This window comes from Spermophilus citellus (assembly GCF_964194105.1).
Source record: "Spermophilus citellus genome assembly, chromosome: 8".
NCBI lineage: Eukaryota > Metazoa > Chordata > Mammalia > Rodentia > Sciuridae > Spermophilus > Spermophilus citellus.
In genome coordinates, this window is record NC_138189.1 from 2125785 (window position 1) to 2411148 (window position 285364).

The 285364-nt window shown below is 44.5% G+C and overlaps 5 protein-coding genes and 1 pseudogene across 40 annotated transcripts in view; 4 read left to right on the forward strand and 2 right to left on the reverse strand.

The window, feature by feature from the left end:
* Positions 1-7472: 7472 nt before the first annotated feature.
* ADD1 (adducin 1) lies at positions 7473-80436 on the forward strand (the record flags this gene model as incomplete). Of its 11 annotated transcripts, none has more annotated exons than XM_081304076.1 (17): positions 7473-7642; positions 42484-42698; positions 48577-48739; positions 51226-51377; positions 57172-57252; positions 57916-58065; positions 59667-59810; positions 59914-60012; positions 60858-61034; positions 65789-66133; positions 68614-68715; positions 69365-69454; positions 70164-70256; positions 74249-74405; positions 76655-76753; positions 77352-77385; positions 78771-78853. In XM_081304076.1, coding segments are annotated over exons 2-17 (2082 nt in total). In that variant the 5' UTR covers positions 7473-7642; positions 42484-42503. The 11 variants fall into 11 exon arrangements, with proteins under 11 accessions (XP_081160202.1, XP_081160198.1, XP_081160196.1 ...); XM_081304072.1 differs by lacking the exon at positions 77352-77385 and adding an exon at positions 16981-17017 and having other exon boundaries at positions 7474-7642; positions 78771-80436; XM_081304070.1 differs by lacking the exon at positions 77352-77385 and adding an exon at positions 32959-33081 and having other exon boundaries at positions 7474-7642; positions 78771-80436.
* Positions 80437-80988: 552 nt separating this feature from the next.
* MFSD10 (major facilitator superfamily domain containing 10) lies at positions 80989-84249 on the reverse strand. 7 transcript variants are annotated; one of them, XM_081304085.1, is made up of 12 exons: positions 83750-84246; positions 83562-83658; positions 83379-83450; positions 82938-83071; positions 82703-82864; positions 82441-82549; positions 82244-82355; positions 82003-82111; positions 81820-81910; positions 81693-81740; positions 81530-81619; positions 80989-81398 (listed from the first exon to the last, which is right to left on the reverse strand). In XM_081304085.1, the coding sequence occupies exons 1-12, from the start codon at positions 83921-83923 to the stop codon at positions 81283-81285; spliced, it is 1314 nt and encodes a 437-aa protein (XP_081160211.1). In that variant the 5' UTR covers positions 83924-84246; the 3' UTR covers positions 80989-81282. The 7 variants fall into 7 exon arrangements, with proteins under 7 accessions (XP_081160211.1, XP_081160214.1, XP_081160212.1 ...); XM_081304088.1 differs by having other exon boundaries at positions 83379-83482; positions 83750-84220; XM_081304086.1 differs by having other exon boundaries at positions 82938-83096; positions 83750-83912.
* A 1298-nt stretch (positions 84250-85547) lies between these two features.
* On the reverse strand, positions 85548-107157 carry NOP14 (NOP14 nucleolar protein). 2 transcript variants are annotated; one of them, XM_081303834.1, is made up of 18 exons: positions 106832-107157; positions 102884-103018; positions 102230-102371; positions 100097-100239; positions 99593-99727; positions 98895-99017; positions 97777-97908; positions 96192-96477; positions 95327-95457; positions 94706-94791; positions 93385-93520; positions 91162-91263; positions 90492-90645; positions 88577-88736; positions 88022-88169; positions 86135-86253; positions 85904-86059; positions 85548-85664 (listed from the first exon to the last, which is right to left on the reverse strand). In XM_081303834.1, exons 1-18 carry the CDS (start codon positions 107024-107026, stop codon positions 85565-85567), a joined length of 2583 nt encoding a protein of 860 aa, XP_081159960.1. In that variant the 5' UTR covers positions 107027-107157; the 3' UTR covers positions 85548-85564. The 2 variants fall into 2 exon arrangements, 1 of the variants encoding a protein (XP_081159960.1); XR_014023269.1 differs by lacking the exons at positions 85548-85664; positions 85904-86059 and having other exon boundaries at positions 88577-88711.
* A 168-nt stretch (positions 107158-107325) lies between these two features.
* On the forward strand, positions 107326-180418 carry GRK4 (G protein-coupled receptor kinase 4). Of its 17 annotated transcripts, none has more exons than XM_081303850.1 (17): positions 107800-107926; positions 118140-118232; positions 130840-130917; positions 131530-131568; positions 138759-138795; positions 139038-139141; positions 140448-140540; positions 141508-141571; positions 143827-143967; positions 147470-147660; positions 163176-163213; positions 169280-169369; positions 170359-170567; positions 175912-176049; positions 177632-177769; positions 178278-178415; positions 180264-180418. In XM_081303850.1, the coding sequence occupies exons 3-17, from the start codon at positions 130913-130915 to the stop codon at positions 180312-180314; spliced, it is 1476 nt and encodes a 491-aa protein (XP_081159976.1). In that variant the 5' UTR covers positions 107800-107926; positions 118140-118232; positions 130840-130912; the 3' UTR covers positions 180315-180418. The 17 variants fall into 17 exon arrangements, with proteins under 17 accessions (XP_081159973.1, XP_081159961.1, XP_081159972.1 ...); XM_081303849.1 differs by having other exon boundaries at positions 107880-107922; positions 118137-118232; XM_081303837.1 differs by having other exon boundaries at positions 107880-107922; positions 118137-118232; positions 139041-139141.
* Positions 180419-203317: 22899 nt separating this feature from the next.
* The window catches only part of HTT (huntingtin), a 145896-nt gene continuing 63849 nt past the window's right edge, over positions 203318-285364 (forward strand). For both annotated transcript variants that reach the window (XR_014023355.1, XM_081304714.1), the window contains exons 1-28: positions 203318-203632; positions 232992-233075; positions 239166-239286; positions 244084-244143; positions 244538-244617; positions 246653-246791; positions 254145-254286; positions 254713-254891; positions 257524-257728; positions 258877-258924; positions 261865-261945; positions 264403-264743; positions 267668-267791; positions 268335-268453; positions 269074-269185; positions 269403-269540; positions 270344-270502; positions 270591-270688; positions 272102-272241; positions 273119-273182; positions 273397-273497; positions 273931-274077; positions 276348-276468; positions 277934-278010; positions 279464-279615; positions 280643-280845; positions 282018-282144; positions 283784-283911. Coding sequence is in view for 1 of the 2 variants with exons in the window: in XM_081304714.1 (XP_081160840.1) it covers positions 203457-203632; positions 232992-233075; positions 239166-239286; positions 244084-244143; positions 244538-244617; positions 246653-246791; positions 254145-254286; positions 254713-254891; positions 257524-257728; positions 258877-258924; positions 261865-261945; positions 264403-264743; positions 267668-267791; positions 268335-268453; positions 269074-269185; positions 269403-269540; positions 270344-270502; positions 270591-270688; positions 272102-272241; positions 273119-273182; positions 273397-273497; positions 273931-274077; positions 276348-276468; positions 277934-278010; positions 279464-279615; positions 280643-280845; positions 282018-282144; positions 283784-283911 (3666 nt within the window). In the remaining variant the exon portion in view is untranslated. The remainder of the gene's footprint in view (positions 203633-232991; positions 233076-239165; positions 239287-244083; positions 244144-244537; positions 244618-246652; positions 246792-254144; positions 254287-254712; positions 254892-257523; positions 257729-258876; positions 258925-261864; positions 261946-264402; positions 264744-267667; positions 267792-268334; positions 268454-269073; positions 269186-269402; positions 269541-270343; positions 270503-270590; positions 270689-272101; positions 272242-273118; positions 273183-273396; positions 273498-273930; positions 274078-276347; positions 276469-277933; positions 278011-279463; positions 279616-280642; positions 280846-282017; positions 282145-283783; positions 283912-285364) is intronic.
* LOC308654247 (jupiter microtubule associated homolog 2-like) lies at positions 207950-208477 on the forward strand (annotated as a pseudogene). Its single transcript has one exon. The product of its transcript is annotated as a jupiter microtubule associated homolog 2-like (transcript).

Here is a 285364-nt window from a genome sequence, read left to right on the forward strand (position 1 = left end):
CCATTAGGGTCCCCAGAGTGGCGCACACCACTCCCCCCTGTGGCTACAGTTTCCAGTCCTGTGAGATCTGCACTTTCTGGTAGTGCCTGGGGGTCTGCTGGCTGTGCTACAGAGCACTTGCTTTTGGAGCCAGCTTGGTGGCTAGAATGTATTTTTTAATACGTTTTTTTAGTTGTAGTTAGACACAATAACCTTTATTTTATTTTTATGTGGTGCTGAGGATTGAACCCAGTGCTTCATGCGTGCTAGGTGGCACTCTACTGCTGAGCCACAACCCCAGCCCAGATTTTATTTATATATATACATATAAATAATATTCTTAGTTGCAGATGGACACAATAACTACTTTATCCGTTTAGGTGGTGCTGAGGGTCAAACCCAGTGCCTCACCTGTTTGAGGAAATGCTCTACCACTGAGCCACACCCCAGCCCTAGAATGTATTTTAAAAAGCAAAACCTGGGCTGAAGGTTTGGGGGTCCTGGGTCACAAAGCTAGGTGATGAGTCCTACTGGCTGATTGGACATCTGAGCCTAAGGCTGCCCAAGGCCCACCCCCACCTCAGGCCTGGCCCAGCCTCTCCTCACCTCCTGGGTCGTGGGCCTCCCACCCACATCTTTGTGGACTGCGCCTGGCCCAGGGCCTCATTTGCAAGGGCACAAATGTGGGTGTCGGAGGGTTCCCAGTCTTGGTCCTCCAGTATGAAGAAGGGTCCCTAAAGGGTTCCTGCTTTCCGGAGACCTGTGATGAATTTCTGTTCCACGCATGGGGCTGGGGGACGTGGTCACCTGTCTCTGAGGCAAACTACATTGGAGGTGCTGAGCTGAATACTTGACATAATTGGCTTGGAGAAGCAGTTTCTGTTCGTCCCCTTTGGCAGTTGAGAGAACCAAAGTCAGGCCCAAGGTCAAGGCCCAGCCATGGGCACTCACTGTGGTGGTCCTGTCTGCCTCACTGCTCAGGCCAAGGCCCGCCTGGCTCCCCGACACCCCTCGTGCCTCCCGCAGTCACTGTGGGGTGTCCTCAGCTCTGTCTCCCACAGCTGGAGGGTGCCCTCTGCCACCCAGGCTCTGGGGAAGCACTCCTGCTGCTGCTTTGCCCTGTGGTCCCAGGCTGTGAGGACAGCCTCAGGAGGCCCAGGCCCTGCCCTCAGGCAGCCCCATTTCCCCACTCTGCTGACAGACATGGGGGCTCGGAGAGAGTGACTGTCTTGCCCACCATTGGGATGTGTGCTAGGACTTGGGAAAGGGGCCTGCACCCTTTTGGAAGTTTCCCCAAGCCAAGGATTAAGCCGGTTTTGTTTCCCAATATTGATCTGTGGGGTGTGGGGAGCCCTCTATGCCTTCTGTGTTTTAACAAGAGATTTTTATTGTTAAAAGAGAGATTCTTTTTTATTTTACTGTTGTTATTTACAATGCTAGGATTGAACCCAGGGCCTCACATGCTAGGCAAATGCTTTCCCACTGAGCTACACCCGGCCCTAGAGACATTTTCAAAATCAGAAGAGACCTCTCACAGATCTGAGTTGCTCCCAGTTCCCACCCAACTCCCAACTCCGGGTCATGGTGTGGGGAGTGCCCCCTGCTGGTAGGGGCTCAGACTACAGCTCCAAAGGTTCTGCATTCCAGGCTGGGTGGGGTAGCTCTGAGTAGGGGGCAAGGGAAGACAGGACAGTGAACGAGGCACGGAGCCCCAGTGCTCATTGAGGCAGACAGTCAGCCTGAGGCCCAGAAGGAATGAGCTTTTTGAGAGTGACTGAAGCCCTGGAGACATCAAGGTCACACAGGGATCATGGGCAGAACTGAGACTTGAACCAAATCCATGTGTCTCTAGAGGTGGGAGATGGGGAGGGCCACAGCCTGTCTCTGGCTGTGACCATCTGCACGTCCTGATCCCTGCACCAGGTGGCAGGGAGGAGGCAGGCACCCCTGGAAGTGTCTGAGATCCCTCTTCAGACTCCTGTTAGCTGGAGGGAGATTCTAGAGGCACCGTCTACCCTCTTTTCAGACTCTCAGTGAGCTCTGCAGGAAACTACAGGCCCTGGAGGCCGGCCAAGAGCTGCCCTTGCATTGATCTCTGGTTTTATTCCTGGCCACGCCCTGACCTGTTCCAAGCTGAGGCTACACCTTTCCTCCTTTATTTCCTGTGGAATAAAATATACAGAAAATCATACAGAAGTGTACAGCCAACACATAGATCTGTGCAACTTCCAGGGAACAGCCCCCAATGCCAGTGCCCCCCCGCCCCCGTGCCCTCTCTATCCCAGCACCTGCCCTTGCTTAGGGAAGTCCGCCTTCTTGTTTTTCTAAAAAGCATTCACCACAGATTAAGCGCCCACCTCAGCCCCCTCCTGCCTTCGTATTATACAGAATGGAGTGTAGGTGAGCTTTGGCCTCCGGCTCCGGCCATCCTGATCTGTAAGGTTCATTCATGTCACTGCGATTGTTCAAGCCACTGCAGCACACCCGTGGCTCACAGGTCCCTCTTACTGTAGATGGATGGACATTGGGTTGTTTCAAGTTTGGGGTAATTACAAATGCTGCAACAGTCTTACCTACGTCCTGTGCAGAGGAGTTGGAATTTCTCCAGGATATGAAGATCTTTCACTGTTGTTTCAGGATACTGTTCTAGTTCACCAACTGGAAAATAATCTCCTTGGCTTCACATCCCTGCCAACACTTGATACTGCCAGACTTTTCATTTTCATCAGTCTGGTATGTGTATAACTTTGGCTCTTATTTGCACTTAGCTATCTACTAATGAGATTGAGAACATTATCATGTATTTATTAGCCATTTTAATCTTGTCCATGAAGTGTCTATTCAAGGCTTTTGCCCATTCTTTATATGCTTTATATGTTTGTCTTTTTTTTTTAAACTAATCTATAGGCATTTTTTAAAAAAAATTTAGTTGCTGATAGACCTTTATTTTATTTATTTATGGTGCTGAGAATCAAACCCAGTGTTTTATACATGCTTGGTTAGCTCTCTGCCACCAAGCCCCCACTCAGCCCAGCCCAGGCTCAGCCACCCAGGTTCAGCCCAGAACTCTAACCCTAACCCTAACCCTAACCTCAGCCACCGAGCCCCTCCCCCGGCATTCTTCACATAGTCTTCATGTAGTGATGTGCTGCAAATATTTTCCCCAAGCCATTGGCTTATTTTGACTGATTATGTTTTTTTTTTTTTTCCTTTTTGGTACTGGAGATTGAACTTAGAAGTGCTTTACCACTGAGTCACATCCCCAGCCCTTTTTGAGACAGGGTCTTCTTAAGTTGCTTAGTCCTCATTGAGTTGCTGAGGCTGTTTCTGAACTTGGAATCCTCCTGCCTCAGCCTCCTGAGTCTCTGGGATTACAGGCATGTGCTATCACATTTGGCCCAGACCCTGTAAATTTTAAAACTAACTTGTCCATTCCAATAGCAACAACCCATTGGCTTTTTTTTTTGTAGTACTGGGGATTGAAACTGCGTATGTTTCATCACTGAGCCATACCCTAGTCCTTTTTAAAAATTTGAGACAGATTCTTATAAAGTAGCTGAGGGTTTTGCTAAATTGCTGAGCCTGGCCTCGAATTTGCAGTCCTCCTGCCTTAGCCTCCCAAATTGTTGAGATTATAAGCATATATTTTGACACCCAGCCAAATTTTGATTGGGAATAATAATGTATTCCATTATAGCTATGAATCAGCTTCAGGAAAATTGACAACTTTATAATCTTGAGTCTTCAGATACATGAATGTGATCTATCTTCATTTGTGTCTTCTTTAAGGTTTGTCAATAGGATTTTGTAATTTTGTTGGTTTAATATTGCTTATTTTTTTTTTTACTAAGTATGCTTTGATAGTACTTTATATTTCCTTTAGTCTATTGTAAAATGTGTATTTTCTTAATTTACCTATTTTTTGTTAATAGCATGTTAGATGTATCTTATCTTTTTACTGGAGTATTTTGTTTGCATTTAATGTAATTAAACTTATTAGTTTATTTTATTTGCATTGCTGGGGATCAAATCCAGGGCCTTGTGCATGCTAGGCAAACACTCTGCCACTGAGCTACATCTCCAGCTCTTATTATTTTTTTGAGGGGTTACTGGGGATTGAATTCAGGGGCATTTGACCACTGAGCCACATACCCAGTCCTATTTTGTATTTTATTTAGAGACAGGGTCTCACTGAGTTGCTTTGCACCTCACCATTGCTGAGACTGACTTTGAACTCATGATCCTCCTGTCTTAGCCCCTCAAGCTGTGGGGATTACAGGTATGTGCCACTGCACCCAGCTTTTTTTTTTTTTTTAATATTTGTTTTTTAGTTGTAGTTGGACACAATACTTCATTTTATTTTTTTATTTATATGTGGTGCTAAGGATCGAACCCAGGGCCTTGCACATGCTAGGCGAGTGCTCTACCGCTGACCCACAACCCCGGCCCCAGCTTATGTTTTTATTGTTCCTTTTTTTTTGAGATGGGGTGTCTCTGTTGCCCAGGCTGGTCTTGAACTCCTGGGCTCAAGTAGTCCTCCTGCCTCTACTCCTGAACAGTAGGAATACAGGGGCACACCACTACACCTGCTTCTTTTTCTATCCTTTTTTTCATTCTTTTAGATTGAACAACTTTCGAAAAATCATTTCACTTCTCTTTCTACTAGTTCAAAAGTCACATACACACTATTCTTATTAGTGTGTGGAGTTAAAACCATTAAATCTCGGGCTGGGGCTGTAGCTCAGTGGTAGAGCACTTACCTTTTTTTTTTTTTTTTTTTTTTTTTAAGAGAGAGGAGAGGGGGAGAGAGAGAAGGAATTTATTTGTTTATTTTTTATTTTAGTTCTCGGCGGACACAACATCTTTGCTGGTATGTGGTGCTGAGGATCAAACCCGGGCCGCCTGCATGCCAGGCGAGCGCTCTACCGGTTGAGCCACATCCCCAGCCCCTAGAGCACTTACCTTGCACGTGTGAGGCGCTGGGTTCCATCCTCAGCACCACATAAAAATAAATAAATAAAATAAAGTTATTTGTCCATGTTAAAAACAAAAAAACAAAAATAAAAAAACAAAACAAAACAAAAAAAACCCATTAAATCTCCTCCACAGCACAAGTCCTTGGGTGACTTTGCCTTCACTGACCTCCTTCATGGTTTCATACATATTGTACATTATTTGTGGATTTTAACCCTACGTAGGCAGTATTCTTTTTGATTTTTTTTATAGCTGGAAAGAGAAGGTAAATTTTAATAGCACTGAAATGGTGAGATCTACACAAGATAAAAAGAATCATTTGCCATTTCAAAGTACATGGTTCTGTGGCTTTAAATATATCCACACTGTGCAACCATCACCACCATCAATCTCCAGAAATTTCACCTTCCCACACTGAAACTCTGTCCCCATTAAACACCAACTCCCCACTCCCCTGCCCAGCCCTGGGCATCCACCATTCTACCTTCTCTCTTTAAGTACTTGTACTTTATATTCATACAGGTGGAATCAAACCTTTATCCTTTTGTGAGTGCATTGCTTCACTTAGCAAAATGTCTCAAGGTTCATCTGTGTTATTCCATGTATGAGAACTTCCTCATTTTAAAAGGCTGAATAGCATTCCATTGTCTTTCCATTCATCATTCAGTGGACACGTGAGTTGCTTCCATTCTTGGGCTATTGTGAACAATGCTGCTGTGAACACGTATGTTACAAATCTGTTCAAATTCTTGTTTTCCTTTTGCAGTACTAGGGACTGAACCCAAGGGCACTTTTTCAGAGCTGCAGCAGCAGAGGACAGAGGCAGGCTGATACTAATTGGCTGTGCCATTCTGTTTGCTTGGTTGTTAGAGCTTAGATGTGCTGATGGACATTAATACAAAGACCTGCATCCTGGTGCCAACTCCCATCCATGTGCCCCTTCCTTAGAAGTCTTCATCCTTTAACTTCCAGATCACCACTTCTAGGATCCTGACCAACGAACTAAGCCTCATATCTCTCCACACAAGGGAATGGCTGGGATCTCCCCCTGGAGCTTTGCTAACTGGGGTCAGTCTCCTAACTACTGTCTTTCACTGCAGCTGCTGAATGGGTTTCAGCTCACCAATATACTGAGCCCACTTTCCTTTGCTTCTTGTCAGTGTGCCATGCCATTCGTATGAGCTGAGTGACACTGGACTGCGGTGGGTGACAAGAGGTCTAGACTACCTATTTCTGTACCTGCTTGAATCTGGTCTGGATCCAAAACTGTTTATGACTTGGTGGTCAAACTCAGCTTATGACAGATGGTTCTTGCCTCAAGAGTTAGTTTTGGTGTTCCATAGAAAATTCCACTTCTATTGGAACCCAGCAGAATTCTAGAAGTTACTTTTTAAAGCTTCTTAACCTGTGGGTTTGTATCTTTAAATATTATTTCTTCTTTCCAGCTGCCATCACCATTTTCAGGGAATGTATTAGTCCTCATGAAGTGGTCCTAAAATTCTGCAGTTCAATCTTTCCCAGATTCTTTTTGGTTTAATTTAGTTCTTCTCCTTGCCTTCAAGTTCAGGAATCTTTTGTGTCTAACCTATTAATCCCATCCATTGTATTTTTCACCTTTACATGTTTTTTGTTTAATGTCTCCACTCTCTAGTTGACATACTTTCCAGTCTTCTGCCCCACCAGCTTTCCTTCAGCATCTCCTTTTTGTTGTTGCGGGGCTGGGGATGGAATCCAAGCACTCTGCCACTGAGCCACATCCCAAACCCCCTCAGCGGGACGACTGCACTGGATGCTGAGGATTCGGAAGTGAAGGGACAGAACTGGGGTCCAGCCATCTGAGGACAGGCAGTAGGCAGGAGCAGGTGCCTAGAGTAGGGGCTGCTGGCGCTAATCCACGGCAGTCTCCCTGGCCCAGAGGCTCCGACGGGAGCAGAGGCCTGCGCTGGCTTTCTTTGGCTGTGCAGGGAACAAGAGCCCTGCCCAGCGGGGACTCGGACGAGACAATAGGAGTGGCAGTGTGCGGAAGGTGCCGTTCGGGTCACCGCGGCTGGACGGCCTGCCAATGGCCGCTGCAGGCTCATTTCCCGGTTCCGCGGAGGTGCCTGGCGCTTGGCATCCGCAACCAGCAGGCTTTTCTGTCGGCGCGACCTTATCGGGGCCCGCAGGCCACGCTGTCCCGACCCCACCCTGCCAGCTGGGGCCCGCCCGCCCGCGCTGCCGGGTACTGGGGCCCGCCTGCGCGTTGCGTAGCCGGGCCGCTGCAAGCCCCCGAAACAGCCGCACAGTTGCCAGCGGCGGCGCCCCACGTTTCCGGGAAGCAGCCCCGAGGGGCCAGACCCCGCCCTCCCTACCGCCCGCGCGACCGGGCCTGCGCAGCTGCGCCGCAGCCGCGAGGCCCCGCCTTCCCTAGGTGCCGCCCCCCGCGTCTCGCCAATAGGAGGGTGCGATGCTGGATGGTGGCGGCGCAGGCCGGGCCAATGGAGAGGCGCGTCGTTGAGATGCGGCGCCGCAGGCCGCACCCAATTCGGGGGGCGGGGGCGAGCGAGGGCGGCGGGGCCGGGCGGGCCGCAGCCGCCAGGGTGCGCGAGGCGGGCGGGGGTGGAGCCGGAGCCCCAGCCCCAGCGGAGCCCGCAGGCGGAGGCCGCACTCGCGCTGAGAGGCTGCTCGTTGCTCTCGATTCTCTGCGGAGGTGAGGCGGGTGGACGGGCGCAGGCCTCCGCAGCAGCGGACCCGTCGCTGCGGGCTTCTCGGTGCAGCAGCGCGGGCCACGGGCCTCGGGCACGGTGGGGCGGGTCCCGCCGACGTCTGGCGGCTGCGGGCCTGGCGGACGGAGGCCGCGGGGAGCGGGAAGCGGGTCGCCGGCGGCCGCGGCGGGGACGGCCTCCTGGTGGTCTTCCTGCGCTCTCCCGCCTTAGCCTTCCCTGCGTTTTGGGAAGAGCCGGAGGACCTCTCCCTGTCGTTATTTTCATTTTTGTTCTTGTCACTCGTAGCCGAAGGTGTCTGGTAGGTGATTTGAGTAGTTTTTGCAGACGCACCTTGGGATGAATGTTTTGGTTCGCCCGAAACTGCTGTTGGCTTGACGGTGCGATTTCATGCCTAAAATGACCTAAAGCAATTGCCGTCTCCCAAAGGCCTTGAACAGCTGCTGATAGCTGTGTGCGTTGCAGGTGAGTTTTGTAGAGAGATTTTTGTGTGTCGAAAACTGATTGCCATCTTCGTGGGGATGGGAAATCGAATGTTGAAAGATCCAGTTCGTCTCCTTTGCAAAACACGTGTGAAAAGGAGCCTTCAGCCCGTCCCGGAGAGGGGAGGCCATTTCAGGCCGAGGGTGGACTTCAGTACGGGGTGGGCTTATAACAGTGCAGCCTTCAATCTCTGGAGAAAGCCAGTGGTGTAGAGTATCTTTAGATAGAAATTTTGGATGATTCGCTTTAGTTCTTTCGGGGAAACTAGAATAATATAGTTATTTTTTAAGGAAATGAATGGTTTTGTCAGTCAGAATTGCTTCTCAGAGTTTTGATGTGGTTTACCCCGGCATCATCCGGTAGTTTACTACTTTGTATTGTGTAGCTTCTAGAGTTTCAGAGACTCAGAGTCTGTGAATGACCTGAATCTAAATCCAAATTCTACTCAGTCTCCAAACTACGATAGTTTCTTTAAAAAAAAGTGTGGGCGTGCAGTTTTTGCCTTGCCCCTGAGAGGCAACCCTGTACCACCGAGCTACATCCCCGGCCTCTGCTGCTTATATTATACAGGCTGATACTTTCTTGCTTTAACTCTTGTGATGTAATCTGATTCTGATAAGGTTTTGTTTAATGTTTAATTTGTTTCTGATTTTACCATAAAAGATTCTTTTTTATTTCTTTATTATTATTATTTTTTTTTGCAGTAGTACAGGGACAGAATGCCCTGTTTGTTTGTTTATTTATTTATTTATAGGTGGTGCTTAGGATTGAACCCAGTGCCTCACACTTGCTAGGCTAGCGCTCCACCTCTGAGCCACAGCCCCAATCCCCAAAGCTGTTTTTTTATGCTATTGTTTTTAGTTCTTGTATGTAGTCGTTATAGTGATCAGGAAAGTAAATATTAAAATACTTCAAAAGATACCGTTATTTTTATTATATAAAACTCAGTTTGATTGCCTTTCTTCCTCCTTTCCATGTTGAACTCTTCACACACACACACACACACACACACACACACTGAGAGAATAGCAGAGTTCCTGTTTACTCTCATTTAGTTTCAACAATTATTAGCTCTTAGCAAGTGTTTTTTTTTTTCCATCTGACCCTTCAATCCCAGATGTCATATCTTTTTTTTTTTTTTTTTTTTTGAGGGGGGGGGTGGGTAACTGGGGATTGAACCTAGTGTTGCTTTACCACTGAGCTACATCCCCAGCCCTTTATATTTTTTTATCTTGAAATATAGCCTTGCTTAATTTCTGGGGCTGGCCTTGAACATATATAATCTTCCTTCCTGCTTCAGCCTCCAAAGTCACTGGGATTACAGGATGCACCAGAGCGCCTGGCCAGATATCATATCATTTTAACTGTTAAGTGTTTCAGTATGTGTGTCTTAAACAATAAGGACTTTTAAAAAAGGTAAACATGAATACCAGTATTAGAAAAAAGGAATTTCTTTAATACCTTCAAATATCCAACTACTGTTAACATTTTCTTGATTGTCTCATAATTTTTTTAAATAGTTTTGAGCTAGGATGCCAGTGTCCCCATACCATTGTAACTTGTTTTAATCTATAGGCTCCCCCTCTATCATCATCAACATTTTTTTTTTTTTTTTTAACTTGTTGATGAAACCTGACCTGGTAGTTTGTTCTGTGGAGTAATGCGGACTTCAGTCTGTACTATTTTTAACAATACAGAATTTGCTGTAAACTGATGGCTAGATAGAAAGGTCTTATCAGATCCAGGTTTGATTTATTCTTTCAAGATGACTTTTAGGTAGGTAAACAGATAATGGTGCATAATCTGGTTAGCAGCCCTTGCTGCTTGGTGCCTAGAGTCATTAAGCTTTGAAAAATATTGATGTTTTAATTCTGTAACCTCATCAATGATTAATTGGAATACTTGTTTTTTTGAAAAAAATATTTTTAGTTGTAGATGGACACAATACTTTTATTTATTTTTATGTAGTGCTGAGGATGGAACCCAGTGCCCTCCACATGTGAGGCGAGTGCTCCACCACGGAGCTGAAACCCAGCCCCTAAATGGAATACTTCTATAGAGAAATTTTCCTTCATTCACTATTTGATTACCTTGAAGTATATTTCTTCTAGAAAAGGCAGGACAAATGCTTAATTCCTATTATTTTCTAGTTTTCAAAATTAAAGAGTTGATTCTCTAATATCCTTTAAAAGTCGCCTGTGAATTGTATCTATGTGTTTGTCCTTGTGAACTCAGGAGCTTAAATGTATTTTTCTTTTTTTGGTACTGGGGCTATGTTCCCAGGTAGGAGGATGGCAAGTTTGAGACTAACCTCAGCAATTTAGTGAGGCCCTAAGGACTTAACCAGACCCTGTTTCAAAATAAAATAGGGGTGTTACTCAGTGGTAAAGCGCTTGCTTAGAACATGTGTGCAGGGCCCTGGGTTCAATCCCCTGCACAACAAAGAAAGAAAAATTAGTGTATATGAAACGTAAATAAGTTATATGTTTAGACTTGGGTTCCATCCATAGATATTTCACTATGTACATGCAAATACCCTAAAATCTGAAAAAATCCTAGATACTTTTGGTCTTATGTCATTTCAGATGAGAAATACTCAATCTGTGTTTAGAAACAACAGTTCAGGCCTTTGGGCTGCTTACTGTACTAGGTTAATCATTGTTTCTAGATCCTTTTAGTGAGCTGGTTGTGTGTTACAGATACTTTCGGTGCCAAAGTATGAATTGTGTTCTACTTAACCTCAGCCTTATACCTGAACCTTTTTTCCTTCTAAGTGAAACATTTTGTTTCTTCTTATTCAATCATTTTAGCCTGCACTGTACAATTTATCTCAGAAGACTGTCAACACAAGCACCAATGAAACTGTTAAAGAATTTTTTTGTGCCCTTGTTAGGTTTATCTAGTCAAATTCTGTTTTAAAGTCATTTAGAAGAGTTAACTATGTGGTTTTGCCATCACCGTATGTATAGTTTAGTTCTATAGTTTGGTTTTTATTTTGCCGTCACTATTTAAAAATTGCTTTTTAAAAATTTAATTTTGCGGGCTAGGGCTGGGGCTCAGTGGTAGAGCCCTTGCCTAGCATGTGTGAGGCCCTGGGTTCCATCCTCAGCACCACATAAAAATAAATAAACAAAATAAAGGTATTGTGTCCAACTAAAACTAAAAAGTAAATTAAACAAAAAAACCTTAATTTTAATAGGGCATGGTGGCACATGCTTGTAATCCCAGTGACTCTGAAGGCAGAGGGAGGATTGCAAGGTTGAGGCCAATTTCAGCAATTTAGCGAAGCTGTCAGCAACTTAATGTCTCAAAATAAAAAGGGCTGGGGGTGTGGCTCAGTAGCTAAACACCCCTGGGTTCAATCTCCAGTACCTCTCTTCCCAAATAAAAAGTTTTATAATTAAAAGGCTTTCAAAGTCAAACCCGTAAAACAAGTATAGTTGAACCTCTGTCTCCTTCATCTTATTCCTTCCTTTCCCCCTACGTATTCTTTCCAACTTGTATTTTGGACCTGAGATCCAACTCAGGGGTGTTCTAACACTTGTAGGTGGACATAATGCCTTTATTTATTTATCTTTATGTGGTGCTGAGAATCTAACTCTGGGCCTCACCTGTGCTAGGTGAGTGCTCTAGCACTGAGCCGCCACCCCCCCCCCCCAGCCATCCCCCCAGCCTTTTTTAATTTGCATTTTGAGATAGAGTCTGGCTAAGTTGCTGAGGCTGGCTTTGAACTTGAAATCCTCCTGCCTTAGCCTCCTGAGCTGCGGGATTCAGGCATGTACCACCACACCTGGCAAGTTATAACTGCCTTTTTTTTTTTTTTTTTTGGTACCAGGGATTGAACTCAGGGGCACTTAACCATTAAGCCATATCCCTAGTCCTATTTTGTATTTTATTTAGAGACAGAGTCTCACTGAGTTGCTCAGTGCCTCACTTTTTGCAGAGGCTGGCTTTGAACTCGAGATCCTCCTGCCTCAGTCTCCCAAGCTGCTGAGATTACAGGCGTGTGCCACTATGCTTGGCTAAGATATAACTGCTTTTTAAGGAACATTTAACACAAACATCTTGCCTGGTAATGCTCTTTTTAAAAAAAAAAAAAAACATTTTATTTTAGTTGTAGATGGACACAATATTTTAAAAATTTATTTATGTGAGGTGCTGAGGTTCAAACCCCAGTGCCTCACATATGTTAGGCAAGCCCTCTACCACTGAGCTACTGTCCCAGCCCCTGATTTTTTTTCTTATTCTATAATTTGGTGAAGATTTTCTGGTACATTTAAAGGTATAGAGTCTAAAGAAATTCTTCTCATAGGGATGATATCATACTCCAGAATTCTCTTCTGTCAAGAAGACAACCTTAGCTTTTTTGTTATGTGGTGATCAATGACTATAGGTTAAAGACCTCAGTTTTATATTTTCCTTTTTGTAAACAGTTGCCCTCAGCCCCTCAACTACAATAATATAGTTTTGTGTTATCTACCGTTTCTGAGGTACAGACATCAAACTCATATTGACATAATAAATACAATGTGCCTTAGTAGTTTTTCCCCCTGTTGTTACCAGTGTTCCCTCACAGGTCATCCGCGTGTTCATTGAGCTCTGAGATAAGTGTGTGAGTAGTGTGCCTGTAGCTGTAGTCATGTGTAACGATTTGCTCACATCTGTTCTGCCTTCAAGATGCTTCCTCAGGGCCCGGGGATGTGGCTCAAGCGGTAGCGCGCTCGCCTGGCATGTGTACAGCCAGGGTTCGATCCTCAGCACCACATACCAACAAAGATGTTGTGTCTGCCGAAAACTAGAAAATAAATATTAAAATTCTCTCTCTCTTTAAAAATAAATAAATAAAATAAAGGTATTGTGTCCAACTAAAACTAAAAAATAAATATTTAAAAAAAAAAAAAAAGATGCTTCCTCAGGCAGTCCTTCTGTGCCGCCTCCACTGTCACTGCGTGGGTCCCGGCAGCCCCCGTCTCTCCCTTGGACTCCATAGCAACCTCCAGCTGGTCTCCTGGACGCTTCCTTCCCAGCTCCTACCCATCATTTAGGGTGTTTTTCATAAAATACTATTGGATCACGGTCTGTCCTGTTTAAAACTCATCAAAGACTGATAGTCATTGTGTCTAGGTATAGGGGATGGAGTGGCTGTTGGACAGGGTTACAGACAGTCCTCAACTTAGAGTTTTTTTGACTTTACAGTGGTATGAAAGCATATCCATGCAAGTATTCTGTTTTTCAGTGCAGTATTTAATACATTACAGGGGATATTCAGTACTTAATATAAATCAGCTTTGTGCTTGATGACTTTTTAGCCCAGCTGTAGGCTAATGTCAGCATTCTGAGCATCTTTTTCTTTTTTCTTTTTTCTTTTTTTGGCAGAACTAGGAATGAACCCAAGGGCACTTTACCACTGAGCCACATCCCCAGTCCTTTTAAAATTTTATTTTGAGATGATCATGTTTAGTCGCTGAGGCTGGCTTTGAATTTGCAATCCTCCTACCTCAGCCTCCTGAGTCACTGAAATTATAGGCCTGTGCCCAGCTTCTAAGCATATTTAAAGTAGGCTCAGCTAAGCCCAGATGTTCAGTAGGTTAGGTGTATTCAATGCATTTTCAACTTACAGTATTTTCATTTACAATTGGCTTATCAGGCCATTATTCCATCATAAGTATAGGAACATCTATATGCCTTTGGAATTTTGATTATTTGCCTGGATTATGTATTCAGACTAATAAGTTTTATAAAAACAAAAGGGTTCAATTCCTCGTACAAACAAACAACCCCTGCTGCCTTGCTCTTAGAATGACAGTCCTCCATTTGACTGGTGTTATGGTTGGATATGAGAAATCCCCCAAAAGCTAACACATGAGACAATGCAAGAGGGTTCAGAGGAGAAATGACCGTTACAGCTTTAACCTAATCAGTGAATTAATCCCATCGTGAATTAATCCCTAATAGGATTAATTGGGTGGTAACTGGAGGCAGGTGGGCTGTGGCTATGGGGAATATATTTTGGATCTGGAGAGTGGAATCTCTCTGCTTCCTGATTGTCACCTGAGCTGCTTCCCTCTGCCACACTCTTCTGCCATGATGTTCTGCCTCAACTTGAGCCCTGAGGGAGCAGCAAAAAAGTCACAGCAGCAAAAAAGCTGGCTAAAACCCCTGGCGCTGCCGCACTGCCTGCGCACAGTGGGTGCAGTCTGCTGTGGGCAGTGCCTTTGCGTTTTCCTCGCAGTGTGTTCCTCTGTTGAGGCGACTGTTGATAAATGGGGATATGCTTTTATATTGGTAAAATAGAAAGTATAGAGTCCACATTATACATTTTGTTTTTCATCTTTTTAAGCACATGCAGTTTGCTAGGTATTGTGCTTTTATGTATATTTAATCCTTAAACCCGACAAGCAGGTCCTGTTTCAGATGGCAAACCAGGAGTTTTACTGAGTTGCCCAGGTCCCACAGCGAGGGGGCTGTAGCTGTAGTCATGTGTAACGATTTGCTCACATCTGTTCTGCCTTCAAGATGCTTCCTCAGGCAGTCCTTCTGTGCCGCCTCCACTGTCACTGCATGGACTCCATAGCAACCTCCAGCTGGTCTCCTGGACGCTTCCTTCCCAGCTCCTGCCCATCATTTAGGGTGTTTTTCATAAAATACCATTGGAGATGTGGAGTTGTGGAGATGGAGTCCAGGCCTGGGGTGTCCTGCCCTCAAAATGATGCTTTTAACTGGCCGGTGCTGCCCCCCTTGGTGGACTCCTCAGTCCTAACATGAGGCCTCTGTTGGCAGCTGCTGTCCTGGTCTCCCCCTCAGTGCATTCACATCTATCCCTGTGTTGGTTCACTACTGTACTTCTGCAGTCTAGCACAGTGCCAGAAACAGTAGGTCTTTAAGAAATATTTGTTCAATTAAAGATTTTTAGTTATTTTTTAAAAGCTTGGTTATGAGGAAGAATGTTCATGGATGATTATTACAGGAGATATGGCATCAATTCCCCTAAAGCAGGAGTTGGCAGATTTCCTGTGAGGGGCCAGGTAGTAAATATTTTGGGCTTTGAGGGCCAGGTGTTCTGTTGCAACTGCTCATCTGTATTATTATTATTATTATTATGCTGAGGATTGAACCCAGGGCCTTGGAATGCGGGGCAAGCACTCTAACAACTGAGTTATGTCCCCAGCCTGCTCATCTGTATTTTGAACAAAAACAGCCATGAGTGATATGCATGTGGTTATCATATATCTCATAAGTTGCCCTGGAACTTTTGATCCATTTTCTTCAACCTCTTGTTATTGGGATTACAGGGGTACACCCCTGCGCCTGGCTTGTGAACCTTAAAAATATGAGCATTGGGCTAGATTTGGTTGGGGAGAGTTGTGTTTGTTAATTCTTGCCCAGAGTCTTAAATCTTATTAGGTCAGATTTGACACTGGACTTCTGGACAGAATTTGTCTGCCTGTGTTGGTTCTTTGGAAACACCATGCTTTGGTCTGTTTAGGACTATAGATGATATCCTGCTTCCATCCTGCTCCTAGACTCCCTGTGAGTAGACTGTGCACTGTCCATTATAATAATTTCAGCAAGAAATATTAACTTTTCCTTGAGTAAAGTGCTGTCCCAGAATGAATTTTTATATTTTGTTTTTCCTTTTAACATTTTAAAAAATTTTATTTATTTTTACTAATTTTTTTTTTAGATGGACACAATACATTTTTTTTTTTTGTTTTATTTGTTTTTATGTGGTGCTGAGGATCGAACCCAGTGCCTTGCACCTGCGAGGCAAATACTCTACCACTGAGCTACAAACTCATTTTTCACTAATGGTTTCATAGAAGTTCTTGGAGTTACAAAAACCTGGTTATACCTAGCGGTGCAACTTCTGTTTTAGCCAAATTACTTAATTTTTTTTCTTTTTAATACCCTTATTTTATTTATTTATTTTTACATGGTGCCAAGGCTTGAACGCAGCGCCTTGCATGTGCTAGGTGAGTGCTCAACCGCTGAGCCACAACCCCAGACCCCTTAATCTTGTTTTTTGAATTATAAATGAGAAGGGATATTTCCTACTTGTGCCTTTTGGGCATTAGCTGTAGTGTAAGTGAACTGGCTAGTGGTGTGTTAAAAGAAAAATCAAAGTAGAGGAAGACAAAATGAAACAATTAAAAATGGCTATTAATTATTCCCAAGCAGACATCTTTAATATTTCTGGATATGCTCTAAATGCATGCATAAATTTAATTGGTTTTCTGTCCCACTCTTTGCTTTGTGAAAATAGTGTGAAATCATGTACATTTAGGAAGAGCAGAGTTAGGTCCTGCCTCATTGGAAGAGAGGTAGAAGGGAACCCAGTACAGTCAACCGGGTCGGGTACATCAGCTGGTGGTGCGTGGGTGCCAGCTGCACTTGCTTCTGACATCTCAGCTCTTGTTTTCACTAGGCAGGGCACAGGCTCTGACTCTAGAACTCCCTGTCTTGCAGAGCGCTGGGTGTGTACTGTGTGTGTGTGTGTATTCTCCATCTTCAGTTTTTTATAATTCTCAGAATGAGAATATTGAAAGAAAAGCATAGTAAAATATAGTTTAAATTTTTTTTTTAATTGTTGATGGACCTTTATTTATTTTAATGTGGTGCTGAGGATTGAACCCAGTGCCTCAGCTAGGCAAGCACTCTACCACAGAGCTACAACCCCAGCTGGTAAAATATAGTTTTTAAATTGATGTAATTTATATATGGTAAAATGTAATTCAACGTATTTAAGTCACATTTCCACAGGAAAAAGACATTGATCTGATTCCTTGTTCAGCATATTTGCTTGTGGTATTAATACACTTAATTTTTTTTTTTTTTTTTTTAGAATATGATTTACATTACCTTGAAAGTTCTTCGTGCAGGTAGGAGCATGGTCTAGAATCTGAGGGTGTGGCAGAGCAGTTTGCACCTTTATTGTAAGCTTGTTCTCTGTAGGGATTGTGGATAAAATGTCTAATAAGCAGAATTTGTGATAAACAGCAAGTTAATAAAAAAAAGAAAAGATTATTTTTTTTTTCAGTCCAAGCTTTAAACTTTGTTTCTACTTCCCTATCAGAAATCATTCAGTCAGTGTGATATATTTATTGGCTTGGGCCTTTTGTAACATGTTTTTTCTCTTGCTCTTTAAAATTCCCTCTGGCCCGCAGCTGTAGTGTGTTGGCTGTGAATGGCAACATCTTTTTCTTTTATGTATATTGTGTTCCTTGAGAATTAAAACTCATTAAGGCAAAAAGCCCACTGTTTGTCACTTAGTTATTTCTTCATGTTTTGAATGGTTACTTGGGCAGGTATAAGGGATGTCCTTTTTTGAAATACCTTATTTTCTAATAAGGCTTTAAATGCTGAACCTTATGTAAGACTCAGTTACTTAACAGATTAAATATACTAATACCTCCTTAGTTCGGTCAGAGCCTATCAGCTGTCACATGGTTCCTTAACATAGTTAGGAATTGAGCATAGCATAATATAATATTAAACTTTAACAGAACTGTTTAATAGTTAATACTTGTCTGACTTTCTGCGTTCAGGACACTTGGGTTGGAAGGAATGAAGGGAAGCAAGTTTAATTCAGTTTGCCTTTTTGGCTTTTTTTTTTTTCCCCTTTTAAACAATTCTTTAAAAAAATATTTATTTTTTACTTGTAGTTGGACACGATACCTTTTTTTTACTTATTTATTTTTATGTGGTGCTGAGGACTGAATCCAAGGCCTCGCCCATGTTAGGCAGGCGCTCTACTGCTGAGCCACTACCCCAGCCTCCTTTTTAAACAATTCTTATGAGTAACATCTAACAGAAATAGCATTCTTTTTTTCTTTTTCATTTCTCTTTTTGTGGTGCTGAGTTGAACCAGAACAATTGTTTTTTTTTTTTTTAAAGAGAGAGTGAGAGAGGAGAGAGAGAATTTTTTTTTTTAATATTTATTTATTTTTTTTAGTTCTCGGCGGACACAACATCTTTGTTGGTATGTGGTGCTGAGGATCGAACCCGGGCCGCACGCATGCCAGGCGAGCGCGCTACTGCTTGAGCCACATCCCCAGCCCCAAGAACAATTGTTTTTGATCTTGTTACCTTCACAGTGTTGAACATATTTTGACAAGGCTTTATATGAATTTACACTACATAGGAAGAAGTTACATAGGACTAGAGTACGTAGAACAGTTATCCCAGCTTTAAAAAAGGGAGAGAGATTGAGATGGGATCTTCCTGTGTTGTCCACGTGGGCCCTGAACTCCTGGGCTCCAGTGGTCTTCCTGCCTTTGCTTCCAAAGCAGCTGCAATTGCAGGCGCACCCAGCTTTAGAATGTGGTTTGGTGCTGGCATTGAACACATGGCCTTCTGCATGCCAAATGCGTCTCTGTCCCTGGGCCACACCCCTAGCCCTGTCCTAACTTTTTACTAAACAGTTTCTTAGGAATCTGCTCTGCTGGTATGAAATGACAACAGCATGTAAAAAATGTTATTTTCGCAAGCTTTTTTGCTAGTCTAGCTTTTAACTCGGACATCGGTCCCATATGTTTATTTGTGTTCACTGAAAGCCTGTTTTGTACGGTGTACTGCCATACAGGGAATGCCCTGTTTTCTTCTCCTGGGAAGTTTGTCCCAATTAAGGAATGACTGGGTGGCATATGGTTTGCGATTCTCCTGCCTCTGGAGCAGCTGGGATTATAGGCTTCTACCACCTGGCTTAAATTTACGTTTTTGTTTGTCAGCAGCAGTAGGGGGTACTCGCTCACTTTCAAGCCTGTTTCTCCCTCATAAAATGAAGTACTCTAAGACACAGAGGAGAGAAATTGTGAAAACACTTTGAAAATGTAAATACTGAGTGAAAACATATGTCTATACAAAATCCTGTGTGTGCGGGTTCACAGCAGCATTATTTTAATAGCCCCAGAGTGGACACAGCCCAGGTGTCCATCAGCTGATGAGTGTATGAGCAAAATTGTAGACTCTCCATACAGTGGAATAATTTTCAGCTTATAAAGTGTTGAAGCACCGATACCTCCTACAGCTTGGACACCTGGGAAACATGCTGGGTGAAGGAAGCAGACATAAAGGTTAGGTGTTGTGTGGTTTTATTCATGTGAAATGTCCAGAATAAGCAAACCAATAGGGGCAGAAAGTAGATGAGTGGTCATCTGGGCTGGGGCTGAGGAGGGGGTTAGGAATGAGGTGTGACTGCTAGTATGAGTGAGATTTCTTTTTAGGTGTGAAAATGTCATGGTATCTAGGTTGTGATGATGGCTGCACAGCCCTCTGAGAATGCCAAAGCCACAGCTGTGCAGTTGAAGTGGGTGAAGGTTTTGGTGTGAGATATCTCAGTCCAGATGTAAAAAGGTGAATGCTGGAGGAGGACTTTCATTCTCACTGAAGTCAGCCAGCTGTCATTGGTATAGTGACGGTGTTAGAGTCATCACATCAGGGTGTGGGCGACAGTTTTGTCATTGAAAATATGTTGGTGATGGGCTGGGGATGTGGCTCAAGCGGTGGCGCGCTCACCTGGCATGTGTGCGGCCCGGGTTCGATCCTCAGCACCACATACAAACAAAGATGTAGTGTCCGCTGAAAAACAAAAAAATAAATAAAATTCTCTCTCCTCTCTCTCTCTCTCCTCTCTCTCTCTCTCAAAAATATATCTTAAAAAAAAAAAGAAAATATGTTGGTGAAGGTCTCCATCTCTGTGTAAGGCAGTACCAGCAGTGGTCCTGTCCAGATGGAGGAGTGTGGGGCCATAGGCCTCGTACTTTCCTCCCTTCCCTTCCCTCCTGTCTGTGCAGAGGAAAGGTGCAAAAGAGGCAGGAGAGAGTGAGTCCTCTCCACTGGCTTCACCCTCACAGTGAATCCGAGGTATCTATCTGAGGGTTCTATCCTCAGCACCACATATAAATAAAATAAGGGTATTGTGTCCACTTATAACGTAAAAATAAATATTAAAAAAATGGGGGTTGGGGATGTGGCTCATTGGTTGAGTGCTCCTGGGTGTTCAATCCCCAGTACCAAAAATAAAAAATAAAAAGCCTTCCTTGGACCAGGGATAGTAGTGGGCATCAGGGACCTGCAGAATAAGAGAGAGGTCCTGCACTTGAAGGGATCTTGCTGAGGTATTCTCTGTAGGACATAAGGGTAGATCCCTGTGGGAGTTTTTTTTTTTTTAATATTTTTTTTTTAGGTGTAGATGGACACAACACAATGCCTTTATTTTTATGTGGTGCTGAGGATTGAACCTGGGTCCCGCCCGTGCTAGGAGAGCGCCCTACCTCTGAGCCACAATCCCAGCCCTCCTATGGGAGTTTTGAGGTCACTGAGATGGTTCCTATCACAGCAATTTTTATCATTTATGGTTTTATAAAAAAACAGTATAGTGATTCTTCTTTAAGAAAATGGTAAACAGTAAAGAGAAAACATTCTAGATTTTCTTTTTAATTTTTTTAGTTGTCGATGGACCTTTATTCATTTATTTTTATTAATATGTGGTGCTGAGAATTGAACCCAGTGCCTCACACGTGCTAGGCAAGCACTCTACCACTGAGCCACAGCCCCAGCCCCATTTTAGTTTTTCTTGGTGGGTAATTTCTGTTTTGATCCCTTGGTGTGCCAGTTTGAGGGTGAAGTAGAACCCTCATGAAAGCTGTACGTCATAGATTTATATGCTCTATTCACACAACCTAGTATTTGTTTTCATGGAAAATCTTACTTGAGTAGTAGTGCCTTATTTAGGATAATTCTAAATGTTATTAGTAGTGAAAATGGTGGTTGGGTGTGTGTGAAAATGTCTGAAGAGCGTGTTCAGTTGTGAGGCTGATCCTGAAGTGTAGCCTGGGGTCTATGGAGTGGGTGAGTGTCGTGTCAGTGGTCTCTTGGTATTCAGGTTGGCCCATACATGAAACTTTGGTGAAGTTATTACGTTCTGAAACTCAATTTTGTTATCTGTGAAGTGATATGGTGACATCTAAACTTCCTTCTAGAACTAAAAGTGTATGCCTCTAAGGCTGTGTTCACTGCTCTCTTGTTCTATTGCAAATGTTTATATGTACATAATTATTTTATAGATAGATATATAATATATAATTTTTTTGGTACAGGGAATTTAACCCAGGTGCCCCCCTCTTTCTTTCTCTTTTTATTTTTTATTTTTTTTTTGGTAATAAGATCATTGTATTTTAATTATTGAACCTGAAAAACCTATCCTCAGAGCAGATGTTGAACCCAGGTCATTTAGGAGAACACCAGGCATGCTCACCAATATAGGGTGACTACCAACAGCCTGTAAGAAGATATCCTTTCACAGGATTTTATGCAAAAATCTTGTAGGTAACTATGCTGTTATTTATTTATTATTCATTAGTATTTAGGGGAGATTAATAATTTTTAGGCCATAAAATGAATAGGAACTAACTAAACATTTTCTGATATAAGTTCTATCTTTTATGCCTTTCTTTTTTTTTAACCTTTATTTCATTTATTTATTTTTATGTGGTGCTGAGGCTCAAACCCAGTGCCTCAAACATGCTAGGTGAGCATTCTACCACTGAACCACAACCCAGCCCCTTTTATGCCTTTCTTTTTAAAATTTTTAATTTATTTTACACATGACAGCAGAATGTGCTTTCATACATCATACATAATGGAGTATAATTTCTCATTCTTCTGGTCATGCCCGATGTAGAATCCCACCGGTCATAGGGTAGTAATGTCTATTATCCTTCCTACCTCTCTACCTGCTCGCCTCTCTTCACTTTCCTCTACCTAATCTAAAGTCAATCTGTTCTTCCCTTTTTCTTTTTAATTTTGAGATGGTCTCACAAAATTGCCTCAGTGATTCCCAAGTCACTAGGATTACAGGCATGCACCCAGCTGATTTTATTATATAGTACCATTTCATTGTTACATTAATAAAAATTTATTTAATGTTTACTGTGTTCAGAGTATTATGTTGAGAATATCAGAGGTAAATGATATTGAATGACTCCTGCTTTGGGTAAGCTGCAGTCTAGTGGTTGGATTAAGACTTCACTGCAGAGCAGGGAGATGGTTGGTAAGAGGGAACTATTAAGTGGTGGTCATATGTGTCCTGTGCTCCTACCAACAAGGGTTACTCTTGTCTATATAGTCCATACAGATGCTGCTGGTGCTGCTTACAAAATTGATTGCTACATTTATTTGAAGTTTACTGTGTGCATTATACTAAACCTTTGATGTAAATTAACTAAATTAATCTTCAACAAAATAAATAGATAATGATTTTCTGATTTTATAGATGAAGAAACTGAGGCATATAGAGAATAAGAGTGTGCCTAAGGGCTGGGGATGTGGCTCAAGCAGTAGCGTGCTCTCCTGGCATGCGTGTGGCCCGGGTTCGATCCTCAGCACTACATACAAATAAAGATGTTGTGTCCGCTGATAAGTAAAAAATAAATATTAAAATTCTCTCTCTCTCTCTCTCTCTCTCTCTCTCTCAAAAAAAAAAAAAAAGAAATCACACATTGTGAGTAGAGGTCTTCCATCAGTGAAAAACCAGACTGATTGTTTAAAAAATAATTCTGTGTAAAAAAAAAAGAAAAAAGAGTGTGCCTAAGCTAGCACAGCCGGGCTGTGAACTGGGATCAGCAGTTAGGGTCTGGTCCAGAGTCTGGACTCCAGATATGACTCAGACACCTTTATTGGTCAGTCAGCACTAGGAGGAGAATGGAGTGTTTACGAAGACCCAAGCCAGATTATTTTCTGTGCTAGTGATATCAGACAGATTTTAGAAATATAAGTTCAGTGAAACAGATGGTTGGCTTATCTCTAACTGCCTCACCTAGGGTTGTTTTAGAAACCACGCCCGAGACTGTTGGTTAAGGGGCTGAGTTAAAGTGAGGAATCTCACCAGAGATGTCAGGTCAGGTGGAATGGGGAGCTGTACTTCAGGTACTGAAAGGTAAAATAAGTTTATCATCGAATGTTATTTTTTAATTAAAATGCATTTTAACTTTAGTTGGTTACACTTAATATTCTTGAAATTTTGAAGTGAAGTTTTTGGTATGTTACTTTTGCTTTCTCATCAGGTACTGGAACGATTAACATGCTCATTGTTTGTAGGGTACTGCTGTGTGCCATCATTCTGCTGCCCATCTCACACTTGTCCCTCCTTGTGGCCTCGGCAGTCTTGGAACATATGACTAAGTGCATTTTGTTATAAATGAGGAAACTGAGACACAGAAGATGATGAACTTACCCAAGGTCTAAGTCGAAGGTTATAAAGCAGTAGTGGGGCACTGCTGCTGCTAGGTTGAAGTGTGTGTCCAAAGCCCTGGAGGGGAGCAGAAAGACACTTCACCTTGTGGGGGGAGGGATTCATGGCATTGAGATAACTGGAGAACATACCATTTATCAAAATGAATCTCAGATGGGTTAGAGAGAAATATATAAAATTATATAGATGCTGTGGAGAGGAAGCAAATAAAATGTTCATCAGAGATATGCTTTAAAACTTTCTTGGGATGGGTGTGGTGGTGCATGCCTGTAATCCCAGAAGCTCAGGAGGCTGAGGATAGGAAGTTCAAAGCCAGCCTCAGCAACTTAGTGAGGCCCTAAGCAACTTAGCGAGACCCTGTCTCTAAATAAATATAAAAAAAGGTCTGGGGATGTGGGTCAGTGGTTAAGCTCCCTTGAGTTCAATCCCTGGTACCAAAAACAAACAAACAAAAAAACCAAAAAAATCCAAATAACTTTCTTGGAACATTTTGTTAGGTGTATGCCTGTGAAGGAATAATGACGTGTAGTTGTCAGTATGCAAATGCTCAAGTATTTACTCATTGAAAAATAAAATTATGATGATGATCTGGGGATAAAAAGACAAATTTTTCAAATTTACAGAATAAATACATCCAGATCTCAACATGTAGTTAGAGGAAGGAAATGAATAGTTCATAAGGGCAATTTCAGATATAAATTAAAAAAAAAATCATTCTCGCCTACTACCCAGAGGAATGCCAAAGAAAGCAGAAACTTTGGCTCCATCAGAGGGAAGCGTTGGCCATGCACTGCAGGCTATCCTGTGGGAGACTGATCTCAGTGAAGAAAGAGCTGTTGGGACCCAGCCGTAGCCTAGCAGGCAGCGTGTTCTTATTTCAGCCAACAGGTAGTAGGGCTGCAAGAGGAGAGGTTGATAGACACGTTGTTTAGCAGATGTTGGCTTCTGCCACTTTATATATATTTGCCTGTTCCATGGCTGCAGTACAGTTTTTTTTTTTTTTTAAAGAGAGAGGAGAGTGAGAGAGAGAGAGAGAGAGAGAATTTTTAATATTTATTTTTTAGTTCTCGGCGGACACAACATCTTTGTTGGTATGTGGTGCTGAGGATCGAACCCGGGCCGCACGCATGCCAGGTGAGCGCGCTACCGCTTGAGCCACATCCCCAGCCCCTGCAGTACAGTTTTTTAAAAAAATATTTTTAAGTTATTGATGGACCTTTATTTTATTTATCTTTATGTGGTGCTGAGGAACGAACCCAGGGCCTTGCATGTGCTAGGTGAGTGCTCTACCACTGAGCCACAACCCCAGCCTCTGCAGTACAATTTTGTACATGCTATTTTAAAATTTTTCTGTTATCAGGGATTGAATCCAGGGGCATTTAACCACTGAGCCACATTCCCCGCCCCTCCCCCTCTTTTTTTAAAGAGAGAGAGAATTTTTTAATATTTATTTTTTAGTTTTCGATGGACACAACATCTTTATTTTATTTTTATGTGGTGCTGAGGATCGAACCCAGCGCCGCATGCATGCCAGGCAAGCACACTACCGCTTGAGCCACATCCCTAGCCCCCCCCTTTTTTTTTTAATTGAGAGAAGATCTCACTGAGTTGCTTAGAACTTGCTAAGTTGCTGAGGCTTGTATATGCTTTTTAAAAAACTTATAGCTTGGGAGCTAGCTGGATATCAAATCAGAGACTCTGCGTCTGATAGAAGAAAAAGTTGGCTCCGATCTACATATTGTGGGGTCGGGCTCCAAATTCCTTAATAGGACACCCATAGCACAAGAGTTAATAACAAGAATCAACAAATGGGACTTAATTAAACTTAAAAGTTTTTTCTCAGCAAGAGAAACAATAAGAGAGGTAAATAGGGAGCCTACATCATGGGAACAAATCTTTACTCCTCACACTTCAGATAGAGCCCTAATATCCAGAGTATACAAAGAACTCAAAAAATTAGACAATAAGATAACAAATAACCCAATCAACAAATGGGCCAAGGACCTGAACAGACACTTCTCAGAGGAGGACATACAATCAATCAACAAGTACATGAAAAAATGCTCACCATCTCTAGCAGTCAGAGAAATGCAAATCAAAACCACCCTAAGATACCATCTCACTCCAGTAAGATTGGCAGCCACTATGAAGTCAAACAACAACAAATGCTGGCGAGGATGTGGAGAAAAGGGTACACTTGTACATTGCTGGTGGGACTGCAAATTGGTGCGGCCAATTTGGAAAGCAGTTTGGAGATTCCTGGGAAAGCTGGGAATGGAACCACCATTTGACCCTGCTATTGCCCTTCTCGGACTATTCCCTGAAGACCTTAAAAGAGCATACTACAGGGATACTGCCACATCGATGTTCATAGCAGCACAATTCACAATAGCTAGACTGTGGAACCAACTCAGATGCCCTTCAATAGATGAATGGATAAAAAAAATGTGGCATCTATACACAATGGAGTACTATGCAGCAATAAAAAATGACAAAATCATGGAATTTGCAGGGAAATGGATGGCACTAGAGCAGATTATGCTTAGTGAAGCTAGCCAATCCCTAAAAAACAAATACCAAATGTCTTCTTTGATATAATGAGAGCAACTATGAACAGAGCAGGGAGGAAGAATAGGAAGAAAAGAGTAACATTAAACAGAGACATGAGATGGGAGGGAAAGGGAGAGAAAAGGGAAATTGCATGGAAATGAAGGGAGACCCTCATTGCTATACAAAATTACATATAAGAGGTTGTGAGGGGAATGGGAAAATAAACAAGGAGAGAAATGAATTACAGTAGATGGGGTAGAGAGAGAAGATGGGAGGGGAGGGGAGAGGGGATAGTAGGGGATAGGAAAGGTAGCAGAATACAACAATTACTAATAGGGCATTATGTAAAATTGTGGATGTGTAACCGACGTGATTCTGCAATCTGCATTTGGGGTAAAATTGGGGGTTCATAACCCACTTCAATCTAATGTATGAAATATGATATGTCAAGAGCTTTGTAATGTTGTGAACAACCAATAAAAAAAATAAATAAAAATAAATAAAAATTATAAAAACAAAACAAACAAAAAACTTATAGCTTGGGACTGGGGGTGGTAGAGCGCCCGCCTCGCATATGAAAGGCACTGGGTTTGATCCTCAGCACCACATAAAAATAAAATAAAGGTATTGTGTCCATTTACAACTAAAAAAATATTAAAAACTTATAGCTTAAATGATTGGCTACATCTTAGCTATTATTTATAAGATCATCTTTATGACAAAATACATTTCCATACAATTTTATAATTATTAAACTATATCCCCTGTACATGTCCATTTTTTTTTTTTTTTTTTTTGAGGGAGATAGTCTCAGGCTAGTGCCATTATTCCCTCCTGATGTATTTGATTGGAATTAGATTGTAGAGTGTTCCTGCCTCTATCAGATCTGCAGAGGGTCTTGTCATACTGAGTGTCTGGTCAGTCTGTGCTTTCTGACTTGGCCGGTTTTCCTGTAGTCTTGGTGGGTCACTGGAGTGCCCACTCACTGAGTTATAATGTTTCTGAGGTCTGGAGTTCCCTTTTCTATTTCCCTGCCTCTGAGGGCCATACATGCTGGTGTCTCCAAATTTAGTCAGCTGGAGGCAGATGCAGCTGTGATCCGTCTGCATCTCAGCTTTGGGAATTGACATCATTCTTAGAAACATAAACCCATTTAACTCAGACACAAAACCCAGTTAGATGCATAGTTGTCCCCTTGCAGGGTGGAGTTTCTTTCTGAGTGGCGAGCTAGAGATAGGAATCTGTGTGCTCTGTCTGCCCTCAGAGTCTCTTGCGTTGTGTATCGTGAGTGATGACGGATGTGTCACACAGTCGGATGCCACTAGAATCCAGAGTGAGAATTAGATCAGCACTGCCAGTCCATCGTGCTCACCCTGGACCTGTATCTGTCCCTCATATGTGTTTATGTGACTGCCTCGGAGTGCAGTAGTGAATGAGACAGCCTCTGGCCCTTCTGGGGTGCGCCTTCCCACGGGGAGACAGTCCTGTTAGCAGCCTCGTTTCAGTTTTTCTCTATGTCTGACATGCATCAGCTGTATGAGGTGGGTACTAGTGTTAGCCTCATAGTTCATGAAGGAAAGTTAAGCCGTACCAAGGTTACAGGGCCGTCAGTTGCTGGGCTGGAATTTGAGCCTCAGCAGTCTTGCTCTGGAGACTCTTCTTTGGTGGTGGTGACAGGTGCTGGGCGGTGGGGGAGGAGACACAAGAACCCTTGTGAATGAGAGCCCAGAGTGGGGCTGCTTCATGTGGGTGGTCAGGGAAGTCAATTTCAAAATTCAGAGGTGGGGTTGGACCTGTGTCCTGACTGATGAGGAGTAAGACCCTCAAAGTAGCTGGAACCCAGTTGTTCTAGGCAGAAGAGCAGTCCAGAGGCCTTGGAAGCAGGAAGATTCTGGGTGTGCTCCAGGACGGGGGGGGGGGGGGGGGGGGGGCTGGTGTATCTGGGACATGGTGAGGGAGGAAAAGGCTGGGCTGGGCCACTCCGGGAGGTCCCTGCAGGCTTTGGTCAAGACTTTGTTTGCGACTTTGTTCTTCGGCTGTGGGAAGCCATTGGTGGGAAGTAAGCAGGCACATGGCCTTGGAATTTATTTTGTGGAGAATGAATTGTAACAGAAGTAGAAGCAGGGAGATAAGACTGGGGAGCGCGAAGCTCCCTGTGAGTGAGTTAGGTGTGATTGGACTGTAGATGGCCAAGTGGGTGTTTTGTCAGCATTGACATATGGAAGTGGAGTCAGGGAAGTTGAGTTAGGCCTGGAGATGGAGCTGTGTGTCCAGTGGTACTGTGCTGGCACAGCCCATCTGAGTCACCTGGAGCTTTGCATGGGTGGATGTCCAGGTCCCGCTCCCAGAGACTGGGGTGTGCTGGGTGCCACAGTGTTGTTTTTTTTAAAACTTTTTTTAGAGAGATAATTTTTTAATATTTATTTTTTAGTTTTTGGTGGATACAACATCTTTATTTTATGTGGTGCTGAGGATCGATCGAACCCAGCGCCCCGCGCATGCCAGGCGAGTGAGCTACCGCTTGAGCTACATCCCCAGCCCTGCCACAGTGTTTTTGAAGCTCTCTAGGCTGTGCCTACAGAGCCAGGCTGGAGAGTCACATGTCAAGGTGCTGTTTGAGACACAGGAGGGCCTGCATGCTGCTGTTAGCACAGCAAGCAGTATTGTCAGGTAGAAGCAGCAGCTCAGGATACCGGAGCACCCCCTCAACAAAGAGTGGTTGGGGGACAGCAAGGGAGGCTCACAGGAGTGCTTAGAGATGTACGAGAAAGACAGTGCTTCCCCAGGAGGCAGGGCAGTGCCAGGTGCTCCTGAGAGCCTAAGGTGACCAGGGAAGGAGCTGCTAGTAGCTGGGTGGAGACAGTGGGTCTTAGAGGCTCCCACTAGGCAGGGTTTTAGGAGCTGCAAATAATTACTCTGGGGGCTGGGGATGTGGCTCAAGCGGTAGCGCGCTCGCCTGGCATGCGTGCGGCCCGGGTTCGATCCTCAGCACCACATACCAACAAAGATGTTGTGTCCGCCGAGAACTAAAAAATAAATATTAAAAATTCTCTTCTCTCTCTCTCTCTCCTCTCTCACTCTCTCTTTAAAAAAAAATATTAAAAAAAAAATAATTACTCTGTATTTTCTGGTGGTGCTGGGATTCTGGTCCCACCTCTGGGGCTGGTTTTGAGTGTGGAGTGAACCAGGTGCTCAGCCCTTTGCTTCACCGCTTTGCCTCTTGGCTTTTGCTTCCTTTTTTTTTTTTTTGTGGGTACTAAAGATTGGACCCAGAGGTGCTTAACCACTGAGCCCCACCCCAGCCTTTCTTAATTTTTTATTTAGAGATAGGGTCTGCTGAGTGCTAAGTTGCTGAGGCTGGTTTTGAACTCATCATCCTCCTGCCTCAGCCTCCCAAGCCACTGGGATTCCAGGCCACTACGCCTAGCTGGCTTTTGCTTCTTTCAAATGGCCGTTTGCCAGGCCATTTGCAGCAGTGTTCAGAGATCTTTGAGAAGCGATTGGCTCATGAGGCCATTAATCTCATCAGTTGATGAACCATAGATGGATTCAAAGCTGAATAGAATATTGGGAGTTGGCAAAAACTGTAGGAGGTGGAGCCTCATTGGAGGACGATCACGGGTGCTTCCTGGAAGGTAAATCTCCTGCCCCTTCCTGGATCTCCCTTTCTCCCCATTCCTCATGCCATGAGCTGAGCAGCTTTTCACCACCAAGCCTCTGCCGTGAAGTTCTACCTCACCTCAGGCCCAGAGAAGTGGAGCTGCGCTCTGCATTGTTTTTCTCAAGTATTAGTGACAAAAGCCCACTAATGAACTCTCTCCCCTCCACAGTTCTTACCTTTGGCTTTGGCTCTGGCTGCCCCCTGCCTGGAGTGCTTTTCTGGGTGCATGGCCATCACCACCTGAGTCTCTTTGCTTGGCTGTCCCCTTCTTGGGCTTCCTCTGCTCTTCCTGCCTAACATGTGACTTCCTCCCCACCTCCTGGGCTCCAGTCTCCACCCATGGGCCTTCCCTTCAGAGGGACTGCTGTGTGGTTTGCTTGTGGCCCCTGTCCTCTTGGCTCCTCTGGGAAGGTGTGCACCCTGAAGGCAGAAACCTGCATTTGTTTGGTGACTTCCTCGGGTGTTTGGGTGGTTGGACAGTGCCTGGGGCAGGCTTCAGGTAGCCTCTCAGTAGAGCTCAGCGAAGGCTTGACCACTGAGTGCATGTCAACTCTCTGGGAAGTGTGGCAGCAGTGCTGTGTCTCTTCTTGCTGCATTTGAAGCCGTACAGGATCTGCAAGTTCCAAGGCCTGTCAGTGGAACCTTTTTGAGTTTGGATTCTCCCCTCTACCTGTCTCCTACTGTCATGTCTGTTGTGGCACTGTTTTGGTTAAGTAAAAACTAATAATAAAAATGTTATTTCCCTTTGTCTGAATTCGCTTTTGGTAACTTTATTTTCCTTTTGTGGCTAAATTTTACCCTTTAAAATATCACTTGTGGGGCTGGGGATGTGGCTCAAGCGGTAGCGCGCTCGCCTGGCATGCGTGCGGCCCGGGTTCGATCCTCAGCACCACATACCAACAAAGATGTTGTGTCTGCCGAGAACTAAAAAATAAATATTAAAAATTCTCTCTCTCTCTCTCTCTCTCTCTCTCTCTCTCTTTAAAAAAAATTAAAAAAAAATAAAATATCACTTGGATTTTTTTGGGGTGGGGTGGGGTGGGGGGGATTGAACTCAGGGGCACTCAACCTCTGAGCCACATCCCCAGCCCTTTTTTGTATTTTATTTAGAGACAGGGTCTTGCTGAGTTGCTTAGGACCTTGCTAAGTTGCTGAGCCTGGCTTTGAACTCGAGATTCTCCTGCCTCAACCTCCAAGCCACTGGGATTAGGCATGTGCTGCTGTGCCTGGTATAAATATATTAAGGTGGAATGGTGTCAACGTATTCAAAGCTAGATGAAATAAAAACAAAAGAAAAAAAGAAAAGTGGGTCAGGGGCGTGCTTAGGACTTCACTAAGTTGCTGCACCTAGCTGGCTTTTGCTTCCTTTGTAGCTTAAGAAGGAAACCTGGCACTGTCCTCAGAAGTCCCAGAGATTGCTGAGCAGCTGTGCTCCGGCCTTTGTGTATACATAACATGGATACATTCCTTAGTTGCTCAGCGGTTGTGTAGTTCTCATCCCCTAGCCACTCTTGGTTCAAAGCTTCCTTTTATCATTTGTCTTCTCAGTGAACCAGTCACTTGACAATATTCAGTTGCTGACCATTAGATTCTGAAAGAACCTGCCTGTTTTTTGTGGTCAGTATTTTAATCTTCCTTTTACCTACAGCCCTGTCAAACTTACCCTCCCTACCCCCCACCCCAATAAAAATTCAAACCAAACCATCACTTAGTCTTAGCATACTGCCCTCATGGAATGAAATTCAGGATAAATTTTCGGGCTGGGTGTGGCTCAATGGTGGAGGGCTGGCTTAGCATGTGCAAGGCCCTTGGTTGATTCCTAGTGCTGCAAGGGAAAACAAACCAGGAAAAGTTTTCTTTGAGTAAACAGTAAACTTTGAAAACTTGAGTAAAAATAAGAAATACCGTAGTGACAGAAGGACAGTCACAGTACCATAAAGTAGCGCAAATAGGGAGAGCGTCTCAGAACAGGTGACTCATCCAGTAATTCCAGTGCAGGCCTCTTGTGTGGTGTCAGTCATTGTCAAGTATATACCATGGGCTGGGGATGTGGCTCAAGCGGTAGTGCGCTCGCCTGGCATGCGTGCGGCCCGGGTTCGATCCTCAGCACCACATACCAACAAAGATGTTGTGTCCGCCGAGAACTAAAAAATAAATATTAAAAATTCTCTCTCTCTCTCTCTCTCTCTCTCTCCTCTCTCACTCTCTCTTAAAAAAAAAAAAAGTATATACCATTATGTCTCCCAGATTCCTCTCTTGAAATCTCGATTGTTTGCTTTGTGGAATTTCTTCTTGAAAGCACTTAAGAATATGTGGAATGGGCTGGGGATGTAGCTTGGGGTAGAGTGCTTGCCTAGCATGTGTGAGGCCCCAAGTTCAATCCTCAACCCCGTTAAAAAGAAAAAAAAAGGGCTGGGGTTGTGGCTCAGTGGTAGAGTGCTCGTCTCGCATGCGCGGGACCCTGGGTTCGATCCTCAGCACCACGTACAAAATAAATGACATAAAGGTATTGTGTCCAACTATAAAATGAATATTAAATTTTTTTTTTAAAAGTGTATAGATTGATATTGCTCATGGGCCATGTGAAAGTAATGGATGTCACTTTAAATAGAATGATTTGGAATGAAAGTAAATTTTGTTAGTAACACAGAATGATTACTGTATTTCTTTAGCATTGATTCGTTTGGCAGGTATTTTCTGAGCCCTTTTGTATGCTAAATGAGGGGAAACAGTGCTGAACTGGGAGGAAGAGAGAGGCCTTCTTGTTCTTTCTGCACCAACCCCTTTGACTCCTGTGCGACAGTTCGTGGCATTTGCAGTGAGTGGTTTTTGGGGTTGGGTTCAGAGTTGGCCATTTCTTTACTGAGGCCTGTGGCACGCAAACTGAGTCAGTTCTTCCATCAGCAGATGAGATTCCTCACAGGGTTGTTGAATCGAGTAGCTTTTGTGTGGATGTGCCTGCGGTGTGTGAAATGGCTGCAGTGGGCTTTGGCAGTGTCCCTATGAAATACGCATGCTAGCTGTGCTTCTGGGTCCCCTGCATTTCTTTCCTCTCTCCTTTGTACTGTGGATTGAACCCAGGAGCTCCTACCACTGAGGTGCTTCCCAGCCCTTTGTTATTTTGAGACAGGGCCTTGAATTGTTAATACTCCTGTCTCAGCCTCCCAAATTACTGGAGTTACAGTTGCACACCACTGTGTCTGGCCCAGCCTTGCTTTTGTGACTTGCATTCTCTGTAGCTGGGTTTGGGAAACATTAAGTCTGGAGGTTGGGGATCATAAGGATGAAGATTTCGGCTCTATCCTGTTCTACCATTTCTTCAGCGTGTTCTCAGCTGCGTCATCTCATTTGTTCACTAGGTGGAGGTGAGGATGCTTCATGCATGTTGAAGCTTCACAGTACTGGGAATGGACTGCTGCCTGACTCCTGGCCTGGTCCTGACCTGTGTGTGGGCTTGAGGTCCCACTGTCAGCCATAAGAAGGTAGAGGGCCAGCTCTACACCATTCTTAAATCACTGCTTCTCTGATTATTGCCTATTTGACCTGAAGCAACTAACTGGAATTCTCCTCTAGTTATCCATCATAGGATTGATAGAAGCTCTAGTTAAAAGCAGTGACATCTGTATTCAACAAAAAAAAGGTGGAAGGTTTAGGCTGGGATGCTGTTAGCTAAAGATTCCACTGTGGCGAGAGGAACAAGAGGACCCACCTAGGTAGTCAGTTCCTGATTAACTGGAGATATGTGTGGGACACAGCAGAGACACGGTGCTTTGTCTAATTTTTACGTCTTTATTTTTGGGTTTGTTTCTCATTTGAACTGTGCTGAGACATGAAGCCTGCAATGGCAGAGTACAGTTTCATGAGGAGGGACCTGTGCAGCCTGGCTGCCCATTCCTGCCTGCTTTACCTTCATTGGGCCTCAGTGTCCTTATATGCAGGAAAAATGAATTGACACATATAAAAATGAGTTTATTCAAATCAGTACTTGGCACATGGTAAGCAGTGATCATTTTAAGCTGTGATTATTGTTAAAGAATCTTCTGAGTTTTCATCTGAGGAGAACATCCAGAGACACAGGAATAGAAATGATCCGCTCAGAGTAATTAAAGGCTTTTCCTAAGCCCTGAGGTCTGGATCAGGACACTTCCAGTTTGCTTGAGTGGAGAAGCAGCAGCTTCAGCCAGCGTGAGGTCCTGAGGTCCTGTCTGTCTTTTCAGGGAAGTGGAAGTGCATTTCTAGCAGGCCATGTAAGTAGGGAGGGTTCTGCCCTGCAGTTGGCTGTTCCACTGGGGAGAGTTCAGGTGGGTTCCCTCTTGCCAATGGATGTTAGGGTCCCCTTTTTAGTGCTGTGGTCTTTCTAGGTTTGCAGGTTTCTGAGTTGTCATGAATTTGGGGGCTCCTGTGCCTCTTCTGCTTTCTCACCCATGGTGTTTACTGGGTGTGCTGACTTTGCTGCCCTGGGCCTGGGTGTGACCTCACTGTTGGCTCCCCCAAATCTTTCAGTCTGGTCACTCTTCCCAGCAGAGACTCTGTCTTTGACTTTGAGAGTGTCCCAAAGATGCAGTTTCATCTTAGATGCCAGCCTTCACAGAGCCCTTCCTCTCAGAGAAGTGAGTTGTCCCCTGTAGCAGATGACTTACTTGAAGCACAATCTCAGTTGAGCCCCTGCTGTGTGAGATGCTGGTGGTGATGGGGGCTTATTTACAAAACAAGGTAGAAATGGATTATCTCTGCTCTGATGGCCTATGGACTGGTGGTGGAAGGAGCATTTACCCAAAGAGTTTGGTCCTGTTTAGAAATGGCTTTAAAGGAGGTAGGAACTAGGTGTCCTGGCATGTGGGAGGCCAGGAGCCAGGATTGGGGCAGGCTGCACAGAGCAGGAAATATTTGAGTTGGCCTTTGAGTATGATTGGGGTCTGACAGGTTTTGAAGGGAGAGAATACTTTAATTACTTCATTTAAAATTTACTCAAGAGAAGGGTGCAATGGCGCATGCTTGTAATCCCAGTGCTTCTGGAGGCTAAGACAGGAAGATCGAAAGTTTGAGGCCAGCCTTAACCATTTAGCAAGGCCCAAAGTGACTTAGTGAGACCCTGTTTCAAAATTAAAAATAAAGAGGGCTGTGGATTGTAGCTCAGTGGTAAAACATCCCTGGGTTTAATCCCTGGTACCAAAAAAAAAAAAAAAAAAAAAAAGCAAACTAGTTTATTGGGCACCTGCTGGGAACCAGGCAGTATAAAATCTGAGGGAAGTTGGCGATCAGCCTCCTCACTGTTGCACCTCTTCAGGGCTCAGGAGGTGTCATTCACTAGGTGGTGCTCCCTCCCCAGGACGCCTGGGAAGCATCTCTTCTGTAAAGGTTTCCTAGGTTTGCCATAACAAAGTAATACAAACCTGGACCTTAAAAGATGGCGCCTCCCTGTCCTGGCGGCTGCAAGTCCCCATCAATCTGTCCAGGGCTGGTTCCTCTGAAGGCTGCAAGGGCCCTTCTGTCCCGGGCTCAGTAGCTCCTGTTGTCCTGGAATCCCTGGGGCTCCTAGAACCACCACAGACCTCTGCCTTCGTCTTCACAGGGCCTTCTCTCTGCCTGTGAGTCTGGGCAAGCTCCCCTTCTACGAGGACACCAGTCGTGGGGGACCAGGGCCCACCGTGCTCGAATATGACCTCATCTGACCTGATTACACCTGAAAGGACCCTCTTTCCCTATAAGGTCACATGCTGGAGTACTGTGATTGAGGATTTTTTTTAAGAATTTTTTTAATATTTATTTTTTAGTTTTCAGCAGACACAAAATCTTTGTTTGTGTGTGGTGTTGAGGATCGAACCCGGGCCGCACGCATGCCAGGCGAGTGCGCGCTACCACTTGAGCCACATCCCCAGCCCTGTGATTGAGGATTTAAACATAGAAATTTTGAGGGAACACCATTTAGCCCATAACATGCCCTATTTGCTCTTTCCACCTCCCACTAGTAGACACTCCCTTCCTGCTGACAAATGATAGGTAGATGTCTCTCTGGGAAATACTTCAAGAATATGTAGAAATTCTGGCAAGAGTTTTCCAGCAGGCATTTTAACCCAGAGAACTTCTTTAATGGCCACCTTCTTGCTTGTTTTAATCTTTGGTTTGGTTTCAAATCCTGGCTTTAGGAATTCAAAAGTAAATCATGCAGACACTTGGAATAGTTGCCCATTAGTAAAAATATCTGTCAACGTGGAAGGTGCTGAGAAATAACAGTCTGACCAAAGGCTCTCGGATTAGTTCCCTAGATGTTTTAGAGAAAATGTGTCTGTCTGGGTTTTGGTCTGAAGGTAGATCATACATTAGTGAGGATGGATCGTTCTGGCCTCGAATACCTTTGTTACAAAAAACTACAGGAGGGAGCCCTTAGTGTTTCCAGGTTCACCTAGCATCTTCGAGTGGTGTCCTCTGGGATGTTAGAAAGGAATGTTAATGATGAAATTGTCTCCCATCCTGATGCCAGTGGAACAATGCTGAGGGAGCGTGCAGGGGTTGGCATCTGGAGCCTGTTGTTCAGGTCATCATGGAGCATTGCCGGCCTCCTAACCAGAAGAGCAGGGACCCTGGGCCTCACCCTGCTGCAGTATCACCAGCCCATGGCCAGTCTTCTTCTTGTGTGTACCCCTACCTGCTCCCCCATGTTTTAAGTAGATTTCAGGCATCATTTTATTTCATCCATAAATATTTCTCTGTTTAACCACGGGAATATCACAATTAAAAATTTTAACAGCAGTTCCTTTCTGGCATTAATATTCAGTTTTGTCCAGTTGTCTCAAATGTCATTTTTTGATTTACATTTTACAATTTGTTGAATTAGAATCCAGGTATTAGCTGCAGGTTTTCAGCAGGGGTGTGAGTGATATGATCTGGTTTTATATTTTAAAACTCTGGCCTAGTGGTGGAGAATGGATTGCTGTGGGGGATGGATAGAGGAACCATTAGGAGGGTGTTGCTGGTCTTGGGGGTGAGAGAGAATGCTCTGGATTTGAGCTGTGTGTTTGGGGGGTGGGACAAAGTGGATGCATGATTGTCACATGGGCAGGCCAACCTTTTCTGTTATAATCCATCCAGACTTGTTTTCTTTTGTGTGTATGTGTTGTAAAGGGTTGTTCTCAGGAATTTCATTAATTTAGGTGTCAATGTATTGCCCATAGTGAAATTGCTAGGATTTATTTTGCAAGTAAAATTGTAGCAACTTCTAGATTATTGAGATAGAGAAACATTAACCCATACTTTATTCTACTGCTTCAATACTATTTGCTATTAGATCATCTTGTCTGTGTATATATATATATATTTTTTTTTTTTTTTTAAAGAGAGAGGGAGAGAGTGAGAGAGAGAGAGAATTTTTTTTTTTAATATTTATTTATTTTTTTATTTTTTTTATTTTTATTTTTTTATTTATTTATTTTTTTTAAAGAGAGAGTGAGAGAGGAGAGAGAGAGAGAGAATTTTTAATATTTATTTTTTAGTTCTCGGCGGACACAACATCTTTGTTGGTATGTGGTGCTGAGGATCGAACCTGGGCCGCACGCATGCCAGGCGAGCGCGCTACCGCTTGAGCCACATCCCCAGCCCCTTGTCTGTGTATATTTGCCATTATAATATAACATTATATAGCAGAATAGGATTTTTTTTTAAGAGAGAGTGAGAGAGAGAGAGAATTTTTAATATTTATTTTTTTTTTAGTTCTCGGCGGACACAACATCTTTGTTGGTATGTGGTGCTGAGGATCAAACCCGGGCCGCACGCATGCCAGGCGAGCGCGCTACCGCTTGAGCCACATCCCCAGCCCCAGAATAGGAAATTTTATTTGCTATTAAATGCTCTAACCTTTTTTTTTTTTTTTGTGGTATTGGAGATCAGATCCAGAGCCTTATGCATGCACACTAGGCAGGCACTCTACCACTGAGCTGCATACATCCAGCCCACGGTTTTAGTTGTATATAGATATCATGCTAAAGAATTTCTGTAGTTTCATAATTTTGCATTGAACAAGTCCCCCAGCCCCCACATTTAGCCCATTAAGCCCCAGGTTTTCAATTTTGTGAATATTTCAATGGAAGTGACACAGGTGCGTTAAAATAGCTTGAAATTCATAATCTAGAGCTTGTAAATTATTATGTTAATATTATAATCATTGTTTAATCATTCATCTATAAGTGTATATTGCATAATTATGTATCGTATACTATATTCATATAAGTTCTTATAGGTATTCCATCCACATCTGGGACAGTGGGATAAAATGGGTGAAAGATTTGCTTTTCTCTAAGTTGTCAGGAAAAGTAATTTAGAGTGGGATACACTTGCATTAAATAATGAAAATATTATAAATATATGAATGTCATAAAGTCACAGTGTTTTGGAATGCTCCAGGACCCTGGAAAATTTTAATCCAGTTTTCTTATTTTACATAATGGGAAACTAAGACCCACACTGGTGTTTAATAAAGGCTGTGGAAAGAAAATCAATGTAGCATATTTCCTATTTTTTTTTTTTCTGCTGAAGACCATACATCTACATGTACCTGTAAAGGAAAAATGGCATGGATATTCAGTGCTTAAATTGAGGAGTATTATTATTACAAGTTAACAGTATAGATTCTTGGGGGGGGGGCAGAACACTTTTTAAGGGTCAAAATAGTAGATTTATGTACATTCTCAGTAAACTGATTCACTGGGTTTTTAAATTTTTCTGACTTTTGAATTACCATTGGAACGGCATAGCATTGTTTCCTAAAGTTATTTTAGAAATTACATTTCCCATTTTTTCTATAAATAATACTGTGGCTTTTATGATGCACGAGTACACATTGAGACCCGATAGTAATGTTTTCTGATCCCTTGCGCTTTCTGAAATGACAGGCATGCTCATGGGTTAGAGTCCATTGCCCCCAGTCGCTTGAATGAGCTTTTCTTTATTATTCATTTTAATGTTAAGGAATGAACACTATAGTACCAAGTACTAAACAGCCTTCCTTTAGACCACAGTGATTGGAAATAAATATTAGCACAGATTACTCAGTCACTTTATTTTACTTTTGCTGTTAGCCCCACCCCCAATGTTTTAAGTTAGCTGGGTTTCTTTAAAACTTGTGCTTTTAGTGTTTCATTGATTGATTCTAAACTCCATGCTTGGTCCTTCCAGTCATTCTTTTTTTTTTTTTTTTAAAGAGAGAGAATTTTTTAATATTTATTTTTCAATTTTCGGTGGATACAACATCTTTATTTTATTTTATGTGGTGCTGAGGATCGAACCCAGTGCCCCGTGCATGCCAAGTGAGTGCGTTACCGCTTGAGCCACATCCCCAGCCCTCCTTCCAGTGGAACTAATTCTACAATTCGTCCACCTCCCCAATTCCTCCCTTTGTGCCCCTCATGAAGCATCTGTGGAGAAGAAAGACGAAACCATACCTTAATGAAAGATTCTGCCTCCTTTCCTGCAAGGCTGAGTTCTAGTGACAAGCAGGTCTCTGTTCAGCAGCAGGAGAAGCTGCTTGGGAAATGTGGTTTTGAGCAGATTTTAATAGTTAATATTTATTTTGTAACCATTTATTGTTAGACATTAAGATTAGTCCTTTCAGGGCTGTGGATACAACTCAGTTGATATAGTAGTTGCCTAGCATGCACAAGGCCCTGGTTTAACCTCAGCATCACCACCAAAAAAAAAAAAAAAAAAGATCTTTTGCTGGGTGCTGTAGCACTCGTCTGTAACTCCAACGGCATGGGAGGCTGAGGCAGGAGGATTTCAAGTTCAAAGCCAGCTTCAGCAACAGCCAGGCACTAAGCAACTCAGTGAGACCCTATCTCTAAATAAAATACAAAATAGGGCTGGGGATGTGGCTTAGTGGTTGAGTGCCCCTGAGTTCAATCCCTAGTACCAAAAAAAAAAAAAAAAAAAAATTGTTCTTTTAAAATTATTATTGTGATTTTTAGTTGTAGATAGATACAACACTTTTATTTTATTTGTTTTTATTTTTATGTGGTGCCAGGGATCGAACCCAGTGCCTCTTGCATGCTAGGCAAGCACTCTACCACTGAGCCACAACCCTGGCCCTAAAATTATTTTTAATTAGTCCCTTTTAACATTATTCTTAAAATCACATTAACAAAACCCAAAGCCAGAATTGAGAAAGGCCAGGTATAGGTTTGTACTTGAAAAGTAGGGTCATGCTTAGTCTTGACTACTGAGCTCAGAATGTGTACATTTTAATTCTAATCTTATTTAAGGAGTGGAGTGCAGGCAGGCCTGGTATGTAGACCTTCTCACGCCATTCACGGTTTTGGCAGTTTCCAGCAAAAGGGAAGCAGCTTGTCTTATCTTGAACATGTTGGCTTCACAAAGAATCTTTTCTTTCAGGACTCTGGGAACCCTGGGAATCAAGAAGCAAATCCCACCCGTTACTTTCTAGCTAAATAAGTTTCCTCATCTTTAAAGTGAGCAGAATAATGGTGTATCAACTCAGGGGCATTGAGAACAGATCAAGCAGTGTCCAGCATGCAGCCTGGCTGCTGGCCTCCTCCTCCTCTCCTTTAATTGATATTTATGTTTTTTTAGCTGTTTATTCCAGCCCAGAAAGCCATCCCAGGATTGAGTAGCTTAAAATGATTACTTTTTCATATGTCGTTATTTTGCAAATCATGAATTTAGGCAAAGCTTAGCTGGGCAATTCTGCTCCATGTGGCATCCATTGTGACCCCTTGATGGTTTTCAGGGTCTTAAAAAAATATATTGTTTCAGGGCTGGGATTGTGGCTCAGTGATAGAGCGCTTGCCTAGCATGTGTGAGGCCCTGGGTTCAAACCTCAGCCCCACATATAAATAAATAAGTGAATAAAATAAAGGCATTGTGTTCATATGCAACTACAAATATGTATAAAAAAAAACTCTTTAAATAAAATTACTTCAAATATCAAGTTGTGGCAGTCCTTGACATTCCTGGATGTGCCTTCTCGGGCAGGACTTGAAAATGCCTCCTCTGCCCGTGGTTGCCTCCTGTGCTCCATGGTGTCTTATCCAGCACAGTGTTTCCTTGTGAGGAGGGCTACAGCTTCTCCCTGTCCCTGGCTTTTACCTGTGCGTGTGGTGTCCAGTAGAAAGCCTGCCTTGGCCAGCGCCCAGGATCTAGCTTCTTGTCTTCTGCACATTATATAGTGTTTGCTGCTGGGTTTGGATCTGTGGTCAGGCGGGCACCAGCTACTTTTTAGTTGCTAATCTGATTAGCCCTTAACTCTCTACCTTCTCATCTCTGTGGCCTGAGGAGCTGATGCTCAGTCACCCACCATTAGAAATCCCTGCCAGTGGCCTCACAGACATTTGTCTTGTGTCTTTTACTTCTTATCCCTTATTTATTAAAAGAAAACATTTTTTTTTTAATTTTGTTCACAGCCTCGCACATGCTGGGGACTGTGGTAGGTGCTAGTTCCACAGTTCAGATGGCCAGTTTCCCTGTGGCCTTGGCTGTTGTCTGTGGTCACAAGGGCCTGAAGTTGGAGGGAGGAAACCTAGGGAAGTTCGTCAGGGTAGCTGTGGGCCAGGCCAACAAAAACTGCTGAGACCTTTGTGTCCTGCTCACAGGTGCTGCTCCTGGGTTGTCTGTCCTTCCCCAAAGGTCCCCACTTTGCCTCTCCTACACAGCTAGTGTAAGTTCAGTGTCAGTGATTTGTGCTTCCTTCTCCAATTTTCCTTAAGAAAAGGCCCGTGTTTCTGACTCCTCTGGCCCCGTGGCTAGTAGCTGCAGACACTGGTCCCAGGCTGGTCCTTTTCTGGCTGGCTTCTGTGACAGCTTGGTGAACCCTTTAATTTCAAACATCCCCTGGTCTCAGAGTTTTTGTTTTAACATCTCAAACAGTGCCCCTGCCTTTTACAGTGAGTCTGTCTCCTTGCTAAATTGTGTCTGAACTGTTTCCGGAGCGTGGTCGTGTCCAATTTTTGTGCCCAGTGTACAGTGAACTGGATGTAGGAAATACTCTGTATGCTGTATGTATATTTTTGAAGCAGTCTTTCAGTATTTTATAGGAACAGAAAAGGAACTATTAAATGATTAAAGGCATTGCTTAGGGATTAAAGATGAACATTATATAGTATGTAAGAACATCATTTTAGGTGAGAGGTTGGGTTAAATAGAATGCAAAGTAAGTAGCCGTGTCAGCAGACTTAAATTTGAGCCCTCTTGGCATCTTTATATTGTTCACTAACTGGGGCATATTGACACTTCTTGTATTTACTGTTATTTATTCTTGGTACCAAAAATGTGATTGTTAATGGGGACTGTTTCCATCTGCATGAATGTAGATGTGTTAATAACTTCTCTTCCTCTGATCTGTTTGGGGAATGCTTTGCAGAGATACTACTGATACATTTTTTGAAAACGATTAGAAGTCAGATTTCTCAGGGTGGTGTGCGTGGCTCAGCATAGAGCATTTGTTAGCGTGTGGAAAGCCCCAGCTTCATCCCTAGTACTGGGCAGGGATGGGGTGGGGGAGGAGAAAGAAATCAGATTTCTCCAGAAATGAGCTGTGCTGCTATTAGCAGATCCTTTTTGTGTGGGATAAATCAAGAGTGTGAATTATCATGTAGTCAGAAGTTTAGTGTTCAGTTCTCTTTGGATTTGTCAGTGGACACAGTAGCTTTGTTAGATTGTTCTCCTGTTGTCTGATAAAGAACATGGCCACTGAATATGGGGGACGGGAGACTACCAATCAGCTTGTGCCTCTGAAGCCACAAAGAAACCCATAGGTCATGGCTCCTATTGTTAGTCATTGTGTCCCCATGCTGAAGGTTATATTTACCAGGCTGATGTGCTCATTATGAAACGCTGTTGGACATTTGAAAACAATAATTCTTTTTATTTTGATTCTGTAGGGCCCTAGAAAGAGTGTACAATGAATGGTGATACTCGAGCCGCAGTGGTGACCTCACCACCCCCAACCACAGCTCCCCACAAGGAGAGGTACTTCGACAGAGTGGATGAGAACAATCCAGAATACTTGCGGGAGAGGAACATGGCACCAGATCTTCGTCAGGACTTTAATATGATGGAACAGAAGAAGAGGGTGTCCATGATTCTGCAAAGCCCTGTAAGAGGAGTGCTTTCTCTGAGCAGATGTGATCTTCTTATGCTGTTGTATGAGTGGCCTCATCATTTTTTCTAACACAGGAAGTAGTACATCATATCGAGATAGATGGTTGTTGAAGGAGTTCAGCTTAGTCTGTGTTTTATCAGACACAATGAAGAATCTTCAGTGTCAGAATGGAGAGGAGGCCTTTACTTCTCTTTCTTCCTGTCTTAACTGCTTCTCCAGAGGGCTTACTTTTTAATTTACTTATTTTTTGGTATTAAGGATTGAACCTGGGGTGCTTAACTACTGAGCCACGTATCTAGCCCTTTCTTTTTGTTTTGAGAGAGGGCCTCACTAAGTTGCGGAGGCTGGTCTTGAATGTGTGCTCCTCCTGCCTCAGCCTCCCAAGTGGCTGGGATTGTAAGTGTACCACCATAGTCCCTGGCTCAGAAAATAGTTTTTTTTTTTTTTTTTTTTTTAGGTACTAGGGATTGAATTCAGGGACACTCGACCACTGAGCCACATCCCTACCCCTGTGATGTATTTAGTCTCACTGAGTTGCTCAGCGCCTTGCTTTTGCTGAGGCTAGCTTTGAACTTGTGATCCTCCTGCCTCAGCTTCTTGTGCTGCTGGGTGTGTGCCACCATGCCCGGCAGAAAATACACACACACACACACACACACACACACACACATATATTTAATATAAGACAGCGGAATGCATTACAATTCTTATTACACATATAGAGCACAATTTTTCATATCTCTGATTGATACACAGTACATTCACACCAATTTGTGTCTTCATACCTGTACTTTGGATAATAAGGATCATCACATTCCACCATCATTAACAACCCCATGCCCCATCCCTTCCCCTCCAGCCCCTCTGCCCTATCTAGAGTTCGTCTATTCCTCTCATGCTCCTATCCCACTATGAGTCAGTTTCCTTATATCAAAGAAAACATTCCGTATTGGTTTTTTGGGATTGGCTAACTTCACTTAGCATTATCTTCTCTAACTCCATCCATTTACCTGCAAATGCCATGATTTTATTCTCTTTTATTGCTGAGTAATATTCCATTGTGTATATATGCCACATTTTTTTTTTATCCATTCATCTATTGAAGGGCATTTAGGTTGGTTTCACAGTTTAGTAATTGTGACTTGTGCTGCTATAAACATTGATGTGGCTGTGTCCCATGTGCTATTTTTAAGTCCTTTGGGTATAGACCGAAGAGAGGGATAGCTGGGTCAAATGGTGGTTCCATTCCCAATTTTCCAATAAATCTCCATACTGCTTTCTAAATTGGCTGCATCAATTTGCAATCCCACCAGCAGTGTATGAGTGTACCTTTTACCCCACATCCTCGCCAACACGTATTGTTGTTTGTCCTCATAATAGCTGCCATTCTAACTTGAGGTGAGATGAAATCTTAGAGTGGTTTTGATTTGCATTTCTTTAACTATTAGAGGTGATGAACATTTTTTTCATGTATTTGTTGATTGATTGTACATCACCTTCTGAGAAGTCTCTCTTCAGGTCCTTGGCCCATTTAGAAAATCATTTTCAACATCACATTTAACTGCATTAAATTGGCAACCCGATGGGGTCAACCAGAATGTATCTTGTTCACCTCTGTAGTCTCTCTGTTTTCCCCTGGAACTTCACTAGCAGTTCCAGGTGACATTTAGCTAGCTGCTACATGTCTTTACACATGTTCTTCCCCGAATGCCCTTCTTCTGCCTCTCTCTATCTCCCTCTGGCATCCCTGTGAAGTCTCGCCCAGGGGGAGCAGGCCCTCCTTTCTATGAGCTGTTTCTGACTCCGGTCCATAATGGAACACTTGCAGGACTGGCTTTCACCAACCACTGGCTGAGAGGTTCCGCCGTTGCTTGTTCTTCCACATATCCTTGGCATGACACTATTTCAGACAGCAGAAAGGGGAACTTTCTTTTTCTCATCCACTCCTCAGAGAATTAAGAACTGTGTGCACACCAAGCGCTGTGATAACGCTAGGGATAAAACAGTGATGTTTTCAGAGTATACCTATTAGAATTTTCTCCGCCCCATTTGTTGATACAGTGGGAGGAAGGAAAGATAGATTTGGATGGTTTTTACCACCTAGAGTCTGAGAGCATATCTTGGCTTCATCATTTGGTAGTCCTGTAACTTTGGCCAAGTTTCCAAGTTTTTCCCTACCTCAGTTTTCCATCTGTAAAGTAGGCTCCTTTAGAATTGTGACAGGGGTCAAGTGGGTGTTATGTGTAAAGCTCTTAGACTGTCTGACGTGGTGGGGTTTTGCGCCTGAGCAGCTAGAAACATGGAAATGAGCATTTCTAAGTCTGGGGAGAAGAAGTCCCCATCTCAGCATTCCCATGTGGAGTGGGATTTTAAGCCTGAAGTTCGGGGAGAGATCTAGGCAAAGAAGCCAGCGTGGGAGCCCTCAGCACACTGTGTGGGCAGAGGAGCTCATCAAGGGAGGAGTGCTGGCAGAGGAGAGGACTGAGGGCTGTGCTCTGGGAGATGGGCAAGAACTAGCAGAAGAATCTGAGAAGGAGCAGCCAGTGGCGTGGGAAGAAAACCAGGAGAAGCCCAATGCAGGGAGTCTCTGCAGAGGCTGGAGAGGTGGCTGGGCAGAGTCCTGCAGAGCCTGGTGTTGGTCTTGGGTAATTTGGTGAGCCGCAGGTGAGAAAGACAGAGCCCCTGGACTCCAGAGGGTGTGAGGGGAGAATTTGGACTGTAGAGCTGGACAGTTCTTTGAAGCCTTTTGCTAAAAGGGAGCACAGAAGCAAGGCAGTAGCTCGAGGGGGTGTGGGACTGAAGAAGTCTTCCTGGTCAGGTGGGTGAAATGACAGTGCGTTTGCACACTGAAGGAGCTGTCCAGGGGAGAGGGAAAAGCCATGGCACAGGAGAGGGGGACTGCAGATGTCCTGCCCTTTGATGGGCCAGATGGCATGGGAGCCAGAGTGCAAGCGAAGGGTGGGTCTCAGCCCAGTGAAGAGGGGGAGGCGAGTGGGGCACTGCCTTGATGGCTGGTGGGTCCAAGCAGGAGCTTGTGAGGTTTCTCCTAAAATAGGTAGGATCACCTGCTGAGAATGGGCACAGGGAGTGGCACAGGAGACTGCAGGAGAGAGAGGGCATGAAGAGGAGTGGGGCAAAGGGCCAGGAGAGTCAAGAATGGTCTGGGTTATTGCAGATAGGGACCGAGCAAGAGGCCATAGACTTGGGTCAGAGAGCGCAGAGCAGTTATGTGGCCCGTCTTCATTCCTGCCTGCCCCAGCCCCTTTGCCCAGCACCAGGAGAGGGAAGGAGAGTTGAGATTTTTCCACATGAAATGGTAAGAAGTTGGAGAAATGACTTTATTAGGTCTAAGCTCGGTGAGGTCAGGACACGGAAGGTGAGGGTCATGATGGGGTGGAAGAAAGATGAGTTGGCTGCTAGGAGTGGACATATCCGCAGGATGGCCTCGGGATCCAAGAGGGGCATAGTTACCAGGAATGACAAGGCCTGGGGTGTGGCCATGGGATTGGGGGCTGAGGTGGGCTGGAGGAGGGGGGATCTGGAGGCGGAGAGGCAGCACTAAGGAGACTGAGCTATTGGGAGTTGAGACCACAGGATCAGGGCGAGGGCCTCGGCTGTGCCTGCTGTGGGAGTGGGTGCCGGGTGCAGGGGGGACCTCCAGGACTCCTGGTCACCGCCCAGCTAGCCCCTGGCCGTTTGTGCTGTGGATGCACAGGGCCTCTGCACTGTACCTTTTCCCTTTTGTTTTCTTCACTAAGGTTTGGAGTTCTTTTCTAAAGTTTGTCCTCAGTCTGTTCATAGTGGTGTAAGTGGATTTGGAAACCACTGAGATGGGTTGGGTGAGTGTTCAGCCTGAGGGCCCTGAGCGCAGAGGGCCTGTTCCTTCAAGGCTCTTGCACGCCCTGTGGCCAGCATTGCTTACCTGCTAGAGGCCAACTGTATCTCTCTCATTTATTTTTTCTTGGTTCTGTGGATTGAACCCAGGGGTGCTGTACCACTGAGCTACACCCCCAGCCTTTTCTGGAATTTATTTTGAGCCAGGATCTTGCTGAATTGCCCAGGCTGGCCTTGAATTTGAGATCCTCCTGCCTCAGCTTCCTGAGTTGCTGGTGTGCACCCCTGCAGCTGTCCATTGATTATGTTCTGATGATTTATTTCTTGGTTGGTTTTCCCTCCCTTATTGACCACCACAGAGTATGATCTGTGATATTACGTGTCATGATGTGGTGGTAGGTTCTTGAGAGGGCTCTTTTTCTTTTTTCTTTTTTCTAAGTACTGGGGATTGAACCCTGGAGTGCTTTACCATTGAACTACACCTAGGTCTTTAAAAAAAAAAAAAAAAAAATATATATATATATATATATATATATATATATATATATTTTTTTTTTAGTTGTACATGGACACGATATCTTTTTTTAAAAATATTTTTTAGTTGTAGTTGGACACAATTGGACACACTACCTTTATTTTATTTTTTTTATTTATATGTGGTGCTAAGGATTGAACTACACTGCACTTGTGCTAGGCAAGTGCTCTACCCCTGAGCCACAACCATAGCCCCTCTTTATTTTATTTTTATGTGATGCTGAGTATTGAACCCAGTTGCATGATAGGCAAGCTTTCTACCCCTGAACCACAACCCCAGCCCATTCATCCAGACTTTAAAACATTTTTTTTTTTTTAGTGAAGGCCTCAAACTTGCCATCCTTCTGCCTTAGCCTCCTGAGTTGCTGGGATTACAGGTGTGCCCCATGTTGACTAGCTCTTTAGTGGGCTCTGGGGTGACACCTACTTCTGCTGAATTACTAGCAGTGGATTTTTTGGTGCCCACATCCCCAGGCTGTCCTTGGCAGTTTTCCGCTGATATTCCCAGTTCAAGCAATGAAGAAGTAGAAGTTAGTTGAATGGGGGATCATCAGGTCCCTAGAGTACTTACGATTACGAGTGGGTCATCATCAGGGCGCTCACGTTTTCATAGTGGATACCACTTACAACTCTCTGATAAGAAGATGAGTATTTCTTTATAGACTACATGAAAAATTGTATTAATTAAGTTTACGGAAACTATAAAATATCTGCTGTTACAATAGTGACTTTATATTACAAGCACCATCAATCCAATGGAACCTTTTTGAGTAATTTAACATTTGGTAAAGGATGTATACATTAGGGTTCCTTTTTCCACTTTAAAAAAGTAATTTTGGAAGCATTTTGGAGAAAATACTGGAAAGCACAAAATAGAATATGAAAATTACTAGTAATTCTGTCACTAAGAGAATTACAATTAATGTTTTTAATGAATTTACTTGTAGTCTTTTCTGTTTAGATATATATTTTACTCTTCCAGAAACTGGTTATATTGCTTTATGACCATTTTGACTCAAAAATACACCAAGAGCCATTATCTGCCCTTAAGTTTTTACAGCTTTTGAATGTGTACATAAAGTTCTCAGGGAATCTACTCAGTCCTCTGTTGTTAGAAATGGAGGCTAACTTTCTCTCTTTTTTCCCCTTTCTATATTGGGGATTGAACCCAGGCTTTAGACATGCCAGGCAAGTGCTCTACCTCTGAGCACCCAGACCCTGTTCTTGTGTTTTGAAAGTAATGCTGAAATGCATGTTTTTATGAACAAATCTTGAAGGACATCCTGATTATTTTCTTGAAATAGATTCCTAGGAATACCTGTTTATATTTTTAAGTTTTTATTTTATGAAATAACTTAGTAGAAAAGAATGTACCTTTTATATTCCCAGTAGTAATGTATGAGAATCTCTCTTACTTTTCCAGCAATGGCTGAAAACAAACAAATTGGTTTATGTTATAGTCACCCCTTAACATACAGAAATGTTATTTCACTTGTTTTGTTAGGCTTTCTGTGAAGAGTTGGAGTCAATGATACAAGAACAATTTAAAAAGGGGAAGAACCCCACAGGCCTATTGGCATTGCAGCAGATTGCAGATTTCATGACCACCAATGTACCAAATGTCTACCCAGCAGCTCCACAAGGAGGGATGGCCGCCTTAAACATGAGTGAGTAGTTCTTATCTTTTTGGTGGTACTGGGGGGATTGAACCCAGGGCCTTGTACATGTGAGGCAAGCAGTCTACCAACTGAGCTATGTCCCCAGCCCCATGTTGAGTAACTTGGAAATTAATGTGTTTTAGTCAGTTATGGTGAAAATGAGGCTGTGAACCCAAAATGTCTTGAATGTAGAGGACCCCTTTCCTATTAAACTGAGAAGATTCAGTTGTTTCCAAGGCACATGACTTTATGTGACTTCAGAGGCCCTTGGTGGATTAAAGTGGCTAATCGGGGATCATGCTCACGTGTAGCACATCAGTTTTGACGGAATTCATTTCATCCAGGCCAGCATTTCTTACACATGAGTATTTCTTACCTGACCTGCCAATTCTCAGTGCTGCTTACAAACTAGTGAGAAGTGCCCTGGTGAGGGTGAGCGCAGAACAGCCTTCAGGGGAGTGCACTGTGGCTGCCCACAACGCGCCCGACCAGGCAGTCTGGCCCCCTGCTTGTGGTGTCCTGGGTTGCTGCCGCTGAGTCCAGCTGGAGAGTCAGACCTGGCTGACTCTCAGGTCACACAGGTTGCCTGCCTGCTCTGTGTGTTCTCAGCAGGTGACTGGCGGTCAGCAGCTGTACTCTATTAATGTCTGTGGAGCACTGAGAGTTGTATTTGGTTGGCCAGCTGAGGATTCTGTCCTGATGTCTGAGGCTGTGGCAAGGTTTTCATGTGTGTGTGTGTGTTTTTTTTTTTTTTTTAAGGCGGGGGTACTTTTTTTTTTTTTTTTGCAGATTTTCATGTTTTTAACAGGTTTCAATGATATTTGGTATGAATTAGATAATAATAGATTTTTAGTTGCATATTGTTTTCTAATCAAAGATGAAGCAAAAAAAAAAAAAAAAAAAAAAAAAGGAAAAAAGAGAAAGGAAAGAAAAGCAAAGGGAAACAGACCTCCTCCTCTCTCGAGTACTTTTTCCTTCTTGTGCTACTGCTGTGGCGGGGACCCTGGCACGGTGTCCAGGGTCCAGTGCAAGGGTGAGCGCTCAGTCCTGGCGTTGTGCCTCATCTTATGCACAGCACATTTAGCCTCTGGTCAGGTGTATGTCAGGTTGGATTTTCATAGATAACCTTTTTGAAGTTGAGGGTGTATCCTTCAGTTTCTATTTGCTGAGAGCTTTTATCCTGAACGTTGTTGGATTCTGTGGAATGCTGCTTCCGAATCTGGTGAGATGTCCTGTGGCTGACTTCTTCAGTGTGGTGTGGGGAGTGCACTGACTACTGTTTGAATGCTGAGCCGTCCTTGCATTTCTGAGATGAGCCCTACTGGTTATGACTTTTTTTTTTTTTTTTTTTTTTGGTAATTTTTTTAGTTGTAGATGGACACAAAACCTTTTATTATTTTATTTATTTATGTGGTGCTGAAGATCAAACCCAGTGCCCCATGCATGCAAGGCAGGCTACCACTAAGCTATAGCCCCAGCTCCTAAAGCCTCATTTATCTACTGCTGGATTATTTGCTAAGGTTATATTAAGTACTTTTTGGTGTAGGAAAGTTTATGAAAAGCATTCATCTATTTTTCTTGTGATTTCTGTGTGTGATTTGGGTAGTAAGGTAATGCTGCCTCATGGATCGAGGTGGCAAGTGTTCTGGAAGAATTTGTATAGACTTGGTATTATTTCTCCCTAAATGGTTGACAGAATTCATAGTGTCATCTAGGCCTACAGTTTTCTTTTTTTTTGGTACCAGGGACTGAACCTAGGGGCGCTTAACCAGTGAGCCACATCCCCAGCCCTTTTTAATGTTTTATTTAGAGATAGAGACTTGCTGAGTTGTTTAGGGCCTCCCTGTGTTACAGAGGCTGGCTTTGAACTACTGATCCTCCTGCCTCCCAAGCTGCTGGGATTACAGACGTGTGCTACTGTGCCCTGGCCTGGCCTAGAGTTCTTTTTGTGGAAATGGTTGTAACTGTAAATTCAGCTTAATAGGACTTTTTAGGATATGTGTTTTTAATTTTTAATTCTTTTCTATATCTTCTTTAAAAACCAGCTTCTAATCTAATCAAAAACCTTAATTTTTTTTTTTCCTAGTTTTTATTTTTTTGGTATGGGGATTGAACCAGGAGCACTAAACTACTGAGCCATAGCCTCAGCCCTTTTTATTTTTATTTTGAGGCAGGGCCTCACTAAATCGATGAAGCTGGCCTTGAACTTTTGGTCTTCTGCCTCAGCCTCCTGAGTTGCTGGAATCACAGGTGTACACTACATGCCCAGCAGTACTCTGAGTTTCCTTCTAAGCATGCTACAGATTTGGCTTCCTTTTCTCTCTGTACTTCTATCTTACTTATAGTAATTAATATTGAAGAGCATTGTTTTCTGTCTTTGAAGTTTTTGAGACTTTATGAATGAATGTGGAAGATAAACATCTCAGAACTTACGTTATTTGATTTAAATTTGATAGGAAACACTAATATTTGAGTTTTATTTTTCTTCATTCCAGGTCTTGGTATGGTGACTCCTGTGAATGACCTCAGAGGATCGGACTCCATTGCTTATGACAAAGGGGAGAAACTGCTGCGGTGTAAACTGGCAGCGTTTTATAGGCTGGCAGATCTCTTTGGGTGGTCCCAGCTCATCTACAATCACATCACGGTGAGTGTCACACGGGGCAGGCGCTGAGCAGGAGTGGAATGGCCCACGTCTGGCACCAGCCCCTGCAGTGAGGAGAGGGAAGCAGCCTTACAATCCTTTCTCTTCAGATGCTGGACTAAAGAATGATCTTGAGAATTGGCAAGTCAGAAGTTATGAGGATAGCTGTTTTTCAAAATTTCTTTCTTGCCTGGTAACCTAATAAATGAGTGTTTACCAAATTATAGGCAGTTCCTAAAAATCTTTTTATACTTAAAATTTCCTTCCAAATCAGATCAGGGTCTTCTCTTTTTCACACTTATCTCTTCACCTGCTCCAGTTTTAAGCTTTTTTTTCAATATAATCAGTCCATTTCTTTTCTGCAGTACATTCTTGTAACAAATATTACCGGATATCTACTTTCTTATACCAGGCCTTGTTCTAATTTGAATTATGTCAGTGAATGAGGAGTCTAACCCTGGTGGGTGGTTCCTTTTTCGTTCTAACCATCAGCCCTTATTTGCTTGCTTTTGTCCATCTTTCTTTCATGGTCCATCATTTCAGTCTTGTGCTACTTGCTGCTCCTGCATCTCTGCAGCCATATCCTACTGTAGAGTCTCATCACAGAACCCATTGGCTTTCTGCTATCTTCAGAGCTCCAGACCTGCCCCCCAGCAAATGACCTCATTATGCCACAGAAAAAATGGGATGCTTTGCCATTGTGTCCTCCTGGCGGCCTCTCCCAGGGCCCTGCCTCTGATCAGACTTCCTCTCCTGGCTTGGCACCTCATCTGCTCTTGCCCTTTTACATTGTTCAGGCATCAGCAGGTGTCTTTTTAGTGTTGTTGTTCTTTTATAGAGATGGCTTTTTTCTCTGAACTGCTTCTTTGGGTTGGTTTTTAAACTTTTGCAATCGTGTGTGTGTGTGTGTGTGTGTGTGTGTGTGTGTATGTTTCCATTTAATTTCCTTTATTGGATATTTAAAATTATTAATACAGTACCTACTGTTGTAACATCTCTCTTAGGAGGGCCACTTAGATTGTTTAGTCCTTTTCTCTCTCTCACACTCACGCACACTGGCACACATGCATGCACTTGCACGCACACACACATGCGTGCACTCACACATGTACACACTCCCATGCTCACACACTCATACTCACACACACACTCCCACAGGATGGTTTTCCGCACATGGACTCGTGCCCAGTGGTGCTTGGTTCAGTTATCTTCTGGACTTGAAGGACTGTCCAACCCCCTGAGCTGATAGTCTAGAGCCCACCCTTGTGGCCCATGTGCTGGGTGTCTGAGACTGGACATTGATCTCAGGCAGGGCTCCTGAGTTGCCCTCTCACTTATTCATTCTCATTGTTTAATGTGAACTTGACAATTACAAAATGCAGGCTGCTCCTGTCCTGCCCATGTGCTGCACTTACATGGTATGGTGCGCAGCTTCCCATAGCAGTGGCCTTCCCTCTGTGAACTTCCTTGTTGATTGGCTCCACCCACAGCAGTGTCAGGTCTCTAAGGGGTGGTACAGTCCTGGACCCTGCTGTGGCCCAGTATCAAGAATGGTGCCTGCATAGGATCCACGCCATTAGTACCTGTGGGGTGATCAATGGAATGACAGCCCCGCTGAACTGAAATTACCCCAGTAAAATGACAAGCAAGAGCTGCTAGGCCTTGTGTTTTTTGCTCAGTAATCCAGTCAGCCAGCACATTGTGGGCTCCCTGGTGTCTGCTGGAAAGTTGCTGGCCTCTGGTCATCATGCTTGACAGGGTGCTCTAGTGGAGACTCAATGCTGGATAGTTGCCTAAAAACTAGTTCCAGCTGTAATGTTCCAGAATGTTTCCAGCTGTAATAGGAAATGTAATCCATGGCTTGAATAAAAGCTTCACATTCTTTGCAGATTTTTAAAATGCTGTTTACCACTAGTCCTTTTATAACGCTATATTTAAGTAAATCTGACTCATGTAAATTACGTGTTTTTTCCTTTAATTGTTTAGGAATTGATAGAATTAAAACATTATAGTTAAGTGTTTTAGTCTCCTGTGAATGGTCACTTGGGTCTTAATGCTGAGTGAAAAGAAATCAAAGTTACCAAAAATATTTTCTAAAACTTGTGAATTAGAACTATAGTTTTTGAGGAAGAGAGATTTAAAAAAAAATATATATATATATATAGTTTTTATTTTTTTGTTTTATTATTTGTGGCTTCCATTTTTTGTTTTACTAAGTATTGTCGTATAGATACTTGACAGAAAAGAAATATTAATTAATGCATTCTGCTGTCATTTATTTTTAAAAAATCAATAAAAATACAAAAAAAGATATATTAATTAAGTTTATCAGTGCAACAAAATGGGCCGTTCCTTTCTTGAAAGCAGGTCAGGAGGATTTTCCACTCAAGGGATTTAAAGTGCTGACAGGTCTCAGAGGACTGGATTGGAAGGTCTAGACTAGATCTTTGTTGTGAGATGGTGTTGGATTTAGAGCCTTTGGGTAGAGGACGGGCAAGCCAGGGTGGCCCAGCTAGCATGGAGGACTCCACATCTTTCCTTGTCCATAGCTGGGGGTGTCTGTATTTTGCACTTTCTCCTTTTTGCTTCAGACTCAGAGAATTGTATTTTAGAGATCTGCTAAGCTCACAAATGGAAGTGTGTCAGGAGGAAATAAAGTAAAACATTATGTACAAATGTATTAAATATAGCATTATTTATAGCAATGAAAAATTATCCAGCAATAGAAAATGGCTTGGGGCTGGGGATGTGGCTCAAGCGGTAGCGCGCTCGCCTGGCATGCGTGCGGCCCGGGTTCGATCCTCAGCACCACATACCAACAAAGATGTTGTGTCTGCCGAGAACTAAAAAATAGATATTAAAAATTCTCTCTCTCTCTCCTCTCTCTCCTCTTTCACTCTCTTTAAAAAAAAAAAAAAAAAACAAGACACTGTCTCAAAAAAAAAAAAAAATGGCTTGGTTATTTTTTAAAAAATATTTTTTAGTTATAGATGGACACAATGCCTTTATTTTATCTTTTTATTTTTATGTGGTGCTGAGGATCAAACCCAGTGCCTCACACATGCTAGGCAAGTGCTGGGCCACTGAGTTACAACTCCAGCCCCATGGCTTAGTTACCCAACATCAGTTTGAAAGAACATTATATTCTGTGAAAAATAAACTTACGTGAAACATGACAAATAAAACATTATTAGAAATGAGAAAATATAAAATATGTCTATTGTTTACAGCAGTGTGAGAATATGTGTACATGTAGACAAAGGAAAAAATGATTTAAAATAACTATGTTTTTTAAAAAAGTGAACCCTGACAGTATGTTTCTAAAATTTGCATGGTTTAATTCCTGATACAAAAAACAAAAAAAAAGTTATAGCCTAGGTCGGTGCAGTGGTGCACACCTATAATCCCAGCTGCTTGAGTCACTGAGGCAAGTGGATCACAAGTTTGAAGCCAGCGTGGGCAACTTAGTGAGACCCTGTCTCAAAATAAAGATGTCTAGGAGGTAGCTCAGTGGCAGAGTGCCTAATACTGCAAACTAAAAAATTTTTAAAAAGCTTACAATCTGGAAGATTTTGCCCCATATATACCTAACAAATTAATATCCAGGATAAAGAACTATCAATAAGAAAAGGAGAAACCAGTATAAAATACACAAAATGTAAGACAATAACTTCACAAAAAGGGAAATGTCTTTAAAAAAAATGGAATGTTGCTCATTGGTAACCAGAAAATTGTCAGTTAAAATCACAATGAAATATGTTGCAGACTTCTGATTTAAATTTCAAAGAAAAAAAAAAAGATGATTGTGGAAGCCCAGAACTGTTGAATGCTTCAGGCAGGAGTGTGCATTACGTCATGCCCTTTGGAAAGGGACTTGGTGTCACCTCCTCGTTACCCCCTGGAGAAACTTGAGCATGTACATCAGGATACAGGTGCAGGAGCTTTCATAGTAGCCTGGTTTATACAGCAGAAGCTGAAGCCACATGCCTTGAAGGGAGAATAGATGCATAAGCTGTAGCATTTCACAAAGTGGCTGCTGCCCAGCTGTGAGAGCAAGCTGCAGCCGTGTTTTGGAGGACATGAGAAACACATTGGGAAAGACACTGCTGAAGAATGCATAGAGCAGGCTTCCACCTGCATGAGGCTCATAAACAGAAATTAAATATCATGCTGGGCAGAGATGAATGCGTATGTAGGAAAACTGTAAGGAAGAGAAAGCCTATTCTTAATATATAATTCAGAATAGTAGTTATTTTTGAGATTTGGGGGAAATGGAGCTCCTGAGTTGTTATTCTATTTCTTAAGCTGATTGATGGGTTCATGGCTGCTTGATTTGTTATTATATTTAAATTATCATATACTTTCCCTAACTCCTGGTTTAGTGCTCTACCGTTGAATGACACCCCCAGCTTGAATTTGAAGATCATATACCTTCTAAATACCCTTGTATGTGGGATTTCAAAATAGAAACTTAAGATAATCCAACAGAATCTAAATTGAGTTTTTCTTTCTTCCATCCTTATTTTTTCTTTATTCCAATTAATTAAACAAATTCCTTCTTTTATTTTGTTTTGACCCAACTTGGAAGTTAAGGCAGTTGCTTTGTTTTGCTTTAGATAGTCAAAAAGGTCAGTGTACTTTTTTTAGGTAGAAAAGAATTGACTTCAAGAAATAAAACATGCAGCTGAATCACCATTGATGGGAATGTGCAAGCACAAAGCATGCGTACGCTTTGGAAATACCCAAGAGAGAGAGCCCAGGCCCCGAGCAGCAGAGTTGCATGGAGATGGGTATTACTGAGTCCGAGTGTAGAGAAATTGTTCGTGATTTACTACTGTTCCTCCTGCTGCCAAGAGCAGTAGTGGTGGGGCAATGCCATTTATCCAGAGCTCTCTTGTGAGTAGGAACCCTTACCAACCCCGTTCTACTGAGAGAATCAGGTGAGTTTAGAATGAGGGTGACATTAAGGGAAGCAAGGATAGTTTTAGATACCTGAGACTTGTCAGAGGTAGAGCTTGCTCTGTGTTGCACACCAGCAACTGTCATGAGAGATGGGACAAGGCGATTCTGCTCAGTGGCAGGACTGCCTGATCAGTAGGTCTGTCCAGGTGTTTTGGTGGTTATTGCAGTATCACGGTGCCTGAAACATAGGCCAAGAATTGCTGAGTGATAAATGGAGCAGGCCCCATTAGGATGTGCCCAAGCCTACCCTCAGTTAGATGGGATTTTCTTGTGGGCAGGACGCTTCTGTTTTACTGCTGTGTTCCTTGTCTGGTGTGTGCTTGGTGCATAGTGCCACATCTGTAGTGAATGAATTTTTTTTGGAGAAACATACTTTGGAAGGAGCAAAGAATAGTGAGGTGGTGTTTTTTCTGATGAAGCCCTAAGGAGAGATTGTTTTCATTTATAATTTTTAATCATTTTTCTATCATGCCACAGGTTTTGAGTATTAACAAAAAACCATTTTGACTTTTAAAAAATAGGTTTTTGGTTTTCCTTATTATACCTCTGAGAGTGACCTTCTTGCCCATTTGCAGTAGAATAACCTGGTATCAGAGGGCTAGTGTGGAACTGGTTATTCTCCACAAATCATTGTTCATGAGTGCCACCAGGAAGCACTTAATGTACTTTATGTTCAATTACTATGTGATATAAACCCAGAAGGCTTCCAGTGCCTCTTGGTTTGTGGTAGGCTCTCTGCCGAGGGGCCTCCCATAACTCAGCTGTGAGTTGTGCCTGGGAGAGATGCAGGTGCTTTCAGCAGGACTTGGGAACTAATGCGGTCATTTTCCCACAGACCAGAGTGAACTCGGAGCAGGAGCACTTCCTCATTGTACCTTTTGGACTTCTTTACAGTGAAGTGACTGCATCCAGCCTGGTAAGAATGTCCTCCTTTGCACCAAGTTTGAACAATCACGCTGAATCTTCCAGTGCTTTCAAATCCGTTGGCATACACAGTACTCAAGGAGTGGGAGAATCCAGTCGACATATAGAACTGATTAATTCAGTTAGAGAACAAGCTTTGAGAGAAGTTGGAGGCTCTTTGAACTTGGGTTTTAAACAGTTTACAGTTGCCAGGCGTGGTGGTGCACACCTGTAATCCTGGCAACTTGGGAGGCTGAGGCAGGGGGATCATGAGTTCAAAGCTAGCCTCAGTAGCGCAGTGAGGCCCTAACCAACTTAGCAGGACCTTGTCTTAAATAAGAAAAAAAGGGGGGCTGGGGATGTGGCTCAAGCGGTAGCGCACTCGTCTGGCGTGCGTGCGGCCCGGGTTCGATCCTCAGCACCACATACAAACAACGATGTTGTGTCCACCAATAACTAAAAAAAAATAAATATTAAAAAAAATTCTCTCTCTCCCTCTATCACTCTCTCTTTAAAAAAAAAAAAAAAAGAATAACGCTAAGTTTAAAAAAAGAAAAAAAGGGCTGGGGATGTGGCTTAGTGCTCACATGTCCCTGGATTCAATCCATGATACCAAAAAAAAAAAAAAAATTTCAAGTTCTCTTGACATTTAAAATTTTTGTTTCTTTTATTTCAGGTTAAGATAAATCTACAAGGAGATATTGTGGATCGTGGAAGTACTAACCTAGGAGTGAACCAAGCTGGCTTCACATTGCATTCTGCAATCTATGCTGCACGGCCAGATGTTAAGTGTGTTGTGCACATTCACACCCCAGCAGGAGCTGCGGTGAGTGCTGTCCGGGGCATCGAGGTCCTCGCTGGAGGTGCTGCACATACCTGAGTTGCACTTGCTTGTTTCATAATAGGGATTGAGTCCAGGGCCTTGCACTTTCTAGGCAAGCACTCTACCACTGAGCTATACTCTAAGCCACTAGTTTGACTTTCTTAAGAGCAAAAGAAAAGATTTCGTCCTTCTGCAAGGATTAAGGAGAAAACTACGTAGAAAGTGGCTCTTGGAAATGGCCTCAAAGAATAGGCCAGATATGACTGGCCAGGTCTAAAGAAGAAGCACCTACAGACAGCCACAGTGCAGCTGTGGACAGCCATGGGAGGCAGGGACCTAAATAGTCACTTGCTGGATCCAGATTAGAATACTGTCCTAGGGGTGCTGCGGTTGTGGCTCAGTGGCAGAGCACTTTACCTCTTTGGGGATGTATGTACAATCTAATTTTGAAGAACCTCTAATAAATCTGAAAATGTTCTTTTGACTGTATGATTAGAGAATCACAGAGGGTTGAGATGCTAGGGTCAGATTTCAGTGTGTTGAGATCTGTGGGGTAGAGGCTGGTGTGGGCTCAAGGAGAGACTGTGGACACTGGGACTGAGCCTGCAGACGGGAGGGGGGAAGCTCGGAACCAGCCTGCCAAGCTGTCCCACAGACCTTCTGTCCAGAGCCAGAGGACCCAGCCTGGGGCAGAGGCATAGGTAGTGCAGCTGCCAGGAGATCTGGCCTCCAAGCCTAGAGCTTCCTGGGACCTTCCTGGGGCCTCAAAAAAGGAAAAAAGAGAAGGTTTTGGAATAACTTCCTTGGTAAGGCAGTTCCTATGAAGGTGGATCCACTGAAAGGAACTCTGTGTGGTTTTGTCTTTTAGATGAGCTTTTCCTCTGTGCCGCTGTGCTGTACGTGTCCGAATCTTTGGACCTTGTCAGTCTAGTCGGAGCTGCTGTCTGTAGAAGACCTTCAGAATTAGACATTTTAAGGCCAATTTTGGGGAATTTGAGGAAGTGTAAGGGCTATGTGAACACTCAAATTTTTTTTTTTCTTTCAGTCTTAATTTTACATAAATGTAGAGAAATTGTACAGTCTCATCGTCCTAAACTCTTGGTATATTTGGTTTTACCTAAATTTCAGGTGTTTTGTTTCTACTTGCAACTTGACATAAAACTATGCCATATGCAGTGGCTAAGGAGGCTGAGGCAGGAAGATCGCAGGTTCAAAGCCAGCCTCAGCAACTCAGCAAGGCCCTAAGTAACTCAGCGAGACTCTATCTCTGAATAAAATATAAAAAGGCTGGGGATATGGCTCAGTGGCTAAGTGCCCCTTGGAACATCTATTTTTGAGGAACCCATGAGGCTTTCTTTGTGCTGGACCATGGCTCACTGAGTCCATACGTCTCAGCTTATATAGCACTATAACCAGTGGAAACTCCAGAGATGTAGGTCTTGTCCCGAGTGAGCCCAGAAGTGCTGTTTATGCATATGTTCCTGTGTTCATTCACCCCAAGGAAACGTGTGCTTTCTATATCTGTGAGGCGAGTGCTTGCAAGCCAGTTGCAGACTGATGCTGACTTTTCCTTCCCTGGTGACGACTGACTGCTTGTTCTCCAGGTCTCTGCCATGAAGTGCGGCCTCTTGCCCATCTCCCCAGAAGCACTTTCCCTTGGAGAAGTGGCTTATCATGACTATCATGGCATTCTGGTTGATGAAGAGGAAAAGGTTTTGATTCAGAAAAATCTGGGGCCCAGAAGTAAGGTCAGTGGGCCTGGCGCCTGGTCTTTCCTGGAGGGAAGAAGAAGTGCTCCGAGGCATGTCCGTCTCGTTGCCTGGCTCCATCCCACTCCATGCTTCCCCTCAGGTTCTCATTCTCCGGAATCACGGGCTCGTGTCGGTGGGAGAGAGCGTGGAGGAGGCTTTCTATTACATCCATAACCTCGTGGTCGCCTGTGAAATCCAGGTGAGGGTGGTCGTCCCGCGGGGTGTGAAGTTCACTTGGTGTTTTCAGGGGTCCTGAGCCTTTGAGCAATCTTTGCCAAAGATGAGCTCATGAATTTGGAACTTGGCCAGTACAAATGCATTTTACTGATTTAAGTTAGCAAAAGATTACTGGACTTTTCGTTCCTGATTTTTTATTTTTCAAATACATAAGTTGTCAGCATTTATGGAGCACTGGTATATGCCAGGCCTCATGTTAGGCACTTTTTTTTTTTTAATATTTACTTAGTTGTAGATGAACATACAGTATCTTTATTTATTTTGATGTGGTGCTGAGGTTTGAACCCAGTGCCTCATACATGCGAGGCAAGTACTTTACCACTGAGCCCCAGCCTCAGCCCCATGTTGGGCACTTTGTGCAGGTTGTGTGTGTGTTATTTCCCTCTGCCTTTACACGCCCCTTTTGAAAATGCTGGAGCTGAGAGGTGGGTTCATCTAGACTCGTGGCCGGGACACTGCCCGAGCTCTGCTCCAGGCCAGGCTCTCACTCTCCCTGACTTAGGTTTGGGGCCAGTGAGGCTCCAAGTCTTGAGGGTCCTGAATGGTGCTTTGTTTTCCTATTTATCTGCCAAGTGTAAATGCCCAATGTCTTTGTCATGCTGGAGAAGAACTCTGAAAGTCGTGTTAGGGTCAGTGGATCAGTGCCCACAGTGCTTTTTTTTTTTTTTTTTTTTTTTTTTTAATTCTTACCACTGATGGCTCACTTTGTTGAAACCTGCATAGCTGTACAAGTACGTGTCATAGTCGTCTGCTTTTCTGAGTCTCTCTATGGTACGCAAGCCATAGTGTTTGCTTGTTTTGGAAAAGGTTCGGACGCTGGCCAGTGCAGGAGGGCCAGACAACTTAGTACTGCTGGATCCCGGGAAGTACAAGGCCAAATCCCGTGCTCCAGGGTCTCCGGCCGGGGAAGGCACTACATCACCTCCCAAGTGGCAGATTGGGGAGCAGGAATTTGAAGCCCTCATGCGGATGCTTGATAATCTGGTAAGAATGGTGCCGCCACTCGATTAGAAAATTTCTTTCCCGAAAGCGCATTTATTTATTTATTTATTTTTAATGGCAAGCAAGATGGCTACTTTTACATGTATCTGAATGTCACCCTCAAAAATCATGAAGCTGGGGCTGGGGTTGTGGCTCAGTGGTAGAGTGCTTGCCTAGCGTGCTCGAGGCCCTGGGTTCAATCCTCAGCACCACATAAATGTAAAATAAAGATATTGTGTCCACCTAGAACTTGAGAATTAAAAAAAAAAAAAATCATGAAGCCACCAGGCTTTTTAATGTGTAGGCTGAATCACAGTTAGCCACAGTGGTGTTTTGTTTTCCCAGCTAATGTTGTGTTGGGGCAGGTGGGGCAGGAGCGCAGGCTCCTGCTGGCCAGCGTCCACAGGCAGGCTGGAGGGCCTTGCCACATTGTCAGCCTGGTGTCTGTGTAGTTGTAGCTGCTTGGGGCCTGGTTGCTGGGTTCCACAGCTCTCTACCTGTCGTATAGGTGGGAGACCCTATGCTACTTATGTCAGGGACACAGAATGGTACCAGCAGGGCACAGAAGCAGGATGGCTTGCAGCATTGATGGCGAGGGCAAGACCACAAACCACACTGGCTTCACGCAGGCCAGGTCTATGCTGGGGTGGCTGAGGATGGATCTTGTCCTTCTGCAAGGATCAAGGAAGAAACTGTACGTAGAAGGTGGCTCTTGGAAATGGCCTCAAAGAATAGGCTGGAACATGACTGGCCAGGTCAAAAGAAGAAGCACCCACAGACAGCCAGAGTGCAGCTGGGGACAGCCATGGGAGGCAGGGACCTGAATAGTCATTGCTGGATCCAGATTAGAATTCTGTCCTGCGGGGCAGGGTCATGGCTCAGTAGCAGCACTTGCCTAGCCTGTGTGAGACACTGGGTTCCATCCTCAGTACCACATAAAAATAAATAAACGTGTCTATCTGCAACTAAAAAATAAAAAAAAAAACACTGTCCTAGGGTTTTTTTTGGTGACTTAATGGCTAGAGATAATTTTTATTGTTGTTTTTGGGGTTTTTCTCTGAGATCTAAGTAGTTAACCCAGGACCTTACGCAGGCCAGGCAAGTGCTGTACCCCTGAGCCACATCCCAGCATTGTCCTTGAGTTTCCAGCCCTCCAAACACATCATGGGGCTTTAGTGCTGCCACAGGGCCCCTCTCATGCCACATTGTACCTCTCAGGTGGGCTTTGGGAAGGCCCATCCTAGTGCCCCATGATGGCCAGTGTGCTGCATGTCAGGCGTCGTTCCCTCCGTGGGGACTCCTCGCCATCAGCTGCATTCCATCAGGGAGGAGGGGATGACAGAACAGTCTTCTGTGACCTCTGCATCCTACATTCACTGACCCCCCTTCGCATGGAATCTTGAGAAGATTGCAGTGCTTGGCTCAGGAGTTCATGGCCCTGTGATAGAAGTGGCAAACAGATTTCAGGTCACTGTGTGATCTAGTGGTGACAGGCACAGTGGGAGGGACAGAGACAGTGGCAGGGCAGGAGCCTCAGGCCCAAATTGGTTAAGGAACGCAGGAAAAGGAGCAAAAGCTAACAAATCAGGTACAAGAAGCTGTTGGAATGAGGGGGCAGCCAAGAGTTGGTATCCCTTCAGGAAAGTTGCAGCTAGAGAAGAAGTGGCCTGAGTGTCCTGAGGTGAGGAGTGCGGAGCTGGCCCAGGCATAGGGTTCCTTCCTCCTGGTCCACCATCCCACCCCGCTTCTAGCCAAGAGTCCTATGAGGAAGAGGGGGAGGAGATAAGGCTCTGCATACCTACTCATCTCGTGTTTTCAGGACATTTTGGAAGGTGGAGAGTGAAATCTAAATTAGGCACTAACTCTGATTTAATAGAAGAGGAAGGCTAATAGTGAAGTGTGTCTTACAGAAAGTGTATTTTATTTGGTTTCTTCAATAAGTCCACGTTATTAGCAGTTTTAATATTAAAGTTCTGTGTAGCTTATAAGAAATAAACTGGAAGCCACGAATGATGATGCATGCCTATAATCCCAGCAATTTGGGAGGCTGAGATATGAGAATCGTTAGTTCAAAGCCAGCCTCAGCAACTTACTGAGGCACTAAGCAACTCAGTGAGACCCTGTCTCTAAATAAAATACAAAATAGGGGTTGGGATATGGCTAAGTAGTCATGTGCCCCTGAGTTCAATCCTCAGGACCAAGAACGTAAATAAATAAATAAAAAGGGATGGGAATTCAGTGCACCTGGCTCACTCTCAGTACCAAAGGAAGGAAGAAAGAGAACAAACGAACATCAGGCTGGGGCTGGGGTTGTGGCTCAGTGGTAGAGCACTTGCCTAGCACGTGTGAGGCACTGGGTTCCATCCTCAGCACCACCTAAAGGTAAATACATAAAATGAAGGTATTTTGAAAAAGAAAGAAAGAAATGAATTGAATGAGAGTTGCCAACTGTGGTCTGTGTTTACAGCATCTGATTTGCTGCTGTGCTGTCTGTTAATGATGGAGCAGGTAGAGAGCAGGTGAGAGTCCCACGTCGTAGTAAATGTCTCATCTCAAACGTCTACACTTAGGAGAAATGCGCACTTGTTTCCACAGCAAAATAGAACTTCAGCTCCTCCAAAAAGGAACAAATCTATATATCTTGTGTCTATCTGCTTACCTGTGTGTGTGTGTGTGTATGCGCACGTGTGTGCGCGTGCATGCTCTGGGGGTTGAACCCACAGGACCTGGGCACGAAGCACAAGCTCTACTGTTGAGCTATATCCCCAGCACCCCCATGTTTTTAATCATGAGCCAAATAATTGTTCACAGGATCAAGTATTAGAGAATTCTGGTTTGACAGCATTAGAAGGGAAGAATGAAGAAAAACCAGTGCCCTGTCAGAATAAAATGGTGTTTTTGGGTCCTGAGTCTGTACCCTAAAGCCAGGGAGTGCCCCACGTGCAGGCAGAGGCGGCGTCGACAGAGCTGTGTGTCCAGGCAGTGCTCTGTGGCCGAGTCATCCCTCAGTACCCCTCAGCAGAGCTTGCTCATGGAGGCAAAGTGCCTGTGCAGGTAGATCTCGCCTGTCTGAGGAACACAATGAAGATGACTCCCTTAATGAAGGTGGCCATTTAAAAAAATTTTTTTTAGTTGTAAATGGATACAGTATCTTTTTATGTATTTATCTTTATGTGGTGCTGAGGATGAAACCCAGTGACAACCTGTGTGAGGCAAGCGCTCCACCACTGAGCCCCATCCCAGCCCCAGCCTGAAGATGGCTGATTTTAAAAGTGTATCAAAGCAGTGATGGGTAATAAAGATACCCAAGGAGGAGCAGAGCCAGAGAGAGAGACGGTTTCTGATGTGGGAGGTATCATCCCTACTTCGTATTGTTCTTTGTTATCTGAGACGGGGACTCACTGTGTGGCCCTGGCTGGCCCTGAGCTCCTGGGCTTAAGCCACCCTCCTGCCTCAGCCTCCTGAGTAGCTGTGACCATAGTCATGCACCACCACACCTGGCTAGAGGGTCCGCCCCTGAGGGCTCCTGTGTGTCTTCAGTCACCCTGTGTCCTTTGGCGAGCATTGTGACGTGCAGTGAGTGCACACCTCTCCGGGCACCACCAGCCCTGTGCTGTGTGACGGCATAGCTCTGGTGTTTCATAGCCTCCTGGGGGGCGGTGTGGGGCTCCAGGTGCAACTCAGCTCGGTCTCTGCCTCACAAGCCTGCTGTTGACCAGGGCGGGCTTCTCATCATAAGGCTCCATGGGTTCGGGGAGGGGTACCCCCCTTCTGAGACTCTGTTTTCCTACAGCTGCGGTATTCATGATGGCTTGCATCTCCAGAGCTAGCAGGGTGGGACTGTACGTTCTTTGTTGCCTGTTGCAAATGCCAGAGGCTAGAAGCATGGCAGTTGTTGCGCCTGGGCTTGAAGGGCAGGGGCAGTCACAGGTGGAGCTGAGGGCCATCAAAAAGTCTGTCACATCTACTAAGTGCTAAGCCCTGGTGAGGAGAGATGAGGAAGACCCTCCTTGTCTGCAGCTGCTGCCTGGGGGGACAGCTGGCAGGTGCTCCAGCAGAGGGGCACGAGGTGGCACGCACCTGTGCAGGCACAGCTGGGGGTCGCGAGGCAGCGTGGAAGGAGGAGTCTAAGTGCCATATGCAAATTTTTCTGAGAACCAGTTGCCATGAGTGGTGTGTGGTCTTACCTGATGGTTACCACAGTGTTGAGACTGTGTGGATGAGTCTGCTCTGTGCAGTTGTCAGCAGCAGGTGAGTCCTGTCAACTTGAAAACTGAAGTCGCCACGTAAGCAATAGCCAGATCAAAAGCAATGCTGGTACTGCACAAGCCCTCGGGTCCCTTTTCAGTCACTTGCCATCTCAGGTGGCTGCTGTTTTGTCTCTACAACAGAGATTGCTTTTGCCTGTTTTGTGCTTTTTACAAGTGGACCCAGACAGCGTGTGTCCTTTTCCACTGTGTTTCCCTGGGCAGTCGGTTTGTGAGCATGGTCCACGTGGGTGCCATTGCTAGTAGAGCCTTCTCTTTCCTCACCACGGTCCACCGTGTGAGCATGACAGTTTCTTGTTCTACTCTGTGTGGTTTTCTGGGTGGTCCTGCTGTCAGCGTCGCGGCCTGTCTTTGGCGAGCCTGTGCCTTCTCGGCCACGTGCTTAGGATTCGCGTTGCAGAGCTGTGTGTTCTGCCTGTGGACATCTCCACAGTGAACCCTGCTCTGAGACCTGGAGCACTGACTATCTTTTCTTCTCTTTGGACCTAGGGCTACAGGACTGGCTATCCCTATCGATACCCTGCTCTCAGAGAGAGGTCTAAAAAGCACAGCGATGTGGAGGTTCCTGCTAGTGTCACTGGTCACTCCTTTGCTAGTGACGGTGATTCGGGCACTTGCTCCCCTCTCAGACACAGTTTTCAGAAGCAGCAGCGAGAGAAGACAAGATGGCTGAACTCTGGCCGGGGTGACGAAGCTTCTGAGGAAGGGCAGAATGGAAGCAGTCCCAAGTCGAAGACTAAGGTGTGGACGAACATTACACACGATCACGTGAAACCCTTGCTGCAGTCTCTCTCGTCCGGTGTCTGCGTGCCAAGCTGTATTACCAACTGCTTGGTCTGTGCCTACCTTACTGTTCATAGTTAGATGATGTAGAGCAAGTTGGGCAGCTGGGGCTTCGGAGGCTTTGGGACCCTGCCCTCTGACCCACATTGACTCATGACCCTTCCTTGTTAACTTGCCTTTCTTTTGAGCCAAAGCCCACTTTATGCCTCAGCTCAAACTCGAGTAATACTCTGCTTGAAACTGCTTAAGATACAACGCACCTCTTCAGTCATTGCCCCTGAGGCTGACTCCACTCACAGTGGAGCACTGAAGGACTCACCTGTGCTAACGTGAAAGCAGGAGCTCTCTTGAACTCCAGCTGTGTCGGCTCTTAACTCCTCACGCAGCTCTGAGAGGCCTGACCCGCCCGCCAGTGCTGCCCACCCCTTGCTTCCCTCTTTGTCACAGTGTTTTCTTAAGCAGTTTTCCCCGAGGCCCGCTGGCCCGTTCTCTGCTGACTCTTGTCCTCTCTCAGCACTGTTCCCTGCCCTCTGTCCCAAAGCCTCGGAAGGCTCACGCCAGCTGCCCTCTGCATGGACTGTTGCATGTGAGTAGGCGGCCATGGTGGTGAGTCTTGGACTCCTGTGGGGTGCGGCATGACCAAGTGCAGCGCAGGCCACCTGCAGGCACCAGCGACAGATGCTGCCAGGGGCTCATTTCAGTGTTAGCACTGTGCAGGGCTGCTGTCCCCTCAGAGGAGTCCCTGGTGTCCTGCTGCCAAGGGTGCTTTCCCCTCCCGTAGGCCAGCCCTTGAGTCTGTCCAGCTCACACTTCAGTGCAGCAGAGGCCCTTTCCAGAGCCCTGGATGGAGTCCCCCGTGGGGCAGCACAGTGGGGCCAGACCTGACTGCATGCCGAGCTCAGTAGAGTCGGCAGCCCAGGTGTCCCAAGAAGCAGGAAGCCGACAGCCACATTTCCCCTTTCAACAGTGCTTTTACTTGATAAGTTTATTTAAAAAAAAAAAAAAAGTTTTGTCTTCCCCAGGTGTTTCTGGTGTTTTCCTGCTATGCAGTTGGCGCGGAGCCACTGTGGTCCTGAGCAGCTGTGTCACGTGGGCGAAGACCCTGCGTGGTGGCAGGCTCAGAGTGTGGGAGCACGTCTCTTCCTCTCCTGCCCTCCCTCCCTTCTTTTCTTTCTTTGGTTCACTGGTTAGAATGGTTAAGCTTAAAAACAGAACCCCTCTCTGCTGCCACTGGGGTGCTCTGCCGGCTGCCTGCCAGGTCTCTCCAGAGCGCACCCACAGCAGGCCGCATGGCTGTGAGCTCTGTGATGGTCTCCTGGAGGCAGTCCAGTCAGGCTGGTGTAGCTCGCAGCGGAGCACCTGCCTGGCAAGTGCAGGCCCTGGGTCAATCTCCCGTATTAAAAAAAAAAAAAATGGAAAAAAGTCACTTGAGGCCTTTTAGTCAATGAGCGCATCGAAGGGGATCTTGCTCAGCTGTATTTATATGTGTTTCCTATTTCCTGGATTAATACAAATTCCACGCAATGTTCCCAGGTTGGTATATTTTAATTTATAATAATTCATATTAATTTTTTAAATGGGTTCAAGCTTCTGAGGTGGCTGTTTTAACATCTTGACTAGAATTATTTATAATAAGACGCTGAGTTGTCTTTTCTCTGAGAAGGTAACCGTCAGCGAGTGCCCGCAGCTCCATGCCCATTCCACACTCCTTCGCAGTGGCTAAGCCTTTGACAGTTTGGTTGCTTCCTTAAGGTCATATGGTTTATGGCTATCTTATTGCCTCTCAAAAATATTCCGAAAGGCACAGCATTTGCATTCAAAGATGGCTTGTGTTAGTGTTCAGTGCCTACTCATGCCTCAGAGTCAGAATCTGACCCAAAGCCTATCTTGATTGGAGGCCTGAGCAGCGATGAGCAGGGGGCACTGAGGCTAAGCAGCCTTTGAGGGCTCACCAGGTGCTTTATTTTGTTGGAATGGTTTTGCAACACTCAGAGGTTTCTTTTGTAAAACATGATGTCACCCCCCCACCTCGTGCTTGGGAGCTGCTGCAGCGTCCCCTGGTGGACAGTGCCGCTGTGTGTCTGGTGCTGCCACTCACTTCCACACACAACTCTGGTGGTGCCCCTCTGCCTGCAGTGCGGACTCTCGCCCTTCCTGGGTGGCTGCGTCACATTGCTTCTCATGATCCTGTCATCTCACGCTTCCAGTTGGCTTTGGTGTTGGGGGACTCTCAGGGCGGTGGACCAATGGCCTCTGAAGGGCCTGACCCAGCTGGTCATTAGCCTGATTGCCCCAGCTCTCGTGGGCTTTCCCACTGGCCACGCCTCTAACTCCACCATTCAGTGGTTTCTGCGTGGCCACGTCTCACCCCCATGTCAGCTCTCTAGAGTGGCCCAGGGAACGTGGCCATTGGTTCAGCCGTCTGTGAGGTTCAATGCATGAGCAGATGTGAGGTCAGTTGGACAGACGGATGCTGTGGCGTTGTGACTACTGTCATGACCCTGACTTCTCGACTGTTCTTGATATTGCAGTGGACTAAAGAGGATGGACCTAGAACTTCCACCTCTGCTGTCCCTAACCTGTTTGTCCCATTGAACACTAACCCAAAAGAGGTCCAGGAGATGAGGAACAAGGTATGTGCTGCCCTGGGCACTTGGAGGGAGCTGGGTGTAGAGTTGGAAGGGATACTGGCTGCTGTGGAGCAGAGGGGTGCTTGCCTCCAGCAGGGCAGTCTGCGCTCCCACTGGGGAAGTGAAGTCACCTCCTCATGCTGAGGCTGCGTTCCGCCATCAGTGTGGAGCAGGGGCAGCAGACATCTGGGGCCTGAGGAGTGTCGGGGTGATGCTTGCTCAGTAGTGGGTCTGGAGTAGAAGCCCCAGAGCCTGATCCAGCAAGAGTGGGTGGCTGTTCTGCCTTTCAGACTCATTCAGAGGCTCATAAACTGCACTGGTCAGAATGTGGGTTGTCAGATTGTCAGTGTTCACAACCCCCACGTATTCCCCTAGGTCACTGGGTACAGTGAAGGGCTGGGGCCCTGCTGGAGCCTTCTGGAATGTGTGGGAATTAGGACTAGTCCCTCCATTTCTGCTGACCTACACCCTGCTAAGCAGGGTGGGCCAGTGCCATTAGGCAGATATTCCTGGGGCGTCCTGCCATCTGGGCTGGGTGGAGCACAAGATCACCTTGGGGGTAGTGGTCCAGGTGCACAAGCAACATGACTGGCAGCCACAGCATGACCTCTTTGTGCTGCTTATGTGCTTTTCTTTTCCTTCCCTTCCTTAGATCCGAGAGCAGAACTTGCAGGACATTAAAACTGCTGGCCCTCAGTCCCAGGTTTTGTGTGGTGTGGTGATGGACAGAAGCCTCGTCCAGGTGAGAGCTCAGAATGTCTCTCGTATTAGTGGGTGGTGACTCTGTCTGCTCCAGAGTTGTTATTAACTTGGGAGAGAATGACTTTATGAGGTGAGTATCCTAGGCAACCAGTTATCTCTGCTATGAATCCTCTTGATAAGAAGTAGACCAGCCACTTCCCTTGAGTTCTAGACCTAGCATCAGCATGCAGAGGGCTGTGCCCATCCCTATAGACCCTTCCTTGTAGTGCATGCCTGTGTGAGGGCGCGTATGGCCAGCTCTGGGGTTAGCAGGGTGCTGTGTAAGTGCTAGAAAAAGGAGGGTTTGATGGGCCTTTGTTCTGGAACAAGTCACATCTGCAACATAGCACTGCTTGGGCTGCGGAGGGAGGGCCTGGTAAATGTGGTCCACATTTACATGCATTTCTGTAAAATAACTGTACTTAGTGGCACATTGAAGATAATTGTGTAAGTAGTTATCTTAGAATATGAAGATGCCACCTGATGCTTTCAAACCTGACTCTTCAGGGGTAGATGGTGACTGTTGCATTTTCTGAATCTGGCCAGCTGTGGTCCTCGTTTCATGTTTGGTGTCTGCACGTACCACTGTCACCACTGCTGCGTTCACTGTTGACCGCTGTCCCTGCTGCATGCTCTTAGCTGGCTTTCCCCTGCCCGGGTGGTTGTAAGCTAGGCCTGGTGTGCTCTGATGACTCAGTTTACTGTTGCAGGACGCACCCCTCTCTGACTGTACGGAGACTATCGAAGGGCTCGAGCTTACAGAGCAGACCTTTAGTCCCGCTAAATCTCTCTATTTTAGAAAGGTACTCAATGCCCTGGCAGTCCGCGGTGCTCTTCTCCTTTTCCTGCCCCCACCACCTCCCGCTTGAGACCTTGTCTTTGTTTCTTTTTTTTTTTTAAAGAGAGAGTGAGAGAGGGAGAGAGAGAAAGAGAGAGAGAGAATTTTAATATTTATTTTTTAGTTATTGATGGACACAACACCTTTGTTTGTATGTGGTGCTGAGAATCGAACCCGGGCCGCACGCATGCCAGGCGAGCGCACTACCGCTTGAGCCACATCCCCAGCCCCTTGTCTTTGTTTCTGATGTAGCTTGAAAGAGACCTCTAAATCATGTATGAGATTTCAGCAGACTCTGTTTTGCCTACTCTGTTCCTTAATTAAAACAGGGGTGTGAAGCATTGTACAGTATTGAGATGTTGCTGGGAAGTGGCCAGTCTGAAGGAGACAGTGGCTGCATTCCTCAAGTTCTGCACATGACTCGTCAGTGCATGCCTTTAGGCTCCAGAGTTTACCTTTCACAAGATGCCCATTGCAGATGGTCTCGTCAGGGCTCTGCTGGCAGCCACAGCTCCCCCACAGCCCCTCCCCTTGCTTGTTCATCTTTGACCATAGCCATCAGGGGTCATTGCAGAGGAATGGATTTTTTTTTTTTTTTTTTTTTTTTGAGAATAGAACCCAAGGCTGTTGAATTATATCACTGCCCCAAAGAAGTGGGAAATAAAAGCAAGACAGTCATTGTCAACCTTCATTGATAAAAATGCATTTATTTTTACCTTTAAAAAAAACTTGAGTACCTGGGGTTGTGGCTCAGTGGTGGAGTGCTTGCCTAGCATGTGTGAGGCCCTGGGTTCGATCCTCAGCACCACATATGAAGGAGCAAATAAAGTAAAAAAATTCATTGGCAACCAAAAAATATTAAAAATAAAAAAAAGTAAAACTTGTTACTGTTGCAGGGGAGAAAGTCATGAAAATCTGAAGCCCCACATTTTGATCTCTGTGTGCGTGGGTATCTATCTAGCCTGTCCTGGAGGTAGACAATCCTAGGTAGTAAGGGTCCTGAAGAACTTGGTGCCCATGATGGAAGGTGGCTGCCCACCGTGTCTAGAGTCTTCAGTGTTTTGCCTTCATTCGGAGGACGTAGCTTGGGCTCTGTCTTCCGCTGTAACATTTTCAGTGTGATGCAAGTCTCACTTACTCGCATTCCAGTTCAGCTAGAAGCAGCTTTGTGCCAAGGTGCCATCTTCCTCCTGGAACCCCTGGTCATGACGTGTGGCTTCATGTACTAATGCAGTGGGTTCTTAGAAGTTACTCCAGCTACCGTTCTTGCAGGGGTTCTGAGGGGGGAGAAGGATGGGTTCCCTGGCAGCTTGTGTTTCGAGCCAACACATTGGGCCACGAGCCGTGGTGTTTTTGTGGGTTAGCAGCACGTTGTGGATGTGCCAGGCGCCTGGGTGGAGTGTGCCCTGCACGTAAAGCAGGCCACAGCCAGTCACTGAGGTACTGTCCTCTTGGCACTGTGGTGCCTTTAAAGGATTTCATCTGTGTTGTGTTCAGCTCCCTAAAAGGCAGGCTGGCACGTGTCCCAGGACGTGCTTCTGCCTGGTGTGTTGTCTAGTTACAGCTATGCTCTGCCCCAGTGGTCCTCAAACATTGCACGTCATAGTCACCTGGGTGCTTCACAGATAGATGGAGGGTCCCCAGTCTCAACAGAGCCGCCTCGCTGGCTGGCCCCAGTTGAATAGATGTGGACTCCCGTCCTTTATTGCCCCAGTGGTGGGGATGGAACCCAGGGCCTCGTGCCTGCTCGGCTACTGCCACACCACTGCGCTGCCCACACTCCCAGCTTACGTGGACTCTTCCTCGAGGTTTGTGCTTCTTACCTCCCCATTTCTGAAGTTCACATTTGTGTTTTGATCCTCACCCCCATCCTGATGAGATATATTTCATTTTTATGGCAAAAATGTGCTTTGACTCCATGGATGTCCTCTACTGGAGCTATTATTTTATTCTACTACTTTTTATGTCAACCTCAAAACGCAGACAGTACTGCTCCTTTGGTGCAGGGAGCTGCTTCAGCGAGGACGGTGTCCCGGAAACTACCCCCCAACATATAGACTCTGCTTCCTGTCTGAGGAACAGCCCTTAGGACTTGGGAAGCTGGGGCTTTCTGAAGAACTTTCTTTTGCCTTTAATTCCTCCCTCACTGGTGACAGCCATTCACACTGTGAAGGCCACCTTCCCACGAGGTAGTAGTTATCATTTCAGAAAGGAACCCTGTACCCAGTTGGAGGCGCCTTCAGCTTGAGCCTTTGGGCATCTCAGTGCGGACCTGCAATGATGTTGCCACCTTCTGAATTTTATTGCTAGTGGATCGAGTAGCTGGAACAGAGGCGTGAAGGTCTGTGTTGCAAGGTGTCCAGCTAGGAAAGGGACTGCGTGGTCTGTGTGTGCACCCTCCCCTCATGCTGTAGCGTAGGAGTGCACAGGGCAGTGAGCCCACCTCTTGGACTCACTGACCCTGTGCTGAGCTCCCAGCATGCGCATGGCCCACCTAGGAGCATCCCTTTGGCTCTGCCCTGGTCTTCCTTGCAGATGAAAAGCTAAAGCTCAAAGAGCTTAGGCCTCAAGCCCAGGCATGCAGAGCTTTAGGGCTGGAGCCTTTGTCTTGCCCAGATGTCTCAGTCAAGTACACAGTTACTGAGCCTCTGTGTTGTTGCTGGAGTCCTTAGTAGGTCACTTGCAGTTGGAGAGGGAGGAGGCTCCAGGCAGCCTGCTGGAAGGAGCGGCTCTGCCGCGCCGTAACTGTTCAGCCCACTTGTCCTGCACCTCAGGCTCGGCCTTGCTTTCCCTCAGAGCCAGAGGGTCACTGCCTGAGGAGCATCACCACTTGAAGTGGTCACCGTGTTTGGCAGCCCAGCAGACCCCTCCAGCCAGTAGTGAAACTGAGGCTGCTGGACAGGAAGGGGCCTGTCTCAGCCAAAGCTAATGAGTGGTGGACAAGGATTTAATTTGCTGTCTTGCCGTGGCAGGGTTGCTTCTAAATGAAGGTCAGGCCTAGGCAGCAGGAGGGCTCCCTGCTGTGACGGGCCTCCAGGCTGTGCAGTAGAGCCCCTGCTCCAGCAGGCCCTTCTCCCCGGGGTTCTGTTATGGTTAGCCTTGGAGTGCTTCAGAGTGCCTGGCAGTGCCACTCAGCCCAGACCCACTGGGCTCCCGGCCCTGCCACCAGGACACTCTGCCTCCGGTGGTGCCCCTTACGGAGATGAGTGCTGCGGGCACAGAGGCTCCAGGCCTGGCAGTGTGTGATTCAGGCTCCTCCTGTGTTCACTGGTTTTTGGAAGCTGGCGATGAGTGAGGCGCCTGTGTGTGAGCTCTTGTCAGTGTTTTCAGAATGGGCCCCAGAGCGTTGGAGAGCCAGCCCCAGACAGAGCAGCTCCCTGGGACTCCTGATGGCTCCCTCCCTTGGGCTGTGCCGCCGCCTCTTGGGACTGGCCTAGGAGCTGCATTAGTGCTTTGCTTTTGCTTTGTTTACACAGATGCTCAGTTTTCCAAAACCTTCAGGCACACTCTCGTGTTGAAGGGCATTTTGTTTTGGGATGTGTTTGGGAACTGGTTGTAAACTGTGGGCAAGACTTACCTATGCTTGGGCCTTGCCATGAGAGAAGGGAACTCCCACTGTGATCAGCACAGAGAGGCCCTTTTCTATTCCAGTGGTCAGTAGGCAGGTGGAACCCTCCGGGTGGTCCGTGCTCTTGGGTCCGTACTGGGTGCCTTTACTTTTGAACCTGAAGGACCGTGGTTGGGTCTCTTCTGGGGTTTGTTCAGCAGTGTTGAACCGTGTTTCCACATCTTCGGCCCCTGATGGCTACACTCAGTCTAGGCCCTGGGCCCCTGGCCGTGCAGTTTTGGGCTGTCTGTCTGCTCCTGGAAAGCCTCCCTGCCCCGCCTGCAGCCTGCCTGGGAGGAGGGTGTGCCCCTTGGCCAGGCTCTTGCAGACCATGCCCCTTCTGTCCACAGGGGGAGCTGGTGACGGCCTCCAAGGCCATCATTGAGAAGGAGTACCAGCCCCACGTCATCGTGAGCACCACGGGCCCCAACCCCTTCAACACACTCACAGACCGCGAGCTGGAGGAGTACCGCAGGGAGGTGGAGCGGAAGCAGAAGGGCTCTGAAGGTGAGTGGGAAGCAGCAGCCTGAGGCTTCCCAGCAAGGAGAGTCCTGTGCATGAAGCGCAGACTGTGGCCTTGTTGAGGCCTACACATCATCCAGCACACATTCCTGAGGATTTGAGAAGTTGAACGCATTTGGGAAGAGTGCCGTGAAGGGGTGGCCTCAGAGAACTCTGTCGCCGTCCCCCATGTGCACCCTGCACCTGGGGTGGTCCTGCCTAGGAGCGGCCCCAGCAGCAGTTGGGCCTGCTGTGCTGTGCAGAGAGCTCTAGGGTGTGAGGGGCCGGCCGTTCTTCTAGCGGGGTCCAGCCTGTGGAGCGATGAGAGCATCCCAGGAGAATCCGCTAGTTAGTGGGGGAGCTGCCCGAGTGTCCACGACACTGGCTTTTCATACGCACAGTGATTCAGCTTCACGGAGAAGAGGCCGCCTCTGCTCCATGAGAATCACTAACATTGAATACTGATGGTTCCTAAGGGCCAGCCCTGCAGTAAGTGTTCTGCCAGTAGACATCCTGTCTCCTTCTCAAGGTGACCCTGAGAGGAGGGCCCACCCCTGCAGCTGGGTCCTAGGGCAGAGACGGAGCTCTGCAGGAACACGGCAGCTCTGCCCGTCCTGGCTCTGTGGCTTGGCGTTTCTGATGTGTTATTTTCCTCATAGACCCTCAGGGTTTCCCTGTGCTGGGGTGATCACTGGCCATGAGTAGCATGTTGATACCCTGATGATCTCAAACCATGCCCAGAAGGGGCCACATGCTGGCCTAGCCTACTTCTCTTGGTGACTTACTGACATAGGTCGCCATGATTTTGTGAATGATGATTGGACACTTTTATAACACGTGAAAATAAATAGAACTGAGTGCCAGAGTCTCGAGGAGCAGGTACTTCCAAACTATAGGTTCTTTTTTTTTTAAAAAGAGAGAGAGAATTTTTTTTTAATATTTATTTTTTAGTTATTGGCGGACACAGCATCTTTGTTTTTGTATGTGGTGCTGAGGATTGAATCCAGGCTGCACGCATGCCAGGAGAGCGTGCTACCGCTTGAGCCACATCCCCAGCTCAAAAACTATAGGTTTTGAAAAGTGGAACCAAAAATTTTGAGAACTAACAAAGAAGTAGTCCTCCTATTGCCTCCTGGAATGCTGGAGCAGGGCACATGTGGCTGGGAACTGGGGCTCAGAGGCCAGCACCTCTTCTTGGTCAAGGTTCTAGTCCTGCAGGGAGGAGACACTCAGGCCTTTGGTTTCTGGAAGGCAGCAGTGCCCTTGGCCGGGAAGCAGCTGGCCTGGGAGAGGGGTCTGCCGTCAGAGAGTGGATGAGAGGTCTGAGGAACAGGGTTGCACGGACTATTTTTTCTAAGTGAGAAACAGGCAGGGGTTTCTGAACCTAGGATTTTAGTTCCTGCAGTTTTGTTTCCTTTTGCTGCTTTATCAGTGGATTTCAGAAAAAGAAAGAAAAATCATTGCAGTTATCAAGTTTACTTTATTGATAAGAATGTTCTGCGTAAGAAATCAAGACCAAAGTCGTGGTGGCATGACACTGGGAGGTGGTGAGTGGAACTGGGAGGTGGTGAGTGGGAAGAGGCCGTGAAGCTGCCGGCGACTCGCTCCACAGAGGATAGGTGGGTCTAGCTTTTCAGTCTGTCGCAGGGACACTGGCAGGTTTTCTCGGGAATAAGAATAGAAGTTAACTTTGTACCCAAGATTGGTTAAACTTCAAATAAACACTCACTTGTAGTCAGTCTCTTGATCCTTTTCCAAAAGCTAGCAGACACAAAGCCCTGCTGTGGCTCTTCCAGAACACGCCCTGGGAAGCCAGCATGACCTCTGAGGCCGTCTGCTGCTCAAGAGGTTGGGCTAGTCGTTTTGCCTTGCTGTGCCTCTCTCCTACCCGGTGCATAGGACACCTAGAAGGAGGAGAGGTCTCCTTGGGCTTGTGGTTCCTGAGGTTTCAGTCCCTGGTTGGTGGGCTCCCTTGCTTTGGGCCTATGGTGAGCAGCTGTCATGGCAGGGAGGGCCTGGTGGAGGCAAGGAAGAGAGATGGAGGCTCCTGATATCCCCATCAAGGACATGTCCCGCAGGGACCTTCCTCCTCCACCCAGTCTTCCCTGCCTTCCTGAGGAACCGTCAGCCAGGGATCATATCTGCAGCACAGGAGCTCTTGTGGGACACCTGTAAACTTCAAACCCTAATGCAGGCTGAGGGTCCTGGGGTTGCAAGTCCCATGCACTATGTTCTTGTTTTGTGTGTACCTGCAGACAATCTGGATGAGGCAAGAGAGCAGAAGGAAGAGAGCCTTCCAGACCAGTCGGCTGTGCCCCACACTCCCCCCAGCACCCCTGTCAAGCTTGAAGAAGGTGAGCTCTGGTGGAGGCGGGGTGCGGTGGCCCTGATGTGGGAGGGTGCATGCCTGTGCACTGACACCTAGTTGTGGCACTAGTTCTGTTAACCTGAATAAAGAAGTGTGCAGGCCTGACCCAGCTCTGGAGTTCCCCTGGCTTCTCCTCCGCCATCTGTTCTGTGCTGGGTAACCTGAAGCAGAACAGAGTCCAGCCATTATGATCGTGGGAGGGCAACTTCAGGGGTGGGACCCACCACGGTTCTCGTGCCAGCTTTGCCCGTTGCTTGCCTACTTACCATCCTTCGTCATGTCGAGAGGGCACCTGAGTGCCTTCCATTGTCGGGCTGCAGGATGCTTGACCTGCCACACCAGGCAGGTGCCGAGAGGCCGTGTGTACCCTGCTCGCCTCTTGGACTGTCTCACGTCCGTGGTGTGTGATCTGACACGTCTGTGTCTCAGTCTTGTACGTCTGTGTCTCCCGTGAAGCCTGTGGCTTCCCTCCCCGTTCTGTGTCCTACAAGAGTGGCTCGGCCTTTCTTGTGGAACCTGGTGGCTGTGACTGAGTGCATAGACTCTCTCCTGTGCTTCTCTTTCTCGCGGCCGCCTTTCAACAGGAGCTGGATGTGCTAAAGAGTACCTGCTGCCCTAGTAAGTACTGCCCGCGCTGGCGCTCTGCTCTCACACCCTGCTCTGCTTTGCCTCGTTCTCCTGCTGCTTTGTTGTTTATTAAGTTTTGTTTTCTGTTTATTCAAAACAAAAACAGAGGCCCTCCTTTTTTTTGTACCCAACCCTTCAGTGGCCTCCCCATGAGTGAGTTACCTGAGCACTGTGCAGGGCAGCAGCCTGCATGGATGGTGGGATGGACTGTCTGGGGCCGCCACACACTGCACAGTGTTGCTCAGAGCAGCCTGGGTCTAAAAATGGAGTTTTTAAGTTCATCCTCTGAGAATCTCTCTTGATGGTTGGGTCAGATGTAAATGCAGATGAGGTTCTGCCAGGTGGGTTCTTCCACTAGGTGCATAGAGTCCTGTTTATTTGGACCTGTGTTTAAACTGGCATTGGCAATTTGAAGTGAGCTGAAGAGGGTATTAATACTTTTTAAGAAATGTGACATTTGTCAAATGATGGAAAGTTAGAGTGCATGCCGGGGCCTCTATCTTGGAGCATTAGCTGCTATGAGCTTGGCAGAGGGAGCCCTAATCCCTCCGGGTGGGGAGGTGCCTGCACCCCCAGCCTTCCCTTCTGCTCTGAGTGTGGCGTGGAGGGAGGGAAGAGGGCATCGAGTAGGGTGGACTGTGGGGCACCCCCTGCTCCCTCAGCTACAGCAGTGTCAGGCCTGGAACATGTGTGGCCAGGCCTCTCCAGCCCCGCTTAGCTCCCCGTCCTGAGCTGTGCTTGACTTCTGAGTACTAAGTGGTTTGGTGTTGCCTAACATGCAGCTGCTTGTTACTTTGTAGACTACGTAAAACCTCCAACACTGGTGTCCCTGGGGTGGGTGTAGGCATGTGGGTAGACGGAAACCAGCCAGACCTAGGCTTTCTGGAGACAGGTGACATTTTGCTCTTTTCTGTTGAGTTATTCAGATTGTGAGGGTGGCTTCATTTTGCTATTGTTGTTTCTATAACTTCCCATATAGTTCATTTTTCTTTCCACTCTCCAGCCTAAATGGCTGTTTTGTTGGAGGTCTGTGCTTCTAGGGTCTGGGGTTCGCTCATGGTTCTCTCCTGGCTGCCCTTGGGGAAGACCAGATGTTGTGGAACCAATTCTAGGCATAATTTTAGGCCAGAGCTCAGCATGAAGGCTGTGCTCCTCAGGAAGCTTGAGATGCTCCCCACCGGAGGCGCCAGACATCCTTGGAGACAGACCTTTTCTAAGGTTAGCTTCACCCAGCTAAGGTAGACAAGGTCTAGTTAGAGCTTCTTGTCTTGGAAAACGCAGAGTCCCTTGAGTGGCCGCTCCTTCTGCTGACACTAGGCAGCTGGCCACCAGGCAGGAACCCTAAAGCCTTTCTCCCACTCCCACCCTGCTGCCAGACCTCCTGCAGGAGCCGGCTCCCGGAGACGACAGCGATGCTGCCACCTTCAAGCCGATGCTACCTGACCTGTCCCCCGACGAGCCTTCAGAAGCACTTGGCTTCTCGACTCTAGAGGAGGAGGAAGCCCAGGGTCCCCCAAGCCCTACCCCAGACCCCGCTGCTGACCCTGAGCCAGCCTCAGCCCCAGTAGCTGAGGAGACGGCCCCCCCAGCTGCCGAGGAGGGGTCTGCTGTGGATCCCGGCAGCGACGGGTCTCCAGGCAAGTCCCCGTCTAAGAAGAAGAAGAAGTTCCGCACTCCTTCCTTCCTGAAGAAGAGCAAGAAGAGGGGCGACTCCTGAAGGCCCGGCCTGCACTGTCCTGTCTGAAGCAGCCCTGAATCTGCCAGAGTCCCTGGTTATGTCTGTGTTCTGTCCTCTTGTGTAATGGAATGCGAAAAGCCAAGCCCTCTACCTAGCTAGGCCCCTCCCGCCTGTGCCCAGCCCCATGCAGACAGGTGCTGACCGCCCACGTGTGCACTCTGCCCCCGCCCCCCCTGCCTCGGGTTCTGGGGGAGATGGGCCTCTAAGTCATGGTCCTGGCTGGAAGGCACCAGAGGCTTCTACCAGCTCTGGCACTGTCCCCCTGGGCCTTGACCACTTCATCCTTCCTGTTGTGAAATAACTCTCTGCTCGGCTTCCTTTTCACCCTAGGGTGTCTCAGGTGACTTGTGGTTTTTGCTGGTGTCACCTGCTCAGTGACCTCCCTCTTTCCTGCACACAGCCTTGGTGCTGTGCAGCACTCCTGTGCCCACCCCGTGGCCCCAGGGCTGCCTTGAAGAGGTGGGTTTGGGCAGGATGCTGGGCCTGCACATGCCCAGTGCTATGCTCCGTATGGGCTGATGGACAGCCCCCACCACAAGCAGATTCACAGGGAAGGGGATGCCCAGAGGGGAGAAGAGTCTTTTCTTTTGGCAGGTTTGCAATTTAGCTTCCTTTTTCACTAAATGTGAACAGACCACTTTATAGTTTTCTTTCTGGACCTCTGGCAGACTGCAGGGAGCACTGCCTGCCTGTGTGGGGTTCAGAACCAATGGCAGGCTTTTCCCACCTTAACTCGACCTACAAGATGCCCAGGTTCTGATGAAAGTGAACTCAAGACAGAAGTCTTGACTCGGTGGCCTCTTGCATCCTTCTCTCCTTTGTCAATACTGCTGTGAATCTTCACTTAACTCATCCCTGGAAAAGGGCTGGAGGCTGCTCAGTGGGTGGCTAGGCAAGCCCTCAAAGGTGGCTGGTACCAGCTGTGGGGTGCCTGCCAGGGGGCCCAGAGGTGTCCCACCAGGGAGCGGCGGGGCAGCACCAGTGCCACATCTTCAGCATGGTGGGCTGAATGCCCACAACCCCACCAACACCGTGCCTGAGTGGGACCCGAGGCTGGTGGCAGGGTGGCCCAGGGCCTGCTGCCAAGGTGGCATGAAGTTTCCCACCTTTGTCCTGGACCCTGCCTTTTGTCCCTCCTCACCCCCTGTCCCTGCCCCATATACGCAGTGACCTTCAGTTTTCACTTTTGTAGTCTAATTCTTTGTATCACAACATGAAACGTAGTTGCACTCATGATGCAGACGCCTGTGTCCCCTTTCCTCATTGTAACATGTTTTACTCACAAATAAACTCTTTAAGCAGTTTCTGAGTATTTTTCTGAGTTTTTGTGTCCCCCCCCTTTTTTTTGAGATGGGGGGGGTGTCTTGCTGTGTTGCCCAGGGGCTTAGTGATCCCTTGCCTCAGTCTCCAGGCAGTTTGGGTTGCTATCCATGCCACTGCGGCCACCATCGGTCAGCTGTTTCCTGCAGCTGTGGACTGGGAATGTGCATCTAACTTAGTGCCCCTGCTGGGCCTCCCTGGGGAACCTGAGGTGGCATTTGGAAGCTGCTGGACAGGGCACTGAGCACATGAGCCTGTCCTGACAGTCTGTCCCCCAAATGTGAATAGACCAAGCCTCACTGGAATAGGAACAGCAGTGTGGCCATATCTGATAAAGAGGGGTCGGGAATAGCGACAGCCTAAGGCTCTGCCTCTTGTCTGCCAGCAGGACTGACCCACAGCCTTGGGTCCATGCCTGACTCCCCAAGCATCTGCTGAGGAGGACACAGGCTCTGGGACACTTGTGTTCTGTCCTAAGAGCCACCCAGCTGCAGTTTCAGCTCTTGGCAGTGGCTGGTGGGGCAGAACAGAAAGGCACCTGGTAAAAAATAGTTGCTTTATTGGTCATTAAGAAGCCTGGGCAGTGGCCAACACCACCAATGACAGGAACGAACAGAAAACTTGATGTTCTTGGAGTCACCAACCCTGCCTGGGCCTCTGGAGTGAGAAGAGGGTAAGGCTGCCCAGACTCGCCCCATCCTGCCCCGGGGTGGGGGAAGAGTGGGCAAGCCTCTCTTCCTAGACTGGGAAGGCAGAGACTTGGGGGCAGGGGCTCTGGTCCAGGCTCTCACTTAGAGCAAGGGTGGCCCCGTGTGGGCCACGCAGCTCAGCTACTCGGCCTTGAGAATGGGCGCTGGATGTCTCAGCTTCAGCAAGAGGAGGAAGGGGAACAGGAAGAGCCCCGAGCACACGGTGAAGCAGACCTGGGCCCCAGCCAGCCAGTACACTGTGGAGAGTCGGACAGGCTCACCCGGGGCCCCAGGACCGAGGACCCCCGCACCCCCCCCCCACTCCCTGTCAGACCAAGTGGGGAGCCAAGAGCAGCGCTGGGTAGCCGAGGGGTTACACAGCCCTCACCTGAGGCAGCTACCATGGGCCCCACCGCTCTGGCCAGGGCACCCAGGCTCCGCAGAGTGCCCATGACAGTGCCCTTCTGTCCTGGAGAACCTGCGGGGAGAGACCTCATCAGGTGCCTGCCAGTCACCTCTCACCTGGTGTCCTTGGCCCTGGAAGGACTTACCATAGCTGGCAACCATGGAGGACAGGCAAGGCACCACGACAGCAGCGGCTGGTGGGGACATTGGAGGCATCTGTCAGCCCAGAGGACAGGGATGGGGCTCCCCCTCCAGCCCTGCAGGGCCACTCACCAAAGGAGTAGAGCAGCAGCCCCAGGCCCAGCACGGGCAGTGAGTGTCCCCAGCCAATGAGAAGGAAGGCTGGCACCAGCAGCAGCAGGGCCTGTGGTGGTCACATGGCTTCAAGACCAGCTCTGCTGCCCATCCACAGGACCCAGGATACCACCTACCACCCACTGGAGGGGAAGCCCCTACCCGCTTGACAGCTGCCACTTCCCCGCCAGGGCTGATTCGCCGAGCGTAGGTGCCCTGGATGGTGGCCATGGTGAGACCGATGAAGAAAAACATCTTGCCCTGCTGCAGGCTGGGAGGCAGAGGGTGAGTCCAGCCCTCGGCCTGGGGGCCTGGAGCCCAAGTGGGGCAGGGGTAGGGCGGAGGGCAGCAGGCTGCTGGGGGGAACTGAACCCTGAGGCAGGGCGTGCTCAGTGGGACCCACCTGCTAAACTGGAAGTGCTGGTGCGCCAGGAAGCTCAGTGTGTACTCCAGCCCCGAGAACAGGAAGAGGTAGAGGAAGTAGACCAGGCCCAGGCTGCGCAGGCTGCCAAGCTCTGCAGGGCAGCAGGGGGCGCACGTGGGCCTCGGACCAGGCAGCCAAGGTCTGGAAAGCCCTGGTATGAAGGGCAGGCTCCTTACTGTCTCTGGCAGGTGGGTCCTGGCCTCGAGCAACAGCTGCAAAGCGCAGGAGGGCCACTGGGCTGAGCAGGTCAGCAGCAGCGCGGAAGCCCAGGACGACGGAGGGTGCCTGCGGGGAGTTGGAGAGGCCTACCAGCTTAAGGAACAGCACTGCCCCAGCACTGCAGGCCCCAAGGCACCAAAGAGGGCAGCACAGCTCCCTTGGCACCAGACAGTGACACAGACTGAGAGAACATTCCATGGGACCCAACCTCCAGCTTACGCGCTTCTCTGGGGGTAGCGTCTCTGGCAGGAAGCAGAAGATGAAGAGCAGGTTGGAGACTGCGAAGAAGAGGCTGAGCCAGGGTGCCATCTCCACAGACAGGGAGGCACCGAGCATGGGGCCCAGTGTGAAGGCCAAGGAGAAGGCCACTCCGATCACTGCCTGGGGAGAAGGCTATCAGAGCTGGGCAGAGAGGCCCAGGCCCAGGCCCCCTCATCCAGGCCTGTGCACTCACCATGCCTTGGCTGCGGGCTGGAGGTGAGCCCAGGTCAGCAACGATGGCTGTGGAGAGGCTGACGTTCCCCTTGCTGATGCCCCCAATCACCCTGGAGGCCAGAAAGGCCGCGAAGCTCCGGGATGCTGCCCACACTGCATAGGAGGCAACCAGACCCGCCTGGCAGGGCAGGTTGAGTCACTCGTGGCCAGGAGGGGCCGCAAGGGGGCGAGCAGGCCCAGGCCACGCTCCTTGGGCCCCGCCCCAGCCCCCGGTAACAGGAGCGGCCCAGGACGCCCGGCTCGGCGGCCGGCACCAGTCACCCTTCCAGGGCCAACCGTGGCGAGGAGGGACCCACAGCCACCCCTTTTTTGCCCATGCCCGGCCAAGCCCATCCCGCGGCTGCTGGGTGGGCGGGAGGAGGCCGGGCCACCCCGTGGGCACCTGGCTCGAGGAACGTACCAGGGACAGCAGCATCACTGGGCGCCGCCCCAGGGAGTCGGAGGCGGCCCCGGTGAGCGGCGCGGAGAGGAACTGCAGGAAGGAGAAGGCCGAGCCGATCAGACCTGAGCGACAGGGACAGGTCAGGGGCGGCCCGCGCGCCCGGGCAGGCCTGGGGGTCGCGGAGGGCCGCGGGCAGCCTACCTCCGAACAGCACGCTGTGGTAGCGCTCCTCCGCCGGCACCCCGATGGCCGCGGCGAACCAGTCCACGCCGCGCTGCCACGAGCCGTAGAGCGGGTCCTGGGGACAAGGAGCAGGGGCTGGGCGGGCGCGCGGGCCGCGCGGGGCGGGCGGGCGGGCGGGCGCGGGGCAGGACGGGCGGGGGTCTCACGTGCGCGCGGCCATGGCTCTCCAGCAGCCCGGGTAGCAGGGGCAGCAGCAGCGTGAAGGCCAAGAGGTCCAGCAGCAGGCCCAGGAAGAGCACGACCACCACGCGGCGCTCGGGCACGGGCCGCCGGCGGATGGGCGGGCGCGGGGTGCAGCCGGCGTCCGCCCCCCACCCCATGGCGCCCCGGGCCTGCTGCACCGACCACCGAGGCAGAAGGGAGCGCGGAAACGGACGAGGGACACCGCCCAGGTCCCGCCCCTTCCGGCGGCAGGACGCTCCGCCCCCACCGCGCTGCAGCCTGGGTTCTGGGGTGACTCCGGGCGTCTTTGGGCATTGCGCAGGGGGACAGCACCATTGGCTTGATCCTGTTTCTCGCCGGCCCTCCCAGATGGGGCAGCTGGGCCAACGTCCAGAGTTCACTCAGCTTACAGGGGATGGACTGGAGGCTGCCCAAGGTGCGCCTAGGTGGCCGCAAAGAAGGGACCAGCCCGCTCTTCTGGATGTCGCACACCTGGGAAGCCTCCCAGGTAGCCTGCGTGGGGTCCCCCTGTCCCGCGCCTCACGGGACCGCCTTCCCTCCTGCCAGCCCACGGTGTTCTTGACAATTTTGGCTTGAGCCTGGCATGCCACTGAAGCCAGATTTAAAGATAGGTAGGTAGTTAGTGTAGTTAGGTAAATCGGGTCTAATAAGGATAACAGAATGGAGCCCAGGAAAGCAGAGGAGCACTTGGGAAATTGAAATGTTAATGAAGCAGCACCCAGCAAACATGGAGACGCCAATCCAAAAGTCCTTCCTTCCCAGATTACTCCTTAGGCCCACTTGTCCCCCACCCTCTCGGCCTTCCCACCTACATTCCATCACTGAAAGATAACAGAGGACAGGAATGCGGAAAAGGTGAAAGAAGACCTTAGTTATAAAAAGGGGAAGACATCCGCCCTTCCAAGGATTCCACCTCTAGTGTCCCCTTCTTCCTCCAGGGAGAAAAGTCTTTTCTGCTGTCCTTTAATAAAGCCTTCTCTGGTGCTATACTTCAGCATTGGGGAAGCAAGGTAAACACGGGTAAACAGTAGTAACACCATCAGGGGTGCCCTGTTGTCCTGTGCACTCCATTCTGAGCCCCAGACCTGCTAGTCCAACAGTGGCCCTGACACTACCTCTTTGTGGTCTCAAAGGCACTCCACAAGTGTTCATTCTGGGTCCCAACCGTGGCCCCAATACCTTCTCTCACACCCAAAGTCAAGCTCTGGATTATCCTTATCCACCTCTTTGGTGAGATGTCACACTGCATGAGAGAAGTTAGAAATCAAGGTGACAACAACCCATGTGGACACAATCCAGCTGTGTTCAGTCATGTACTGCTCAGCAGTGAACTTGTGATGAGATGTGTAGCTGGCACTGTTGTGCAGACGTCACAGAGTCCTTCAGTTAGGACATCAAACAGCACTAGGCAGTGTCCTCTCATGGGACCACCATCCTGAAGTGAAATGCTGTCCGGCACAGTGAGTGGCACATCCCAGTGACTCAGGAGGCCAAAGCAGGAGGATAGAAAGTACAGACCAGCCCCAGCAATTTAGCAAGGCCTGTCTCAAATGAAAAGGGATGGGGTAGCTCAGTGTCCCTGGGTTCACTGCACAGAATGGCTATAGTTTATCAGCGCAAAACTCACACAGAGGATTGTTCCTAAAGTATGTTTTGGAATTCATTCTATCTCATCACGATGTTTTAAAAGGAACTCAAACCTAGGGAGACCCAGGCTGACATAGCACCCCTTCTTACTTTCATTACACAATACAACCTTGCCTCATTTACAAAATAATTTATTTTTTGAACTTCTTCCTCTTGAGAGCTTTCCATTCACCCTCCTGTGTAGCCAGGCTGTTAAAAAGCTGCTTCACTCTCCGCTTTCTTTCTGCATCCCTATAAAAGAAGCAAGTGCCCATTTTTGGAGGATGTCTTGTGACCCAATAACAGCTCAAAACGACACCAGCTACCAAGTCCAACCCAAAGGGAGAGAAATGGGGGAGGGTTGGGGGATGAAGTTGCTCAGCCCTGTAGAGGCTGCTGCATGCCAGTGTCTGCAATCCTGGTGCCAGAGACCAGGGGCCTGGGAGTGCTGCAGTCTCACCAGGGTCCTCCTCCCACCACAGGGTCTTTACCTTTCCATGATCTCTGAGAGCTGCATCCTAGCCAGGAACTGATTGTCCTTGCGGATTTCTCGGACAGCACCCTTGAATTCCCGTTTATGTTTGTGGATCAGCCTCTTCCTTTCCTGTTCTTCTTTACTGCTGCCTTGTTTCCTTCCAAATTCCAGGCTGAAATTGGAAAGCCAAAGGCATTATGGGGGCCACCTCTCAGCCAGAGCCCAGTGCCCTGGCCCCCCCACTCACACTTTGACCAGCCGAGGGGTGAACAGCTTTAGTGGGACTGGCTTGCTCTTCTCACACAGCAGTGGCCGGTAGAGCTGCTTTTGGCTTTCCACCTCTGCCAGTGTGCTTTGAAACAGCTCCTGAAAAAAACATGAAGCAGCTGTCCTGGGGCTACCTGTCTGCAGTGCGCCCTCAGCAGCCAGCCTGGCCCCAGTAGGTAAGTGAAGGGTGGTGGCTGCTCGAAGGGCAGCACAGCAGTGAGAGGAGGAGCCTCCTTCAAGGAGGAAGGAGACCATGTGCAATGGGACTGGCCACCCTGGCTCAAATAAAAGGCTCTACTTAGGCAGTGAGAAGCCGTGATATCCATGCTTCTATTATGAAACTTAACAGAATCTCTTCTTCCTAGAGAAATGTGCTATCGACACACTTTCCATGGAAGTGCAAGGAGCACCACCTCTACTGAGGTGGTCTCGGTGCCTGGAGGAAGGTGCTATGGGGCAGCTGGTGGAGCCACACGAGGGGACAGGTGAGGCTGCTGGGCCTTATCTTCACCAGCACCACGACTAGGACGCTTCAACTGAGTGCTGAGAGGCCAATGTGGGCTTCTGAGGAACCTCCTACAGGCAGCTCGCTGATGCTGGTCCTACACAGGTATGTTCTGGAGCCGGGGCTGCTTGGCTTCCTGTGCCCATAACATGGCCATTTCTTAGCCCAACTGGACGTAACCTGAGTGCCTAGAAACCTACGTATCCCATCACGCACTCTTGGCTAGCCCAAATTCTGTAAGACCAGGAGATAAAATTCTCTGTCATTTAAACATAAACACAGCCATGTCCACAGTATGTGGGTACAGTTACAAACATCTCGTCCTCATCTGCATTTGACAAGTTGACATGACTTTGAGGATGGTGACATGGTTTGCTCTCAGCTCTCGAGACTGGGCCAGGATTAGGACAGCCAAGCCACTGTCCTAGAGGGACAGAGATGATGGGGCAAGCACTCAGGGGTGGTCACACTGAGAGTAAGAGGCCCAGGAAGCACAGTGGTGATGTCGGGAGGCCTGGCAGAGGAGTGGGGGACAGCCAGACAGCTCTAAGGAGAGTTCCAGGCAAAGAAGACCAGATAGGAGGATCCCAGGGCTTCTGAGGCTGAGCCTGTGAGGTATGAGCACACGAGAGCACAGGCAGACTGCCAGGCCAGGAGGCACCACACTGCAGCGCCCAATGCCGTGGTCAGCACTTGCCTGTTTTTGTTTAATATTTTTTAGCTGTACTTGGACATAATACCTTTATTTTATTTATTTGTATGCGGTGCTGGGGATCGAACCCAGGGCCTCACCTGTGCTAGGCGCACACTCTACCACTCAGCCCCAGCCCCAGCCTCTGTTCTTAATGAAAAGGGAATGCAGTGGAGGGCCAGGGTTCAGAGGGTGACTGGCACCTCCTCCTCCAGTGGCCCCCTGGGCAGTGCAGAAGGGCCTGTGCTGTAGGCGGCAGCAGGTGGGGCGCAGGGCATGGATGCACTGGAGGGCCTGTGGTGACGAGGCCCAAGTCCATGGAGGCCAGCCCTCAGGGCTGTGCAGAACAGAGGGACCACCCCAAGAACCCATTGGGTAGCTGCAGAGTTGAGGTGCTCCTTGTGCTGCAGACCCAGCTGCAGGCCCCAGCTGGGCTCAGTGGTCTTTCAGTGCAGCTCCCTGCAGGTTCCGCCCAGTAACAGCATGGATCCAGACTCTGTCTGAATCCAGCCTAGTGGTGCTCAGAGACCAGTGACAGTACGATATCATTTCCCATTCCTGTTTGATTTTGTAAAGATGGAGTCCTTAGCTTAAATAGCAACTTCAAGGACAATTATGCCCCATTGACCCACTGCTGGCTCATTGACACCTCAAGGACCGGGAAAGCGTACCTGGAGCTCGTGGGGGTGGCTGCAACGCATCAGGTGCTCTGTCAGGAGGGCCTGGAAGGGCCTGATGACGGCGTGGAAGGACGGCAGTGTGCCATACATGAGCACACAGCGCTTTAGCAGGGCCAGACACACAGCCAGGCAGGACAGTCTGCAGGAGCAGGAGACAAGGGCAGGACATCCATTTGTTCCATGACAGCCAGTCACTGGGAAACCAGTACCCTGGGTGAGAAGGTCACCCCAGCTGTGCAACGGAGAAGTCATGCGAGGGCCCTCAGCTCACCACGAGCCGGGGGCACCCAGGAACAGCTGCCTCCTTCCCACGCAGGAAGGAGGGTTGTGGGAGACACACTGCCAGCTGGAAAGGACGGCTCCCTTCACTTCCCAGGTTAACACTGAACTGAGCAGGTATGACTCGGAAAAAATCCACATTTTTAGGAAACTTTTTAGACATCAACCCAAAGGGCCATGAGAAACACACAAGCTAAAAAAACACTTTCAGGTGGTGAGTGAAAAGTGCCCATGTCTTCCACCCTCCTGGGGTGCTGTCTGACATACTTGGCGTGGGTGGCCTCAGCTGCAGTCGGGGAGCTCGGCCCACTTGCCCAGCGCAGGGGGAGGCTTCCCCTCTGCCAGGTGGCCACATCTTCTGCTTCAGAGACCAAGAGCAATTCGGAATTCTTCCCAAGTGCTCTGAAAGGATGCACCAGAGTAGAACCTGAATTCCAAGCATGAAAGAGATGATGGGATGTTACTGACTACAGGTTGAGCTTGTAGCACCTCTGCCCCCAGGCTCCCTGGGTGGTGCCACACCTGTAGTCAACTCAAGGAGGCAGACAGCATGGGTACAATGCTGTCCTGGCAGAAGCTTTGGCAGGGGGTGGTCAGAGCCATGCCTGAACCCTGTCTTGGAGGCTTGCTGGCAACAGACTTCCTGTGGACCTACTATGTGTGGTATCAGAGGCTCTAGGCCTTGACCAAAGCCTTGGGAGACACAATAAAACCCACAGAAAGAAACAAACTAAGTAGGAAAAGGGAGAGTGAAAGAGATGGCCAGGAGGAGAGGACAAGGTCAGGCAGTTTTCAAGTCCGGAGGAGGGATGTCAGCAGAGACCCAGAGGGTGTGCAGCAGTTAACCTGCCCACCACCTGGAAACACAGATGCTGGGGGCGGGGGCAGACTGCTGCGGAGACCTGGGCAGGGCTGAGCAGGGGCAGCTGGTTGGACTGCTGTCAGTTGCCCCAGGCCAGGCCAGCTGCGCTTCCCGCCACCATTGAACGCTTCCCAACCCCACTGCATGGCCCCGGGGTAATTCCTGTAGCTCTTTCCAGCAGAAGTGCTGTCGTCTTCCCTCCATTCCCCTTTTGGGGATCACGTGGATGGCTGTGCCTCTCTTTGCCAACACTGAGCCGGACACACATGTGCCAGCAATGGCCACCAGTGCCACCAGGGACCAAGGAAGCCACATGCGGGAAAGTCCTGTCATGGAAGAAAAGCTGAGGGGCAGGCAGTAGGAATGGAGTCCTGATTGAGGAACTGCCTAGATACCGCTTCAAAAGAGCTCCTACCCAGGCCCCGCACAGGCAGCTCTGCTCTCTGCCAGCCTCTGGGCATGAAGCAAGCTGGAAATGAGATGAGGCCAGAGCCCTAAGTCTGGAAAAGACCCAGATGGGACAGAGACCAAGCACCCATCACAGTTCCAGGGAGGCAGCTGAGTGAGAAGTTTGCAGAAGGAAGAGTCTGCGTGAGGAAGCCCTGACCAGTGAAGGGCACTGAGCCACGACCAGGTTCAGAAGGTCAGCCAGTGGGAGGACTCCTCATCACAACCCTGCTTCGCTACTGCTCCTTCCTAAATCCTATGGTGGGCTAAGTGACCTAACATAGGACGAAAGAAAAGCAGGGTGTGGGGAGGCTAAGGCAGGAGGACTAGTTTTGAGCTCAAGAGATCAGGGCCAGCCTGGGCAATATCCTGACACAAAAACCAAACCAAACCAAACCACCATGCACCAGGCCCCGGGCTCCCTCCCATGTACAACTAACCTCCCAAATTAAATTAAGACTGATATTCTGTTTTGTGTGTGTGTGTGGAGCTGGGACTGCACCCAGGCCCTTGCATGCTGGGCAAGCACTCTACCACAGGGCCACATTCCCAGCCCCGTTTCTTTTCACAATATTATTTCAATGCCTAAGAGAGAAGTGTGTCAAGATTTTTATGTATATTTCTTGACACTGAGCCCTGGCTGCATGGTGTCCTCTTCATAGTCTCTGCTCAGAGTTGCACATGTGACCTCAGGCCTGGAAAGCACGTTCCCTCAGCAGCAAGCTGAGTGTAGGTGGGTGTGGGTGTGTGCACATGCACACTCAGAGGACAACATGCTGCTCTGGGTGACAAGACTGCAACAGTGTTTGTTTTTGTCTCTGGGGAATTACTCTTTACAATACATGTCAAGGAAGTTCCCACACACCAACTCACCTTGGCTTTGTGTGTTTGGAGTTGCTATGTAGAGAATCCCAAGAAGAAAATTAATAACCTCAGGTACGAATCTGTGAGACAGAGCCACAAACTCCAGAAACAAGCAGCACACAAAGAGGCCCTTCACCACGTCTTGGAGCGACAGCACCGGGCACTGGAAAGGAAGCCACAGGGGAGCTGGTGCTCTGGACTCATGTTCTGGGAACTGTGTGAGGCAGACACCTGGCTGCCCAGGGGAGCTGTGCTCTGAGCCTCACCCAGAGCGAGTCCTGCATCCTGACAATGACCCCTGCAGATGACACAGTCTTACCCACGTGTAAGGCAGGATCACTGCAGTCTGTGTGGACCAACTGTATGCCTCACAAAGGGAACCAATTTGAAATCCACACCCCCAAAGGGAACAAAAGCCCCTATCAGATTGATTTGCCAGCTCCTTCCTGGGGACACATCCTCCACTAACCATGAACCTCTACACCAGACTCCCATACCCCGCCCATCCAGGGAAACGCTCAAGGGTGCTGTGCACCTCATCTGCCAGACTCTGACCTCTTAGTTCTCACAGGTCCTAAAGACAAGTGGGCTTCGGCCTGATCTCACGGTCAGTATCCCTGAACCTCAGCCATGCTCCTTTCAACATGGCCCTGAGATGTGCTGGGAAGAGGAGACACACCTTCGTGAGCAGCTGGCTCAGGCACACGAGGGCAGGGGTCACAACTGGGTGCCGGAAGTCAGAGGTTGGAAACAACATCCCAGCAATCTTCAAATAAATGAGCTGGAGAGAGAGTGTTGCCACAGATTACAGAAGGAAATGAAGCTCAACTAAAGCACACTCTTGCAAGGCGCCCCGGAGCAGAGCTGGTTTAAAGTCCTGGTGAAACAGCCGGCGTCAGTGGGCGCCGTGCTCCTCCTCACCTAGGTCTTCTGAAAACATCACCCAGAGAAAGCACGTGACTGCTGAGCATGACAAGGTTCTTTAGAACAGGCAGTTATTTTCAGTAGGTCCAATCCCAGAGCAGCAGCTTCCACAAGGAGCCTGCCACCAGCAGCAGATGGGGGTACTCAGGGGCAGCTGCCAGGGACCCACATTAGAGTGGAGGAGTCTGAAGTGGCCTTCATACAGCAGCAGGGAACCTTCCACCCACACTGGTGAAGATGCCTCCTCCCTGGCCCAAGGCACCGCTTCATTGGTTTGTTTTCATTACAAAAACGGAGCAGTTCTGGGTGACATGCAGCCTCTAAAACCAGCACTTCCAGGAAGCTGGCGAGGCTCCATTTCCCATCTCAGGTGGTTGCAAGGGCAACGAGCCCAGCAGCAGCACATCAGAGGGGCCACATCACCTCTGCAAGGTGGCTCAGATCAAGGCTCCAGGAAACAGAGGCCAGCACTGCCCAGCCCACTGTAGCCTCAGGCCAGGGCCTGTCACAGGTGTGGTGAGGATTCCACTGGTTAGGAAGGGGAGCTCTCTCATGCCGAAACCAGTTACTGTAACGTGAAAGCTAGAGTAAAAGGCCACATCCCTGAGGAAGAGGGAGACCTGCCATCTCCAGGACAGGAAGCTGCCTCAACTGAATTTCCCCAGGGCCACGTCAACACTCATCCATGTAGCTGTTCTCTTTAATGACGGCAGCCAGTTATGCTCGCAGGACACCTATGTGTAAGTCAGATGTGGGGGGCGACAGGTGACACTGACATGAGCCACGGAGAAGGGTGGCTGGCAGATTAACTGCCCTGTCTGGACTCTGCAGCATCTCAAGAATGCCCTGCTTGACCAGGGGCACCAAGAAATCCCCCAAAGTACCCACAACTGTGTGGCTCTGACCCATGTGAATTTAAAAATAGCAGACACATGCCAGCAGGCTCCATTTCCTCCTTTCTGGTGGTGACAGAGACTCTAGTATTACTGCAGAGCTGTAAGAGGGTGTTCCAAAAGACCTCCATGTCCTACCTTAATTTGGGGGTTCTAAGGAAAATGAGGCCCAGGGAGAGGCCTGAAGGGAGCTCTTGCCAGTGTCCCGCATCCTGCCCCAGACAATTGGACCCAGGGTGCTAGCCACTGAGGCACATGCCCTTTCCTATTTCATTTGGAAACAGGGTATCACTGTTTCCTAAGCTCCTTGAACCCGAGACCTTCTTGCCTCCACCTCGGGAGCTGCTAAGATTGAGAGTGTCTGCCACTGCAACCCCGCATTTCTTCTTCAAAGATACTAAGTGTCACATAAGGCTGTTAAAAATAGTCAGGGGTCTCTAGGAAAACACAATGCTTCTGTGAGTCTTAAAGCATCTTTGCCATTAAGACCAGATACAGCCAGGCACAGTAGCATACAATCTGTAATCCCAATGAATTAGGAGGCTGAGGCAGGAGGCTCACATATCTGAGGCCAGCCTCAGCAACTTAGACCCTGTTTCAAGATAAAAATTAAGGGGCTGGGGATGTGGCTCAAGTGGTAGCGCGCTCGCCTGGCATGCGTGCGGCCCGGGTTCGATCCTCAGCACCACATACCAACAAAGATGTTGTGTCCGCCGAGAACTAAAAAATAAATATTAAAAAAAAAAAAAAGATAAAAATTAAAAAGGGCTGGGGATGTAGTTCAATGGGAAAGTTCCTGAGTTCAATCCCTAGTACCCACCCCACCAAAAAAAAAAAAAAAGTCAGATATAGCCCCGTCCACATGGAATCAAACCAGAATCTCTATCGGCAACTTCAGTTAACTTCCAGTGCACGACTGTCCTCTCAGGTCTGTTGCAGTCCTCTCCCCACCAGTCTGGAAGCTCCAGGGCACAACCAGCCTCTCAATGCAAAGACACATGCACCCTCCCAGTCCTCGGTGTGATGCCACACTGAACCTGATTCTCATGGCTCAGGACCATGCCCACAGACCCTGCATCGCTTACCACATCCAACCCTGGGAACACTGCACGGCCCTTGGTCTCAATCATTTCTTCCATCTCATGCATGGCATCTCGAAGAACAAATTTTATGGAGTTGCTTGCAGACTCAGGAAACATCTGGCAAAGATTATATAACTGCCTATGAAGCAGAAATTCAAGTCAGGAGAGGACTCTGGACAATAAAACACAGAAAACTCTTGGAAACTCGTTCTGTGCAGTCACCTGCTAATTGTGCAAGTCAGAAAGGAAAGCCTCTGGATGAACCCTTTGAGCTCGCTGGCCACCCTCACACGCCAAGGGCCTGACCTCCATGCAATGCCCCAGTCTGCGTGACTCACTCTTTTCCTACTGTTGTCTGCTGAGCTTCCTGATGACCCAGGTAAGTTTTCTTTTTGGGGGGGGGGGGGTACTGGAGATTGAACTCAGGGCCCAGTGCATGCTAGACAAATGTTCTACCACTGATCCACATCCGAAGCACTTTATATTTTGAGACAGGGCCTCACTAAAATTACTGAGGCTGGTCTCAATTTGCAACCCTCTTGCCTCAGTCTCCAAGTAGTGTGCCACCACTCCTGGCTCCAAATAATTTCTAATGGTGTTTTATGATAATCACTGTACTTAGACTTGCTATTTCCTAACAATCTGGTAATGACCTTTGAGTGGAAACATTATTACTGTTGGGCACATTCTATGTGCCAGCTGTGGTGCTTTACACATTAGCTCATTTATTCCTTGCAAATGCTTTGTTAAGACCATCCTTCTGTGTGTGCCAGCAGTACTGGAAGCCAGGGGCCACTGTGAGCGCCACAAGCTTATAGCGGAATAAGGGTCAGAGCCCACCCATACCATCCCTTTGTAGGACACAAGAGTGCTTTCCTAGCAGGAGATCACCAGCTCAAGTAGAGCCAGTCTTGTCAGGATCCACAGAGGTGGTGACGGACCTGGCCCACAGGGCTCAAGTTCCAGTAGTGACAATTGGATTCTCTACCATGCATTCCAAATACATCCCAACCCCCCAGAGCTCCATTGGGAAACTAGGTACTCCTACTATAAGTGAGTCTAAGGGATTCATTTTTTTAAAAACAAGGTCCCATCTCTGTGGGGCTGGGAGCAGCATGAGCCAGAGTGGGAAGGTGTCACTGTTACTGCCATGGGTTTGTTTTGTGAGTCCTGTTCACAAGCTCTGGGGACAGTCCACCTACCTGCCATGCTCACGTCACCAGACTGCCTTACTGATTTCAAAATGTGTATTTATGACCCTAACTGGGAGAAACATTGCCAGTTCAGCCCCATATCCTTAGGAACATAAACAGTTTTTACTTACACCACCAACTTATCAATTACTTTGAGGTCTGGTGGATCATTTGTAGCCAAATCTCCAATGTATTCCAAAAGGAAGCCGAACAGTTTCTGCAGGAATATGAATTGGGAAGAGAGCTTAGTGCTAAGCACCAAGATCGGAACCTCAGGCATGTAACTTCTGTTTTCTAGTCTGGCAAAGGAGGTGGGTCAAGGGACCTCCTGCCACAGACATGGGACCTGTGCAAAATGCAGAGGCTCAGCTGGAGCACAGGGACACCGGGAGGTGTCCAAGGACCAGGTGGCACTTGCAGACAGAGACACTGGTCACCAAAACTAACAGGGTGACACGTATCACCTATGGAATAAGGGGGAGGGACATGTGCTGTTGTCTCAGTAGGCAGAGCCATGGGATTGCTGTGAGCCATTTGCTCTCAAGTGAAAGGAAGGGCCTGTGCCAGGTCTAAGGGAGGTGCCCAGTACCCAGGGGTGATTCTGTTGTGAGGCCTGCTCACAAGCTCTGGGGGACAGTCATGTGCTCCCCAGCAGGAGGCACCCTTCATATGTGTAACCTCAGCAATCCTGAGGCTCCGACTGGGGGCCTGCTCCTGCTCCTGGTACTCAGCACCTCGTCATTCCAACGTACTTCTAATTTCTCCTTGTTCCCCACTGCGAGACTTGGATGGTTGCATTTCTGAATTCGCTCCACCACCAAAAGCTGCTCTTCCATCGATCTTCCTGATAATGCAGATCTCAGCTCCTCATAGGACTCAGGAGCTACCAAACCCAAACATACTTACTTTTAAAATGAGCATGGCTCCCCCTGTGCTGACACAGGGGGACAGTAGCCATGACAAGCAAGCTCCCTGCTTTAACAGAAGAGGTAAGACACATCATACACATGCTTTTGTTCACAAACACATCCAACATAGCGGACACCTAGCTGAACTGGGCTATCTAGGATTGACCATGCACCCGAGGACAGCCCCAGTGCATTTGTGGCCTACCACCCTTCCCTGAGCAGGACTTTGATTCAGTATCCACAACCCAGGGGTCACTCAGTGTCAGTGTTAGTTTTACTGCCTCAATGCCCCAGATGAGCTGGAAGGAGACACAAGAGCTAAGCAATGCCACCTCCCGAGACTCTCACCCATCAAGGTCATGTCCCTGGAGGTGAGCCTCGCTGCTAGCTATCCTATGGGAAGAACCTCCAGTCACAGGATAACTCGGGGCTATTTACTTGAGCTAGTTTTAGTGAACGTCAGACAAACCCCCGAAAGTTTAGGTAGAGGGTTATGTGGCTAAACAAGTGCTCAGGCCTGAACACAAGCCTCTGGGATCTACAGAGAGAATGTGAAGACACTAGGTGAAAAGGTGTGACTGCCTCATCTGCATATAGCCCACAGAAACTGCCCGGTGCAGACACAGCGGACTCCTGTGCACTCAAGCTGCACAACTTAGCCAGGTCACAGAGGTTGTCCCTGGGTCCAAGAGAAGCAGCACCCTGCTACCTGCAAAGGTGTAGGGCAGCTCAGTTCTGGCAGCCTTCCGAGTGTTCTGGTCATCACTTCTCGGTCTCTTCCCAGGAGTCTGCCCTTGCGCTCTCGGTGGCTTCCCACTTTCCTCCTCACTCTCTGCATTCGAGTCCAGGTCTGAATGGCTGTCCGGGTCCCCGCTCTCCCCTTCGGCCTCCTCCTCGTTGCTCTCCCCTTCGCCTTCCTCCTCGTCGCTCCCTTGGATGCCAGCTTTCCCGCTTAGTTCTTTGTGGACATCCTCCTCAAAGTTCATCTTTCCATCCTAGAAAGGGACCAGAGACCAGGAGCATCACTGCGCAAAGCACAGATTACACAACAGGTACAGTGAGTTCCTACCTGTCCGTCCCCTGGGCCTGGTCCTCCTTGCCCACCCCCATCTATGCTGTCAGACACAGGAGATGAAGGTTCTAGAATGATTTGGAGATGGTACATCTCTCCAGGGCTCCTGTGTTGAAATCTTCATCCTCAGTGTGGTGCTGTAAGAGGTGATGGATCTGCAAAAGGCGGGGCCTAGGGCTGGGGCTGAGTGGTAGAGCGCCTGCCTAGCATGCGCAAGGCCCTGGGTTCAATCCTCAGCACCACATAAAAATAAATAGATATTGTGCCCACCTGCAACTAAAAAATATATTTAAAAAAAAAAGGTGGGGCTACTGGAAGGTCTTAGGTCAGGAAGGGCAGTGTCCTAGGAAAGGATTATGATAGTTCTCCTGGGACATCCTGGTGAGTTCTCAGGAGTCTTTAAGAAACATGTGAACCTGGCCCCTCTCCCTCTCATGACTTCTTGTCTGGTGACATGATCACTTTCTCTTGTCAATACTCAAACCACCATGATACCTTCACCACAACTAAGAAGATGCTGTTGCCAAGCCCTTGAATGTGTATGACTGTGAGCTACGTAAACCTCTTTATAAAACCACTGAACCTTGAGTATTCCGTTATAATAGCAAAAAAAGGACTAATATAGGTTCCTAGTGAGTCCTGCCAAGACTGGGTCTATGTCTTGCCAGGGAGCTGTGCAGGAAGGTGTCCACAAACCCCATTTCTGCTATTCCAGATAACCTTGGATTTTTTTTTTTGCCAGCACCAGTTTCCTGTCTTGGGCCCTTTTTTGTTCAAACAGAGCCTGTCTATTTTTCTGCTTTCACCCTTGCTATACTCTAAAAGGACAAGTGAGTAGAGACCTTTCTCATTTTTGTGAATAAAAATATACCCGTCTTAGAAACTTGATTACTCAAAAATACTCAGAGCCATAACCCTGCATTAGTTGCCTGTTTTTCTGAGATCCTGCAGCTAACCAGTTAAACTGTACGATGAGAAAGTGCTTATTGTAACAACTGAGGAAAGCGGCAAAGACAGTCCACGTGGCTCATCATCAGACACCTTCTGCAGAGGGAGGGAAGCAGAGCACACACAGGTTCCTTTATGAAGTTCTGATACCTGACACCCACCAGCACTCAGATGAAGAACTTTAGAGAAATGGTTTCAGATTTGCATTCTCATCTGTGATGAACTCCTTATGTTTTCAAATTAAAAGGAAAGAAAATGAAGCCAAATATCTTACTTTGTAAGAAAGCAGGCGCCTGTCATCTTTGTCCAGCACAAAGCCGTCATTTAAATCATCCGCTGACGTGTGGTTTGGATTCTTCATACTTTCATCCTCCTCCTTTCCAAGCATTCTTCGAAGTCTCTCAGCCTGACAGGAAGGAAAAGAGAAGCCACATGGTGTGAGCAAACACATGAAAAGAGAGTGTGTCCCCAGCTCCAGACCACAGGGCCTCCAGCCTGCCTTCTGCCATCTTCACTCAGAGAAGAGAGCACTGGGTGCTAAGTGGGAGACTTCCATATTTATCAGACTATTCAATCTTGGTAAATACTTTCCAGCCACAAGGAAGGAAAACCTATTCCTCTAAGATCTGACCCTAGTGGAGCTCCACGGACTTTCTCTTTGCAACACAACCTGTATTACATTAAAATGGCCAAGTGTAGAATAGTATGTCTCTATCTTATCTTTGTTTAGCTGTAGTTTGACAGAAAACCTTTTATTTTATTTACTTATTTTTAACGTGGTGTTGAGGATTGAACCCAGGGCCTTGTATGTGCGAGGCAAGCACTCTAACGCTGAGCCACAAACCCTATCTTATGTTTGTTTAAATGGAACAACATTTAAAAATTTTTTAAGCTGGGTGCTGTGTCCTAGCAGCTTGGGAGGCTGAGGCAAGAGGATCGTAAGTTCAAAGCCAGCCTCAGCAACAAGCATGGCTCTAAGCAACTTAGTGAGGCCCTATCTAAATAAAATACAAAATAGGGCTGGGGATGTGACTCAGTAGTCAAGTGTTCCTGAATTAAATCCCCAGACCCTACCCATCCAACCACCCAAAATTTTAATGCACAGAATAAAACCCATAAAGCAATACAGTCAACTACATTGTTAGCAGATATTTTAACAAAGAGAAATTGTAAGGACTGTCCATTATTTTATTTGGTGTGCTTGGGTATTAAAGCATTTTATATTTTTGCTTTAGTAAATACAAATTTTAAACACACCATATCTGTAATCCATCTTTCAAGATAAAGCAGACAGGGCTATAAATGAAAGGCAGCAACTGAATCTTACAAACAGGAAACCGAGATTCCCCAGAGCCTGCCCATGCCTGCTGTGTCGCACGCAGGCCCCTGTACCTCCAGCTTCCTCAGCCGCTCTTGCTCCTCCTTTGCCAGCTCCTCCTCCGTTTTCATCCTATTAGACGGTTGTGCCTTCATTTCAAAGCCAAGCTCACGAACCATTATGTCATATGCATCAGGCTACAGTGGAGAGAAGACATTTTTTAACAGTTTAACAAAAAGAAAAGATCTTTGCTTTGCTTCCCGACACACTCTGCAAGGGCCACGCAGGGTACCATTATCTGAGCCTTGTCCTCTGCAGAGAAAGCTGTGCTACAGATGGCCACATGATGTTACCAAGCAAAATCCTAATATTTCCCTGGGAATCCAGCTGTTCAAACAAAGACACCATTTTCCAACAATTTAGACATAAAAAACAGCAGAGTGAAGCAACACTGTCCAGAAGAATTAAGTGTATATTAAAAGTGTATATTTAAAACATACCTCAGTGTAACACATGTGGAACAGGGAGATTCAAACCCTAATGTCTCCACCCACAGCACTTCTCGCCTGAGAGGCATGCTAACCACCTCAAGCAGACACTGAAGTAGTGAGTCCTGAGTTGTTTCTAACCCAGCTCAGCACACATCTGGTAATTCAGCAGAGATGTGCAACTGAAAACCTGTCCCAACAGAGGAAGGCCTCAGTTTCTTCTCCAAAGAAGAACCAAGTCGATAATATAAGTTCACTACAGTTTTCAATCCCTTAATTCCTACCTTAGGTTTCTCTTTTTTCTCCTGCTTCTCTGATTTGGGAGTTTTGTGGGATAGCAGGGTCTGGATTTCTTTCCAGTCTTGGTCCAGCTTCTCCGTGAGCTCAAGGGCATCTTCTCGTTTCGCCTGTCTCTCTCTCTGGAAAAACAGACACACCCTATGTATTGTCAGTGCAGACACAAAGGCAGGCTCAGGGAGAGCCCTCCTTTCTGTAGCAGGGCTACAGGCTTCCCTGCTCACTTAGACGCTCTGGGCAGTCACTACAATTTCACGTAAAGTGACGATCACTTTCACAAGCATACCCTGACACACATCCAACACCAAAGCCAACCACCACCAGTTGGAATTCTATGCTTGGTAAGATTAAAATGATTAAGATTAAAAAGATTAAAATTCCTCCCCAAAATGAATGCTCTTATTAAACCCAGAAATGCACAGGGAGAAAGAGTACAAGCTGGGCGTTTCCCATACTGGAGCTACTCCACAGAAAGAGCACCAGCTACCCACCTTCTCTTGCTTTGACTTGACAATAAGCTCTTCAATCAGTTCTTTCCGTGACTTTGGTTTTGCCCCCTCCTCGCCTTCTTGCTGAGATGTTTTCTTGTGAAGAAGTCCAACTCCGCCTCCAAAGTGGGCAGCAGTCAGCTCAGCTAGAGAGAAACATCAGAAAGCACCACCATAAAAATTGGGCCCTGGTTTGGTAAGCATTTTTTTTTAGCACTGTGCTCACCCTAAGTTGATGACCTAGCTTACTGTTTCACTAAAAAATAGTCCGCGGACCACAGTTAACCAGAGTGGTGCTGGGTCCTAGGACTGTGACTCCTCCAGGTATCCAGAGCTGTTTGGGGTAACCCTCACCTCGCCACTCATCTCCCCCTTCTCAGATACCAAGCAAGCATGCCCTTGTCTCCCCTTCTGTAGGATCACTCTTTTATTGCCCCTACGTTAGAACACACAGCAAGCACTCTCGACCCCACCTCACTCCACGACCTCCTTCGACCCCACCTTACAGTGCCCCCAGGATGCTGTGTCTACTCCATCTTGAATCCGACTCCTCTCCAGCTTTGCCCTGCCTTCTAAAATGGAATCCTGCTGATCTGTGGCCAGTACTTGACGTATCTTACTCTTCTCTGGGAAATGCTGTGTCTACATGGATTCTGGCTACCGCCCACCTGTGGCCTCTTGGTCTCCTATTCCTCGGCTCTTCAGGCTGCAGCTCCTGCCATCTCTATCCATTCTTGCTCTCTTGGTGGTTTCATATGGTCTCCATGCTGGCACCTCTCAGTTCCTGCCTTTACCTGTGTTCTTCCTGAGCTAGCCTCTAGCTGCCCTCTGGCACTGTCCCTTGTCTGTCTCACAGGCACGCAAACTCCCCCAGCTTATCTGTCCTAGTTTTCCCCATCTCCAAGAAAGGTAACAATTCCTCCTCCTAGTTGCTTGGGCTGAATTCCTTGCAGCCACCCAAGTTCCTTTCCTCACACTATATCCAACGCACTAGTAAATCCTGTTGACCTGGTCCTATCAGACTCCATGGCACAGACATCTCTAAGGCTTCCTTCCTGAGTAAAAGCCAAGCTCCTCTCTGTGGCCAGGTCCTGTGTCTGTGTGTTACCACTGCTTCCCGTGCTCTCGGCCGACGGCCGCCCTGCTGCTCTGCCTCAGGCACTCTGGACTCCCTGTTCCCTTTGCGGGGTGCTCTTGGCTTATAGGGCAACACCACATGTTCTCAGGGAGGCTGGTCATGACGTCCAAAGGTACATTCCAGCCCTTTCCTGGCTTCCTTTTTACTCTCCACTTGTTAGATGGGATAATGTAGTGACATACTTTGCTTATTGTCTGGATCCCCAGCACAACAGGAGCCGCAAGAAGGCCCCTTCACCGCACAGTAGGTTCTGCCCCACAGGCTGCCTCAATTCTTCAACCTTTCACCCCTGTATTATCCAGAAGCAAAAGGCAGCTTTGGGGAACAAGCTTTGCTGCCTCAGCTTTCCAGGCACTAAACACAACTGGGAGTCAGTTTTAGTTCTGTGTAGATTTCTTCTGAAGATGTTGGAAAATGGGATTTACCCTTCACTTATAAGGAATGTGAACAAGTTAATATCACGCCTGCAACTTTATAAACAGAACCCAAGATTATTAGACACCAGCCAAGTTTTCAACAGTGATAATCAAGGCCAAGATTTACTCTATTTCAAGTTATTATCTACAGATAATATATCCTGCACAAAATGACTGTAACTGGTCCTGTAGGAAGACTGAAAGAAGTATGTACACACCATTGGTTCAAAAAGGTCAGGATTTATAAACAGCAGGCAACAAAGCACTGCAGTTTAGTGTAAAAGAGCTGTCTTGTGAGTCAGTGAGATCAGTTTCATCCACAGCTCTAATTCTATCTTAAATGGCGCATTTAAGCCATTGAAAATGGCTTTTTCAGCCTGTGTAAGCAGCTGTCTCCTACCTACCCACACTGTCCTCAAATTCTGAAACTTTTTTTAAAAAAAAGCTAAATGCAGAATTTACTGAGGTGAAACGTGTGTGAAACAACTTTCTCTAGGTCTCTGAGAGGAGCAGGACAAAGTCCAGTGAGCACTATCCCTTGCAACAAGGCCAAGGCTCAGGTGGCAGCACCTCTGACCTTACCAGACAGCGTTCCTCTTTCTTCATCATCACTGTCACTATCCACGATGTCGTTATGCTTTTCGATGTCTGCCAAAGACTGGCCATAATGGGTTAATTCTTCATCTTCATTTAGGTTGTAAATACTTTTTTTCTCATGATGTCGCTGACAAAAGTGCAGGGCAAATCAGTTTTCCAAAATTATCATTAATTTCTCAGCAAAAAAAAATATATATATTTTTCCATTATGTGTAAAACATGACAATATAGCCTAACCAGCCTTAAGATTATGCTGGGTCATGTGATTAATGATTTAGGTATAAACAGAACCCACGGATGGAAATTCTTAAAAACAATCAATGGGTCAGCTAAGTTACCAATAAATTAAGCAGTCTTTCCCGCCAACAACGCTCCTCCACCACTTACTCCCCGCCTGACAGAGCTGAGGGCTGGCCTTTCAGTATGTGCTGCTGCCTTCTGCTCTGGTTCCGATGTTTATCCACTTAATAACTAGCATTTGCAGAAGGTCATGTTCCCTTGGGCCTACCTGACAAGGTATATCCCCTATAACTGGCAGGCAAGTAACCCCAAAGGTAAGTGAGGAGAAACAGCCCTCTCTTTGAGCTTGACTTCTTTGTAAAATTTAAAGCAGACTCTTCTGCATTTTTCTTATCATACCTGTTGTTCCAGAGCAAATCTCTTCATCATCTTTTCCTCTGGGCTTATGTTGCTATTGTACTCCCCAAAGCGTTTATCTGTAAATATATTGGACTTATCTCTTTCTTTGTACTCCTTTAGTAAAGTCTGCGTACGCTGGGAAAAAAAAAAAAAAATCAAACAATTTTTACAAAAAAATCCCTCAATTGCCCCTAACGGGAACCTCAGAATGGTGTGTATTTTAAAGTTCAGAGCTGTGTGCTATGATGTCAAAAGTCTAACCACACTATTTTTCATCCACAATAGGTCTTCCCTAGTAAGAACAGAACTTTGAGAAGAGCTAAATCAACTCATTTTCAGTTAATGGGATAATTATTTTCCTCTTTAGAGTCTACCTGGTGCTGAAAGAAAGGAAGGGCCAAAAGCATTAACAGCCAGGCTATGCTGAATTGCTCTTTCGGCTGTCACAGCTGCCTCAGGATTTAAAAGTGTTCACTCAGGCCTGATTCACTTGGAAAAACAGAGTAAGTTTGGATTCCTTCCATCATGGAGGGACAGTTATTTCCACTGAAGGTACTCCTAAGAAATGCAGAGTTATGCTTTGCACGCGACATGAGGTCATAAAATGAGCTTATCAAATGAGGGAAGTTTATACCTTATCAACAAGGCAATATTTTAAACTCAGAATTCCAACAACTGTATCAAGAATCAAGTAATTTAGTATTCTCCCACTAGCAGCAATTAATGAGTTCAATATTATTCAAGACTGGCTTTCATTGGGGTTGAATTCCCTAAAGCAGAGATTAGACAGACGGGCGTGAGGAATGACTGTGGCCTCCAAGACCTGAGCTGGCTGCAGTAGGAACTTTTGCCTATCACAGAAATTACTGTTTGCTAAGAGACTACCAATTAGCAGGAGCTTATATAGGACCAGGTCTACCACGCGGCCTGCGCAGTGGTTTCATTAATGAGGTTCTAGGCATTAAGTTAGTTAGAAGAGATCAAAATAAAACACACAGACAGTACCTTATTTTATATTGCTAGGTCCGAGACGGCTCGCCTCCCTGGTTCCCGCCTCTAGCCGCCCAGCAGGGCAGCGAGGATTACTCTGGGCTAGCAGGAGAGAGAGAGAGCGAACACGCCTGGGAGTAGCCTTTTATTTGGGGGACAAGAGATTCAGGGGAGAATTCCATCCAATGAAGGTTGAGGGGGGGCTGCACTCCAAGGTCAGGGTCAGTGATTGGGTCTCCAGGGTCAGTGGTCATGCACACCCCCACACGGATGGGCTCTCTCATCAGGAAAGGGTCGGGATAGCTCCGACACAGCCAGAGCGCCTCAGGCCCTTAACGGGAGTCACCCAATCACGTGTCAGAATGGCTCCCCACAACCAGGGATGAAAGGAAGTGGTACCCAGATGGGACCATCACACAGGGGGGCCCTGGAACGATCCAATTCCATGGCTTTACAAACCCTTAAGCACAAGCTGGGTGCCTTGGCAGGTATTCCAATCCCTATCCCAACCCCAGACTAGAATGTTTCTTATACTCTTCAAGGATTCTGGGTGAGCCAAACATGCATTATCCAGGAGGCCCGAAGGCCTGGGAAGGGGCATGGAGAAGCTATCCAACACTGGGAAGGAGCATTCTTATGACACAGCATGAGTAATAGTTCCTGCATCTCTGTCCCCTCCTCACAAAGGCCTGAGAGGTACAGTCCAGAGCATGGACATGCAATTCCACTAGACTTACCAACTCCTCGTCAGGACTTTGGACTGTCCCCAGTGGCCACATCTGTTCAAGAAGATATCCACCTATCTCAGGCAGTCTTTAAAGGTCGCATAAGCCAATCAGAGATCACTAGGAAACTGCCCCAGCTTGTAGTGTCAAGCACTAGAGCCTGGGTTTAGATCTGACCCCACCACTTCCAACTGGAAGGTAACATACTTGTTCCCTGCCTCAGTTTTCTCAGGAAAAAATGAAGATAACAGTACTTCCTTCACTAGTCTGTGAGCATTAAGCATAAACATTTCAGTGACCTACTATAAGGAATCTGGAACTAACTACATCAGTAACAGTTTTTTTAAAAAAATTTTCTGTATTGGGGATTGAATGCAGGACTGGCATATGCTAGGCAAGTGTTCTACCCCTAAGCTACGTTCCAAGCCCCTTTTATTTTACCTTGACACAGGGTCTTGCTAAGTTGCCCACACTGGACATGAACTTGCCATCCTCCTACCGCAGGTTCCCAAAAAGCTGGGATAATAGGTGTATGCCACCAGTTAATAATTGTTATTTTATAATTTATTTTAGAAATGAAGGAAGAGAGGCAGAGCTATAAAGCGATGATTCTGGGGCTGTCCTCTTACTATTACTTTGAAGTGCTGTCCCAAAGCACGCTAACTAACTAGATTAGACAACTGGGAAAGCCCATTTATTCCTCAAGAACTAGTAGACATGGAAGGACCCAGGCCCACAGCTTAGCTGTGTGCCCTAACTCACACACACATCAAGTTTTAACTTGCTGGATGACCTGCTGTACCCCCAGCTCTGAGCTCTTCAATTATGTGACTTGCTCACATCCTTCAATGCACTGGGACAGTGTGCTTTCTACCTATCCCCAAAGTAGTCCACTCATTCAACCCACAAGCACAAATGTGATTCCTTCTAGGAAGAATTTTCTGACTTTCCTAATTATAATAGGACTTTTGTCATCTCTGAAAGTAGTACTCAGGTTCTACTTCTGATTCCTTCCAGTATCTGAGTTTCTACCATAGGCCAAGCCCTGGGAACTTGGAGAGGAGTCACAATTCCCCTCCCACGTCAGACACAGGAAGTCTCAGCAAGCTGTCCTTTTTGGGCTGTGGAGCTTGCAAGGCTGTTGGGGCTTGCAAGTAATGATTGGGTGGCTGGGGTGTAGCTTGCTGCCTGGCATGCATAAGGCCCTAGCAGCAAAAACCAAAAAGAAATGGTGACTTGAGCTGCTCATATATAAGCTCCTGCTAATTGGTAGTCTCTTAGCAAACAGTAATTTCTGTGATAGGCAAAAGTTCCTACTGCAGCCAGCTCAGGTCTTGGAAGCCACAGTCATTCCTCATGTCCTTTTGTCTAATCTCTGCTTTAGGGAATTAAACCTCCTTAACCGGTCAAACTATGAAGGAGTCTGAGAATGACAAGGCAAGAAGTCTAACAATAAAGATATTTAGAGAATGCGTACCAAGCACTGGGTGTAATACTTTTATTCTCATAACCACCACAAGGAAAGATGTGCATTATTATCACTTTAAGAGTAAGAAAACCAAAGACAGAGGTCTCTCTACTAGAGGTTACAGGCCAACCTACACGTCAGGCACTGGAGTGTGCAGTGGACTCATGTCATCTGTCTTCCTATTATAATGCTGTCAGCTCCTTGTGGTAGTGATCTTCCCCTCCATTATCACCTGGTGTACATTCTATGAAGGAATGCAGATCAGAGCTCTTGAGGGCAAGGGCCAAAGCTGGCTTACCTATATCTCCCCAGAGCTAGACCGGGCAATCAGTGAAGCATAAAGGCTTTGAAGACATTGATCCTGAATGCAAGCCCAGCCCTTACCAGGTGTGGGACTATGGGGAATTCACCTTTTTCTTCCTGGGCCTTAATTAATTCACCAACCTCATAATGCATGTTCCTCAGAACAACCATAAGAATTGCTTTATTGCCGCCGCTGTGCACCGTCCTGTACGACCCCGGACCCCGAACGCGCAGAGCTCAGAGCAAAGGGAAAGGTCAGGCCGTGCTGTGCAGGACGCCCGGTGGCTTCCGAGGGCTCAGCTCTGCCTGGGCAGTCAGAGGAGTCGCCAGAACCGCGCACGTGCAAGGGACCTGCCCACGCCACAGCAAAGCACCGAACCGGCCCGCGCGGCCTCCACCCTGCAGCCGGGGAAACGCGGCGCCGAGAAGCCGACGGCCGAGCCAGCTCCGGCAGCCCCTCACCTTCCTGATCGCCCGCGCGCGAGCCACGCCGGGCAGCCCCACGTCGTGGCGCGTCTTCCGACCCAGGATCTGGAACTTCTGCCTGTTGATCTTCACCTCGAACGGGTTCGGGTTGGCCTTCGCTGCGCCCCCGCGTCCCCCCAGCGGCGCCCGGGGCGCCTGCCTCCGCGCCGCGGCCAGCCTGGCCTTCCCCATGCCGAGCACTCCGCCAAACTCGCGCAGCAAGCCAGGGAACCCGCGGCGGCAGACAGCAGTGTTTTACTGGGGAAACGCCTGTGCGACTGCGGACGCCGCCGAGCGTCGTCTCGCGATAACTGCCCAGCTCTCACGGGACCTAGACCAGTCCAGGAGGACGCCGACGGTCTCCCGCTCAGCCTACGTGCCTATTGGCTGAGCGACTACAACTCCCGGCAGGCTACGCTCCCGCAGGCTCTACGCGGGGCCTTCTGGGAGTCGTAGTGCCCTCGAGGCGCCGCGGCCTCCTCGGGCGCCCTCTTCTGGGAAGTCGTTAGTGGGGAGCCGGCCGCTGAGGCAGGAGAGGGCGGCGGCGGCGGCGGCGACAGCCGTCGCCGCCGGGGGCGGCCCCCCTTTCAGTGGGCCCCGTGAAGTGTGGTGCGGCGCAGTCTCGGGGCTGCCCGGGCATCGGGCGCCGAGGAGAGGGTCGCGCGCGCTGGGCGGCGGCGACAAGGCGGACCGGAGCCCGAGCGACGCCGCAGCGGCCGTGACCGAGGAGTCCCGCGGCCGCCGTGCTGCCCGCACCTCGCCCCCCGGCCACTCCCGCGCTGGAGCCCTCGACGAGGCCCCCGTGGGCCGACGTTCGCGCCGACGGCGGCGCCGGCGCCCGTGGTGGCGGAGGTGGCGACGCCGGCGGCGGCGGCCGCGGCGGGGCGGCTCCCGGAGGTCCTGTCTCCGGCCGGACGAGCAGGCGGCGCCGGGCGAGGGATGCGCGGAGCCCACGGCAGCGGCCCCCGCGACTCTGGCCCGCAAGCGCTCCCTGCCTCCCCGAGACCGCAGACGCCGACGGCGGCCGCCTCGGGCCCTGCCCATGGAGAACATCGTGGCCAACACGCTGCTGCTGAAGGCGCGCCAAGGTGGGTGTGGCGGGCGTGCGCGACCCGGGCTTCTCCCGCGCGGAGCGGTCCTCGGGGCCTGGGAGGCGGTGAGGGGTGAGCCGAGTGTCGCGTTGGAGACTGAGGCGGAGCAGAACTGCTTCCCCTCTCTCAGCTCCCCCAGCGACTCCAGGTCGTGCGGAGTGCGGCTCAGGGGAGGGCTTGATTGGCAGGCACCGCGCCGCCCGCACGGTGGAAGCCGGGTCCGAGGGGAAGGCTTGATTGACAGGCACTGCGCCGCCCTCACGGTAGAAGCCGAGTAGGAGGGGAGGGCTTGATTGACAGGCACTGCGCCGCCAGCACAGTGGAAGCCGGTCCGGGTCGCCGTGCGGGCCTTCCTGAACAGCAGTGGTGCCGGGGTGGGAAACCCGAGTTAGGGCTTGGAAAGACCTGCGGCCAGAGGGCAACGAAGGTGCAGCCGCGGAAAGTTCGGTTTCACTGCTGCCCACGGAGCCAATAACTCGAGTGGCAGAGTGAGGAAAAAATGCTTTGTTCTAAAAAAAAAAAAAAAAAAAAAAAAGCCGTCTTAAGGGTTAGAGGCGCAGGGCTTATATAGGGACTTCAGAGCAAGTATATCAGATGGGCAGCACCAGGGTAGCTATAAGGTTCGTTGATGTGCTCTTCTGGTGCCCTGGCTGCAGTTATCTGAAGGTCACCCGATACCCTGGGTTCTGTGAATCTAAAGAAAAGCTACCGGTTAGAACGTCTTATGATTTATGCTTTTTAAGTTTGTTTTCTCAGGAATAGCTAGCTTTGCAGTTAATCGTTTAGATACAGAAGGCATCTTCTCAATAGGGGAACAGGACAATATTTGGCTTGGTAGGCAACTTGGCTCAGAGGTGTCATCCATAGCAAAGCTACTGGGATACTAATGATTACAACTTAGCTGGGTGACCTCCAATAAAAATCAGCTACAAGCAAATGAAGCTAGAGGGTTGTATAGATTTCTCCTTAGTTACAAAGAGCCTGGGAATGTAGCTCAGCAATGCAGGGCACTAATTGTGTCCAGAAAACAGAGACTTCACCCTCAGTACTTTGTGTGCTGTCAAATTTTTTTTTTGTGTTTTAATTTTCCATCCATATTTCCTTCACTTATTATTTTAATTAGGTATATGTGACAGCAGAATGCATTTTTGGTTCATTGTACACAATTGCAGCTCAACTTTTCATTTCTCTGGTTGTATATGATGTCCTGACGCAGTCATACATGTACCTAGGTAATGATGTCCATCTCATTCCACCATCTTTCCTGCTTCCAAGCCACCTCCACTCCCTCTCCTTTGCCTAATCAAAGTTTCTCCATTTTTCCCATGTGTGCCCCCCCCCATTATGGATCAGCATCCACTTATCAGAGAGAACATTCAGCCTTTGGTTTTGAGGGATTGGCTTACTTCATTAGCATGATATTCTCCAACTCCATCCATTTACCTGTAAATGCCATAATTTTATTCTTTTTTAATTCTGAGTAATATTCCATTGTGTATATATACCACAGTTTCTTTATCCATTTATCTATTGAAGGGCATCTAGGTTGCTTCCATAGTTGAGCTATTGTGAATTGAGCTGCTATAAACATTGATGTGGCTGCATCACTGATTTTATGCTGATTTTAAGTCCTTTGTGTATAAACTGAGGAGACCCAGGGATAGCTGGGTCTTATGGTGGTTCCATTCCAAGTTTCTCAAGGAATCTCCGTAGTGCTTTCCAGATTGGCTGCACCAGTTTGCAGTCCCACCAGCAAAGTATGAGTGTGCCTTTTCCTCCACATCCTTGCCAACACTTATTGCTGTTTGTATTCTTGATTACTGACATTTTAACTGGAGTGAGATGAAATCTTAGTTTTGATTTGCATTTCTCTAATTGCTAGAGATGTTAAACATTTTTTCCTATGTTTGTTGATTGATTATGTTTCTTCTTCTGAGAAGTGTCTGTTCAGCTCCTTAGCCCATTTATTGATTGGGTTGTTGGCTTTTTTGGTGTTAAGTTTTTTGAGTTCTTTATATACCCTGGAGATTAGTACTGTATCTGGTGTGCATGTGGCAAAAATTTGCTCCCAAAACATAGGCTCTCTCTTTACCTCATTGTTTCTTTTGCTAGCAAAATTTTATATAGAAGAACTGAGGCTAGGCGGGAAGCAAACCAGGGCTTGGTTTTCTGTTAAGGCAGTTAGGGAATCCGCAGAGCAGTGTGCACTCTCTCCACCTCCTTCAGGGGCAACCGACTGTGCCTCTTGTCTCTCATTCTGAACTCCAGATTGCTCATGGAAGTGGGGATAATCCTCATTGGAAATGAGGTCCAACTGTTTTTAAGTCTGACCTGTGTTTTTTCCCCTCTGCCTTCCTATCTGGGTATAATGTGTATATAAACCACAGTTTCTTTATAAAGGCACCAAGAAAGAGAATATTGTACCAAGCAGGCTTTGTCATAATGCTGCAGAGGTTTCATGATGAGGTAGATATAAATATTCTACAAATGCCAAATAACAAAATCAACACTTCCATGGGCTGGGGCTGGGGCTCAGTGGCACCCCTTGCTGCTTGCCTGGCAAATGTGAGGCACTGGGTTCAATTCTTAGCACCACATATCAATAAATTAAAGGTCCATTGATAACTTAAAACATATATATATATATATACACACACAGGTCCATTGATAACTTAAAACATATATATATATATACACACACACACACACACACGCGCACATATATATATATATATATATATATGTAAAACACTTCCTTCCACGACAATAGTGGTATTTAAAAAATGAAAGTTTTAATTTATATATAAAACTTATAAAATTTAATTTATATATAAAACTTACTTTTTATAAATAAGTTTTAATTTATATATAAAAATCATAGCACCATAAAACTACATGGTGCTATAATTCCTTCAGTGAGTAAGAATATTTATTCCTATTTGGAAAGAGTCATTATATACAGTTTGATTAATGTTTTAAAGAAGTTGAATATGAATATCAGAAATATATGGACTTATTCTGGATATTGGTTCATTTATGGCAGTTTTCCCACATTGGTAATTGTATTTGTTTTTTGGGTTTGACCATCTCCCAGAAAGTGCTAGGGAGTGCCTTCTTGGACACATGTCTGTTCCTAAGTAACTCTTTGTTTCTTTCTTTAGCTCATGTATTAGAGAATTAACTTTTGAAATGAGTGGACATAGCATAACATTTGTATGTTGACCTTGGGAAGTATAATATTTTTGGCTTAATAGTAGATATTCCTGGAGTTATTTAAAATGTTGTGAATTTCTCTCTCCCTTTCTCTTTCTTTATCTCTTGTCTCTGCTGTGGCCTGAATGTTTATGGCCTTTGACTTCAAATTCATACGTTGAAATTTAACTCCCAAGGTGTTGGTATTATAGGGTGAAAGTTTGGGGAGATAGGTCAGGAGGGAAGAAGGCCCTAGTGATGCAATTGGTGCCTTTATAAAAGAGACCCAGGAGACACCCCTTGTTGCTTCTGTATGTAAAAAGCACAGTGAGAAGGCACTGCCTATAAATGAAAAAGTGCCTCTAGTTACACTAAATCTGTTTTGTTCTTTAGATTTTCCAACATTCACAACTGTGAGAAACAAATTTCTGTTGTTTAAATTGCTCTGTTTTATGACATTTTATAGTAGCATCCCAGACAAAGATGTTATGTTTTTAAACAATAAAAGATTGTTTAGAACTGTTTCCTTCTTTGAGAAATGCTGATAGAGCCTGTGCCTTGAAAACATTGTTGGTCACAATGGGAGAGAGAAAAGCTAGGCATGCTTTAAGGAAGTTTGAAATTATCATCTCATTAACAAAATAAACACAAAATAATTACTTTTTGAAAACTTTAGGACTTTTTTTTAACCATATAACACATTTGTTAAACAACTTATGATCTTTAATTATTTTAAATAAAATTAAATTGTTTCACATCATAGTTCTGAGGGACCTTAACCCCATTTTATCTCTTGGAGAAATTGCAGCATAAATGCAAAGAGGAATTTATGACAAGTACATTTGAGGTGGGTTTTGGTTTTATATGTAATAATTCTATTCTGACTGCACATTGTGCTACTATAATTTATTTAACAGCAGAAACTTAGATCATATCTATTATCTTGAGGAGCCTTCCTCCCTTAAATATTTTGGTTACAAAGATCTAACTTAAGCAAATAAAAATCGATGGAAAGGATATAGGGTGGCTCAGAGAATCAAAGCAAGAACCTTATAACCAGGCTGGAAAAGGACAGAAATCAGGATCTATTCATTGATTTACTTTTAGCAGATATTTTTGAGTACTTTTTGTGTGGTAGGGGTGTTCTAGATCCTGTGCTTATAGCAGTAAACAACATGGTCAGAAATTTTTGCCCTTATGGAGACCACACTCTTTATTTGCTAGTTTGTTTTAATGGACACATAATAATTTTACATACTTAAGAAGTGCAATGTGATATTTCAGTACACACATACAAATGCAGTGATCAGATTAGGGTAGTTGGCTACTCTATTTAGCTCATTTATCCTTTGTTTGTTTTGGGAACATTGAAAATCCTTTCTCCTAGGTTGGGCATAGTCGTACATGCCTATAATCCAGTTACTTGGGAAGCTGAAGCAGGAGGATCACAGGTTTGAGACCAGCCTGGGAAACTTAGCAAGACCCTGTCTCACAGTAAAATTATTTTTTAAAAAGCAGAGGGGCTAAGAATGTAGCTCAGTGGTAGTGCACTTGCCTAGCATATGCAAGGCCCTGGGTTCAATCCCCTGTACCACAAAATTCTTCCTCCTAGCTGTTATGAAATATACAATTTATTATTGTCAATCCTAAGTACCCAACAGTGCTTCAGAACATTAGATGTTACTTTTTATGGATTCCACATTCGTATAAGGGAGACAGACATAAAACCAATGAATTAATGAGGGGCACCAAGGGAAAAATTGAATCAGGGATGAGGGTAGGATGTATCCAGGTGTTGGAATTTGTAATTTCAAAGGGAACTACTGATAATCAGGTCTCAACTGCCTTTGTGATTGAGACAGAGCAGATTCCTCCTCTCCCCATTTTTCCTCATTCCTTTTGAGATTCATTGCCCTGGAAGAGACAGCATCAGCCAACTAGTTTGGCTTCCATCCCCTCCCTGCATCCTTTGCATCCTTGGCTGGAGAAAGCCAGGAACCTGGACTGACATTTCCACCAAGAAGCATGCAGTGGGGAAAAGGTAAGGAAGGGACTATGGATGAAGCCAACAAAGGAAATGAGGTATAATGTTTTGATTGCTTTTACTGAATCAGTATTAAAATGTTTGGTTATGCTGACAGTGTAGCCAGTAGCTCCACTTGGAGTATTTGCATGTACATCTTTGCTTGCTTCATTTGTCACAGAACTGTCAGCACCTTCTGGAGCCCTTTACATGCCTCTCCAAGGTCATTTGCGTAATGTTATGGCTCATTGTAGGAGCTTAGGAAATATTTGATGAATTAATGGATAAATGCAAATGAAGAAATGGACATGTTAGGTATGCCTGGATCTGAAGCAGAAGTGGCCCAGAAATGCAAGGAGGAAAAAGCTGGAAGATGAGAACGGAGAACAAACTGGGTGGCCCCAACAACTGATAATCATTGTCTTTCTCATAGTTCTGGAAGCTAGAAGTGCAAGACCAAGTTGTTAGTAAGGTTGGATCCCTCTGTGAGCTAAGAGGGAGAATCTTTTCCAGGCCTTTCTCAAGCTCCTCATGGTTGCTCGCAATCTTTGGCTTTGTTTTGTAGATGCATCACTCTGACCTTCACATGATCTTTCTGTATTCATGTCTGTGGCTAAATTTCCCCATTTTTTTAAGGATACCAGTCAGGGCTGGGGATGTGGCTCAAGCGGTAGCGCGCTCGCCTGGCATGCGTGCGGCCCGGGTTCGATCCTCAGCACCACATACCAACAAAGATGTTGTGTCCGCCGAGAACTAGAATAAATAAATAAATATTAAAAAATTCTCTCTCTCTCTCCCTCTCCCTCCTCTCTCACTCTCTTTAAAAAAAAAAAAAAAAAAAAAAGGATACCAGTCAGTTGGATTAGGTTCACCCTAATGACCTCATTTTAACTTGATTATTTCTATAAAGACCCTGTCTTCAAATAAAATAAGCTTTTGAGGGCTAACTTGGGGGCTAGGACTCCCATTTCTTGGGAGGGCCAGGCAGCCTATAAAGAATATCTTTAAAACATATGGAGGCAGGGCTGAGGATGTGGCTCAAGCTGTAGCACGCTCACCTGGCATGTGTGCCGCCCGGGTTCGATCCTCAGCACCACATACAAACAAAGATGTTGTGTCCGCCAAAAACTAGAAAATAAATATTTAAAAAATTCTCTCTCTCTCTTCTCTCTCTCTCTCACTCTCTCTTAAAAAAAAAAAGGTTAGCTCAGGGAATTTGGCAAGATTCTGTCTCAAAATAATAAAAATTAAAAAAAAAAAACATATGGAGGCATCTCATGGGGGAATCCTGGGGCTTTCAAAAGCTGTGGCCTCAATTCACTGCCTGCCTTTTGGGATCTTAAGAACTTTCCTCTGAGCCCGGCAAGGTAATACACACCTGTAATCCCAGTGGCTTGGGAGACTGAGATAGGAAGATTGCAAGTTCAAAACAAGCATCAGCAACTTAGTAAGATTCTCTCTCAAAATAAAAGTAAAAGAGGGCTGGGTTGTGGCTCAGTGGTAAATGCTCCTGATTTAAATCCCCAATACCAAAAAATAAAACAAAAACAAAAACCTTCATCTGACACTTTTCAACCCAGTATTCTGCCTGAGTAGACTTTGCTTCTTGTGCCTACTCATACTTTAAAATCTGTACATGGTCTACCTTGTAAATGGTCTGTGGCTGTGCTAACCATTATTGCCCTTGGCACTATAGTTCCATAACTGAGGGTCCTCTGCTTTTTTTTTTTTTTTTTGGTACTCAACCACTGAGCTAACCCAGCCCTTTTTATTTTTTTATTTTGAGACAGGGTCTCACTAAGTTTCTGAGGTTGGCATCAAACTTGTGATCCTCCTGCTTCAGCCTCCCAGGTTGCTGGGATTACAGGTGTGCGTCATTGTGCCTGGCGGTTCTTCATTTTTTGGTCTGTCTTGATGTGATTTGACAGCACAGCCTGCCCACCTTCAGTCTGTTGGGGCCTGTTTGGAACAGCAGGGGGAGTAGAAGTGGACTTTGCTGTGATATATTAGTGGAGACTTTTGGAACCAAGGGCAGTTTAATGGGGGGCAGAGTGACTGCTAGGGTTCACCAGCACAAGAGCCCCAAACCTGCAAGGAGGGCCTATTCTTCTTTCTTTGATTTTGTGGCACTGTTCCTTAGACCAAGCCTGGTCCTTATAGTGGGTGCTTACTCAAGGTGTGGGTGTTGAGGCTCCGTGTCTAGAGGTGTTCAGCATGTGAACTACTGCAGATGTTTGTCATTTATTCTTTCTTTTTTTTTTTTTTTTTGACACAATACCTTTATTTTATTTATTTATTTTTATGTGGTGCTGAGGATTGAACCCAGTGCCTTACACGTGCTAGGCAGGTGCTCTACTACTGAGCCCCAGCCCCAGCCCCTGTCATTTATTCTTCAAACAGGTAAGTAAGGAGTAATTGTGCACTGGGTGTCAAGCCCTCAGACCTTAGTCCTTATCTTCTTGCAGCTGTGGATTGCACATGACATAACTCATCATGCTTTCTTCTGTGAATACATTCCCCTATGATCATTGCCCTTCCTGTCTCACGGCTTGCCTCAGACTGAATGGTTGGTTCCCCTTATGTTTTTAATAATGGAGGCTGAGACAGGATCATGAGTTCAAAACGAGCCTCAGTAAAAAGCAAGGCACTAAATAACTCAGCGAGACCCTGTCTCTAAATAAATATTTTTGTTCATTGATCTTCCCCTTCCAAAATGCAAACTTCATGAAGGAAAGAAATTTTGCTTGTTTTACTGCAATATCTGTGGTGCCTAGAACAGTGCGTGGCACAATAAATGCAGGCACAGTGCCTGCTCAATGCCTTCCTACAGCCCCATGGGTAGAGCTATGCTCACCTGTTCCTTTGTAATATTACCCCTTGCCCTGTTTGGGATAGAATGTTCCATGGAAACACCCTTTGTGTGTCCCCTTATCTTACTGTGCCCTTGGGTGTGGCCTATCTAGGTGTCAGTTAACCTGCTGACAGCAGACTCAGGAAGCTAGACTCAGCCCCCTGAAACTGACCTCTTGCCTCATTTGAATGGCTTCTCCCCAGTAAAATTGGGTCAGCACGTGTGGGCTCTCTTCTCTCTCTCTCTCTCTCTCTCTCTCTCTCTCTCTCTCTCTCTCTGCCCTTAAGATCAGAGGAGCCGTCACAGCACCCCCAAAGAAAAAGGTATTTCTGTCTCTTGTATGGTTATTTCGCACAGCCCAATTAGCCCAGGTCCCCTGGAGTGACCCTGAGGGTTTTAGTCACAAGCAACCCAGCAGATATTGATCTGAAATTCTTTCCTTGCCATGTCTTTGTCTGGTTTTGGTATCAGGGTGATACTAACTTCATAGAATGAGTTTGGAAGGGTTCCCTGCTTTTCTGTTCCTTGGAATAATTTGAAGAGGATTGGTGTTAGTTCTTCTTTGAAGGTCCGGTATGAGAATCTATCTGGTCCTGGGCTTTTTCTTTGTTGGTATTCTTTTGCTGGTGTCTTCAATTTCATTGCTTGAAATTGACCTTTTCTATGTCCTTCTGATTCAATTCAGGTAGGTCAGTATGTCTCTAGAAACTTGTTGATGTCTTCAAGATTTTCTATTAGAGTATAAATCTTCAAAATAGTTTCTGATTATTGTCTGTATTTCAGTAGTGTTTGCTGTAATATTTCCTTTTTCATCATGATTTTTAGTAATTTAAGTTTACTTTTTCTCTTTGTTAGTTTGGTTAGGGGTTTATCAATTTTTATTTATTTTTCAAAGAACCAACTTTTGTCAATTTTTTAAATTGTTAGCTGTAGATGGACACAATACCTTATTTGTTTATTTGTTTGTTTGTTTGTTTATTTATTTGTTTATTTATGTGGTACTGAAGATCAGCACCAGTGCCTCACACATGCTAGGCAAGCACCTTCCCATTGTTTCAAGTTCATTGATTTCAGCTCTGATTTTAATTATTTCCTGTCTTCTACTGCTTTTGGTATTGATTTGTTCTTTTTCTGGGGCTTTGATATGCAAAGTTACAATATTTATTTGGTGCTTTTCTGTTCTTTTAATGAATGAGCTCAATGCCATGAACTTTCCTCTTAGCACTGCCTTCATAGTGTCCCAGAGATTTTGATATGTTGTATCACTATTCTCAGTTATCTCTACTTATGGTTTTTAGTCTATATATTTATAGACTCTTAAGTATTTTTTAAATTTCATCCCTGGTTTCTTCTGCTTATCCATTGGTCATTCAATAGCATATTACTTAGTGTCCAGTGTTACAGGGTAGCTTCTATATTTTGTCATTGATGACTTTTTTTAATATTTATTTTTTAGTTTCAGTTGCACACAATATTTTTATTTATTTATTTATTTTTATGTGCTGAGGTCCCCAAACACACGAGGCGAGCGTTCTACTGCTGAGCCACAACCCCAGCCCCTTATCATTGATTTCTAATTTTATTTCATTATGATCTGATAGAATGTAAGGTATTATCTCTATTTTTTTTTTTTTTTTTTGTATTTGCTAAGAGTTGCTTTGTGGCCTAAAATATGGTCTATTTTAGAGAAGGATCCATGTGCTTCTGAGAAGAAAACAAGTAAAATAAAGAAAGGTTAATTTCTTTAAAAATAAAAAGAAGCAAATATTTATAAGCAGCCCTGTCTGCTTATAATGTCTTATTATTAGATTCAGTTCACAAATTTGGAAACTGAGGCTCAACAGTGCTACTTAGAGAAGATCAGAGTCACATGGTTTCTAAATGACAAAGCCAGTGATTGGTTGCTTTACATGGAAATTTTGTACTTTGTCAAGTTGATTTCCAGATAGGACAAGTTGTTATAAGCTCAGATTTTATTCATCTTAGGTGCCAAACTATCCAACCATATGTTAGAGTCAAAAATTGTTGTACTTGAGTGTTTTTGACAATTATAAATGCTTTTTTTGTATTACACTGTATTGATAAATTTAATATTATATTAATAAAGAAACTGAGAAAAATGCCTTCCCCACCCCCCAAATTTAGGAGGATATGGCAAAAAAACTGGTCGCAGCAAAAAATGGAGGGAGTTACTGAAGCTGCCCCCTGTAAGCCAGTGCAGTGAGCTGAGAGACTCCATTGGTGAGTACTTGAGCCTACCTACTGTCAGAGGGGCCAGCTGTGCTCCCACTTTCTGTGTTCTGTATTTGTTTCAAGTATTTAGTTAGTTCCTTTCCCAGTACTGGAGATTGAACCCAGGGACACTTCACCTCTGAGCTACACCTCCAGCTCTTTTTATTTTTTGTTTTGAGACAGGATCTCCCTAAGTTGCCCTGCCTGGCCTTGAATTTGTAATCCTTCTGCTTTAACCTCCCAAGTAGTTAGGTTACAAGCATTTGCCACCTTACCTAGCTTGGCTTATAGTATTTTTTTCCATATAGAGATTTTAGTTCTTTACACAGACATACCAATCTTTTTTTTTTTTATTATTATTATCTGCTGTGTTTTGTATTATGCTTTGGAAGGACACCTTTATTCCAAGATTATTTTTATGAATCGATTTGTGGCTCAGTGGTAGAGTGCTTGCTTAGCATGCACAAGGCTCTGGGTTCAATCCCAGTACTAGAAAAAACAAAAACAAAAAACCATCAATGGTACTTGGCACAATAGGACATGTCAATAATCCCAGCTACTCCGGAGGCTGAGGCAGGAGGATCACTTGAGCCCAGGAATTAGAGGATAGCCTCTAATTCTTCAGGGTAGTTTTTTAGCACACAGAAGAAGTAACTTACATTAAATGTCCCATTAGTTAACTTGTTAGTATATTTTCACCATGTTCCAAGGAAGAGGGTCTGCTACCATAAATACAGCAGTTGAGAAACAGACCCAGTCTTTGCCCTCAGAGCTTATAATCTCTTGGCAGATATAGATATAAAATAGAAAAATGATCATAGAAATAAACATAATTACTGGCTGAGCGCCATGGCACGTGCCTGTAATCCCAGCGGCTTGGGAAGCTGAGGCAAGAGGATCATGAGTTCAAAGCCAGCCTCAGCAACAGTGAGGCGCTTAGCAACTCAGTGAGACCCTGTCTCTAAATAGCATATAAAATAGGGCTGGGGGGTTCAGTGTCCCATTGCCCCTGAACTCAATCCCCAATACCCACTCCGCAAAAAAAAAAAAAAAAAAAAAGGGTGGGAAAAAAGAAATAAACATAATTACAAATTGTAGGGGGAAGGTACAGACAGCCAGGGGAGAGGAACTTCATCTGATCAGGAGTGAGGTAGAGAGGATCAGAGAAGGCTTCCTAAGGAAGGCACTGGGCTAGGAGCATAAAGTGCAGGGTAAGAGGGACAGGAAGAGAATTTTCCAGGCAGCAAGGTTAACAAATATAAGGGCCCCAACCTGGGAAGGTGTATGGCAATTTCCAGGGTCTTGAGGAAGGCCAGTCTTCCTGGAACAAAGATGGAGGCGCAGAGCGGCACTGAATGAGTGGAAGGAAATGAATGGTAGGGGTTCTAGGCCTGGGAAGGGGAGTCTTATGAAGTTACAAAAGGTTGACATTGCCAAGTTATTAGCAGAGAAGAGATGTAATCAGATTTACATTTTAGGAAGTCTCTCAGGCTTCAGTAGGAGAATGGGAGCAGAGGGGTCAGCATGGAAACAGGAAGACTGTAGAGACTGTTGATGTTGTCCAGGCAGGAGCTGAGGGCAGCGTGGTTTGGTATGTGGTGATGGAGTTGAAACAATCAGATCAGATGGGACTGTGAGAGACTGTAAGTAGAACCCAGTCACTTTCTGTGTGGGAGTAAATGCAGGGGAGTTCTTAAGGAAGGCTTCCAGGTCTGTGTGTTCAAGAGACAGCACATGGGGTGGAGCCCAGCCGAAGCTCTGTGTTCATGTGGAGGGCTCAGAGAAGTCTGGGTGGTATCTGTACAGGGAGCATGTAGAAGTCGTGAGACTGGAAGTAGATAAGATCCTCCTCAGGAGAGAACAGAGGGAATGGGGAAGGGGCTCTTGACCAGCTTCAGAGGACTTTTCATCCTGTTTTGGCTCAGTAAAGAGGAAAGACTGGTCAGATGGACCTAGCCAGACGCAGTCATAAGATGGATCCATGTAGAGTCTGGAGAGCTGGGGGTCCAAACAACTAGGGGCTGGGACAGTTTCAGGTAGGTGAGTGTGTCATAGAGATTGAGGACCCATTAGATTGGGCCACTGGTTCTGAGTCTGTTTTTTGGTCCCTAGAGCACTGGGCATGAAGTTGAGTGAGTGAAGGAGTCACAGTGACTGTGTACAAGCAGCCCTCAAGGAGCGCAGCAGTGTGCTCCGAGATGTGCCTCTGCTCTGCTCTGTGGGCACATCTTGGTCTATGGCCTTTTTTATTGCTTAGTTTATAAGCGTTTGACTTAGTGTGGCAGAAAGCATGCCTGAGAGTTTTCTAATTTTCATCCTTTGGTTGTTCTGAATTTGTAGAACAGACTTCATATAGAATAAGCAAGCTTGGTGCTCTGAGTTAGTGTTCTTCCTACAGGAGGGTTGGGGAGGGGAGAGAAAGAGAAAGAGAGAGAGAATGCATGTTGATAAACTTGGGAACCAGTCTCCTGTTAGCTGGTTCACATGTGGACAAGAGGAGTTGTTGAAACACCTCTTCCTCTTCTTTTTATTTCTCCACATTTTAAAATTCGTGCATTATAGTCATACATGATGGTGGTATTTGTTGTTACATATTTGTACATGCACCCAATATAACAATATAATCTGTCCAGTATACTCCCCAGCACTTCCCCCTCCTCCCTGTCCCCACCCCGGCCCCTTCCTCCACTCTACTGATTTCCCTTTGACTTTTGTGAGATCCTTACCATCTTTCTTTTCCTTTTTCCTCTCTAGCTTTCACATATGAGGAAAAAATGTATGACCCTTGACCTTCTGAATTTGGCTTATTTTGCTTAACATAATGATCTCAAGTTTCATCCATTTTCATGTAAATTACATAATTTTGCTTTTCTTTTTTTCTTTTTTTATTAGCTACCCATGACATTACAATGCATAATTTCGCTTTTCTTTACTGCAGAATAAAACTCCATTGTGTGTATATATACCTTATTTTGAGGCAGGTTCCATAGTTCAGCTATTGTGAATTATGCTGCTATTAACATGGTATACATGTAGCATGATAGTATTTTGACTTTAAATTTTTTTTAAGAGTATATTCTTTATTTTTTTAAAACATTTTATTTTTTATTTATTTTTATGTGTTGCTGAGGATTGAACCCAGGGCCTTGCATGTGCAAGGTGAGTGCTCTACCGCTGACCCCAGCCCCAGCCCCGGTTGACTTTAATTCTTTAGGATAAGAATAAATACCGAGGATCGGTCTTTTAGCTCTGTGGCACTGTGGGCTCAGGACCCACATGCTTCCTATGTCTAGTCTGCCAGAACTTCTCCCCTCCTGGTGAGCCTGTCTTCTGCTGGGGACCAGTGCCCTCTTTCCAAATACTAATTCCCCCCTCTCTGTTGTTCATCTGTGGCACCCAGAGCAGCCTCTGAGGGTCACCAGGCTAGGAGCTAGGTCCTTTGACCCTGCAGAATGGGAGCCTCTGGTGGCAGCATCTGTCTACTGCTTGAGAGATATTGAATTTTGTGACATATTTCTGTGATTTGTTTTTGTGTGTGTGTGTTTTGTTTGTTTTCATGCCATGTGAAATCTAACACGTGGAAAAGTGAAATCATTAATGAAATTTTGAACCAGATAGGGTAAAAAGGGTTTTTGTTAGCTGCTGCTTTTTTCCAAAATTGGAGCTCTGGAGTTGCTTATCCAAGTCTGTAATAAGGGTGCATGTGTGAATGTCACAGCCAGCACTGCCCTCTCTGGTGGTTGCATAGTTCTGTTTTCCCAACATTCTCTCCAAGTGGGGTTCTATTGTGGCATGCTAATGGGGCAGCATCCCCACAAGGCCCCTGTCCCAGTGCACAGCAGAATTGTCCACTTTGCTAGAAGACACCTCTGGTTCCTTCAGCAGTGTTCTGTGTCTCCCTCTTGGGTCCCAGCATCTCTACTGCCTGATTCCTAGCCTCTTGGCCAGCCACTCAGGACTAGACAGCAGGCTCCTCTGATGCTAGGGAGGGACATACTTAAAGAGGTCCAGCTTGTCCTTGGGTTCAAGTTAATGGTTCTTTTATTAATCCAACCCCATCAGCTTTCTCTCTTCCAGGCAATATGTAAAATTCTGACTCCTGGAGGTGCCTTACTCTTTTTCTGTGTTAGAGTTTTTTTCTTTATGTCATTGTTTTGTCTTTGTTTTATTATTTGGTCATTTTTTTAGGAATCTGGGAGAGAAGGAAGGCAGACTTATGTTCTGGTCTACCATCCTCAGATGGAAATGAGGAGTGTTTGTGATTCTTTGGATGAGGGAGGAAAGTATGAAAAACTTTCATATTTCAAAAACATAACTTTTGACTGGCTTGTTTCTCTTGCTTTCTTAAGTATAGTTAGGTAGTATCCCTAAAATAAAATAGAGTAGCCAAATTGGATGAAGTAGGTTGTAGAACTTCTGAAAAACTGTTGTGAGGTTTGTGAAAACAAGCAGCTATATCCTGGCCATCCTGAGCTCATATCCTTGCCTTCATTCTCCATGTTCAGACTCAGTTGTCCAAAACAGGATCGTCGGGATGACATATGGCATTTTTGCCAGAACTTAGTGGTTGAGAGGTGACACCAGCAAGCCATTGAGATGATGATGGTTATGTTAAGCTGTGTATTCAATTGTATATTAGACCCCTGCTGTCCACCTAGGCCTGCTACTTTGGAGTTCTCACGGGGATTCCTGGGGAGTTCCGTTGGTTGGGGAAGTGCCGAGGAGGGATTTCTGGTTGGTGTGTAGTGTGTCCTGGGAGAAGGCTGCGTGTGTGTGGCGTTTGTGAGAGTGCGGAGAATAAAGGAGTTCCTGTTTTGAACCTACAAGGCTGTGTGGCAGCTCGGTTATTTTGTGCCCAGCCAGATTGCGGCAGTTTCCCAGAGTTACATGGTGTCAGTGATGCTTAACAGAAGGATTTGTTAATGACTTGCTCACTTTTTGTGAACTTTATGTTAATTCTTAAGCTTTAGAGTCACATTAGGAGACCTAAACATGTTTATTTCAAGTTGGGAGCCACTGTTCAGAGAGTAACTGGTTTTCTTTCTGAAATACAAATTAACCTATTTTGAACCTAAGTTTTATTTTGTTTTATATCCTTCTTTACATATTGACCAAACGTTAGTACCCTGTTCTCAGAACTATAGCAGTATTTGAAGTAAGGTATACAGTGTTTCCTACAGGAAAAAAACAAAACAAGAGCAGTTAAAGAGATAATTAAACATATATATTTGTGACTTTTTTTTAATACTAAGATTGAACCCCGGGTGTTTACCCCTGAGCTACATCCTCAGAGCTTTTAATTTTTCCTTTTGAGATAGAGTTTCACTAAGTTGCAGAGGCTGGCCTTGAACTTGTGATCCTCCTGCCTCAACCTCTCAAGTCATTGTGGTTACAGGCATGTTCCAGGGTGCCCAGCTATATTTGTGACATTTTAAGTACAAAAGGTAACAAACTAAAAAAGTGTTTTAAAAATCTAGCAGTACATTCCTGAGGGATATTTCACATTCATGCAGTTGATTCCAGTATATAGGGTGGGTACTGTAATGGAGGAGTCTCTTCCTTCTCCTTCCTTCCCTGTGGGGGCCTCTAGGGAATCCCCATCCCTGTGTGTTTCCTTTTGGAGAAGAACAGGGCCTGCAAGTCAGGATTCACTCATCCTTCTGAGTTCTTGAGTTATCTTGGGTGCTAAGTATTTTAATGTTCATCATAACCCACTCTAAATTAATAAATAGAATAGTAGTTAAAAATAATATTTCAAAAATAATACTACTATGTTTCTACTTTCATTGTATCTAGTGAAAATATTAAGATGCAGAATAGCATTTAGTAAATTATAACCATTATATTTGCTTGTTTCCCTTCCCCTTTCTTCTCCCAGAAAAAGATTATAGCAGTCTCTGTGACAAGCAGCCAATAGGAAGACTTCTCTTCAGGCAATTCTGTGATACAAAACCAGATCTTAAGAGTTGCATTGCATTCTTGGTTGCAGTGGTAAGCGATTCATTTCAGGGTTGAACTGCCCAGTCTGGTTTGAAAATTTAAAAACTAGACCTGGACAGTGACACAGAGGTCATGGATAGACTGGTTGTATGGGTGTTGTAGTTATATTCTTAGTACGGAAATCCCTTCTGTATGAGATGATATGCTCATGGAATTACATCCCCAGTGCGGGGGAATTGCACCTGCTCACTGAGTGCTTCTGACCCTTGCTGCCTTCATTTGTGGAAGGTTGACAAGCAAAAGAAGGCCATATGCTTCTTTAGCCAACTGAAGTGTGCCCTTCCTGCCCTCTGTGGTAGACCTGTGGTCCAGACGCATTTGGAAGGGATAATGTCATTGTAAGAAAGATGAGTTGGAGTTTACCAAGCTCTGAGAAGCATCTACCATTCTCTTGTATCCTGTTTGAGATTTATTTTACCTGTGATTTTTTTCCCTAGGTTAAGAGTTTTGTGTTTCTAAGTATTTATGAAGACCACTGGCAAGCCTAGAATTTCAAGACTATGAAGTAACCAACCAATAGAAAATGGGTGCAATTCAGCAGAAAAGCTCTCTTACTTTGTTATTTATACCAAGGTTGTGACCCTTCCTCTCAGCTTTGGCCAGTTCTGGTTATATCAGCAAATATATATCCAGCACTTATTATATACAGAGGGCTGTATTATATCATTGCATTTGTATTCACTTTCTCGCCATAATAGCCTTATAAAAACTTCTTGAAGTTATTTATTTATGACATTTTTCAGAAAAACATTTGAAGCTCTTTTTTTATTTGCTTCCTACCCCTCAAAACTTCCCTAGTCTGTACCTTTCTGGCACTGTTGTTAAAAGAAGACAAAACTGGGGCTGGGGCTGTAGCTCAGTGGTAGAGCACTTGCCTGGCATGTGTGAGGCCCTGGGTTCCATCCTCAGCACCACAGATAGATAGATAGATAGATAGATAGATAGATAGATAGATAGATAGATCCATTGATGACTTAAAAATAGAAAAAAAGAAAAGAAGACAAACTTAGAAAAGTGTCAGTTATTTCTTTTTAAAGGCAGGATTCTGGGCTGGGGATGTGGCTCAAGCGGTAGCGCGCTCGCCTGGCATGCGTGTGGCCCGGATTCGATCCTCAGCACCACATACCAACAAAGATGTTGTGTCCGCCGAGAACTAAAAAATAAATATTAAAAGAAAAAAAAAACTTAAAAAAATTTTTTAAAAAAATAAAGGCAAGATTCTGATGCAGTGAGCCATGCCTTCTTGGTTCAATGAGTGGAAAATGAGTGTAAATTTTCAAGTAATGAGTTATGTTTTCCAAACTGCCTTACTTTAAGAATTTAGGGACCTACAATTTTTATTTCCAGTAAAATGGTAAATTGCATAGTTAAAATTCTATTTTGGGTTTAAATCTTCTGATATTATCATGATACCCATTAGTTACTAGGTAACAGGTTTAATTTTGTTTTTTAATTTTTAAAAAAAAATTTCTGGTAACAATTGTGTAGATTCAGAAAGAGCACCTGATGGTGCTGTTCATGCAGCACTTACTGCTTTGACTATCCTGTGATAGGTGATTACAGGTTTTTGGTGTAGAGACTGCATCTTATCCACCCTGCCCCACAGCACTTGACCCCTTGCTCAGTATTTGTTGAATGAATTAATGGCATCTATAAAAGTTAGGATTCAGCCAGAGAACCAGAGTCATTAGGAGGTAGATTTGAAAAGACTGATTACAAGACATTGGCTTACCACAGTGGATCTGACTAGGAAAGTCCAAAATGTATAGGATGGACCATCAGGAAGGACATGATGTAACTCTCCAGAAATAGGACACAGCTGCTGTCCTTAGGCTGAATTTCTTCAGAGAGGCCTCAGCTCTGCTCTTAGCTCTTTTCAACAGTTTGGGTGAGACCCACGCGGATATGTAGGATAATCTCCCTTATATTGAGTCAACTGAAGTAAGGGAGAAAAATGCTCAATTGCCAGGAAAAGTTCAACTCTGTTCCCTCTCCCAAAACATTGGTATAAATGATTAAACAGCTGCCTAAAGTAGGTGAAGGAGAATTTTGTGTGTGGTTGAAGAAAATAAGAATTAAAAAGCAAAAGTGATTTGTGGAACTGGAGAGTTGAGACTGTGGTCTGCTGGAGAGTCCCTCCCAGAACCTTGTTAGGACTCCCAGCTTCATGTCCAGGATCGAAATCAGAGGAAAGGCATTCTACCTAAACCTTCCCCCAAAGCCTCAGGGACTTGTAATATCAGCTGGAGGCTGTTCACTTCAGAGAATGAAGCAGGTCTGACCAGCAGTATTCCTGGTGAAGTGCTGTGTGCCCTAACAGGAGCTGCGTGTATGAATGCAGGAAGGGGCTGCAAGCTCACGTACATCACCTTTTCCCCAAAGGGACCCCACTTCCTAGAGGGCCACCTACTCAGTACCTCCTGTGGAGTTTCCCCCAGGCCCAAAAGTGGGTTGCAGAGCAAGTAAGTCCCTGGTGATTCCGTGATGCAGAATGTTCAAGAGTCTACTAGCTGAATGAGATTTCAAGATGGCAGAATTAGAGCAGGTTGCTTTCCTAACTACTCTGTGGTGTGAAACCAAGAAAGCAGACAGGCAGCTTCCTCAGCAAGGTGGGTGAATGAAAAAAAGCAGGGGGAGACTTTACTGGAGTTTAATACTTGACACTCAAAGCAGACTGGGGACTCAAGAGGTTGTATATAATAAATTAAGAAATCTCCAGCACCACAGCCACTACTGTAGCTGGAGGTGCCAGCCAGAGTGGTCCTTTCATGAGCACAGTGGAGAGATAAGGGAACTAATGGAACCACATCTTTAGGAGGAGTTAGGCATGTCTGGGTACAGAGTTTGAGATCAAAGACACTGCCTGACTAAACTGAAGGGCACGCTACACAATAGCCTTGCACAGGAAAGAAACCGCATCTCTCCTGGTGGGGTGCAGAGGACAGAAGGAGGAACCATTTTACAGTCGCGATGCTGGGACCAGCAATTGAGGGAGCCAAGTCCTAGCAAATCAAGGCTGGCCCAAAATATAGCCTGGCAAACCCACATTGCACAACGTAGAGTGTGCCTAAGTGACCAGGAGAAAATCAAACGTGGAAACCCACCCAGCTCTATCCCTCCCTCTCTAATCTGACTGCTTGCAGGACTGGCTGGGAGAGATGCACCTGGCCAGGAATTTGAAAGGGCAGGAGAGACTTGAGTTTGGAGACTGAATCTGAGACCAGGAAACTTGACGTCCAAAGGTGGAATCACGCAAGTGGAACCCAGGGTAGATCCTGGAGTGCAGTCTAATAGTGTGGACAGTCTATTCCTGGGCACTGAGGGTGTGCTGATTTAGAATCTCCAGACCCATTGAAATTCGGCAAAGAGCCTGGAGCCTACCTAAACCTAAACCCTGCCTCCAAGAGTTCCGCATACTGGATTGCCTCTCACTCCAGTGCCCTAACAGGAGCTGCGTGTATGAGTCAGGAAGGGGCAAGCATCATACTTCAGACACCCTACCTAAAACTTTTGAGAAGGGAAGCTGAGAATATTTTAGATTCCAACAGAAACAATTCTTTTGACTTGACTTTGATATATATTTTTTTCTTTTCTCTGCTTAATTGTGACCTTTATGGTTCATGGACATTTATACATATTCATATTTTTTTCTTTTCTCATTTCTAGCATTTTTGAAACCAGTTATTTTTCATGGATCAGTTTTTTGAGGACTAAGAAGTTTGATTAGTATATTTCAGTTTTGTTTTATATTAATTTTTAATTTTTCAATTTTTTACTTTATATATTTTTCCTCTCACTTGTTTCCCATGATTCTCTCTTTTCTTCTGCTAACAGCCAATCTCTGTTGTTCTCTCCTTCATGCTTCCTTCAATTTTTCTACTTCTATTTTCTCTTCTTCTCCCTCATAATCATCACATCCTATATTACTTCTGTTCTCTCCCTGTTCACCATTTGAAATTGTAAACCATTTTGCAAACTTACTGTTTTTATTGATGGCAGTAATGTCATTTCTGTTCATTGTGACAACATTGTAGATGTCATAGTAGGAATGTTTGGTTTAATGTTATGTATATTGTTTGCATTGGTTGTTATTATTATTTGTCACCCCCTAAACAGTGAGATACTGAAAACCTTCAGGTACACTGTAAGTCCACAGGGTAGGAATTCTACTGCTTCAGATCCATGTTATTAGATGGTTAGACATACAAACAACATGAAAAAACAAAGGAATGAATCTTACCATACAAACCAAGAGACTTCAATAAAAGAATCCATTGCAACCACAGTGGAAGAAATGTCAAGAGAAGGAGTTTGGAATGTAAGGTGAGGGATGATATAAGGAGTGATATCCAAGAGAAAATACAAGAAGTGAAAGATCACTTAAATAAAGAGAGTCTGAAAAAAAAATCAAGTAGAAATCCTCAAAATGAAGGAATCAGTAAACCAGGTTAGAAATTTAATAGAAAGCATCACCAACAGATTATACCACTTGAAGACAGTTTCAGGCAATGAAGACAAAATATATAATCATGAAAATAATGTTGACCATGGAGAAAAGAGGTTAAGAAACTGTGAACAGAACTTCCAAGAAATATGGGATAATCTGAAAAGACCAAATTTAAGATTTATTGGGATGAAGGCTCATAGATACAAACCAAAGGAATGCACAACTTTTTCAATGAAATCAAATCAGAAAATTTCCCAAACCTAAAGAATGAAAAAAAAAAATCAGATAATGCAGGATGTTTATAGGACTCCAAATACACAGAATTACAACAGATCCACACCAAGGCACATTATTATTGAAAATACCTAACATACAGAATTAGGATAGAATTTTAAAGGCTACCAGAGAAAAATGAAAAGTCATATTTAGAGGCAAACCAATCCAGATCTGAGCTGATTTCTCAACCCAGACACTCAAAGCTAGGAGGTCGTGGAATAATATATATCAAGCTCTGAAAGAAAATGGATAATAGCCAAGAATACTATAGCCAGCAAAATTAAACTTCAGAATTGACGATTAAATAAAAACCTTCCATGTTAAATAAATGTTAAAAGAATTCACAACTAGGGCTGGGGTCCTAGCTCAGTGGTAGAGCACTCGCCTAGCATGTGTGAGGCCTTGGATTCGATCCTCAGCACCACATAAAAATGAATAAATAAAGGTATTGTATTCAACTAAAAAATAAAATATTAAAAAATCTGCAAGAGACTCACTTCATAGGCAAAGACATCCACAGACTGAAGGTAAAAGAATGGGAAAAAAACATTTCACTCACATGGATCTTGTAAACAAGCAGGAGTATCTATCCTCAGATAAAGTGGACTTCAAGTCGTAGTTGATTGGAAGGGTCAAAGAAGGCCATTTCATACTGCTTACGGGAATTATACATTGAGAAGATATAATAATTGTAAATATTTTTGCCCCAAACAATGGAGCATATACATACATCAAACCCCTCTCAATTTCAAGAATCAAAGAGCTCAAAATCCAATAATAAAGGGTGACTTTAACATACTTCTCTCATCACTGGATGCATCATTTAAACAAAAACTAAATTAAGAAGCTATAGAACTAAAAATATACTAGCTGAAGAACTCCTGCCATGGTGAGCTTTTTGTACTTGAAGAGCACCTGCTCACATAAATAGAGCCAGCCCTGAGCAGCTTGTCCCTCCCACCAGCCTCTGCCTCGTAGAGCTATTGGGATGTTCAGGCTAGATTGTTCTCTGGTAAGGGGTTAAGCCTCACACAGGATACAATTTAGTTCCATCCCCATTTTGGGGGGAGGGTACTGGGGATTGATTGAACTCAGGGGCACTGGACTCCGGAGCCACAGCCCAGCCCTATTCTGTATTGTATTTAGAGACAGGGTCTCACTGAGTTGCTTAGTGCCTTGCCATTGCTGAGGCTGGCTTTGAACTTGCAATCCTCCTGTCTCAGCCTCCTGAGCCACTAGGATCATAGGAATGCGCCACCATGCCCGGCTCTATTCCCATTTTTTAAGGACACACCAAGCTTGGAAAGTCCTCCAGAGTTTTCAGAAGCTAGATGATGAAGTGATTTCTTTTTCTCTAACATCAGCTGGATGGCATTATGTGCTCTATGGTCCCTCCCCTGACTCCTGGTGAAGGGGATGCTTGCTTTGGTATCACCATTTCTGACTCCCCTGGGAGCTGTGGAGACAGCTTTTCAAGGGGCTCTTAGAAATTTCTAAAATGTTATTGTCTAGTCCATATTTATTTAGCTACAATGAATGGGTTGAAATATAATAGATCTTAGAGAGTATTATGAAGCGTGTTGCTCTACTACTTTATTAACCCCCTTTTAAAAATGACGTTTTAAAGCTGGGAGTATAGCTCAGTGATAGAGCATATGCTTAGCATGTGCAAGGCTCTGGATTATATCCCTAGTGCCCCCCAAAATAATAATTGACAGTTTCACTCCCTCCTGACCCTTAGACTCCCAAAGAATAGCTAGAGATACTTGATCAGTAGAACTGCTGTCTGTTTCTGAGGGTATCAAGTCAATTCCATAAGTCAGAATTTGAAATATGAAAATATTATAACGAAGCACAACTTACATTTTTCTTTTCTCCTGTCTCTCTAATCAGACAGAGTATGAAGTTGCCATTGAGGAGGAACGAAGAGACTGTGGACTATCAATCTTAGAGAGATTCTTCAATAATGAGGTGTTTTCTTCATTAGAATAAATATTTATAAATAACTTACTTAAATAATGAAAGTGCATAACTATTTTTACTTTGATATTACAAATATGTTAAATGTTTTAATTTCTTTCAAATCTTCCTTTTCTGTGGTTTTGTTTGAGTAATGCATTAACAGTTAAATCCCTTAAAAAATGATTCAACAAATTGAAACTTTGTTTCTTCAACCAGAATGTAGAAGTAGAGTTTTATTTGCTTCTCTGGAGTACAAATAACATTTTTTCCTAAAAGCCTTAACAGATCTTAGTTTTTATTCTTTTTGACTCAATGTTATGGTTTGGATGTGAGGTGTCTCCCAAAAGCTCACGTGTGAGACACTGCGAGAGGGTTTAGAGGAGAAATGGTTCGGTTTTGAGAGCCTTAACTCAGTCGATGAATTAATCACCTGGTGGGATTGATGAAGTGGTAATGGAAGGCAAGTGGGGTGTGGATGGAGGACTGAGGCACTGAGGGTGGCTTTGGGGCGGGTGTTTCTATCTGGTGAATGGAGTCTCTCTGCTTCCTGATCATCATGTGAACTGCTTCCCTCTGCCACTCTCTTCTGCCATGTTGTTCACACTCACCTTGAGCCTCAAGGAATGGAGCTGCTGTCTCTGGATTGAGACCTCTGAAACTGTGAGCCCCCAAATAAACTTTTCTTCTTTTATTCTGGTTGAGTCTTTTAGTCCCAGCAGGAAAAAACTGACTAAAACAACTCACAATATTCTCTTTTTTTAAATTTGGGTTTGTGGTACTGGGGATTGAACCCAGGGAGGCTCTACCATTGACTACATCCCCAGCCCCACACCCACTTTTTAAATTTTGAGAGTGGGGCCGAGGTTGTGGCTCAGTGGTATGTAGCTTGCCTAGCATGCATGAGGCACTGGGTTCGATCCCCGGAACCACGTAAAAATAAAATAAAGGTTAAAAAAATTATTTAAAAAAAATTTTTTTTGAGATGTGGTCTCACTAAATTGCCCAGGCTGAGCTTGAACTTGTGATCCTCTTGCCTCAGCCTCCCTGATAGTTGGGATTACAGGCATGGGCTGCTGTGCTAGCCTGACTTGCCAAGTTCCTGTTTCCTTTCCTGTGGCTTCTGTTTTGTAGGCTGTTAGAAGTCCTAGATTCTGGAAGGAAAACAGTAATGACATTTCATGAACACTCTAAGTCTTGCAAATGTGACAAATTATAATGAATTTATAGATATATAGGTTGGGAAATCCAATATCAAGGTACCAGAATCTGGCAGTGGCCTTACTGTGGCATCACATGGCAGAAAGGCAAAGAGAGCAAATGCAGAAAGGGATGCACCTACTTACCAGAGAGCATTAATCCATCCAGGAGCTGCATACCTCTTAAAGGTCCCATGTCCCAGTACTGTCACAATGGCACTTAAGTTTCACCATGAGTTTTGTAGAGGTTGGACATTCAAACCATAGCACTTGATGGTAGTGAGAGATGTTCATACACCATTTCTCTTCCTTTATTTACCATCAGCCTAGGAACTGCCACACTCTTCCTCGTCTCCACCTGATGCCTTGCCCTTGTACTTGGTCATCATTGTAGTTGGTCTTTACTGATCTTTTCTTTAACAACAATAAGAACAAAATCTATTGATTTTACATACTAAAAATGGGAACTTCTTAAGGTCATTTATTCAAATTTCAGAAACCTAGAATATGTAAAATACCAAACGTAAGAACACTGTGTGTTTTCGTTCTTGTATCCTGTCACTCATTCTTAGTTTTCTTAGTTTTCATATCAAGTTTCTCAGATATTAAAATTCATCCAGGTTTGAATGTACAATTAAAAGGAATCATGACAAAAACCAGTTGGATTTTGTTGGGAATACAAAATTGGTTCAATAGCCAAAAATGATCTTCTCCTCTGGTATATTGTATTATCGTTACAGGTATTGTGATAGACACAGAAAAAGCATTTGACAAAATCTGTATTCTTTGGTAATAAAAGTATTCAACAAACTAGGAATGGAATGGAACTTTCTTGGCCTGGTAAAGGATATCTGTGAAATACCCTCAGCTAACGTATTACTTCAGGGTGACAGACCGTATGCTCTAGGGCTGGGGCTGGGGCTCAGTGGTAGAGTGTTTGCCTTGAATGTGTGAGGTACTGGGTTCGATCCTCAGTACCACATAAAAATAAATAAATAAAATAAAGATATTGTGTCCATCTACAATTTAAAAAATTTTAAAAAGACCAGGTGTTCTACTCTAAGATTAGGAACAAGATGAGCTTGCCAGTTCTCACCACGTCTATTGAATGAAGCTGTGACAGGATATCCCATTTGTACACACATAAAGAAAAAATACTAGAGCTAATAAATGAGTTTGTAATGATGGCAGGATACTAGACCACTGTCCAAAATTCTACTGTATTCTTGTACACAGCAATTAAAATCCCAAAAACTAAATTAAGAAATTCCATTTATATTTTCATCAAAAATATTTAAGAATAAATATAACAAAATGAAATATTTGCTTACTAAAACCACAAATCATTGAAAAATTACAGAAGATCTAAATGAATGGATAAATATTCCATGTTCATGGATCAAAAGTCTTAATGTTGTTAATATGGCAATATTCTCCAAATGGATTTACAGGTTTGAAAGAATGATCAAGGCTTGTTGGTTGGTGGTATTGGGTGGGAGAGGTTTGGCCTCTATGGTGGATGAGAGGGAAAGGACAGCATATCCCGCCACTTTAACCCCTTCGTGTATAAAGGAGCTACCATCTGAGAACCAGAGGAGGTCCAAAGAGGGCAGGGGTCCCTCAGAAATGGTGATAGGGCAGGGTAAAATTGTCTCTAATACCTCCAGGCATTTGTGGACAGGATCTTGTGAGGGAGAAGATGGGAGGAGGAAGGCAGCGTTTAATGAAGAACAGGACTGAAAAGAGATGGAGGGATTTTCAAGGATTGAGACAAGGAGGGATAGAACCCTGGAAGGAGGAAGTGACTGTAGCCCCTTGTAAGTGAGGAAATCCTTTAGATGGTGAGGAGATGAGATGGTTAGCAGGGAGCCAAAGCTATTTTCTGAAGGTCATGGGCCGCTGCTAGGGCTCTGAGGCATGGGGGCCAGCCCTGATGGTGGGGTCAAGCTGTTTGGATAGCTAGGCCACTGGTGCAAATGTGGGCCATGTTCCTGACCCAGAACGCCCAGACTTTGCCCCTGTTTTTCATGTACATAGAGGGTGAAGGGTCGGGAGAGGTCCAGGAGATGCAGGCGGGTGCCCGGAGGAGGGCCTTTTAAGGATTGTAAAGGGCTTCCCTACCACTGAGGGTAGGAGTTCATCTTGGGGGCCCTTGGCCAAATTATATAGCGGCCTGGCGAGGAGGGAGAAATTAGGAATCCAGGCCCTGAAGTACCCAGCCAGACCCAAGAAGGAGAGTCATCTTTGGTCTTTAGTGTCTTTAGACCCAATAAGCTGTTTTTTGTCTACTGTAATGGCCTTTTTCCCTTGAGAGATAGAGAACCCTAGATAGTGACCTCTTTACATGCTGTTTGGGCCTTTTGTGGAGAGGCCCGATATCCCTTTAAGGCCAAGAAATTAAGTAGGAGAACTGTGTCATCTGTTGAGTGCCCTTTGGACGGGCTACAGAGGAGAAGATCATCAACATATTGCAAGAGGTGGATTTGGGGCACTGGGGGTGAAAAGATTGGAGGTCGGAGGCCAAGGTTTGTCCAAAGAGGTGTGGACTATCTCGAAATCCCTGAGGAAGGACAGTCCAGGTTAGTTGTGGAGAATGTCTGGTGGTGGGATCTGTCCAGGTAAAGGCAAAAAGATCTTGTGATTCGGGGGCAAGGGGAATGGAGAAGAAAGCATCCTTTAAATCTTTGACCAAGAAGTGGGTGGCAGTGTGAGGGATCCGAGACAGCAGGGTGTATGGGTTGGGAACCAAAGGATGTATGGGCCTAACGGAGGTGTTGATGAGTCATAAGTCCTGAACTAAGCTATAGGACCCGTTGGGCTTTCTTCCGCTAGTATGGGAGTATTGTAAGGGGAATGAGCAGGACGGAGGTACCCCTTGCTAAGAAGGTCCTGAATAATAGGTTGTAGGCCCAGAAGAGCTTTTGTAGACAGGGGATATTGAGCCTGATTGGGGAAGGTGTTAGGATCTTTGAGATGAATGTTAACTGGTGGGCAGGAAACCGTGGAGAGGGTGTGGGTATCCCATACAGTTGGGTCAACCAGGTTCGTAGGGAAGGGATCCTTTTTCATGTCAATCTCACAAGTGGAGCAGAATGGCCAGTCTTCTGCCAAAAGGGCCAGAAAAGATGAACAGGCCGATTCTGGGGCCTGACTGATGCCAGGAGCCTGGATGTGATTGTTGTATTAAATTTAGAAAGAATATCTCGGCCGAGCAAAGGAGCTGGACATTGGGGCATAACTACGAACGTCTGAGAGAATGGGAAGTTGTCTATGGAACAGAGTAATAGGGGAATCTTTTTTGGATAGATGGTCCTTCCTCCTACCCCGACAATAGGAGAGGTGGACGGCACTGTTTGCCCCCAGAATTCTGTCAGGACTGAGAAGGTAGCCCTGGTGTCAAGGAGAAAGTCAACCTTGCGCCCATCCACCTGAGTCCACACCCTGGGTTCTTGTTTATTAATCGTTACAGCCGGCCAGGGACAAGGACCCAAGGCTCCGTCAATCTTTGATTGCTATGCCCAGGAGGTCAGAGGGTTCCCTGGCTATAGGCTTCCTACGGAATCTAGGACAGTCAGAACCCCACTGACCTTGTTCTTTCAAGGTTCAGTATAACCCCTATCAAAATTCTAGCTGCCTATTTTGTAGAAATTAGGAAGCTGATTTTTTTAAAAAATTTTGAATTCATATGAACATTCAAAGGACACAGAATAGTTTTAATATTCTTGAAAAAAACGGGAGTCACACTTTTTAATTTCAAAACTTAATGCAGAGCTACAATAATCAAGACAATGTGGTACTTAGATAAGAATAGACATACAAGTCAATGGCATAGAATTGAAGGTCCAGAAATAAATCTATACATTTACAGTCACTGGGCTTCTGATATGGGTGCCAAGACAGTTCAGTGAGCAGAAGAGTCTTTTCAACAATTGAATCCAGAACAACTGGATATTATTGAAAATGAGGTTGGACCCTTACCTCAAACCATAAATAATTAATGCCATATAGATAAAGATCTAAATGTAAGAACTAAAAATTATACAGCTTTCTAATATTCAGGTATATTAAGGACTCTTACAACTCAACAATAAAAACACAACCCATTTCAATTAAAGCTCGAGAAGTCCTACTTGGCTGTGTGCAGCCTCGGACCAGTTGCACTGCACGGTAACTTGCTGTGTTATGCGTTAGCTTACCTTATCTCTCTGCTCCTCGATTTGGGAGGCATGGCTGTTCCTTTTTTTGGGAATGAATATCTATTAATGTAAAGCGTTTCTAAGATCAAAAATAGTCTTTATTTGAAGTTAAGCATTGAACAGTCTTTTTTTATTTGTTCTTAGTTGTATACAACAGATGAATGCATTTTAATTCATCATACACAAATGGAGCACAACATTTCAATTCTCTAGTTGTACATGGTGTAGAGTCACACCATTTGTGCATCATACATGTACCTAGGGTAATAATGTCCATCTCCTTTGCTGTCTTTCCTACCCTCATAAACCCTCCTCAGCCTCCCCTTTGCCCTATCCAAAGAACCTCCATTCTTCCCATGCCCTGCCCCCTATCATAGATCAGCATCCACTAATCAGAGAAAACATCCAGCCTTTAGGGTTTGGGGATTGGCTTACTTCGCTTAATATAATGTTCTCCAGCTCCATCCATTTACCTGCAAATGCCACCATATTATTCTCTTTTAATGCTGAGTAATATTCCACTGTGTATATATACCAAGTTTCTTTATCCATTCATCTATTGAAGGGCATCTAGGTTGGTTCCACAATTTAGCTATTGTGACTTGTGCTGCTATAAACATTGATGTGGCTGTGTCCCTGTAGTATGCTGTTTTTAAGTCCTTTGGGTATAGACTGAGGAGTGGAATAGCTGGGTCAAATGGTGGTTCCACTCCAACAAGTTTTCCAAGGAATCTCCATACTGCATTCCAGATTGGCTGCACCAGTTTGCAGTCCCACCAGCAATGTATGAGTATGCCTTTCTCCCCACATCCTCACCAACACTTATTATCGCTTGTATTCTTGATAGCTGCCATTCTGACTGGGGTGAGATGATACCTTAGAGTACTTTTGATTTGCATTTCTCTGATTACTAAAGATATTGAATATTTTTTCATTATTGATTGCAGGTGTGTCTTCTTCTGAGAAGTGTCTGTTCAGTTCCTTAGCCTATTTATTGATTGGGTTGTTTGGGGGGTATTAAGTCTTTTGAGTTCTTTATATATCCTGGAGATTAGTGCACCATCTGGTGTGCGTGTGGCAAAAACCTGCTCCCACACTGTAGGCTCTCTGTTCAGCTCAATGATGTTTGTTTTGCTGAGAAGAAGTTTTTTAGTTTGAATCCATCCCATTTATTAATTTTTGATTTTATTTCTTGTGCTTTAAGAGTCTTGTTAAGGAAGTCGGGGCCTAATCCGACGTGATGGAGATTTGAGCCTGTTTTTTCTTCTATTGGGTGCAGGTTCTCTAGTCTCTGGTCTTCTATTATGTGCAGGTTCTCTGGTAATAATGTTCAGGTCCTCGATCCACTTTGAGTTGAGTTTTGTGCATGGTGAGAGACAGGTTTAATTTCATTTCACTGCATTTGGATTTCCAGTTTCTGAGCACCATTTGTTGAAGAGGCTATCCTTTCTCCAGTGTATGTTTTTGGTGCCTTTGTCTAGTATGAGATAACTGTATTTATGTGGGTTTAAAATTTTATATTAAGGGACTGGGGTTGTAGCTCAGTGGTAGATCATTTGCCTTGCATGTGTGAGGCACTGGGTTCAAAACATAGCACCACATAAAAATAAATAAATAAAGATATCTATTATTTAAAGACTCTATATTAATGTTTAAAAAATAAAAAAGGACTGAGGATACAGCTCAGAGTGCCCCTAGGTTCAATTCTAGTACCACAAAAAACAAAAAGATATTAGTGATCCTTTCTGAGCTGGTGAGGTGCCATGCTCCTGTAGCTCTAGCTATTTGAGAGGCCAGGTAGGAGGATCGCTTGAGTCTCTAAACTTGAGGCCAGCTTGGGCAACATAGCAAAACCCTGATATCATCACCCCTCTGCTTGCTGTCTTCTGTCATTTTGACTACCATGGTCATCTTACATATGAAATCATAAGTGTTAGCCTTTTCGTCACTTATTTGACTGAGCAGGATTTTGTCAAGATTCATCATATTGGGGGCTGGGGATGTGGCTCAAGCGGTGGCGCGCTCGCCTGGCATGCGTGTGGCCTGGGTTCGATCCTCAGCACCACATACCAACAAAGATGTTGTGTCCGCCGAGAACTAAAAAATAAATATTAAAAATTCTCTCTCTCTCTCTCCCCCTCTCTCTCTCCCCCTCTCCCCTCTCTCACTCTCTCTTTAAAAAAAAAAAAAAAGATTCATCATATTGTAGCATGTGTCAGAATGCTCTTTCTTGGTGTGGTCCTGGGCGTTGAGCCCAGGCCCTCATGCATACTCAGCAAGAGTTCTGCCACTGAGCTATAGCCCAACGTTTGAAAGTCCTTCCTTTTTAAGGCTGCATGCATATGCCACATTTTATTCATCCATTTGTGGAAACCTGGATTGTTTCCACCTTGGGCTAATGTGAGTAATGCATATTCTTCTTCAAGGCTCTGCTTTCCATTCTGAATTTTTGTCTTAGGGGCTGGGGATTGAACCCAGGTTCTCACGCTGATGAGGTAAGTGCCTGCCACTGAGCTGCACCCCCTAGCCCTCATTCTGGACATATCTGGAGTGCAGAGGAATGGGTCTAGAAAGATAGGCAGCAGGCTGAACTCTGGAGAGCAGGACTGGGGTGGGGGATTTGTTACTGCATACATTTTATGTTTTCATTTTTTAATAGTAGGCTTTTAGGTTCTTCTTACAATAGGTCAACTGTGAAATTACTAATTGTTATGTGTTTGTTTTGTGCTATATTGAGAAGAAAGAAGCCCTTTTACCAGAAATACCTCCAGATATTGTGAGGCATTGTAGATGGAGTCTGAAACAGAACCCCTCCAAAGATGTCTTTGAGGAATGCACTAGGTAAGAGTATTTTCCAAATTAAAATGACCACTTTCCCTAGAAGGAATGACTGTGGGGTGATGATGACATGTATGTGAGTGGTCATGTGATGGAGACTGTGTCCTAGCAGCCCTGGGATAGCTCTGGACATCTCTGCACTGCCTTGAAGAATGCCATCTCATTTTGTGTAAGCACACTTGATGGTATTCAGATGATGATGAAATAACATTTATCAGAGTGTGGGCGCATTGCTAAGTGACTCATGACCACTTTTAAGATCTTTTCCTATGTATTTTTAATGCCCAAAGAGTTTTCAAAACCTTATCTTACATCGGTCTTACATTGATGTTGCAAGTGGGCACCAAAACTCAGGGAGTTGAATTTGCTCATTTATTCATTCAACAAATAATTTATTGAGGGCATCTATTACTAAGGTCTACTCTAAGTAAAAATTTTATTATTTCTATAACGAAATTGTAAATAAAATCTAAGAGGCATGACTAATCTCATAAAATTTCTTCAAGAAGCTTAGGGGTTGGGGATGTGGCCCAGTGGTAGAGCACTTGCTAAGCATGTATGAGGCCCTGGGTTCAGGCACCACAACCAACAACAAATAATAACAACCATGAGAAAGAAAGGAAAAAAGAAATGTGTAGCCTAAAATAATTTATTGGGTACTTTATATTCAGTTTCAGATGTGTCACATAATAACATTTTCTACCAAATGACTATAATCATTCTGATATTTGCTTGCTTTAGTGTTGTGGCTCTTTTTTTTTTTTTTTCCAAGTCCTGGGGAATGAATCCAGAGGCACTTTACCACTGAGCCTCTTTTTAAATTTCTTTTCTTTCAAGATGGATCTGAGTTGCTCAGACTAGCCTCAAACTTGCCATCCTCCTGGCTCAGCCTCCCAAGTAGCTGGGCTTACAGGAGTATGCACTGACTCCGGCCCACTTTAGTCTTATTTACAAAAGGTTTGAATTTTGTAAATTGTGCATGAAACACATACATGCACACACCTTGAATGCATTTTAAACTCTTGTCTTAACTAATAGTATATTTTTTATTGTTATTATTTTTCCTATGTCCATGTATGCAAGAAAAAAATGACTTAAGATGGGAGGGTAAAGTGATTTCATGTCTTTTAAATTCTTCCTATTTTCAGTGATAGCACTGGAATTCATTGTGAATTTCTGTAATAGCAATTGTATACTGAATTGTGTATAATGATGGACCGTTCCATATTCTGTGTTAGTGTACTGAGACATAGATGTTTTCATGTTTTTACACAACAAATGTATATAATTTCATGAACTCTTTTTCTAGAGTTGTCCATAACTATTTGAGTAAAGATCCATTTGAAGAATATCAAGAAAGCCCTTATTTTTCCCAATTTCTGCAATGGAAATGGCTAGAAAGGTATGTTTTAATTTAAAACTCAATAGAAACAAGTAGTTACTTCTAATAATGCGTACTGATTGAGGTCTACTTTTCTATCTGTCAAAACACTACTGTAAATTCTGAGTTATATATGGCATTTTTATACAGAAATTATTAACAGGTATAGTATTACATAATTTCTTTTGAGTCAATGAACTCTAGTTTCACTTTTTAAAGTAGCAGTCCTGTTGGTACAGTGGTTAGAAAATAAAACATCCTAGACTTATAATAATATAATATGCTGGTTGAAACTGCAATCTAGGCTCCTGCTCAGCCTCTTGCTAGCTGTGACCTCAGGCAAGTAACTTAACCATTGTGAGCTTCAGGTCCTATAAAGGAGATAATTCCGGAACTTGCCCTGTTGGGCTATTGTTAGAATCATCTGGGAAATGCATGTGAAATGTTTAGCCCAGTTTGGGCACACAGAATTAGTGCCCTGACAGTGCTATTATGATCACTGTTATTGTTACTGAGATTATTGTTGACTGATTAATTTTCCAGTTGCAGTTCACATGCTTCTTTTGGAACATTGGGTATAAATGTTTTTGAGGTTCTTTATTCAGAGGACAATGTGCTATGTTTATGCATTTTCCCTAGCAGCTCTCTGGCAGGTTCAGAGGTATGCCTGAGATAGTGCCATGAGTTTAAACATGAGTATTTCCTAGTGTGGGCTGCTTGCAGACCTGTCTTCAGTTAGAAAGGATGACTGGACTGCTCTGCATCTTGCATTAGTGTTTTCAACAAATCTGAATTACACTTGTCTCTATGAATGCAGTTCCCAAGAAGGAGCGCCTCAGTGCTGAAGCCCTGATGCCTTGGTTCTGGGCTTTCCTGGGGAGCACAGTTGGTCACCAAATATGACTGGCCTGGGAGCTGCTAGGCTTCTGTGTTTTAAAATAACATCATGTATGATATAAGACCTGAAACCTTTTTTTTAATTGATTAGGCAACCAGTAACAAAGAAGACTTTTAGACATTACAGAGTTCTAGGAAAAGGTGGATTTGGAGAGGTGAGTGATATGGGCCAGTTATGAGCAGTACTTTTGTTCTAGACAGGTGGGCAACCAGGTCATTGGAAGACAGGAGCTTCAGGTAAGATGTCAACTTTACCACTATATTTATTTCCTTGCTGTGTGTTTTGGGAATTGGTTAACCAATCCTGAGAATGGAGATAAAAAATTTTGAGCAAAAAATACTTTGCTATAAGCTTTTAAAAAATCCCTCACCTTTTTGACTTTCTATTTTTAAAGGAAGCTGTTTTCCTGTGCTTAATTTTCAAGTTGAGGCAGTTTGTCCAAATTGAAAGATAATTATTTATATAATGTCAATTTTTTATTATTCTATTTCTATAAATTAGTAGTAGCCCTAAAATTCAGATAATTCAGAGTACTTTTTTTTTTTTTTAAGAAGTGTGGTGTCACTCTATTGTCTGCTGTCCACAAATTCATGGGCTCAATTGATCCTTCTGCCTCAGCCTCTCTAGTAGCTGGGACTCTAGGTACCAGCCACCTCACCTGGCCAGAGTACATCATTAAATACTTAGTTAACTCATCTGTTTCAAAGGTGACATGTGCCAGTTATGAAAAGTACCACTGGTGACACTGTTGAATGTGAGCACTTTCAGTCAGGAGTAGGGAGAGGCATCAGGGAACTAACCCTGTGTATTCAAGTCAGAAGTAGGTCACACTGTCCACATGTGATATCAACCATGCATGCTCCCAAATTTCAGAATAAGGCAAAAGCCACCAGCACTGCCTTTAAATTATTCAGGGAGCTGACCCAAGAGTGAGGCACTACAGTGAGGTGTTGCATATTTGCATTTTGATACTCAGTGAGAAACTGGCTGGCACAGTCATCCCTCCCGCCTTGAACTTCTTTTTTTTAATAAATATTTATTTATTTATGTATCTTTAGTTTTAGGTGGATACATTAGTTTGTTTTTATGTGCTTCATGCATGCTAGGTGAGCACTCTACCACTGAGCCACCACCCCTGCCCCCAGCCTTGAACTTCTTAACTTAAAAAAGTTAAGAATCTTCTTTTTTTTTTTAAAGAGATAGAGAGAGAATTTTTTTAATATTTATTTTTTATTTTTCGGTGGACACAACATCTTTCTTTGTATGTGGTGCTGAGGATCGAACCCAGGCCGCACGAATGCCAGGCATGCCAGGCGAGCACACTACCGCTTGAGCCACATCCCCAGCCCAAGAATCTTCTTAATTTTGTATTTTAAAATATAAAAAGCAAAATAGATATATGGGGACATATTTAAACTAAACAGATTAACATGCCACACATGAACAAGTTCCATATAAAAACATGGCATTACATTCACTTGACTGGGCAGCCTCTCACCATGAGAAGCTAGGATAAGAGATGAAGAACCAATTTGAAAGCTCAGTGTATCTTAGGCTGTTGCAGGAAACAGACTGTTCAAGAAGCGGCAAGCAGCTGGAAGACAACTCAAACTTCATTCCAGAAGATCAGCCAGAGATCAGACTCCAAATTCTAAGCATCCATCACCAGTTTTCCACAACATTTATAGGCTATCTAGTGTCATAAATTTTCTAGTCTAAATGTGGTTGTGCGTGGGTTTCAAGTGGGAAGCAAGAGTGTGATAAAAAGAAGAACTGTCTGTTTGTACTAGGCCTCTCTAGCCTTGGGCCTGGAGCCTCCACTAGGGTTTACACTTCAAAGGCATTTGCACCTCAAAGGGAAGTAGTTAGATCTTAGGGAAAGTCATTTCCAGTTCAAAAGATAGGAGTGGAAGATGCTGATCAAGTTTCCTGAAGACGAGCTGAGGGGAACTCTCCCTTTCCAGGGCACTAATTCTGATGACATTATTAAGATGATTTATTTTGCATCCAGGCAGCGGGTAGTTACCCATTACTAGGGCATGCTGGTATGCACTTATAATCCCTGCTACACCAGTGCAAGGCCAGCCTGGGCAAATAAGACCAGTCACCAGATAAAAACATCCAAGTCCTGGGGATGTGGCCCAGTGTAGTGTTTGCCTGGTGTGAGGGAGTCCCTGGTTCTGTCCCAATACTGCACAAACAAAGGGAACCATGTGATATGTTCACAACTGAAATGCCCTTGGCTTCTCAGGTTTTGTTTCTGAACTTTACTAGAGAGGGTTATCACAGAATAAACAGGTTTTGTGTGTGTGTGTATGTGTGTGTGTGTGTGTGTGTGTGTGTGTGTGCGCGCGTGCGCGCGCCCCAAGAATCACAGTTGTATATAAACCTTTTCTTTGTTTAAACTAGGTTTGTGCCTGTCAAGTACGAGCTACAGGAAAAATGTATGCCTGCAAAAAGCTAGAAAAAAAAAGAATAAAAAAGAGGAAAGGTGAAGCTATGGCTCTGAATGAAAAAAGAATCCTAGAAAAAGTGCACAGTCGATTTGTAGTAAGTACTTTCTTTAGGGAGCAATAGAGAACTGAGGTGCCACAAGAGGTCAGACACTGGCTGCCAAGGCCAACGGAAGGAAGGGTGTGCTGCTGAACCTGGCTGCAAGCCCACCTGGAGGGCAGTCCACCTCTCTTATCCCCCTTTTTGCCTTGATCAGAGGAGCTAAGGTTGCCATCTATTGACTGGCTAATCTTAAAATTGGGGCCAGCAAAGGGAAGGGCTATAATTAAAATGGCTGCAACTGGAGCTTATGTTCCAATTAAGGCTAAATGCTACATTCTGAAAACGAGCCACCCGACTTACTGTTTCTCAACCCTGTAGGGTATATTGTAGGCTGTAAACTCCTGTTGTAGCCCTGAGTCATGCTCTCTGCTTCTCAGTGGAGTTTATTTGGGGCTTGCTGTCCAGTGGAAGGGAGAGTTTGTCTTCCTTATGCACATCTTGCGCAGAGCGGTGTTGATCCTGCTGCCAGCTGTGTCTTCCTTTCTGTTGCTGCCATCCATTCTACTCTCCGCCCCTCTTCACTTTTGTACAGAGGGTTATTGTCCCCTTAGTTTCCTTGGCGTTTTCTGGTGGCATGCTCTCTCCTTCCTTGAATGGCCTCCAGCTAGCTGCTCTTGTCCATGTAGGGCATAGTGATGTGAATGTGCTGAAAATACTCTTTAGCCCTTCTCCCATCTGGGCCTTCTCTGTGGCTCAGTCTCTCTTCCGTCTCTTTGCCTTTTATGATTCCTTGTGTGTTTATCACTAGACCCTCACTAGTGTACCCCAGTCACACCAAGCCCAGAGTTCCTCCTTCATGGTTGCATGTATGGCTTGATCAGGGCAGGCTGGAATCAGGTGCCTCCAGGCCCCAGCTGTGCTGTCATTGTGTGGTGCAGCGTCCTGTCCAAGCCGAGGTTCCTCCACCTGCTGACACATTCCTGCAGCCTCTACTGCAGTACGAAGGCTAGTGAAAAGGGAGAGTTTGAAAAATAATTTCTAAAATGACTTAGAATATTGAGTTATTTCCTCAAAGTCATTTGTTTCTTAGCACTGGAGTCAGCTGGTTTACAATGAGGGACAAATTCCTTCACAGCCCACATCTGAATTTAGTGCACATGTGCGTTGGTATGTGTAGTGTGTCAGTTTCATATGCAATTACATGAAAATCTTTTTAATAAAATGGGCTTATCCTTGAATCGCTTTAAACATGTGTAACTGAAACCAGAGACTAGATTCCCCACTTTGCCAATTTCCTTCTGGGTTCTTTTTTTTTTTTATAGTTGTAGTCGGACACAACACCTTTATTTCACTTATTTATTTTTATGTGGTGCTGAGGGTCGAACCCAGGGTCCCGCACATGTGAGGCGAGCGCTCTACGGCTGAGCCACAACCCCAGCCCTCCTTCTGGGTTCTTGTCTCGCAAAAGTATCAAGGCTATTGGCTGTATCCTTTAGCCTGGGTTTTAATTCTTCCTCTAAGTCCCACTGGGGTTCACTCCTACTATTTTCCCCTACCTTTCTAGAACAAAGGAGTTGGTCGGAGTGTTCCCGCAGGTGAGCTTCATACAGAGGAGAGTCCCAGGAGCTCCCAGAGGAGACAGGGAGCTCAATTCGGGACCATTGTGCTTCTTGTTGGAAAAAAGTTTCAGCACGAGCCAAAGTCATAGACAGGTTTATTTAGTAAGGTAGACACACATTCAAGGGAGAACGTGGGCTGTCTGGAGAGTGAGAAGCAACCTGACTTGGACTGGGGGGTCCAGTACTTACAGAGGCTATCTCAGGGGCCAAACTGGAAGTGGATCCAGGGTAGAGCTGAACAATTTTGTGCCAGTTTTACCTATGTCTGAGTATTTTCCTCATTTTATAAGGAGAACTGTGCTTTCTACATCTCAATGGCTTGTGGATGTTTCCTTTAAGATTCAGTTTTCTCTTTCTTTATCCTAAATCCCTGGTGCCCATTAATATTTTTAAGGGTTAGCCTCCTGGCATGGTCTCTTTCTTTGTATAAGACCTTAATTGGGGCCCATTGCCTGACCATTTCTAATTGGATTCTTTTTTTTTTTTTTTAAAGAGAGTGAGAGAGAGAGAGAGAGAGAGAGAGAGAGAGAGAATTTTTAATATTTATTTATTTTTTTAGTTCTTGGCGGACACAACATCTTTGTTGGATTCTTAACCATACAGTCTTATAGGCTTTATGGTTAGAAGGAATTATCCTTATCTCCCTGAGTTCTGGGATCTCTGAAAAGAGTTACAAAAGTCTCCCCCTTCAGAGTAACTTGGGTTCCTCTTATCAACATTATTTCTGGTCTGCCTTTCTCCTGCAGATAACAGGTAATTTGCTGAGGGATGTGACAAACCTGTCCACTTAAGCCTGGCAGAGCTGTAGATGAATTGCTTCTTTGAAAAGAAAGCATGTGGGCATCAACACAGTGGGCCCATCTTATAGAATTATTCCCTTAACCATGTGCTCTGTTCCCTCTGCTCATGTCTGCCTCCTATCATAACTCCCTTGAAACATAGAAATCCCAAATCTAGTTTTGCCAATGTCTTGGCTGGGCACAGAATCACGAGCCACCACACACCTTGTAGATTCAAATAGCAATTCTTTATTCCCGAACTCACACCGGCCTCTACGCACAAGTTCTGGGGAAATCCCAGTTCTGCTGCCGCCCAATTCACCTACTCCACGAGGCTTTTCTTTTCCAATACTTTCTGAATCTCACGAGAACTCAACGGGAGCTCAGGCAGCAGGAATGCCCTAATCCCAGCAGCAATAATCTTCAACCTCTAACTTCCCTAAAACCCCTATTGTCTTAAACCTGGAATATCCTAAACCCAAGGACCGGGATACTTCCTCAAACCTGATCAGCTCTAAACCCGGATCCGCCTTGGTCCTTGAGCAAGGTCACCTTACATGCAATGTCAACAGCGAAATCCATTTAACATGGGGTACGCTAGCAAGGAAATTTTGATGCGTCATTCCTACTTGGCAATGGCCCTCAGCATAGTTTTATGAAGGGGACATAGTAATAGTCACAGTTTATTCCACTTAGCAGTTTAGTTTCTGTAGTGTTGGGCCTTCCCAAGGAACTTAGAAAAATTTTCCACCAGCCTTACACAGATTACAAAGATCAGCAACACAGAATGTGGGAAGGGTGGGAGCTATGGGATCGCTCTTGCATGGAGGGTTACTTGCATGCGGAATGCAGCACTGCAGACATTCCCATGCTGGTGCTGAGGCCAGGAGAGCCCAGCATACAATACAGGTGTCTTTGAAGCTTTGCTACTTCCTCATTCACACCTAGAAAGTTCTCTCCTCTCAATGCAGAGCTGCTGCAGTAAGACCTCTGAGAGGCACATTATGTAGGGGACCCATTTCTCTAAAGCATGTAGTAGCTTGGTGTTCTAGTTACAAATCCAGCATGGATAATTGGAATACTGTTAGCAATTAGACCAAGTCACCAATGAATGAGGAGACTTTTTGTGTTTTATTTTTTGTGATGCTGTGTCTTTAGGTTGGTTTAGCCTACACTTACGAAACCAGAGATACCTTGTGTTTGGTGCTAACCATCATGAATGGAGGGGATCTGAAATTCCACATTTACAACCTGGGAAGTCCTGGCTTTGATGAGCAGAGAGCTGTTTTCTATGCTGCAGAGGTGTGCTGTGGCTTGGAAGATTTACAGAAGGAAAGAATTGTGTACAGGTAAGAGTGGTACAATATAATGGGGCCTTCGACCTTTGAAGCTATTCCCTGCAGGCCTTGGGCTTCACACTGGCTGCTATGGGCTGGACAGGGTGCAGCTGGGAGTCCCTGGACAGCAGTTCTCGGGGAAATGTGGCCAGTCAGAGACATGTTTGCTTTTCTTTTTAGTTTCTCTTCAATCTTGTTATGTCTTTCTGAAGCAGAAGTTTGCTTTTTACTAAACTGATCTGATAAAGGTAGTAGTGCTCCTATAAGCATGAGAAAGTTCATCCCAACTGGGATGTTTTGACAGTGCTGATAATGTCACAGGGCTGGAGGCCCCAATTCTTGTGATCAAGTCAAAGATTTTAGCCACATCGCTCAGAGTAATAGCCATGAGTTTATTGAGGGGACAGGAGAAGGGAAAGGGAACATTCTCAAGGGAGAGAGTGAGTCCTTTTAGAAAGAACAGGAGCCACGTGCTTCTCCTGCACTCCAGAGAACTTTCCAGAGTCCCACTCAGGTCTACCTCTTAACTTTTTCCTGACAATAAGGATGACATTAGACTCAAGTGCCTGCTGCCATGGCAACTGTAGGTCCCTTTGGCCCGTGCTGGTCGGTTCTAATTGGATTCTTTTTTTATTATTATTTTCTATATTTTTTATTTGTAGCTGGACACAATATATTTATTTATTTATTTATATTTATTATTACCTTTTTTAGTTGTAGATGAACACAATACCTTTGTTTAATTTATTTATTTTTATGTGGTGCTGAGGATTGAACTCACACATACCAGGCAAACACTTCACTGAGCTACAACCCCAGCCCCATATTTTTAATTAATTTATTTATTTTTAAAATTTTATTTATTTATTCTAATTTGTTATACATGACAGCAGAATGCATTTCAATTCATTGTATACATATAGAGCACAATTTTTCTTTTCTCTGGTTGTACCCAAAGTAGAGTCATACCGTTCATGTCTTTATACATGTACCTAGGAATAAGGATGTCCATCTCATTCCACCATCTTTCCTACTCCCATAGCCCCTCCCTTCCCTTCCTCCCCTTTGCCCCATCCAGAGTTCCTCCATTCCTCCCATGCTTCCCACCCTCATCCCCATTATGGATCAGCATTCACATATCAGAGAAAACATTTGGCCTTTGTTTTGTGGGGATTGGCTTACTGCACTTAGCATGATATTCTCCAACTCCATCCGTTTACCTGCAAATGCCATGATTTTATTCTCTTTTAATGCTGAGTAATATTCCACTGTGTATATATACCAAGTTTCTTTATCCATTCATCTATTGAAGGGCATCTAGGTTGGTTCCACAATTTAGCTATTGTGACTTGTGCTGCTATAAACATTGATGTGGCTGTGTCCCTGTAGTATGCTGTTTTTAAGTCCTTTGGGTATAGACCGAGGAGTGGAATAGCTGGGTCAAATGGTGGTTCCACTCCAACAAGTTTTCCAAGGAATCTCCATACTGCATTCCAGATTGGCTGCACCAGTTTGCAGTCTCACCAGCAATGTATGAGTGTGCCTTTCCCCCCACATCCTCGCCAACACTTATTGTTGTTTGTATTCTTTTTTTTTTTTATAGTTTTTATTTTATTTTTTTTAAGAGTGAGAGAGGAGAGAGAGAGAGAGAATTTTTTTTTAATATTTATTTTTTAGTTCTCGGCAGACACAACATCTTTGTTGGTATGTGGTGCTGAGGATTGAACCCGGGCCGCACGCACGCCAGGCGAGCGCGCTACCGCTTGAGCCACATCCCCAGCCCCTGTATTCTTTTTTAAAATATTTTTTTAGTTGTAGATGGACACAATATCTTTATTTATTTACTTTTTAAATGTGGTACTGAGGATCAAGAACCCAGGGCCTCATACGTGAGAGGTAGGCACTGTACCACTGGGCTACAGCCCCAGCCCCTGTTTGTATTTTTTTTTCTTTAATTTTTGTTTTTTTGGCAATTATACATGGTCAGAAAGCCTTTATTTTATTTGTTTATTTTTATATAGCGCAGCAGAGGATAGAACCCAGGATAGAACTCACATGTGCTAGGCAAGCGCTCTTGCCACTCAGCTACAGCCCCAGCCCATTTGTATTCTTAATAGCTGCCATTCTGCCTGGAGTGAGGTGAAATCTTAGAGTAGTTTTGATTCGAATTTCTCTAATTGCTAGAGATGAACATTTTTCATATGTTTGCTGATTGATTGTATATCATCTTCTGAGAAGTGTTTTTTCAGTTCCTTTCCCCATTTATTGATTAGGTTATTATTATTATTTTTTTTGTGTGTGTTAAGTTTTTTGAGTTATTTATATATCCTGGAGATTAGTGCTCTATCTGATGTGTCAGGGGTAAAAATTTGCTCCCATTCTGTAGGCTCTCAGATTGTTTCTTGTGCTGAGAAGAAGCTTTTTAGTTTGAATCTATCCCACTTATTGATTCTTGATTTTATTTCTTGCGCTATACGAGTCTTGTTAAGGAAGTCGGGGCCTAATCTGACACGGTAAAGATTTGGACCAATGGTACAGAATAGAAGACACAGAGACTAATCCACAAAGTTACAACTATCTTATATTTGATAAAGGGGCTAAAAGCATGCAATGGAGGAAGGATAGCATCTTCAACAAATGGTGCTGGGAAAATTGGAAATCCATATGCAACAAAATGAAATTGAATCCCTTTCTCTCGCCATCCACAAAAATTAACTCAAAATGGATCAGGGAGCTAGATATCAAATCAGAGACACTGCGTCTGATAGAAGAAAAAGTTGGATACGATATACATATTGTGGGGTCGGGCTCCAAATTCCTTAATAGGACACCCATAGCCCAAGAGTTAACAACTAGAATAAACAAATGGGACTTACTTAAACTAAAAAGTTTTTTCTCAGCAAGAGAAACAATAAAAGAGGTAAATAGAGAGCCTACATCCTGGGAACAAATTTTTACCCCTCACACCTCCGATAGAGCCCTAATATCCAGAATGTACAAAGAACTCAAAAAATTAAACAATAAAATAACAAATATCCCAATTAACAAATGGGCCAAGGACCTGAACAGACACTTCTCAGAGGAGGACATACAATCAATCAACAAGTACATGAAAAAATGCTCACCATCTCTAGCAATCAGAGAAATTCAAATCAAAACCACCCTAAGATACCATCTCACTCCAGTAAGATTGGCAGCCATTATGAAGTCAAACAACAATAAGTGTTGGCGGGGATGTGGGGAAAAGGGCACACTTGTACACTGCTGGTGGGGCTGCAAAATGGTGAGGCCAATTTGGAAAGCAGTATGGAGATTCCTGGGAAAGCTGGGAATGGATCCACCATTTGACCCAGCTATCGCACTTCTCGGACTATTCCCAGAGGACCTTAAAAAAGCGCTCTATAGGGATACGGCTGCATCAATGATTATAGCGGCACAATTCACAATAGCTAGACTGTGGAACCAATCTAGATGCCCCTCAATAGATGAATGGATAAAAAAAATGTGGCATATATACACAATGGAGTATTATGCAGCACTAAGAAATGACAAAATCATAGAATTTGCAGGGAAATGGATGGCATTAGAACAGATTATGCTAAGTGAAGCCAGCCAAGCCCTAAAAAACAAATGCCAAATGTCTGCTTTGATATAAAGAGAACAACTAAGAACAGAACAGGAAGGAAGAACAGGAGGAAAAGACTACAGTAAACAAAGACGAATGGGGGGAGAGAAACGGGGAGAGAAGGGAAAGCACATGGAAATGGTAGGAGACCTTCAATGATACACAAAATTATAAGAGGTTATGAGGGGCAAGGGGGAGGGAAAAAGAGGGAGAGAATTGAACAACAGCAGGGGAGGTAGAGAGGGAAGATGGGAGGGGAGGGGAGGGGAGGGGGGATAGTAGGGGATAGGAAAGGTAGCAGAATACAACAGTCACTAATATGGCATTATGTAAAAATGTGAATATGTAACAGATGTGATTCTGCAATCTGTATTTGGGGTGAAAATGGGAGTTCAAAACACAATTTGAGTCAAATGTATGAAAGATGATATATCATGAACTATGTAATGCTTTAAATAATCAATTAAAAAATAAATAAATAAAATTTAAAAAAAAAAAAAGATTTGGACCTATTTTTTCTTCTATTAGGTACAGGTTCTCTGGTCTAATTCCTAGGTCCTTGATCCACTTTGAGTTGCATTTTGTGCATGGTGAGAGATAGGGGCTTGATTTTATTTTGTTGCATATGGATTTCCAGTTTTCCAAGCACCATTTATTGAAGAACCTATCTTTTCTTCAGTATATGGTTTTGGTGCCTTTGTCTAGTATGAGATAACTGTATTTATGTGGGTTTGTCTCTGTGTCCTCTCCTCTGTACCATTGGTCTAAAGTCTATTTTGTTTCCCAATACTATGCTGGTTTTGTTAATATTGCTCTGTAGTATAGTTTAAGGTCTGGTTATAGTGATGCCAAGTGCTTCACTCTTCTTGCTAAGGATTGCTTTGGATATTCTGGGTCTATTTTATTTATTTTTATGTGGTACTGAGGATCGAACCCAGTGCCTCACATGTGCCAGGTGAGCACTCTACCACTGAGCCATACCCCAGCTGTCTAATTGGATTCTTAACCATACGTTGTTAGAGATTTTATGGTTAGAATGAATTATTTTTTTAATTTCTTCTTTACTCTTTTTAAAATTATTTTTAATTTTAGTTGTAGATGGACACAACACCTTTATTTTATTTATTTATTTTTATGTGGTGCTAAGAATCAAACCTAGTGTCTTACATATGCTAGGCAAGCGCTCTATCACTGAGCCACAACCCCAGCCCAGGAGGAATTCTTATCTCCTAGAATTCTGGGATCTGATTTCTGAAAAGGGTCACAAAATTCCCCTCTTAAGGATAACTTGGATTCCTTTTAATGGACATTATTTCAGTTCGAATTATTTTAGTGTCATCAATATGTTTAGTATTAGGAAAACACCTCCATCTCTCCCTGAAAAGCTGGGTACCTAAACTTTGAGTCCCCATTTGGTCACTCTTCATGAGTTCCTTCATTTCTCTGTGGGTTTATCTACCCAGTACTTGGAAATCATTCCCTAATAAGAATTTCTAACCTTGCCCTTTTTCCTAAATCCCAGAGGGTTTGGGGGTGTATCACTTGCCCTCATTCTCCCTACTAGTTGGTCACCAGCTCACTCGTGAATACCTCACACATTCTATCTTGTAGGGTGCCTGGCTCGGTTGATGTCTTCTTTAGGTCAAGTGGCTAGCTGAGAGTTGAACTGGTGTCCCTGATGCCACTCTTATTCTAGTACCTGCTCAAGAGACCCTGATAAGGCCTTTCTGAATGCAACCTGGTCCTGTTGCATTGTCCTCTGGTGTGGGACCTTGAGCATCTCCCTTGTCACCTGGTAAGCCAGGCTTTCATGACCCTTTATGAAGAGGTTTCCCACATACTTTGTCAGCCCCAAGTCCTGCTGCCCCATGGGTCCCCTCCAGCCTGTCATTGTGAGCACGTTAGTAGTTCCCAGAACTTTTGGGTTTCCTTACGTCTCCTTGCTCTGGCAGTGCTGTCCCTCTAGGAACGCCTTCTTCACTGTAGGAGCCCTGCTTGCTCTTCCCAAGTTAGCCTAATGACTTCACTCCTTCCTGGCTGCACACGTGCCCACCACTCCATAGTAGTCTGGACAGTGTCCACTCTACAGCTGGTCAGACCAGCCCATGTGCTTCTTAGAACCCTGATCTTGTTCACCCTATTCCGATGGCGCTTTGGCTCTTCTTCTTTACCCTCTAACTCCTGTAGCCAAGTTAAATATTTTCCAGGTGTGAGACACCAGTGTGGCAATGGAGCTGATGCAACCTCATCTTGGGTTATTGCTGCCCTGGCCATGATTCCTCTTGAGACAGAGGTGGTAGTGTCTAAATTGAGGTTGCCTTGTTGCCGTTACTTAGAAGTAGAGTCTGCTCTCTGGATGGGGCACACACCTGTAATCCCAGTGGCCCAGAAGGCTGAGGTAGGAGGATTGCAAGTTTGAGCCTAGGAAACTTAGTAAAATCCTGTCTCAAAATAAAAATAAAAGGGACCAGGTTGTAGCTTAGTGATAGATTGCTTACTCGCCATTTATGAGGCCCTGGGTTCTATCTCCTCTCTGTGAAAAACCTACACAAGAAACAGAGTCTGTTGGCATCAATGCAGGGGTAGCCCAGAGGACATTTGGTTCCTGCATTACTCATGGAGGTGCCTACAGTTAGGACTCCTGAACTTTCCTGCAGTCTTAAAATGAATTCAGATCGACTAGAAGATGTTCATTCTCTTCATCCTCTAACCTCTGGCTGAACAGCTGGAGGTGTGGTTCGTGGCACTCCATGGGGGCTGGACCTATTGCCTTCCTTTCACAGAACTGGCCTGCATTGAGTGCTGTCCATTGTTTGGCGACTGATTGACCAGTGGCTGTCAGCTCCTACTGGTGCCCTCCTTTTTGTTGAGAGACTCTTAGCTCCACCTACATGCCTCGAGGGAGAGGTTTTTTGTCATCTTTTCCTGTTTTCAGACATTGCCACCTAACCATTTTTTTAAATCAAACCAGGTAACAGAGATGAACTTCCTTTTTGTGTGATTTTAGGTCTAATTTTTCAGCAGTCTGAGGTCAGAAAAAAGGAGGAACTTCTGAAGAGATACCATATGGTAGGACTTTGAATAGTCCTTGCAGTCAGAATCAGGAACCTGGAGCCTGCCTCACGCTCCCCATTCCTGGAGTGGGGGAGACTGCCTGGGCTCGGGGGGTTCCCAGGGAGGTATCTTAAAGTGCAGTCCCTAAAGGAACCTCAGGGATGGGGTCGCAGCACACTTCAAGAGTCTGCCAGGGATGGGCTGGGGATGTGGCTCAAGCGGTAGTGCGCTCGCCTGGCATGCGTGCGGCCCGGGTTCGATCCTCAGCACCACATACCAACAAAGATGTTGTGTCCGCCGAGAACTAAAAAAAAATAAATATTAAAAATTCTCTTTCTCTCTCTCTCTCCTCTCTCACTCTCTCTTTAAAAAAAAAAAAAAAAAAGAGTCTGCCAGGGGAGCCCCTCTCTTTGGGGACAATTACATGGAATAGGCTCCTGAGAGTCTCCCAAGAAGTCCTGCTTTAAATGAGGCCCAGCAGCAGAAGGGTTGCCCTTCCAAGAGAGGGTACTCTTGTGAGTGTCCTGGAAACAGCAGGTGGAGCAGCCCAGCCATCCAGCTGTTTAGAAGAGGTCACGAGGAAGAAGCAAGCACCCAAGCACCGCTTTGGCTGGCTCTGCCCTAGGCTGTGCCGTTTTTGTGTCTGTTGTTTGTTTGGAGAGAGTGTTAGGAAGTGAGTAAAAGCCATGATGTCACAGGGCCTTTTACTGCAAATATCATCATCCTGGGTGCTTCCTCTGCTCTCCACAGTCCTCGTGTATTTGTTAGATAGAAGACTGAAACAGCGAGTACCCGAAGGTTGCAGGGCTCAGCATGGCCCAGGAACACTGGCTGGAGGCTGCTGGGACACTTGCCTGGGACAAGCGGGGACAAAGGGAAGAGTGGGCTCCCACCTGACAGGCCTGCAGTGTCAGTGCATAGGTTGCACACTTCTCAGGCTGGTGTGGTTTGTGTCCTGTCCTTGGACTAAAGTATTTGATGAGGAAAGAAAAAAGCAAATGAAATAAAGTGAAGAGTTCTAAGGGAAGACCTGTGACGTACTTTTCAGTACCAACCAGCTCTCAATTTAAAAGTCAACCTTTCATTTACAACGAATACTCAGTTACAAAGCAAATGTGTGTGTGTGTGTGTGCGCGCGCCTTTCCGGGAGGGTGAGTTTTAATAGTGTAGTGTCTTTTAAAAGTTGTAAGAATTATTTTATGACTGTGCACAATATGAATGCGTGTGGATATGGTAAAAGATGGAAAATTTTAAAAGTCGACCTTTTTCATTATTTTTTTTTTAGTTGTAGTTGGACACAATACCTTTATTTTATTTATTTATTTTTATGTGGTGCTGAGGATTGAACCCAGCGCCTTGCATGTCTAGGTGAGTGCTCTATCGCTGAGCCACATCCCTAGCCAAGAGTTGACTTTTTGAAATGTTTTCAACTTCCTTGTGTGTTCTAGCAATTACAGAAACAAGGAAAACCCAAAGAAGGTGATATGTGGGTGAAGGCCCTGAGAAGTCTGTGTTGGTTTCCAGGGCCTGTGTCTGTGGCATCCAGAGCTTCACCTCCACCCTAGTCCAGTAACTGCATGTTGTCCTCAGTCATACCTTACCCTTCAAGAAGTGGGATGTAGCCAGTTGCAGTGGTGCACACCTGTAACCCCAGCAACTCTGACTGAGGCAGGAGAATCACAAGTTCAAAGCCAGCCTCAGCAGCTTAGCAAGGCTCTAAGCAACTTAGTGAGACCCTGTCTCAAAATAAAACATAATAAGGGATGGAAATGGGGCTGGGATTGTGGCTCAGTGGTAAAGTGCTTGCCTAGGTTGGGTAAGGCACTAGGTTTGATCCTTGGCACCACATTAAAATGAATCAATCAATAAATGAACAATTTTTAAAGTCCGGTAACATGGCTCGGTGGTTAAGTGCCCCTGGGTTCAATCCCTAATGCAAAAAAAAAAAAAAGGTGGATGTCACACAATCTTGTTATCCCTTAGCATCTCTTTTGCCCAATAGGCATAAGCAGGATATGTCTAAGAGGTCAGGGCACTTGCTTAGGATGTTCCAGGTAGGAAGAGTTGTTGGATTGGGATAGAGGTTTCCCCAACTCTAAAAGCTAGATAGTCGTTTTTCTACACCTTACTGCTTCTGAAGAGTAAAGCCGGTGTCACCAGGTGTGGTGGTGTATGCGTGAAGCACAGTACTTGGGAAGCTGAGACAAATGGATCACTTGATCTGGGGAGTTTGAGGCCAGGCTGGGCAGCATAGTATGGACCCATCTCAAAAGAGCAAGAGAGGAACGAGGCCCCTTGTAATAATAAGGAACATCTTTTGTGTTTGTGCCCTGTCCCATGCTGTGTGGAATGCTGGGCGTGAACCATGGCTCTAGGTGTTCTCATTAGCCTTCCCTGCCATTCTCAGGAGGAGATGTTGCTTAGCATCCCCATGTTTTAAAAATATTTTCTTAGTTGTCAGTGGACTTTATATGTGGTGCTGAGAATCGAACCCAGTGCCTCACACATGCTAAGCAAGTGCTCTACCACTGAGCCCCAACACCAGCACCAGCATCCCCATATTATAGATAAGGAAGATGAGGCTCAGAGGCAAGTCCACCTGTCAGTGAATGTCAGGGTAGGTCCCAACCTAGGCTTTTAGAGTATGGACGACATACTGCCTCAGGTGGGAATTTAAGCTTTACAGAATGACATCATAGGTTTTAGAAGAAGGATATGCCATGAAATTTCTTTAAAAAAAAAAAAAAACATGCAGTGAGACCAATATATGTGATACAAAATAATTTGACTGACTTTCGGGAATAACAGTACTAGGGATTGAACCCAGGGGCACTTAACCCCTGAGCCACATCCAAAGCCCTTTTTTATATTTTATTTAGAGCCATGGTCTTTCTGAGTTGCTAAGTGCCTTGCTAAGTTGCTGAGGATGGCTTTGAATGCACAATCCTGCTGCCTCAGCCTCCTGAGTTTCCAGGATTACAGGCATGTGTCACCGCACCCAGCTCTAAAAAATCTTAAATCCTAGCTGGTTTAATATGTAGGCTAGGGAACGCTAAGAATGTACATAGAAATTAAAATCTTGGACCAACAGTTAGTTAGTTATTCTCTCTAGGCCTCTTTTTTCTTAGGTAGTTATTTTAATCATTAAGTCAGTTATTTCCTTTATCTTTATGGAAAAAAGAAGTTCTAAACCAAGACTTATATTAAGATGTATCTCTGTAGTGTCAACTTTATTGAAGTTCTCTTTTGCAAATGAATCCATGAACTTAAATGATTGTGTAATACAGATAGTGGATTTATTAAATGCTGAAATATATTTCATTTGTTCTAAAGGTATCTTTTTTTTGGTACTAGGGATTGAACTCGGGGGCACTCAACCACTGAGCCACATCCCCAGCCCTTTTTTGTATTTTATTTAGAGACAGGGTCTCGCTGAGTTGCATAGTGCCTCGCTTTTTGCTGAGCCTGGCTTTGAACTCATGATCCTCCTGCCTCAGCCTCCAAGCTGCTGGGATTACAGGAGTGCACCACCGCCCCTGGCTCTAAAGGTATCTTTTAATGATCTTTTAATATTCAGACCAGGAAAATTTTTGACACTAAACTTAAAACTCAAAGCATCTTTCATTAATTCTAAGTGATACAGACCCTTAACCCTTTATACTACTCACAAAAGTGAAAAATGGTTGACAACTACTTTTTTTTTTTAATAACAGTACTAGAGGTTGAACCCATGGGTGCTGTACCACTGAGTTATATCCCGCCCCTTTTTTGTAGTGCTGGGGATTAGAAACCAGGGCCTTATGTATGCAAGGCAAGCACTCTATGGACTTAGCCATATCCCCAGCTCCATGTCCCCCAGCCCTTTTTAATTTTTATTTTCAGACAGTTTCTTGCTAAGTTGCCTAGGCTGGCTGCAAACTTGTGATCCTCTTAATTTAGCCTCAAGAGTTGCTGGAATTATAGGAGCGTGGCTGACAGGCAGTTTTGAAGACTCAAAAAACAACTTGTTCTGAGAGAGTAACATGCAGTGAGACCAATATTTGTGATACAAAATAATTTGACTTTCGGGAAGGATTTTGGAGTTTTTAAGACACAGCATTATGTAAAACCTAAGCTTCCCACCTTTCACCCTCTGGGGAGGCAAGACTCAGTCTATGGCCTCAGGAGTAGTGGTGGCTCTTTGTGTCTTGTGGTCCCAGTTTCTGCATGTCTCCAGCTTGTTCCTGCAAGCTGTTGAGGTCATGGACTCCCTGGGACCTGAACGCACCTGCCATCAGCTTCTCCTGTGTGGTGGAGCTGGCTGGTGCACAGAGGCTGACAGCATTTGTTGATGCTGATAACCGAAGCAGAGATGAAGCTTTTAAACTTCTCTAGTAAATGGCCTTTAGTGTGTTTCTCTGTATCACAATACTCGAGGAATCCATCCACCCTGGAGTGATAACTACTGGAGATGGTTGTGAGAGACCAACCTTGCACGTGACTGAGTCACACTCCCCTGCTGGGTGCTGAGGCTCTCAGCCACAGAAATGTGGCAGAGCTTTCCCCACCCTTCTTAGGTGTGAGGGTGTGTCTTGCTACATACAGCCCCTGGGTGATGCTAAACTCACCTGTTCCTTTGTAATATAACCCCTTGCCCTGTTCAGGATAGAATCTTCCTTGGAAGTGCCTTGTGAGTGTCCCCTTCTCCTACTGTGCCCTTGGGTGTGGCCTACCCAGGTGTCAGTCAGTCTGCTGACAGTGGACATCATGAAGATACTCAGCCCTCTGAAACCTGATCCTTTGTCTCATTTGAATAGCTTCTCCTCAATAAAAGGCGTCAGTCGTGCTCTTGCTCTCTCTTCCTGCAGACCCTTAAGGTCAGAGGAGCTGTAACAGCGACCCCAAAGAAAAAGGTATTTGTGTCTCTTGTGTGGTTATTTCATGTGCAGCCCAGTTAGCCCAGTTCAACCCCTGAGCCTTTTAGTCTCGAGAACAGAAACCCGGCAATTGGCATCCAACATGGGGGCCGAGGGTCTGAGTCTTTAAGCCACTGGGTCAAAAGCGACAAATGCTGGCTCGTAAGGAGTTACATTACAAAGGAACAGGTGAGCCTAGCTTCACCCATGGGGCTGTAGGAAGACACACCTAGGCACCGGCCTTGCACCCAATAAGGGTGGGGAAGCTCTGCCACGTTTCTGTGACTGAGCGCCTCAGCACCCAGCTGGGGAGTGTGACTCAGTCACGTGCAAGGTTGGTCTCCCACAAATGGTCAAAATGTCTACGAGTTACTTTGATTTGCAGAAGACTAACATCTCAGAGCACTTCTGTGCTCTCATCTTCCCAGTAATCTTGTGAAGGGAAGGGTCACATCCTTTCACGGAGAAGAGAGGCACCCCAGGGTTGAGTGTTCTGTCTTTCTCTGTAAGAAGAAAAATCTGAACTCTTTGCTGGCAGTTTCATCAGAATGGTTTGAGGTAGTTTTTTTTTGTTTTTGTTTTTTAGTTTTTGTTTTGTTTTGTTTTGTTTGGAAATTTGACTCTTGTTAAATAAAGTTCATGAGATTTTTGTCCATTTGGAATGCTTTCATTGAAAATAATTTTTTTATTATTTTTAGTTTTATCATGTGGTGTTGAGGGTCGAACCCAGTGCCTCACGCATGCTAGGCGAGTGCTGTACCACTGAGCCACAGTCCCGGCCTAGCCCCTATCATTGAAAATAATTAGGAGAAAATGTTATTAGAAATTCCACTGAGGAAATAGATGGTTAGCTGTGCATTGGATTTCTTTTCCTTGTAATTGAATTATGGATTGACAAGCAGATGACCTCTTTCCCAGGCAAGAGGGCAGGAGTTTGGTGAGCAGGAGAGTAAGGGCAGGCAGGGCCCATTTGGACCTATCAGTTTTTCAGTAGTGAGTTGATCATGCAGGTCATCGGGTGTACGGATGGGTGTGTCACATAGGTTTATCTGTAGCTGAAAGGGTTATTCATTAATTCAAGAAGTAGACAAGTCTCACATGTCTACCAGGTCCTAAGCTGTCTGCTAGGATGCACTCTCCTTGCCCTCAGGAGGCTCATAATCTAGTGGTGGTGAAGGGCCATCAAAACATTCATGAAGGGTAGGCTCTTTTGCTTTTCTATCTTTTCTGAAACTTTGCAAACTAATTTAAAGAAAGAATGGCAGATTTCAATATTTATAAGAACTGTTAGTTGGTATACTACCCACATTCTTCCAAAATGAAAATTTCTTCTTCTTACTCTCTAGTTCCGTAAATATATGAAGACTGTACATCTCTAATCTGAAAATCAGAAATTAGAAATGCTCCAAAATCCAAAATGCTTTGAGCACTGACAGGAGTCTACAAATGGGAGATCCTATACCTGACCTCATGTGATGAGGTTCTCTACACTACCATACCCTGTGTTCAAACTTGGAGATAGATTGAGTACATTAAAAGCCTGGAGAAATGAAATTTTGAGAGAAGGTTTAAGAAGCAGTGGTTTGGGCTGGGGATGTGGCTCAAGCGGTAGCGCGCTCGCCTGGCGTGCGTGCAGCCCGGGTTCGAGCCTCAGCACCACATACCAACAAAGATGTTGTGTCCACCGATAACTGAAAAATAAATATTAAAATTCTCTCTCTCTCCCTCTCTCACTCTCTCTTTAAAAAAAAAAAAAAAAAAAAAGAAGCAGTGGTTTGCAGGCCAAAGGTGTGGCACTTATTTACTAGCACACATCTCGTGTATGGGGTGTGGAGCGGCAAGTAGGAAGCAGGGTGGCTTTGGGGCCTATCCTGCCTTTTCATTTAGCATTTGGGAGACCTACTGAACTTGGGGATACCCCTAGAATGGCACCTTGTCTGTAGCTGCTCTGCCAAACTTTGGTAAGGATTGCTAGAGGCAGTGCATATAAAATAGACAAGTCTTGGCACATAGTGAGCATGCTGTAAAAGTTGGCTGGTGTTATTACTACAGGTTGAGGGTCTCTTAACTGAAGTGTGGGACCAGTTGCATTTCAGAGTCTGGAGGATTTCAGATTTCAGATTTTTATTTTTTTTAGGGATGCTCAACCTGAACATTATTATTTTGACACCCACCTGTCTGTCTGTCTGTCTGTCTGTCTCTCTCTCTCTCTCTCTCTCACACACACACACACACACACAATATTGAGTGTAAAACCTGGAAAATAAGGAAGCTCTGGAAGTTTTGCATCAAGTCTTGCTTAGCGTTTAGCAACATTTAGCAGGATTTTCTCAAATACAGAAAATAATAATAAAACAAAAGTCTTAATCACCTCCCCACCCAGATAATAAAAGAGTGTGTGCACCCAACTAGAAAAGCAACCAGCCGCGTGGGCAGGAGCCTCCCACTCCTGCCCCTCTGTCCTGGGTGTCCTCCTAGAAGATGTTTGGGGCTCTCAGCAGGACACTGATACTGGCTAGCTCCTGTGCCGCCACCCTTCTCGTGGGCAGAGCATGCACCTACATAGTGGCCACGATGCTGACAGGCACTTACTCTTAATTTGAGAGATTTTCCTCCACTTCTCCTCCATCCACGTCCCTTGCACTGTGGCCTTGTTCCTAGGCTCACTGCCCCACTCTGCTGGCTTCAGACCTCCTCTGGAGAAGCCCACAGATTGATAGCAATGCTCAGAGAAGCTGAATTGTTGAGACAGAGTCAAATGTGAAGTCAGAGTTGAACATAAATGCTTTAAAATAATTTTTTCTCTTGAAAGTAAAATAAACAAGTAGTTTGAGATATTGCACTTAAGATGTTTTAGTCTTTGGGCTGGGAGTGTAGCTCAGTGGTAGAACATTTGTTTAGAATACACAAAGCCCTGTGTTTAATCCCTAGCACTGGGGAAAAAAAGAGAGATTTTAGTTTTCCTATGATTTATAAGTTGTGGCATCCCTCTACCTTGTGAATAACAGCAGCTGCTGTTGATGATGTCTTCCTCCTGGGAAACTCCCATCTCCTCCAAACCCTACGGGAGCCCCGTCAGGCAAGGCACATAGTGACCCCTGCGTCTTACAGGTGCGGAGGCTAAAGCTCAGAGAGTGGATGGCCATAAAGCTGAGAGGTAGCAGAGCTGAGGTCTGAGTCCTAAACCAGAGTCTTCTAGTGTGGGACGTTTTCAACAGTTGAAACTTCAAAATATACTACTAATAAAAATACACTAGTAATTTATTTATTTAAAAATATTTATTTAGATGTTGATGGACCTTTATTTTATTCATTTATTTATATGTGGTGCTTAGGATTGAACCCAGTGCCTCACACATGCTAGGTAAGTGCTCTACCACTGAGCCACAGCCCCAGCCCAAAAAATAAATTGTGTCAGATTTATTAAGGACTGATTGCTTTACTGGACTGTGTATTTAATCACCAAAAGTCTTCAAATCTGCATGATCTGCAAAGCAGTTCATTGACACTATCGTCATGTGTAAGTTGTTTGCTGAGATGAATTTTGTAGTATGGTTACCTGTAGTTGTCATTAAAACCTGTACAAGGGTGGTTTTACTTGGTGCTGGTCTGCTCTTGCAATCTTGCAATTTCAATTGCCTTGGAATCTGTGGTTATTTCTGATCAGCACGCAGGAATCAGTGTGGACTTGTAAATAATTGAGCCTTTTGTCTGTGCGGTGGCCCAAGCCTGTAATCCCAGCAGCTTGGGAGGCTGAGGCAGGAGGATCATGCGTTCAAAGCCAGCTTCAGCAACTTAGTGAGGCCCTAAGCAACTTACTGAGACCATGTCTCAAAATAAAATGTAAAAGGGATGGGGGAATGTAGCTTAGAGGTTAAGCACCCCAGAGTTCAATTCCTGGTACTAAAATAAGTAAATAAATAACGGTTCTTTGTTCTTTTTCTCCCTTGTAGAGACCTGAAGCCAGAGAACATCCTCCTGGATGACCATGGTAAGTGAGCGTCCTGGCTCCTGCATAAGTTTGTTATAGGAACTCAAAACAGAAGGTGAGCGTGGACTTAGCAGCTAAACCACTGTGGAAACGGCAGCGGGAAGCAGCTCCTGGCAGGCAGCCTTAAAACTAATGCAGTGTGGAGACTTGTCCTTCCCTGTATGTGTACAAGTGGAGACGGTCAGGTTTTCATTTGCTGCCGAGTTTGGGAAGCATGTGAGAGTCCTGAGAGAAGAACATTGGCCTTCTGTTTCTGCTGTGGGTCCACATCTTGCTGCATTTTCCAGATGCCTGTTCTCATGCCCCCTGTACCTTAGGCTGCTGCCCTTGGTGCTGTCCTCTTGTCACATAGCACATGGGGCATGGTAGCTGTGTGGGGGCCCTGTGCAAGTGGATGGGGAGTGGCCCTTTGGAACTGTCCCTTATTAGCATCCTGGGTACCACTCAGACTCTGGTTCCCTGAGTGACGAGTGCACCTAGAACCAAGAATGGTCCCTACCACTGGATGGCCAGTGGTACTCACTCAGCACTCCATATTGCATCGCTGGATGGAACTTTTGTCCAATGACTTTTCTTGGCTCTGAAGAGGCTTAGAATCTAGTAGAGGACATAGACAAGGCTGGGGTGGCCACTGTGGAGGAGAAAACCGGTGTCTCAGGCAGAGGGTTCCAAAGACAAACATGGGACCCTGTGTACAGTGCTTTCTGCTTGTTGTCTAATTTATGCATGGAACACCCATCCGGTGAAAAAGGAGGGTACCAGGAATTTCGCCCCACAGGCCATGCCAAGACTTGAAGTAACTCGCCCACAGTTGTGTCCACAGCTTCTAGGTCTTGACACTTGTGCCACACTGCTTACTCAAGGTGACAATGAAGTGGCTGTGAGGAGGGAGGGAGGACACGTTGGTGTGAGATAGGATGCTGTCCAAGTTGTGCTGGCTGTTGGGGAAGGAGCAAGATGCCGAGCTGTGAAATGGGCGGCCTTTGTATGAAAAGGAGGAGATACCAAGGAAGGGTGGCGCGGGGCGGGGAGGTGAGTGCAGTCCAGGCGGGAGCAGACTCAGGCCTATGCTGAGTCTTCTATGTAAATAGGAGATTTTCTTGTGTAGCCCCCTCCTCTCCAGAATTCCACTCCACAGACTTGAGCTGACCTATCTTTCCCAAATCTGATCTCTGCCTCCTTAACTTCACAAGTCCTTCTGCTGAGCTTAGGTCTGCCCTTCCTGGCCACGACCTCCTGGGGTCAGCCAGCTGTTTTTTTTCTCTTGGGAATCATAGACTTCTGCTATCTGACCAGATTTTAATTGTTACCTTATTGAAAGGCAAATTTTTAAAAATATTTTTTTAGTCATCAATGGAATTTATTTTATTTATTTATATGTGGTGCTGAGAATCAAACCCAGTGCCTCACAAGTGCTAGGCAAGCACTACCACTAAGCTACAGCCCCAGCCCTGAAAGGCAGATTTTTAATCAATTGTTCATTCTTGGCCAGAAGCAGAAGTTTTGACATTCTTAATGTTAGTGTATTCTGCTTTGTTAATTATTTTTCCATTAAGTTTAATGATTTTTGTGTTTTGATGAAATCTTTGTCTATTCCTACACCATAAAGTTTTCTGCATTTTCTTCTAAGAACAGTATTGTCTTATCTTTCCCATTTACTTCATCTGGAATTGGTTTTGTGTCTGATGTGGAGTAGCACTTACAGCCCTTTATATATATACGTGATCAGTTGGCCCAGCACCGTTCATTGAAAAGGTCATCTGTTCTCTCGGCAGCTGTGGGATCTACTTTGTCAAAAAGCACATGTCTTTGTATGGGTGGCTCTTACTGTAGATCTGGAGTCTGTTCCCTTGCTTGATCTTTTTGTTTATCTGGCTGTACTCCCTAGTCTCTGAGTCACAGCCCCTCATTTCTTCCCACAGTTCTGAGCCATTGAAGCTGTAGCAAGTCTGCATTTGGATTCTGTCAAGTCTTCCAGTGTTATAGGCCTTCAAGATTGCCTTTGGGGCAGGGGAGCTGAGATTGTGGCTCAGCGGTAGAGCGCTCCCCTAGCATGGGCAAGGCCCCGGGTTCAATCCTTAGCACCACATAAAATTAATAAATAATATAAAGGTATTGTGTCCAACTATAACATTTAAATTTAAAAAAAAAAAGATTGCCTTCGCTAGTCTTGGACTTTCTCATTTTCATATAAATTTTGATAACTAATTTGGTAATTAAAGCCATATTGTGCTAAGAATTTGATTAGGGTTGTTTTGAATCTGTAGAATCATCTCCACAGAATTGATCTCTTAACAATATTGAATCAATTTATCAATGTTGTATATAGATCTGTGTATTGGGGTCGGGTCTCCTTTAATTTTTCTCAATATTGCTTTATAGTTTTCACTTAAAGGGCTTATATATTTTGTTATTTGACAGTTTTTAATGGTATTGTTTTTAAAGTTTCATTTTTTACTTGCCTGTTGCTAATAGTTAGAAACACTGCTTCCCCCGTGATTTATATTTCCTATTGTGTGGTGCATTTGTTAAACGATGAACTAATATTGGTACATTATAGTTTATACTGAAGTATGTTGTTTACATTAGGACTCATTCTCTGTGTTGTACGTCCTATGGGCTTTGACAGATGTATATGACATGTGTCTATATCAAACTGAGTTGTTCATTGCCCTAGAATCTTGTGTTTCACCCATCCTTTCCTCGTTCTCTTCCCCCAACCTTTGGCAAGCACTCATCTTCTTACCCCCTCCAAAGTTAGCCTTTTCCAGAAGGTCAGAGTTGGACACATACAGTATGGAGCTTTTCACCTGCTTTCTCTTGCTTAGTAATATGTAAGTTCCTCCACATCCTTTGGTGACTTGACCGCTTCCTTAGTGCTGAATAATATTTCACTGTCTGAACACCACCATTTGTTCATCCATTCTCCTACTGAAGGACATTCTGCTTGTTTCCACATTTTGGCAATTATAAATGAAGCTGCTATAAATACACATGTGCAGGTTTTTGTGGGGCTTAAGTTTTCAGTTCATTGAATAAACACTAAAGGGCCTGATTGCTGGATGTATAAGCTTAGAGAATGCTTTAAATGCTAGCTTAGAGCTGGCATTGAGCTGCTTAGTTTTGTTAAAAAACAAACAAACAAACAAAAAACTGCCAGCCTATCCCCCAAAGTATCAGCACCTTCTCGTTCCTGCCAGCAGTGATAGAGTCCCTGTTGCTTTATATCCTTACCAGCAATTGGTGCTTCAGTGTTCTGGGTTTTTGTCATTCTAGCAGTGTATAGTGGAGTATTACTATTTAAATTTGCTATTCTCTGATGACATGATGTTAAGCATCTCTTCATGTTTATTTGCCATCTGTATATCTGTGGTGTCTATTCCGATGTTTTGCCCATCTTTTAATTGGATTTTTGTTTTCTTGTTGCTGAGTTTAAGAATGCTTTTTGCATATTTTGAAACCATCCTTTATCAGATATATGTTTTAGAAAGATTTTCTCCTAGTCTCTGATTTATCTTTCATTTTCTCACTAGTATCTTTCACAGAGAAGTTAAGTATATATGTGAGTATATATTTATGCCAAGGATTGAACCCAGGACCTTGTGCCTGCTAACCAGCACATGCTTTACCACTGGGTTACAGCTTCTTTTGGGTCCTCCTACATACACATCACGACATCTACAGAGGGGTTTATGTTTGCCTTTCCAATTCTTATGCCTTCTTTTTCTTTTTCTTGCCCTGTGAAACAGGGTAGGACTGTCAGTACTATGTTGAATAGAAGTAGCCCCTGGGGCAGCATTTCAACATGTCACCCTTAACAATGAATTTGTTGGAGTATTTTTGTAGAAATACTTTATAAGATTTAAGAAGTTTCCTTTTTAAAAATAACGAGTGGAAACAAATAATGAATGGTAGTTAAATGTTGTCAGTGCCCTTTCTGTCAAGATGATCATGATTTTTTTCTTATTATTGTAGTTAATTTCTAAATCTTGAACCAGCTTTCGTTACTGACATAAATTCACCTTGGGCATGCTGCCATCCTGTGCAAAGATTGCTGCATTCACCTCATGTATAAGGGAGGGGATCAGTTCTGCTTCTGAAGTGCCACTTGAACTCCAGAATCTGTTCTGCTGGCTCTTTCCCAGCAGTAGCTCTAGGCCTCATCTGAGTTTCCAACCTCTCACTGCTGCTAGTCTGGGTAGGTTGCAGCTGCAGGCTGCAGAGTCTCAGTGAAGTCGTGCTCCTGCTTTGTACAGTGTGTGTAGGAACTGCCACCACATGCAACTCACCTCTGTAGTCTCGCTCTGGAGGCCAAGTACATCCAGACCACACTACCACCTTGGCTCACCAGTGCCTTCAAGGTATGACTCCTGTCATCTGGGGGGCTCTCCCAGTGTGGTCAGCATTAGTGCCAGCCTGCCCCAAGCAAGATCCCAGGGACATTTGTGCCCTTGTGTGACTCACAGAGCAAGCCATGGTTCAGAAAAATTTTCTTGTGATAGTTCCTGTTACCAGGCAAATCGTGTGAGAACCTCCCTTTGTGGCTTCCTTACCTCCAACTCTCTGTGTCAGAATTTGACACAGTGACTCCATTTTGATTCTCACAACTTCCATAAAGTCCCAACCTCCAGGAGTGCAGAATGTGACTGTGTTTAGAGACGGGACCTTTACAGAGGTAACCAAAGTAGGATGAGCTCATCAGGGGCTGAGAAGTATCTCAGTGGGAAAGCACTTGCCAGGCCCTGGGCTCCATCTCCAGCACCACAGTCAATAAAATGAGGCAGTTAGGTTGGGCCCACTTCCAATTACAGGTGTCCTTATAAGAATATTTCCCACAATGTGTTATTTTTATGGGAATTCAATAAATGTTTACCCCCTATGCCCGGGCATTCACACATTGTATGGCTCTTTGAATGAAGTGCCCTAATTGAGATTGTTATTTCCCTGACTCTATTACATTTGTTCTCTAGGAAAAAACCTCCATATCATTCATATATAGTTGTCCGTGATAAGCCTCCTGGTCTGGTACTCTGACAGAAAGTATTTGCTGTTTTATAGTTGATCTAATAGTCATTGTATAGGGCTGGGGATGTGGCTCAAGTGGTAGCGCGCTCGCCTCGCATGCGTGCGGCCCGGGTTCGATCCTCAGCACCACATACCAACAAAGATGTTGTGTCCGCCGAGAACTAAGAAATAAATATTGAAAATTCTCTCTCTCTCCCCTCTCTCTCCTCTCTCACTCTCTCTTTAAAAAAAAAAAAAAAAAACATTTAAAAAAAAATAGTCATTGTATATTCATTCATATGTATACCTGGTAAGTTATAACAGGTATAATAATATAGTGTTTAAATCTTATGTGGTGATTGTCTATGATTAAAGAACTTCCCAAACATAAATCTAATTTCTAGTTGTTAGTGAAACTGAATGCACTGTGTAGAATTTTATTAAATGTGAAAAGGTTAAATGTAATTTTTAAAATTTTTTTTTTATTTTAATTTTTTTTAGTTGTCAATAGACCTTTATTTTATTTATTTATTTGTGGTGCTGAGAATTGGACCCAGGACCTCACATGTGCCAGCAAGCTCTCTAACATTGAGCCACAACTCCAGCAGTTAAATGTAATTTTATATTTAAAGATTTCAGAGTTTGAGGTGCTAGTTTTTTCATCCATGGCTTTTAAGACAATTTTTTTCTCCAATTGTTTCTATTACTAAAATGGTGTTGGGGGGCTGGGGTTGTGGCTCAGTGGTAGAGTGCTCGCCTAGCACACGTGAGGCACTGGGTTCAAACCTCGGCACCACATAAAAATAAAATAAAGATATTATGTCCACCTACAACTAAAAAATAAATATATTAAAAAAAAAGGTGTTGGGGCAGGGTTGTAGTTCAGTAGTGGAGCACTTGTCTAGCATGTGTGAGGCCCTGGATTCAATCCCTGGCACCACATAAAAATTAAAAAAAAATAAAATAAAGGTATTGTGTCCATCTACAACTAAAAAAATATTTTTAAAAAAAAATGGCATTGCTTCTCCCTATGATCTGTCTATCGTGTTTGAACACACACAGGACACATCCGGATTTCAGATCTTGGTTTAGCCTTGCAGATCCCAGAAGGGGAGATGGTTCGAGGAAGAGTTGGAACTGTTGGCTACATGGGTATGTAAAAGACCACCTCAGTGGTCTTTGGCCTTTCCCTCTAGATGCCAGAATGCCTCTGAACAGAGCAGTTGCCACACAAGGGGCCTGGTGCTCCTCCTGACACGGTAGATGGTTTCAGGTTGTTGAACTACTGAGGAGGCCCCTCGACTATACCCCTCTTTTTACAGACAAGGAATGAGGCCTTGGAGGTCTCTGGAGTCCTGAGGTTATACCACTGCATGAGGGAAAGTCAGGACAAAGCTGTCGGTCCCCTCACTTTGCCAGTATCCCTGTGCATGTGGACCTTGCAGACCTCCTGGGAAATCATCTTAATCTGCTTCTTCCAGGGAATCTGTGGGCAGAGCCAGCCCAACCCTGTGGCCTCTGAGGGAACTTCAAGCCACTAAGAGCCCTGCAGAAGATCCCATGTCACCATTCCTGCCCTTACTGGCTTAAGGGATTTACATTCACTGGCAAACAGTGACAGTGCACTAGGGACACCCATGGGTGGCTCTGAATGGAGGGCATCCCCTCAGGAAGCACCTTGGCCTCATGGTGTTCTCCTGCCGACTTGAGCTCATCCCATGTGTACAGACATCACATACCACAGAACCCAACAGTTCCAAGCATGCGATTTTGTGGATTTTAGTGTATTCACAGTTGTGCAGCCACCACCAGTTTCAAAACATGTTTTATCACCTTAAAAATGAAACCTGTGCTCATTAACAGCCACTCTTTAACCCTCCCCTTCTAGCCCTGGGCCCGGCCACAGGAGTTTACTTTCTGAATTCTCGCTCACTCTGGTTGTCTCCATGCATTGTTCTATTCCATCTGTTTCATATAAGCAGAATGATGTGTTATTTGACCCTTGTGTCTAGTTTCTTTCACTTACTATAATGCTTTTAAGTTTCCTCCATGTTGGAATTATATATTAAATATATAATTATTTAGAATTAATGATAGATTTTAAACCAAAATTTAATTGAATTTTCTGTATTGTTATTTAGCTCCGGAAGTTATCAATAACGAAAAGTACACATTTAGTCCTGATTGGTGGGGACTTGGCTGTCTGATATATGAAATGATTCAGGGACATTCTCCATTCAGAAAATTCAAAGAGAAAGTCAAACGGGAAGAGGTTGACCGAAGAGTGAAGAGGGATCCTGAACAGTACTCCGCCAAGTTTTCCGAGGACACCAAATCCATTTGTAGGATGGTGGGTCAGGCTCTGCCGGGAAATTAAACTTCTAACTCACTCTGGTAGTTTTTGTGGAGTAGGCAGGCTTTCTCCAGCTCTGTGCAGCCCCCCTGGCCCAGCACGAGAACCCTGTGGAGAAGGCTGTGGAGGAGGCTTAGACTCTGGTGGCAGAGCAGGTGTGAGCAGTGGTCTGATCGTGGGTGGATCCTGAAGGCAGAGCCTAGGGATTTGCCCATGTGGAGGGGAGGGGTCTAGGCTAACTCCAAACTGATGGCCTGAGAAGAAACAGCTAGGGAGGGGAAGACTCCAGAGCCAAGATCTTGCAATGGGGAGGAGAAGAGGTGATGGAGGAGAGTGTGGGTGGGCCCCTCCAGAGTCTGTACCTAGTGAAGCTGGCAGAGTAGATGTGGGCAGGGGCTTCTGTATATAGGTCCTCAATATCAGTAGAACAAGGTAGGTGTTGGGGGTATAAGGACAGAGGAGACAGTTGAAGGACTAGGGAGTGGAAGAGGGTTCCCCAGAGGGGTCCAGTGGATTTGCAGTGTCCCTGCCCCACCCAGTGGATGGTACTGGCTCAGGCAGAACAGCAGTCATGCTGCCCAGCTCTGCAGTGTGGTGGAGCAGGAGAGAGGCAAGGGGGCTGGGCTGTGTGCAGAGGACTGGCTTGGTGGTGGGTTGTGGACTCTAAGCACTGAGAAAAGGGGGTGCAAGGTGTAGTGGCTGGAGAATAATTACTTTGGTTTCCTCTCATTGTGTTTCCACATATGAAACTATGGGTGCTGCAGGCTTGTCACTGAGCTGTGGGATCAGCCTGGTTTTTCTCCCAGCCAGCTCACTCTGTTTGGAGGTGACGACCTGTCACAGCATTCCGATCAAGCTACTATTTATATTCAGTTTGCTATATATATATTTGGTACTAGGTATTGAACCCAGGGAGCACTTAATCACTGAGCCACATCCCCAGCCCTTTTTTATATTTTATTTTAAGTCAGGGTGCTTAGGGTCTCACTAAGGTGCTTAGTGTCTCACCAAGTTACTGAGGCTGACGTTGAACTCGCTATCCTCCTGCCCTAGCCTCCTGAGCCACTGGGATTACAGGGGTGTGCCACTGCACCTGGCCAGTTTGATAAATATTGACTGAGTGGTTTGCTCTACCCTCGACAGCTGCAGGAATGTTAGAAATAGAGCCTGTCCCTAAGGAGCCCACAGTTTAGTAGTAGGCCTAAAAGCCATCAAAATGACAGATAGAAAAAGCAGTGGGTGCCATAAACAAAGATAGAGACAAGAGCATAAGGATTTGGGGGATGAAATCCCACTGTGCTGGCGCACTGGGCAAGAAGGTGATATCTACACCTGGGGCAGTGTTGTGAATAGCTAGCTCTGGAGTTTGGTGGTGAGTCCATCTTTCCGCCATGAGCTCATCTCTCCGAGTCCCAGTCTCTATCTATAAAATGTGGGTGGGAGAACTTCTACCTTACAGGATTATTGGGAGGATAAAATGAAATAATGCACATAACATGTTCAGTATCATTTAACCTTCATTATCTGCCAAGAGAAGAAACCCAACTTAAGCTGGGTGCTGTGGAGCATACTTGTAATCCCATCTACTCAGGAAGCTGAGGCAGGAGGATCATAAGTTAGAAGTCATCCTGGGCAACTTAATGAGGCTGTAAGCAACTTAGTGAGATCCTGTCTCAAAATAAAAAGGGCTAGGGATGTGGCTCAATGGCAGAGCACTCTGGGTTCAATCCCCAGTACTGGGTTGTAAAAAAAGAAAGAATGAGTTAAATTTCAATGAATAGATTGGACGAAGGCATCTCAGAGAACACCAGTAACTTGCACAAGAGTCACACAGTCCCAGCAGAGAGCAGGGAGTGCAAAGCACCTGCAGGGATAGGACCTGGGCCCAGGCCCAGCTCAGGTGTGCAGAGCAAAGGAGGCCTTGCCCTGTGTGCCTTCCCATTTGCTGTTACCTGGGCCTGGGTGCCACCCGCAGGCACTGTTCCCTGTGCATCTGCTGAGGGACTGAGCCAAGCGAGGGTTAGGTCAGGGTGTTCGCTGGTGTGCAAGAGAGAGATGACAGGAAAGGAAAGAGAATAGGTACAACTGTTGGCTTTTTACCGTAATCCCGATGGGAGTTCACACTAACCTTACATTAGATAGCTTTTATAATTTTTAAATATCTTGTTTAATTCTCACAATGGATCACAAGTTACTGTAATAGCCTCACAGTTGAAAAAGAGTTTTATTTCTGTGACTCACACTGTGGCAGCAGGAGCAGTTGTGCCGGGCTTTGTCCTCTGCCCTCTGCCGCCTGGTCAGCCATGTCTTAGTACACTTGAACTACCATGACAAAATCCCTAAGAGTGGGTAATGTATAATAACAGAAACTTACTCTCACGATTCTGGAGTCCGGGAAGTCGACGATCAAAGTGCTGCCAGGCAGGTTAGGTGTCTGATGAGGGCTCAAGTTCTGGTTCATCGCTGGTGTGTTCTGGTTGCTCACAGGGTGGAAGGGGAAGACAAGCTCCTTGGAACCTCTCTAACAAGGACACACTGATCCCATTCACAATTGATATAATTACCTCCTGTTAACACTTCACAAAGAAGATCAAGTTTCAACATATGAGTTTTAAGGGGACAAAGATATTTAGGCCATCCATGGTGTTCAACTGTTATGTGTCAGTAGCAGGCTTGATAATGGAGTCATAAAATCTCTGAGATGTAAGAATTGTATTTAGCATTACACTTAATTTTCAGGTCTGTGTCAGATTAATAAAGCATGCAAAGAGTAAATGCACTGAGCAATTTTTATTGAGCACCTGCTCTAAGATACTGGGGACACAGCAGTAGGCAAGAGAGTCACACAGTCTCAGCTTCAGGAAGCATCATAGACTGGCAGTAAACAATTAGCCAAAGGATTAATTCACAACTGTGGTAAAGGAAAAATAGAGGATGTTTGAGGCTGTCCTGCTAGAGGAGGGGAGACTGATCCAGTGTGGGCCGGGGAGCAGGAGGAAGCTGGGGCCTGTGGAGTTCACGACTCTGCAGGGTGGTTTTCTAGACACAGGCCTGGGCACACAAGTCTGAGGAAGGAAAACAAAGAATATCTAGAATTCATCTGTTCGTCCCATGCTCCCCCTCCCCACCCCATTATGAGTCAGCCTCCTTAGATCAGAGAAAACATTCAGCATTTGTTTTTGGGGGGATTAGATTCTAGATAGGGAAGAGGGGTGGGAGGGAAAGGGACAGGGCAGGGGATTAGCAAGGATGGTGGAGTGTGAGGGACATCATTATCCAAAGTACATGTATGAAGACACGATTTGGGTGTCAACCTACTTTATATACAAACAGAGATATGAAAAATTGTGGTATATATGCATAATAAGAATTGTAATGCAGGGCTGGGGATGTGGCTCAAGCGGTAGCGCGCTCGCCTGGCATGCGTGCGGCCCGGGTTCGATCCTCAGCACCACATACAAAGATGTTGTGTCCGCCGAGAACTAAAAAATAAATATTAAAAAAAAAAAATTCTCTCTCTCTCTCTCTCTCTCTCTCTCTCTCTCTCTCTCTCCCCCCCCCCACTCTCTCTTTAAAAAAAAAAAAAGAATTGTAATGCAAAAAAAGTACATGTGTAAAATAAAGACGGGAATTGGCATGAACATACTTTACATACAAAGATATAAAAAATGGTGCTCTATATGGGTAATAAGAATTGTAATCCATTCCACTGTCGTGTGTTCAAAAAAAATCAATATAAATAAATAGATAGAAACAAAGAATATGAGACTGAAGGTCTAGGGTGGGAGCTGGAGCCTTTCAGATGAGCTGGGTCTGGAGACTTGGATTTCTGTTCAGAAGAGCTGTGAGTGCTGGGCATCAGCTTTTGGAGTCTTGTGTGGGGCCCTAAGTAGATGCCCCCCGGGCTCTGCAGGTCTCCGTCACATTGGGTTCAGTGTTGCCACTGCAGTGCCCAGCATCTGTACGCCCGAGTAAGCATGGCTTGGCCATGTGGTAGTAAAGCCTTAATTCACAGAAACAGCTGGTGGGATGTGGCCCTGGGCTGCAGCTCCCCAACCCTTGGTCTAGGCTGTACTAACATTCCAGATTTTTTTTTTTTTTTTAAAAAGAGAATGAGAGAGGAGAGAGTGAGAGAGGGAGAGAGAATTTTTAATATTTATTTTTTTAGTTCTCGGCGGACACAACATCTTTGTTGGTATGTGGTGCTGAGGATCGAACCCGGGCCGCACGCATGCCAGGCGAGCGCGCTACCGCTTGAGCCACATCCCCAGCCCGACATTCCAGATTTTTAATGTGTTGCTAGAATGGCCTAATCTTTTCTTTCCTTTTTTTTTTTTTTTTTGTACTGGGAATTGAACCTAGAGGCACTTCACTGAGCCACATCCTCAGCCCTTTTTATTTTTTGAGGCAGAATCTCACTGAACTGCTTAGGGCTTCACTGAATTGCTGAGGCTGGCCTCAAACTTGCAATCCTCTTGCCATAGCTTCTTGAGTTGCTGGGATTATGGGCATGTGCCACAGTGTCTGGCTCTTTCTTTTTCTCTTCATTTTCTTTTTTAATATTTTTAGTCATAGGTGGACACAGTACCTTTTATTTTTATTTTTATGTGGTGCTGAGGAATGAACCCAGTTCTCACAGTGCAAGGCAGGTGGTGTACTACTGAGCTACAACCTCAGCCCTTTGCTTATTGGTTCTAATATAAGAGACAGGGTTCTTGCCGTGTTGCCCAGGGCTCAAGCCATCCTCCTGCTCCAGCCTTCTACGTACCTGGGACTATAGGGACTTCCAGCAGCCTATCCTTTCTAGATTTGATAGTAATTGTGGATTATTTGAATTTGTGACAGTGGCAAACACATATGAATTTATACATTATTGAAAGAGACACTTTTATTAATTTTAAGAATATACAGTTTCTAGAACCAGGTTTGCTGAATTTTTGCCTTAACCTTAGTTAGCTGATTGATTTAATGAATAGATTTAAAGTGGTTTCTAATTATAAATATAATTTAGTATTAAAATGGTGTTTCTGAAGTTCTCAACTGTTTTATTTCCTTTCAAAAAAATCCCCTATGACATAAATATTTTAACTTAAGGGTTAATGTAGCCAAACCCTCATTTACTGGTAGCTCAAAGGCAAAATTTTAGTTTTGCCTTTTGGGAAGCATCCTGTGGTCAGAATTCATGTGGTTTGGTAGACAATGTTACTTTGAGGTTGAAGTGACTGTGTTTACACATATGTGCTTTCTGCTGTCCCTGGCTCCTTGGTTATTATGGAGTCTGTCTTGAGTTTCTGTTTTTATCCTAGGAGCTTAAGTTGACCCATTTTTGCCTCTTGTGCAGCTACTCACCAAGAATCCAAGTGAGCGGCTGGGCTGCAGGGGCGAGGGGGCTGCAGGAGTGAAGCAGCACCCGGTGTTCAAGAACATCAGCTTCAGCAGACTGGAGGCAAACATGTTGGACCCACCTTTCTGCCCTGATGTAAGTACGCTGCCCTCAGGAGCTGGTGTCTGAGAACACTGATCCCAAACAGATACAGTATCTGATGCGGTCATGGTGTGGCTTCGGCTCTGTGGGGCAGGTCATGTCTGCTGCAACCTCCTTACGCACTCCCAGCCCCCTCAGCCACTCATAGACCTTCCTGGCAACTCGCTAACTCCAGGGCCTGGGGTCTGCTGTCACTGCTGGTGCAGCCAAGCCCTGCCCTCAGACACCTCACCACCACCTCAGATCTCCCTGGCCTGCCCTTCCAGGCCCTCCCTGTTACACAGGTCCCTGTTCTGCTCTGGGTCGGTTTTACCTCTTGTCCTACGCTCACTTTCTCACAAGCAGTGCCCTCCTGTTACTTCAGTCTGGAACAAGTCCCCGCTCCAGTTTTCATAAGGTCCTGGGATGATAGCCGGGCCCCACCCTGAGGACCCTGGAGCTGTCACCGTGCCTCCTTTTGGGCATGCTGTTGGTATCAAATGATATCATGTCTCCAAAGTGCTTAGCATAGGGCAGGGCACTGGCCTGTGGGAATCCAGCACAGCATAAGTGTAAGTAAGCACATGAGTGCACAAATGGCGGAGGCGGGGAGCAGATTTCAGATCAGCAGACTTCTCTTTATTCAGTGGTGGGGTCAATTGTTCAAATACCTGATATGGCTCACTTTCAGGGATAAAATAGCTTCTGGCCACAAGGTTCTGGACTTTATACACAGCCTTAGCAAAGCCAGGCCATGGGAGGAGTTAGTTACTTTTGGCAGGCAATGGGCAGGGCCAGGTCATGGGAGGGGTCTGGTGGCAAGATCATTTAGGGCAGGACAGGAAGACAGGTAGGTAACCATATTCTTTATTAAATAAACTCAGAGCAAAAGCAGCTTCAACTCTATCCTGAACAGCCTGCTACAGACCCTCTAGAAACATGAAGACGAGGAAGTGTTGTAGGGTTGGTGGAGTAGAGATAGGTGTATGATTAAAATATTTTTAGTAGTAGTAGGACTTGCTCAGGACTTGCTTTGTGTCTTTATCTTCACATTATATGTTACAGCTTCCTTGGAATTGATTCCCGTATGACATATTTAACAAATGCCCACTACCTGCCAGTCAGCGCTATAGGTTTTAAGGCACAGGGAGAACAAGACAGGCAAGGTCTCTGCAGAGATAAGCAGTAGGTCAGGCTGACCAGCACATTTGGAACAGCATCATCTGACAGGAGTCCATGACAAGGGCCTCAGATGGGCCATCTGGTCTGGAGAGGTGGACTGCTTAGGGTCAGGAACAGGGAAGGCAGGCTGCCAGCAGTCTCTGAGGAGGGACCATTTCCATAGTTCTGAGAAGGGTTGGGGAACATGTAGTTCAGGGGCCTGGGGTAGTCCTAGACTGCCTGTGTCCTCACCTTAAGCAAACAAGACCACAGAGACAGCTACGTTATAGAGCCATTATAGATATGCGCCAGTACACCCCAGCCTGGTGACATTTAAATATGGGTTTTGTATGCCTTCATTCTTTGTGATTAAGGGAGCTAAGGATTACTCCACTCATCTCATGAGCTGATGCCTTTCTCTGTTCTTGGGGCACAGCCTCATGCCATTTATTGTAAGGATGTCGTGGATATTGGACGGTTCTCTGCAGTGAAAGGAGTCTACCTGGACACCACAGATGACAGCTTCTATGCTCAATTTGTTACTGGGTGTGTCTCCATCCCCTGGCAGACTGAGGTACTACCCTTTCCAGCAGAGCAGGTTTATGCTACTTCCAATAGTGACAGAAGTGTGTGTGGGTGTGGGTGCTCGCATGCTTACATTTATTCATATTTGGAAGGTGAATTTATGCCAGGCATTTAATTCTGTGACTAGACCATGGACAAGCCAAGACCATATTGGCAGTTACCCAGAAGTAAGTCACAGTAAAGAAGTGTATAGGAGGCAGCCATCACAGTGGCTTGCCTGCCGTCCTGGAGTCCTGCTCCCTAAGCAGGGTGCTGATAGCCGTGGTATTAACTCCTCTGGTGGCACACTCAGAGAGGAAAAGAAGAGACCACAACACTTGTTCCAAGAAGCGATCAGGAAACAGGGAAGAGGAGTCTGGGAAAGGGAACCAGAATGGGCTGAGGAGCTCTGAGGTGCCCCACATCAAGCATGGGTACGGGTAGGGGCAGATGGCTCTGGGGGACCCCTGACCTTACGTGTTTCTGCAGCTTCTCTGTGCTCTCTTCTGTGTGTGCAGATTATCGAATCTGGATGCTTCAGGGATATCAACGAAAGTGAAAATGAGGGAAGTTTGTCATTGGATCTGAAAGCAAAGGAATGTCCTCCAGCTCTCAGACGAAAAAGAAATTTCTTCTATAGAGTCTTCAGTGGAGGGGTAAAAACTTTAAAAGAAATATGATGTGTCGTTGAGCACAGTGATGCATATCTATAATCCTAGCAAATTGGGAGGCTGAGGCAATGAGACACAAGTTCAAGGTCAGCCTCAGCAAATTAGTGAGGCTCTATCTCAAGACAAAAAATAAAAAGTACTGGGGATGGAGTGCAGTGGCAGAGCACTCCTGATTCAATCCCAATACCCACATACATGTACATATGTATGTGAGTGTGTGTATATATGTGTATAGGTATATACACATATAATGTGTCAAAAGAGAAACTGTTTACCAAGGTAAAAACAGTACTTTCTTTTTGCAGTGTCTTCTATTAGAAATTTCATATAGTTTGCCAGGCACGGTGGTGCATGCCTGTAATCCCAGTGGCTTGGGAGGCTGAGGCAGGAGGATTGCAACTTCAGAGCCAGCCTCAGCAAAAGTGAGGCAGTAAGCAACTCAGTGAGGCTGTGCCCCAAATACAAAACAGGGCTGAGGATGTGGCTAAGTGGTTGAGTGCCCCTGAGTTCAATCCCTAGTGCCCTCCCCCCAAAAAAATAAGAAAAGAAATTTCATATAGTTTAAAAAACATGGCATTACTTACAGTTGGGCCAAAATAACTCCTCACAATGATATTTGCTGATGAGGAGACTGTTCTGATTCAAAAAGCCTCAGTGGCTTACCAGCATTTCTCACAGTAGCTCCTTGCCAATGATGAGGCATTTTGAGCTAAGCTCAGAGACTAGCATCCTGTGGAACCCCCCTGAGCAGGGCCTGCTGCTGACCTCCTGCATGCTGTGCTTGCTCCTCAGCTATCTTGGTGCCTGCTCGCACATAGGAAGCAGGTTCCTTCTTGAAAAGGGATTCATTTGAAGAGATTTTCTGTAGTAGTATTAAATTTAGAAAAAAAAATCGCCAAGAAAAATTTTCTCCTTGGATGAGTGCATTATTTGTGCTCGTATCTGACCATTCTCAAGGAGTTTGAATGCGAGCATTCTAATTTGTCTTTTTCAGTATAGGTGGAAAAACCTCCCAAAGTAGCAATTGCCCTGACCACATGTCCTGTGAGAACTAGGGCAGTCATGAACTGACCAACCTCTGCTGCCCACCTCTGCTCTGAGTGTGCTTGGAAATGCTCTCTTGGGGCCTGTTACAGTGTCCATTGTCATGGAGAACCTGCAGATGAGAGAATGTACTCATGCAGCATTATACAACTCCTCACCGTGCTGCTTCTTGGTGAAGGAGCCAGTAAACCTCACTCCCTTTATGCTCTCAACCGTGGGCTATGTGAATTTGACTAAGAATGACTAAGGAGCAGAACTTATCTGAAGCATTTTCTATGTATGCAAATTAAGCATCTTCCATTTTTGAAGTAAATAAGGAGAAAATATTTAAGATTTTTGCCTGCCTTACAATTAGCGTCCCCTGGAAGTTTTTCAACTGTTGTATACAGTTGTCCCTCAGTATCTTTGGGGGATTCATTCCAAGACCACCCCTGCTAGGATACCAAAATGTGAGGATGTTCAAATCCCTTATATAAGATGGATAATATTTGCAAATAAGCTACACATCCTCCTGTATTCATTCGCATCTCTAGATTTCTTATAACACTTAATACAATGTAAATGCTACATGAATAGTTGTTATATTTTGTTTTAAAATTTGCATTATTTTTTTGCTATTGTTGAATTGTTGTTTTTTATTGTTTTCTAAAAAATATCTTTGACTCGGAGTGGTTGGATCCATGCATGGAGAAACCGTGGATCCTGAGGTCTGAATGTGCACGTAAGGAGAGTTGAGCCAGTTTGCCTTGGAAACGTGCCTGAGGCTGGCCATTGCGCTGTGTGTTGCAGGGCTGCCTGGGCACCAGCCCCATCGAGAAGGAAGGGGAATCAACACTTTGACCACTCACCATGCAGACTGCAGAGCCAGACCTGGTGCCACGAGGGAGCACGTGCTCAGTGTCCCATCCCCTCCATAAATTGTAATAAACACAATCTATGATGAAGCTTAAAGTGTGCCTTTACAGATTTTTCTGCACTAATATCTTTATTGTCTTTTCATTGTAGCTAGATTGAAGAAAAAAATAGAGCACCTCCAAGGTACCCAGAAACTCTCTGGTGCTTTGGTCAAGCTCCACAGGTGCCACAGAGAAGGGAGGAGGGCTTCGAGTCTATGACAGTCCACCCTGTCGGCAGTGCCCTGCTCCTAATCCCAGGATACCAAAGTACCAAAGTACTCCACAATGGACGCCGTGCTTCAGGAAGAGAGGGAAGCAGGGGAGGCTGTGGGTGTTACAGAGCCCTGGCTCAGTACATCCCCTTTGTCTCTCCATGGCCCTGTGTCCACCTTCCTGATGTCCATGACTCTGTGGCTGAGCATGTCTGCTGCCCTCTGAAGAAGGGTGGTTTTCCATGGTCAGGGCTTAGCAGTCAGAGGCTCCTGGAGCAGCATGCGAGAGTGATTTGTTGTTGTTGTTGGTACCAGGGACTGAACCCAGGGATGCTTAACCACTAAGCCATATCCCCAGCCCTTTTTAAAATATTTTTTTGTTTAGAGACAGGGTCTCACTGAGTTGCTTAGGGCCTCGATAAGCTGCTGAGGTTGACTTTGGACTTGAGATCCTACTGCCTCAGCCTCCTGAGCCACTGGGATTACAGTCGTGTGCCACTGCACCAGGCATGAGGGTGATTTACCACAGAGTGGTGTGGCTTGCTGGGACTGTGCTTCTGGCCTGTGTGGGCCTTGAGTTGTTGCAGTTCATGTCAGACGGCGACTCCAGTGGCTAAAAGCACTGCTATGGTTTGAATAAGTGTTCCCCAGGGCCCATGCTGAGGGCTCAGTGGTCACCAGGGTGCACCTTGGGAGGTGGTGGGGCCTAGTGAGAGGTGCGCCCTTGAAGAAGCTTGTGGGAGCCCAGTCTCTCTCCTCTCTCTTTTTTGCTTCCTGGTTTGTGATGTAAATGGTTTTACTTTGCCACTTGCTGCCTCACCACAGGCCCAGAGCCATGAGCCCAACCAGTCATGATCCAACCGGACTAAAACCTTCAAAACTGAGCCAAAACCAGTCTTTTCTCTATATTAGTTGATGATCTCAGGCATTCCGTTACAGTGCTGGAAAGCTAACCAGGCAGGTCTGTGAGAGGCCTATGCTTGTGTCCTGGATGAGTGTGCCAACATTCCAGGTATTTTTGGTTGGCACTCAGTTTAGGAACTTCCCACAGAGATTAAGGGATGCCAGAATTTAAAAATTGATAACTCACATTTATAATTTATGGTGGATCTTTTTTCAGTGATGCTGGACACTGGGAACTTTGGTGGGATGAAAATAGAATGAAAATCAAGTCATGGGAGTGCATATACATAGGCAAATTCTTTATTTGGTTCTTCCCTGCGGAAGGGAGGCCTGGCTCCTGCAAGAAAATGTCAGGCGGCTCTCTAGAGCAATAAAAAGAGACAGTTTTATTGTCTGTGGTGGAGTGGGGTTCAGGAATGTCATCCTGAAACGCTAAGTGAAAGTTGCCCTGGTGGGCACAGGGACCACACCTATGATCCCAGTGACGGGCTGAGACAGGAGGGTCACAAGTTTGAAGCCAGCTTAGCAACTCCGTGAAGTCCAAAGCCACTAAGACTTGGTCTCAAAAATAAAAAGAGCTGGAGATATAGTTCAGTGTAAAGCATTCCTGGGTTCAGTCCCCCACAAAGTACAGTTCCCCGGCTCCACTGATGCCTCTGGCCCTGTCCAAGGATGCATAAGTGAGGCACGTTGAGAACTAGGGTGGGACCTTCTTGTGGTTGTCAGACCATAAGCCAAGGTCCAGGAGCTGTTTGCTCATGGAGGGGCAGCAGCAGGACATGTGTGGAGGGCACACATACCAAGGAGGGCAGCATTGCATTTTTCAAGAGGAGGGCACGTCTGAGTTGAGCAGGAAACCAGGGGGAGGGAGAGACATCACTTAACCAGGGAGGGCTTTCAAGATGGTCCAGAATTCTCTGTGGAATTTGGACTTTCTTTTCCACCCAGTCCAGCAGGAACATCTGCAAATCAGGAGCATTCGACAAGGTCGAGGCTAGAGAGGGCCCAACGGGAGCCTCCATCTTCTCTGCCTGTAGCTGAGAACTTCTGCTGTGTGAGAAGTCAGGGGACAGATCTCTGTGACTTTGAAGCAGAGTGGTGACACCATCAGACAGCTGTGTGAGGAAGGAATCCCGTGTGCTCAGGGCTAGAGCAGAGGCCGTTCAGGTTGCCTTCCTGGGAGCGGCACAGGCAGCTGCATCGGAAGCAGATGGCCCACCTGCTCGGCCACTGCCAAGTTGCCTGCACCCCCAGTGCTTTCTGCAGTCTAGTTCGTATCCAGGTGTTTATGAAAGTTGCTTTTCCACACATCCTCTCCAGCCTCAAGCACAGTGGCAGTTAGGCCAGTGTTTTGTCTCTGTGAGGCTGGGAACCTTCTTTGTATTGGGATGAGGGGACAGGGAAGTTAATTTGGGGATCTGAGGCCTTCAGTAGTAGGATGGAAATGACTTTGTTTATCTTCTGATTGAGGCAAAATAGCATAAGAGAGCTGGGTGCCATGGTGTGTGCCTATAATCCCAGCTACTTGGGAGGCTGAAGCAGGAGGATTGCAAGTTTGAGACCTGTTTAATGAAATCCCGTCTCAAAAACTTTTTTTAAAAAATATTTTTCGTTGTTGATGGACACAAGACCTTTATTTTATTTACTGATTTTATGTGATGCCAAGAATTAAATCCAGTGCCTCACACGTGCTATGTATGCTTCAAGCACTCTACCACTGAGCTACAACCCCAGCCTTCACAACTTTTTTAAGGTACTGGTCATGTAGCTGACAGGTAGAGCGCTCTTGGGTCAGTCTCTAGTACACACACACACATACAGCATTAATATTGAGGTTTTCTGCAGGCTGGTTACAACCGCTGCCTCTGGCCCCCTCTCTTGTCCACCTTGCTGTCCTCATCTGTAGGATGAAGATGGGAGTTCCTGCCTCAGGGGACACTGTGAGGAAAGCTGTGTCTGAAACATTTAGCGGGGTATTTGGTACATGGCAGCTGCTCAGTAAATATTGTTAATAATCACAGAAAGTAGCACATGCTTATAAAAAATATAGGAAAGTATAAGGAAAACAGATCACCTTTGTGCTACCACCTGTTTACAGTCCAAGTCCATCTGTCTAGGTGGTCCTCTGTTGGTGCAGGTGCACAATGGTGAACTTACTTCCTGTATGCACAGAAGCAAGTAGTCTTGAACCAGGAAAACAAGGAGCCTAATATGCTCCCTCGTGGGCGCCAAATCTGCCGCGCGACTAGCACGCTAGCTTCATACTAGAGGTTCCAAACATAGAAGTTAACTAGTGAAATCAAATTAAAGACACCTAAAACTCAATTTACCTTTTTCTTGCCCAGTTAAGAGACGGCTTCTCCCGGGCTCCTACCTCTAGCCACCTGATGTGGTAGCGAGATTTACACAAGAGACCAGCAGGAGAGAGGAAGAAGCACGCCAGAGAGTGGGCTTTTATTGGGGAACAAAAAACTTGGGAAAATTCTATCCATTGAAGGTCGAGGGGGACAGCATCCCAAGGTCAGGATCAGTCATTGGTTTCCAGGTCAGTGGTCAGTCACACCCCCACACGGACAGGCCCTCGCACCTGGAAAGGGTGGGGAAGGCTCTGACACAGCTGGTCTGAGCGCCTCACACCCAGTCAGGGAGGTAGCTTAATCACGTGCGAGAACGGCTTCTTTCACACTGAGATAGGAAAAAACATTGTTTTCTTTCCATATTCATGCCACTCTCAAGACATTTTGACACCAAATGTGTGGGGTTTTCCCCACAGGAACGATTCTGCAGCATAAACTGGGTGTCCTACAATTCAATTCAGTTCTGACACACTCGGATTAAGGTACTATAGGAACACTAGGTATCACTCTGGTTTGAACATGAGACATAACAGGACCCCTTTAGATCCAGGATTGCTCTGAGGGCTCCATGCCAGCCTCCCTAGGCCCTCTCCCACAGCAGGAGGAGGATGTGGGAAGATAGACCACCTGCACCTGTTTTCCCCAGAATCCCCTCTGAAGCCAGCCCTGAACTCCTTCCAAGTGTCTCATCTAGATCTCAGCTTCCAAGGGCCAAGCATATCCAAAGGCTTGCCAACAGGTGGTGTTTGTGGGAAGAAAGGACACGGTTCAGAGAGGTAGGCTGCTGGGGTGTCTACTTGGGGATGTGTGAGGTTCTTTTTCAATGGAAGAGCTGCAGGTGGGAAGAGAAGGGAGGCAGGCGGTGAGTGGGTCTGGAACTCTTCCCATGTCACCATCTCTTGGTGTTGATCTCTGAGTGTCCAAGAATTTCCTGTCAATCTGACCTTCCAGATCATTATGAAAATGTTACATCAAGATAGAAGCAAGGAGTGTTACCCCGAAAAACCTAAATAAACCCTCTAGCTTCACTTTCTCTTAATTGACTTAAAAATCACTAATTTTTCTGGTCACATAGCTGGGCAACATAATGTTAATCTTTCACTTGCTTCACACAGTCACGATGGTGGTGATAGTTGCCTGGGTTAGTTTTCTGGGACTAAGGAATGCTGATCCTTGGCTTGGGCCCACGGGATGGCTAGAGTGGGTCTGTCTTCACAGGAAGTTTGTCTGTTCAGCCTTAACATGGCCTTTGTCTTTGGAAAGACCCACAGAGCACTCCTAGGCACATTCCCACCCTGCTAAGTTGTTCATCTACAAATAACAGGAGAGATCTGCTGCGCCAGGTGTCCCTGACTCAGGCTAGGTGGAGATCCATAGCAGCCCCCTAGCAGCCACCAATCAGCATGAGACAGCAAAATACCTGGGATGCCAGATGACCCTCCCAGTAGTTTATGGTGGTTGATGACATGTTGGGAAACCATGTAGTTCAGCACGTACTCCCCTCTTGGCTTAAACCAATCAGTTCAAATGAATACCCCTTTTGTACTGACCAATCATCCCTACCCAATTTGTTCCCACCAGTGAATGTGCTAATCATGTTTTAGAGTTGTTATTTGATTTTCCCGAGGTGTGTGATGATTTGCTAAAAGAGGCTATAATGTATGTGAAGTCCCTGCCCTCTCCAAAGAATGTATAAAACTGCTGCAAACCCTGGGCTCGGGGCCTCTCAGCGTCACCAGTTGCTGTGTGTGTGCGCGGAGGACCGAGCTAGCTCGCAATAAACACCTCTTTGCTGCTTACATCGATCTTGGGTCTCTGGTGGTCTTTGGGGGTCCCGAATTCGAGCATAACAGGGTCAGACTCTATTTGGCTTTGCACGTAGACATGTTGATCATTTGAAAATGGTTTGCCAAAACTATAATATAGTCTCATAATATAGGGTTAACTTGACTTAGACTCGCCTTGCGTCTTTTTCTCCCTACCTTAAAGCTACAGGTACCTACCAGCCACCATGCCTGAAACACCAGACCATAAAAGGAGTAAAAAGAGGTGGCACTCAAGTTGCTGGAAGATCTCTGCCTATTCCCAGAAAAAAAAAAAATGGGTATTCTTCTCCTTTATTATCCTCTCCCTCTCTATTTATAAGGCTTCACCCCCTGAGAGTTGGCAAACTGATCTGTGAGCAAGGCCCTCCATTCTCTGGCCACTGAGTAAACACACTCTCCTATGGAGAACATCAGTTTTCTACAAGAGGAGCCCCTGAACCTGAGTTCAGAAACAGGAGCGTGTCTCTTCGATGTTCAGACACAGGGTGAAAGACATCACATATTACATGGCACATCTACCTGTGTATAGTACGTGGACATATGGTACTTGGGTCTCCATTTTCATACTTGTACTAGACCCTACCTATGGTAGGAGTGGACCTAAAACAAGAGGCTGCAGATATCACAGAACACTATCAACCAGAAATTTTACAAACTCAGAATGGAAACAGACAACTTGAAGATTTAAAGTGAAAGCTGACCAAAGAAACAGCTTTTAAGAAAATCTTTGCCCCATTAATGGAGATTAAATTACAAGATGCCGGAGAGAAACTCTGTGTCAACAGGAAAGAGCCAAGAGGACAAATGGGAAGTGAAGAAGAGGATCAGAGAGACAATGAGAGAGAATCTGGCTCTACACCTGTGTGAAATGTTAAAGACATAGGAGAAAGCATTTGTAATATAGATTTGAATCAGACCACAACAATGTGAACATGAGGCTATTTAACAGCACTGAAGCACACACTCCAAACGGTTAAAATTGAAGTCTCTGTATATTTTACCACAATAAAAATGAATGAATCAGGACTGGGGATGTGGCTCAAGCGGTAGCGCGCTTGCCTGGCATGCGTATGGCCCGGGTTCAATCCTCAGCACCACATACAAAGATGTTGTGTCTGCCAATAACTAAAAAATAAATAAATAATAAATTAAAAAAAAAATGAATGAATCAGGCACTGGGATAGCAGCCCACAGTTTCCTGGCTTGAGCTCTGAAAGGCCAGAGGCAATGACAGCCCCAAGCAAAGAGCTCCCACCCCCAGGCTCATCAAGAGGAGCCTAGGGCAACTTGCTCTGTCATAAAATAGGCAAGTGCTCCAGAGGACACAGACCTGCCTTAAGGGGCTTCCAGGGAGGTAGGACAGTCATCAGAAGACATCATGACCCATTTGATTTTTTAATGGTCTATGGTAAAATTCAGAGAAGAAAAGGAAGAGGGTAAAGGAAGGAGCGCCAGGCAGTCCGGGCAGAGTGGGTGGTCGCAGCTTTCAATTCCTCATGGGCATGATTCTGGCCAGAATCCTTGATGGAAGCCCCAATCGCCCGTGAAAGCCTCCTAGGAATACACATTATTGCAGTTCCAAAAAACAATCACAAATTGTTTATTGCAGAGGAAGGAGGGCAGTCACCCTATCACCAATCAGACCCAGTGATGGGAGCACCCTGCCTCTGGGACAAGCCCCACCTGGGGAAGTCTCCTTTCTGGAGGCTCCACCTGAATCTAGTAAATCTCTGCCACAGCTGTCTAAAAACAAGCTGGTCACATATGTCATTTCTGAAAAGTAAAAAGAAGCAACTTTAATTATTTATTTAACGCAATATACCCAAAGGCCACTTCTACATGTAATCAATGTGAATACAGTAGGATATTTTACAAACTGTATCTTGTACTAAGTATTCAAACTCCAATACACATTTCATCTGCCCTTGTAGCACATCATGCTCATCACATTTCAGTGTCTGCCAGCACTGTGTAGTGGAGGCCCAAGTACTGGGCGGGGCAGGGCAGCTGCAGCAGGCTGTTGGGAGCACTGTGGCTGACATTCACAGAGCCCACTCACACGTCATCCAGCCCACACTGTGTGTCACCAGCAGTGTGATGCCCTGACCTGGGGGATTCCAGGAGACAAGCCCACCGCCTCACAGAATCCACTCTCAAAAACCTTAAGCTGACCTTTCCAAGGATGGTTTAAACTCCCCTTATGAGAGGAACACATGGTAACCAGCTGGCTCATGATGTAAGAAAAGAGAAGACTCCCCCAGACTCAGAATGGCCTTTAGACAGACACCCTCCCAGGCAAGCAGTCATCTACTACACCCCAGCCTGCTCCCACCATTTGACATGCAGCTGCTGGAATAAACCGCCTGAGCCTCAGACCTTGGCCAAGACTTGATTGTCGTGAGTCTGCCAAAGGGAGAAGTTGCTCCTGGAGAAACTGTTATCTAGAACCACTGAGAACCCTGAACATGAAGGCAGCTGTACACCTACTTTGTTGTTCCTCTTTAAAATGTCAATTCCATTTGAAAGAAAAGAAACAACACTGGGAAACTATATGCTGAAAGATAGCACAACCAAGTGCAATGCATGAACCTTGACTGGGTCCTTGCTTTAAAAAAAAAAGAAATCAAGACATTTAAAGACACACTTGGAGACGTCTGTATATCTGACTGGGGACCAGATCGTTAATGGTGCTAGAAAGTCATGAGGCTCTTGTTAGACCAGGACGCAAGAAAAGACCACTGACTCCAATTAAAATCAAATTAAAGCAAGCTTATTATTTCAACCAGCAGGGCTGCCTCTCCCTCCCAAAAGGGCAGGAACAAGACAGCAGCAACCCCAGCTTTACTGCAGCCCAGCTTTAAAGCCCAGAAATGTACACAAAGGGGGGTTACAGATAACAGAACTCTGACGAGCATCACACTAATGGTAGTTTACATTTTTTGCTGGCCCCAACATCAGAATTTATGAGGACCATTAGAGCCTCAGAGAGGGCGGCTATCTGGTCAGAGAGCCAGGCATTCCAAGCAGGTTCAGAATTTGCAGTAATTTATAGTAAAGCCGAAATTATCTTTTCATGGCTTTGTGGCGAGATGGCTCCCAATTTTAAGAAAAGATCAGGTTGGGTCTATCAGCTCTTAAGGACTGAGGACACAGGGATACAGATCAGTTGATAAGAGTGCTTGCCTCACGTGCACAAGACCCTGGCACCACAAAAAATAAATAAATAAATTATGTGGCTCTTAGCCCTTCGGAGTTATTGGTTCTACCCTTAGGAGGGTGCGTACACAAAGAGTAAAGCAGATGCCTGGCTGTTCACAAATGTTCAGACAAGAGGCCTGCTGGAGACCTCAAGAGGCACCCAGCCCACTGTTTGAGAGGAGCCAACACCTGGACAGGGAAGAGTGGACAGGTTTGTGCCGCAGCTGAGAAGCAGAAGTGGCAATTTGTCACAGCTCTCCTCATCCGCTGACTTGACCTCCTTGGGTCAGGAGGCCGTCTTACTTACTATATCCCTAGCATCTGGCACATGCTAAGCACCCCAAAATGTGGTTGCTGCATTTAATTAAGCTACTAACCAGTGCTGAAAGTAAAGGCTGAAGGATGGGAGCTGGCTGAAAGGAAAGCGCTGTGTTGTTATGTTGGTAAGTAGTTGGAAGTAGTTTATTCTACATCCGAACCAGGAAACAATGAAAGTTGAGTTCCATAGAAAAGCCAAAGCAGTTGCCACCTCAGCTTTACGCAAATCCATTTCTCAGATTCCCACTGCATCCTCCTCTGTGAGGAGTCGATGTCCTCGTGGAGCAGACGTTCTGGTAGCCAGCTTCAGCACCTCTAGGAGAGGGCCGTGTGGGAAACAAGCTCCAATGTGCAGGGTGGACATTGTGTGGGCAGGGGTCCCACCAGGGCAGGCCTCTGGTCAGAGGAGTCATCAGAGCAGTCACCTGGAGGACAGGAGCCAGTCCTGCAAAGAGCTGCGCATTCTTTATCTTTGTGAATGTACCCTGAAAGAGGACAGAATAACAGCAAACTCCCAAGACATCCCCACAGAGCCCCGGCCCACAGATAGGCTCCTTCTACTGGTCCTTTCTGGGCACAGAGCTTGATTACTTACCAAATCTACCTCCAGCCAGTTGGAGAGAGTGTCAAAATACACTACTGGAGGAAAGTGGGCTAGAGTGGGATGAGGCATATACAGTGGTCATAATATGAAATAATTTCTGACATAACTAAAACCGAACCTACACCATAACATGTAAATGGTGTTAACTTGTGGATTCAAAGGAAACTTTTTCAAATAGTGTCTCAAGGCAAAACCCAGCTCTGTGCTGTATCCAAGAGACACATCTGAAACTGAGTGAGAAAACTTAAGATCTAACCACTGGCAAGTGCACATGGGCAAAAGTGACAGAAATCAACAGTCAGTGTCTTTCCATCAGGCCAGGTAGACTCTAGGCCAGAAAACATGAAACAGGACACTGGGATACGTCCGTCTTCAAAGAGACCAAGTGGTAGGAAGCTAACACCATGTCACAGCCATTCTGCTAAGGCAAGGATGAGCCGAGTCCCCTCTCTGTCCATCCAGACTCTGTGCAGGGACGGAAGGCCAGAGGGCCTTAGGAGCTCAGGAGGGCTCATCTTAAATGGATGCAAACAGAGTCAAATACAAAAGTAGTTATAACCAATATTTGATCATGAATAAAATAAACCTATGAATTAAAAAAAATTAGTAAACAAAAAAGACTCTGTCACCTGGAAATGTAATGACCTCTACTAAAATTCTTTTGGGAAAAAGAAAGTATGTGAACCAAAATTGCAGAGATTTGTAAATGAAAATGATATCATCGTTCATCTGGATATATTCGAGGCAACCAAAACAGTTCTTAAAGGAGAACACTTCTACCTTTTAATTACATCAATTAAAATAAAGGCCTAAAAATAAGCAAATTGAGTGTCTAGCACAATGGGGTAGAAAAGAAACAATTTTTTTGAAAATATTTTTTTAGTTGTAGATAGACACAATACCTTTATTTTATTTTTTTTAGTTATAGGTGGATACAATGTCTTTATTTTTATGCAGTGCTAAGGATGGAACCCAGTGTCTCACACATGGTAGGTGAATGCTCTATCTCTGAGCCACAACCCCAGCCCAATACCTTTATTTTATTTGTTTATTTTTTATGTTGTGTAGGGGGTTGAAGCCAGTGCCGCCCTCATGCTAGGCAAGCGCTCTACCACTGAGCCACATCCCAAACATTTTTGTTTGAAAAGAAAAAAGAAGAAAGAAATGAAAGCAGAAATGATCATAAAACAATAAACTAAATAATAAAGATCTGTTGTGTATAATGTGGGTTTGTTGTTACATATTCCTATCTGCACACAACAATACGATTTGGCCAGTATCGCTCCCAGGACTCTCCTCTCCCCTCTTCCCTCGTGCCCTGGCCCCTTTCCTCTACTGACCCCAATCCCCCTTCAGTTTTCATGAGACATCCCTACCTTTCTTTTCCTTTCCTCTCTAGCATATATATATATATATATATTTTTTTTTTCACATTTTGTCTAAACAGACTGATTTCAAAGTAGAAATAGAGTTGTCAAAGAGCTACCCTTCGATTGCTGCCAGACTCTGCTGCTGCCACCTGAGGTCACCTGGAGGTTTTCTTTCTGGGATGCCGCAGAAGCCACTGTTGTTCCTGGAGGTCTCTTCCCTGAGCGTGGCTTTGGTTACTCAGATGCAAATTCTGATGCTACCTCTGGGGTCGCTGCTGCTGAACCAGTAGTCTTCTCTCAATCAACTGCCGCCTACACCGCTACTGCTATTGCTGCTGGCTCTGATTCCACTGCTGCCAGCCTGAAGTCACCTGGAGGTCTTCTTTCTGGGTGCTGCTGCCACAGAAGAAACCACTGTCCCAGATGCAACTGAAGCTGACACTGCTGCTGACCCTGGAGATCACCACTTCAATAAAGAGTTAGAGATGGTGAAAAAAGCAAAACAAAACAAAACAAAAAACCAACAACAAGCAGAAATCCTTGAAATGAAGGAATTAGTACACCAAATTATAAATTCAATAGAAAGCATAACCAACAGACTAGACCACTTGGAAGGCAGAACCTCAGACAATGAAGACAAATATATAATCGTGAAAGTAGAGTTGAACACTCGGAGATAATGGTAAGAAACCATGAACAGAACATCCAAGAATTATGGGATAACATGAAAAGACCAAATTTAAGAGTTATTGGAATAGATGAAGGAGCAGGGATATAAGCCAAAGGAATGCACAATTTTTTTCAATGATGTAATAGCAGAAAATTTCCCAAACCTAAATAATGGAATGGAAAATCAAATGTAAGAGGTTCACAGGACCCCGAATGTACAAAATTACAGCAGACCCACACTGCTGCAGTCTGGCTGGGCACAATTTAGGAGCCACTTGTCAAAAGAAACTAACTTTATTTTTAGAACTACAAACGCCAAACAAAACAGCTCCTCAGGAAAAAACCCTCAGAGCCCAACTGCCACCACCAGCTTCCCCAAGCCTCTCACCCCCACACAAACCTCACCACCTCCCACAATCCTCCTGCTCTTGAGGCTGATTGGCTGGGTCGCGTGGGCGGAGCCAAAGAAGTCCCCTAATGAGCAGCTCCGTGGAGGAGCCAATCAGCTAGATGTTGCTGGGGCCGCTGTGAGCCAATCATCAGCTGGCAGTCTGAAGGGCAGGGAAACAGCCCAATGAGCATCACCGCAGAGGAGCCAATCAGCTAGATGTTGCTGGGGCCGCTGGAGCCAATCATCAGCCGGCAGCTGGAAGTTTCCTGGCAGCTGGAAGTTTGCTGGGGCCCCTTTGGCTGTGGCTCTCAACACCACACCAAGACAATTATAATGAAAATTATAATGTGAATGTGTCTCTAACACAGAGAATAAAGATAAAATCTTAAAGGCTGCGAGAGAAAAAAATCAAATTATATAATAGGGGGAAACCAATTTGGATTTCTCAGCCCAGACCCTCAAAGCTAGGAGATCCTGGAATAATATATTTTAAGCTCTGAAAGAAAATGGATGCCAACCAAGAATTTTATATCCAGCAAAAGTTTCAGATTTGAAGATGAAATTAAAACATTCCATGATAAACAAAAGTTAAAAGAATTCACAACTAGAAAGCCTACACTGCAGAGCATTCTCAACAAAATATTCCATGAGGATGAAATGGGAAAAAAAAGTGAGAACCAGCAAAGGGAGCATCTACACTAAAGGGACATTCAACCAAATGGGAAACCAAGACAAATCAAAACCAGAAATAAAATGACAGGGAATACAAATCATATCTCAATAATAACCTTGAATGTTAACAGCCTGAACTCATCAATCAAAAGACATTGACTGGTAGATTGGATTAAAAAGCAAGCCCCAACAATACACTGTCTTCAAGAGACTCACCTCATGGGCAAAGACATCCTCAGGCTGAAAGGACAGGGAATAACTTATCACGCATATGGATTGTGTAAGCAAGCAGGGGTTTCCATTCTCATTTCAGATAAAGTAGACTTCAAAGTTATTCCAAAGAAACAAAGAAGGGCAGCTCATACTTCCTAAGGGAAGTATATATAAGGAGGACATAACAGTTATAAATATTTCTGCTCCAAACAGTGGAGCATCTATGTACATCAATTTCAAGAATCAAAAAGACCACAACACAATAATACTGGATGACTTTAACACACCTCTGTCTCTACTGGACAGATCTTCCAAATAAAAACTAAATAAGGAAACTATAGAATTTAATAATACAATCAATAATTTAGACTTGACAGACATATATAGAATATTTCATTCATCATTGAGCAAATATACTTTCCTCTGAGCAGCACATGGCTCCTTCTCTAAAATAGGCCATATCTTATACCCCAAAGCAACTCTTAGTAAATACAAAAAAAAAGAAAAAATAATAATACCCTGCATTCTATCAGATCACAAGGGAATGAAATTAGAAGTCAATGATAAAATAAAAAATAGAAGCTACTTAACAAATGAAGACTAAGTAATACACAATTGAATGATGAATGGATAGTAGAAGAAATTGAGGATGAAATATAAAAATTCTTAGAGGTAAATGAGGACACTGATACAACATATCAAAATCTCTGGGACACTATGAAGGCAGTACTAAGAGGAAAGTTTATTGCGTTGAGTGCTTTCATTAAAAGAATAAAAAGTCAACAAATAAATGACCTAACACTACATCTCAAAGCCCTAGAAAAAGAAGAACAAATCAACACCAAAAACAGAAGAGGGAAGTAATTAAAATAAAATCTAAAATTAGTGAAATTGACAAAAGTATTCAAAAAATTGACAAAACAAAAAGTTGGTTATTTGAAAAAAAATAAATAAAATAGATAAACCCTTGGCCAAGCTAATGAATAGAAAAAGAGGGAAAACTTGATTTACTAAAATACAAGATGAAGAAGGAAATATCCCAACAGACACGTCTGAAATACAGAAGATAATTAGAAACTATTTTGAAAATGTATACTCTAATAAAATAGAAAATATCAAAGACATTGACAAATTTTTAGAGACATATGACCTACCACACTGAATGAGGAGGGCATACATGCTTTAAACAGATCAATTTGAAGTGCTGAAATAGAAAATGCCATCAAAAGCCTACTAACCAAGAAAAGCCTAGGACCAGAAGGATTCTCAGCTGAGTTCTACAAGACTTTCAAAGAAATACTCCTCAAAGTATTCCATGAAGTAGAAAATTTCTCAATTTCATTCTATGAGGGCTAATCACCCTGATACCAAAATCAGACAAAGACACATTAAGGAAAGAAAACTTCAGACCAATATCCCTGATGAACATAGATGCAAAAATTCTCAATAAAATTCTGGCAAATTGCACACAAAAACATATTAAAAAGATACCACACCACGATCAAGTGAAGTTCATCCCAGGGATGCAGGGTTGGTTCAACATACAGACATTAATAAATGTAATTCATCATATTAATAGACTTAAAAACAAGAATCATATGATCAACTCAATACATGCAAAAAAAGCATTTGACAAAATAGAATACACCTTCATGTTCAAAACACTATAAAAACTTGGGAAGTAGGAACATACCTCAACACTGTAAAAGCTATATATGCTAAACCCAAGGCCAGCATCATTCTAAATGGAAAAAAATTGAAAGCATTTCCACTAAAAACTGGAACAAGACAAGGATGTCCTCTTTCACCACTTCTATTCAACCAAAAAAACAAATAACCCAATCAATAAATGGGCTAAGGAACTGAACACACACTTCACAGAAGAAGAAATACAATTGATCAACAAATATATGAAAAAGTGTTCGTCATCTCTAGCAATTAGAGAAATGCAAATCAAAACTACTCTCACTCCTGTCAGAATGGCAGTTATCAAGAATACAGGTAACAATAAATATTGGTGAGGATGTGGGGAAAAGGTACTCATACTTTGCTGGTGGGACTGCAAATTGGTGCAACCACTATGGAAAGCAGTATGGAGATTCCTCAGAAAACTTGGAATGGATCCACCATTTGACCCAGCTATCCCACTTCTTGGTTTGTACCAAAGGACTTAAAAATCAGCATACTATAGTGACACAGCCACATCAATGTTTATAGCAGCCCAATTCACAATAGCTAAGCTATGGAACTAACCTAGGTGTCCCTCAACAGATGAATGGATAAAGAAAATGTGGTATATATACTTAATGGACTATTGCTCAGCTTTAAAGAAGAGTTAAATTATGGCATTTGCCAGTAAATGGTTGGAGTTGGACAATATCATGCTAAGTGAAACAAGCCAATCCTACAAAACCAAAGGCCTAATGTTTTCTCTAATATGCAGATGCTAATCCACAATAAGGCTCGGGGGTGGAAGAATAGCAGGGAAGAATAGCATTACCTTACATTAGGTAGAGGGAAGTGGTAGGAGGGGAGGAGAGGGGATGTGGGGATAGGAAAGATAATAGAATGAAACAGACATTATCACTGTATGTATCTATGTGACTGCATGACCAATATGATTCTGCAACATGTACACTCAGAAAAATGAGAAATCATATTCCATCTATGTATGATATATCAAAGTGCATAAATGCATTCTACTGTCATGTATAACTAATTGAATTAAAAATTAAAAGAAAAGAGCTACCCTTCAAAAACATACTGGGCTCAGGTGATTTTGTAACACACAATCATGTGAGCACTGGAGGGTTCTTGTCTCACAAACCAGAAGAATGAAGTAATCATACTCTGGAGGGTGAGAATTCTATAGCAGATTTATTAGAAGCAAGCAAAGAAAGCTCCCAGGAGGGTACTGTTGTGGCTCTCTGCCTGGGTTTTTTCTTTTTTCTTTTTCTTTTTTTTTACTGTTTCAATGAGGAACTAATCTTTCATTGGCGAGTCTTCCTTGATTGTTCTCTTTCTGGAAAGTGTGTAATTTTATTTTTTAAATTTTTATGAAAGATTCACTTCCTTTTCTAAAAAGAGAGAGAGAAAAAATCTTAATATTTATTTTTTAGTTTTCAGCGAACACAACACAACATCTTTCTTTGTACATGGTGCTGAGGATCGAACCTGGGCCGCACGCATGCCAGGCGAGCGCGCTACCGCTTGAGCCACATCCCCAGCCCTGTAATTTTAATTTCTTAGTGCCATATTGGGATGGTTTAAGGTGTTTGTGTGTTAACCTGAGTTTGTCCTGTGCTTGTTCCTTAAAACAAAAGCACTGCTTGGGTTCAGAGCAGCTATTGGTGTTCAAAACACTATATATTATTAGGGTAGTCAAGGAAACCTGGGGCAGCAACAGAACATATGGACATCCAAGCATGAGAGGTCCTTTCAGTTAGGCAGCCAAAACCACCACCACCACAAAACAAGCTGAGCCTAGGATTTTAACCTGGGGGGTGGGATCCCACTCTCCAAGTCCCCATTTCTATGTTCTGCCTCAATATGACATGGAAATGTTAGCAAACCTCAAAGAACAAATAGTTCAAATGAATTTAAATGTTCCAGAATCTATAAAAAGAAAACCTCCCAATCCTATTTATAAAGCAAGTACAAATGAATGACCACAATCTTATGTAGACCTCACAAAGAACTCCATGTTCTGTTATGAATATTAATGTAAAGATCTTTAATAAAATATTATTAAACAGAAGCCAACAACACATTTAAAAATTGCATCATAATATTATGTGGTTTATTCCAATAATTCATGGATGGTTCAATACTAAGAACTCTAGTAAAAACAAACTTGTGAATAGGTTTAAAGGAAAAATAAAAGATCATTTTCATAAAGGCTATAAAGGCTTTTGACCAAATACAACACCTGTTTTTTTAATATAAATAAATGGTTGTGAAAATAAACAAGTATGGGGGAGTACCAGGGATTGAACTCAGGGGCACTCAACCACTGAGCACATCTCCAGCCCTATTTTGTATTTTATTTAGAGACAGGGTCTCACTGAGTTGCTTAGTGCCTCACTTTTGCTGAGGCTGACTTTGCACTTTCAATCCTCCTGCCTCAGCCTCCTGAGCCACTGGGATTACAGGTGTGTGCCATCTCACCTGGCTTCAAACAGCTACTTCTTTAGCATGGTAAATATATCCATCAACCCCAAAATGCAGCACTTTACCTGATAAAGGAATACTCTGGAGGCATTCATGTTAAAAACAGAAATAATGGAAGGATCAGGAGTCTCAACATTATGTTTAGTATTTCTGGGAGGAACTTCAGTATATATTGATGGACTATAGAACATAGATTATCCTCCTGATGAAAATAAAGCTAGATAAATAGAAGCATCAGGAGAAAGTGGATTTTGTGGATAAAGTCAGGAAAAGTTGAATACCCAGATACTAGGGCGGCTTCTGCTGATTTGCACAAGAGACCCGGGAGACTAGGGAACAAAAATCAAATCCAGAGCATGCCAGAACTGGGGTCTCAGGCAGTGCACTCTGCACTATGGGGTCCAGCCCACCCAACAGTAAGGGCAACTGGGAAATAAATCAGCTCTCAAATATACGTGGTCCACTGGGACCAGACCAAATTTCTGCATTCCAACCACATTCCAACCATTTCTCAAAACTGGAACTTGGATTAAGAGAGCCCAAGTCTTCCAGGATCCCTAGGAGTGTGGCATTGAAAAAAAAAATCTTTTTTTCTGGAAGATAATACCTTAACCTTCAAATTACTTCTATAATGATTTCCAGATAGAATGTCCAGTACACAAAGATAACCATGCATGCGAGACGAGGCCTGGTGAGTGAGAATGGTCAGGTACTTAAAAGGAGAGGCACACTCAGAGGCTCCAGCTTGGAACTGAGAGACTCTGAAACAGCACGCTGTGAGGTCAGGAGAAAGCCTGCGTGGCTGGAAGGTTTTTCGGGGAACTAGAACCTAGCAGAAGTGACACTGCATACTGTAGAAAGAGGTAGACATTCCAGTCCTGAAAACTACAAAATTCTAGAACTTGATGGTTAAGCAAAGGTTTAGTAGCAGAACAGAAACAACCAGAGGGGACTAATAAGATAAACCAGATGAAACTAACCAGAACAGAGCCACCAGAGGCAAAACAGTAGAAATGACAGAAGATGGGGTCTGGTGGAGAGCCCTGACAGACGCTGACCTGGAGTGCCAGGAGGAGAGGGGCAGAGGGACAGAACCTGAGAGGGCTCCAGGCTGGTGAAGGCCACCAGCACACTGATCCAGCCCAGCTGATTCCAGGCAGAGGCAAGGAAGGCAGATTCACACTGCTACCCATGCCCAGATAATGACAGGCACACACGCGGGACAGGCACGCAGTGGGCTTAATGGGGGAAACAGAGTCACCAGGAGAGGCACCTGTCTCCCACGCTCTCATCATCCTGTGGGACCTACGTCAGTGTCAGGTCCTGCTGGTCACAGCACACTCGGTACAGCAGGACAGGTTCTTTCTCCCTGTCATACTGTGTATTTCCAGGGATTTGGAAGGAAACAGCCTGAAAGGCTCCAAACTGGCCAGTCAGGAGACTCCAGGCTTGAGCAACAGCCTGCTGGTGAAAAGAACACCACGGCTGACCTCTCCCCTGCCTCCTGCTGGATGCTGAAGGGCATCCCAGGCAGCCTGTCAACAGTGGCTGGGTCTCTCCTTGCACATGCAGGTGCTCCACACCAACTACAGAAACCAAGGATCGTTTTCATAAAGTGTCCAGAGCAAAGAATCACATGCGATCTTCTTGAGGAGCAACTGCTAAATCAACAGCTGACTTCTCAGTGGTGAGCATGCGAAGCCAGAGGTGGTGTTATCCGGGTCTTCAATCTGCTGAAGGAAAATAACAGCCAACAATGAATTCTATCCCCAACCAAAAAGCCATTAAGAATCAAGGAGAGGGGCTGGGGTTGTGGCTCAGCGGGAGAACGCTCATCTAGCTCGTGCGAGGCCCTGGGTTCGATCCTCAGGACCACATAAAAATAAATAAAATAAAGGTATTGTGTCCAACTACAACTAAAATATAAATATTTTAAAAAGGGGGGGGGCGTGGTGGCGTGCTTACCTAGAGTGTGTGAGACACTGGGTTTGATTTTCAGCACCACATAAAAATAGATATTGTGTCCACCTAAAATTGAAAAATAATATTAAAAAAAAGAAGGTGGAGTCATGTGTGACTCACTGCAGAGCACTTGCCTAGGTTTCATTCCCAGCACGCCCCCACCCCCAGCACCAACAAAAGAATGAAGGTAAAATCAAGAATTTTGGCAATACAAGATCCACTGTCAGATAAATTCTAAAGCATGTATTCCAGGCAGAAGAAAATTATCTCAACGGAAGATTATAGATATACAAAAGAAGAGTAAAAAAAAGTCTTAAATATGTGGGCCGATTTAAATAGATGCTAACTATTCAGCAATTACTGTATTGATGTCTTTTTAAATATGTGTGTGTATATCTGCATTTAACTAAAACACATGCCAATAATACCCTCTAAACTGAGAGGAAAGTTGTATTTACTATTGTGAAGTTCTCTGTACTAGGGAGGAAAGGCTCAAGTGTTGGCCATTGCCAGATCTAGATACCTGGAGGACTGATGCTGTAATTTCTAGGGTGTACACTGAAAGAAGACAGTGCATAGCTTTCAAACAAGTGGAGGTTCAAAAGTAGAATGAGACTTTAACCATCCCCAAATAGGCAAGACAGAAAAGGCAACAAAGGACTGAAGGGAAGTGCAGAGAACAAATGGGAGACTGAAACCCAAACACACCAGTAGGGCCAGTTAATACAGTACAAAGTCACACCGCAGCCTAGTCACTGGAGGGACAGCGGCAAAGCGAGACCATGCCCACGCTTGCTGTGTGCCTGCATCTGGGCAGGGGCCCCTCTTGCTCCACTCCTGGCCTGGGTACTACACCTTCACCTCTGCTCCTGCTCCCACCTCTTGTGGGGGCAGGGCCAGGGCCAGGGCCAGCCAGGCAATCTCTCCACTCTCAGTAGCTGCTGGGTCTCCTTCATGTTTCCTTCCTTTTCCAGCTTTGCCTGGCCTGTGCTTCCACCTGGCCTTGGACTTAGGACTGCCCTCCCCGTCCCCAGCTGGTGAGAGTTGGGCTGCTTCACTACCTCCTCTCTTTGATCAGTCACAAGTCTGCTGCTAGTTTCATTTTTAGCTGCCCATCCAGCTATATATTTTTCCTCTGAATAGTACTGCTATTTCACTGCTGAAAATTTGGAAAACACAGAAAAGCACAAAGATTCAGATATAGGTCACCCTTAGGGCTGGGGATGTGGCTCAAGCGGTAGCGCGCTCGCCTGGCATGCTTGCGGCCCGGGTTTGATCCTCAGCACCACATACAAACAAAGATGTTGTGTCCGCCAAGAACTAAAAAAAAAATAAATAAATATTAAAATTAAAAAAAATAGATCACCCTTAGTTCCTCTGTGCAGACAGAGAGTCACTGTGGACATCTTGGTGACTAAATACCTAGTCTCTTACTATGTGTATGTGTGTTTTTCTGGATAAAGGGGTGTGTGTCATGATACACACAGTAATCTGCCAATGCTCTGTAAACTTTGCTGGGTCACAGATGCACTTCTACATGGGCTTCTGCCATGGGTTTTCTGTCATATGACTGTATGATGATTCATTTAATAATCTGCCATTTGTATTTTTTTGTTCTGATGTTGCTGTAACAAATGATTCTGTTTTTTAAATTCCATATTCCTGGTTGTTCTTCTGGGATAAATTACTGAAGTGTCTTTGCGTTCAGGCACTGTGCCCATTTTTAAGACTTTGGAGAAACCAGGTCTAATTGTTCACTGTGTTAATCTTTTCTCTTTTTGGATGATTCCAAAATTTTCTGTGAGCTTTAAAACTGAACTTTATAAAACAAAAATTTATAAATTTCTACTATTTAAACCCCAGTCTGTGGTACTTTGTTACAGCAGCCCAAGCAAACCAATGCCCTATCCGTGGCTGCATTGTAAGTCATCCCAAAATGTAGTGGCTTTCCAACCCACAGTTGGACCTCAGTTTCTGTAGGTCAGGAATCTGGGCATAGCTTAACTGGGTCCTCTCTTCCCCCATGTCTGACTAGGTTGGCTCAAGTAGCAGCTGCCTCTCAGTTAAAAGCAGGACTGGGAGAGGTTCCCTTCCAGCAACTGGTTGTGGCAGGACTGTTCCCCTTGGGTCATTAGGCTGAGAGCCTCAGTTCTCTCTGACTCTTGGTTCAGGCCACGTGGACTTCTCTAATTTGGCAGCTCTTAGGGTTCACAGGGTTTTGGTTCCAGGAGGTGGGGCTCAAGATCCCTAGTACAAATCTGCCTAGGGCAGCAACTAAGAACCTAGAGCCCTGCTGGCATGGCCTACCTCTATGGGAGCTGGCATGCCCACACAGTGGACAAAGACCTTAACAACTGGGAACTGAGGCCTAAACACGGTTCTCTGCAGTTCTTCCTGGGAAGAGAGGGCTGCTGCTATACCCTTGGGAACAATGCTATTTCCCTTTACCTGATCACTTTGGAACAGCTGACAGGATCTGAGAGCAGGTGGAGGTGTAAACTGTGGACACCCAACAGGCACTCTGAGTTGCAGATGTGTTCCGAGTGGGCTGTAGCCGCTCATCACTGCCCAGAATGCTCTCCCTGAGGCCAACCCCACTCCCTGCTGCACAAACTGCAGGAACTCCCATTGGTGCCCCCCACCCTTGGTGCCCCTCTGCTTGTTCTCCCACCTTCCCATCAGGGAGGGAGATCATGGAAACTAGTGATACCGCTGTTGACCGGTGACGAGTCCTTGCTTCCCCGATGTTGAAGAATAACACCAAAGAAGCACGCCGAGGCAAGGTCAGAGTAGAAATTAGAAGTTTATTAAAGGAGAGCAGAAAAGACTTCTCCCGGAGGAAGAAGGGGACCCAAGAGGTGGAATCCGTGGAAGTGCAGTTGTCTCTCCTTTTTATAGTTTTGCTGATGAAGGGGGAAGGGTTGGGACACAGGTGGGCCAAACAAGTAATCTGGGCAGGAAGGACTTCATTATCACTTCTTTGGGATGGGCTATCTCCAAATCTGTTGGGGGCTGTTATAGGGTGGACTTTGGCCTAGGGCCTTTTCGGGACTTCGTCATCATTCCATGAATTGTCCTGTGTTTTCCCTGAGTCATTCCCAGCATGGCCTCCATTTTAGATTTCACTCGGTATTAGACCCGATTTACCTAACTACACTGACTACCTAACTTTAAATCTGGCTTCACTAGGACCTGCCCAGCGCCTGCCTACACGCCTGGGCACAAGGAGTGCCTTGGAGGTCCTGCCCAATGTCCAGGGCAGAGTTGCTCTCCCACAGAGGGGACACCCCTGGGCTGGAGAGTTCTTCCTGTGGGGTGTCTCTATGATTAAGCTGCTTCTCTCTGCACTAACTGCAGCCTCTTCGGGCAGCAGCCATGGCTCATCTGTGCCTGTCCCAGACAAGTCCCTCTGGAGGCCCGGGACCACACCGAGCCCCGAGTCCTGCGCAGGGGCCACTCACTGCCTCCCTCCTCCTGTCCAGGAGCCCCCAACATGGTGTCCGTCGAGCTGTCGAGAGCAAGCCCCTAGCTCAGGCCACCGGCCAGCTCGATGGACAAGGAGTCACGTAGGGCCTCCAGCTCCGCGCCAGAGCTGGTTCTTGCGGAGAGTCTGGGAGTCGCGTTGGGCCTTCCCCGCGCGCGCGCGCGCCCCTCCCCAGGACCTTTCCTCCTGGAGAAACCATCCTGCTTTCTCCTCGCCCCGCCCACCTCCTCGCCCCGCCGACAAGCCTCGCCCCGCCGACAAGCCTCGCCCCGCCGACAAGCCTCGCCCCGCCGACAAGCCTCGCCCCGCCGACAAGCCTCGCACTCGCCCCGCCCCTTCCGCTTTGTCCCGCCTCCTAGCAGATCTCCCCGCCCCCTTTCCGCCGAGTCCTGCGTCTTCGCTGAGAAGTGGCGCCGCGATCTTTGAGGGGCGGTGGCTACTAAGGGCGACCGTGTGGAGGCGGAGGTGGGCCAGCGCACCAGCCGGCCATTGGCGGAGGTTCCCGCCTCGGGCTGTCAATCCCGCGGGCCCTGCGTGGCCCCTCCCCCGCCGGCGCCGCGTTGCGAGACGCAGGGCGCTGCGGGGGCTGCCGGGACTGGCCCAAGATGGCCGGGCGCTGGGGTTCCGCTTCTCCCTGCGGCGCCGAGCCCCATTCATCGCTCCTCTGTTGAGCTGCGCCGCGTTGCGCGAGCCGGCCCGAGGCCTCCGGGGGCTGCCCCGCGAAGCGGGAGGCTGTCATGGCGACCCTGGAAAAGCTGATGAAGGCCTTCGAGTCCCTCAAGTCCTTTCAGCAGCAGCAGCAGCAGCAGCAACCGCCGCCGCCGCCTCCTCAGCCGCCGCCGCTGCAGTTGCAGCCGCCCCCGCCGCCGCCGCCGCCCGGCCCGGCTGTGGCCGAGGAGCCGCTGCCCCGACCGTGAGTCCGGGCGGCCCCCGCGACCTGAGCCTGCGCGCGGGCGACGGCGACCGCGCAGCCCCACGGAGGGTCGCCCGCCCTCGCCTGGGTGCCCTCTGCCGGGAGGCCTGTCCCCAACTCGCCGATGGGCGTCGCCCTGGCCCTCTCACCCTCCCCTGCGAGTGGAGAGTTAGGGAGCGAACTTGCTTCTCTTGGCTGGCGAGGAACCGTGACTGTGGTGGGGCCGCGCCGGGGCCCGCGGCCGCTCCCGCTCGGGGCGCCGCTCGCCAGGAGCGGGCCGGGGCGCGAGCTGCGGGATAGTGGGTGACATCATGCCTGTCGGTCTGCTCCGCGGAGCGGGGGGCGGGGGAGTGAGGATGCGTCCAATGGGAGGTTCCCTTTGCAAGTGGCACTTCAGACAGCCTGTGACTTGAGGCGCTCCCTACACGAGGCATTCCGTTTAGTTTTTGATGGCAGTGGAGTGACAAGGTTTTAGAACATCACCGGAGAGACTCACTTAAGCTCAAGTTGTTCTGCAGGCATTTTGCACGAGTCGTGATTCCCACGTAGGTGGTGAACTACTTACAGAATTAATAAAATTGATTGGCATTTTAGGAAAAGTTGACTGAAGCGTATTTCATATTTTCTGTTAAAAATTAAGCCGACACTTAGTGGGGTGCAGTTTTTTGTGGGGGGATGAATGAGTTTTACATTTCAGCTATATTGCATTGAGCTTGCTAGAACATGGGGCATCTGCAGGCTCCAGGAACATCTCAGGCATGCCGGTAAAAGAGCTCCTGTTTGCTTCATTGCTGACATCCGTTACTCTTTGGAAGCCAGGGGGGTCTCTGCTGCTCATTTTGGGGAGAATTTTTGGAACAGAAAAAGACCATTAATAATATCTAACGGAACCATAGGTCTTCCCCTGGAAATCTGAATGCTGAACGTTGGGTCTGTTCCTTGCTGCAGTTCAGGCCTTTCTCCGACCTCTGAGCGTTTTATTTCTGATCGAGATTTGTACAATATGGATGGCAATAAGGAAGCAGCACCTTAAAGAATCTCAGTCCATTGAGAATCATTCGTTTTAGTAATATTTCTTGTTCTTTATATTTCTGATGGAGTCCTTGCCCTGTCCTGAGAGTTTAATTAGAAAATGAGGATTTGGAGAGTAATGTTGGTTTGTTTTTTGGAATAAATTTTTCTTCTAAAAGGGGAAAAATCTGTTTGGGTACTTAGAGGAATTTTAAAAAATCAATTTGATGTATTTCTGCACAATTAGTTTCTGGTCATTATAAAGTCTTATTGTAGTGCCTCAGTGTATGGTAGGAGTCATGGAACTTCACACATTGCATGTATCTTGTATAAACACTAAGCAGGCTCTGGGTGGTAAGAAAGACCTTACTGCTGTGAGTCTGCTCTAAACAGATTTAATCTATTATTTTTGCATAAGTGATACATTAACATAACTCAGTTACATGCCTTTCTCCTGCATGCCTAGCTCTGTCCCCAGGATCCAGCACTGTGGTATACTTCTTATGTATCCTTCTGGATACAATCTGTGCATTTATTACAATAGATTTTAAATTATTTGAAAACAAAAGCAGTTTAGCATAGTAACTTTTAAAGGTTCTTAGCATGCTCTGAAATCAACTGCATTAAGCTTAATTATAGTTCTTTAAAATAAAATCCATCCATATCATATTTCTGTGTACTTTGCTGTTGAGAAAGCAGATATTCATCAATCTTGAGGAACAAATTCACTGCTGTAAGTTTAGATTTTGGCATATCTGTTCATGTGCTTTAGCTGAAGTCCCTTCCTAAAGTGAGACTGGCCAAAGCAAGGTGGAAAGTATCTGTTCTATTTTTATGGTTTTTGTTCTATTGTAGGAAACTATAGTGTTACAGCCACATTCAGAGTGTCTAAGTGCCTGCTTTTTGCTCAGCATATAGGATGCAGACTTCTCTGTGGGGCTGGTCATAGTCTCTGCAAGTCTGGCATGCTTTCTAGGGCCCTAACAATTATTGTGAGGCATTGGCATTAGATTTTGACACATTTTCATGCTTCAGATTCCCGCCTGGTTTTCCCCTGATGGTAGTTGTATTTATTCATCAGTAAATGTTTAGTGATTTCTGTGTGTCTGGCACTGTTACGAATGCAGGGCTCAGCAGTGAACAGAGCTATGCCCTAATGAAGTTTTCATTCTAGGAAGGGATGGAGACAGCAAGAGAGATAAAGTGTACAACATGTTAATGATAAGTGAAGAGGAACAGCAGAGCAGGGAAGGGACTAGGAAACATCTAAGCTAATACAGTTTTGATGTTTTAGATAGGGTGTTGAGGGAATGTCCACTAATTTCATGGCTTTTCAGTACACCCCAGAAAAGTGTCAAGGATCTAATGCACAGGTGTCTGGAGGGACATTCCATACACACTGCAGTGAGAACGTGTCCAAAGCACCCCCTGTGGGATGAACAGCAAGGAGGTCATTTTTGTTGGGTGACTTGAGTTAGGGGGCAATTCTTGTAGGAGGTGAGGTCCGAGGGATGCAGGGCATATGGTACCAGATCAATACCACTTTCCTTGTGGTGAAGTAGACATTCTCCATTATTTGAGGGAGAAGTCATTGGAGGATTAGATCAGAGTAGTGGCCTGAATGCCATTTTAAAATGCACTTTGACAGTGGAGTAAAGGGGAACACAGACAGAAAACAGGAAACTAGCTGAAAGCCATTGCAGTGATCCATTGGGTGAGAAATGATGTTGAATTATGTAAGGGATGGGCAATGGGCAAGGTGAGGAGTGACTGGATTTTGATGGTAGAACCAAGAGGACTTGATTAGAACAAAACGCAGCTATAGGGGCTGGGGATGTGGCTCCAGCGGTAGTGTGCTCGCCTGGCATGCGTGAGGCCCAGGTTCGATCCTCAGCACCACATACCAACAAAGATGTTGTGTCCGCCGAGAACTAAAAAATAAATATTAAAAATTCTCTCTCTCCCCCCTCTCTCACTCTCTCTTTAAAAAAAAAAAACAACAACAAAAAAACGCAGCTATAGACGCTGAGGCTGTAGCTCAGTGGCAGAGCACTTGCCTAGCATGTGTGATGCAATGGGTTTGGTTCTTAGTACCACACAAAAATGAAACAAAATAAAGGCATGTTATCCATCTACAATTACAAAAAAATAAAAAATGATAAAAGAAACCGCAGCTATAGTTGGTATTAATTTGGTTAGGATTACTTTCAGCTGCAAATGACAAAAGCCCGTTGTAATAGCTTGAGCAGGGCAGAGGTAAGAGTTCGTTATAAGACAAAAAAGTCTGAGGAAGTTCAGCAGTAAGTCCAGGGATCCAGACTTTCTTAAAATTAGCTTATAAGCACTTGTCCTCATTCTCTCCTATTTTCTAGTTTAGAGTTATCTGTATTTTTTCTTGTTGATTTACATCAGTGCTTTATATATTTGGATACTTATCTGACATGCGATTTGTAAAATCTTTCTCCCTTACAGTATCCTTTGAAGCACCAAAGTTCTAAATTTTGATGAAGTCCAGCTTCTCTTATTTTATCTTTGGTTGCTGTGCTTTCGGTGTTTTGTCTAAGAAACCATTGCTTAATCCAAAGTCACAAAGATTTATTCCTGTGTTTTCTTCTAAGAATTTTAGAGTTTTAGCTCTTACTTGTAGGTCTGATCCATTTTGAGTTGATTTTTGAATGTGGTTAAGGTAGAGGTCCAACTTTTTTTTTTTTTTTTAATATGTGGATATCCAATTATCTCAGTACTGTTTGTTGAAGAGAATATTCTTTCCCCGTTGAATCATGTTGGCACCCTGTTGAAAATTAACTGCTCATAAATGTGTAGATTTATTTCTGGACTCCCAATTTTACTCCTTTATCTATATGTCTGTCTTGTGCCAGTACCCTACAGTCTTGATTACTGAAGTTTGTACCAGTTTCAGTTTGTGAAATGTGAGTCCTCCAACTTTGTTTTTTTTTAAAGATTTTTATAGCTATTCTGGGTCCATTGCATTTCCAGATGAATTATAGGATCCTTTCGTCAATTTCTACAAAGAAGCCATCTGTGATTCTTTTTCTTATTTAAATTTTCTTAGTTGTATACGGACACAACACCTTTATTTTATTTATTTATGTTTATATGGTGCGAGGATCAAACCCTGTGCCTCACACGTGTGAGGTGAGCGCTCTGCCACTGAGTTACAGCCCCACCCCCTCTCTCTGGGATTCTGATTTGATTGTATTGAATCTGTAGATCAACTTAGGGGATGAAGTTAACAACATGAAGCCTTGAGGCGCAGGACAGTGGCCAACATATTCCAGGGCATAGATGCTGAGGCTGGCCATTGGGCCCTATAGGATCAGGAAGCCTTCAGAAGGAGAATCCAGCAATCTTTTTGGAAGTCTGGAAGAAGCTGTTCCTTCAAGCTGGCCCAGTAGTATGGTGTTGAATATTTTTGGACCAACTGAAGAACCTCAGAATGTACCCAAGGTGACAAACCCCCCAGGGGGAAATGAAGGAGTATCTTTGAATTGATTCCTAGGCAGATCCCACAATATCTGAACCCACCTAGCGGGAAGACCACTGACATTTTTGGTTACCTAGTCACTGCCACTTCACCTTTGGCACACCCAAACAAACCCAAGGATCATGTGTTCTTGGGTGAATGAGAAGACCCAAAACCAGACCTGAGAAGAGTTGGGAGAGAAGGGCAGCTCGAGAGGAGTAGACCACGCCAAGGCGACTGAGCCCATGCCCATGGCTGTCAGCTACCAGCCCAGGCTGGGGCCAAGGCCTCGCCTACACAACAAGGTCTTGAACCCCCTGGGAGGCAAATCCAGCATCTCCTTCTACTAAGAGGCTACTGCTCTGCCTGTAGCCAGACCAGAAACTCAAGATACAGACTATTGAAAGTTTATTATTTTCTTTAGCACCCCCCCAAAAAAAAAGGGGTGGGGGAGGGTTGTCTTATGTGTGAAGCTGGCTTCTCAGAGGACCTTGCCTTTGGGGGATGTGGATAAAGAGGACTCCCCTTGCCAGGAGTGCTGATGCATGCCTGTAATCCCAGTGGCTTGGGAGGCTGAGGCAGGAGGATTTTGAGTTCAAAGCCAGCCTCAGCAATTTAGCAAGGCCCTAAGCAACAGTGAGACCCTGTCTCTAAATAAAATTAAAAAAAAAAAAAAAGCGTTGGGGATGTGGCTCAGTGGTTAAGTGCCCCTGGTTTCAAACCCTGGTTCCAAAAAAAAAAAAAAAAAAAAAAAAGACTCCCCTAGTGTCTGCTCATTTGTTCTGATGGAGCAGGACACTGAGGGGGCAGGGAGATGGTGCTGTGTGGCAGGAGGCTTAGTGGGCTCTTCCGTGAGCTGTCTCCTGCTGACTAGACATCCAGGAATAGTTGAAGAAAACCCAGTTTGTCTTGCTGTAGGATGGAGAAGAGGCAAAAGCAGAGACATCAGGAATAGTGGGAGTCCTCATAAAGCATCCCCCTTGGCCCCAGGGCCAGTTACCTGTCATGAGGAGAGCTTCCGCTCCTGAGAGACCACCAAATCTAACATCTCCTTGTTTAGCCTCAGTGTGTTGTCCTGCTCTCTTGAAATGTCTTGACTACTTTTCCTCAGCAGGAGTCAACAAGAACCAAAGAGTTGTCCTCAGTCTGGTGCTGTGGAAGGTTTTCCTATCCTGGTCCTCCAAGTTGCCTAGTTCCTGCATCTCAAACCATGACCACATCTCACATAGGACTCTGCCTTTCTCTTGTAGGACTGGCCTTGGTCCTTGACGTGCCCTGTTTGCTTGTAGATTGTGCCGCCTTTTTCCTCTCATTAGCCTTCAGTCTGGATCTCAGTTCTTCACTGATAGTGTGAAGCTCACTTCTGAAACCACATTTCTCCTGTAGGTGAGGTCTTAAAACCTGTTCACGCCCACCTGAGTAAGGGGCTTTTTCAGATCCTTCCTGTGTCTTTGTTCCTGTAGTTGGTGGGAATGCATGAGAACCTTGGGCTTTTAGGTTGGTTTCTTCAGTAACATCAGAAAGGCTGTCTTCAAGTACCAGCATCACATAAATGCTTGTGGACTTGTTTTCTGACATCTTCCAGAAAGAAGTCCACTGCTTCAGCCACCTTTAGAAACTTTGCAGAACCTCTGGACCCTACTATAAACAAGAGGCCAGGGCGTTCAGTAGTAGTCTGTCAGCAGAGTCTCAGCTCTCACGCCAGCAGATGCTGGGCTAGCATGAGTCATGTTGCTTCATCTGTCAGAGGTCCTTCCCTGTCTGCTGCAGCCTCAGTTCCCTGCTTCCCTGTGGTGGGTGTGTTAACAGGAGAGGGCCCGGGTGGCCTGTCTGTTGCTTTATGTGCCTACGGAGCTCACGCCAGGTGCTAGGAACATCCTCAGTGTCCTTCAGGTTTGAGTGAGTGTCAGGTCTTGTGTGGTCTCACTCACTCTGTCCTAGCTGCCTGCAGGAGCTGTCCCGCAAGCTCTGCATGTGACTTATCAACCAAAAAATCTTACCCCTTCAGCTGCCCTGTAAACTGTGGAGCCAGAAAATATGTTCTGTGTAGCTCCTGAGAACTTGGACAGATTGCTGTTCAAAGTAATTTATGAGAATATTTGGAATTCAGGGGCCGGGGATGGGGGAGTTCCTACTAAAAGGATGTAAATGATGCTTAGCTTTTTTTTTTTGTTTGTTTATATATATATATATATGTGTGTGTGTGTGTGTGTGTGTGTGTGTGTGTGTACATATATATATATATATGTATTTTTCATTCATTCATTCATTCAGTGGACCTTTATTTATTTATATGTGTTGCTGAGAATCCAACCCAGTGCTTCACACATGTGAAGCAAGAGTTCTACCACTGAGCTACAACCCTGGCCCGATGCTTAGGTGTTTTTTTTTTAAAATATTTATTTATTTATTTATTTTTAGTTTTCTGCGGACACAACATCTTTGTTTGTATGTGGTGCTGAGGATCGAACCCGGGCCACACGCATGCCAGGCGAGCGCGCTACCGCTTGAGCCACATCCCCAGCCCCAACTTAGGTGTTTTTGTTTTTGTTTTTGGTACTGGGGATTAAACCCAGGGGCATTTAGCCACTGGGCCACATCCCCAGCCCTTTTTTGTATTTTATTTAGAGTTGCTGGTATTAAAGGCATGCGCCACTGCGCCTGGCTCCCCATACGTAGCTTTTTAAGCTGAAACCCACTAACTTGTTTAACTTACAAGGAAGTAGTGTTAATGGTAGAAATAAACCAACATTTTAACAATGCTTTCTTAGGGAAAACAAATTGTGAATTCTAAATCAGACTGCCAAGAAATCTGATATTACTGTGCTGGTCCCTGCCAGAGGGTTCCTTGTTCCACTCACTGGCAGGAATTTCTGGGTGGTGGTAGGAAAATTCAACCTGCAGCCCTGGGCTCTGGGCAGCAGTGCCCTGCCTTACTCCTGTCTCCACCTCCCCCTTCTCCAACTCTTAGGCTGTGAGCTGGATAGTGTGCTTGCTGCAGGAACGAAGGAGACACTGCTCAGGTGAGCCTAGCCGTGTGGGTGTGGCAGGCACCTGCATTATCAAGATGCTGTCTGCAGGGACTGGGGTTGTGGCTCAGTGGTAGAGTGCTTGCCTCGTATGTGGAGGACACTGGGTTTGATCCTCAGCACTGCATAAAAATAAAATAAAGGTATTGTGTCCATCTACAACTAAAAAAAAAAAAATGCTGTCTGCATCAGAGACTGGTTGTATGTGGACATTCTGTTCTCAACATCCAAGGTACTGTGAGAAAATACTAGTCCTTATGTTTTTATTAATTCTTAAAAAAATCTTAATAGTATCTGGTGCCAACATTTTTCTGGAGCTGCAACAAAACAAGAAACTTGTTCTCACACCTAGTGTGACAATATTTTTAAAATTTCATAGCCATTTAAAAATGTAAGGGGCTGGGGATGTGGCTCAAGTGGTAGCGCGCTCGACTGGTGTGCATGCGGCCCGGGTTCGATCCTCAGTACCACATACCAACAAAGACGTTGTGTCCGCCGAGAACTAAAAAATAAAAATATTAAAAATTCTCTCTCTCTCTCTCTCTCTCTCTCTCTCTCTCTCCCCCTCCCTCCCTCTCTCTCCTCTCTCACTCTCTCTTTAAAAAAAAAAAGAATGTGTGACCACATTTAAAAAAAAATAAAAATGTAAAAGCATTTCTTAGCATGTGGACTGGCTAAAATCAGGCAAACTGCATTTTGCCCACTCCTCGATTAAAATAGTGAAAGGACTGCTTTGGGGAAGCTTTTCTTTTTTGGCTGCTTTTATTAACTAGTTTAAAAAATTATAGAAGCTACACATATATACCATAAAAACATTCTCAAGCAGCATGAAGATGGAAAGCAGAATATCTCCCCCAGTTCACTCTCCTAGTCTTATTCCCAAAAGATAACAGTTATTTGTTTTCTACCCAGATTTTTTTTCTTTTTTCTTCCCAGATTTTTAAATGCATAGGCAAGCATTTAAGTGTTTGCTTTTGTTTGTAGGACACTATATTGTATTTTTTTTCATAGCAGTGTATATAGTTTTTATTAATTGATTTATAGGATTTCTTTTTAAAAAGACAACTGTAGGCAAACTTTCACATTTTCCTGCTTTTAGAATGTGTGAGTAGTGTGCTTTATGCACCTTAAGAGTCCCCACCTCCATCACTGCCAGCCCCTATAGGAGAGTCAGCTATTTGGTAAACTGCCTCTGAGTGGGTCCACCCTCAGGACATTCAGTCTGTTCAGACAGTGAGAAGGAACTTTTTAATGTTGCGATAAATTGAATCAGCTCAGGACCAGAGTCTGTGTTGCGATCAGAGATCCTTGCTGTTCTGGTGTGATCTCAGGACTGTGTGTGCTGTCTCTTGGGGGCTTTGAAGAATGCAGCATTTCTGTCTACCCTTGAACCTACCTAATCAGAGCCTGCATTTTAACAAGTTCTGTGAGTGATTTATATGCATATTAGAGTTGAGGAGCTGCATCTGGGCCTCACCTCTGTTGTTGAATTTGGAAGGGAAGAGTGTGTCCTGGTGTAGCTGAGGCCATGTGACATTTGTCCTAGAGCCATTGAGCCGAGCTTTTGTGTAGCTGTGAAGTAGGTTGTGCTCCCAGCTACTGGTCATGAGGCCCTAAGTGGGGTCTGACTGGGTGACCTGAAAGGATCCCCTTTACACAGTGCCTAGGGTGTATCATGCACTGCTCTGGGCCCAGGGAACAAGACCAGCAATGACAGATACTGTGGAGAACAACTGCGGACTGAGAGGAGAGGTGGCAGGATTTGAAGGTGAGCTGCACTGAGAGGTAGCACTGGCACAGAAAGAGGGGTGAGCATTGGATATGTGAAAGAAGAGAGGTCCAGGTAGAGTGAACAGAAGGTGGGAATGTTTTCCATATCACAGGGATGGGAGGTGGCCAGTGGCAAAATGAAGGGCAGAAATAGGAGACTTGGTTAGAGAGGGAGGCTAGAGTAGAAGGTTGTTCATGTGGAAGGCCTTGTACACCAATAAAAGCTTGTGTGGAAAAACAAGTAATATATGTTTTTAAAAAGCAACACCAAATGCTGGTGAGAATGTGGCGAACTGGGTTATTTCATTACTGTTCATGGGAATATAAAATAGTATGGCTTCTCTGGAAAGTGGTTTGGCAGTTTCTTATACAACCCAACATTTCAATTTCTGTTGCAGTGACCCTGCAGTTGTACCTCTGGGTATTAATCCTGGAGAAATGAAAACGTAGGTTCACACAAAAAGTTGTATACCAGTATTCCTCACAGGTTTAGTCGTAACATTCCCAAACTGCAATCAGCTTTGAAGTCTTTCAACGGTGACTGTTGAAACTGCTTGGGCAGTAAAGAGGAACTCAGCTGCTGATACCTGCAGTGGTCTGGATGAATCTCAAGGAAATTGTGCTGGTGAAAAGGCCAATCCTCACATTTTTACTTATTGTATGATTCCATTTGTATAATATTTGAAAAATGACATCATTTTAGGAATGGAGACTGGATTGGTGGTTGTCAGGGTTTAGGGACAGGGTAGTGATGTGGAGATGTGGAGGGGGGAAGGAAGGAGGTGAGTTGGTAATAAAAGGGCAGAGCAGGGTTCTTGTGATGGAAATGTTCACTATCCTGAGCTCTCACCTGGTTCCCCTCAGTGGAATGGGCTAGCTGAGAAATAAAAGCTAGGAAAAATAAAACAACGAAGGACTCAGAAAATATTTTCAAAAAGCCAGGGCTGGACAGGTTAGCCTATCAGAATGATAGAGCTTCTATACTAATGGCAAAATAGAGCCCCGCCTGCTTTATTTATATTGGGGGACTTCAAAGGTCTTTTATAGAATGTTCTTCTCCAAAAAAGATTAAAGGTGGGCTGTCCAGTTCCCAACAGGTTACACCCATCTCTGGAGCTACCAGGAGAGATCTTCCTAGCAGAGGGAAAATAAAGGTCATGTGCCTTGGGCAATGTATTGCCTGGCAGTTCCCAAGGTTAAACCTAAAAGCTTTATGTCAAGAGAAGATGCTCATATGTTTTTTACTGATGGCTTCCTGCACTTAGCTGTGTGTGGGTGTGTGTCAATGCTGATAATTCTGATTGTGATAAGCTGTACTTTTGCAAAATGTTACCATTGGGGGAAACTGAGTTAAGTATATGCTAGATTTCTTACAGCTTCAGGATAATCTGCAGTTTTCTCCATTAAAAACCTGAATTACAGCAGCACGGCTGCTCTGGTAGTGTGTATATTTGCGTACTAGTTTATCCTTCTATTTGTACAAACCTGTGTTGATGAGCACATGGCCTGAGGTTTCTCTTGAGGACTGATCAGGTGATCTGTCACTGTCTGGTCCCTTTCTCCGGCTTTGTTTTTTGTTAGCATCACACCAAGGTAGTTCTTTGTGTGCCTGACTCCTGTCCTAGAATGTGAGCTATATGAGGACAGAGTGTTTGTTTTAATTGACAAGTCCAGAGTATCTAGCTCATACTAAGTTCTCAGGATATAGTAGTTATAAAATGGGCACTGAAAAGTATAACCTGTATTTTGTTAAGCACAAAACACTTCATCAGTTCTACTTTTTTTTTTTTTTTTTTTAGAGAGAGAGAGACAGAGACAGAGAGAATTTTTTAATATTTATTTTTTAGTTTTCGGTGGACACAACGTCTTTGTTTGTATGTGGTGCTGAGGATCGAACCCGGGCCGCACACATGCCAGGCGAGCGCGCTACCGCTTGAGCCATATCCCCAGCCTCTCTACTTTGTTTTTCAAGATAAGTATTTTTTCTATTATTTTCCTTCCTTAACCAGTGTCATGCTTTAGAATCTTGTTTTCCTTTGTATTATAAAATGTACTTGCAGAACAGTGTGTGAAACTAGTCACTGTTGTCCAGTCAGAGAAGAACATTAGTCTTCTACACCCTAGAGGACTCTGCCTTCAGTGTTTTTCCCTCATCTTCCCCCTTAGCTGCCTTTCCGATTTTATGGTGATTACTTGCTTTGCTGTCTAGTCTTACCACACAAGCATACATCTTTAAACAATCTGGTTTGGTTGTGCCCAGTTTGTTGGTTTGGGTGGAGAGGTCGCTGGGGATTAACCCGGGGCCCTGCATATACCAGCCGATTGCTTTCCAGTGAGCTGCATCCGTAGCCCATCGTTTAATGTTATATTTTAAAGATTTAATATGTAGCTTGACTTTTTTTTTTTTAATACCATTAATTGAACCCAGGAATATTCTATCACTGAGCCACATCTCTAGCTCAGGCCTTTTTATTTTTTTGAGACAGGGTCTCACTAAGTTGCTGAGGCAGGCCTGGAATTTGCAATTCTGCCTCAGCCTTCCAGGTTGCTGGGATTATCACCATGTGCCTCTGTGTCTGGCTAGTTTTATCATTTTTGCTGCTATGTAATATTCTATTGTTTGAATATGCACCAATTATTTTTTAATCTTCAGTTGAATGTTTGGATTGTTAAGCTTTATTAGGTACTGCTATGAACCCATCTCCTCCTATTTCTAGTAGCTTGTCTTTTCACTCATACAGTGGTGTTTTTTGAGAAACAATTTCTGATTTTAATGAATTCCAACTTATCACATTTTCCCAGCACGGGCAGTGCTGTTCGTATCCTGTTTGACTGACTTTTCATAACCTCAAGGTCATGACTGTTGTGTAAAAGCCTTGTTAATGCACGTTTTCTGTTGAGATCCTCTGTCCACTGGACCTGGTTTTGGGGTTTGATGTGGGATAGGCCCTTTGTTTATCTTTCCATGTAGACACCTACTTCTCCCAGGTATCTTCTCTTCTTACTGTCTTGTAGTGTATTCCCAGCCTTGAAAAAAATTAGTTGTGTGTTCAGTGTAATTTGCTCATATTTAACTACAAACTTCAGTCCTTGTTTGTAAGTGAATTCACTTTAGACTTCTTTTGGTACTATTATTTTTATTTTTGGTACTGGGGTTTGAATCCAGGGATGCTTTGCCACTTTTTATTTTAAGGAGGAACACTTTTACTATTTTACTATTTTAAGGAGGAACACTTTTACTAGCAATATTCTGATTGTACAGTCTATCTTTTATTTTAGGAAATTTTAACACAGTATAACTGATCTCGGTATTTTCTATAGATGGTTTTTTGTTTCTGTCTGATGAATGATGATGTCACGTCCAAGTCATTTGCCATTCAGAAAGCTGCAGGATGTTGCTACTTCAGAGACTGAATTTAGATAGTCAAAACGTTTTTATATGTGTGTGTGTGTGTGTGTGTAACCGCGTTCAGTGATAAACTAAGCATGCTTTTCTAAACCATTGCTACCTGAGAAAGTATGAAATGTGATTCCAAGTGAGCTGATGTCCCATTCCTTCTTACAAACCTCCTCTGACAACGTCCTAATTGTTCAGGCCCTCTCACATGAGCATAGCACTTGGCAGAAGCTGGAGAGTGGCTGCTGATCGGTTTCCCTGGGTCCCTGCCTGTCACTCAGTCCTGGGCCTGCAGGTAATGCTGCTCCCAGACCCCAGTTCTGCTTGCAGCTTGGGGTGTGTGTAAAAGTCTGGGGAGGACTGATGGTGAGGTAACCAAAAGAGTAAAAGCTTCCAACTTCCTTGGGTAATCCAGCATGATCTTAAAATTACATAATTCTAAAGATAGGAGTTTAGATGAGAGGGCCTGAATTTGTATTTTTGGAATTAATTCTTTGGTAATTTAAAAATTATGTTCCAGCAAGTCTACCACGCGGCCTGCGCATTGGTTTCATTAATGAGGTTCTAGGCATAAAGTTAGTTAGAAGAGATCGAAATAAAACACACAAACCAGTTACCTTATTTATATTGCTAGGTCCGAGACGGCTCACCTCCCTGGTTCCCGCCTCTAGCCGCCCAGCAGGGCAGCGAGGATTACTCTGGGCTAGCAGGAGAGAGAGAGAGCGAACACGCCTGGGAGTAGCCTTTTATTTGGGGAACAAGAGATTCAGGGGAGAATTCCATCCAATGAAGGTTGAGGGGGGGCTGCACTCCAAGGTCAGGGTCAGTGATTGGGTCTCCGGGGTCAGTGGTCAGGCACACCCCCACACGGATGGGCTCTCTCATCAGGAAAGGGTCGGGAAAGCTCCGACACAGCCAGAGCGCCTCAGGCCCTTAACGGGAGTCACCCAATCACGTGTCAGAATGGCTCCCCACATATTCCCCCTTTCTTTTCTTAACAGTGAGGCGGTGGTTCACTCTCTGGAGTTCTTGGATTCTTGATTGGAAGATTCGCCATCCTATAGTTACAATACAAAAGAGAATTAACAGCAAAGAGAATAATCCAATAATGTACCAAGCGGAGTGCTTAAGAATATTTCCAGGGTTGAATCCATTTAACTCCTTCAATATTTGGTTAGCCAAGGAAGAAGGATCTGAAAAATCAGCTCTATTATTTTGAATGTCTTGGATATGGTGATGAAGTTCCAGAATATCCAAGCTATTATTACTATTTTGCCAAATACCTAATAAATGGTTTTTAACCTTCTCCCAATCCCAGAGAGAAGCATTGTACTTGGCAGCTGTAACACATACATACTTATAATTAGCATGGCATTTAAGCCTTTCTTTAAATTTTAAGGCTGAAAGTTCATTACCTATGTTTATGACAGTCGCCTCTAAGGCGTTTAATTTAGTCTCAATCCTTTCATCAATATTTACTTGATTACGCAGAGCCTTGGAAGTATTTTGAGCTAAATTATTAAGAAATTTTGCATGCTGAATATTCTGAGACAATGTCAGAGATGCAGAGGCAGTTGAGGCAATAAAAGAGACCAGTGCTAAAACACCAACAATTATGACTCCAATAGCACGTTTAGGTCTTGTTAGCTGGGCATGAATTTGCTGTAAGACTTGTAAACCAGCATCAGCATACCATGGCTCTGAAATATTAGCAGGTAATAAAACAAAAGAGGGCTGATGAAGTATCAGCACTCCTTTTCCTCCATTATACCTAGAAACACAATTAGTTAGGTTGCACTTATTACAAGTAACAAAATATCTATCATCTATCCATTTAACTTTTACATTTCCAATAATTAAAACATAAGGAGATTGGACACAGGCTCTTAAGCCATAGCAAGATCCCTCTTTACAGTTCTTGCCGACAAATTTTGGTAAAGGTTTATCTGTAAAATGTAAATACTCTGAGGCAGCAATTAAACGCCAAATATCTTTTTGAACACCTCCTTCACTATAAGTCAAGATATTACTAACAAATCCTGCAGGTGTCATAGCAGAATTTCTTTGTAATTGTCTCTTATCAATTTTTGGAGACCAGTCTAAAATATACCCACTAGCTTTAGACACCTTATGTTGTACAGGAAAGGTATTTACACAATCCATCCATTTAGGAAAGGTGCCAATTTCAATTGTAGAACTATTTGGACAGTGGGGTATCTGTGGAGGTTTTGCAGAAATGACTGGCTTGTTATGGGAAAGTCCCATCTTAATTACTGATCTAGTATTAGGTTTTAAGTCCCCATAAATAGAATTATTTGTCAGTCTAGGTTTACCAATCGCTGTCTTTTCTTCAAATGATACTTTCAGACAGCCAGGATGTTTATCATGTGACCAACACAAAGGTAATTGGGCACTGTAGCCAGAATAATTAAATCTAGTCACATGATTGGGAGTAATATGAGTATCTGTAAATCCTCCCATCATGAATGAGTCATTAGTAAATACTGGAATAGATTCTCCAGTCCATACAGCTGGGTGTACCAGGGGTGGATCTGGGAAATATGTCCAATAAGTGTCTACTTGATTCCCTTTTACCTGACAGCCCAGTAGGGCAATTACTATCGCTACCATCAAGACTGGGGTCCTGTTCTTTCCTAGGCGTCGAAGTATTTGGGAAGCCTGGGTTGTTAGCTTTTTCACATCTTTCCACGAAATCAGCTTTTCGGCTGGTTCAATCTGGTTTTTCTTCATCCTTTTCCGATATCTCCTCCTTCTGGGTTGTGGCTCCTCTGGGTTGATCCGCAGTCTCTTGAATCTGGGTTCTATCTCCTCCATGTCTGATAGCACGTTCAGGCACCCAAATAGGACGGAAAGCACCTTCTGGGAAGATACAAGCATTGCCTTTTCCCCGCATTATTACCGGGTCTGGACCCTTCCACTAACCAGTCTGTAAATCTTTCCACAGAACTCTGCCTAAGGGGCCTGTTACTGAGGGAGACATTTGCCTCTCAGCAGCAGTGTGACCTTCTGTGTCACAGTTTAAAAAATTTAAAACAAATAAGGCATGATTAAGGCTATTTTGGGGAGTCACAATCTTATTCTCCTTTTTTAATTTTTGTAATTGAAGTTTAATAGATAAATGAGCTTGTTTTACAATGGCTTGACCTTGGGGGTTATAAGGAATTTCTGTTTTATGATTAATTTTAAACTCTTGGCAAAATTGTTGAAAAGAAGAGCTTACATAAGCTGGAGCATTATCTGTTTTAATCTGCATAGGGCACCCTAAAACGGAAAAAGCTGCTAAGCAATGAGAAATTACATGTTGAGTATTTTCCTTAGTACGTGCTGTAGCAAAAATAAATCTAGAATAAGTGTCCACTATGACATGCACATAACATTGTTTACCAAATTGAGGAATATGAGTTACATCCATTTGCCATATTTGGTTTTAATCCATGGGGATTTACCCCTGATGGCAGAGATGGAGTGTGAATAACACACTTAGGGCATTGGCTTACAATCTGACGAGCTTGTTCTCTAGTAATATTAAATTTTTTACGTAAGCTAGAAGCATTCTGATGATGCAAGGAATGGGAAGCTAGTGCACAGTCATACGAAGACATCTGTTGACAAAAGGCTACTAACTTATCAATTTTGTCATTACCTGCAACTAGAGGTCCAGGAAGGTTAGTATGGGCACGGATGTGTCCTATGAAACACGGGTACTTTCGCATTAGCACTGTCTTTTGTAAATTATGAAATTGTCGCGTCCCCCTTGCCCGCAAGGAAGACGCAACACCGGGAATCTTCTTCCAGTCGTTTATTCAGGTTCTCGAGATCTCTTACACTCTACTCTCTTCTTCATCTTCCTCCTCTTCATCTTCTTTTCTCTCTCTCTTCCTCCCCGAATGCTCCTACCAGCCTTAATAAAGCATCTCAAGCCCCAATGCGAAGCTGCCACGTGGAGCTTTCTCATAGGGTGTTAGAAAACCACGCACCAACTCTCCCAATTAAGGAGTTGTTTGTCACAAACCACAGTCGAGCCAGCGCCATCTTGTAATGGCGACCGCAGCCCGCAGAAACGGCTCACTACAGTTCCCCCTTTTGTTTTCTAAAAACAATACAGGCGAGAGTAGAGGTCCTATCCCACTGTGCAGAAGTGGCTGCATAGTATGGCTCAGCCCCAAGGAGGCGCCTTCCCCAGATCTGAGACCATATCAGCCGACGCTTTTCTCGTGGGACGGGGCGTGGACGCGTCTAACCCGCATGCAATAGGACATGCTCTCCTTGAGGTCCACTTCAAGGATCACTCAAGTGCAGTGCCTTGCCTCGCATCCTGTATCGTGATGGACGAAGGGGGATAGCTGAGGCTGAACTGTGGCTGTATAGAAATATAACGACAAACAAGTTGGTAACACCCTAAAAGAAAGGCACGGGTAATCTGTGCAAGCCAGACTTGAGGTGAAATGCCATTACTCATACTAAGCCTTCAACCAGGAACCTTATCAGACCCAAACAGGTCAGGACGTTCCCACATGACCGTTATTGGCTGAATATGAAAACAGACACCACAAATCTTTCAAGGCCTTGTGAGCTCCTTCAAGGTCTTGTGAGCTGGCCTCTTTGACATGCACAAAAATCAGGGCTGGATCCAAGCCCTGGGGGCCGGGGGGAATCCGTGCCAGCAGTTCCCCCCCTTTTGTTTGTTGCACGTCAAAGGGAATCAAGTAGCCCCTGTCTTAGGTCGTTCACTGCCCCTACACTGCTTACCCGTCTTTGGGGAGGCCCCATTCCCCTGTCTTAGGTTGCAGTGCAAGCGTGAAAGTTGCCCGTCTCTGGGTACTACAAGATCAGCTTGTTGTTGCCAAGGCGTTCAGTGGTATCTATTCAGCCAGTCATTATTGGGTCTTTAATTGGTTCCGGTTCAACAAGGCATAGAGTAAAAATAAAGAAGAAAAAGGGGGCAAAAGGAGGAAGGCATGAAGCAGGGATCATTGTAGAAAAATCATCTTCGAATTGGTCGGAGACAAACTTCAGCAAGATCATCCTTGGTCTGCAGGCGTTGATAATGGATCTGTATTGGCTTAGAAGTCAGAATGTTAATTTGGTCTTTAATAAATTGTGTCATTCTCTTACCTAGGCAGGGGCCTACAGCAGCTATAAGGAGGAGACCGAAAAGCGGTCCCATTACAGTGGATATCAAAGGAGTTAACCATGGGGTATTTTTAAACCACTGTTCAAACCATCCTTGTTGTGCTTCAAACTCCTTTTGTCTTTTAGCCAATCTTTCCGTGACCTTTTCCATAGTTTCACGGATTACCCCAGTATGATCTACATAAAAACAACACTGTTCCTTTAAGGCTACACATAGTCCTCCTTCCCTTAGGAACAATAAATCTAGTCCCCTCTTATTTTGTAACACAACTTCTGAGAGGGAGGTGAGGGACTTTTCCAAAGCAGTAATTGACTTGGCCATGGCTGTTAAATCTTATAGCTGGGTAGAGAATAACATTTAGGATCTACAGTGGTATTAGAGGATAATTTAGACAGTATTACTACCCCTTCATAATAGGGCGGCCTGGAGGTCAAGCATAGCCAGCAATCTTGGGTCCTGTTAGGACTAGTGGCATTGAGAGCGAAAAAGGCTCCTTGGATCAAATCAAAAAGACGATCTCCAGTTCCAGGGTGTATGGGCCCAGGGGCACAATCAAAGGTTTGATAGCCCACAGTTATTGTTTGACCGCTGGGGGAAGATATTACTGCTGGGGCTATAGGCTGTTTGGGTCCAGATGGGGCCTTTTGATCTCCGAGCACCTGATTGGGTCCTATTAAACTTCCAGTAGGCTGTTCTGTGGTCAATTTAAGCCGAAAAAGCAGACCAGGATTGTACTGTCCGGGGGTGCAAACACCCAGCCCCCAGAGATATCCTTAAGTCCAATCTGGCTGCTGTTTTCCATTGGAAGTAAACTGAATAGTAATATCTGATTCTCCCTCTATTGTTTGCCAGAAGTGGGTAACATCAGTTTACCAGACATCATTGGTGTGTAAGCCTCTAGGATTAACACTTAGACTAGGGGAATGAATGAATGGAGCACACACTGGGCATAAGAAAACAATTTGTAGAGTCTGATCACGTGAGCACCCCGCACAGAAGCGTAAGGATTGTGCATTTAGATGGAATTTAGCATGGAGCTAAGGAGTTGATCCGTTTGTAATTGTTCCATGATAGTAGATTGTCTGCCAATATAAGGGGCTGTTTCAACAACTGAGGCTAATTTAGCAACATAGAGACTATCAGTATACACATTAAGTGGGATGGAATTGTATAGTTTAAGGGCCATAATTAGAGCCTCAACTTCTGATATTTGGGCAGACAGTCTAGGAACAGGGTGTCGAATTACTTGAGACCCATCAAAAACAACAGCAAACCCCCCTCTTGCTCCGTCTGTATAAACAGTCTGAGCTCCCGGGATAGATTCCCCTTTAATAATTTTAGGAGAAATAATAGGACATTTTTTAAGGTCTTCTAGAAGTTTATGTCGGGGAGAGTGATTATCAATTTGACCTTTGAAATTACAAGGGAAGAGACACCAAAGATCATGTTCTTGTTGGAAATTTAAAATCATATCCTGGGTATAAGGTTGAATGAGAATGTCAAGAGTCTTTCCAAACAGTGCATCACCCAAATATTTGGCCTTCCAGATCAGATTCATCACCAGTTCATAAAAGGGAGTTATTACCCGAGAGTTAGAAGCAGGTAAATGGACCCAATAGATGGGACCTATTTGTCAAAACACTGTAGTAGGAGTTAATTTTGATGGCAGGATTATAAATGATAGGGGTATAGAATAGTTTATCTGGGTAACCTGCATATCTTGTAGGGCCTTCTCTATCAGTCTTAATGATTGTAGAGCCTCAGGTGTGGGATTCTCTTGTAGGGCCTTCTCTATCAGTCTTAATGATTGTAGAGCCTCAGGTGTGGGATTCCTGACTGAGCTGGGGGAAGGGTCTCCTTGGAGGAGATCATACAGAGGCTTAAATTCCTGGAAAGAGAGGAGTTGGCACTGTTGTCAAAGTTATAAACATACCTCTTAAGAGAGGGGGAAAGGGAGAAACCTTTAGCAACTTGACGTTTCTCCCAAGAATGATCCTGACAAGGCGTAAATGTTGGGGGGAAACCAAGATTAGGGGTACAGTAAGGAGAGGCCTTAAAATGAGTGGCATTATAAAGACTATTAGAAGAAGGAGGCACTGGGATTAGTACTTCGGAGATAATAGCCAAGGTAGTTATGTTTAAAGTAGAGCTATTTACGGGGGTTCCTGAGCCTGATTGTTCCCCTGAGGCTACTTAGCTCAATACAGCACTGAGAATGCTCCCTGAGACCTGACTGGACCGCAATGGGTCCTTCCAGTTAATCAAATTCTTGGTCTTAAGGCTAATACAATGAGCGTTCCCGAAGCCAAAACAAGAAACTCCTGTGAGATTAACTTGAGATTGATTAAAAATGCTTTCCACCTGAGTTAGTGTGAAGGCGGCATCCACTCCATGAGTGCGCACAGACTCTGCCAGGGTCTTCAATTTATCATCTTATGAGTTTAACATAGAAACCTGTGGAATCAAATTTTGTCTGAAAAAGATATCTTCCGTTAGCATTTACAGGTAGGCATTTTTAAAAATACAGTTTCTGAGTAGCTCCGGTAGAAATCTGAAACGCAACAGTACAGGTTAGTGGCTGGAAGGCGGGACTAGAAGTCCTGTCTGAGTGACTGTGGAAGAACCAATCGGTAGCCCCCAAGAGTGTGGGAGGTGGGACCAGGAAGCCGCTCTTCCGCCAGGCAGCCCATGGTTACCATGGTGATGCAAGCAACACGGAGTCCGTCGCTCACCCTCAGGGCAAAAGTTCCCCAAGATTTCCTAGCCGACCGCACCTTGCCTGATTTTGTTTGCATTTTTCCCCGCCTGGCCAAGCTCTTACTGCGGCAGCAGCCTGCTCTGTTTCTGGACCATCCCCGCACACTCCGGCTTCCGGGCCGGGGCGGGCTCCTGTTCCCTTTTCCCGGCTGCAGTGGGCGTCCCTGGGCATAGATCCCAGGGTCATAATTAATCTGCTGCTGCGGCACCCATGGCACAGCAACAGAAGGAACACAGAAAACGAAAGACACAAACGACAAAAAAAGAACACAGAAAACAAAAGTGAAAGCACACATAGCAGCTGCAATAAAATATGAGGCCTACGGGGTCCCGCTCTCGGGGACGAAGAGTCCGCTCCGCTCAGGGACGAGGGGTCCGCTCAGGGACGAGGGGTCCGCTCAGGGACGAGGGGTCCGCTCAGGGACGAGGGGTCCGCTCAGGGACGAGGGGTCCGCTCACGGACGAGGGGTCCACTCAGGGACGAGGGGTCCGCTCACGGACGAGGGGTCCGCTCACGGACGAGGGGTCCGCTCAGGGACGAGGGGTCCGCTCACGGACGAGGGGTCCGCTCAGGGACGAGGGGTCCGCTCACGGACGAGGGGTCCGCTCAGGGACGAGGGGTCCGCTCACGGGACGAGGGGTCCACTCACGGGACGAGGGGTCCACTCACGGGACGAGGGGTGCACCACTCCTGACGACTGAAAGCTCCGATTTTCCCGGGTTTCGGCACCATTTGTCGCGTCCCCCTTGCCCGCAAGGAAGACGCAACACCGGGAATCTTCTTCCAGTCGTTTATTCAGGTTCTCGAGATCTCTTACACTCTACTCTCTTCTTCATCTTCCTCCTCTTCATCTTCTTTTCTCTCTCTCTTCCTCCCCGAATGCTCCTACCAGCCTTAATAAAGCATCTCAAGCCCCAATGCGAAGCTGCCACGTGGAGCTTTCTCATAGGGTGTTAGAAAACCACGCACCAACTCTCCCAATTAAGGAGTTGTTTGTCACAAACCACAGTCGAGCCAGCGCCATCTTGTAATGGCGACCGCAGCCCGCAGAAACGGCTCACTACATGAAATAATTCAAATAACTCCTGTGATGAAGTAAACCCAATAACTGAGGTTTCAATATTTTTGGTAACTCCGACTGCATATAAGCTGTCAGAATAGATATTAATAGGCTCATTTGAAAAATAATCTAAAGCACAAATCAGAGCTTGAAGCTCTGCCCTTTGGGCAGAAGTATAAGAAGTTTGTATTACCTCTGTGTGAACACGGCTGAAGAAACCTGCCTTACCAGAGTTGGAACCATCCGTGAAAACCGATAAAGCTTCCTCTATTGGATGAGAACGTACAATCTTTGGAAAAATAAGTGATGTTAATGATGCAAATTGTACAATCTTATCACGAGGATAATGGCTATCTATCTGGCCAGGGAAATCTGCAAAAGCTATCTGCCAGGAGCTAGAAGCTTGAAAAAGCCAATTAGTCTTGTTGAACAGAAAATGGAATAATTATGATATCAGGCTCAGATCCAATTAATTGTAAAATCCTAGTTCTACCTTTAATTACTAATTGAGCTATAGAATCATGAAAAGGAATTAATGTTTTTTGAGGGGAGTGGGATAAATAAATCCATTCAATAACTCCTAATCTTTGCCATATGGCTCCTGTTGGGGTATGCTCAGTTGGAAATATTAATAAATACATTATTTCTTTAGGATCTATTCTAGTAAGCTGTGCATTTTTAATTGCAATTTCAATTTTTCTCAAGGCTGCCTTAGCTTCTACAGTTAGTGGAGAGGTTGGAGAAGGATTTCCTTGTAATATCTGAAATAAAGGACTTAACTCAGAAGTAGTTAGTTTTAAAGATGGTCTTAGCCAGTTAATATCTCCTAATAGTTTTTGAAAATCATTAAGGGTACGTAACTCTTTAACTCTTATCTGAAGATTTTGAGGATGGATTGTACTTCCTTGAATTATCTGACCTAGATATTGAAAAGGAGACACTTTTTGAATTTTTTGAGGAGCTATACATAAACCCATTGCTGTAAGTGAAGTCTCTAACTGAGTAAAAATTTCTGAAAGTACTTCTGGATTAGCATGAGCCAATAATATATCATCCATAAAATGAATAATATATGCATCAGGAAAACTATTTCTTATGGGATCTATCGCCTGATCAACATATTTTTGGCACAGTGTAGGACTATTACGCATTCCCTGGGGAAGTACCTTCCAGCAATATCTTTTAACAGGTTCCTTAAAATTAATTGCTGGGACAGTGAAAGCAAATCTTTCACAATCTTCAGGATGTAACCTTATAGAGAAAAAACAGTCTTTTAAATCTATTACCATCAAGCTATAATCTAAAGGAATGGCTGTGGGGGAGGGAAGTCCTGGCTGTAATGACCCCATAGGCTGAATTGCCTGATTTATTGCCCTTAAATCCTGTAGTAATCTCCAATTTCCTGACTTTTTCTTAATAACAAAAATAGGTGTGTTCCAAGGACTAAGTGTTGGTTCAATATGACCAGCCTGAAGTTGTTCCTCAACTAATCTATGAATTATTTTAAGCTTTTCCCCTGAGATGGGCCACTGAGAAATCCATATAGGCTCCTCTGTGAGCCACGTGATTTTTTCAGCTGTCTTAGGGATCGGGGAAGTACTCAGGGCCCCTAGTAAAAATTTTGGTTTGGGGTATTTACTAATCTTTGTCGTGGAGACTGGCTTGTAAACAGATATTCTTCCTGAAAGGTCTCCTTATCATCTCCAGGAAAATACCTCTGATTAACTTCCTCAACTGATCTTATAGAATTTGGAGTAACTAATAACAATCCCATTTTGGCTAATATATCTCTTCCCCATAGGTTAGCCGGTAAAGACTCTAACACATAAGGCTTAAATATTCCACTGTTCCCATCAGAATCTTCCCAACGGAGATAGTTGGCACTTTGAGCAGGCTGTGAAACCTGTCCTATTCCTTCTAGGTTAGCTGGTGCTACATGCAAAGGCCAGTTCCTAGGCCAAAACCGACTGGACAATACCGAGCTATCAGCTCCTGTGTCTGTGATGCCTAGGAAATTTTTATTATTAATTCTAAGTTTTAATAAAGGGCGTTCTTGTCGTACCAACTGGGACCAATATACTCTGTTTGGCGGTTTAGAAACTGAATCTACCGGCAGGTGCCTTTCTGAGACACAAGGCAATAATATTAATTTAGCAAAAATATCCTTTGGGGTGAGCCTTAGGGCATAATTGGATCTTACAGTAACATATAACGGCCCTTTAAATTCTGAATCTATCACACCAGGTATGACCTCAATGGCTCCCTTTAAACTATTACGCCCCAAAATTAAACCTACAGTATTCTCAGGAAGCGGCCCGAAAATCCCAGTAGGGATTTGTTTTGGCCCCATTTCAGGATCTAATTCAACTGTCTTTGAAGGTCCTAAGAAAACTGTCTGTGATCTCTGTCCCTGTCCCGGTAAAAATCGCGGACTGTCCTGGTCGGCGCCGCCAGTGACGTCACACTGTGCGACCGTTCCTGGAATTCCTGGGCTCCCGCTAGGAGGGAACGATGGCGGCGAGAATGCGGGCTGATCCGCGCCATCTGAATCCTCCACATGGGGCTTGGCCCTTAGCGCTTTTGTTTTTAAAAGGCTTAAGGGAAAGGGAATTAGCTTAGCCTCAGGCTGATTTTCCATTTGAATAGACCTAACAGCTCCTTGAATGCCTTTTAAAAGGTCTTCAGGGGGCCGCGAACTCTGGCCCATATATTTAAAAAGACAAACTTCTAGGGCCGTCCAAGTTTTCTGAATATTTTCTATGCCTCCAGGTATTTCAGTAGAAAGACAGACTCTCTGTAACTTTCTTCCTAATTTCTCCCAAGTAAGTAAATTTGGAGACTCTTGGTCACAAAACCAAGGACAATATTCTCCTACAATCTTTAAGAATTGTAATAACTGAGTTTTCTTTATCTGTTTTCCTTTCTGATTAATTATACTGTCTAAAATAGTTGGATACATTTCCTTATCCGTAGAAGTAGAATTTCCCATTTTAAGTAATTTAACGTCTCTTTCCTTCAATATCTCCAGGTACTTTTGTGACCCAACTGTCACCTCTTCCTTTATCTTTATTTTTATTCCTTATCTTCCTTTATCTTTATTTTTATTCCTTATCTTCCTTTATCTTTATTTTTTTTCTTATCTTTATAGCGCGCTCCCACTCAATCTAACTAATCTAGAATGCCCCCCTCTTGGGCGCCAATTCTACCACGCAGCCTGCGCATTGGTTTCATTAATGAGGTTCTAGGCATAAAGTTAGTTAGAAGAGATCGAAATAAAACACACAAACCAGTTACCTTATTTATATTGCTAGGTCCGAGACGGCTCACCTCCCTGGTTCCCGCCTCTAGCCGCCCAGCAGGGCAGCGAGGATTACTCTGGGCTAGCAGGAGAGAGAGAGAGCGAACACGCCTGGGAGTAGCCTTTTATTTGGGGAACAAGAGATTCAGGGGAGAATTCCATCCAATGAAGGTTGAGGGGGGGGCTGCACTCCAAGGTCAGGGTCAGTGATTGGGTCTCCGGGGTCAGTGGTCAGGCACACCCCCACACGGATGGGCTCTCTCATCAGGAAAGGGTCGGGAAAGCTCCGACACAGCCAGAGCGCCTCAGGCCCTTAACGGGAGTCACCCAATCACGTGTCAGAATGGCTCCCCACAAGCAAGCAGGATGTCCTTGCTCTACATTCTGCACGTGTACCTGTGCAGATGCTCCCCTGCACACTAGAGCAGGCTGACCACGGCTCATTTCTTTTGCAGGTGGAATTAAAATGACTGTATTTTTCCAGAATGGTAGAAAAAGTAATTTCTACTTTCTTTGATCTTTTAGTTTTAGAAACTCAAGTTTAAGAAAGGAATCTTTATTGTTTGTCTTCTAAATTCCATAAGACTAATTTAAAATTTTTTTGAGTCCATTCTACTGCGTACTTAAACATTCTATGGAAAACATTTGGTTTCCCATACCTCGATGGGCTCTTTGTGGAGCCATGTGAAGTGTGTGCTTTACACTGAATGCTAGTGGCCTTTGTGCTCAGGCATCTGTCCTCCCTGGGGAGGAAGTCAGAGGAGTACTGCCACAGAGGTGCTGGCAGGCCCGGAGAAGGGCTGTGGGAGGAGCTGGACCCAAACAACAGAATAATGAAGTTTTATTTCATTGGTGGGATATAGTATTCTCTCTTTGCAGTCATAGTTTGATAGATTTTGGCTAAGTAATTCTTATTGAAGTCAGTCCTGGTGGTAGGCCTCTTGAGCCAGGGCCATACTGTTCATTGCTAGAACTGTATTCTTTTGGTTTATCTTATATATGAAGAGAAAGAAAACTTTTGTAAACTTGTATTTGTATTCATTCTATGATTGGTTAAAACAAAGGCCATGGGCCTATCCAGTTCTTTTTTTTTTTATATTTATTTTTTAGTGTAAATGGACATAACACAATGCCTTTTTTATTTTTATGTGGTGCTGAGGATCGAACTCGGGTCCCACCTATTCTAGGCGAACGCTCCACCACTGAGCTACAATCCCAGCTCCCCCATCCAATTCTTCATTGGACATATGGGTAATTAGTGTGAAGCTGGGTTTTTTTTGGGGGGGGTGTAACCAGGGATTAAACCCAGGTGTGCTTAACCATTGAGCTACATACTCTATTGACACAGAGTCTGACTAAGTTGCTTACTGCCTTGCTGAGTTGCTGAGGCTGGCTTTGAACTTGGGATTTTCCTGTCTCAGCCTCCCAAGCAACTGCGATTACAGGCATGTGCCATTGTCCCTGGCAAGGTTTTTTTTTCGGGCTTTCCTAGTACTCTAATGACTCTCCTGAGTGATAAGACTTTGGACCCCACAATGATTTTTTTTAACCACACAGATGGTTGGCATATTGACATGCTACTTTCCTCAATGTGTGCCTTGTAAACTCTAGTAACAGCTGAAGGGAACTTGGGAATCACCTCCTTTAGGAGGCCTTGTTCCCCAGTCATTTAGCATGATAGTCTTCTTGAAGACAGCTGAGGTTTACTGCTCTGGGCAGCCACAACCCATTCATTACAGTAGGTCCATCAAAAAAAAATCCCCGTTGACCATCCTGCTGTTAGCTGAGCTTTTCATTTGTGGATGGGGAAAGTTGGACCCAGTGAGAATGGATGTGTTGTGAATCCTACCTTTCAGCTTCCTGCCTTTCAGGCCTGGAAGTGGAGACTCCATGGTCATGAAGGTTCTGCTTGGACTTCAACACTGCTGAAAATTCCAGACTGTGAATATTTCTATTCTGACCACCATTAAGTTGCTAGGCCTACTGAGTTCATGTTCATCAACCTTTCTTTTCATCACCACCATGCAGCAAAGTCCTCGTAGGCACCAGTGTAATAGAATGCCATGTTGAAATATGCGCACATTGCACTTCTTTTAAGGCCTTGGGCAGATTTTCACTTTGGAAATCAAAGGATAACAGGGCTGGTGAGTTAGTTAGCTCCTGAGAGCTTGACATGGTCAGTGATCTCTAGTTCTCTTGAAGGCTGTGGTAAAGCTAAGCTGCTGTAACGAGGCTTTAATCAGTGGTTTCAAGAAAAGAGCATTTTTATTCTCATAGTGTTTTTTTTTTTTCTCTCAATTGAGGTGTAATTTAATACAGTACAATAGTTCTCTGTCGTGTTCAGTTCTGTGAGTTTTGACAGATGCATAAAGCCTTGTAATTAATTTACATCCATGCCTCTTTTTCTCAACTTCTTGCCCCTGGAAATTATTGAATACTTTTCCATTCTTGTAGTTTTTTTCCAGAATGTTCTAAAAATGGAATCACCAATCTTGGAGTCTAGCTTATTTCCCCAAACACAGTGCATTGTGCTTTGCCCTTGTGTCCATTGGTGGTTTGTTCCTTTTCATGGCCAAATAGGTTTTCCTCGTTTGGCTGTAGCATTTGTTGATCTGTCACGGTGGAACCACCCAGTTTGTGTCATTTCCATAATCACACTTTTGAAGTGAGGGACTTGTGAGGATGGGAAGTCTGGGGGCCTGGCTGCTTATGGTCACTTTGGGACCCAAGATCCTTCTGTTCTGTTGCTTTCATTGTCATCTGCATAATCAAAAGCTGGGTGTCCGGCACGTTCTGTCTGGAGGCAGTTGGAAGTGCAGGCACCAAGTCTACTTCTGTTTCCATTTCGTCTGTGGGACAGTCACCTGCCTGCAGCTAGCTGCTAGGAGGCCAGTCAGGGCAGTTTCTAACTAGGGCCGTACATCTAATAAGGGGAAAACGAAGTTCCAAGGGCGATTAGCAGTCTGCAGTGTAACTCATCATAAAAGTCTGTTTTAGGAAGAGATAAATGGTGAGCACTTGCTCCCTGGCTCATAGTAATGCCAGGCCCTGGCAGTAACATTCAGGCCTTGGTCCTTTTCTGTGTTCTTCTTGACCCCTGACTTCAGTTTTTTACTCTTTGGAGGATCTCCCTTGCCTATTTCCTCCCAGCCAAATCTGAAATGCCTTTTGGAGGGTGTTCCCTAAGTGAATTTGTGCAGTTTTAATAGTCTTTGCCTTCCTATATACTTTTAGGAGCCTGGAGATTACATTAGGCATTAAATTATCACAGGTGTTAATAAATTAGGTTTTTTTTTTAACTTTTAAAATTAGTTCCCCCCAAAACTTGGGGGTCTCTGGTTTATTTGCTTCCAGTTAGTACCCTGTTTTGGGTTCTTCCTCTGCTATATGTTGATAGTGTCATCTTTGAAGACATCTGAAGCCATAGGTTTGAGTGGGAAGGAAGCACTGTGTCTGATTTCCCTCTCTTTGTTTTTCGATACTGGGAATTGAATCCAGGGGCATTTTACCACTGAGCTACCTCCACAGTCCTTTTTACCTTTATATTTTAAACAGGGTCTCCCTAAGTTGCTTAGGGCCACGCCAAGTTGCTGAGGCTGGCTTTGAACTTGATCCTCCTCCCTCAGCCTCCTGAGTTGCTGGGATTACAGATGTATACCACCATGCCTGGTATTAGTTTTATTTCTTGACCAGACTGCTTATCTCCTTTTGCCTGCTGAGAGTCTTAATAAGAGGCTTATTTCTGGCTGCTGGGGATATAGAAGTGGTTAGCCACACCTCATTGAGGGCAATATAGTATGCTGACTATAGTCAGTTAATGTGATTTTGAGAAATGGAGGCATCTGGGTACATAGAGTAGGTGCAGTATTATTGTTTCAATGAGTTGTCTGTCCCTTCACCTTGATCCATGTCATTGACTTCTGTTCTGCTTGAGAAAGAAAAAAAGTTGCTAATTAAACTGTGACATGCCATTGGTTATAAGATGCGTTCCGGTTTCAGTGATGTTGACAAGTGAAAAAAATGTGAATTGAAGGTGAATTGGTGAGCTGCTGCAGGGTAGATTTGAAGCCAGAAGATCAGTCCTGGCTGTGTTACTTCTTACCCTATGCAATCTTGGGCAGGTGACTGTTGGCACTTCATTTTTTTCCTTCTCTCTAAAATGAGGGGAATGAGCTGCTTTCAAGAGATCACCTGATTTTCGGTAGAGCCGTGTGGTTGGGAGTCTTTGGTTGTGCTCCTCTGTGCTTTTCTGTCCTGATCCCACCTGGTTCCAGCACAGAGAGTAGTGACTAAGTCCTAATGGTAAAGAAGTACTGGCTGACTGGATGACTGAGGTATAGAATGAATAAGCGGATGATTCAACATGTTCACTTCCTTTTTTTAATTTTTATTTTTAGAAAGAAGGAACTCTCAGCTACCAAGAAAGACCGTGTGAATCATTGTCTGACAATATGTGAAAACATAGTGGCACAGTCTCTCAGGTAATCACACTTTGAACTTTCTAGAGGAAATAAAAACTGTTTTCAATCTTAATGGGTTAGCATGTTCTTTGTGTTCCCAGTTGTCTTTATGCAATCCATTTTAAATAAAGACTCTTTCCCTGCATTTCTAGCTAGGTGTTAGGGATGTCCAGACTCTATCATGAATGATGTTTCCATTTTGTAATTGTAAGAACAAGAATTGTAGCTGTTGGGATAACTGAATTGCACCCTTGATGACACACCATTTAAACATCATCTTTGGTTTGATTTTTTACATGTATTATAGTACCTGGAGCAGCAGAAGCCATCCCATGTGTGGTCTCTGGTTTACTGTCTGCACTTGCTATTGCCCCTTTGCCCTGGGGTTATGCCTCTGCTCCAGCAGTGCTGGTGCCCACTTGTCTGGGTTGGTGGGGCTGTGGGCAGGTGGCAGAAGGCACTTCCCTGCTGAGCTTTCTTGCTGGTGAACCAGCAGCACCTTTTTTTTGTAGCCCTTTGTGGTTCTCCTTGTTTTTGTTGCTTTCTGCTGTCCTGGCTCTTGTTCTGACGAGCTGTAGATGGTAAATATTTTTAGGCCTATTTCTAATGATTGATTAGGAGACATGTGATTTCTGAATTCTGTAACCTAGGTGGTTATGTATGAAAAACTCACCTTGCTATTCTCTTCCCTTAGAATAAACAATTCCTGTTATTTTCTTGCTGAAAACCTGGTAAAAGGGCTTCATAATCTGTTAGAAAAACTTTGAGGGCTGGGGATGTGGCTCAGTGGTTAAGCACTCCTGTGTTCAATCCCTGGTACCCCAAACAAAAACAAAAACAAAAACAAAACAACTTTGAAAAATGGGCATTGAACTCAGGGCCTTGCTTATGCTAGCCTACCACTGACCCACATCCCCAGCTCCTTTTACTTGTTTTTTAAAAATAATTTTCCCGTGACCATCGCTTTTCACTTTGTTCCTTTTAAAAAATTCTGGTAAAATGCATACAACTTGGGGCTGGGGATGTGGCTCAAGCGGTAGCATGCTCGCCTGGCATACGTGTGGCCCAGGTTCGATCCTCAGCACCACATACAAACAAAGATGTTGTGTCTGCCGAAAACTAAAATAAATAAATAAATATTAAAAAATTCTCTCTTTAAAAAATGCATACAACTTAAAATATACATCTTAACCATTAAAAAAATATATTTATTTTTTAGTTGTAGTTGGACACAATACCGTTATTTCACTTATTTATTTTTATGTGGTGCTGAGGATCTAACCCAGGGTCTTACAGGTGCGAAGCAAGTACTCTACCACTGAGCCATAACCCCAGCCCCACATCTTAACCATTTTGAAGTACACAGTTCAGCATATTCATGATGTCATATAATCTTCACTATTTCCATGGTCCTTTTCATCTTTTGAAACTGGAACTCTATACCCACAAGTTGTGACTCCATATCCCCCACTTTCCCAGCCCTGGCCACCACCATCCTCCTCTCTGTCTGTGAATTTGATTACTCCAGACCTCATGTGAGTGGAATCTTGTAATGTTTGTCTTTTTGGTGGCTAACTTGTATATAATGCTACCTTGCATTTGTATTTTATACTTTCAAAGTGATTTCACAAACATTTCATTTTAGTTTAACTCATTCCATCATTTGAAATATGGTGGATGATTCTGTTTCCATGTAATTTGTAGAAATATGGAAAGAAAGTGAAATAACAAATGAGAATATATACTGAAAATAAGAATATAAATATTATCAGATGCTATTGTAGAAAACAGTACTATTGTTTTAGTCAGGTTTTGTGCCACTATGACTAAAATACCTGAGAAGAACAAAGTTATTTGGGGCTCATGGTCTCAGAAGTCTCAGTCTATAGATGGACAACTTGAAGCAACACCTCATAGCCCAAGGGAGCAGTGAAGGAAAGCTGCTCAGCTGGTGGCAGCTAGGCAGCAGAGATAGGGAGGGAGAAGGGCCACAGGGAAAAGGCACCCAGGGCACACCTCTAGTGACCTGCCCCTCCAGCCAGGCTCCATCTGTCAGCAGTTACCAGACAGTCCATTCATTTTACCTTCAAACATTCCTCCATTAACCCAGGAACTTTTGGGGAACACCTCGCATCCATACCATAACAACTTGATAAAAGTAGAGAAAAACGAGGTTTGTATTCCATCTGTGTCTCTCATATATTAGGTGGGTGGTTTTAGATTAGTTTCAGCATCTTTGAACCTCTTGTCTCGAAGGGACAGCCCATTTACAGAGTTCTGGTGGGATCAGGTGACACAGTGAAGCACTAGAAGGAAGTAGCTACGTAGGGCTGTTCACTTGAGAGAGCAGCACACTGCCGAGAGCTCTGTTAAGTGACATGGTGCTCTGCTGCAGTAGCCTCGCTTTGTTCAGGGGTTCTCTCTCTTTGAAAACTACTGACCCAGAAGATATGATCCCTTTGAATCTGAGTGCTTCATATTTTATGCTTGTCATTTTGTTTTTTGAGAATTATCTGGAATTCATGGAATATCAGCTCAGATTCACATATTACTGAACTATTTTGAGATATCTTAAGATTGATTTGAGGTTCCATTTTCCATCTTAAATAAAAGTAATAGCTGTTGATAGTTTTCACATTAGTGTGTCCCTGTTTTTATAGAGTATGTTGGGTGTTCACCATATTTCTCTTTCTACAAAGGAACATGTTAACAGAGTGGTTTTTTTTTTTTTGTTGTTGTTTTTTTTTTTTTGTATGTGTGTGTATGTGTGTAGAGCTGGGGATTGAACCCAGGGCTTTGGGCATTCGAGGCAAGCACTTTATCAATTGAGCCATATCCCCAGCCCAGCAGGGTAATTTTTGAAGCCAGAGTAGTTCTTTGTCTCATCAGATTAAGAACCAGTTTGTTTAGGATACTCTCCAGGGACTTTAGGATACTTTGCAGGGACTTCAGGGTGCAGAGCTGATGTGGGTATTTTCTACAAGCATATTTTATGCATAATTATGGTTGACTAGTATTTTCTCTTGTCTCCCCTTGAATTTGACCAACCTTTGGAGCTTTTCTTTTCTTTGTGAAGTAATGGGGTTTCAGCCTTGGATGTTACCCCTGAGCCACATCTCCAGCCCATTTTTATTTTTTATTTTAAGAAAGAGTCCTGCTAAGTTGCCCAGGCTGACCTTGAACTTCCAATCCTCCTGCCTCAGCCTTTGGTGTGGTTGAGATGACAGTGTGCACTGTGTGGCTCTTTGGAATATTTCCATAGCTTCTGTGATATGCTGATTTTTGTCTCCAGTACGGTTATTGAGATGGCAGCTTCTGAAGCTTCTGATGTGAGAAGTCACATAAAACTTTATGCATGTTCATTCACACACTCTGTAGTCTGCTTCTGTACTCAATTTGGTGGTTTGAGCTGGTGGGTCCTAAATGTGCATGAGCATCAACTGGAAAATTTACAAAGAGCTCTGTGTTAAAGATACCTTGCTGCCTTCTTTCCCAAACACAGATCGATCCCCAGCACCACATAAAATAAATAAAAAGGTGTTCATCTACAACTAAAAAAAAAAAAATTTTAAAGGATTATGTGGGGGCTGGGGTTGTAGCTCAGTGGTCGAGCACTTGTCTTGCATATGTGAGGCAGGGGGTTCGATTCTCGGCACCACATAAAAATAAATAAAGATATTATGTCCAGGGCTGGGATTGTGGCTCAGTGGTAGAGCGCTCGCCTAGCATGGGCGGGACCTGGGTTCGTTTCTCAGCACCACATAAAAATAAAGGCATTGTGTTGTGTCCATCTACAAAAAAGATACATGGTGCATAGCCCATCAGCCTTTCCCTTCTTTCTCTCTCTCTCTCTTCTCTCTCTCTCTCTCTCTCTCTCTCTCTCTCTCTCTCTCTCTCTCTCCCTCCCCCTCTCCCCCCCTCCCTCCCCCACTCTTTAAAAAATGATATTATGTCATCTATTACTAAAAAAAAATTAAAAATGATTATATGGGAATATTTGAACAATTTTATGTCACTCAACTTGGCAACTTGAATGAAATTGGGTAATTTCCTTGAAAGACTACTGTAGGTATCAAGAAGAAATAGAGCTGGGCATGGTGGCGCATGCCTATAATCCCAGTGGCTGGGGAAGCTGAGACAGGATTGTGGATTCAAAGCCAGCCTCAGCAACAGTGAGGTGCTAAGCAACTCAGTGAGACCCTGCTCTAAATAAAACACAAAATAGGGCTGGGGATGTAGTTCAGTGGTCCAGTGTCCCAGAGTTCAATCCCCAGAACCAAAAAAAAAAAAAAAGAGAAGAAATAAAAAACCTGATTAGCTCTATATCTATTTTATATTTAAAAATCAGTAGTTGATTAGTTGGAAAGAGTATATGAACTTCTTCATCTGTCAATTTTATGAAATCTAAGTGTAGGTAAGTATTTCCAATGAAAATTCAGTGTCTGTATTGAGATATGCCGTAAAAAAGCTTGTTTTATATATCAGTAATTTCATGTTGGCTGCATATTGAAATACTGTTCTGCATTGGATTAGACAAAGGGGAATGAAGGGAAGGGAAGGGAAGGGAGGATAGGAATAGGAAAGACAGTAGAATCAATCAGACATTACTTTCCTGTGTTTATAATGAATACATGTAACATGAGTTACATGTGTAACTCCACATCATGTGCAACTACAATAACAGGAACTATACTCCATGTATGTATGATATGTCAAAATACATTCCACTGTCATGTACAAAGAAAGCAATCCAATACTATTCTGGATGTATTGGGTTAAATGAAATGTTAGAAGAGTCTTGCCTGTGTGCTTTTCATTTTGATGTGACTACACAAAGTGTGAGATCATACTTGGAACTCCTGACAGCTGTGCTGACAGCACTGCTTTGGAGCACAGGGTCTGAATGTTCTAGCTCATCAGAGACCTTCCCTCCATAGCTCTTTGTTCATGGCTGTATTCCTGTAGACAAGGGAAATGTTGCTAAGTGGAAGTCTCAGGCTTGGTCTTGTGTTTTTGTTGATCATAGAATTGAACAGCTGGATGCCTTGCAGCTTGACTGTGCAGTCTTGCTCACCCTTAGACTCATGACTGTCTTCTGCCTGCCAGTAGGAATTACTACTTAGGGATAAAGGGGGAGGAGGCTTTCAGGGAACTTTTTAGGTTGAGTTGCTGGGACATCAATCTGCTTAGTGTTTCAGGAATAACACAAGCCCTTATGTCCTGGGGTTGCTTCCACCCCTGTGTTGGGATACCTGAGTTTCAGGTGCATGGCCCATCAGCCTTTCCCTCCGTAGCTGGGTTTAGTTGGTTGGATCTTTATAGCCTAAACAGTTCACAGTGGCCACACTCCAGTTTTTGTGACAATGGTATCCTGTCTAGTGCTACAGAATCAGTTTGACCATGATCAGATGCATTCTTTTTTTTTTTTTTTTAATTTTATTTATTTATTAGTTTTCTGGCAGACACAACATCTTTGTTTGTATGTGGTGTTGAGGATCGAACCCGGGCCACACGCATGCCAGGCGAGCGCACTACTGCTTGAGCCACATCCCCAGCCCCATGATCAGATGCATTCTACAGTGAAATATGGTTATATTCTGGAGCACATTAAGAGTGAGATGGAAAAGGAAGAGAAGAGATAGATTGTTACACTGATTATCAGAGTAAAGTTACCTTTTGGCAGAGACAGATGGCTTTCTGGGATTTAATGGTCAGAAGCAGTGTCTCTTAAGGTTTTTAAAATAAAACTTCAAAAAAAAATGTGATTTGGATTGCAAGTATATTCTCTTCTTTTGTTAATAAATTATTTTAGAATAGTTTCAGATTTATAGAAACGTTACAAGAGCATAGGAAGTTCCATGTACCCTACATCTAATTAGTTTGGTTGATTAGCATCTTACACTAGTGTGGTGCAGTTTTCACAATTAGTGAGTCAGTTTTGATGCACTGTTAACTGAAGTCCAACTTCATTCAATTTTCCTTAATTTTTATGTAGTCTCCCTTTTCTGTTCCAGAATCCTACCCACGATAACGAATCCTTTACTACGTTTTGTTGCCATGTCTCCTTAGGTTCCTTTTGGTTGTGAAAATTTCTTTTCTTCTTTTACTTAGAAATTCTCCAGAATTTCAGAAACTTCTGGGCATCGCTATGGAACTTTTCCTGCTGTGCAGTGATGATGCGGAGTCAGATGTCAGGATGGTGGCTGACGAATGCCTGAACAAAGTTATCAAAGTAAGAACTGTGGATGTGATCATGGGCCTAGAGAAGACGCCATCAAGTAGTCTCTGTGTCTTAGTGGCCTGTTCTTAGGATATCTGCACTTCTTCCATTCCTGGAGTGTGGTTGTCAGGACACAGATGGGGAGAAAGGAGATTTTGGCATGGAGTAATATAGCCAGGACACCCAAGCTGGCTGGCAGTGGTGCTGGGAAAGACGAGGAGAGAGATGGGCCCCTGACTTGTTCTGTCACTGCTTCCTGATGCAGAGCCTGTGCAGACCCCGCAGCTGTAATCCAGTGTTCCTTTTTTGTTTTCTGCTGCCATGGAAAATTAAAGTCCTTCTTCCATGCACTAATTTTTACTGTATTGCAAAAACTGTCTGTGTTTTTATCCTTCCCTCTTCCTCTTCATGAGTCCCCAACCTGTCCTGTACCACTGATTCCAGACCACCTTTGCCTTTGCCAGTGGGCCTTTTGAATTGTGGGTCCAGAATTAAATGTTGTTCCCACACAGGCTGACCAGCACTGAGGAGGGCTCTTTAACATAGCTCTCTACACTTCTCCAAAAGCTGCTGCCTGATGATGGTGAGGAAGAGCATGTTTCTTGTTCCCCTCTTTGCAGGAATCCTTGCTCATTGGTAGTTCTTCCTCTTTTTTCTTTACCCAGCATTTAGAAAGGACTTTGAGAAGAGGTGCCATCTCTTCTCTGTCCTGGAAGACTGTCTTGCAAGTAATACTTGCTTGAATGGAACCAGGAACTCCAGCTTTCACAGTCATTTCCTTTCCCATTAGGATCTTTGAGTAGAGCTGTTCCTTGATCTCTTCAGAGTCTTTTTTTGCAGAGTAAATTTTACTTTTGCCAAATAGTTATCCTCTCCTTTCCCTCGTGGTCCTGCCTTCCTGAGGAAGGGTTGTCACCCTGTTATTCCTGTCAAGGTACTGAGCATTGTTGCCAGGCTGAGAGCACAGAGAGATCTGCATTAGATCTTTGCTCTGCCACTTCCTAATGGAACAACCGTTATACTTAAAAAATCACTAGTTGCTTAGTTGGAAAGAGTATAACTGACAACATAGCTGTCAGCAGTTCCAAGTGTGATCTCACACTTTGTGTAGTCACATCAAAGCACACAGGCAAGACTCTTCTAACATTTAACCCAATACATCCAGAATAGTATTTCCTTCTTTGTACATGACAGTGGAATGTATTTTGACATATCATACATACGTGGGGTATAATTCCTATTATTGTAGTATATGATGTGGAGTTACACTAGTCTATGTATTCATATATAAATGGGAGCAGACAGAGTTTTTGTAGTGAGTATAGGAGTGTGTGTGTGTGTGTGTGTGTGTGTGTGTGTGTGAACGTGAACTGCCACATACTGGATCCTCAAGGTGGTAAGTATTCTTATGAGTAATGAAATTCTCACACTATTCCCCAGCGAGGTGGAAGGCATTGCTTTCTGTCTTGTGTTACATGTTGCATGGATCCGTGGAATTCTGCTGCCCCAGGAATCATTCCCACCTGGCTGCATACGGTCTCTTGGCTAGCTCAGCTTTTTGTGGTCAGGATGTGGCTTCTCTGTAGCCTGGGTTCTGGCTCCCATTTCCCAGGCAGGCTTTGGGAGATCCCTCTGTTGTCTCTAGTAGTCACTGTGCCTTCCCCCTGCACCTGCTCTTTGTGCCTGTGCTTGCCCCTTGCCTCTTATGATGGCCTGATGGTAAGTTTCACCAGTTCTGTGTGCATGGTACTGTGTCACCCTTTTGCAGGTGGTGTTCCACAACATGTTTGCAGATGTCCTGTTTGAGTTCTGTTTGCTTCTCCAGGCCTAGATACCCTTGGTTTCTTTTCTTTTCTTTTTTTAATTTTTCCCACTGGCAGGACCAGCTGGGCTTTTCCTGATATTTGAATTCTTGGTCTGTGATCCTCAGGGTTAGAAAACCTTAAAAGAGGGCTGTTGCAGGTTCCCTTATTCATGCAAGTCGGGGGCTAGGGGAACAGAACAGAATGACCCCAGATTGCTCTGGTACTGGTTACTGCACACATGGGCTCCATTCCATTTTTTTAAAATATTATTTTTTAATTGTAGATGGATATATATATATATATATATATATATATATATATATATATTTTTTTTTTAACTTTTTTTTTTAATGTGGTGCTGAGGATTGAACCAGTGCTTTACACATGCGAGGCAAGCGCTCTATCACTGAGCTACAACCCCAGCCCTGGGCACTGTTCCATTTTAAGACTGTCTTGCTTAGAGTCTACTGCCAGAACTGCTGGTTACAGTGACTTGATGTCTGCAAGCAAGAGCCCTGGCTTGTAGCTTTAGGTTCCGCTTCTTTTTGCCTCTCTTCTTTTCCATTCTTTCTTCTAGTTTCAGTCTCCCAGTGCAGAGATTCCAGATTCTTGTGGTACACCTCTGAACATAAGATAAGCTCAGTCTCTCTTATTCTCTTCCTTTTGCTTAAAGTTGGCTTCTCAGATTTCTGCCTTCTAAAATACTGTAGTCATCAGGTTCCCATGGCACAAAGTGGGGTCAGGGTCCAGCTAGACTTGCTTTTACTGTGGCAGAGGAAGGGCAGGCTGGGAGAATATAGGTGGCCCCAGGCAGGTCTGAGGGATGGGCAGGAATGCAGGAATGGTCACCTACCAGTCAGATCCTGGACCTTTGTCTCCTCTTGAGAATTGTTGTATACATTTCCTAAGGATCAGATTGTAGCCTAAGAACTTTGGAACATTTTGCTTGTCATTTCTGTAGAAAATGTATTGGGGTCTGACATAGCCTGTCAGTGAAGCATGTGTGTCCAGAAGTAACGTGATATGTGGTATGAAGTCCGTATTTACAAGGACTGAGCAAAACACCAGATAGTCAGAAGGCAGAGTGATGCTCTCTGTCTAGGGAGAAGAGGGACCTCTTGGAGGCAGTAAGGACCTTCTTCCCCTGTGCAGTGTCCTTCCCTCAGAAGGAGGATGGACTCTTCTCATGCTGTGGAGAGTGGGGCCCCTGAAGGGTCAGTTCCAGGAGTTCATACTTTGATGGGGAATGAGGAGCTCTTGAAGATCTTTGACACAGTCAGTGGAGGGCATTTGGTTTTTTGGTACCAGTTATTGAACCAGGGATGCTTAACCACTGAGCCATATCCTCAGCCTTTTTTTTTTTTTTTTTTTTTAATAATTTAGAGACAGTATCTTGCTAAGTTCCTTTAGGGCCTGGTTAAATTGCTGAGGCTGGCTTTGAACTTGCAATCCTCCTGAGCTACTGGGATTTGCCAGCTTGTGCCATTGTGCCTGGCCAGAGTAGGGCTTTGTGTTGGAAGCAGGACCTGGTGAGGAGTAGAGAGAGGCCTGGTAGAGAGAACCAAACAAGGATCCTTGCCTGCACAGTCCAGAAGAATAGGGCCCAAGCTCCGGTGGTGGCACTGGGGCCAGGACCAGGAGGCAGCCAGGCTGTGGGCTGGGTCTGGCCATGAGCATGGAAGCAGGTGTGATGGAGGATGAAGCACAGGTGGGCTGCATCACTGCTCTGAGGAGAGTTGAATTTAGTTTTTTCTTGTTATAAGTTTGATATTGGGTTACAAAGCATTTATGAAGCTAACTCAAGCTTTGCTAAGGCTTCTGATTAGTTTGAGAAATTGTGTTTTAATATATTTGTCTAGTTTGGTTTGCTCATTTAAAGACTTCCAGAATGAACTGCGACAGTAGAATCGGGATTGTAAAGTTTCCTGCGTCAGTGGAATCAGGATTTTAAAGTTTCTGAGCCATTGTAATACTTCAGAATCAGTCTCCTAAAGTGTGCCCCTGCTTTTGAATGTCAAGTTTGCTGGCCTAGTGGGTGAACCCCACTAGGACCAGCTTTGTCACTGGACATGAGGCGCTCTGCAGCACTGTGAGAAAGGGCTTGTTCCAGTCTCGACTCTCAGTAGGCCAGCATTTGCAGTGCCATTTTAGAAGAGAAGGTTTCCAGGGTGAGGGTGGGGCAGCCCTTCTCTGTTTGGGACTTCATGCCATCAGCCATGGTTAGAGGTTCAAGTGGGCACGTGGACATAATTGCTGGTTTTGTCCTGAAGTGAGCAGGGACTCGTAAGAAATGAGCTGCGAGGACCATGAGGCTCCTTGTTGGCACTGGGGTTGGGGGCCAATGAACATCCCAGCCAGCAAGTGAGGAGGCCAGGCCTGCAGGAAGGATGTTTCTGTTCCAGAAACTGTTTCCCACCACAGCGAGGGGCTGAGATCCTACAGCATGCCCTCAGCCCCCCATCCCTGCAAACTTCCCAGGGTGCCCATCACCTGGGCTGTTGTTATCTGACAGAATGTAAAGAATGAAGGTTTCCTGTGAGAACTGTGAGAACTTTGATTTATTTTAGTTTTGATATTATGTAGTATATCTAGTGTTTTCAGTAATGTCCTGTGTGAATTTGCTTTTTTTTTTTTGTTTGTTTTTTAGTACCAGAGATTGCACCCAGGGGTGCTTAATCACTGAGCCACATCCCCAGCCCTTTTTTGTATTTTATTTAGAGACAGGGTCTCGCTGAGTTTCTTAGGGCCTCACTAAGTTGTTGAGAGCTGGCTTTGAACTCAAGATCCTCCTGCCTCAGTCTCCTGAGCTGCTGGGATTACAGGCGGATTACAGGCAAGCACCAGCACGCCTGGCATGAATTTGCTTCTTAGTGAATAGCTTCCTAATGTAGTTCTTATTATATTTTACATTGTCCCCAAATTAAAATTTTGGTTGCTTTTAGCTTTGTTTAGAACTGTAAATGGACTGTCTTCTATGAGCAAATCTCTTTGTGTTTCCTTGTAGGCTTTGATGGATTCTAATCTTCCAAGGCTACAGTTAGAACTCTATAAAGAAATTAAAAAGGTGAGCCCTTACTTTCCATTCTTAAAAAGATGGTACTATTTCACTGTTCTGAGCAGGATTATGTGAATTTTTATATTTTAGTTAATAAGTAAAATTGTTAGGAGGAAATATTGTTTGGTAAGGTAGATTTTATTGTCCAAAAGCTTACTCTTAATTTTTGTTAGATGAGATAGGACTTTAAAATGGCAATTTGGTTTTTGATATTTTTATAATTGAAGCCCACTGGACCTCAGAATCTTAGAAGCAGTTACCAAAAGTTTTACACATCTATCTGGCCTTTTCTTTAAACACGGAAAGTAACAATGAAAGTGTATGCTTTGCTTATATGCAGCCCTCTTGGTGACTAGTACATGTGGCTCTTAAATGTAGCATGTCCCTCCTTAAACCCATGCAGAATGGTGCCTCTCGAAGCCTGCGTGCTGCCCTGTGGAGATTTGCAGAGCTGGCTCACCTGGTTCGGCCTCAGAAATGCAGGTAAGTTGTACCTCTCTGGGTTATGTTTGTCACTATTTTTGGTGGGTGGCTAGCTTTTGCTGATCTGTTGTCCCAGCTCACGTGACCCTTCTTCAGAGGTCTCCCTTTCCAGTCTCTCTGAAATGGCCCACTTCTGCACCTCTAAATTGCAGTCAGCAATTGGCCAGCTTGTTCTTGCATGCTATAGTAGTACACTCTTGGTTTCCTGTCCCATCCTTCCTCAAGAGAGAATTAAGAGGTATGTGGTCTAGGGTAGCAGTGGTCTTCCCATCTGTTCTCTGCTGCAGTCCCAAACCAGTGATGGGATCTGCACATAGTAGTTGCTCACCAACCTCATTGTTACCAAGTGTAAGAGTCATAGAAAAGTAGGCTTTGTCTGTTTTGTGGATTCAAAGATGGGCGTTAAACTGTGCGTGACGTCCTGACCAGTGAAACAGTTCTGATAGTTGATTGAGAGAGCACAAGCACCACTTTTGTCATTTCTTCTCCTTAACCCACAAGACCTTCAGATGTCCCGGAGACCCTTGGCTTCACCCTGGGTGACTATAGAGTGGCCTAAACTCCCACCGTTAATAGGAACAATGATATATTTCATCGAGGTTGAGTTTCAGTAAGAATCTCATGTGGCTGCAGAGGTACAGTCAATAAGGACATTTCTTTTTACAAAATCCTTTTCCTTTTACTGTCCATTTTGTCCAGGGCCTGGGGCCTGCTAAACATGCTGTACCACTGAGCTACTCTCTAAACCCAGCTATCTTTATTTTGAAATTATTTTGTTGTATTTCTGAAGCAATGCATTGCAGTTTCACCACATAGCAACCAAAAGTGATCTTAAAAATACAAAATTGTGCTAACATTTCTTTTGTGAAACTCTTTTACTCATTGCCCAGTGCTGTTCAGATAAAATCCAGAGTCCTCACCCTGGCCTAGACAGTGTGGCCCCCACTGGCCCTGTCATTACAGTGTTGACTCACTGGCCTGGTTTTAGTTCTTCCATCAAGTCAGGTTGTCTTATATATCCCCAGAGTCCCCTGCTGTTTCTGTTTAGAAGTCCCTGCCTCAGTGCTCTGGCACTGCATACTGCCTGTCGCAGCCACGCCCCTGCAGGCACCTGGGCATCTTCTACCCCTCGTGGCCAAGAATCTGTTCAGTGAAGTTTTCTAGCCTTATCTGTCAGTTCTGTGACTCACTCCTTATACCTTACATGTTCTGTTTTTCCCTCTAGAGGGCCAGACCATATCTTGAAGCCCTCATTTAGTTTGAATAATTATTTCAAGTTTGTCATGCTCCTATTTCAAGAAAGCTTTATTCAGCAGGGCAAGTTGATGCCCATCTTTAACTTGGGAGGCCAAGGCAGGAGGATTATAAGTTTGAGACCAGCCTGGGAACTTAGCAAGACCCTGTCTCAAAATATAAAATGGAAAGGGCTGAGGTGTAGTTCAGTGGTTGAGCAGCCCACAGTTCAGTCCCCAGTATTGCAAGAAAAAAAATAATTACTTCTAAAAATTTTTGTTTTCAGTGTTTGTTTATACTATTGATTGTTTTCCAGTTAAAACTCATGGTATTTTAACAACTATTGTAATCTATTGCAAATGATTTTTAAACCTAGCTTCTTTTTTTTTTTTTTTTTTTTTTTAAAGAGAGAGTGAGAGAGGAGAGAGTTAGAGAGGAGAGAGAGAGAGAATTTTTTTTTTAATATTTATTTTTTAGTTCTCGGCGGACTCAACATCTTTGTTGGTATGTGGTGCTGAGGATCGAACCCGGGCCGCCCGCATGCCAGGCGAGCGCGCTACCGCTTGAGCCACATCCCCTGCCCAAAACCTAGCTTCTTATAGTCCTTTGTGACCATGGGAAAGATGGAGGACAGTTGAACCTCATCTGTGGTTAGACTTCCTGTTCCTTTAGCTGAGCTTTGTATAATCTCCATTAAGGACCATTTTGCTGATAAAACTGGGTTTTTGCTAACAGGGAACTGATTGCTTCTATTTCTTGTTAGAGAACACCTGAATAATGACACATTATTTTGTGTACACAGGCCTTACCTGGTGAACCTCCTGCCATGCCTGACTCGAACAAGCAAGAGACCTGAGGAATCAGTACAGGAAACCTTGGCTGCAGCTGTTCCCAAAATCATGGCTTCTTTTGGCAACTTTGCAAATGACAATGAAATCAAGGTCTGATTGCACCTCTGGGCACACATGTGCTAATGACACAGGGAAGGAGTCTTTCAGGGCTCAGGATTTTTGGACAGGCTGTCACTTGAGAGGATTTCTTGGTTGTATTATGCTTCCTAATTCAGCTACCACCATTTGTGTCATTTTGAGGCACCCCAAAAGCTTTTTTTCACTCTTACTTTCCTATCACGGGGTGAAGAGTTGAATAGGGAGATGGCCTATAGATAAATTCCAAAGGTATTTTTCTAGAGCAGATTGTTTTTTGGCATACTGAATTGGCTCCTTAACCTAGCTGAGGAAAGAAACGGATGATACCAAGTTTGCAGGTAGGAGAGCTTGCTGTGTGCCCTGTGAATGTATGAGTGCCCAGCAGCTGCCAGGGCTTACTTGGCTTCCTGTTTATGCTTTATCCTAACAAGCAACCTAAGTCCTGCTTTAGTATTTCCTTCATAACATCCGGAGGTTGTGATTATGTCACACGTTTTGCAGATTGCAGGATTTTAGGCCTTCTCCATTTTTGTGGTCAAGTCCTGGGATTGAGTTGTCTTCCAGGGAGGTCATGGAATGCAGAGGTGAGAGCACTGCTCTGGGGATTAGACTGGAACTAGAATTCTGCCCTGTTGACCATCTCTTTCCCTTTACACAAATTACCCAATAGCTCTTCACTTGTCCCTGTACTCTTCTGAAAAGCAGGACATGAAGGCCATTCTGGGAGTGCAGGAACTGTATGCATGTGGAATATAGTATAGGACCAGGCCTCTAGGAAGTGCTCAGGTGTTAGCTGAGACTGCTGTCATTAGCTGTGTGACCTTGGGTAAATTATTCAACTTCTCGTGGTTTTTTTCTGAGCTTTTTTTTTTTTTTTTTTTTTTTTTTAAGAGAGAGAGAGAGAATTTTTTGATTTTTATTTTTTAGTTTTTGGCAGACACAACATCTTTGTTTGTATGTGGTGCTGAGGATTGAACCCGGGCCGCACGCATGCCAGGCGAGCGCGCTACCGCTTGAGCCACATACCCAGCCCCTTCTCTGAGCTTTTGAAGTTTTTTTTTTTTTTTTTTTTTTAATTTTTAAAATTGATTCATTATAGCTATACATAATAGTGGGATTTGTTGTTACATATTCATACATGCAACAACATAATTTGTTAAAGTTTCATTTCCAGTACCCCCCTTTGAAGTTTTCTTGTTAATACTAAGGTAATATTAAAAACCAGTTTCATAGGCTTTTGAAATAATGAAGGGAGATTATGAATATAAAGAATTTAGTAATTGAATTATGCTCAATGGTAGCTACCACTGCTGTTATTTTATTCTCCCTCTTTGGGTTGGGGGCAGATGCTCCTGGGAAGTCTCAGGACTTGAGAACTGCACATCCCCAGTGTGCCCACCAGTCATGGGGGTCCTCTTGTGGACAATCACCTCTTGGATAACTCTGACAGGGCAAAGAAACCAGGCAGATGGTGGATATTTTGGTAGTTCTTCTAATCCTATAACTTAGTTTACCATTTAAGTAAGATGATGCTAACCTTTTTGTTGTTGTTGTTTGTTTTTATATAGAGTTGCTACTGATTTAACTTCTTCCTATTTATTCCCCTGTCCCTTTACCCATTTATGTTTGTTCAAAAAACATAATCCAGGATTATTAAAAGGATTATAAATAAATAAAGACACTAGTCCCTCTACTTCTCCTAATCCTGTGTCTCAGAGGCAGCCACAACTCTTTGTTTCTTCTGGTGTTTACCTCCGCATTTCTTTTTCTTTTTTTTTTTTTTTTTTTTAAAGATAGAGTGAGAGGAGAGAGAGAGAGAGAGAGAGAGAATTTTTTAATATTTATTTTTTAGTTATTGGCGGACACAATATCTTTGTTGGTATGTGGTGCTGAGGATCGAACCCAGGCCGCACGCATGCCAGGCGAGCGCGCTACCACTTGAGCCACATCCCCAGCCCCTTACCTCCGCATTTCTAAACAACATGCTTAGACTGTTATTTTTGGATTTTAAAATTTTAGACACTTTTTACTTTAGAAGAGATGAATTTAGTCCTAATCCTTCTCCTCTCTTTTTACTAACATTATATCAGTATTCAGTGTATACATTATTATGTCCAAGTAAATAGTCACAGCTGGTTAGGTATGATTATATCTCTTTGTACAGCTTTTTGTTTTTCTAGAGTTAGTAGTTGCTTCTTTTTTTTTAATATTTATTTTTTTAGTTGTAGTTGGACACAGTACCTTTATTCCATTCAGTTATTATTTTTTTGTGGTGCTAAGGATTGAACCCAGGGCCCTGCACATGCTAGGCGAGCACTCTACCGCTGAGCCACAATCCCAGCCCCAGTAGTTGCTTCTTTTTCACTTATATTCACTGGCCATTTACATCATTTTACACCTTCTGATGGCTTTGTAAGATGCATCTCAGTACAGCTTTCTACATGATAGGTAGTTTATTGGATCCTTTTTACCTCAGTACACTTGTCTTAGATTTCTCAGCTTTCCTTAGTCTGGATAGATGCTCATTAAGTCTGTTGCCAGATCAGTTCTTGGGCCTGTCTTTGCCCTGGAAATTGCCTTACTGCTCTCTTATTGATGCCTGATACTTGGATGGCATATCTATTTTTTGTGTGAGTGTGTGTGGCACTTGTGATTGAGCCATGGATGCCATGTCTTTATCTCCCCTGTTTTGGTAGAGCACATCCTCTAGTAGCTTCCTTAGAGGGATGAATGGGAGGAATATTTTTCATTCCTATAAATGCCTTTATCTCTCTTGGTTGGGTATAGCATTTTGGAATGGAAGTCATTTTTCCTCAGGAATGTGAAGTCTTTGTCCTATCGTCTTGCAGTCCACAGCATGGTTATGGGAAGTTCCCTGACCTGATGCCTTAATCTTTGAAAGCTTTTCATTTTGGGGAGGTGGGTTGCTGGGTACTTGGTAGGCCTTTAATTTGGAAATATGTCTTTAAATTCTAGGAGATTCCTTTACGTTTGCTGGGCGGGTGCACCAGGAGCACTTAACCACTGAGCCACATCCTCAGCCCTTTTCATATTTCATTTAGAGTCAGGGTCTTACTGAATTGCTGGGGCTGTCTTTGAACTTGTGATCCTCCTGCCTCAGCCTCTTGAGTCACTGGGATCACAGTATGCCATTGCTTCTGGCTTCTCTTGGAGTTCTGTTTCTTGGATGTATAAGGAAAGAACTGAATGAAGGAAATAGAGAGGAGGCGGATCAATAGCAACACAGGTTTATTTGGGACAGACCAGCAGAGGAGGGCCCAGTGGAGACTGAGACCCATCTGGAGTAGTTATAGAGACCTGAGGGAAGGGGGAACTTTTGCAGTTACGCCATTGCTAGGGAAGAGTCCTTGTAGTCATTACCTCTATTCTTCGAGGTGGTCACTATTCCATGATGAACCAGGTATTTTCATGATTCCAGCCCCAGATAGCAATTTCCTTTCTTTGCATTATGATGGAATATTATTTAGGTCAGGCTGAGTCAGAGTGACTGTGAGGTGACTCTTGTTCTAGGATGGAGGATATGTTTCAAAATGCCTGTATCAAATTCTTCCTGACAGTGTGCACTTGCTTTTTTGGGGAGCCTTCATAACTTTCCACTCAACCTCCAGAAAAGCTTGTGTCTGACCTTCTTCCTATGTTCTGGGTCAGCCAGTTACCACTTGTTACTTTCTACCTTCTAAAGATTGTTGGCACCTGTGCTCTTCTTTCTGCCCTTATAAATGTATTCTTTAAAAAACTTCTTTACTTGATTCTTGTGGGGTTTCTGGGTAGTGGAGGTTCATGTTAGATCAGAAGTCTCCTAGGCTGTGGTGGGTGCATTTTTACTCTCAGGATTACCAAATACTCAGAGTTCTTGACTTTGGATTTTTTACCCCTGGATATACAAAGTAAAAGTAGAACAGTGTGCAAATCAATAAGTGTAGCCCTTGATGAATAATTACAAAATGAACTTAATAGTAGCCAGCACCCAGGTCAGAAAACAGAATCTTATATGCATACTGGAAACCCCCTGTGCTTTCTCCCTGTTTCTTTCCTTTCTCCTCAGAGATAGTCCTGGCTTCTAATGCCAGAGTGAGTCTGTTTTTAAATTCTATATATGCAGAATTTATATATTTATATATAAATTTTATATAGCATGTGTTCTTTTTGTCCATCTCCTCTGTGCACGTTCAGCTTGAGAGTCTGCTGTGTTGTCGTGTGTGTTAGCAGTTCGAGTGGTTTCCTAGGTGTGGGCATTCTGTTGTGTGCATGAGCCTCAGCTTGTCCATTTTGTTGTAACTGGACGTTTGTGTTATTTCTCGCATCCGCCTACACTGCTGTTAGCATTCTTACATGTTTTTGGAGCACATGTGTCATTTTCTGTTGGGGCTCCCTGGAGGTGGAGTTGCTAGGGTTGCAGGGCACATTTAGCTGCAGTGGATACCACTGAGCTGCCCTCCTCAGCGGTCACAGTTTATTCCAGGTGCTCTGTACGGCAGTTGTCAGTAGTTTAGTTTATTTTTTTTGGGGGGGGGTACCAGGGATTGTATTCAGGGGCACTCAACTACTGAGCACCATCCCCAGCCCTATTTTATATTTTATGTAGAGGCAGGGTCTCACGATTGCTTAGCGCCTCATTTTTGCTGAGGCTGGCTTTGAACTCAAATCTTCCTCCTGGATCCTTCTGCCTTAGTCTCTCGGGCTGCTAGGATTATAGGCATGCACCACTGTGCCTGGCATTCAGTTAGTTCTCTCTTTCTTTCTTTCTTTCTTTCTTTCTTTCTTTCTTTCTTTCTTTCTTTCTTTCTTTCGTTCTTTGGTTCTTTCGTTCTTTCTTTTAAAAGCCTTTCCTTTTTTTTTTGTAGTTGTAGATGGACAGAATTTATTCATTTTATTTGTTTATTTTTAATGTGGTGCTAAGGATTGAACCCAGTGCCTCACATGCAAAGTAAGCGCTCTCTGGCAGTCATTTAGTTCTGAACACTGATTATTCTGATATCACATTGTAGTTGTAATTGCCATTTCCAGTCCCTAAGTATTCTTTTTTTTTTTTTTAAGATGGACCCACCATCTTTATTTATTTTATTTATTTTTATGTGGTGCTGAGGATCCTAAATACTCTTGACTCTAAAGTTTAATGATTTATGCATCTTTTCCCTTTTGAAGTACTCTAGGAAATATGTCATGGATGCGTTTTGAAAAGTGGAGCCCTCCATGTAGCACATACCCTTCCACTATTCTGAGAATTACTTAAGCCTAGTTTAACACCTCCTTTCAGCTAGAATGTTCTTGGGATTGTAGAGGTTTAGTTGTTAGAAGTCCCCTTGGAGCTCTCAGGTCAGATTTTATTTATTTATTTATTTTAGATTTTATTATGTCTTATCCAAAACTGTTTAGTTTCACAGTGGACTGGCTATTCATAATAGTGCTTAGTGTTCCTTGTGCTTAGAAATTTGGATTAATGTAGAATGATTGTTAGTTTACTTTTTCAATAATGTGCATGTGCACGTTTTCAAAGGAGTTCTTTTAAGATGTCAATATCTTGTCTTGCAGCTAAAAATGTTTGTCAGAGTTGATGGATTCTCTACATGATGTCCAGGGGGAAATGGCAGGCTACATACTATTAGGGGTTTCCATGGTGGGAGACTAGTCCTTTGCTTCTCAAGTCCTAGAGTCTAATCCAGAAGTCACTGAAGCTTGATAAGCCTCTGAGAACCAGTTTATGCAACCTCACTTTTGAGGAGACCCTTATAATCCACTGCTAGTGGATGCATCTATGCTGTTTGCCTGGGTATTGCCCTGATGAATCCCTGCTCAGGATCAGTTGGACTCCATGCAGACCCAGTGCTGAGCTGTCATTCCTGAGAGCAAAATGAGTTTTGTTGTTGTTGTTTTTGGTGGTGCTGGGAATGGAACCCAGGGCTTCATACATGCTAGGCTCTTCCATTGTGTCACACCTAGCTCTGGGAATGGATATTCTTTTTTTTATAATCTTCATTTTATACATTTATTTTTATGTGGTGCTGAGGATCGAACCCAGTGCTTCACACATGCTAGGTGAGTGCTCTACCACTGAGCTGCAATCCCAGCCTATGTGAATGAATATTCTTAAGTAACTTGGTCCCCACATGAATGCAGCTCTAGGTGGTCATTTTTTTTAAATAGTTGTAGATGGACAGAATGTCTTTATTTTATTTGTTTATTTTTATGTGGTGCTAAGGATTGAACCCAGTGCCTCACACATGCTAGGCAAGCGCTCTGCTGCTGAACTACAGCCCCAGCTCCTCTTTGTCATTCTTTGGAGAGTTTTTGTCAAGACTTAATTGGTTGAACTTATTGCCCTTCTCCTTAGTCTTATCCTGGACGTCTAGTGAGAATGCCTTGGTTCTTGATTTCTTGGGACAGCTGTGGGTACTATGCTATTGCAGCCAGTCAGGTTACAAATGTTTCCCCTTTGCAGACACACCAACCTGACAACACCTTCTAGCACTTTTCCAGGTGTCTCTTAGTCCAGGGCATTGTTATAGTATCTAGTTGTCTTTTTTTCCTTTATTTCAGAGTTGTTGATTTTTTTTCACTTTATTTTTTTTAATTTTTATTGTTGGTTGTTCAAAACATTACATAGTTCTTGATATATCATATTTCACACTTTGATTCAAGTGGGTTATGAACTCCCATTTTTACCCCGTATACAGATTGCAGAATCACATCAGTTACACTTCCACTGATTTACATATTGCCATACTAGTGTCTGTTGTATTCTGCTGCCTTTCCTATCCTCTACTATCCCCCCTCCCCTCCCCTCCCCTCCCCTCCCCTCTTCTCTCTCTATCCCCTCTACTGTAATTCATTTCTCCCCCTTGTATTATTTTTCCCTTTCCCCTCACTTCCTCTTGTATGTAATTTTGTATAACCCTGAGGGTCTCCTTCCATTTCCATGCAATTTCCCTTTGCCTAAATAATGTGAATACATATTTTCTGGAATCTGAGGCCTCTGCCGTCAGAGAGAGAATATAGATGCTGAGTCAAGTCACTAGTATAGTTTATGTTTGTAAATTGCTCTTAACTCTCTCAAGCTTGGAGTTCTTCCATTCAGCTATTGGGAACGTTTTAATTATTTATTATTTGTACTCTGCAAGAATTTGAAGCTCCTAGTTCTTTTTTATTTTTGTTTTTGTTTTTTTTTTTTTTTTTTTTTGCAGTTCTGGAGATCAAACCCAGGGCCTTGCACAAGCAAGGCAAGCACTCTACCACCAAGCTATTCCTTTAGCCCCAGAGCTCCTAAGTCAAGTCTAGTTTTATGAAATATGTGGTAAGCTTCATAGGGAACTCTTCTTTCATCAGATTGAATTTTCACTTTCATAGGTTCTGTTAAAGGCTTTTATAGCAAATCTGAAGTCAGGTTCGCCTACTGTTCGGCGGACAGCAGCTGGCTCAGCAGTGAGCATCTGTCAGCACTCTCGGAGGACACAGTACTTTTACAGCTGGCTCCTAAATGTGCTCCTAGGTAAGATGCGGGCAAGTGAGCGGACCCGGCACCATTGCTTACACAAGATAGGCCTTTGAAAATCTTTAACACCATATGATCCCGTAGCTTCTAGGCTGGACCGCTGGCTAATGGGTAAACATGAGCTGCATTGGGGCTGCTCTGAGTTCCCATGGGGTCTTTGAACTCATGCAGAATGCATCTGTGCCCAAGGACACCAGGCAGTGAGTATAGGCCAGTGTTAGCCCCACCTTCCTTCCCAGCCTGGCTCTCCATTCATGGGACCTGAGCTGTGCTTCAGCTCCCTGTAACATTTGTGCCCTTTTAGCCTTTGCTACCAGCCTTGGGGTTAGGCTCTCCTGTGGTCTCTTCTTTACAACAAATTATACCATGCGTCTCCAAGCAGCAGATCAGCTGTTAAAAACAAGAATGTGGATGCCTTTGTAGGTCTTCTGGTTCCTGTGGAGGAAGAACACCCCACGCTCCTGATCCTTGGTGTGCTGCTCACATTGAGGTATCTGGTGCCCTTGTTGCAGCAGCAGGTCAAGGACACAAGCCTGAAAGGCAGCTTTGGGGTGACGCGGAAAGAGATGGAAGTTTCTCCCTCTTCAGAGCAGCTTATCCAGGTGGGAGCCATGGAGGTGATTCTAGTCTCTACACTTAAAAACGGCACACACTTCAAGACCCAGTTAATTTGGATGAAAAGAGGCAGAGCCACAGGCCAGCATTGTGGGCTCTGGAACATGACTGTTGGGTTCCATCCCAAGAGGCCACCTCTAGCCTGTGATGTCTATGTGTCATTGTCATTTCACATAAAGGTGCATTGTATCACATTAAGCCCTTTAGAGTTCCCCCCACCTGGCATAGGGACTGCTCTTAGCCTGTTTTAAAACCAGGGGTTATGAAATGTGCTATTCCATTCAGTGAATACTGCTTTAGTGCCCACTGTGTGCAAGGCATTGGGGTGGGGCAGCTACTGGGAGTGCAGGGAGCATTTCTGCTGCAGCGTCTCCCCACGGTCTAGTGCACTTATCTGGGCAGGGTCGTACACTAAGCATGTTGGGGCAGAATGTAGCCTTTGGTAGACTGGCAGGAGCTCAGTGTGCTTTTTGAAAAAAAATTAAAGGTGTATTCCACAAAAAGGAGAAACACATTTAACAAATTCAAGAGAGCAAATCTTTAACCCGGGAGTGTATTCAAAACAATCCTGTGATAACTGTTGTGTAGCATGTAGTTCAGTTAGGAACTCAAGAAGCATGCCTTATGACAAATAATATGACCAAGAAGCTGGGAAAGGGAAGCACATCCCCGTGTTGTTCACCAGGAGGGGAAGAGGCAGTGAGTGATTCCATGAAAACCAGCAAGATTTATAGAGGAAACTTGATGGTCCAACTGTGAAGCAGGTCCTCATGCATGCTAGGCAGGTGCTCTCCCACTGAGCCACATTCCCAGCCCCTAAAATGTAGAATAAATTTAAGTATGTAATGAAATGAAAGAGAATCTATTTGACCATTACTCTTGGAAGATTTTAAGTGACACAGTAATAATAACATACTTCTTTTTGAGTTATTACATTAATAGGCTTTGGAGTAAATACTGGTTATGTGCACGTGATAAAGCTGAGTTTTAGACTTCCAGGTGGAGTTTATTCATGTAGTCTTAAATAGCAGCATGTGCATGTGGTCAGTCTGGGCAGTATGAAGTAGCACTGTTGCTGACATTTCTAGAGCAGTAAAGGAGGTGAAGGAACATGGGCAGTGGTCTCCTATTCAGATTGGCAGCTTCATATCACAACAGGGTCTGTAAGCATTTTCTTTTCTTTTTTTTTTTAATTTTTATTTTTAAAGCATTCTTTAAAAAAAAAAAAACCCACTTTATTTTATTTATTTATTTTTATGTGATGCTGAGGATTGAACCCAGTGCCTCACACATGCTAGGCAAGTTCTCTCCCACTGAGCCACAGCCCCAGCACCTCCACAAGCATTTTCTATCAGGGGCCAGATAGTAAATATTCTAAGTTCTCCAGGCCTTACCATTCCCATTGCAGCTACTCGGCTGTACTATTGTAACATGACAGTGGCCACACACAGCCATAGGTATGATGAGTTCCAGTGAAACAGGAAAAGCAGGCCTGAACCAGATGTGGCCTGTGGACTTCAGCTCACCAACCCCATGATTTAGGGCTGTGGAGGTTTCCATCAGAATGGAAATCAAGGATTAAAGGTAGCTCCCTAGAGGACTTTGCCTTTTTATTTTGTACTTTCCTCTACTGATTTTTTAAAATGTATTTTATGATAGTAAAGGTAGGGTTGGCCAGTTTAGCAAATAAAATTACAAAATGCCAGTGAAATTTGAATTTCAGATAAATAGTAATTTTGTAATGTAAGTATTTTCCAAATCAGTGGGACATACTTATACTACAAAATTATTGTTTTCTGAAATTCAAATTTAACTGGGCTGCTTGTGTTTCATTTGGTAACTCTGAAGTGAAAAAGTAATTCATTTTGTTCATATGAATTGTGATTGAGTATTAAAATCACTAATAAGGTTTGACATATGCCTTTAAAATTTCGGGTGAATCTGTTGGCATCTGTCATGTTTCTGATTGCTGAATGTGTTCACCTGACTCCACCTCAGTGTCTCTTGGGGTTGCCCCTCTTTCCAGTTTCACAAAATGGAGATGTGAATTGACTTGCTGCTGTTTACTTGAATATGCAGTGGGGGACTGGGGCGTGGCTCAGTGCCAGAGGGCTTGCCTAGCACCTCTGAGGCACTGGGTTCAATCCTTAGCACTGCATAACAAGTAAACTAAAGGTATTCTGGCCATCTACAATTATTAAAAACAATAACAACAGTGTGCTGCTGGGCACGCCTGTAATCCCAGCAATCTCAGCAGCTCAGGAGGCTGAGGCAGGAGTATTCCAAGTTCAAAGCCAGCCTCAGCAAAAGTAAGGCACTAAGCAACTCATCGAGACCCTATCACTAAATAAAATACAAAAAAGGGCTAGGGATGTGGCTCACTGGTCAAGGGCCCCTGAGTTCAGTCCCTGGTATTCCTCCCACCCCTAAAACAAAAACAACAAAAATGAGCCAATGAAAAATCATAGGAATTTAGGAAGCAACCTGGAAACTAATGCCCACAGTGATAGAGGTGATAAAGAAGAGTCTGGAAGTAAAAATTCTAGGCTCAACCTTTGCCCGCAAAGGCCTTTGAAAGACAAAGTGAAAGCTGGGACTGATATCTGCCTCCGTTTCTAGGTTTACGAACTGACTTTGCATCACACGCAGCACCAAGACCACAACGTGGTGACAGGGGCGCTGGAGCTCTTGCAGCAGCTCTTCCGCACACCCCCTCCAGAGCTGCTGCAAGCACTGACCACTCCAGGGGGCCTTGGGCAGCTTGCTGCGGCTCAGGAGGATGCCCAGGGTCGAAGCCGCAGCAGGAGCATTGTGGAACTTCTAGGTGTGTTCTCAGGTTCTCAGTGAGTTCTGCCACAGCTAATTGTGTGGTATGCTTGTGACCTTCTGTTGCATTGTGGGTCCGCACCCAGTTCTTTGCGTAGACTTGCAGTGTAGGCTTTACCAACAGAAGACCTAAAGTTTAGAAAGAGAGGTGACAGAATGAGACCAAACATTTAAAATCTGGCCTCCTGGCTCTGCCTCTGATTTGGCTACCCCTCCCTTGGATTTTTAGGTGTCATTAAATGAAAACATTAGGGAAAATATTCCTAGGACCTTGTGCTAATTTGCCCAAGATGGTATCTTCAAGTCTGCATGACAGTTGTATAGTTCCTTGTGCCCTGTGTTTTCTGACTTTAGAAAATCCCTATGATTTTGAGCCCTTCCACAAGGCACCTCCCCAGCCCAGTCTGCTCTTTTTGAGAGAGTTGGACCCTGATTCCCTGAGGGGCTGAATTCTAGAGCAGGGAGCTTGGTGAGCCCTTACTCACCTGAGGTGGCCCTGGGAGCTGGGCTAGCTGGGAAACCCTGCATCTCAGCCTGCAAAAGTGAGCCTGGGGTACAGCAGATCTTTGGGGGGATGCTCTGACCCAGGGCCTCTTCTAGGCTGCTGCAGTGTGTGAGCACACCTAACAAGGTCTTTATTTGCTGCATGGACACACTTAGACACTTAGAATTTAGACATCTGATTGCTGCTTTGTAAACGTACTGTTTGCCCTGAGCAGAAAACTTTAATAGGCTCTCTCTGCTGTCCTTTGCATTGAAGGACTCTTTTCTCTATGTAATACATGCCTCAGAGCTAATTGGTGGAAATACTCATCCCTAATGATTTTTCCAATGAAAATTTATGCTTGATTATTAGTTGGGCAAAAAATCTGAGATCTCTAAACAGTTTTGATTTGACTTCTAAAATGCAACTTAATTTAACTCTTGACATTTTAATCATACTTTTAGAACTATATTTGAATGTAAATGTAACTTTTATACTAGAATTAAAGTGTTGAACTTTGGTATTTTAGCACTTCCTATGGAAATATGTTCATATTTTCCCTTATTTTAAAGTTGAATAAATTTTTTGATGTTTTTAAAATTTCTTCTAGATTTTAGCAGCTTGTTACCTTTCTTTCATCTGTTACTTTCTATGATTTGCAGCTGGAGGGAGTTCTTCATGCAGCCCTATCCTTTCAAGAAAACAAAAAGGTAATGATTTCAGAAATCTAAACTTTGTGTTGAACCTCACTGCTTTTCCTCTGTCTCCATGACATATCTGGTCCTATCTTCACCTAGTAGAGTGGTTGTGTGGGCAGATGTTGCTAGAATCTGGGAACTAGGTCTGAGGCTATGTAGGGTGGCTTTTTAAAATTGCTTCTCTATCAGAATTGTTTTGTCATCAATTTCTTTCTTTTTCTGGTTATGATATTTTATTGTTTTCAGCATTAATTTTTTAATGCCTTAGGTCAGAGATCAGTAAACTTTTTCTGTAAGGGGATAAACAATAAATATTTTTGCCTTATGAGCCAGGGGGTCTCTTTTGCAAGTGTTCAACTTTCCTGTGGCAGGAAAGCAATTACAGACGATATATAAGCAATTGGACATGTCTGTGATCCAGCAAAACTTTACACATGCAGGCTAGGCAGCTCCTACTTCTAGAGAATGTGTTGTATTTTATAAAGGCAACTTACCCTCCTAATAAATTTGCTTAGTATTAGGAATGTTATTAGATAGTATCTTTTGTAGTTAATTAATTTAGGCCCAGTTGTCATTTATAGCCATATTTTAACTTTGTACATATCAAAATGTTCTGCTACAACGAATTCATTTTTATTTATTTATTTATTTTTTGAGAGAGAATTTTAATATTTATTTTTTAGTTTTCGGCGGACACAACATCTTTGTTTGTATGTGTTGTTGAGGATCGAACCCGGGCCACACGCATGCCAGGCGAGCGTGCTACCGCTTGAGCTACATCCCCAGCCCTCATTTTTATTGTTAGTGTGTTTCTGATATAATCTGATAGTTTTCATACCCAGTTTTGTTTTTTTTTTTAGTTTTATTGATTTTATTCTTTTAAATACACGACAGCGGAATGCATTACAATTCTTATTACACCTACAGAGTACGGTTTTTCTTATCTTTGTATATAAAGTATGTTCATGCTAATTCATGCCTTTATAAATGTACTTTTTTTTGCATTACAATTCTTATCACATATGTATACCACAATTTTTCATATCTGTTTGTGTATAAAGTATGTTGACACCCAATTCAAGTCTTCATACATGTACTTTGGATAATGATGTCCATCACATTCCATCGTCTTTGCTAATCCCCTGCCCCCTTCTTTTCCCTCCCACCCCTCTTCCCTATCTAGAATTCATCTAATCCGCCCATGTTCCCCCTTCCTAGCAACACCAATTATTTTCTTTTCCATTGTGGATTTCCATAGGAAATCATTTCTTTCATTCTGTTTTGAAATCTGATCAGACTAATCCTTTTTCTGTGTGTGGTGCTTTGTGTTTGAGAGCCTAATAATACTACTTGCAATATTGAATGGGATCTTAACAAAAATAATATTCTTGCTGTCTCTGAATTACATAGGCCTTTCTTCAAAGATCTTGGAATCAGTACTTAGGAATCAAGCTGGGTGAGGTGGCTGGTACCTGTAATTCCAGATGTTTGGGAGGCTGACGCAGGTGGATGACTTGAATCCAGGAATTTGGGATAAGACTGGGCCACGTATTGAGGCCCCGTCTAAAAGAAACCAAAACATTTGGAAACCATCATAGTGTGGAATCCTTAGTCTGTGATTTTAGAGAAACATAGAAATTGTTTAAAGACCAGTGGGATTCTGGGAAAAGTCAGTCTCTGTGTTCTTGCGATAGGAGAGATTTTTGGACACTGAATTAGATGACTGACATCACTTAAGATGAATTGTTCTCCCCTCTTATAAGTGCTTAGGACATGGATATTTCTTCAGTCTTTACACATGTTTTTCTGTTTTTTTTTTTTTTTTGTTCCCCTTCCTATTTTAAGACATTTTTGTGGCAGTCACAAATTTTTTTTTTTTTTTTTAAGTGAAATTGAAAAATGTGCCACACTGGCACATTTTTCCTGAAGATGAAAAGCATTGTTGTGTTGGATGTGGACTAAGGGTAAGGATCAGAGGTGGCCTGAAATCTCTTCTCTGGTTGCAGCCTGCCCTGGTTCCTTCTAAGAGGTGCCCTGGGGAGGCTTCCACAGCACATATTTGTACACCCTTGAATTCGAGGATGAAGACTGTATTAAGGTCCACGTTCACTATTCTGTGATAAAAGATCCCATTGTTTAGTTTTATGCCACGTTGCTGTATTCATTTTACCTAGATTTTGGGTTTCCTTTGCTGATTTTATTTTGTGCTTCTAAGGTCTTGTAAGTTTATGGAAGTTAGCACAACTCTGACTTATGTTAGAAATTAGAAATTGCCAGTAACTATTTAGATAGTGTCATTTAGTGACATTCATATGTAGTGTAGCCATAATGGTTGTGTCCAGTTAAATCATATTTCAACTTTTGGTTTCTTTTTTCCTTATGAATGTAATTTTGAATATGAACTATAAAATGTATTTTTAGAACTTTCTTAAATATTCATTCTCTTACATCATATAGTACTTGAGTTTTGGTAATTAATCATAGTCTAGAAAATTAGAAGATAATAAAATGAGAGTCATTTTTATTTATATATAAAATTTTTTTGTTTAAATTCTGATGTGCTATTGGATATAGGAGTTGGACATTTCACTGCTAATAGAATTGGATCTTTTTAGTTAAAACTTGCCATTTTACGTTAAATAGTCATATAATTTTATTTGTAATACTAGTAAATATTAAGATATTAATTATTAATAATTAAAATATTTTGTGGTACAGTTGACAATCATCGCTGTTAACATTTTTCCATATAGGTTTGAATTTATTAGTATTCTAAACATAATATGTTTGCATTGTTTCTAGTTAACATTTTTTTAGAGGAATAAACATGTATGATCATAAACTATGAGGATAAATTAAGTATGATTTTCAGTTTAGGATGTATATTTATTTGATTTTTCAAGTCCTTACTCCCAGCAAACTTACAGGGACTGTGATTACATTATTTATCAGGCAGAGTGCTCATGGGAGAAGAAGAAGCCTTGGAGGATGACTCGGAATCCAGGTCTGATGTCAGCAGCTCTGCTTTTGCAGGTAGTTTTTGTCAGGAAGTAGCTGGTATTGACTTTTATCTGCTGTCCCCACCTCAGCCCTCCCCCACCCCTCAGCCAGCAAACAGCACTGGTCAGGCCTGGCACAGTAGGGTCAAGACTGCTCAAATAGTGGGAAGCTCTCCCAGGTTCTCTTTTTATGTTCACTTTGAAATGTGCAGGACTGTGTGTGCTGTGATGGGGGCTGTTGTGAAGTTACGCTCATCCTCCCTGAGCATTACTGTCTCCTGGTAGGGCTGGTGGGTGGAGGATGGGTCCTGCTGAGGAGGAGGAGATAAGGAATCGTCTGTTGATGATTTAACTTGAAAGAATCTACCTCTGTTTACACTTAGTTATCTAATTAAGTTCTTTTTATGCTTTTCTATAAAAGATGAATTTTAACTTAAGACATTAATAACTCGATTAAATGAGGTGGTTTGCGATGTGTAATCCTATCCAAAATAATATTTTTAGATAGATGAAAATAGGTCCAAGGTATTTGGGAAGGGAAATCCAGGTAAAGCCAGTCATAAGTACTTTCATTTATATTCCAAAATAAAGATAGATCTTATTTCTGATAATAAAACTAAAAAAGATAAGAACAAAAAATTATCCCTGTATTAAACAGTATAAACCTCAAGTGCTCCTGACCTAGTTGCCCCCTGGAATGACCACTGCCCACAGCGGATCCATCATTTTGAAGTAGTTTGTTTTTTTCTTCCTTTTTTTAAAAAATATTTTTCTAGTTGTCAATGGACCTTTATTTATTTATTTATATGTGGTGCTAAGAATCGAACCCAGTGCCTCACACATGCTAGGCGAGCACTCTACCACTGAGGCACGGCCCTAGTCCCTGAAGTCGTTTTTATGTCGTGTTTTGTTTTGTTTTGTTTTGTTTCTGAATGGAAATTTAAAAATGAATCTAGGAAAATGTGGTATATATTTATCCTGCAGGAGACTGGGAGTGGATTAGGGATAATAAGTAGGGCTTGGAAGAAGGCACATGCCCCAGAGCAACTGAGAATCTGCCATTGTTCCTGACCACTGCTAGCTTAGAGCCCCAGGTGTTTTGTTCCCTACAAGGGCTGGAGTAGTTGCTCAAGAACTTAAACATTTGCTTTTTTCATGTGTGTGGTATTGGGGATTGAACACAGGGTACTTTACCATTAAGCCATACCCCTAAGCCTTTTTTCTTTTTTCTCTTTGAACATTTGTTATTGGTGCATTATTGTTGTACATATGATGGGATTTGTTGTTACATATTTGTACATGCACACAATAATAACAATATAATTTGGCCAGTATGACTCCCCAGCACCTCCACCCTGCTTTCCCATTTTCTACACCCCCCCACCCATTTTCCCCTTCTCTGCTGATTTCACTTTGATTTTCATGAGCTCCCCACGTCACCTTTCTTTGCCTTTTTCCTCTCTAGTTTCCATATAAAAGAGAAAACACGTGACCCTTGACCACATGAATTTGGCTTATTTTGATTAACATAATGGTCTCAGGTTCCATCCATTTTTTTGCAATTGACATAATTTCATTTTTTTCTTTATTTCTAAATAAAACTCTTTTGTGTGTACATACCCTCTTTTCTTTATCCATTCATCTGCTGATGAACACCTAGGCTAGTTCCCTAGTTTGGCTACTGTGAATTGTGCTACTGTAAATATGGGTATGCATGTGTCACTGCAGTAAGATGACTGTAGTTCTTCAGGGTAAATACCGAGGAGTGGTACAGCTGGGTCATAGGGTGTTTCCATGCCTACTATTTTGAGGAGCCTGCATTTCCAAAGTGGTTGTACTAATTTACACTTTCACCAGTAGTGCAAAAGTGTTCCTTTTTCTCTCCAGCATTTATTATTGTTTGTATTCTTTTTTTTTTTAATTGTTTTTTAGTTTTAGGTTGACACAATATCTTTATTTTTATGTGGTGCTGAGGATTGAACTCAGTGCCTCACGCATGCTAGGTGAACACTCTGCCACTGAGCCACAACCCCAGTCCTATTGTTTGATTCTTGATGACCACCATTCTGCTTGGTGTTGAGCATTGGCTTTTATAGTGAAATACCACTTGAAAATATTCATAGCATTTAAAAAACATCTGCGGGCCTCTGGATATGGCTCAAGTGGTAGCACGCTTGCTTGGCAAGTGTGAAGCTCTGGTTTGATCCTCAGCACCACATAAAAATAAAATAAAGATATTGTGTCCATCTAAAAAATTAAAAAATAAATTTCAAAAAAAATCTGCTATTGAAGGTTTTCTTACTTTTATGATTACAGTAGTCAGGTTTGAAGATAGCCCTGTGTGCTACTACTTCATGTTTCTACTGGATTTCAGGATGCTTTGCAGTTAGAATATATGATGGCAGTGAACTTTTTGTTATTTGGACACCTCTGATGCCCTGGTGGAAGTTTTCTCTGGCCACCTGACCAGTGAGCATTTCTTTGTCTTCAGCCTCCGTGAAGGGCGAGATTGGTGGTGAGCTGGCTGCTGCTTCAGGGGTCTCTGCTCCTGGGTCTGTGGGTCATGACATCATCACGGAGCAGCCACGGTCGCAGCACACGCTGCAGACGGACTCTGTGGATCTGTCTGGCTGCGACTTGGCCAGCGCTGCCACTGACGGGGATGAGGAGGACATCTTGAGCCACAGCTCCAGCCAGGTCAGCGCTGTCCCATCTGACACTGCGGTGGATCTGAACGATGGGACCCAGGCCTCCTCGCCCATCAGCGACAGCTCCCAGACCACCACTGAAGGGCCTGACTCAGCAGTCACCCCTTCTGACAGTTCTGAAATTGTAAGTGGGCAGAGGGTTCACCATCTTCCAGAACTCCTGTGTGTACTCCTTAGCTCTTTCCTGGAAGCCAGACCCGGGTCCTCCTGCTCATTGTTCTCCTGTCTGACCTCAACCCCCCGACCAGTAACAGTACAGCACAGAGGCTGCCTGCTCAGGTCTCTGGAGGGCTGGGTCTTGTCTGATACCTTCACCAAGGAAACAGCCTAGTGTCTTTTGAACACGAGGGTCAAAAACTAGGTGAGCTGATTGTAAGCACTGCTGAACTATGTTCACTTGACTTTCTTTAAGATCTTTTATTGGGCCCTCTTTAATTTATTGTGTTTTAAATTCCCAAGGAGCCCATTATTATACTAATCTGTAGTAAGCACTGCTGAACTATGTTCACTTGACTTTCTTTAAGATCTTTTATTGGGCCCTCTTTAATTTATTGTGTTTTAAATTCCCAAGGAGCCCATTATTATACTAATCTGTAGTCTTCAAGAAACTTGATTGATAACAATAGTGTAAATTATTTTCAACACTTTTTTTGATTTTTCAGAAGCATCTTCAACATGTTCCATTTTATAACAGTATGAATTTCAGTCCCTTTATTCATGGACAACAGTCAGGGTTGTCTAATCAGAAACTTTGGTACAAATGTATGCTGAATTTTATGCCCCTTATTTTTCTTTTTTATTTTTTTACTGTAGTAATGTATGCATAACACAAATTTTACTATCTTAACCCTTGTCCCCCACCCCCACCCCCTGCCTTAGTGGTGCTGGGATTGATGTCTGGACCATTTTGAGGTGTGAAGTTCTGTGGCATTGAAATACATTTGAACGTTGTCATGCAACCATCACCATCATCAAACTCTGCCATTCTTTTCATTTCCCTAAACTTGAACTCTTCCTCTGCGGAACCCTAACCCCCTCTCCAGCCCCTGGAGACCACCATTCCCTTTTCTGTCCCAAGTGTGGCTTGGGTCCTTCACACAGCTGTGGGGTTGGTCTTCTGCATTTGGCGTGTTTCATTTCCCATCCTGTCAGGATTTCACTTAGTAGTTGTCAGAATTTCTCAGCTTTTTAACCCTAAACAATATTCTATATATGGATTGACCACATTTTGCTTATTGCTTCTATATTTTAACTGTTGAAATTTGTGCTGTTGTGAACAGGGACATTGATATATCTCTCTGTCTTGTGTTCTTTTGGATGTATACCCAGAAGTGGAATTGTTTTTACATCCCAGGTTTAATTTTAAGAAGTTTATGTAATTAAATGTTTTACTACTATTGAGTATATTTTATTAAGGACATGGTGTGAATTTTTCAGCTTGTCTCTAAATTTTAAATTATGCAGAATATTTCTAAAATAGAAATGAGATGCTGGAATGAATATAAAACACTGAATTACAAATAAGAAGTAGAGCATGCATTGAGATGTGGCCACAATAGTGCTGGTCGCCTCCCCTGCCCCTGTGCTGTCACCAGCAGCTTATTGTCCTGATGTGCCTTCAACTTGGAGCTCTGAGCTCACAGATCTTTAAGGAGCAAAGCGTCTGCCCTTAATATGTGACCCATCGCCTGGTTCTTCTAATTTATGAGGTGCTTCCATATCATTTAATCTCTTAATTGTTTTAAACTAAATTTATCTTTTAAACGATAAATTCATTGATTACCTCTTTTCTAGGATTGTTCCAAAAGTGGGGGGTGAAGTCTAAGCTCCAATGCCTGAAACTCCTCTTTCCTTTGACTGATATTCAGGGCAAGGGTTGTCAGACCTTTCTAGAAGGGGTCAGATAGAACGCAGTTGGTGTTGTGGGCTGTGTGGGCTCTGTGGCCAGTTCAGCTTCTCTCATCTCTCCTGCTGAGTGTGAAAGCTGACTCAGACAGCTTGTAAACATCAGGCTGCACTGTCTTCCAGTAAACCCCTATTTGAAAGTAGGCCCTGCGCCAGGTTTGACCCCTAGGCCATCATTTACCCACCCTTTTCCTAGAGAGTGCTCTTATGCTGAGGACAGATGATAAACCAGTAATCAGATTACATAAATAAGCGCATAGGCAGGTGGCAGGAAGTGCCTCAGAGAAAAGTGAGCCAGGATGCACACACTCCCTGTGCTGGGAGGAGCCTTGGCTCTGGCTGTGTGGCCCAGAGTCCTGTATCCCTTCTGTGCCTCACTTTTCTATTCCATGAAGGTGAGGCTGATGGGTACTGTGTCTCTTGGAGATGAAGGAGGCACTGCACGTGAAGCATGGAGGATGTGTAGTGCTTCCATTCCACAGCAGACTGCCTTCTGGGCAGTGAATGTTATTAACTAGCTCAACCTGTGGGAGGTCAGCCTTCAGGAGGTAGGCAGAGGAAATACCTTTCTTCATTGCTTTTGAGTAGGTAGCTTGATTTTTTTTTTTCCTTTTTCTCTCATGAGGAATTTGGAGTGTTTTTTAAAAAAATGATACAGTAGTATAATCATTTCAATAATAATTTACTAGTCGTCTTAGAAGCCATTGATCATTTTTTCAGATAAATCATACAGAAGATTTCAAGTGGATATGAGATGTTTAACAGGATGGAATTATGATCCGAGTTTATGGCTAAACAATAGCACTTATTTTTGTTGAGAAGTGTTGTCTTTATTTCTAAGTTACCGTAAAATTTATTCTCAGAGACATGAGTTTTCATTGGGTTTTTTGTTTTTATATCAATGAGAGAAGTTTTTTGTTTGGAATATTTTTGAAATTTCAGAGTTGTAAAGCTTAAATACAGTTGTGGATGTGCAACACACTCTTGGTGGTTTCTACACATATGTTGATGCGCACTGCGTGGTCTTGGTTTTGTGTGTGTCACATGCCCTGTGCTGTTTGTGGCTTTTGCCTTGCTGCATTGGAGGGCTGGCACCTCAGTGATCACACTTCAGAATGCTCACAGACCCCTTTGTTCCATTAGGTGTTAGATGGTGCTGACAGCCAGTCCTCGGGCATGCAGCTCGGACTGCCGCAGGAGGATGAGGAGGAAGCTGCAGGGGCTCTTCCTGATGAGGCCTCGGAAGCCTTCGGAGGCTCCTCTCTGGGTGAGCCAGCCATAGGTGCTGCACGGGAAGTGCTCTCGCTTTCAGCCTTGACTTCTTAATTTCATCTTGCTTCTAAGAACAAGCCTTTTGATACCTTTGTTTTTGGAATTGTGAACAGCAGATCAAAATGGCCCATTTAGGAATGATCATGGGGCTGGGGATGTGGCTCAAGCGGTAGCGCGCTCGACTGGCATGCGTGCGGCCCGGGTTCGATCCTCAGCACCACATACCAACAAAGATGTTGTGTCCGCCGAGAACTAAAAAATAAATATTAAAAATTCTCTCTCTCTCTCTCTCTCTCTCTCTCTCTCTCTCTCTCTCTCTCTCCCCCCCCCCTCACTCTCTCTTAAAAAAAAAAGAGAACTGCTTTCATAGTGTCCCAGAGATTTGGGATATGTTGTGTCTATGTTCTCATTAAAAAAAAAAAAAAAAGGAATGATTATACTTTCTTGATCTAAATTGTGCTTTTATGTGATTATTGTGTAGCTGTGCATGAGTGTCTTTATTGGAAGCTTGTCAATCTTTATTTTTTTATTTTTGAAGCCCTTCAACAAGGTCATTTATTGGAAAGCATGGGTCACAGCAGACAGCCTTCTGATAGCAGTGTGGATAAGTTTGTATCAAGAGATGAAGCTGCTGAGTCTGCTGATCAAGAAAACAAGGTGAGCTACTTAGGCGGGAGGCAGCTGGGTACTCCTGACCTGCCTTGGCTCCTGTTGACTGCTTTCTGTCTCTGGGCACTGACCACCCCCCAGGCTACCTTCTTCTCTGTTGCTCTAGGGACTACACAGATTCATTCTCTCTGGAGAGTCCTGCCCTGACACATCTGCTGTGTGCTGAGCACTGGCCTGGTTTCTTGGGCCATTGGTTTGATGATGCCTATGCATGGCCTTGTAACATTTCTTGTTTTCATTTTGTTGCACAGTTGAAAATGTCCCTTTTTATATTGCTAATCTTTTACATACAATTTTACTGTCTTCCTAGTTAATTGATAGCAATGGGAGTGTTTCATAGCATAGTCTCATCCAGTAGAAGGGCATCCTCCAGCAGTTCCTTCCAGGTCCCCTTGTACCAGGCCTGTTCCTTCTAACCTTGTGACTTCTGCTTCCTGGCTTCTTCATGTCCAGGGCACCCTCCCTGCCTGCTAGTCCTCAGCCACAGACCCATGACCCATGTCATATGGCATGATTGCTGTTCTGGAATTATTTGTTGAATGAGCTAATGATTGAAGGTATTGGTTCTTTGGTTGTAAGGCACACAAATGTCCCTTTCTCTGTTCTAGCCTTGCCGAATCAAAGGTGACATAGGGCAGTCCACTGATGATGATTCTGTCCCTCTGGTCCATTGTGTCCGCCTTCTCTCTGCTTCATTTTTGTTAACTGGGGAAAAAAATGGTAAGCTTGGAAGGGCAGTTGCAGAGGTGAGATTCTTGGGGTTTCAGAGGTCAGCATGGTGACCAGTTTTCACCTCGTTATTGGAGAGAGCTTTACTTTCCATACACTCATAGGAGGAGGGAAGAAATGAGGGGCAGGTAGCATATTGGGTCCAGATTTGTTGATTTGAAGAAGCTGAAGGTGGCCCTTGTGGGTTTTTTGTTGTTGTTTTTTGTAGCCCTGGTTCCAGACAGGGACGTAAGGGTTAGTGTGAAGGCCCTGGCCCTCAGCTGTGTTGGGGCAGCTGTGGCCCTTCATCCAGAGGCTTTCTTCAGCAAGCTGTATAAAGTACCTCTCGACATCACAGAGTGCCCTGGTATGTTCACAGTTCTCCTTTTTTCCCTCAAATTGTATCACTATTTTTAAAACTATTTCCGACAGTTATGGCGCTTTCAGTTTTAGAGCAGTGTTTCAAGTTAGTTTGTGCATGTGAGCTGTGTTGTAGCTTTCCATAGACACATAAATAGTAATTGTCCTAGTTTCACGGACTCCTTTTTGATGCTATGTTTGTAATGGAAATACATGAAACAAGAAAATTGAAGTCTGGGAATATCAGAGCTATTTATGTACATACTGGATTTATACCTAAAGCACAAACTACGTTGTCAAAATTGTTCTGAGTCACACTCTTTTTGGCCAGCCGTTCACACTCACAGATGAGCAGGGACCAGCTGAGGCTAGCGAGGGCAGCAGCAGGCCCCGTCTCCTGTCCTGTGGTCATTGAGTAGTAGAAATTATCTCCTGCCTTCTCTGTGGGCAAGATGGCACATTTTGCTTTTGAATTTACACTAAGTAAGTGTGTAATAGTTTAAATTTTTCTAATCTTTATTTTGAAAAAAAAAAAAAAACTCTAGGAATACTGGTTGTTATCTGAGAGCCTAGAATTATAATCCAGAAAATCTGTTATATTGAGGAGGTATCAGCAATATGATGAATCTAAAATCCTAAACACCAGAATGTTTTTTGCCATTTAGGTTTATTATAGCCAAGTTACTTACAGATTTGTAAAGCTCCCACTCTTTTTCTTTTTTGAGAATTAAGCTTTTAGTTTGAGGTAGAAAGTTGATGGTTGCTGGTTGGTAGAAAGTTGTACAGTGACCGGGCAATTTGTCCCCACAGAGGAACAGTATGTGTCAGACATCCTGAACTACATCGACCATGGAGACCCGCAGGTCAGAGGAGCCACTGCCATTCTCTGTGGGACCCTCATCTGTTCTATCCTCAGTAGGTCCCGCTTCCATGTGGGCGACTGGCTGGGCACCATTAGAACCCTGACAGGTAACTGCCAGTTCCCAGTAGTCTTTTCCCGATTCCATTGCCATGTGAAGTTCATGTGAAGATGTTTATCACATGTTCTTCTGCTCAGGAAATAAATTTTCTCTGGTGGACTGCATTCCTCTGCTGCGGAAAACTTTGAAGGATCAGTCTTCTGTTACTTGCAAGTTGGCTTGTACTGCTGTGAGGGTGAGCACAGTCTTTTGTGTAAACCATTCCTTTGATGGGTGGACATTTTACCATTGTTAATAGTTAAAACTGGAGCTTGGTTGGAAAAATTCTCACACATTCTAAAGCTGTAAATAATGATTAGTGTGTGTGTCCATCACTCAGCCTTAGAAAAGGCATTGCCAATCATGTTAAAGCCTAATAAACTTTAAATTTTAATCCTTAAAATATGCTTTCTCCTAAAGGGAGGGTATATTTAGAAATATTTCTTGCTATTATTAAATGTAAGATCTGTACAATTAAAAAAATACTGTCTTAGGCCTACAAAATGCCAGAAGTCAAAGTGAGCCCTATGGATAGTCTTGGTCCCTGAATTTAGTGCATGTGGGACCTTTATGGCTCATAAATCACAGTTCACAGTCAACAGTGATAAAAATCAACCAGTAAAAGTCAGAATGAGAAGCACCCTGTGTTGGTCAAATGTGTGGGAAAAAAATCTCCCTTCTAAAAAAAATCTTATGGCCTGATAATAATTTTTCTTTTGTTCCAATTTTGCCAAGTCTGAGTCAGCCATGTTTCCTTTTTTTGTTTTTTCAATACCTTTATTTTAGTTATTTATTTTTATGTGGTGCTGAGGATTGAACCCAGCACATTGAACATGCTAAGCAAGCACTCTACCACTGAGCCATGACCCCAGTCCTCATGTTTCCTTTTGAGCAGAAGCAAGTCAGGCGTAGACAGCAGAGTTGTACTGTTAGCTGGGAATCAACACACTCAGAGGTCTTGGGGCCACAGAAGCTCTGCTGTGGTTCCCTTGTGCAGTGAACAACACAGGAACCTCCACCGGGTACTCCTTGGTGTGGGGCCCTTGCCCTTACCTAGCCTAAGGTTTATGTTGAAAGTTGGTGGTAGGACCCAGGTGCTGTGGTGCACATTTGTAATCCCAGAGGCTTGGGAGGCTGAGGCAGGAGGATTGTGAGTTCAAAGCCAGCCTAAGCAACGGTGAGGCGCTAAGCAACTCAGTTAGACACTAAAATACAAAATAGGGCTGGGGATGTGGCTCAGTGGTTGAGTGCCTCTGAGTTCAATCCCCAGTACCCTCTGCCAAAAACAAAGTAAGTAGGTGGTAGGATTCTGTTGTACATGTCCCTTATAACCGATGATGAGTATTCTTGAAATTGCTATTTGAGAGTTGAGGCCATGACGTGGGAAAAAATGAGCAGAAGAAAGAAACAAAATTCTGTGAGAGGAACACGTACTTTTAAACTTGATTTTACTAAGGTAAAATGTGTACCATGAATATTTATAAGAGCCTCCTGCTTCTCTGTTTTGAAAGCCACAAAGCTAGCTGGCAGGTGTGTGGGCATGCTGTTTAAGGGCATCAGTGTGGCTGCTGGTGGCTGACCCCACTGTCCTCCCCCTGACTTCTTCCAGCTCTGTATCATGAGTCTCTGCAGCAGCAGCCACAGTGACCTAGGGCTGCAGCTGCTCATCGATGTGCTGGCGCTGAGGAGTAGCTCCTACTGGCTGGTGAGAACAGAGCTCTTGGAGACTCTTGCAGAGATGGACTTCAGGTGAGTGAGTTGAGTTCCTTGGTGTAAGGTATGAAAGCTCAGAAGCTCACTTGAGAGTAGAAAGTCCTGGGCCCCTTGCTGTAGTTAGTGATGGTGCTATAGCTCCTGTCTGTCCCACGTCTGTGGCGGTCAGGTGGAAGACGGCGATGTCCTCCTTTCCAGGTGTTTTAGCTCTTTGTCTTTTTGCTTTTACAAAATTAAAAATAAATAAATAAATAAATAAATAAATACAGGCAGAAGACCAGATGTTTCTGGTAGTCTCAGTTGGGTGTTATGGGTAGTAGGCGTAAGAGCCCTGAATCTTCTCACCTTGTCTTAAACTTTTGTTTTCAGTTTGTAGATGGACACAATACCTTTATTTTATTTATTTATTTAGTTTTTTGGTGCTGAGGTGCTGAAGATTGAACACAGTGCTTCACATGTGCCAGGCAAGCGCTCTTCCACTGAGCTATAGCCCTTGTCTTAAACTTTTTTTTTTTAACCATATATATTCTGTTTTTCATTATACTGAACATAAGAGAGGCTGTTGGATTTTGTTGCAATTAAAAACTAATTTGAGTTGGTATAATCCCCATAGCTCGGGAAGCTGAGGCAAGAAGATTGCTAGTTCAAAGCCAGTCTCAGCAATTTAATGAGACCCTAAGCAGCTTTTTGAGAGCCTGTCTCTAAATAAGAAATAAAAAGGGCTCAGGATGTGGCTCATTCATCTCCTGTCATTTTGAGGAAGTGCTGGTTCTGAGAGCTCCTCTGGCCCGTGTGCAGCTTTGAGGCCCGGCCGCAAATTTTCATATTTGTATGTAAAGAATGTTCACAGTGCAGGCTGGCCCTGAGTGGCTGCTGAGTGGCTGGTGTCACTGTTGATATGTTCTCTTGTTAGGCTGGTGAGCTTTTTGGAGGCAAAAGCAGAAGCCTTACACAGAGGGGCTCATCATTATACAGGGGTAAGCAGCTCATTTTGTGAGACTGTCCTGCCTTCCAGGAACCTGTGCTGGCAGGGCCTCCGAGTGGTGTGAAATTTCTCTGAATGCTTGATGAAGGTGTGACTGTCTGGTGTGAATTTAAGACAAGTCATCTTGAGTTCTTGCCCACCCACTTTCTAAATACCTCAGATTTGGTCAAATACAGAGATTATGTTTATTTTTATTACCTCTAAAGCTTTTAAAACTGCAAGAACGAGTGCTCAATAATGTTGTCATCTATTTGCTTGGGGATGAAGACCCCCGGGTGCGACATGTTGCCGCAGCAGCATTAGTAAGGTATTTGCCAGTGCTTTATCTCTTCACTCTTGTAATTGAGGTATAAATAGTAAGAGAATGGGAAGAGTGGGAAACTCAGAGGGATAAGGAAGTATTTTCAAGTCTCATAGCTTGTTTTAAACATTTCTCCTCTTAACTACAAAAGAAAAAAAAAAAGATTTGGTAACCTGAGTCAAATGATAATTTAAAAAGACTAATCTTCTAATTTAAAAGTAATATATTTGCATTGTTAAAATTTTGGAATATAGAGAATAACACTAAGAAGGAAAAAAGTCACCTTCAGTTCAGATGGCCTCCTGGCAGTAGGCTGTGCCCTCTGCACCAGAGTTTCTGTTACTGACACGGCTCAGACTTAGCCCTGGGAGGGGGCGGTTGGGGACCTCGGGTGAGTCTCGCGTGCCTTCTGAGTATATCAGCCTTCCTTTCACGGTAGGCTTGTCCCAAAGCTGTTTTATAAATGTGACCAAGGACAGGCTGATCCAGTGGTGGCCGTGGCAAGAGATCAAAGCAGTGTTTACCTGAAACTCCTCATGCACGAGACGCAGCCTCCATCTCACTTCTCCGTCAGCACCATAACCAGGTAGGTACCTCTGTCCCCAGGCTTGTTGGCAGAGCAGGCCTCTCTTGGCACCCTCCTGGGGTGTCACCTGCAGGTGCTGACTTTCCTGAAGAAGATAGGTTAGGTCAGGATGCTGGAGCAGGTCTGCCTTTGGATGCCTCCTGTCTCTTTTCAGGACGGGCATGCCGCCTCTGTGGCAAAGCCCTTCCAGTCACACAGTGGTGACTTCAACATGCTTGTCTCTTGTCATGAGTGCATGACCTCCCTCATGCTGACTACTACATGTGTATGTTGTTCCCACGTGTGACCTGAAAGCTTGTTCATTGAATACTCTCACTTATTGATGTCCCCTCTGAAGAGAGTGTTACTCCTGTGACTCTTCAGGTGGGTGGGCTAGTACCAAGTGACCATGCTGTTTGGGGTGGCCCCGGTTCAGGGAGTGAGGTGCTGCCTCTTGGCCTGTGTTGTGCAAGCCTGGGCCTTGTCCACCAGCCACATAGACTCCCTCCCGCCTTCTAGGCGAGCACTGCAGGAGCATGTTGACGATGACGCAGGTGTCTTCCGAAGACTGCAGAAGTGATTGTGCTGTGCCTTTAAGCTGTCTTTTAAGTGTTATTTTGAATGTTGGTTTTATATGATGCTCTCCTTTCTGTTGGAGTTTTTTTTTTTTTTTTAAAGTTGACCAAGTGATTTCTTAGTTAAAATGATCACTTAGTGGAACTCAGCAAAATCTGAAGTCATTACTCCCAAGTAAATGTATTTTCTTGTGTAAAGACCACTTAAAAAAACAAACACAGAGCTTGTTTCTGGGCTGTCTTCTGTCTCCTTTTTTAACCTCAGAGCAGGTTTTTTCCTGTGAAAAGACTCAGTGTAAATATTCCTTGAAGACAAATGGAAGTAGTTTGAGACTTTGATTTTGAAGAAATTGGCAATCTTAGAGTAAATGGCTATTTTTATTTATTTATTTATTGTTTAATTGATTTTTTAAAAAATACACGACAGCGGAATACATTACAATTCTTATTACCCATATAGAGCACAATTTTTCATATTTGTATGTAAAGAATGTTCACACCAATTCATGTTTTTGTACATGTACTTTTTTTTTGCATTACAATTCTTATTATGCATATATACCACAATTTTATATCTCTGTTTGTATATAAAGTAGGTTGACAAATTGGGTCTTCATACATGTACTTTGGATAATGATGTCCATCACATTCCACCGTCCTTGCTAATCCCCTGCCCCGTCCTTTTCCCTCCCACCCCTCTTCCCTATCTAGAATCCATCTATTCCTCCCATGCTCCTTCTCCCTACCCCACTATGAGTCAGCCTCCTTATATCAGAGAAAACAATCGGCATTTGTTTTTTTGGGATTGGCTAACTTTACTTAGCATTATCTTCTCCAGTGCCATCCATTTATCTGCAAATGCCATGATTTTATTCTCCTTTATTGCTGAGTAAAATTATGAGTAAAGGCTTTTTTTAAATGCTATTTCAGAACAAGAATACAAGAGGGCAACAGAGATGGGTCTAACATGGCAGTAAAATGGTCACCAGCTACTGCTTTGAGAAGTCATGCAGTTGCAGACAGGAGCTCTCCTCTGGGCACCCAGCTGTGCTCATCTGTGTCTGTGTGGCAGACAGGTTACCAGCACACCCAACCGCCTGCTCTGTTAGAATCTCTGATTCTCCAGTTTCCTTGTTGAATGTTGTGTGGAAAAGGTTGTGAGGGCCATGAAAGTGAATCTTACGTGATTCCTGTATGGGCTTCATTTAAACCATTGGGAAAGCAGAGTTTGCAGGGCAGAAATGGACAGATGGCACGGATGGAACATGGAGACAGTGCCTGAGGGGCCCAGTAGTGTAGAAGGGGATCTCTTCCATGTTGGGCTCAGGGTTGCTTTGGGTACCTCCAGCGGGAGGGATGCTGGATGGTAGGTGAGTTATGAGGAGCGCAAGCTCTGGTACCACTAAAGGTGCCTGGAGGGTATGGACGGGTGCTCAGCCTTTCTTTCCATATATGACCAGATTTATTTCTAGTCTTTCCTTAACTTTAAAGTTGAGTCTTTTAAAGTTTTGTCTTCTTCCAGACTGTATTTTCATTTATTTCTCACAGTATTAGGGATTGAACCCACGTCCTTGCACATGCCAGGAATGTGCTCTACCACCTGAGCTTTACTCTCAGCTTTGGTATCTGATCTTAAAGGTTTTAGGTGACATTTGACCTTGAAAAATACTATACGCTTTAATGATGGATCTCAAATCTCTCTTTTTTTCTTTATAGACTCTATAGAGGCTATAGCTTATTGCCAAACATAACAGATGTCACTCTGGAAGGAAACCTCTCGAGAGTGATTGCTGCAGTGTCTCATGAGCTCATCACCTCAACCACACGGGCGCTCACAGTGAGTCTCTTTCTCAGATGGGTCTAAGGAATTACTTCCAGTGTGTCTGACCAGTTGTGGTCATAGTGGTGAGGCTCTGGGTCAGACTTCAGCATCTATGGAGCCTTCTTGGGGACTGTGCTTTGTCACTGGAATCTTGGCTTGTTCCAACAGGAATGGTGAAGAGCTCTTTGTTTCTGATTGTTGAAGTAATACATGCTCAGTTTAAAAAAAATAATAATAATCAGCTAATTTAGGAAGACACAAAAATGAAATTAAAACTCACTAGAATCTGAATTGATCATGTGATAATGTATTGGAAGGTTATCATATCTCCAATAAAATTAACTTAATGATTGTATATAGTAAGGGGAAAAAATCAGAAATGCCAACACAGATATTTTGTATAGTTAACTATATCTTCATTTATGATGCTAAAATTGAAAAAGATCTCTAATATCCAAAAATCCAGGAATGATCAAATTTTTTATTATGAATTAATTCTTAACATTATGCTTTGGAGAAATTTTAACAGTGTGTAGAGATAAAAGTCTGGATTATAATGTTGAATGAGAAAGATAGACTACAAAACTGTGTGTGTGGGTATGTTTGGTTGGGTTAGAGGTAAGAAAAATACTATTCATGAATATACACTTCTCACGTACTCAGAAAGTGACTAGCAAAAGTTGCCAAAATGAGGTTTTCAGACTGTGGGTGATTTTTACTTTCTTCTTTATGTTTTTCAAGGAGTCCCAAATTTTCTAATATGAGCAAGTATGACTTTTATAATAAAAAAGAACAATTTGGGGCTTGGGCTGTGGCTCAGCAGTAGAGTGCTTGCCTAGCATACATGAGGTGCTGGGTTCGAGTTTCAGCACCACATAAAAATAAATAAATAAAATAAACATTAAAAAAAACTTATTAAAAAAAAGAACACTTATACAAATGTAATGTTAATTTTCTGATTGGTAGGATAAACCTTTTTGTTTATGTGATAAAAATACTTGGATATTACAGAAAGCTCAGACAACGGATTCCTCTGTCTTGCTAAGTAAATAATTGCTTTTGAAACCTAGATGTGTTAAAGGGATCATACACTTGATATATTTTGTTGTGGCCTCTGTGTAGCAAGCACTGTTCTAGGCTTGGGATGCAAAAACCTCATGCTGATTTCTGCAGTCTGGTGGGAGAGATTGACTGAAGTCAACTGGCTTCAACTGAAGTCAACCTTCCCCTGCAGCTCCAGGCCTGCACTGACCACCTCTGGCCCCCCTTCCCTGGGAAATGGTCTGCCCGTAGTAAGACTCCTATTTTAGTGGTCTAGCCGTATGTCTTTTTAAAGTCTGAATTTGCACCCCTGCCTCCCACCCCTTAAATAGCCTGATGGTTATCGCAGACTCAGTGTTCTCCCAGTGGTTGGTAATCTTTATGCAGGGCAAGCCCTCTAGGTGGTTGGGTGTAACATTCTCACTCCTATCTTCTGTAGTTTGGCTGCTGTGAAGCTTTGAGTCTTCTTTCCACGGCCTATCCGGCTTGCATCTGGAGTTCAGGGTGGCATTGTGGGTATGTATTCCCTCTGTATATAGTTATTCCAACTACATGTTACAGCTGTAGTTACTGGAATACTTTTTTTCTTTCTCTTAATGTTTTTGTTAAGTTGGCTTTTTTGAAATGTATCTGAGAGAATACTTGTTTTTGCCCTATTGTGAAAACTAGTGAGAGGAGCTGTTGGAAAATACTGAACTAGTGGTCATTCTAATGAATGCCAAATGTTCTTAGGCATCCTAGGCATTCAAGAGTGTGATTTCTGGGTTCATTTAAGGGAATTTTCATATTTAGGCAAGAGACTCTCCACTTCCCAGAATATAATCAGTTATCTTCTTAGTATGCATGAGACCCTGGGTTCAATATCCAGCACCAAAAAAGAGAAGGACTAAAGCTTGGGATAAAAGAAAAAGTGATAGTAGTGTGGATAGTTTAACAGTAAATTTTCAGTGCAAAAACAAATGCAAATTTGCAAATATCTGTTTTATTCTTAAAAATAGCTAAGAAGGGGCTAGGGTTGTGGCTCAGTGGTAGAGTGTGCACCTTGCACATATGAGGCACTGGGTTTGATCCTCAGCACCACATAAAAATAAATAAAGGTACTATGTCCATCTACAACTAAATATATATATATATATATATATATATATATATATATATATATATGTATATATTAAAAAATAGCTAAGAAACTAAACAGCTGACAAGCCTTTTTTAATTGGTTTGATTCTTCCCAAAATTACTCTGTGTAATAAATATCAAGGCTGGGTACAATGATGTATGCCTATAATCCTAACAACTCAGGAGACTGAGGCAGGGGGATGGCAAATTTGAGGCCATGTTGATCGCAAGTTATGAGACCCTATCTCAAAATAAAGTGGCTGGGTGTAGCTCAGTGGTAAAGCGCCCTGGATTCAAGCCCTGGTACACCCCAACCCTCACAGGTAGCGCATGAAGTCGTCATGAGCTGTGAGGTATACTTTGGAACTGTGGTGCTTACCTTAACAACTTTCATTTAAAAGTCCTTTCCCTCCATATATGGCCTGCCAGCAAGTGCGCAGTAGTGCTGGGCCTCCTGCTGCACTAGGGAGTGGGCTCCATGTGTTCCTAGGACTGAGAGAGACCGTGGGGACTCCTATCACTTTGGAAGTGATGCAGACTTCTTGTCTGTCACATATGGCCAGCTAACATTTGCTTTAAGTGGGTCACATTCTTGTGACGACTCGACTTTCATGGGAAGAAGGGAACTAGTGACTGAGCAGCTACGGTTTCTGATCAGAAGTGCAGCACTAGACTTGACTTCCGAGCACCTTTGGCATAGGAGTAAAATGTGCTAATTCAGATGCTGAAAAAAAAACTGAAGTGACTTTCTGAGCTGGTTTAGTGTGTTGTGCAGTGCCTTCCTCCTGGAGTGTGAGGCCCTTGCCTGAGCTGATGCCCTTATTTGGCCTTGTCTGTGTCTTGCTTGCAGGGTGCCCCCTCTGAGTGCCTCTGAGGAGTCCAGGAAGAGCTGCACTGTGGGGATGGCCACCATGATGCTTACCCTGCTCTCCTCAGCTTGGTTCCCCCTGGATCTCTCAGCCCATCAAGATGCTTTGGTTTTGGCTGGAAACTTGCTTGCAGGTACTGATTCCAAATTGGAAGAGATACTCTGGGACTTTAGCTTCTGATTTCCTCATGAGGAGTACCACTGGTGGAAAACACATAAGGGAAGAAAAAAAATCTTGTGAATCATTGACAGGCATATCTTGTCACAACTTTAGGTGTTGCTGTATGAATGTGTTTATAAGCAGCCATTCTGTGCTGGGTATTTTAAGGTATCCTTTTCCCAGTCCAGCCCCTTGGCTGGCTGTGGTAAACTCATCTTGAGTTTCATTTTAGTGGGTACCAGTACCAGGCACTGTTGTAAGCCTGAGGGCCATAAGAAGGTATGGTGTATGGGTGCCATTCTCAAGTTGGTTAGACTGGAAGGGATTTATGCACACAAGCCAGGGGCAGCACCGAGTGGCTGTAAGTAGATTCTTTGTGCAGATTTATGGGCTGGCAGAAAAGGGCACACCAGATGGGATCTGGCACATGCAGAGGCATGGAGATGTGACATTGGGGGGAAGATAAGTTACTGTAGATGGTCATGTGAGGAAATGAGAGAGGAAAATGTGGCCAGTGAGGAGGGCAGAATCCACTAAAACTGGATTGGGGAGGGGTTGTTCTCTTGGCTTTGGGAAGCCATTGACTGGTTTCATGAAAGGGACTAAGAGTCCAGGTCTTGGGTTAGGAAGGCTGTTCCACTGGCTGAGTAAGTGCTGCAGGAAGAGGCGGGGAACTCAGTTACAAGGTGGATGTTGAACTTCAGACCAGAGACAGTCCAAATAGATAATGTCTTTGGGATTGGAGGGGGAGACTGAAAGGGTGAAGGAGGCAGAATCACAAGGCCTTGGTCTCCAACCGAACCTTTGTTGTAAGGATGTGGAAATTGGAAACGTAGATTTTGGGGGGCATGTCACTTGCATGTTGAATTTGAGGAGTCCATTGAACATCAGGTGCAGAAGTCCAGCAGAGTCTCAGCATAGCTGGGTCTAATGACATATGTCCCCCAAGCAATTTTCTCATATCGTGGAGGTTGGAAGTAACATGTGCACCTGTGTCACAGCCAGCGCCCCCAAATCTCTGAGAAGTTCATGGACCTCCGAAGAAGAAGCCAACCCAGCAGCCACCAGACAGGAGGAAGTCTGGCCTGCTCTGGGGGACCGGACCCTGGTGCCTATGGTGGAGCATCTTTTCTCTCACCTGCTGAAGGTGATCAATATCTGTGCCCATGTGTTGGATGATGTGGCTCCTGGGCCAGCAATCAAGGTAACTTCTTCCTCAGGACGGCTGGTGTACTCCAGTTCTCATAGCTGTGGGTCTCTGGGCCACCTTTCTTTAGAAGTCTGTTCCTTATTCTCTTTTGCTCTAAGTAAACAAAATTGGTCCCATCCTGCCAGTACATTCAGCATCAGAACAAGGGCTCTGCTCCTCCCCATCAGCTCCTGTGGTCCCGTGGAGAAGCCTGCCCCTGCCTAGGCTCTTGGTGTGTCTTGATTCTTTTCATCCTTAAGCCTCTCATCTAGCTTCATGCTTGCCTGTCTATAGCTCTGTCTCCTATCCTCACAAGCTCTTCTTCTTTGGTCCTGTGTGTCTGGACTCTGCCCCCTCTTCAGCCATCCCTTCTTTAATCCTTTCTGTTCTGATTTCTTTCACCACCCTCTGGAACATTCTTCTTGCCAGGGTCATGTCTTTAAATCTCTAGGGCACTTCCCTAGCCCTGTCTCTTCTCCCCTCTGGACTCCAGAGACCCTCTTCCCCATCTAAGCCTTCTCTCTAGTCTGCTCCCTAGTGGCTTCAGATTTCCTCCATCCCTCCCTAAACTGTGGTCCAGTGTTTGTTGCCCACCTTTAAGTTTCTCTCCTAGGGCTGGTGCACATGTGCTCTCCCTGGACACGCACTGGAGCTGTCACAGCTCTTCCCCTCTGCTCACAGACATCTTTGAGCTTAAAAAAAATTTAACAAGCTGGAAACTCAGCCCCTAAGTCACACTAGACACATTCTGAGGGCTCAAGAGTCACACGTGGTTAAGTGGATAATATCCTGGCTGATCCAGACATGGAACATTCCCACTGTGGCAACAAGTCCCCTTGGACAGTGCTTTATGCCTGTTCCTGACACAGTCACAGAGTGCCCCCATTTCCTTCTTTTGGAGGGGATGGGCCTGGGGGCTCTAACAGCCTCAGGCCCTCCTGACTCCCTGAGGGACCTGTCCATCTCCAGCCCATTTGCCATGCACCTGTGAGGACGTTCTGGGCTGTACCTGCTGTGGTTGTGGTGTGGGACAGGGTACGTACAGTGGCTAGGCCCTGTAAAAATGGGTTCAGAGAGCACAGTGAATTGCATGGGTTAGTGCTTTTCAACACACAGTAAAACCACATATTGTAGTCTTCGATTTTCTGTATTTGCCACTTGGGTCTTGTTTTTGTTTTCTACTTTAGGCAGCCTTGCCTTCTCTAACAAATCCCCCTTCTCTAAGTCCCATTCGACGAAAGGGAAAGGAGAAGGAACCAGGAGAACAAGCATCTGCTCCGCTGAGTCCCAAGAAAAGCAGTGAGTCCAGTGCAGGTAGGAAGTTGCGGGGGAGAACGGGCTGCTGTGTGTCGTGCAGCGCGTGAGCTCATGCTGCCTTCGGAGTCGAGAGCCCAGCTTGGCACTTGGTGCTTTATGGAAATCAAGTAATGGGAGTAGAGTCAGAGAAGCCTTCCCTGGGAGTGACTTCAGGTTGTACACACCAGTTTCTGAACGTCTGCAGACCACCTTTGGTCTTAAGGGTCTCTAAGCATCTTGCTGAAGCACATTCACTATACCTGCAGGCAGCTGGCCAGGGCACAGGGCCTGCTCTCCTGTGTGTCCTCCCTTCTGCCCTCTCTTTGAAGGAAAGGGGTGCTCTGCAGATGAGGACTCCTGATTTTCAGTGAGGGAGATAGCGTGAATGGCTGAGAATAGGGATGGGGAGACTGATTCTGCTATAGCAGGAATTCTGAAGCCAGAAATGGAACGTTCGAGTTTGGAAGCACTTAAAGAGGCAGTGGGGAAAAAGTCATCTGAGTTGGAGAAACACAAAAAATTCACAGGTGTTAGAGGGGCTTCTACAGATGAAATGTCAGAACAGAAGCCCTGGAAGTTTGATGTGACTATACGTACTGAATTCCAACTGCCCTCGCTGCTCTTACTGGGGACCTTGTCAGGGATAAGGGAGGGCAGAGCAGGAGGTATCTGTTGTGTCTGCACCCAGCTCCAGCCACATGCTTCCCACCCGCCGCTGTGTTCCGGAGTGGTCTCGTGATACGCACATACACACAGGAGTGGCTGATTCACATGTGCATTTATTACTTCATGTACTTACCTTGTTTTGTGGAGCATTTTCGGGTACACAATAGCATTGTTACTAACTGTAGTAACTGTATTGTTCAGTAGTAGGTCTTATTCCTCTATCTAAAATGAAATTTGTATCCTTTGACCAACATACTAAGGCTTCTAAAAAGATGCCCCCCCCTTTTTTTGGCCTTCTTTTTTGTTCCATATTTTTAATTGTGCATTATAGTTGTACATAATGGTGAGATTTGTTGTTACATATTTGTATATGCACACAAAAAGATGCTCTTTTCTAAGGATTGACTCAAGTACACCAGAAAGATAGACTTTTTTAAAAGCTGCGGACTGCACATGTACACAACTATCAGCATGTAGTCATCTTGCTGATGAATTAAATGAATCAAGCACTCCACGTCAGAAGTCCTTAAAACTATAGTAGAGACAGTTGTATATGGCGCTTGACCCTTTAACATTAAGCATTAGTTTAATGATAATGTTTGTGCTCTTTATAGTTTTCAAAACATGTCAGCCTGTTTGATTGCGTAAGGGGCTGATGACTGAGTTGCCTGGGGTTAGCTCTGTGTTCTCCAAGGAGCCTTATAGGTGGGAGGGCCCTGGATAGGCAGCAGCTGTGCAGCTGGCAGACCCATGCCTTACAAAGCAGGCAGCAGCAGCAGCATAACATCACTATGGTTCCTATTATTATTTTATGTTGTTTTTTTAGGTCTCAGGTTCTGCTTCTGTGTACTAGTCAGTTTCTCCTTATATCTTATTAACCAAAAAGTTCAAGGAAAGTTTTGAGTTTGTTTCTACTAGAATACATTTAAAAGTCTTTATTGTCAGTTGGTATTTTCCTTTTGGTCTGAATGTTAATTTTATGTTATTTTAGCCTCACGACAATCCGACACCTCAGGGCCTGTCACAGCAAGTAAATCCTCCTCCTTGGGGAGTTTCTACCATCTCCCTTCGTACCTCAAATTGCACGACGTCCTGAAAGCTACACATGCCAACTACAAGGTGTGGGCCTCTGTTGCTTGCTCAAATATACATGCACCTGTGCGTGTTTCTGGTGACTGTTCACGTTCGTATTGTGGTTTATAATAGCTTGGTAGCTTTATAAATATTTTGTGGTTTCACATTAGCAAAATGATCTTTCCTGGTTTGAGGCTGTTGCACCTGGGCTTTTCTAGACCTCCCCACACATTCAGATATACCAGGAGGATTCCTGGACTCAGCATGCAGGTGTACTCACAGCATAGGCTCGGCACAGTGGGGTCTTGAGGACACACAACCGGGTTACAGGGCAAGTGGCCCTGACAGAGTGTAGAGGGATCCCTATGCAGGCTTCCTGTGCCCTGTCCCTCTGTGAGGCTCACTTGAAAGTGCAGCATTGTGCTGTCTGCCTAATGTGAAGCAGAGCTCCAAACAGAAGAAAAGCACCTGGTTTGTGTTGAGCAAAACCCAGGTGTTTCAGATGATCAGTAGGCCATGCATACAGCTAGGAGACGTCACCAACTCTCCTCTCCTTGGCTCCTCCTGCATCTCAAGGCACCTTCTCCCCTGTTCTGCATAGCTTGCCTGTCGTGCCCCCACCCCACTCCACCCTCTTTCTCAGCCCTGGTTCCTTTCCTTGATTCCTGTGTTCTCCATAAGACCGCTGTTCCTCTGAACTCCTGGGGCTGCCACCTTCAGCCCTGTTCTGCTCAGAGGCTAGCTAGGTCTACTTGAGGGCTTGCTCCCTCCAGGTTCCTAGGCCCTTCCCTTTCCCCTTTCCGCTTCTGGAGAGGAAGCATTGCTGTGCCAATTAGAGGGGACTTTCCTCCCTGAGCTCTTATCCTCACGTGACATCACCCCATTCCTCTTGTCCTCAGTGGTCTCATTGCTGGATGTCCCTTCCTTTCCCTGGCCTGTTGAAAGCCACTCAGGCTATCCCAGCAAGCATAGAAGGTTGATCCACTCTGTTTTCACTCTGAGTCTGTCTCCTGCCTCCTTCCTCTGCCTTTGCCCATCTTGGGTGGTTAGTTTTAATATCACTGGGCACATTCTATTCTATCAATGTTTTTGCTAGTGTTTATTTTCATACGCAGTCCCCCTCACACCCTTGTTTTTTTATACATTATGTTTTTGGTCGTGACCCATCCTCTGAGTCTATAAAATAAGGAAATTACTGTAATTTAATTAAGCACAATCTTTTAGAAACTTAATTGACTCCAACACTGATTTAATATTTTGTGGTAGCCAAACTGAATAACTATATTTGAAATGGTTTCTGCCAGGGATCCCAATGAATATGTCATAGGTCTTTTGTACTTTATATTTCTTGATATGTATATATCAGATACTAGTTATGAGGGGCATTTAACAGTGTTTTTCTCTTTACGACATAAGGTCAAGAATTTTGCTTTCAGTAGTGTCAGCATAACTGGGAGAATAACAGTGTTTATGTAGCTATTTGAAAGAGTAGTTTCCT

What these genes read in the sequence shown, in the direction of transcription:
- NOP14 (XM_081303834.1), bottom strand. Translation starts at nt 107,026, where the DNA reads ATGGGGAAGGCCAGGCTGGCCGCGGCGCGGAGGCAGGCGCCCCGGGCG. An exon ending in TCAAGTCAAAGCAAGAGAAG is followed by an intron (nt 99,728 to 100,096) that starts GTGGGTAGCTGG and finishes CTGTTTTTCCAG; the next exon opens with AGAGAGAGACAGGCGAAACG. An exon ending in AGCGGCTGAGGAAGCTGGAG is followed by an intron (nt 97,909 to 98,894) that starts GTACAGGGGCCT and finishes CCTTCCTGTCAG; the next exon opens with GCTGAGAGACTTCGAAGAAT.
- MFSD10 (XM_081304088.1), bottom strand. Translation starts at nt 84,101, where the DNA reads ATGGTGCTGTCCCCCTGCGCAATGCCCAAAGACGCCCGGAGTCACCCC. An exon ending in CCACAGCGTGCTGTTCGGAG is followed by an intron (nt 83,483 to 83,561) that starts GTAGGCTGCCCG and finishes CCTGTCGCTCAG; the next exon opens with GTCTGATCGGCTCGGCCTTC. An exon ending in GGACCCACCTGCCAGAGACA is followed by an intron (nt 82,356 to 82,440) that starts GTAAGGAGCCTG and finishes GCTGCCCTGCAG; the next exon opens with AGCTTGGCAGCCTGCGCAGC.
- GRK4 (XM_081303835.1), top strand. Translation starts at nt 107,877, where the DNA reads ATGGAGAACATCGTGGCCAACACGCTGCTGCTGAAGGCGCGCCAAG. An exon ending in TGAGCTGAGAGACTCCATTG is followed by an intron (nt 118,233 to 124,101) that starts GTGAGTACTTGA and finishes TTCTTCTCCCAG; the next exon opens with AAAAAGATTATAGCAGTCTC. An exon ending in CCAAATCCATTTGTAGGATG is followed by an intron (nt 170,568 to 175,911) that starts GTGGGTCAGGCT and finishes CCTCTTGTGCAG; the next exon opens with CTACTCACCAAGAATCCAAG.